This window comes from Oryza sativa, chromosome 12, assembly GCF_034140825.1.
Source record: "Oryza sativa Japonica Group chromosome 12, ASM3414082v1".
In the NCBI taxonomy this organism is placed as follows: Eukaryota; Viridiplantae; Streptophyta; class Magnoliopsida; order Poales; family Poaceae; genus Oryza; species Oryza sativa.
Window position 1 is genome coordinate 1,641,480 of NC_089046.1, and position 233,481 is coordinate 1,874,960.

At 43.8% G+C, this 233,481-nt stretch overlaps 32 protein-coding genes, 5 long non-coding RNA genes and 7 pseudogenes across 59 annotated transcripts; 21 read left to right on the forward strand and 23 right to left on the reverse strand.

The window, feature by feature from the left end:
• Positions 1-4,858: 4,858 nt before the first annotated feature.
• Positions 4,859-9,489, forward strand: LOC107279778 (WAT1-related protein At5g64700-like; annotated as a pseudogene).
• Positions 9,490-17,780: 8,291 nt separating this feature from the next.
• LOC107275290 (probable peptide/nitrate transporter At3g43790) lies at positions 17,781-28,977 on the reverse strand (annotated as a pseudogene).
• A 399-nt stretch (positions 28,978-29,376) lies between these two features.
• Positions 29,377-31,082, forward strand: LOC4351429 (L-aminoadipate-semialdehyde dehydrogenase-phosphopantetheinyl transferase). Of its 3 annotated transcripts, none has more exons than XM_015764319.3 (5): positions 29,377-29,601; positions 29,711-29,846; positions 29,972-30,210; positions 30,317-30,488; positions 30,598-31,082. In XM_015764319.3, exons 1-5 carry the CDS (start codon positions 29,456-29,458, stop codon positions 30,757-30,759), a joined length of 855 nt encoding a protein of 284 aa, XP_015619805.1. In that variant the 5' UTR covers positions 29,377-29,455; the 3' UTR covers positions 30,760-31,082. The 3 variants fall into 3 exon arrangements, with proteins under 3 accessions (XP_015619805.1, XP_015619808.1, NP_001415162.1); XM_015764322.3 differs by having other exon boundaries at positions 29,711-29,843; positions 29,975-30,210; NM_001428233.1 differs by having other exon boundaries at positions 29,400-29,601; positions 29,711-29,843; positions 30,598-31,011.
• A 107-nt stretch (positions 31,083-31,189) lies between these two features.
• LOC9266580 (calcium-dependent protein kinase 26-like) lies at positions 31,190-33,734 on the forward strand. Of its 2 annotated transcripts, XM_015764308.3 has the most exons (6): positions 31,190-32,333; positions 32,468-32,583; positions 32,656-32,823; positions 32,917-33,044; positions 33,127-33,226; positions 33,335-33,734. In XM_015764308.3, the coding sequence occupies exons 1-6, from the start codon at positions 31,325-31,327 to the stop codon at positions 33,437-33,439; spliced, it is 1,626 nt and encodes a 541-aa protein (XP_015619794.1). In that variant the 5' UTR covers positions 31,190-31,324; the 3' UTR covers positions 33,440-33,734. The 2 variants fall into 2 exon arrangements, with proteins under 2 accessions (XP_015619794.1, XP_025877968.1); XM_026022183.2 differs by having other exon boundaries at positions 32,656-33,044.
• Positions 33,735-33,890: 156 nt separating this feature from the next.
• Positions 33,891-35,260, reverse strand: LOC112937446 (uncharacterized). Of its 5 annotated transcripts, none has more exons than XR_003240066.2 (4): positions 34,940-35,260; positions 34,435-34,512; positions 34,311-34,367; positions 33,894-34,190 (listed from the first exon to the last, which is right to left on the reverse strand). XR_003240066.2 is itself a non-coding variant. In XM_026022184.2 (4 exons), exons 1-4 carry the CDS (start codon positions 35,060-35,062, stop codon positions 34,143-34,145), a joined length of 249 nt encoding a protein of 82 aa, XP_025877969.1. In that variant the 5' UTR covers positions 35,063-35,260; the 3' UTR covers positions 33,894-34,142. The 5 variants fall into 5 exon arrangements, 4 of the variants coding, with proteins under 4 accessions (NP_001415163.1, XP_025877969.1, XP_025877970.1 ...); XM_026022184.2 differs by having other exon boundaries at positions 34,333-34,367; positions 34,470-34,512; XM_026022185.2 differs by having other exon boundaries at positions 34,470-34,512.
• Positions 35,261-35,578: 318 nt separating this feature from the next.
• On the reverse strand, positions 35,579-38,312 carry LOC4351431 (uncharacterized). Its single transcript, XM_015764318.3, has 6 exons — positions 37,672-38,312; positions 37,242-37,294; positions 37,053-37,117; positions 36,895-36,973; positions 36,178-36,477; positions 35,579-35,993 (listed from the first exon to the last, which is right to left on the reverse strand). Exons 1-6 carry the CDS (start codon positions 38,088-38,090, stop codon positions 35,839-35,841), a joined length of 1,071 nt encoding a protein of 356 aa, XP_015619804.1. The 5' UTR covers positions 38,091-38,312; the 3' UTR covers positions 35,579-35,838.
• Positions 38,313-41,180: 2,868 nt separating this feature from the next.
• LOC4351432 (probable auxin efflux carrier component 1d) lies at positions 41,181-44,357 on the reverse strand. The gene is made up of 6 exons (XM_015763939.3): positions 43,200-44,357; positions 42,565-42,814; positions 42,368-42,453; positions 42,116-42,273; positions 41,949-42,025; positions 41,181-41,626 (listed from the first exon to the last, which is right to left on the reverse strand). The coding sequence occupies exons 1-6, from the start codon at positions 44,236-44,238 to the stop codon at positions 41,560-41,562; spliced, it is 1,677 nt and encodes a 558-aa protein (XP_015619425.1). The 5' UTR covers positions 44,239-44,357; the 3' UTR covers positions 41,181-41,559.
• Positions 44,358-46,711: 2,354 nt separating this feature from the next.
• Positions 46,712-52,048, reverse strand: LOC4351433 (M phase phosphoprotein 10). 2 transcript variants are annotated; one of them, XM_015762847.2, is made up of 12 exons: positions 51,197-52,048; positions 50,840-50,895; positions 49,719-49,842; positions 49,524-49,634; positions 49,263-49,400; positions 49,030-49,098; positions 48,891-48,932; positions 48,716-48,784; positions 47,920-47,991; positions 47,781-47,834; positions 47,561-47,702; positions 46,712-47,326 (listed from the first exon to the last, which is right to left on the reverse strand). In XM_015762847.2, exons 1-12 carry the CDS (start codon positions 51,905-51,907, stop codon positions 47,286-47,288), a joined length of 1,629 nt encoding a protein of 542 aa, XP_015618333.1. In that variant the 5' UTR covers positions 51,908-52,048; the 3' UTR covers positions 46,712-47,285. The 2 variants fall into 2 exon arrangements, with proteins under 2 accessions (XP_015618333.1, XP_066162675.1); XM_066306578.1 differs by having other exon boundaries at positions 49,710-49,842.
• A 2,469-nt stretch (positions 52,049-54,517) lies between these two features.
• LOC4351434 (uncharacterized) lies at positions 54,518-58,179 on the forward strand. 2 transcript variants are annotated; one of them, XM_066306552.1, is made up of 10 exons: positions 54,518-54,652; positions 55,236-55,355; positions 55,619-55,751; positions 55,824-55,893; positions 56,017-56,196; positions 56,638-56,718; positions 56,856-57,019; positions 57,115-57,251; positions 57,498-57,613; positions 57,731-58,179. In XM_066306552.1, exons 2-10 carry the CDS (start codon positions 55,337-55,339, stop codon positions 57,962-57,964), a joined length of 1,134 nt encoding a protein of 377 aa, XP_066162649.1. In that variant the 5' UTR covers positions 54,518-54,652; positions 55,236-55,336; the 3' UTR covers positions 57,965-58,179. The 2 variants fall into 2 exon arrangements, with proteins under 2 accessions (XP_066162649.1, XP_015619970.1); XM_015764484.3 differs by lacking the exon at positions 55,824-55,893.
• Positions 58,180-58,812: 633 nt separating this feature from the next.
• LOC4351436 (uncharacterized) lies at positions 58,813-74,646 on the reverse strand. 2 transcript variants are annotated; one of them, XR_010738615.1, is made up of 35 exons: positions 74,372-74,646; positions 73,801-73,968; positions 73,618-73,707; positions 73,101-73,237; positions 72,932-73,022; positions 72,708-72,790; positions 72,520-72,626; positions 71,576-71,728; positions 70,617-70,681; positions 70,356-70,443; positions 70,111-70,189; positions 69,911-70,019; positions 68,664-68,723; positions 68,201-68,319; positions 67,723-68,098; positions 67,462-67,646; positions 67,302-67,371; positions 66,278-66,428; positions 66,008-66,177; positions 65,580-65,924; positions 64,759-64,926; positions 64,357-64,650; positions 63,782-63,958; positions 63,382-63,645; positions 63,147-63,245; positions 62,860-63,044; positions 62,415-62,750; positions 62,096-62,249; positions 61,896-62,006; positions 61,575-61,742; positions 60,774-60,900; positions 60,327-60,444; positions 60,109-60,212; positions 59,949-60,008; positions 58,813-59,295 (listed from the first exon to the last, which is right to left on the reverse strand). XR_010738615.1 is itself a non-coding variant. In XM_015764482.3 (35 exons), exons 1-35 carry the CDS (start codon positions 74,564-74,566, stop codon positions 59,083-59,085), a joined length of 5,460 nt encoding a protein of 1,819 aa, XP_015619968.1. In that variant the 5' UTR covers positions 74,567-74,646; the 3' UTR covers positions 58,813-59,082. The 2 variants fall into 2 exon arrangements, 1 of the variants encoding a protein (XP_015619968.1); XM_015764482.3 differs by having other exon boundaries at positions 60,327-60,485.
• Positions 74,647-74,773: 127 nt separating this feature from the next.
• On the forward strand, positions 74,774-95,781 carry LOC107278090 (uncharacterized). Its single transcript, XM_066306409.1, has 11 exons — positions 74,774-74,923; positions 75,043-75,159; positions 76,311-76,432; positions 77,650-77,777; positions 78,462-78,571; positions 91,499-91,682; positions 92,334-92,519; positions 92,797-93,015; positions 93,124-93,337; positions 93,908-93,996; positions 95,563-95,781. Exons 1-11 carry the CDS (start codon positions 74,898-74,900, stop codon positions 95,779-95,781), a joined length of 1,614 nt encoding a protein of 537 aa, XP_066162506.1. The 5' UTR covers positions 74,774-74,897.
• LOC136354650 (uncharacterized) lies at positions 82,202-83,811 on the forward strand (annotated as a pseudogene).
• A 424-nt stretch (positions 95,782-96,205) lies between the features above and the next one.
• Positions 96,206-97,710, reverse strand: LOC9268646 (tryptamine hydroxycinnamoyltransferase 1-like). Its single transcript, XM_015763465.3, has one exon. The coding sequence runs from the start codon at positions 97,646-97,648 to the stop codon at positions 96,308-96,310; it is 1,341 nt and encodes a 446-aa protein (XP_015618951.1). The 5' UTR covers positions 97,649-97,710; the 3' UTR covers positions 96,206-96,307.
• Positions 97,711-98,130: 420 nt separating this feature from the next.
• LOC136354824 (uncharacterized) lies at positions 98,131-98,857 on the forward strand. Its single transcript, XM_066306572.1, has 2 exons — positions 98,131-98,452; positions 98,502-98,857. Exons 1-2 carry the CDS (start codon positions 98,153-98,155, stop codon positions 98,769-98,771), a joined length of 570 nt encoding a protein of 189 aa, XP_066162669.1. The 5' UTR covers positions 98,131-98,152; the 3' UTR covers positions 98,772-98,857.
• LOC4351438 (cytochrome P450 CYP94D108) lies at positions 98,417-101,060 on the forward strand. The gene has a single exon (XM_015765182.3). The coding sequence runs from the start codon at positions 99,212-99,214 to the stop codon at positions 100,766-100,768; it is 1,557 nt and encodes a 518-aa protein (XP_015620668.1). The 5' UTR covers positions 98,417-99,211; the 3' UTR covers positions 100,769-101,060.
• A 264-nt stretch (positions 101,061-101,324) lies between these two features.
• Positions 101,325-105,394, reverse strand: LOC9268419 (pentatricopeptide repeat-containing protein At1g52620). Its single transcript, XM_015763640.3, has 2 exons — positions 102,475-105,394; positions 101,325-101,862 (listed from the first exon to the last, which is right to left on the reverse strand). The coding sequence occupies exon 1, from the start codon at positions 105,196-105,198 to the stop codon at positions 102,733-102,735; it is 2,466 nt and encodes an 821-aa protein (XP_015619126.2). The 5' UTR covers positions 105,199-105,394; the 3' UTR covers positions 101,325-101,862; positions 102,475-102,732.
• A 195-nt stretch (positions 105,395-105,589) lies between these two features.
• Positions 105,590-107,286, reverse strand: LOC107277152 (phosphoglycerate mutase-like protein 4). The gene is made up of 6 exons (XM_015763381.3): positions 106,955-107,286; positions 106,798-106,848; positions 106,559-106,669; positions 106,334-106,492; positions 106,097-106,172; positions 105,590-105,964 (listed from the first exon to the last, which is right to left on the reverse strand). The coding sequence occupies exons 1-6, from the start codon at positions 107,192-107,194 to the stop codon at positions 105,735-105,737; spliced, it is 867 nt and encodes a 288-aa protein (XP_015618867.1). The 5' UTR covers positions 107,195-107,286; the 3' UTR covers positions 105,590-105,734.
• Positions 107,287-107,737: 451 nt separating this feature from the next.
• Positions 107,738-109,429, reverse strand: LOC107279619 (cytochrome P450 CYP94D108-like). Its single transcript, XM_026022081.2, has one exon. The coding sequence runs from the start codon at positions 109,283-109,285 to the stop codon at positions 107,738-107,740; it is 1,548 nt and encodes a 515-aa protein (XP_025877866.1). The 5' UTR covers positions 109,286-109,429.
• Positions 109,430-110,615: 1,186 nt separating this feature from the next.
• On the reverse strand, positions 110,616-112,269 carry LOC107276373 (phosphoglycerate mutase-like protein 4). Of its 3 annotated transcripts, none has more exons than XM_066306142.1 (6): positions 112,121-112,269; positions 111,899-111,949; positions 111,672-111,782; positions 111,461-111,592; positions 111,287-111,362; positions 110,616-111,056 (listed from the first exon to the last, which is right to left on the reverse strand). In XM_066306142.1, exons 1-6 carry the CDS (start codon positions 112,229-112,231, stop codon positions 110,863-110,865), a joined length of 675 nt encoding a protein of 224 aa, XP_066162239.1. In that variant the 5' UTR covers positions 112,232-112,269; the 3' UTR covers positions 110,616-110,862. The 3 variants fall into 3 exon arrangements, with proteins under 3 accessions (XP_066162239.1, XP_025878067.1, XP_066162240.1); XM_026022282.2 differs by having other exon boundaries at positions 111,275-111,362; XM_066306143.1 differs by having other exon boundaries at positions 111,899-112,026.
• Positions 112,270-115,220: 2,951 nt separating this feature from the next.
• LOC107278298 (F-box/kelch-repeat protein At5g26960) lies at positions 115,221-118,549 on the forward strand. Its single transcript, XM_066306670.1, has 3 exons — positions 115,221-116,520; positions 117,044-117,113; positions 117,274-118,549. Exons 1-3 carry the CDS (start codon positions 115,295-115,297, stop codon positions 118,006-118,008), a joined length of 2,031 nt encoding a protein of 676 aa, XP_066162767.1. The 5' UTR covers positions 115,221-115,294; the 3' UTR covers positions 118,009-118,549.
• Positions 118,550-122,755: 4,206 nt separating this feature from the next.
• LOC4351440 (probable carboxylesterase 17) lies at positions 122,756-124,154 on the forward strand (annotated as a pseudogene).
• A 4,175-nt stretch (positions 124,155-128,329) lies between these two features.
• On the forward strand, positions 128,330-129,563 carry LOC4351442 (probable carboxylesterase 17). The gene has a single exon (XM_015762826.3). The coding sequence runs from the start codon at positions 128,330-128,332 to the stop codon at positions 129,410-129,412; it is 1,083 nt and encodes a 360-aa protein (XP_015618312.1). The 3' UTR covers positions 129,413-129,563.
• Positions 129,564-129,591: 28 nt separating this feature from the next.
• On the forward strand, positions 129,592-130,503 carry LOC107275474 (NAC domain-containing protein 41). Its single transcript, XM_015763643.2, has one exon. The coding sequence runs from the start codon at positions 129,592-129,594 to the stop codon at positions 130,198-130,200; it is 609 nt and encodes a 202-aa protein (XP_015619129.1). The 3' UTR covers positions 130,201-130,503.
• LOC4351443 (uncharacterized) lies at positions 130,302-133,108 on the reverse strand. 2 transcript variants are annotated; one of them, XM_015762828.3, is made up of 5 exons: positions 132,867-133,108; positions 132,684-132,779; positions 131,338-131,441; positions 131,091-131,227; positions 130,302-130,523 (listed from the first exon to the last, which is right to left on the reverse strand). In XM_015762828.3, the coding sequence occupies exons 1-5, from the start codon at positions 132,924-132,926 to the stop codon at positions 130,441-130,443; spliced, it is 480 nt and encodes a 159-aa protein (XP_015618314.1). In that variant the 5' UTR covers positions 132,927-133,108; the 3' UTR covers positions 130,302-130,440. The 2 variants fall into 2 exon arrangements, with proteins under 2 accessions (XP_015618314.1, XP_015618313.1); XM_015762827.3 differs by having other exon boundaries at positions 132,684-133,108.
• A 1,655-nt stretch (positions 133,109-134,763) lies between these two features.
• Positions 134,764-136,213, forward strand: LOC4351444 (probable sugar phosphate/phosphate translocator At4g32390). The gene has a single exon (XM_015763691.3). It carries the CDS (start codon positions 134,779-134,781, stop codon positions 136,063-136,065), a length of 1,287 nt encoding a protein of 428 aa, XP_015619177.2. The 5' UTR covers positions 134,764-134,778; the 3' UTR covers positions 136,066-136,213.
• A 2,375-nt stretch (positions 136,214-138,588) lies between these two features.
• LOC4351445 (heterogeneous nuclear ribonucleoprotein Q) lies at positions 138,589-142,678 on the forward strand. Of its 4 annotated transcripts, none has more exons than XM_066306310.1 (10): positions 138,646-138,777; positions 139,384-139,484; positions 139,684-140,127; positions 140,210-140,320; positions 140,930-141,070; positions 141,149-141,319; positions 141,419-141,623; positions 141,745-141,917; positions 142,028-142,110; positions 142,257-142,678. In XM_066306310.1, exons 3-10 carry the CDS (start codon positions 139,711-139,713, stop codon positions 142,462-142,464), a joined length of 1,509 nt encoding a protein of 502 aa, XP_066162407.1. In that variant the 5' UTR covers positions 138,646-138,777; positions 139,384-139,484; positions 139,684-139,710; the 3' UTR covers positions 142,465-142,678. The 4 variants fall into 4 exon arrangements, with proteins under 4 accessions (XP_015619730.1, XP_066162407.1, XP_015619733.1 ...); XM_015764247.3 differs by having other exon boundaries at positions 138,646-138,698; XM_015764244.3 differs by lacking the exon at positions 139,384-139,484 and having other exon boundaries at positions 138,589-138,698.
• Positions 142,679-142,947: 269 nt separating this feature from the next.
• Positions 142,948-146,370, forward strand: LOC107279776 (uncharacterized). Its single transcript, XR_010738438.1, has 3 exons — positions 142,948-143,108; positions 143,857-144,618; positions 144,720-146,370. It is a non-coding gene; the product is annotated as an uncharacterized lncRNA (long non-coding RNA).
• A 1,752-nt stretch (positions 146,371-148,122) lies between these two features.
• Positions 148,123-150,886, forward strand: LOC107279777 (scarecrow-like protein 30). Its single transcript, XM_015764250.3, has one exon. It carries the CDS (start codon positions 149,124-149,126, stop codon positions 150,786-150,788), a length of 1,665 nt encoding a protein of 554 aa, XP_015619736.1. The 5' UTR covers positions 148,123-149,123; the 3' UTR covers positions 150,789-150,886.
• Positions 150,887-155,590: 4,704 nt separating this feature from the next.
• Positions 155,591-157,580, reverse strand: LOC136354726 (uncharacterized). Its single transcript, XR_010738439.1, has 4 exons — positions 157,136-157,580; positions 156,978-157,044; positions 156,669-156,828; positions 155,591-156,551 (listed from the first exon to the last, which is right to left on the reverse strand). It is a non-coding gene; the product is annotated as an uncharacterized lncRNA (long non-coding RNA).
• A 391-nt stretch (positions 157,581-157,971) lies between these two features.
• On the reverse strand, positions 157,972-160,728 carry LOC4351448 (uncharacterized protein At2g39795, mitochondrial). The gene is made up of 3 exons (XM_015763300.3): positions 160,576-160,728; positions 160,192-160,511; positions 157,972-158,446 (listed from the first exon to the last, which is right to left on the reverse strand). The coding sequence occupies exons 1-3, from the start codon at positions 160,711-160,713 to the stop codon at positions 158,284-158,286; spliced, it is 621 nt and encodes a 206-aa protein (XP_015618786.1). The 5' UTR covers positions 160,714-160,728; the 3' UTR covers positions 157,972-158,283.
• A 5,621-nt stretch (positions 160,729-166,349) lies between these two features.
• On the forward strand, positions 166,350-172,845 carry LOC4351449 (probable calcium-transporting ATPase 9, plasma membrane-type). Of its 2 annotated transcripts, none has more exons than NM_001423313.1 (7): positions 166,350-166,785; positions 168,949-169,003; positions 169,093-171,035; positions 171,110-171,268; positions 171,439-171,610; positions 171,712-172,010; positions 172,285-172,845. In NM_001423313.1, the coding sequence occupies exons 1-7, from the start codon at positions 166,600-166,602 to the stop codon at positions 172,588-172,590; spliced, it is 3,120 nt and encodes a 1,039-aa protein (NP_001410242.1). In that variant the 5' UTR covers positions 166,350-166,599; the 3' UTR covers positions 172,591-172,845. The 2 variants fall into 2 exon arrangements, with proteins under 2 accessions (NP_001410242.1, XP_066162067.1); XM_066305970.1 differs by having other exon boundaries at positions 166,478-166,785; positions 168,757-169,003.
• Positions 172,846-173,120: 275 nt separating this feature from the next.
• On the reverse strand, positions 173,121-174,218 carry LOC136354754 (NAC domain-containing protein 6-like). Its single transcript, XM_066306410.1, has one exon. The coding sequence runs from the start codon at positions 174,216-174,218 to the stop codon at positions 173,121-173,123; it is 1,098 nt and encodes a 365-aa protein (XP_066162507.1).
• A 3,248-nt stretch (positions 174,219-177,466) lies between these two features.
• On the reverse strand, positions 177,467-180,371 carry LOC4351450 (calcium-binding protein CBP-like). The gene is made up of 5 exons (XM_015765178.3): positions 179,767-180,371; positions 178,708-178,754; positions 178,431-178,606; positions 177,815-177,833; positions 177,467-177,723 (listed from the first exon to the last, which is right to left on the reverse strand). The coding sequence occupies exons 1-5, from the start codon at positions 180,296-180,298 to the stop codon at positions 177,619-177,621; spliced, it is 879 nt and encodes a 292-aa protein (XP_015620664.2). The 5' UTR covers positions 180,299-180,371; the 3' UTR covers positions 177,467-177,618.
• A 1,073-nt stretch (positions 180,372-181,444) lies between these two features.
• LOC136354690 (uncharacterized) lies at positions 181,445-184,210 on the reverse strand. The gene is made up of 3 exons (XR_010738267.1): positions 183,560-184,210; positions 182,824-182,897; positions 181,445-181,717 (listed from the first exon to the last, which is right to left on the reverse strand). It is a non-coding gene; the product is annotated as an uncharacterized lncRNA (long non-coding RNA).
• A 1,519-nt stretch (positions 184,211-185,729) lies between these two features.
• On the forward strand, positions 185,730-190,539 carry LOC4351451 (uncharacterized). 6 transcript variants are annotated; one of them, XR_010738132.1, is made up of 14 exons: positions 185,730-186,020; positions 186,320-186,417; positions 186,562-186,644; positions 186,736-186,862; positions 187,174-187,237; positions 187,353-187,450; positions 187,532-187,616; positions 187,729-187,852; positions 188,159-188,260; positions 188,695-188,778; positions 188,875-188,939; positions 189,441-189,522; positions 189,987-190,066; positions 190,164-190,539. XR_010738132.1 is itself a non-coding variant. In NM_001428217.1 (13 exons), exons 1-13 carry the CDS (start codon positions 185,803-185,805, stop codon positions 190,219-190,221), a joined length of 1,284 nt encoding a protein of 427 aa, NP_001415146.1. In that variant the 5' UTR covers positions 185,738-185,802; the 3' UTR covers positions 190,222-190,537. The 6 variants fall into 6 exon arrangements, 2 of the variants coding, with proteins under 2 accessions (XP_066162068.1, NP_001415146.1); XR_010738134.1 differs by having other exon boundaries at positions 188,726-188,784; XR_010738133.1 differs by having other exon boundaries at positions 188,726-188,778.
• A 180-nt stretch (positions 190,540-190,719) lies between these two features.
• LOC9266150 (cytochrome c-type biogenesis ccda-like chloroplastic protein 2) lies at positions 190,720-194,188 on the reverse strand. Its single transcript, NM_001428218.1, has 11 exons — positions 193,877-194,188; positions 193,719-193,774; positions 193,350-193,477; positions 193,143-193,228; positions 193,009-193,040; positions 192,690-192,851; positions 192,374-192,446; positions 192,173-192,273; positions 191,806-191,898; positions 191,585-191,631; positions 190,720-191,097 (listed from the first exon to the last, which is right to left on the reverse strand). The coding sequence occupies exons 1-11, from the start codon at positions 194,109-194,111 to the stop codon at positions 191,022-191,024; spliced, it is 1,089 nt and encodes a 362-aa protein (NP_001415147.1). The 5' UTR covers positions 194,112-194,188; the 3' UTR covers positions 190,720-191,021.
• A 136-nt stretch (positions 194,189-194,324) lies between these two features.
• On the forward strand, positions 194,325-199,491 carry LOC107277791 (uncharacterized). The gene is made up of 2 exons (XM_066306215.1): positions 194,325-194,601; positions 198,079-199,491. The coding sequence occupies exons 1-2, from the start codon at positions 194,511-194,513 to the stop codon at positions 198,834-198,836; spliced, it is 849 nt and encodes a 282-aa protein (XP_066162312.1). The 5' UTR covers positions 194,325-194,510; the 3' UTR covers positions 198,837-199,491.
• On the reverse strand, positions 195,643-198,673 carry LOC136354691 (uncharacterized). The gene is made up of 2 exons (XR_010738268.1): positions 198,379-198,673; positions 195,643-196,016 (listed from the first exon to the last, which is right to left on the reverse strand). It is a non-coding gene; the product is annotated as an uncharacterized lncRNA (long non-coding RNA).
• Positions 199,492-200,638: 1,147 nt separating the features above from the next.
• Positions 200,639-204,717, forward strand: LOC4351453 (PP2A regulatory subunit TAP46-like). The gene is made up of 9 exons (XM_015765273.3): positions 200,639-200,889; positions 200,998-201,120; positions 201,233-201,319; positions 201,448-201,552; positions 201,750-201,911; positions 202,479-202,514; positions 202,643-202,714; positions 203,291-203,568; positions 204,281-204,717. Exons 1-9 carry the CDS (start codon positions 200,731-200,733, stop codon positions 204,513-204,515), a joined length of 1,257 nt encoding a protein of 418 aa, XP_015620759.1. The 5' UTR covers positions 200,639-200,730; the 3' UTR covers positions 204,516-204,717.
• Positions 204,718-205,171: 454 nt separating this feature from the next.
• On the reverse strand, positions 205,172-206,272 carry LOC4351454 (cytosolic sulfotransferase 15-like; annotated as a pseudogene).
• A 1,387-nt stretch (positions 206,273-207,659) lies between these two features.
• On the forward strand, positions 207,660-208,609 carry LOC136354873 (uncharacterized). Its single transcript, XR_010738743.1, has 2 exons — positions 207,660-208,124; positions 208,237-208,609. It is a non-coding gene; the product is annotated as an uncharacterized lncRNA (long non-coding RNA).
• A 5,200-nt stretch (positions 208,610-213,809) lies between these two features.
• Positions 213,810-215,082, reverse strand: LOC9267617 (cytosolic sulfotransferase 5). The gene has a single exon (XM_015763395.3). It carries the CDS (start codon positions 214,999-215,001, stop codon positions 213,988-213,990), a length of 1,014 nt encoding a protein of 337 aa, XP_015618881.1. The 5' UTR covers positions 215,002-215,082; the 3' UTR covers positions 213,810-213,987.
• A 5,678-nt stretch (positions 215,083-220,760) lies between these two features.
• LOC9269362 (cytosolic sulfotransferase 5-like) lies at positions 220,761-222,093 on the reverse strand (annotated as a pseudogene).
• Positions 222,094-225,345: 3,252 nt separating this feature from the next.
• LOC107276669 (cytosolic sulfotransferase 5-like) lies at positions 225,346-226,772 on the reverse strand (annotated as a pseudogene).
• Between the last annotated feature and the right edge of the window lie 6,709 nt (positions 226,773-233,481).

Sequence of the window (233,481 nt, forward strand, 5' to 3'; positions counted from 1 at the left end):
TATTTTCATTTCTAGTTAAATTTGAGCTTGTATTTTATTTATCAATATATTGTATTATTGATATACTTTTTATTAATATTTTTATGATTTTTCAAATAGTATAAAAAATTAAAGGAGTGTTTCCTCGAGCGACGAATAAACTTTCCCATGTTACATCATGTATAGCTGCACCAATCCAAGTTGGAATTGCCACCTGCTGCAGTTGCTGTCAATCTTCTTAAACAGTACCCGGTGTGCAGGTGGTATTTGGTGGCTTCCGTCGCGGATGCTATGTTTGGATGGGACTCCGAGGCGAAAGCCTTGCTCAACTTGCCGATGCTAGCAACGGCGACACCCTTGGGTGCCGTTTACCTTCTTGAAGGCGTTGCTATTGGAGCCCTGGTTCAAACCCCACTTCAAGAGATTTCTCCGGATGAAAACCTTAGATTCGTTAGGATCGGACGATGTCGTTGTTCTGTCGGCGTATCCTTCTTGAAGGATTCATTTTAGGAGTTTTATCCCTTGTCGGACTGCTGTTCTTAGTTTTTAGGTTCAGTATGTCAATGCCGGGGTTTTCGCCAGTTTTTCATAAATTAACCGTGCTGTTGTAAAATTTTTTGGTCCGGTTTTCCTTATAAACTGGATTAAATTGTAGGAACTCCCTGCCTGTCCCCTCGAAAAATAAGTCAGAGTACATGACAGTAATAACAATTATTTAGTTGAAGTTTTTTTTTTAAAAGGTAGTTGAAGTTTATTAATCCATCGTACATCCCACCGATAGATTACGTAGAAATTAAAAAAATTAATGGTAACACCATTGCTGCTGCAACCGTAAGATAACTAATTAATCGGCCAGAACCAACAGTTAATTAAATTTTAGGTTAATTGTGTGCTGGTAACCAAAGTCAACCAGCTGCTGCTTGAATCCAGCAGTTCCTTAATTTCAGTATTACTATACATTTTAGCCCAGTACGGCTAGAAATAAGTTATCATCAAACAGTAAAACACTACTAATAGCTTATTATTAATGAGGATATCTAATCTAATTGAGCATCAGTAGCACCAACAATGTGCAATGGCATCGTCAGCTCCTACGTCAGTCAGTCAGGCTGGCCGGCCGCTAGGCCCGACAGGTTGTTGCTACTTCAATCAACTCACTCTCACATTGCCAATCAATTCACTATATATCACATTGCCTGAACCACGCACACATGCTGACATGCATGCCAAACAAAAGATTACTGGAGTACAAAATGGCGCATGCATGCATGCATACAGGATTTTATTTATCAGTCTACATCGTCAGCTTGTCCGTACGAATTCAATAATTGCATATTGATTTTGTGTGGCAAATATGATTAACTCCCGGCTTCTCCATCACTCATGATTAACTACTTAACAAACAGGTACGCGTAGAGTGCAACCCTCGATCTTTGTGTAAACGAAACCAGTACTATACTCATTATTTTACCTTGGTCAAAAGTAATAATGTTTAATTAGTGGCTTAATTAGATGTTGTCTCGTTTTCGTCAGTTAGCAGTAGATCACTTTGTATGCTGATCAATTGAAGAATGTTCTCATGTATACTAACATTTCTTTAGCCATCTTTTGCAATCATGGTTTAGTGTAACATATAGAAATTTCACGTATTTGATTAAGCTACAATTAATCAATAGCCACCACTACTTAAAAAAGGATTTTTAGTGAAATTGGCCTTTTATTTTTCAAAGCGGGTATGACCCTCGGAACCAAATATGATCCGCCTACGAAAATATAAAACGGGGTGGATTTTCGTCATCCGCCTGCGAAAATCCTCCAGGTGGAGGTCTGCCTGCGAAAAATAACTTTATTTTCGCAGGCGGACCTCTTAAGTGGTCCGCTTGGAAAAATTGATTTTCGCAGGTGGAACCTTATGTGGTCCGCCTGCAAAAATCATACCTACCCAAAAAAATATCTTTAAGTCTTCCTTATCTTCTCCTCCACCCCTCCCCACCGGCCACCACTCATTTCCCTCTCAACTCTCTCTCTCTCTCTCTCTCACCGGCCCGTCACTCTCCTCCCCTCCCCTCCCTCCCTCCCAATCCAACCGGAGGAGGGGAGCGACGGCGGCGGCGCGGACGCGGTGGCGGCTCCCCCCTCTCCTTCCCCACTCCTAGATCTGGCCAGAGGAGGGGGTGCGACGGCGGCCGCATGGACGGGGCGACGGCGGCGGCTCCCCTTCTCTCCCTCCGCTCCTAGATCTGGCCAGAGATTAAATTTGAAGAGTCTTTTTAGAATATAAAAAAGTTAGATTTTCTAGCTTCTGACTTCTATTTTATTGCCTAAGATTATACAACTACAACTTATTAGAATATCAATGAAAAGCTAAATTGTTTGGAGAGCTTCTGATTATGAGAGAAGCTATTCAGAATCTCTCCAAAAAAGCCCTTAGTGTCATGCCCAAATTCAATAGTTGGTTGAGGTGCACGAATCTCAAAGCAATTCATAAAATTAGTAGTAATTGTTAATTTAAAGATTTTGATTAATTGAAGGGGCTGCATCAGTATGTATATACTTCTATATAGCACTCCAAGGTGGCATGATCAATGGAGAACATATATAGGAGAAATTAAACACAAACTCATGATATAACTCGATAAAAATGTGGACATCAATTAAGAGGAGGGGGAAGCGAATCAGGTGCAGATGCGCGCGATTGATGATGCATGTGGGTGAGTGGAAGAGAGAAGAATGAAGTGGTGGTTACCTGTGCAGAGCGTGATGATCCAGACAAAGAGGAAGCTCCTGTAGGGGATGCCGGAGCTCGCGGCCTTACGCCGATCGACGCCGCACCCGGGCACCTCTCAGTGCAGTACCCATCGCCGATGCCGGTGCTGCCCTTCTTCTCCAGCAGCGGCGCCTCTACCTGCCGCCGACGTCCATGATCAGCTTCGTCCCCACTTTTCAATTCACCAATCTCGCTCGCTGAGATGTCGATCCCTCAGGCTGGCATTTTGTAAATTTGATCATAATTCGGTATATTTTAATCTAAAATAACACAATAATAAACATAACATTCACAATAGTAATAATCTAGTGGTGTGACTAAATAGAAATATGGGCATGTTTTTCATAACATAAGCATAAGCATCATCAACATTCACCTAGGATTGCAATCCTAAGGATAGCATGATTAATATATAAGTAACATGAAGAACATCAATTAGAGATAGAACCATATACCCAGAAAACGGTGCAAGGAGGTTGAGTCATTTGTATTGCCTCCGTTAGTGTTGTCTCCTGGAGCATCGCCGTTCCCTCCAGCTCCTGGTGCGCCATTTCCAGTGGAAGCCATCGCGATGTAGAGGAAGAAGTCGAAGCAGAACATGAGCAGTTGCACCGAGACGCTCCCCAAAGACTTGATTGCCTGCCTACCCGTGCAAGTACGTAAGCAGACGGAGTTCCGAAATAGGAGAACAGCCGGAAAGAAAGTGCGAGAGAGGAAGAACATAAGTGCGAGCGTTGTGTCTGTTCATCCCGTTAGCAAAGGATTTGTAGCGCATGCGAGAGTTAAATTCGGAGAATTCAATCCGCACGATTAACCCGAGTTAATGCGATTAATCGCGGAGGATTTGTAGCGCATGCGAGAGTTACGTTTGGAGAATTCAATCCGCGCAATTAACCCCGTTAGCGGAGGATTTGTAGAGCATGCGAGAGTTACTTTCGGAGAATTCAATCCGCACGATTAACCCGAGTTAATGCGATTAATCGCGGAGGATTTGTAGCGCATGCGAGAGTTACGTTCGGAGAATTCAATCCACACGATTAACCCAAGTTAATACACTAGAATATAATGCGATTAATCATGGAGGATTTGTACCTCATGCGAGAATTACGTTCGGAGAATTCAATTCGCGCGATTAACCCCGTTAGCGGAGGATTTGTAGCGCATGCGAGAGTTACATTCGGAGAATTCAATCTGCACGATTAACCCGGGTTAATGCGATTAATCGCGGAAGATTTGTAGCGCATGCGAGAGTTATGTTCGGAGAATTCAATCCGCGCGATTAACCCGAGTTAATACACCAGAATTAATCATCTTCCGATACAGAACAAGAGAGGGAGAGCATCCACGCGATTAATCGCAGAGGATTTGTAGCACATGTGAGAGTTACATTCGGAGAATTCAATCCGTGCGATTAACCCGAGTTAATACACAGCTCTGTGCACGAGTGTGGCTGTCCATCCACCATCTCAACCGGTGAACAGAGATTCTCCACTAGCTCCATATTTAAATTAAGATCTCTTCACTTAAATTTTCAATATGGTATTATTACCCATAGCACTAAATTTCCAATATGGTATTATTGGGATTTAATTTGGCCTACCCATTAATCTAATAGACATCTAGCAAATCCCTTAATTTTTCGATAGAAAGTTTTAAATTTTACTTGAAAGTTTATTTCATATATAGATTTCTTTTCAATCTGTTAGTAAGCAAAATCTAAAAAAGAATATTTTCTTAATTATCGTTATTATTCTAAACTAACCTAGTTAGTTATGGGAGAAGAAAAAAATGCATGCCACCACTCTGTTAGTTACGGGAGAGGAGAAAACGCAGGCCACCACTCGGTTAGTTACGAACAGGCATCTGCATGGCACGGTCAGCCACGGAGCGTCGGTCCTCTCGAGCTGGCCGCCGCCGAATCCGCCAATGTACACTCGAAGTGGGTCTCCTATCTGTGGAGACTAAAAATAGCAGATTGTGTGGATCTGGCGTGTTGATCAGTTACCCAAAATCAAAGCTACAGTACCTACCGTGCTCTTGCGTTTACACTTGGCATACTGACTGCTTCTTTTTTATATAAATATATAGAAATAGTGCCAGGTTGATGGAGAGAAACTAAACGGGCGCTCTCGTACACTGTAGACAACACACACTCTGCACACTGAAGACAACGCACTCGCACAAACACCACGCACGCCTGCCATTGCTAGATCGATCAAGATGGTGAAAGCAAGTATGAAGCCTTATTTTGTCGCCATCGTCGTCCAACTGATCTACACTGGCATGTTTGTGATATCCAAGGCTGCTTTCAACCACGGGATGAACATCTACATCTTCGTCTTCTATCGCCAGGCAGTTGGCTCCCTCATCTTGCTCCCTGCAGCTCTTCTACAAAGGTATGTAACAACCCATCTCTCTCTCTTGCTTGATGCATCTGAAATCAAATCAAACAAGATCGTGAAATTAAAAAAAAAAGGAAAACCTAGTATCGGATGGACACCGATGTCGCCGTAAAATCGGCCGGTGCCATTGATCCGTCCGGATCACCGCCGGTAGATCGTGCTCTCACCGAGGACCCGATTTACCAATAGGATGGTTTGAGAGAGAGGTATTTATGCGTCAGGAACACTCCGGTATACCGATTAATGTGGGATAGTTATGTCGTACTACGGATTTTTTTTTTCTCGAATAGAAATCAAAACGGGTCCACATGTGAATCCAATAGCGCTCTTCATCGGGGCTGCCTTCTATGGACGGTAGTATAGAACCATTTTAATTTATAGGATCATTGTTATGTACTCCCGGGAGTACATACTCTCTCCCCTTAGTGGATAACCATTAGCATCTAATTAAACTGGTGGGAAGAGAATGAAAATATTGTTTTTCTCTAATCGCTGCATGGTGCATGCATGCACAGGTACAGACCGCATTTGGTGCACAATTGAACGTAGGGAGTGTGCTGTTAGTTTAAATTTGAATAATGAACGTACCATCCTCTAAACAGATGGATCTTCTACCATTCAAACTGATTAAAAAAAGGGTTATAAATATTTTAAGTATATACCTTTTTTTTAAGTAGTAGCAGCATAAATTGTACTCGTTTTACTTAATTAGAGCAGCATATACTTTTTTCTTAATCAGTTATGCTGATTACTTCTCCGAAAGAGTATGTACTGAATTCTTCTCCTTTGAAGAGTTAGTACAGTATATACCTTTTCTTAAGTTAATAGTAGTATATACTATTTTGTAATGTAGTAGGTATATATATACTATTTTTAACTTAGTAGCAGTATATACTTTTTTTTAAATGTTAGTAGCATGCAGTATATACTGTTTATTTAGTTACTAGCAGTATATACTATTTTATAGAGTAGTAGTGGTACATACTGTTTAATTTTTAACTTAGTAGTAGTAGTAGTATATACTGAATTCTACCAGTAGCATTATATGTCATATTTTTACAATAGTAGTAGTGGTATGTACTGCTTTTAACTTTGTAGCATTATATACTAATTTTTAAGTTAATAGCAGTATATGCTTTTATAAAGTAGCAGTATATACTACTCCACATTTTAGGTTAGTTGCGGTATGTACTAATTTTTATCTATTTTTAGTTAGTATAAATATAGTATATGCTATTTTTAAAGATATTAATTGGTATGGGGTTGCTTAGATATGAATCACAGAACACACTAGATCTCAGAAAAAATCATAATACATTAGGACATGAGTATCACCATGAGAAGTATCTGCCACTGACAAATTCACAAACAAAATCACTAGAAAATATATATTTGATGCTGTAGCAGCAAACTAAATTCTGAATGGAGAGTATCAGTACATCTTTTCGCCGATCAAAACATGCAATACATTCAGCAGATAGTAGTGCCACTGGCCGCTGGGTTGAGAGCCACTACTAGAGAAACGATCTTTGATCGGTCCGTCAAATTTTACAATAGTCTCGGTTCTCTTATAAACCGGGACTAAAGATTTAAAACTTTTTATCAGATTAAAGTTTATTTTTAGTTCCGATTAAAAAAAAATAACAGAACTGCCGCCGGCCGACAGCCGTCTGCATGCCCAATTATAGGGGGTTAATCAGTCAAGTAACTAATTAAAGAATAAATTGAATTACCGTGAAAAAAAGATACATCACAATTCCCAAACCACCAAAATCACTGGACATCTATGCATCCAACATATGTGCTCTTCCCTTATAGATCCAACAGGAAAAAATAAGGATATGCTCGATCGGCAAGAGAAGGCAAAGAAAATAGGATAGAAAAGAAAACAGTGCATGCGAGGTGCAGAACACGCCAAGGTCTGGATGAATGATTTTGCACCGTTGCCGCTTATACTTCACGCTGCTGGCGTCGGCTTGCCGTCGCTCGCGAATGCCGAATTGGTTGGGGACTGGGGAGAGCGATCTGCCGTCTTCTGGGATTTATTTGGGCCGTTTGCTGATCCGATTAATGAGGGAAAATTATGTATTATTTTTTAAAAAATAAAACACAAAACGGGTATAAAGTGTAGATCCGATAGTAATCTATGAAAGCTGGAGTACGTACTCCTGAGAGTATAGAATCATTTTCCTATATTGTTATATTGCTACTTCGCTTAGTTTGCTATATTGTTTGATTAGCTGAGAAATACAGGTCCGTTTGATTATATTTGTAGGAGAAGTGCACGGCCTGCCATGACACTTGGGGTGCTCATAAAGCTCTTCTTCTGTGCCTTAATCGGGTATACGCTCATCTTTGCAAACTCTAATTTATTGGTACAAAACAAAACAAAACAAAACAAAACAATCGATTGTATACTCATGCCATGTTAAGAGTTTAATTAGTCCCTAGTTTACTTGTGGAAATTGCTTTTCAGGATTACGCTTGGGGTAAATCTGTACCATGTAAGTCTCAAGTTCACCTCTGCAACAGTGGCATCTGCAGTAGACAGCTCACTCCCAGCCATCACCTTCTTCTTGGCGGTGCTTTTGAGGTTTATCATCATCGATATCACTAAAGCCTAACTTGAGAATGTATCATAAATAGATTCAAGTTAGTTGTGAAAATATTAATTATAAGATGTTTGACTTTTCTGAACACATAAATTTTGATATAGATATTTAGATATACACCATATCAACACACATAATAAAAGTAATGTATCATAAAAAACCAAACCGCCTTATAATTTGAATGGATGGAGTAGTAGATAATACCAAGATTGGAATGTTGCTTGCCAGGACAGGACGGAGTATGTGAAGCTGAGGAGCTCTTCAGGCATAGCCAAGGTCACAAGTGTAGCACTCTGCCTAGCTGGAGTCTTCACCATCGTCTTCTTCACCGGCCCATCCATAAGCCCTATCAACCATCACCGTGCCTTCGCCTCTGACACAAGCTCGAAAACAGTAGTTCCGAGGGGTGTGTGGATCAAATGGACATTCCTTATGGTGGTCGCCAACATGTGCTAGTCTTTGTGGATCATTTTTCAAGTTCGGATGCATGCATATTTAATTATTTACCAAAAAAAATTCTGAGCTGTTCTTGCATGCTTGTCTACATCGATCCACAGCTGCAATTGCTGACACATTTATCGGGGTCTCTACTCCTTGTCTATTGACTGTGTAGGCTGCGGTGCAAAAGGAATATCCAGATAAAATGGTTGTGACTGTGACTCGGTGCCTGTTCAGCACGATGCAGTCGTTTGTCGTCGCGGTGGTCGCAGAGCGCGACTTCTCCAGATGGAAGCTAAGATTCGACATTAGCTTGCTCGCCATCCTATACTCGGTAAGTTGTGCACATAAAATTTTCAATCATCCTCTTCCACTAGTGTATTCACTATTGGCATGTTCTTCGGCACACGCATCTGACTATTAGACGACTGGTGGTTTGCTTCAGGGTGTTATGGTGACGGGAGTGTCCTACTACCTGCAAACGTGGTGCCTAGAGATGAGAGGCCCCATGTTCTTCGCCTCCTGGACGCCACTCTGCTTCGTGTTCACAATATTTTGCTCATCCTTCTTTCTTGGAGAGATTGTTCACCTCGGCAAGTAAATTAAATCATATATATATATATATATATATATATATATATATATATATATATATATATATATATATATATATATATATATATATATATATATATATATATATATATATATATATATATATATATATATACTCACTGTCAGCTGATCAAAGGTGCAATATTCTAAAAACACGCTGAAATAAACAAACTTTCCTTTTCTTCTCTTCCTTTATTGGCAGCATCTTGGGTGGAATTTTGCTGGTCGCAAGTCTTTACACCATGCTGTGGGGTAAGAGCAAAGAGGGTAATGAGACTGATGATGTCACTGATGACGATATTGAGAAATCTACACATATCTACCCCAGAGAGCAACAACATACTACAACAGATCAGGCCAAAGAATCGATGTTGACAAGCTCGGCAGCTTTGCATGTCCAAGAACTATAATTTTGTTTTTGGCATGGTAGCCCTTTTATTTAGTCACCTTAAATTAGGTGACAGTCAGCCTATTTGAATTTGGCTCATGTGTTACTGTGTTATGAGACCGTGGAATTTTAATTCCACCTTAATTAGTTGTTAAGGGCAGGTTACAGTAATCTATAAGAGTGAGTACAATAGCAGGCTACAAGTCAATTGTAAGCATATGTGGAGGAGAGAAGAGAGAGAAGGAAAGCGGGCTACAGATTCGTAGCCAGCTGTAGCACAAACTCCAATACGTTATGTGTGTATGAGAGGTGGGACCATGTATTAATGGTTTATGGATAACTATTGTATGAATGAGCTATTAGATTGGCTATAGATGATTTGCATTTAGTAGTTGGCTATGCAATTAAACTTGCTCAAAGGCTCCTATAGTTCACTTTGACTAAATATGGTCGGCAGTCCACTGAGGGGGATAACCACGATGGTAGATTAACTACGTGGAGGGACGTGCATGATCAGAACCAGATGATGAACACGAAGAGCAGGGACATGAAGCTTGTCACGCCCAGAAATTCACTAGTAATTTCTGAACTTATTTGTGCATAAAATCCTCGTCCAGGAATCAGCCGAGGTACACAAACTGACAATTTAATATACAGATTCATCAAATTAACTAAAACGATAAATACTTACTTAAGAGGCACTTAGTCCTCACCATGAAGAAAACTGCAGCGGAAAATAAAATCTAGCGAAGCTCCGGCTCCACTCCCACAGGCAGCTCAACTGGGGTATAAGCCAAACGTCTTCTCCTTCGCAACTTGTCTTCAACTAAGGTTTGATTGATTATTGCAAGGTGAGCATATGACATACTCAGCAAGCCACACAACAAATATGCAAGTGCACAAGGATACCAAAGGATGGCATAATATAGGGCTCATTTGCAAAAACAGCATTTAGCAAACATTTGAGAATTTGTAAAACAATAGAGTAATTAATCATCAATATTAATCAACACTGAACAGCACACCCATGCTACACAGGCCCAACCATTCTGAACAACCATACCCGGCTGCACAGATCTATCTCCAAACCAGGAATATACCATTCCAAACCAGGAGCTAATCAAATTATTACCAGTTATAGCATCATTTATTATGGTGAGAAGTGTGAGACTAATCACGAAAGACATTGTTAGACCCGCCCATAACCGCGGGCACGGCTATTCGAATAGTTTTACTCTGGCCAGAGGTGTACCACTGTACCCACAAGACACAACCCACCAGCATGTTACCGTGTCCGCGCAGACACGTCACCATGTTGAGTGATTGTGACAAGACCCCTCGCATAACTCAACTCAAAGCAGTGCACCGTTCCCGGATCATAGTCACCCCCTTATAAACAAGGCATGGACTCCCCAGCGACCCCCGTGGGCTTATCTCCGCCACTTCTCAGTCTGGTGCTCCGCAATGAGCCTTGTTATACGAAGTGTCCAGCCGTTGCCCATTCTGGCTTGTGGTTGGCACGGTTAATGTTTCACAACCGAAAATCGTGAACCGGTCCTTAATTGTCATGAGCACGACCATCAAAACCATGTGCTCACAACCCACCATTATCAAGTTTTAGTTGGCACATTAATTAATTAACCAATCACGATTGACCATCGTGAGCTATCATTAAATATCCATCATTAAGTAATAGTGAAACATTAGTTATCCCAATTGTGTGCTAATGTTTCTAAGCATGGCTAAGCAATTATGTCTAACATCTAGTTGAACCAATATATAAATCCAACCAGTCAAATTATAACCCGAGGTAATCAAGAAATAGGGTAATCAATGCAAACTAGCCATAACAAAGGAATAGGTTCACACCACCCGGTGACATTCAAAAATAAATGCACAGTTGAAATAAATAGAGAATTTAAATATAGGATCAACATGCTCAAAGGAATTGTGTTTGGGATCTGTGTGACTTGCCTTGCAATAAAGGGTCTTCAATTAATCTTCTTGAACACTTCCGGCGCACTCGCGAACTTTCGAAACGACGGAAACGACAAGCTAACACACAAAACGAGGAAAAAGACTAAGAAACTCCAAATAAACAATACATAAAAAGTAAACAAACATGTAGATCATAATTTTAGATGAATTTTGAGACTTGAACGGCCTCATTCTGACTTCATATGAATTTATTACGAATTTTACAAGATTAAATCTAATTAAAGCCCATTTAAAAAGGATTAAATAAATTTAATTCAATTTATGGATAATTTTAATATGTAGATCTTTATTTTATACAACTTTTGCAACTTGAACCACATTAAACTGAGTTACAATGAATTAGTTATGAATTTTTAAAGATTAAACCGGATTAAAGCATTTATATGGATTTTAATTGAATTATGACGCAATAATGAATTATTTTTGAAAAGGAAAAGGGAATTATTGCGTCATCGGCTAGGGTTCGCGGAGGACCGGGTGCATGGCGACGGTTCACGAAAACGAACGGCCGAGATTCATCCATCCAAAACGGACGGCCAAGATCCATCGGTCCACGACCGGACCACGGCAGACGGCAACGATGACGTTGGCGATGACGTCATCACCGGTGACGGCTCGGCCTCGCGTGCTCGCCAGCGAACAACGGCGCGGCGGCCCAAACGGAGGACACCTACACGTAGCGGACAGCACGGCGAACTCATTGGTGACCAAAACGACGGCGGAAGATCAACGGACGACGACGGCGACGAGGAAGAGCGGCGGCAACGGTCGGATCAACAGCGGCGACGGTGCTCCGGCGGCTGACAGGGACGGCGAAAGGGCGGATGAGGACGGCGACGCGACGGCGACCACGGCTATGACATCCCCGAGCGACGACGACGACTGGAGCGACGGCAGCGCACGGTAGGAGCGGCGGCGGCGACGGCGGCGCGAGGCGGCACGGCGCTAGAGCTCTACTGGCGACGAGAGACTAAGGCGAGGGTGGCGGCAGCGCAGCTTGGCTAGGGTTTCGGCGAGAGGAAGATGACGACTGACGGGTAGGACCCACCTGTCAGCGGCGGTCGCACGCGCGCGCACGGGCGGCTCGGCTTGGGCCGACTTGGGCCGAGGGAGAGAGAGAGCGGTTTTGGGCCGACTTTCGGCCCAAAGCCAAAAGGAGGATTTAAAAACATTTTTCTATTTAAATTATTCATGAAATGCAATTCCATTTATTAAAAATACTTCCTTGGCTCAAATAAGTCCTAGAAAAATCTAGGAACTAAAGAATCAAGAGAAGTATTTAACAAAATTTTATCTAGCCCAATTTTATATTGAGATTTAACAAATTAAAATTAGATCTTCTCTTCTAGGCTTTTAAGATCATTTCTAATAATTCCCTTTTAGACAACAATTTATAAATTAAGGATTTTTAAACAAAAAAAACACTTAACATAATTATAATTAGATCATTAATGATTAAATAATTACTGAACTGTTCTTTGTATCATTTAGGAATTGAGCTCTGAAAAAAAATCCGAGAAAATTTCAGAGAGTATAATTAATCATGGAGAATTTAATAAAAATTAAATCCATCCATGCTTTAAATTTAGGAAATTTTATTTCCCACATTTAACTTCACTTGTAAATTAATGAACATTTAATATAAATTCTATTAATAATTTATTAGATAATTTATAAATCCTAAAACGAAAATCTGGCTGTGACAAAGCTTTAGACAGGTTCGGGCCATCAAGGCGACGTAATACCCTACGTCATGTGTTCTGGTGGATTGTATATTGATACAAGATGAGGTGTAGTTATCGGGTTTTGAGGGGTTACCATGCCCTCCTTATATAGCCGGGAGATAGGGTTTACAAGTCGGTTAAGATCTAATCTAGTTGGTTTACAATGATAAGCATCAATCAAGGGATCTGATATCTAGCTTATCAGATCAGATCCCTATCTATCTGCTAATTGCCTTATGGTAGACTTGCAGTGCACGCCGAGCGCCTCCGAGCGCTGCCGTGCGCCACAGGTCTTCAGGTACTAGGTCAGGCCATTCCTGGTGGGCCGGCCCATGCGCCTTGTTGTGGGTACCGGGGGTTATACCCTCCACAGCTAGTCCCCAAGCGCCTTGTATCCATTGAGCAACACCGTCTTGAGCATTTCAGAGCAAGCTGACTTGTAGCAGACCAGCCTGACTGGTGATCCGACCAGTTCAACTGGTTATCGAACCAGTTAGCTGGGAATCCAAATAGTTAAACTGCTTGATAGATCTTCAATTGCATAATCAATGGCTTGCCATAAGGATGTAAGGAGCTCCAAGTAATTTTTTTTAAATTCTCCATTCTTGGTGAAGTGTTTCCACTTTAGTGCCGAGTTCGACGCTAAATAATCATCAGGCTTGACTTAGTCAGTAATGGGGTTGAACCTTTGCTTGTTGGTATTTTTTAACGCAAACAGAAATAATCTGAAAGCGTAACGGAATTACCAACGTAGCACTTCACCAAGCTGTATTCAAAGTATCGTATTTTCCACAGGGAACGAAGGTATTCTTCTAGCTAATCCATGCAAGGATAACACAAGGGTAGGAAAGGTTAGGGCAAAGATGGATTCCTACGGTTTTAGAGGTCTAAGAACAGATCTTTACTTCATGCACCGGCCAGCACCTAGTCCACTAGGTAGATGTCTGGCTTATAGCTCTACTTCCAACCCGTACGTGGGGGAGTGCTAGGGACGGATAGGGCTGTCACCACTTGCCGCCTACCCCTCTACCGTGGGGAAACGAAGAAAACGAAGGTAACCTCTAGCCTAGACACCATATCTATGCTATCGATTACTATTCTAACGTTGATCGTGGAGTCCGAGAAGATCGTAGTCCTACGCTAGAACATCTGTTACAAGAACGAACGATGAACCTGCAAACAAACAAAAACATAGCTTAGCTAATCAAAATACACAATACCATAAGAACCACGAACACTTACTTAACAGGAGAACCCATGGAAGCACAAGTGCTCAGAGGTATAAGTTGTAGGGAGCCGACAGGCCCGGCACTCCTTTTACCCTTTGGTGTACATAGTAGACCGAGTAGAAGACTCATGCAGCTACAGTCGCTCTCTTCTTTGCATCTCACATCTCTCTTCTTCGCTACAGTCGCCCTTTGGAGTGTTGCTCAATATCTAGTAGCTCTTCTTCCTGGATGTTGATGATGATGAGGGATGTTCTACTCTTCTTTTATAGTCCAAATAGGTCGGTATATAGGAGAAATATACATGGAAAACCCATGTATGGAATGCACTGCCACACGAAGGAGGGCTGAGAAGGTAGGGCGCACCAGGGGTGCGGCTGCCCCTCTATGGGCTCCCCCTCACCACCATGTTCACGTGGAGGGCTGTTGCGTCAGCCAGGACCTCTCCTACGTCGGTGGTTGGCCCATGTTCGTAGGATACTTGGGCCTTCATCTTGTTCCTTTGCACGGATTCTACATTTATGCTTTTCGGAATGTGCCTTTCTTTATAATTCCACCATATTTATGTATAAGTCTTGCAAACAATGGTGAATCACCAAAACTCGTGGAATTCATTAGTTATTTATGTGTAAGTCTTGCAAAGTTTGGTGTTTGTTTATGCAGATTTTATGTGAGAGTTGGCAGTTGGAAATATGAGTTAAGGACCGCCAACAAGCTCCCCCACACTTTAGTCCTTTACTCGTCCTCGAGAAAAGCTTTAAAGACCAAGATGGGTCATCTCCTTGATATGAAACATGCATACAAGTTATTCCAGGCTTCACATGAACCTGTGAACATTATCTTGGGTGATTGAATAATGGAAAAGCATGGATTCAAATTCCCTTTTGCATCAATCAGTTCAGAAACTTGGGTTTTTCCATTTGATTTTGAAAATGTAAACATAGCTTAGCTCCTCGAATGATTCTCTTTGATCACTCAAAGTTATGCCTAGTTCCTTACCAAGGCATATCATAGTGTTGCCTTCCTTCTTAGAGATAAGGGGATTCTAACTCTAACCCTAAACCCTATATATATATCGGTGCTATGTTTCTTTACTTGTGCATGTCGGTGTATGTCATCTTAAAATATCATTAATAAATTTAATAAAAATATAATAAGATTTATTAAATATGTGATATGTCACTCAACAAATATGTAAATTCAATTAGATATATATAGTTAAAAAATAAATTTCAATATGAATGACATGTTTTATTCGGAATCAATTTATTATTTCTATTTCTAGTTAAATTTGAGCTTGTATTTTATTTATTAATATATTGTATATTGATCTACATCTTGTTATTTTTTTTATGATTTGTAAACGATATATAAAAATAAAGGGTGTTCCCTCGAGACGAATAGACTTTTCCACCTTTTTTTTAGATAATGGAATATAATCCCGGGCTTTGCTCAAAGAGCTACAACCAATTATTACACCAATTCAACAAAAACTCACACTAGAATAAACAAAAGCATACACGAACTAATAAGAACTCACAGCATAAAAAGATCATAAAAATTATTGAATTCTATTTGTGAATCTCCATCCAAAGTTAGTGAACAGGTGCATAACTATTGACTCAAGATTATGACATGCAGGTTTCACTGACTTGATTTCTTCATCATGTATACATCATGTATATATCTGCACCATTCCAAGTCGGAATTGTCACCTGCCGTTGTTGCCAATCTTCTTCAACGGTACTCTATGTACTACTCCAAACTGGAGTATATATATGGTAGTAGTAGTAGTAGTAGTAGTAATAATAATAATAATAATAATAATAATAATAATAATAATAATAATAATAATAATAATAATAATAATAATTAAAAATATTTAGTTGAAGTTTATTTTTAAAAAAAGTAGAAGTAGTTCAAGATTATTCATCTATCGTACATCCCATTGACAGATTACGTACATACAAATTAAAAAAAAACTTAATGGAGGCACCATTGCTGCTGCAATTGTAAGAGAACTAATTAATCTGCCAGAACCCAGTAATTCCTTAAATTTTAGGCAAATTGTGTGCTGTTAACTAAAGTCAACCAGCTGCAGCCTAAACCCAGCAGTTCCATAAATTTCAACCGAAACTGTGTGTGTTTAGAGTACGTCTCAGCTAGGGATGAAAACGATCGGAAACGATCGAAAAACAGCCTCAACCATTTCCATAATCATATTTTTCTCAGAAACGAAATCAAAAATGGTAAAGTCGGAAACGAAAATAATATCGGAAATATTGGAAAGCCAGAAACAAAATAATACGGACGGAAACATGTCAGTACATATTGGAAACTGATAACAAATACGGAAACATTAAACTATAGAATACATATATTTAACTTTACATAAGTATATTGAGGTTAGGAATTTGATTGAAGAGTCAGTCAATCTCTAAACTGTGGGTCAAGTACAGACATACCCTATAAATATCGATATATTTAGAAATACAGTAATCACCATATTATAGGAAATGGTAATTGCCACAGGAATATGGTAAATACGGAAACAATCGGTATAACAGCAAAACCATTTCCATTTCCATATTTTTTTACCATTTTCATTTTTTTTCCAGTCGATTGCCATTTCCATATGGCTCAGCCACTAGAAAGTCGGAAACGAATGTCGGTCGGCCAGGAATTACCGTTACCGTTTTCACCCCTAGTCTCAGCCCACTACTGCTAGAAATAAGTGATCATCAAACAGTAAAACACTATACTAGTTACTATACTAGTAGCTTACTATTATTAATGAGGAAATCTAATCTAACTAAGGCTGTGTTTAGATCTAGGGGTGAAAATTTTTGCCGTGTAACATCGGATATACGAACACACATTTGAAGTATTAAACGTAGTCTAATAACAAAACAAATTATAGATTCCGCTTGTAAACTGCGAGACAAATTTATTAAGCTTAATTAATCCATTATTATCAAATGTTTACTGTAGCACCACATTGTCAAATCATGGAGCAATTAGGCTTAAAAGATTCGTCTCGCAATTTACACGCATTTGTGTAATTAGTTTTTTTTGTCTATATTTAATACTTCATGTATATGTCCAAATATTCGATATGGCAGGGTGAAAAGTTTTTGCATGGGAACTAAACAGGGTCTAACTAACAAACAGGTGCGTGCAGAGTGCAACCCTCGATCTTTGTGTAAGCGAAACCAGTACTATACTCATTATTTTACCTTGGTCAACAGTAATGATGTTTAATTAGTGGCTTAGATGTTGCCTCGTTTTCGTCAGTTAGCAATAAATCACTTTGTATACTGATCAATTGAAGAATGTTCTCATGTATACTAACATTTCTTTAGCCATCTTTAGCAATCATGGTTTAATGTAACATATACAAATTTCACGTATTCGATTAAGCTACAATTAATCAAATGCCACTGTGATAAACAACAAGCATACATTATATACAGATACAAAGCATAATAAGGTCATAGCTTTATGATTTTATCTGGTAATATCGTTTAAAATGTGTCATGCCTATATTACTACCTAGAAATTAACATGGAAAAATATAAATCTATATAATATTATATGGTACCTTGCCATTTGTTTTTATCCACACTTGCAATTTACGTGATATTATGCTTCATCTTCGTGAAAAATCGAGTATTTAAATTTTACAAACCAAAGGAGAAAGGTCATTTAAATACATCTCACATGTAGTTGGATAAGTATTAGTATGTTATCTACAATTACATGATAGGATACATAAGTATTGCTCCTCAAATATGCATAAATCTTCATTAGCTACCATCCAAATACCCAAACAAGCATATGTGCAGTATAAACATGACATGCCACCCAACTTATCGATGATCTGAAAGCTTGATTACTTGGGGTTGAAGAGAATTGCTATGGCATGGTCAGAAATGGTTTGAAGGTCCAAATGAGTTCCAAAAATTCAATAATAATCAAAATGAAGAACACCATTTGGTCACCTGCGTACAAAAATGTAACAATGAGAACACATCGAAAAGATGGCAGACAACAATGATGCAAACAATAGAAAGATCAGAGTTATGGTTCCTTCACAATTAATCGTGTATTGGTATAAGCTATGAAGGAGCATCCAACACCCACTAATCACTACTTTTGATAAATCACTAACATTAAGGGATAGAAATAAATATCCAGATAAAATCAAAATACGAGGTAACTATCACAAAGCTCAAGACTTGGTGCATTTAACCAGCCACGTGGTCTATTAAAGCAATGATGATTTTTTGTTACTTATGCATAATAGTGATGTCGTAAATTTACCTGGAAAGAAAAACGCATGTTGGCGTTTTTGTGCCCAAGAAAACCTACATTAACCAATCATAATTAATATGCCAACAAGACCCATGATACATATCAAGTCAACCATTGCATTTTTTATAAGCAGTAATCAGCTTAGTTACTAACCACTCAAGTCAAATATTTATTCATTTTAATTAAGTAATCCCTCTGTTTCAAATTACTTCTTATTCTAGGTTTGTTTTAATTTAAACATTTGTATATTTTGCCATCAACTTCTAGACATTCATGTAGTTTAATATCATAAGATTTATGTTTGTAGATTAGCCTTGATATATACTTTCATAATATATAATTCACATGGTGTTAACCTATACGATTTTCTAGAAATTAATTGTCAAGAATAGATACGTTTGCCTTAGGACAATACTAAAATGATAACTAATTTGAAATGAATGGAACAATGAAATTTATTATTATATTATAAACAAGCTAATTAAGTGTATTTTTTGGACCACTAAAATTCCACTCGTAAATCGATCTCAAGCAAAACCTGATTGGCTCACTTGGTTGTAACATGTTGACAGCCCTAATCCTAAAATACATTGCTTAGATGTGTGGATGGTTTTGTTTTCTTTTAGCTTGATAACTATAGACTAATAAATATGTAGGAGCAAATGACAAAGCATTAGTGGCCAAGACTTGTATGATATATGTTGTTGGTGCATATATTTGTTTTGCTTATAAGATATAAAAGCAATGAGTTACACTAATATTATGAGCTCAGTGGCGAAGCCAAAATTACACTTATATTTTGCAATTCTACATTTCACGCTTATAGTTTCCTATGTGTGATTGCTAGTGTAGCAACATTTTAGAAAAGACAAATTACCTAGTAACAAAATTCCTAATATTTCAGGAGCAAGAAATTTACTTGCGCAAAAAAAAATACTTCAAATCTTCTAAATATTCAACTTGTTTGTTGAACCTAGAAAATTGGTTAGATGAAATTAATCTTGCTCAACCAAAAAGCAATCAAACAAATTAAAGTGTACCTTACCAAAGTTTAGTATGTTGCTTTTATGCAAGAGTAATTGTAACAATGCATGAGGAAATAATGAGAGGTACCACCCTTTTATTATTGATTTGTGGCAACTTATTGTACTTTAGCATTAATGATGTATTCTAGTACTTACCTGTACTACCATGTACACCGGTAGTTTGCACTAAAAAGTGTGGTATATGCAAATAGAGAAAAGAAAATGGAAGTACAAAAACATCCATCAATGTGGTTTGTTATGAGCATGGATGAATAAAACTTCAGGTTTTATGTTTACTCACCACAAAGTTATTTTTAAGCATCGATGCAATATTTACTACTATGGACAACCAAGGTCTTGAGAGATATGTCATAGGAGGATAACTACAAAGAAGTGCCATAGAAAGAATCTGCAACAAATAAGAGACAAACATTACTAAAATAAAATTAAAGATAAAACTTTCATTGAATAATCAAGGGAACTTGTACTTACTACTGCAACACGAGAAGTGTTGATTATTCCTAGAACTTTCACAATATGTGGGTAGATAAATGTCTGGTATATAAGTATGCTAGCACCTATGATATAAAAGAAGATATGAGAATATACCATTAAATATGGTTTCTACAACTTAAACAAAATAGGAAAAGTTGATATTGTATAAACAATTTTGCAAAATTTGCTATAAGGCACTCAAAATTTATAGTCTTTGTTGTAGGATACTCAAAGAAAATGTATTTCTTACAGCACATCGTGAAAACACAGTAATTAGCCGTTATACATACATTGAACACATTGTTTTTTTGTTATATCTAGTCCAAATGGAGATAACTTTTTTTAGAAAAGACAAGTTTGTCCATAGGGCATGCTTCTTTTTAACCCCATCAGGTCAATTTCGAACCAAACCTAGACTAGGGAGTGAGAATGAACTGCATCGAGGGAGTGAGAATGGATTGGATCTAGTTCTAACCAGTCCGAGTCGTCTTACAAGCCGATCGATACAAAGGCAAATCTGTATTTTCCGTGTTGCTTCTCTCTCCATTTGCACCAAATATAATAAAATTGTGCATTAAGTGTCCAACAGCTAATTACCAAGTTTTTGCGATGTTATGTAGCCAATATTTATTTCTGGCCATGTTATACCAAGTTATCATTTATGCATTGTCACGCATCAGTAGAAAAGCATCTTGCTCTTCATTTAAATATAAATACATATCAGTAAAGCTTTGTATAGTGTATTTAGCTACCCTGAATAGAATGCAAGAATATTGACCAATTTGATAACTTGACATGTACCTGTAATTGCAAGAACTTGACCAACATCCTCAGACGAGAAATTTAGTCCGCCAAATTGTTTGTCACTTTCAGACCATAGAGAAAATATCTAAAATTTGATTTCAATTATCATCAAAGGTTGAAAAAACAACTTTACTGAAAAAAAATTCAAAATAATGTGTGCACCATATTTTTCTATAGAAAGGATGCTATGAAATTAATCATCGTAAGAAGAGAACTCCCAAGACAAAGGAGAAAAAAATGCAAATAAAAAATATTCTATACAGTTATAATAAAACATATAGTAGTAGAGATATATTAACATATCCATGCTATCCTAATCTAATCATTCAATTTATATGTAATTTCCCTATGATTTCATTGGTGGAGAGGAACAAAATTGAAATCGAGTAATTCATTTGTCTATGTTCGTATTAATGACAAGATGTGGTGAAATTGTGACCATTGGTAATTTCTTAAATGGTTCATTATAAAAAAAAACAAATATGGTATGTGTAGAGTTGCCTTTAAAAGCACTTCCAAAGTATTATAAACTTAATAGTTTTTATAAACTTGCTATAAAATAAAATCAATGCTGTAGTTTTAAAAGTTTGACTGAATGTTAAGCACCAATATAAATAGAAAATATTTAATGTTACTAAATAGATCTTTGGGGGCACTCCCCTAGGACGAGAATGTTCAAGGGCCTCAAGGCGTATTGGTAGAACATATGTAGGTTCACAACTTGCAAGTAAAAGAAAGAAATTATAGCAATTATGCATGTAGGTTACCTCTGTTGATTAAATTTATATGTTATAATAAAACTTGTATGTGCTTCATTGTTTTCCATGAACTAATAAGTGTGTGTCCTTCAACTAAATGTTATTATCTTGTTATACACATGGCTGGGGATGAAGATGGGATGTGTCTCATCAACAATTTTTTTTACAATATCTACAAAATTAAATTATTACTTGTTCAACATATAATTCTATATAACACAAAAATGATTGTATAAATAATAAAAAAGTTTTAGGATCTAGTTGATGCATGGTGAGAAATAGATATTTCAATTAAATATTTATGATATTTCAAACATTGTTTTATAATGATTAAATAATCATGTGGCCCTTTTGAAGTAAATTAAATCTCTCTTACATAAACATAGAAGCATTATTTATAGTGATAACACTATACCCTAGTTTTGTAATTGGGTGAAGTGTTTAATCGATATTTCCCAAAACAGGGCAACTTTTCCTCAATTATTCGCAAAATTTGTGTGGCATGGTTCAAATTGTCCCATTATTGGGTTCAAACATCTAGACTCATTTAGCTAAGAAATACTACACCATTAGTTTAGACATACTTGGTACATACCTCTGTGTAAGCCATGTCATCGAAGGAGACAATGCAGAAGAGAACAATAGATGACATTAATGGCCAATTCTTAAATAAGCTCTTATCTTTAGCTGGACCAGTGTGTTGCTTGACAAACTCTTCGAAGTCAACCAAATGTGTACTCAAAGATCCAATTTTACAATCTCAGTTCTTTCTATTGAATATTTATGTAGTGTTTCCTGAAATTTTATGAAACACATTATTTTGAAATGAAAACACATTATTTTCCTGAAAGTATTAGCAAAATATTAATTAACTTTTGTATTTTAGTAGGTAAGATAAATTTTAGCTAAGGGAAGCATAAAAACAAGAATTATGTGTGCCCAAATTAATATCAATAAGAATAAAATTGGCTAGTTGTGCACTTACCGGGAGCCAAATGCAACTTATAAGAATAACGAAGCAGAAGATCGATATACATAAACAAGGTAGAAAATATGGGAACCTAAGGAAAGATTTTCAAGAATCAGTCATTTAAGGAGTTATACCATCTAGAACAATTATATTTCCTATAACAACGATACCTTCCAAATAATGAGTTTGCTAAAAATAGAATTGGATATTTTTCTGATGGCTGTCAAATGAAACAAAAGCATCATAATAGCGTCAATGCATTGTTTAAGCATGCACCCAACTCATATGGTATTAAAATTTAGTAGGATACCTGTGCAAGATATCCACTGATAGCTGGCCCAACAATGAGACCTATTGCCCATGATGTGCTAACCTAATCATATAAAAAGAGTGTCATAATCTAAAGTGCAATATAACTATAGTAAAAAATATTATAGAACTTTGTAGTATACCAATGACAACCCAATGGATTGATGCTCTGGTCAACAAACTTCAACGGCATAAGCCTGTAAAGCCCGGTTGCAGTATGCTAGCTAGTTATAGTATTTCAATAGTGGATAGAAAATATGAATTTAGATAATTTAATCACCGTACTCTTATTGGTCCAAGTAAGCCATTCAATGAACCTAAAAGAAATCGTGTAGTTATCGCCATCCAATAGTGTGTACTTAGTCCAAAGAGAGTATTGAATACAAATCTGATTTCACAACACAAGGTAAAGTAATCATAGGTGGATATAAAGAAGGTAATACAAATCATTACTTACTTGGTTCAATCGGAACTGAACTAAAAAGTACTTAGGCTGAAAAAATTCCAAAAATGATAACAGGCTTCCTCCCAATACGATCTGCTACCATCCCCCAAGCAGTGGAAGTTAAAGCTCTACCAAACATATATGACGCACCTAATAGGTTGAGAATTATAATATGCCATGTTTGCGATAGATAAATAGGTGTAAAAAACATTTGTCACTACTAAGTAAAAGCATGACCTTTGGTATTACAGACATTATAATTGCTTACCTACAAAACCTGCATAGAATCCAATGTCCTCTACTCTTTTTGCAACATGCAAGTCTCTTATCTGTAGTGGACAAGAGAAATATACAATAAAAATAAATGCTATAATCTCTTACATATTGTGAAGAAGAGAATTAAACTATGAGCTTACCTTTTATTCAAACAATGATTAGCCAAAACATATGAGTATGAGTATACATAGCAACATATATATGACTATACATAGCTTGAAGAATTAGGAATTAGGTGGTAACTTTACTGTTATTTCCGTTTCCAAGACTAAAAAACTAGTTAATATAAATGGAAACTAGAGAAATTTGAATTGCTACATGAATGATGAACAACATTTCACGGAACCAAATGATAAAATTATGCAAGGTACAAATTCCGCTAATGAGAAATAGAAACAGCTAATTTACACTAAAACTTATACAATGTAGAGTATACTTTTGGTGCTATTGTAAATTTTACAATCATAAATACATACCATGAAGTATAAGAAGGGAAATAACGATGATATTGGCAAACCTGAAATTCAATTATAAGGATGGAATTCAGTAAAAAAAATATTGTAAGGATGAAAGGTTAAAAATCTACCATGAAAAGCTCACAGGCCCGCATCAATGGAACAAGCTAAGCCAATGACAAGATAAATAAAGATGCAAAAGAGATGCAAGAAACAACAATTTAGAATTTTGCTTCAATAGTTCGACCAACGATTACAAGCTTGAACTTTCCTTTTAGCCCCTTAATTTTAGACACTAATACTCTCTTTATTTTTTTAACTTTTAACGTGACATTTGACCATTTCTCTTATTAATAAAATTTATATGACTCATATTTTTTTCATATTTATACTAAATTCTTAAATAAGACGAATGATTAAACATTATGCCAAAAGTCAAATGAGTCATCTATATAAAAAGAAAAAATGGAGGTAGTACAAAATAATCCTCTATAAGATAAATTCAGGTGAACTAGAAATGACTGATAAAGCATTCACATCTTGCAATGCTGGTGGAAATGGAAAAAAAATGGATATGCAAACATAATAGGGTCCGTCTAATACTTAGCAACCATGGGTCCACGGTGTGCACGATTACGTTTACACACCTAAGAAGGAATTGCTAAGGCGCGAGCGCGACGACTCAGATTTCTCGGTCATGTTTCCACGCTCGTAGGCTTCCACGTGCATCTTTTTCTCTCTTTTCTAGAATTCAGCCCAACAAAAGCAACATGGCCCAGTAAAGAAAATATATTTATATATAGACTTTACATATCTAAAATATATATACATATATAGAAAGAGAAATTTTTTATATAGAAATTTGTGCATGTAAATTTTTATAAACATAAATTTCAAATGAATTCAACGACATGTTAATCTGTCCCAAAAAAAATATGCAATAAATTTTATACATATAAACTTTATGTATAGAAACTTCATACGTATAAAGTTTGTATCATATATACAAATTAAAATGAATTCATAGAATAAAAAAAGAAAAATCATGCATGCGGGTTGTGAGGCCTAACTGGTTGGTCTCACCTAAAATTCAACTTGGTCAAATAAAATTAAATGGGAAAGAGTAAAGCCGAAAAGAAAAAGGACTAGCCGAAAATGGAAGAAGTGGCTATATTCGTATTAGAGCCAAAAAGAATATGACGCTTCATGTTATAGATGGCCATATGGCCCGGGGCCCAACGACCCGGCCGAAGACACGACCATTTGGCCGGGCCTAAGCACGGCATGGCCCGACAGTTGGGCTGTGCTTAGGCCAATGCCTTGGCACGGTGGGCTGGCCCGGCACGGCACGATCGAAGAAAATATTATAGGGATCCAAAATAGACTTAATCAACCATATAAGGCAATGCCAAAAGAGAGGAGGAATACAAAATAGACTTATTTATAGTCATATAAGACAGCCCAAAGAGTTGAGGATGAAAAATAGACTTATTCTATGAAGAAGCACGATGGGTTATCGTGCCTTACAGCCGAAACGGCATGACCCGAGTCATATAGGGCCGTGCCTGGAATGTGTGTGCAGCCCGTGAGCTGGCACGACACAGCCTGACATGTAGGTTGGGCCGTGCTTGCCTGACTGACCTCAGCCCAGGCACAGCCGTGCTTGGGCCATGCGGAGCCGGGCAATCCATTGGCCATCTATACTTCGTGTGGCATGGGATTGGTCAGAGTAAATTGATCGCGTGGGGGCAGGTGAACGCGAGCGCTCGTCCATTAGCTTTTTCGAACATAACATGAACTAGCATGGTGGCCCGCGTAAATTGCGCAGCTAGCATTCTTATATTTTCTCTCATATAATAGCATATTTCATATTTTATTATCAAATATATTAAAAGGACAACATAATTTTAAATTTTGTACTAACTTGATCAAACTAACCAATGTGTAATATTCGTAATGTATTGTATATAAATGACAATTATTAATTATTTTTAATAGCGAATTTTAGTTATTTCTAAATTGTATTTCTATATGGACTCTAGAATCCTCTTCCAACATTCTTCATTTTGTTAATCATGAATTTCTATTATTTATAATTTTATTCCTATATTTCTAATTCAAAATTCAAAATTTTAGTTATTTCTAAATTATATTCCTATACTCATCTTCCAATATTTCTTATTTTTAATTCCGAATTTCTTTTCTTTATAAATTGTATTTTTATATGGACTCTAGACTCTTTTTCTACTATTGCTTATTATTTTAATTCTAAATTTTTATTATTTCTAATTTTATTTCTTTATGGACTCATGTTTCAATATTATTTCTTTATGGACTATTGTTCCAATATTCTTTTTTTCATTATAATTTATTTATTTATTTGTAAAATGTGTTTCTACATGTGCTCTAAACTCTACTTTTAGTTTTATTATTTTTATTTCAAATTTTAGTTAATTATAAATTCCTATATGACTCTATACTCTTCTTCCAATATTCTTAATTTTAATTCCTAGTTTCTATTATGTCTAAATTGTATTTGGACTCTAAACTTATCTTTTAGTATTTATTTTTTCTAATTGCGAATTTAATTATTTTAAAATTGTATTTTTATATGGACTCTATATACTTCATTCCATATTCCTTATTTTTTAAAATTTTGAATTTTCGTTATTTCTAAATTGTATTTCTATATGGACTCTAACCTCTACTTTAAATTTTCTTATTTTTCTAATCCCAAATTTCCATTAGTTATATTGTATACCGGTATGGACTATAGTCTTATCTTCCTATATTCCTTATCTTTAATTTCGAATTTCAGCTAAATTGTATTTCTATATGGACTCTAACCTCTACTTTCAGTTTTGTTATTTTTCTAATTCCAAATTCCAGCTAAATTGTATTTCTATATGGACTCTAACCTCTACTTTTAGTTTTCTTATTTTTCTAGTTCCGGATTTCCATTAGTTCTATGGTATGCCAGTATGGACTCTAGTCTTTTCTTCCTGTGTTCCTTATTTTAAATTCCGAATTTCAGCTATATTCTATAATTATGTCAATGATGATAGGGTAAATTGGAACCATGCCATTATAATTTTGCAAAGTTTAAGATATGCCATCGGTATCTCAATGACATGTAGGACCCACATGAGTCAATGACATGTGGGTCAGGATGTCATATCTCAAATTTTGCAAAATTATAATGGCATGGTTTCAATTTTCCCATGATAATAATCGTATCGATCGTTGTTGCTAAGACATATTATAAGGAAAATTGAAACATCTGTAATATAATGACCCAATCTTGACTATGACAACCTTAACAATGCATGTTTTACCCAAACAAATTGGATTATTTATGTGGTTGTACACATATAATCTAAAATAATCTTTCAATCTCATTCTTGCAATAATAATAGGATCAATCAAATCCTGCATTGTCTTGTATTGTCAAGTCTAAATAAATAGAGCCTCAGTGCACTCTTCTCTTAATAACAATTAAAAATATGTTTATTTATTATTATTATTTTTATATGATAAGCTATCAAGAATATTAGCTATACTTACCAGTAGTATAATAATTGCATACAGAGACATGTAGAGTCTCCAATAGAGGAGAATATAATCGTGGAACACAAACCAAGTTTTTAGATGATGGAAAAATCGAGAATCCTATCTGACCCAAAGCCTCGATCAATTTGATCTTGTTCCGAGAAAAACAAGCCTAAGCAAGACTTGTTTTAGATCCACACGTCTGAACATTCGACGACGCTATGGAAAAACCAAAACGACATGGTAGACGATGGACAATACAAACAATACGGATCTTATTTCATGAAATCGGATTTTTTTTATGAAATTAGACAGTTTTTTTTCGCATTGCACAGTACTGAATCGGAATTATTTTATAAACGCGGGATTTTTCTCGTGTTGGGTCAGACAGTTTTTTCGGGGTAGTATTTTTTATATATGGCGGTTCTTTCTCGTGTGAATTCGGATGGTTTTTTCGATCCTTTTTCAGCAATGTTTTTTCTGATGGTTTATTTCGGAGCGGTTTTTTATCTAGTCGGGTGGTTTTTTCGAATCGGTTTCTTTTATAAACGGGATTTTTTATAATCTGTGTTTTTTCGGTTTTTTATCTAGTCGGGTGGTTTTTTCGAATCGATTTCTTTTATAAACGGGATTTTTTATAATATGTGTTTTTTCTCGATTTTGAGTAGGACATGTTTTTTTCCTTTATTTATGGGAGTAGGATGTCAGAAGTTATTTTTTCCTTTCTATGGGAGTTGGACTTTTTTTTTCGTTTTCTTTACTGGCGATATTTTTTTCTTTTTTTTAAGGAATCGGATGTATTTTATGGGGGAGATTCTTTTTTTCTGTTATAATGAGTCGGACGTTGTTTTTACTACGAAATATTTTTTTCCTATTTTTACTGACGAGAGAATCTTTTTTCTCGCATGTTGAGTCCGACTTATTTTTTTTCTTTTTTATGACGATGGAAATATTTTGAACTTTAAGTAGTAAAATAATATAGGTAGATTCCTATATAGACTGTTTTTTTTCTCCGATTAATGTGAGAATTTTTAGGCCATGAGAGCGAACATGAGACTTCATAAGTTAATAATAGATAATAAGGAGACTGGAGAGGCAGTCAAGCAGAGCAGGAAGCGAAGCATGCATGAACACGTATAAATGAAGCAGTGATCGATATATAGGAGGCGCGTACGTACATGAGACGAGGATGATGATCCAGATGTGGAAGAAGCGCATGTAGGGGATGCCGGGGTTGAGCGCCTTGCTGCGCTCCACGGCGCAGGCGGGGCAGCCCTCATGGTATTGGTACGCCATCTCCAGCAATGGCGTCGCAGCGTCGCCTGCAGCCATCTCCGCTTCTTCCTCCTCTTGCTTTGCTGTTCCTGAGCTCCTGACTCCAGGGTGAGATGATGAGATGTCTCGGTTCACAACCAACCTGATTTATTATGTCGGTCGATAGCGAACTGACGTTGGCTCGATTCGCCATTAATTACTATTGCGATCTTTAGCCTGCGTAGCATTGCTGTTAGTCTCACACTCGAGCTCAATTAATCTCCATCTCCTCCGAGTCTGACGAAAAAATCAATGTAGTGCACAACACTCAGCGTATCAATGGCGACTGTTATTGAATGTGAGAGATTGGCAGATGGTGATGGACTGATGGCTATGGTTATGTCTCTGTTGCTGTTTAATTTGCTGATGTCTCTGCCATGGCACCATGGCAAGATGCACATATGCAATTTGGGCCTAGTTTAGCTTCAAAAGTTTACAGGCCTCGTGAGAAAGGCCCATCCTAACCTCCCCTCTCTGTTGTCGTCGTCCCTCTTCCTTTCCTTTCCTTTCCTTGCCGGCCGGCCAGGCCATGGTCTACGGCTTTCTCTGCCTTAACTCTTGAGTTGACCGTTGTCCGTTGATCGAGTTGTTGATGATGGAGGAAGGAGAGAAGCAGAGCAGCGGGGGGCGGTGGCGGTGTAGGTGGCTCGTCGACGTCGGCCGGTGGCGCCCCTCCCCCGCCGAGTTCCAAGCCGCCGCCGCCGTCCTCCCGCCGCACGACCGCCCCGCCATCCACAGGTTTTTCCAACCAACTCCTCTTTCTCCCCATTGATTCCACCCACTCACTACTGCAATTGAATTCAGCCTCTAGATTTTTCTCCTCGTCCTCACGACCTCACCGGTGCAGGTTCGTCAGAGAAGAAGACAGGAAACGAGCGCTCGTCAGCCGCCTGCTCAAGTACTCGCTCGTGCACCATGCCCTTGGAATGCCATTCCACCAAATTCGCATCAACCGCACGCTTGAAGGGAAGCCCTATCTGGTAGTAGTAGTAGTCTAGTAGATATTCTCATCAATTAATTCATCCCAAATCCATATCTTCAGTTTCACGTTTACATTCTGTCAGTTTCTGAAGCCCAAATTGGAATCGATCACGTCTTGTTGTTGCAGCAGAATAAAAATGTCAACCTTCCTGGCTTCAACTTCAACACGTCGCATCAGGGGGAGTACGTTGGCATAGCATCTGAGCCTCTCTGCCTCGTTGGCCTGGACATTGTGTGCATCTCCAAGCCCCAACGAGAAACTGCCCTGGAGTTCATCAACAATTTCACTTCCTATCTCACAGATCATGAGTGGAACTGCATTGTTACTGCAGACAGTCATGATGGTATGCTAACTGAGTTCTACAGGTATGCATTTGTTCTTGTTCATTTTTTTCTTTTCAGAACAAGTGCAGGGTGCTGATCATGTTTACAAGCCAAAATTTGTGGAGTTAACAATTGTCTGTTTCTGTAGGTATTGGTGTCTTAAAGAAGCATTTGTCAAAGCTACAGGTGCTGGCGTTGGATTCGGGCTGCAACGTTTGGAATTCCACCATATGAATTGGACTAATATTTCTCTCTGTATTGATGGAGAAGAGGCTAGGAAATGGATGTTTTGGCTTTTCAAGATTGATGAAATGCATTTGGTATGTCTGAATTTTTCGCATCATCTACAGTGCCTAAACTTTGGCTCTTGTACTTCTAGTTTTGGTCTTGTGATAGGTTATTTGCTTACGGTTATCAACACCACTGCAGGCATCCATTGCGAAAGGGCATCCAGAGGATGCTATTGACAGCTTCAGGAGAACATTATCTGATGTGGTTATTCAGGAGGGAGAATTGCATACGGCAATAGAAATTCCAGAAGAAGCTTTCACTCTATTGACAGTGGAACACCTTATACAGTTACATGATTAAATGGTCTTCTTGAATTTTGCGGTGACATACTAATGCAGGACTAAAATCAACAAATTGTGAGTGTATCCTGAAAGTTAAAATACATACATAGCACACCAAAATTAGGAAAAGTATCCTTGTATTTGCTCTCGGTGCTTCTGCAGAAATGAGAGCTTAAGATGTTAGGGCCTGTTTTTTCTTTCATAACAGAGGAGACGCTTGATATTGTAAGCTTTGACTAGTTTGGTAGTGTTTGCAAAGGCGCATTTTTTTAGGCAATTGTAAAGGCAGATTGTTGATTGGTCACTGGAAAAATCTAATCAGAAAAAACTATTAGCAGCTAATCGATTGATGATTGGTCACAGGAAAATCTAACCAGAAACAATTATTAGCAGCCAAGAATAGCCAGCGACCAAACCTACGAGACGCTGAAAATCCAAACCGAAACAACTACCGCTCACTTCTTCCCGCCATTTCCTCTCAACCCATCAAACTCACACATCCATTTCTTCCTTCTACCAAAAATTCTCTCTCCGATCCGTGCCTCTCCGTCGCCGGAGCAGGCACGCGCGCATCCCCCGACGCCATGGGCCAGTGCTGCACGGGTGGCGGGAAGGCCGTCGCCGGCGACGAGGCAGAGCCAGGGACCTCCAAGGCGGCGCCGCCGAGCCGCGGCACCTCCTCCAAAAATGGGTCCGCCAAGCAGCAGCCGTGCTCGCCGGCGGCCAAGGCGGCGGCGACGGAAGCGGCGGCGGCGGCGTCGTCGTCCAAGAAGCCGGCAGGCCCCATCGGCGAGGTGCTGGAGCGGCCGATGGAGGAGGTTCGCACGACGTACTCCATCGGCAAGGAGCTCGGGCGCGGGCAGTTCGGCGTGACCCACCTGTGCACCCACAAGGCCACCGGCGAGAAGCTGGCGTGCAAGACGATCGCGAAGCGGAAGCTGGCGAACAAGGAGGACGTCGACGACGTCCGCCGCGAGGTGCAGATCATGCACCACCTCTCTGGCCAGCCCAACATCGTCGACCTCCGCGGCGCCTACGAGGACAAGCACAACGTCCACCTCGTGATGGAGCTCTGCGCCGGCGGCGAGCTCTTCGACCGCATCATCGCGCGTGGCCACTACACGGAGCGCGCCGCGGCGGCGCTCCTCCGCGCCATCGTCGGGATCGTGCACACCTGCCACTCCATGGGGGTGATCCACCGGGACCTCAAGCCGGAGAACTTCCTGCTGCTGAGCAAAGGGGACGACGCGCCGCTCAAGGCCACCGACTTCGGCCTCTCCGTCTTCTTCAAGGAAGGCGAGGTGTTCCGCGACATCGTCGGCAGCGCCTACTACATCGCGCCGGAGGTGCTCAAGAGGAAGTACGGCCCCGAGGCCGACATCTGGAGCATCGGCGTCATGCTCTACATCTTCCTCGCCGGCGTGCCGCCCTTCTGGGCCGAGTCGGAGAACGCCATCTTCGCCGCCATCCTTCGCGGACAGATCGACCTCGCCAGTGAGCCATGGCCGAAGATCTCCTCTGGAGCCAAGGACCTCGTCAGGAAGATGCTCAACATCAACCCCAAGGAGAGGCTTACAGCATTCCAAGTGCTCAGTAAGTTTATTTGTTACAGATTAATTACTCAAATCTGCTCCTTTTTTTCATATAGAGGTACAGTTTGGATTAATTTTCCCTTAATTGGTGTCAGAATTAAATTTGGATTCATTTGGATCAATTTGGATTTGCAGATCACCCGTGGATCAAAGAAGATGGGGATGCTCCTGATGTACCACTTGACAATGTTGTTCTCAACAGGCTCAAGCAGTTCAGGGCCATGAACCAGTTCAAGAAAGCTGCACTGAGGGTAAATATTACTCTTAATCACATCATCAGGGTAGATATATGCATCTTAATTGTTGTTTTGAATCTTCTGTAGATTATAGCCGGATGCCTGTCAGAGGAGGAGATCAAGGGGCTGAAGGAGATGTTCAAGAACATCGACAAGGACAATAGTGGGACCATTACGCTTGAGGAGCTCAAAAATGGGTTAGCAAAGCAGGGCACCAAGTTTTCAGACAACGAAATTGAGCAACTTATGGAAGCAGTGAGTCCTCATAGTGAAGCTACAAACTTCAGTTCAGTTCGAGATGAAATGCTAAAACTGACAGGACTCCTGGAAATTCCTTTCAACTTTCAGGCTGATGCTGATGGCAATGGAATTATCGACTATGAGGAGTTCGTCACCGCGACGGTGCACATGAACAAAATGGATCGAGAAGAGCACCTTTACACGGCATTCCAGTACTTTGACAAGGATAATAGTGGGTAAGTTAAGGATAGCAAAAACTGATATAACTGAATTCTGAACTTCAGGGATTTGTACACATTTATTCCATCCCTCTTGCAGGTACATCACAAAGGAAGAGCTCGAGCAAGCCTTGAAGGAACAAGGGTTATACGACGCCAACGAGATCAAGGATGTCATCACAGATGCAGACTCTAATAATGTAAGGAAGAAATGCTCTTTAAATTGTGTTCATGCAAAACAGATGAAATCGATAAAGCTGAAAATATTTGTCCTATCAAGAGACGCTGAATGCATTTTGCACATGTAGGATGGGAGGATAGATTATTCAGAGTTTGTGGCCATGATGAGGAAAGGATCAGGCTGTGCAGAAGCAACAAACCCAAAGAAGAAGAGGCGAGATCTAGTTCTATAGCGAAACAGGGTAGTGTGTATAGTGGCTGGTTTGTGCACAATTTCAAACATGATGTGCATTTACCACGAGTGTAATGTATACAATGGAATTTTCTTTCCAATTGCATATTTACATTTCAGGTTGGGCTCAGGTTCATGTTTGGTCTTGCACATTGTCCTGGCTAGTTGTTGGGAAGATGGATTTGTTCCTTCTTTCTGTTCAGTCATCTTGTACACTACATGATTGAATCCTACCTGATTAGAAAGCCCAAAAGATTACTGGTACATTCAACAAGAACAGAGAAAGCATTCCTCTACTGCTTGTTGACAGATAAACCGTTGAGGGAAGAACAGTAAAATGGTTGGAGGTTTTCAGAACTTTCAAACACGTAATGAAGCACTCTGCAGGATCAGTTGTTAAACATATGTTCCTTCCACCCCAGGAAATAACTAAGTTAATAGGATCCTGATCAGAATAAATGGCTTGAGCCAAACAGTGGTTTTCATTTACTATGTTATAGCCAGATGAGTATGAGAAGATAAGAGATACATAAAGGTAGTTTCAAGAAACAATATTCATCAGATCTAGTTTCCTCGGTAATTTTACAAGGATGTGATGATGCAGTTGAGTAGCATTATGAAAGCAAGACCTGGAGTGCGGAGATCTACTCATATCTGAAGAGCATCACAATATTACCTGCCTATAAAATTTTCTTCACTCCATATCAATGAAGAATCCAGGGTTTCATCCAACTAACCAAGTAGTAAAACAACTGAAAATTTAAAATATACCATGTCAATTCAAAGTTAAACAAATGCATGCATAAATAAAGCATACCAAAAGCAAGTTCACTATCACTAGGATGAACAAAAATATATCTCAAGTTTTTTACCAGATAAATTGGGGATTCTCACCTTCCTTTCACATCCACCAAATTGTGAAGCTACTCCTGAAGTGGTTATAAAAATGAACACTTCCATCAAACAGATTTTTCTCAAGGAGTGTCACGCACATACCTAGGAATAAAATCATTTAGCAGTTTGTAGAGAACCATTGGCTTGTAGTGCTTTACGCTCCTTTTGACGACGTTCTCTCTAAATTGGTCACAAGATTACACATCAACAAAACTTCAAATTGTATGCAATATATCAAGATCATAGTATAGAAAGGAAAAACATCATAATAGCACAAAGATGCTCCTATAAGAGCACTCTTCAATTGTAAAAATTTCTGGCTAGCGAATATGGAATTTCTTCACCAAATTGTCTGTCGAAAGGAAGTGTTAGGGATAGTTCGTTCCCGAAATCATAAAATTGAAGAAAGTTGCAGCACAGACGCGAGGCATTTCCACAAACAGCTGGCGCGCATGCTCGAGACAAGAAACAATCAACAGATGCACGGATCGAACTGTGGGGAAAAGGCTTGGCCAGGGTGTAGTAGGGCGACAGGATCAAAGCGTAGCCTTGGGAGATCGGAATGGGGGGATAAGGTGGGTGAAGAAGAAAGAGGGAGGCGGCGTACCCTGCGTTCCCAGTAGGGGTGGAAGCAGACGAAGTCATAGACGGGGGTGATGGTGTTGAGGAGCACCAGGTTGACTCCCGTGAACAGCAGCAGCCCCGTCATCGGCCGCGCGTGGTGCGGCATCCTCCCCTCCTCCTTTCCTCTCCGCTCCTCTCCTCCCTTCCTCGCCTTCTTTCCCGATTGGTCAAACAACTAAACGCAGAGGCTGGATGGGCGACCTCGCTGGCGCGCCGTCCACCTCCTGTGCTGCTGCTCCTTCGCCGGCGGGTGTCGCGAGTTCCGCCGCTGGCCGGCGCGCCGGCGTGTGACAGAGTGTGCGGCGTGGAAGGGGATTTCTCCTCCTGACTTGATGGTGTACATGGGCCTCAAGGAACATGCGGCCCAATATAAAGCCCACGTACGTGGCTGAGGCCGAATACAAGGCCCACAATTAGACGTCGAGCCCACACCCTTGGTGAGCAAGCCCATCTTAGAGCATTATTGGCTGGGCCGGAAGCAAAAACTCCGAACCCGCCACCTCAGCGGCATAAAACGGAACATGAGAAACACAGTATTGTTTTCAATGGATGCACTCATGTACAACAAAACTGCATTACGGATTTATATACGTACTACGATGCATTGCGTACTCGAAAAAAGAGAAGAAAAAAAATGAAATTCGTGCTGATAGCATTTCAGATCATCAGAACCAACAATTACAATTGATGGCATAGTCTAACAGCAAGTAGCAATACAAGTGGTGGTTTCTGAGACTATATTTCTTCATGGTATCTATCTAGTGCACAATGGATCTGAAAATCTTCGGTCGAGATCCTTCGAGTTCGTAAATCCTTCTGATAAAACGGTATTTACACCAGCTCACATGGTCCTGAAATAATCTACTAGCCTCTGACAACTATCTAAGTGGTACTAATATCAACTTTGCTCTTGGAAATTTGGAAGGCTGGGGTGATCCAACTGCCACAGTTGCACTGGATTCCTGACCAGTTGAAATATCCTAGCCGTGCTCCGCAGTGGATACACGATAGCTTCCCCTCCAAAGCACCATCTTCCACTGTTCCATCAATAACAAAAGCACCAATTAGAAATGATAAAACAAATAGAATTACATAACAGATTGGACGAACACTCAGCAGTAAACACAGATTTGCTATGAGCCACATCAATAGGAGATCAATCTGAGAAGTCATTTGTGACCGTAGGTAACTGCAAAGGGCTGAATTACGAGGGTGAATTACCTGGAGTCATCCACTTCAGAGGCTCAACAAACAACGATGAGCAATCTTGTTCTTTGCTATATGATCGCTCTCCTTTTCTCTTGTTTTGCCACTGAAAGCAAGATTCACCCTCACCAGGAGTGTGGCTCACAACATTGCCCTGCACAGCAATAATTCTCCTGCATTTTTTGCAGCGGTATGCTGGTTGTTGGGTTTGCTTGTTTGGTAAATTCTGAGTAGAAGAATTAGGCTGTCCAGAAAGACCAGGATCATCTTCAAATACATAGCTTCCTATTTTCTCTCCAATTTTGTAGGATTGGCCTGTGAGAAGTAAAAAAAATTGACAAGTTTAGTGAAAAGTGGCAAAGTAAGAGACTATGCATAAGAGAAAGGACAAAGGTGAAACAGTAAAGTACCCAAATCTGTCCATTTGTCAAAGATTTTTCATAAGTAAGAAACAAAAGTAAGCAATATTGAGAAGTGTATGACTGCTTTATTTTCAACAGGACTGCATGAATAGCACTCTTAGTCATGGATAATTAAAAAAAAAGCAGGAAAACATCAAATATATCATGATTCACAGACATGCAATGTTGAAATTTACTAAAACAAAGAATTTACATCTCCATTTTTTAAATAAATGCTAACCAGTGGCCAGAATCTTCACAGTTTCCCTGACATAATAACCACACAACCTGTCCAACAGTAACAAAGAATCCAAGATGAATTATGACTAACCTAGCAATTTTAAACGGAAACGCTTGTATAGAGGACTTGAAGTATCAACTTTGAAGCCCATTTCTTCAAACAGTTTCAACTGCAATTTACAACACATTCAACAAATAAATAAAAGAAAGCTAAGAGCAATAGGGTGCAAACAGATCACAAAGGGTTACCTGCTCAAGAAAACCGTCATTTGGGCAGGCTGACTCATTGACTTCCTTAAGAGACTCTAGTGCTTCTGAAACAAGACAGTAAGCATGGCATGTCACCAGAGTGTATCAAAAAGACAGCTCAGGTATTCATCTGGAGTAATAACCAAAGCAACGACTGAAAAATCACCCATTTTGTTGAAATAATCGAACCTTCCAGAGATTTTTGTTCTGTTCTCATAAGATAAGCAACGATGATGGTAGCACTGCAACAAGATACAGATAAATTTACAAGTATTTAATTTTCTTACAAATGAACAACAGTGAACAGGAGATACATCGCTGTTAACCAATATATTTGTTATAACCAATGCATCAGGACAGGCAAAAATATCCAACTTGTCAAAACAGAGCATGATACAGGGATTCACATTCCATCATATGCTTATGATTAATTGATAAATTCTTGGAACAAAATTCACAATGTCCATTTGGCTAAAACGGAAGTATGCCTAACAGATATATGTAACATTCCAGAACTAAAAATATCTAATGAACTTCACTTTGATTAGCACACGACACTAAAGATTACAAAAAAGCACAGATTACTCGGAATATTAGTGTTGGTAAATATTAATCGTACCTCCTGGAGACCCCAGCAAAGCAATGGACAAGGACGTTCCCCTCCTTCCTGCCCTCATCGATGAAATCAAGACACGGCTCGAGGTGATCGAGCAGGTTCTCCTCCTCGGTGTCCCGCAGCGGCACGGCCATCCGCGTGACCCGCAGCCCGACCCCAGCGCGCTCCACCACTCGCATCAGCCGCCCGGGGGCCACGGCGGAGACCGGCGGCGCGCCCTCCTCCCCGGCGACCACGCGGCGGACCTCCTCGGTGGGGATGGAGAGGCCCGGGCGGCAGTCGGTGATGAAGGAGATGAAGGCGGAGCTGACGACGGAGAGGAGGTGGGTGAAGCCGCCGGCTTCCGCGGTGGTGGTGGTGAGCGCGGCGATGGCGTCGTTGATGTCGCCGAAGAAGAGGCGCTCGCGGACGAGGTGCGGCATGGCGACGGGAGGGGAGGGAGACCTGGGAAGGTGGAATCCGATGGCGCGAGGTGGGAGGAGGGTGGAGCAAACCCTAGCAGAGCAACGTCGTGGTACGCTGGCTGGTGGCGCCGCCTGAGTTTCAGTGCCGCAATGGAGAAGACGACAAGGGGTTTTTTCGTTTTTACAATTGTTAGCGACCCACTTCAACAATGCAATTTCAGAAGTAGTGGTATCAAATCCAACACAAGGAGCTAGTGAATCTGTTACAATATTGGAAGGTTTTGGGGTGGAAGATGGAGGAATACAAGGGCTAGAAAGGTCTAGTAACTTCTAGACAAGCAGAGGAAGAGGGAAGGTAGAGATCGACAAGGAGGCAAGCCCGCCTCCAGGTCGCCGCCGCCGCCGTTTGCCGCCTTGGCCAATTGATCGATCGATGTCCTCTCCTGTAAGCTGTTGCTGCTATGTATTACTTCAGGTTGGGGCTTGCTTGGACTTCTTGGTGATGGGCTGACAGCCCATGTGTGGCCCACCCGAGACCCTGACAACAATCTTTTACAAAAATCAAATTCTACACAATCGAAAAAACAATCAAACCAACTACTCCCTCCTACGGGTGAAATGGGGTTGTTTTCGTCGGATCGCATCCTTCCCATATCCTAACCCATATTTAATAATTGGAATCGGGTCAGACATAGATAGTATCGAATACAGATACAAACATGGATAATATCGGTCATAAATACGGAACGAATAGGTATCAATTCAGACACCGTGTAATATCTGTATTATTTATCGGATAATCCGTATCCATCGGATACCACCCTCTCAAACCCGATCACGTATCAACCAAAATGTATCCGAATTCGGCTTCGATATCTGTACAAACACCCGAGTACCCGGATTTTTTACCCGAAATTGCTCCAAAATAATACGAGCGGGCGACTGGACAGAAATATAAATATCCATCCCGTTTTCACCCCTACTCCCTTTATCCAAGTTAGGACCAGATGGAACATTTCACGGTATAATAAATTTGAATAGGTCTAAAATATCTCATCCAATCATAGGTTGCTATACTACAAGACTAAGGGAGTATATTAATGTAAAAAGAATACCCAGCTCTATAGAAGAGATATAAAACAAATTCAAAATACATAGGTTGGGATCTAAACCGAAAAAATAATAAAAACTACTTGCTCTAAAAACCGTTGCAATTTCGTTGACAAATTGTATAAATTTTATCTATATTTTGAGTTTACCTTCTCTTAAACTTGACCAATTTATTCCACGATTTTGTAAATTAGGTCCGTGGATATGTCTAATAACCCTTGGTAACCGTGTACTATGCCAGATGATCTAAAAGAACCCATGGTAACCGTGTACTATATCAGATGATCTAAAAGAGTGTGATGAAGAGTAAAAAAAATCTTCTTCACAAGATCCATGCATTGGTACTAAAGAATTTTTACGGTCCTTATAAGTATATAAATTTTATACTAAATTTTTTTATATCATGATATGCTAATATACCAAATTTTATAATAAGAAATATGTCTCGGCAAAAATGATAAAATTACCGTTGGTTATAAGCTTCAGAGACATCCAACCGTGTCAAGTCTGTCACAGGACGAGAAGAGTGGAGTATAATCGTCGGTTGCTGCTTCAACCTTCAAGTGCGCATGCCTAAAGCCAACACTTTTGTCTGACTCCCAACACAATCATTTTTCTGTCCTGCTGTTTCGAGCAAACAGGCCAGCCATTAGCCTTTTAATTTTGGGCCCAAACTTTTTGTTATACTTGGGAGTAGTACTAGAAAAGATGCTCAAAATGCTACGCATGTTTTTCTTCATTTGAAACTTGAAAAAAGTGGCAAAAAGATTCCATCTTTCCGATTCTTTGGAACAAAGGAAAAGTAGATAAAAAGAAACATAGAGAAAATTTTAAAGGATTAGAGAATGTTTGGTTGTAAGCTACATTTTACCATAGTCTGCAAACCTAAGGTTAGACAAATTTAATCAATTTGGTAAGTGTTTGATTGTAACCACCGTTAATAAGATTCCCTTCTAACTACTCCCTCCGTTTCAGGTTATAATATGTTTTCAATTTGATCAAAGTCAAACTACTATAAGTTTGATAAATTCTTTAGAAAAAAGTAGTAATATTTTTAAACCAAGACAAATATATTATGAAATTTTATTTAATTATAGATTTAATGAAACTATGCTGGTGTTGTAAATATTACTTTTTTTTCTACAGAATTAGTTAAACTTACAGTAGTTTGACTTTGACCAAAGTCAAAACGTTTTATAACCTGAAATAGAGGGAGTCAGTCTCATGTGTTAATAACTTAAAAAATGTGGCAAGATTCCCTTAGACTTATTTTATTCAGTCTAATACAATATAGTTCATAACTATAGTGTAAAACTAGTTCATAACTAATACAATATTTTATCCAGTCACCTAACAACATTGTGGAACTAGTCCATAGTAAGGAAAAAAAATTCATAAGCATATGGGCTTCTCATATAGGATAAAATATATTTTTTGTCTCTACTTTCTCTCCTCCTAATACTATTTGCTATTTATATACATTGTGAATGTTATAATAGTTAAAACCCACATATATAGGTCCTATTTATATGGACTATTTTTGCTATATACATTGTTGTTGCCCTTAGTAAGTTATGTCTAAGAATTTATTCACCTCACCTTAAACAAAGTGTAATAACTTTTGTTGGCAAGTGATGATAAAGCGTTCAACCCCTAAAATCCATTGAAAAATTTCCCCATATGATCTTTTGAAACATAGAAATGGCTTCCCCAAAATCCTTTAAAATTCCTATTGCTCATTTTGTAGGAATTTTGACAGAAAACTAACATGAGACTAGACCTCATGTTTTCTCATCCTTGTAACTTAAAGTTTCTTGATTTTCCTATGGTACTACAAAACAATACTTTTTATAGAATCCTATAAATTTATAAATTTATTTCCTATAATATTTGTTATAGCATGACATCCTATTCCTACGATTATTCCCGTGTTTTCAGAATCTTGTCTTCCGAAGGAGCCCTCAAACTCAGAAACATTTGAAAAGGAAAATCCGGAGCTAATCTCTCAAGAGATTAAAAATAAATTCCTTCAGAGTAGCTCCTTAAGTAAGCGCATTACCATCAGTTATTGGAATGCTAAATAAGCACTGTTCAATGTCTTACTACATTGTCAGTAATTTGAAACAGACCTTCTCAATGTCTTACAAATTGGATGCCTGTTATCACTAATGTGATGTCTATGTTCCTAATCTTCAATCAGAAACCGTGGCTGGCCGTCACTTGAACCCAAAAGTTCTCGGATAATTGTCCACCTAGCATCACTAAGCTGACCTATCATCCAAACAAAATCTGAGCAACTAAAACAGACCATAAATCCTAATCAAACTGTCAGTAACATCAAGTTCTTGCACAGTTGAGTTGAGACTTGGAGAGCTCTTCAGAGCCCCAGCAGTATGTAGTAGACCAATGTGATGGGGAGAGCTATCAGCATCCCGAATATCACGCTGCAGAACAAGAGTTCATGGTCATGTCAGATACAATGATAGTGTTATAGAATCATGGTTAATGGTATTGTTATGGACTCTGCCTTTGTGGATGATAAATCATGAGTAAAAATGGATTTCTTAGTCTAAAACAATATGATTAGGAATCATCAAAAGCTGCAAGATGCGCCCCTTTTCAGAAAATTCAGTGCATGGCGTTTGTGATACAATGGAAAAGGGAACCGGGAAACAGGGCGAGAGATTTCAGGGCATAAAAGAAAAGAAACCTCAAAATGGGGACATTTCTCCAATACTGAAAAAAATGGTGGTAAAGAGATCATACGCTGTGCTCAGAATGTTAGGATGAACATTGTACTCCTTGGCAAACACGAAGGGCACGATTCCTTGAGGAAGAGCGGCCTGAGAGTTCAATGACAATTGTTGAGTTACGATAGATTCTTTTGCAGTTAAGGATGCATTTTGGTGCAGAAGCCTGAACTTGCAGCTTACCTGAACAATGGCAATGTGCAGAAGCACCCCGCGAAGTCCGACGGCGATGGAGGCCGCAGCCATGACGGCAGGACCAACGAGGAACCTGACGGCCATGGCATACGAAGCAAGGGAGTTCCCACAGGCAATGATCCGTGGCTGCAATGCCATGAACAATCCTGCAAACCAGAACATAGTTCAGTCATTGCAATCAGACATGGAACCATGTAAGATTACAGCAATGCAGCATGTATCAGAGATGCACAAACAAACCTAGGCTGAACATGGCCATTCCGAGCCCTGCATCTGAAAGGATCGAAATCGACCGGGCGATGATAGCCGGCATCTCAATTCCCCACCTGAATTACATCACATTGTTCACAAGATTAACAACACATGCAACAAACAGAGATGACTGATGATGAACATGGCAATGTGAAAAGTGTGAGTAAAATGTTTGCTTAATTGACCTGTAGGAGACGAGGGACCAGATGACACCGAGGAGGCTGGAGTAAGTGTTTGGGTTCCTGATCAGCTTCCTCCAGACCATGATCAGTATGAGCCTCGTCATCACGCTCGCCGGCGGCATCGCTGCCGCCCTCCCCTCGCCGTCGTCCTTTGGCCGGAGCTGCGCCGTCGAGTTGGACCCCAGCTTCGACAGTGTCGGCCCGTCCTTCTCATTCTTGTTCCCGAAGCTGTACTCATCATAGGCCTGAGCACCTGTGCATCCATCAAAGAACATTTTCTTTTGTCAAATCAGTAGTTTACTGTTAAGATTTTGTCTTAACTGTACAATTCAACTCTACTTAACAGTCAATGTCACTGTTAAGATCAGAAAAGCTTACATGAATTAACAATTCAAGAAGGTAAGTTTGTGAAAAAGAATCACTTCAAGAATGTGGTATTAAATCAGTATACGCAGTTGAGTTCTCCAAACAATCAGCAGACCAGTGTGATCTGGACCGTTGATTATACTGATCGGATGGTCAAGAGCACAAGACAAGAGTGATTAATTGTGCAGAAGCAAACAACAGTGTAATACACGCGGGCAAAACAAAAAGGGAAGTCAAAGTGCACGAAAAGATGATAAAAAAGGTGTCGTCACCTTTGGCGTCGCCGTGGTCGGCGCCACCACCGCCGAAGACGTGCACCGCGCCGGCAGCGGCGGCGGCGGCGGCGCGCTCCGACACCGGCGAGGCGCTTGAGCTCCACACGAACATGTGCAGGTCCTTCCTCTTCCCCACCACCGGCTGCGGCGAGTGGCCCCCGCCACCGGCGGCGCCCTTCTCCTCGTCGCCGTGCTTGCCGTTGCCGACGATGTTGAAGAACTCGGCGTGGTTGAAGCTGGAGCCCCGCGGCGTCGGGTTCCGCGACGACTGCAGCGAGTAAATCTCGACGCCGGAGAGGTTGGAGACGCGCGGCTGCATGGACTGCGAGTGTGACTGCGTCCCGTGCGAGCACGCCGCCTCGGAGCGCGAGCTCGTCGACTTGCGCACGGTGACTCGCATCTTGCCATCGTCCCCGACCTCCGCCTCCGCCTGCAGCTCCGCGGCTCCACCACCGCCGCCGGCGAGCGAGACGACGTCGGAATCCACCCGGAAGGAGACGATGGAGGCGGCGGTGTCCGGGAACTGCTCCATGACAAGAAGCCGCGCGCCACGGTACTCGAAGAGGAACAGCATGAGCGTGTACCAGATGATGCACTGGAGCACGACGATCTGCACCATGAGGCTGCCGGAGTCGGCGCCGGCTGCGGCGCCGGCGGCGGCGTACATCCCCTTGAGCAGCGGGATGCCCATGACGAGGGTGTTGGGGAGGGTGGAGAGGGAGAAGAGGGTGATGAGCCAGTCGAGGGACCCGCGCGCGGAGAGGCGGCACCAGAGCGCGAGGAGGGCGAGGACGATGAGCTTCTGGAGCGTGTCGGCGGCGAGGAAGCGGAGGTTCATGGCGAAGGGGTTGTTGGTGGAGATGAAGTGGAAGGAGAGGAGCGGGACGGCGAAGAGCGCGACGAAGCGGTTGATGCCGGAGCACTGGTCCGGGGAGAAGATGCGCCACCACCGGACGGAGGCGTACGCCAGCGTCATCGCCACGTACAACGGCACCACCGCCGTCAGGACGTGGTACAGGTCCACCACCGTGATCATGGCTACCAATGCAAGGCTTCTTATTGTTCTTGGTAGAGGCACACGAACTCCTTCAACAAGGAGGAGGAGAATAGGAGATGGAGGTGAGCTGCAATGGAGAAGCAAGCACAAGAGAGGTTGAGGAGAGGGGGGGGGGGGGGCGGAGATACAGATGAGGCAAGGTGGTCAGGGGAGGGGCAATGCAGGGGGTGCAGCTTTGGGCAAAAGCAGCAGCGGAGCTAGCATGGCGAGCTGCAAGGTCACTGGGCAACGCTAGCAGCAGCAGCAGCTAGCATGGTGGTGGCTCGTCTGGGTTGGGAGTACATCCTCGGTCAAAAAAAAAATATTATGCATACGGTCTAACTGTTTGACTCACGTTATCACTAAATTTGATTAACGATTATAAACAACTATACAGACATATGAACATGTTATTTTTTAATTAATCTATAATTACATGTCTTTAATTGTACATAAGTTGTACTACAGAGTCATATACAAGGTTTATAAAACCGTACAATTATCACGACATCACGTGCGATAATCTTCTTAGTTTTTAAAACCGATATATTTCGTGGTAACCGTTAAATCATACCTCATACTCCGTAGGTGGCAATGACCTCACCTCAAGGTTTAGGGCCTGTTTAGTTCATGAAAAGAAAATTTTTGGGTGTCACACCGGACGTTTGACCGGATGTCGGAAGGGGTTTTTGGACACGAATTAAAAAACTAATTTTATAACTCGCCTGGAAACCGCGAGACGAATCTTTTGAGCCTAATTAATCCGTCATTAGTACATGTGGGTTACTGTAGCACTTATGGCTAATCATGGACTAATTAGCCTTAAAAGATTCGTCTCGTGATTTCTCCTCCAACTGTGCAATTAGTTTTTTAATTTATCTATATTTAATAATTCATACATATATCTAAAGATTTGAGGTGATATTTTTTAAAAAAAGTTTTTGGAACTAAGCAGGCCTTAGTAAACCTGGTATACGTATAGGTGGCTTACGCTGGTTCAGGTTTACGGCCAGAATTTAATTTTTTTTTTAACGAAGAGAGTACAGTAGTGAGCAATGCTGCAGCGAGTAAGAGCAGGTATAATAGCAGGCTATAAGCCAGCTATAAATATATTTTAAGAAGATAATAGAGAAGAGAGATGAGCAGAGGGCTATAAATTTATAGCCAGCTGTAGCACGAATTTCAAGACGCAATGTGTGTATGATAAATAGGATCAAGTATTAATAGTGTAGTATATAAAGGCAGTCACAACCCATAGTATACATAAACCGTGTCTATGGTGCCATGTTAATAAGACATTACAATAGAAACTACACTCTACAACCCATGGTTTCTTAAAATGGGCCATTAATAAATACATCATCTCTCTTCTCTACCAATCATATTTATTCTTCATCTATTATAAAGACACTATTATCTCTCAATGTAAAACTTGATAGTGTATAGTGCATATATTCTCGTGTTGAAGCTGTGTCCTATATGAGACCCAGTTTCTTCCTCTCTTCACTCTCTCTTTTAATTAATATAGTGTCACATAAGCTAAAAGTCCTACATTGCAATGTAGTTAATGCCATAAACACTATCCTAAGTGAAGGGTTGGGACTGCTCTAAGTATGGTATGAAGTAGCTATTAAGTTAATGGTGATTTAAAGTTAGTAGTTGACTATACTATTAAACGAAAGAAAAGGAGTAGGAGTAGAGTAGTACGCTGAGTTACTGCGGCTGGTTGGCGTAATGGCGGACAAGAAAGACGGGGCCGGCGGGAGCATGCCTATGCGTTGGGAGGCGCGACCGGCTCAGCAGCTGAGCCTGAGCTGAAGAAGAAATTGTCCCTAGCTGCTACTGTAGGAGTAGTAGCTGCGTGCGACTCATCATGTGTTGGGAGAATCCTATAAAGATCCAAAACTTTATGCAGTGTAGTGTTGGACTTTCTGGCTTGCTACCTCTGCCTGGGGCACATTTGCTGTTACACACTGTGCATTCGCACGTCCTTGCTGGTTCACGGTACACCACTGTGCATACTCCAGTGTATCGTTGTTACAAATGACATTTGCTAGAATGGCGACGGCCAGTCCAGTCTCCAGTAGTAGTACAGCACAACATTGCTCTACGGCCAACTCTGCATTCGCAGCAGCACATGTGCAGAGTTTGTGCTGCTGCTGTGGTGCATTGCAGCTCATTGCGTCACTCTCGTTCAGCTACCTCTCCAGTCTTGCGAACCCGGAACGAACAGAAAACGTATACTACTCCCTCTACATGTACGTGTACTGTACTCCACTGGAAGATGATAACGTTGTAACGTGCATGAAGATGACGACGCATGGCAGAGTATCTACAACATGATTTTTGATTCCCAACTCTACGTCCTCATTCTCGGGTCCAAGCTTGACCTGCGTACAGGCATCTCTACCTGCTACTGTAGCTGATAGTACAATCCCCCATAACCCATGTTTATTTTGCTTTCTTGCCATGCTATAGTCTATAGCTGCATCACCTTTATTAGATCAATCTAATCCCTCAATGTGGCAAAAAAAGCAAAGGATCAAAATGATACTAATACACCGCACGCAAATTTCAGACATCTGCAAACCAATGCCCTAACGTATCAAAAACAGAACATATGCCTCTGAATACATGCACTCCATTGATACTCTATAGTGTAAAAAATGATATTGTAAAATTGCATTACTACACTACTACTACGACTAGTGTAACAAGAAACAAAAGATTTCTTTTACCCATCCCACATTCCAATACGTTCGCTCGCCTTTTCTTGTGGGACGGGAGATGGGTTACGTCAGGGTCTTTGACCTGGAACAGCTGTCTGTCTGTTGTGCCACCAGAGTACAGATCCTGTGATCAAAAGCATTGGAGCCCAACCCTTCACCCTACCTTTCCTAGCCTGCTCTCTGCCTCCATGTCTGTCAATGCTGCGTTGCCATTTGCACAATACTCATCATGAATGGATCCTTGGGTCAGGAGGTAATGCTGAACAGTAAAAATGGCTGACTACTTGTTCATAATGTAAGCGTTTCCCCAGTATTGAGTTAATCTTTCTGCATCTTGGCTGGCCTCTCCTTATGCGATCCTGTATGGTACAAAAGTATGAAAAACTAGCAGGCCTCAATCTATTCTCGTACCCAACTTTGCAATTGGAAATATTGCTAGCTATAATTGAATTTGTGTTGCTCAAACTACTTCCATGTTTGAATGAACAATGAAATGTTTTGAATGAGGAAGTAGGAGCATTATCCATGTCAGGTCAGAATATTTATACTAAAAGCTAGAAGGAATGTATCTTAAAAAACATAAGGACATTTACCTGCATATCTCCTTTTCTTGTTAGCTCTTCTTCTTCTGCGCTCAGCTTGTGTAAGTTCTGCTTCTTCTTTAACATCACCTTTTCCTTCAAAAATTTCTTCAGGAGCAAGCATTGCAGCATCTGAAACAGCTACAGGTGCAATCTGCAAAAAGAGAGAGAAATCATGACATGAAATGCTCAACCGTATAAACATCATGGAGAAATGAAGGATTTTATTTACCTCCTCCATTGCTAGAGCTGGTACATTTGCTTGTATAGACATATCTTCAATGACCTGAAAAGTGAATATTTACCTTGTTAGTTAACTTCGCTGAAAGAAATTACAAATGTAAGTAAAATATCTTGTCACTATTCCATACCGGCTTTGGAGCAAAGTGGAAATGAGATAGTGCATCCAACTTCAAGCATATTCTCTTAAATAAGGTATTTGCCTAAGTGGAAACAAAAGTTAGGTCAATGCAGCAAGCCTCCAATATCATTACAGGGGAAAAAATATGCATAAAGCACCAATGAAATGGTGGGAACAAATTTATAAAGACCACCAAGTTGATAATGGTACCTCAAAAAATTACAGTTTTAAAAATCACCGAGTATGACGGTATGACCCATTTGCATGCTTATTGCTACATAGTTAGTACTAAGTTAACAACAATGTGATCACAAGTAATCACTTCTCTATTTTTCAAAAGAAATCGATGTCTGCTTCTACCATAAAAAAAACAAACTTTAATCAATTGCATGCTCATGAGGTACAGCATTATCAATTCCTTTCAAAAGATCTTTCTCAAAGACATTGCAAGTACCTTTGCCACCATCACCACACACAGAAGAAAATATTGAATAAAGTAGCAACACTAGCAATCAAGACAAGCATTGATACAAGATTTCTTTTTTTTTTTTTTACATGTGAGTGTGTGTGTGTGGTGGGGGGAGGTCATAATAGAATGACATGTATTCAATGAGAAGAACTCAAGATTTCCTCTTTGACATGTAGGATTTCTTCTTTTTGCAGCTTGCTTTTAACTAAAAACAAATGACATGCAATCACACAGCAATTAAACAAAAGAAAAAAAAAGTCCTTAACAATAGAAACAGTACAGCCTTAGTCCCATGAAAGCCAATAGTCATATTATAATAGAAAGCGACTAAACTCACCTCGTTCTTAAGTTCATCTGAAATAGAAAGTGGTGCAGGTGCAAGGCCAGCCTTTTGCGCATAATCGTCCTGTACAAACACAAACACCAGCCCTCAATAAATCATCATTAAACTGATCTTAAGTAGCAACTTCTTTGAATATAAAAAATAAAAGCTGTATTCTGATAGTGCAAACCTCATATAGTTCAGCAAGACCCTTCTTGCTCTTACTTTCGTCCTGTTGAAATAATATTGATAACGGCAAGACAACAATTACATGATTAGTTATTGTTATCATCAATGAGTTATGTTCTTGGACAAGACTAAAAGTATACCAGATCCTTTTGTTCCTTTGGGGATTTAAATTGCAAGGGAGAAGGCTTTTCAACATCGTCAAAATGACCCTACATGGAATCAACAAGTAAAGCTCCCTCAGTATAAGTAGCACAAGGCCACAAATACAAAAATATATGTCCAGAATAAATTTATTCTCCAGCACTGTAACAAAGTTAACCAAGTTGCAAAACTGCCCATTATGCCATGTCCAAAAAGGAAACAACACACATACCTCTATTATTCTTTTCTTTATCATCTCTTCAAGAGAAGCAGTGACTTCCTCAGTGATTACTGGGGCAGGTCTTACATTGTGCTCAAAATCAAGGTCCACTTCTAGAGCACTGTTTTTGGGTCTGCTGGAAGCATTAACCTACAAGAAAATTTCAAGTGGTTTCTTTACCATGAGCTGATGATTTAATACCAGAACAGTTTCAAAGTTAAAAATCTGTTTTGTTCTAGAAACTAATGAATGGATAAACATATTATATATTACCTCTCCCTGCATGGTCCACATACTAGGTTCAAGATTAGCTTTCTCCATTTCCTCTATTTTAGCATGCATCTTCAGGCGCGCCTTCTCGTGAGTTGACAAACCCTGTTCATCCTGCAGAATTGGAAGAATATGCTGATAATATACATGTGCCTAACTTGTTTATATTGAAGTGAGTAAGTGTAGTACTTGACTAACATTTCCATCATCATTTTTGTCATCAACTTCTGGTTCATCTGGTTCATCCTTGAATTGAACTTTCTTGGAGCCACCTTTCTTCCTTACTTTTTGGTCATCAGCTTCCTCAAAAAAATCCTTATACCTGGAAAAATCATCTTTGCTGGTCAAAGCATAATACTATAAATGAACAAATATTAAATACAACCGAAGTCTGGGCATAACGATTAAGCTTTGCTGAGTCAATACAACATATGGAAACTTCTGTAAAGGCTCCACTGGACAAATACAAGGCAGGAAAGAATGATGTAATGCATTTATGTGCATGGTGAGATCTTGGAATTGTCTAATCAGATCTCTTATCCTTCCAGGGACATTTGCAGTGGCTAAGAAGTAGACAGAACTTACAGCTCAGTTTTGCCTAGGTTATATGCTAAAAAGCTGTGTTTTTTAGGGTGATATTGTGTCTCAACCTTTTTGTACATGACATATAAACTTGTAGGTATCCTTTGCTATTATCCTATGAGTTATGCGAATGTGGCAGTTTTTTTCACAGCATTCTATTCCCACATTGCCACACGTGGTTATACCTATATTTTAGTGTTCAACAAACTTCTTCTTTGCCTTATGCTTAATCTAATTGTTTTTTCATAAATCCATTTTCTTGTGCTATCATCATTTTTTTAACAATTTACATGAAAATGTAATATGTTTGTCTTACATACTTAATGTTTTCTAATTTAATTGAGTCCATTCCATGCCATTATTTGGAGCCAATTGTTTTCCTACTCCATTTGCCTTTGTATGCCCTTCTCTGAGCTAAACAGGTCATATTGTATGACAGTTAACTTAAACAGATCAAATTATGTGTCGAGCATGAAAATGATAAAATAGGAAAAGGTTGTGAAGAATTATTCAAGTGATTCTACAATTCAAATTTATAAATGACTACCATTTCCATTTCTACGAATATCATACCGATCTTCAAAAAAGCAATTCAAATGTAGTTAAAACCATTTGATATCCCAGTATATAATCACTTAAAGATAAAAAAACACTGTGCGGAAACCCGAACTGTTTCGCATTCTGTGATTCTATCAATCATGATATGAGCATTTTCAGAAAATAGCATAAAGGCTTACATTATATCTCCAACTGCACCCTCTTCTTCTTCTTCTTCATCGTCAAAGTCTTCCAACTATATTAATAAAAAACGATACTTAAGAATCACATTTAGCAAGCATGCATCTTGCATTAAACCATACCCAATGCTAGCTCCCAATATAAGCCTATTAGCTCAAGCGGGAAACTGTTTTAAAACTTAATCCATATGCTCAATTTCCTGAGGTAATACAGATACTATCTTTTGCGACTACAGAAATTCCGGTGTCTACTCCTGAGATACTTCTAGATCAGTGGTTCTATATATCAATCTTCTTTATGAGAGCTAATACTGGTCTCTAAGAATTTAACAAGGGATGTGATTACGAAATGCTTACGTCCAAGTGTTCATCGTCATCTTCTTCATCCTCATTGTCCTCATCCTCATCAAGGTCCTCCTCTTCCTCCTCATCACTATCTTCTTCCATCCAGTTCTCTGTTTTCTTCTTCTTCTTCCCTTGCTTGGCACCCCCACCATATTCCGCCTCCTCCCCCTTTACCATGAACTTATCGAGATCCTTTATCTTGAAGAACTCGTCCTCCACTTGATTCCCTGCTTTATCCTCCAATCCTTCTTTGTCTTCTTCCTCTTCCTCTTCCTCCTCCTCTGACTCCTCTTCATCATCTACATCGTCCAACTCCTCCAATTCTTCGTCACCTTCACCATCCTCCTCGTCCTCCTCCTCTGACTTCTCTTCGGCATCAGCGGACTTCGATTCCGTACGAGGCGGCGGCTGAGACGGGGGTTGCTTCTCGAGGCGGCGGAGCTGGCGGCGCAGGTGGGGGATGAGGGGGCGGGAGAGCAGCTCAATCTGGGACCAAATCTGCTCGGCGTCGAAGGCGGGGCCTGCGAGGAGGTTGGAGAGCGGGGGCGGCTGCGCGGGGGAGAAGGGGACGAGCGAGGCGTAGAGGTGCTTGGAGGCCTCACGGGCGGCGGCGGCGAGGTCGGCGGAGGGGGAGAGGTAGAGGGCCGGGTCGGCGTCGCGCAGCCGCCGCAGCGCCGCCTCGCCCTTCTCCGCGTCGAGCGGCTCGTCCAAATCCATCGCCATTACTGGGTGGGAATCGTCCGTCGGAGCCGGAGCGTGTGAGGAGAGGGGAGACCGGAGGCGGAGGCGGAGGCGGAGGCGCGGAGAAGAGGAAGGGGGCTTAAGCTAGGGTTTAACGGGAGGAGACATGACATTTTCCCTTTTATTTTCTCAAGCGCAGAAAATTGAAAATATAGGTCCTCGAATTTAACCGTTCAGAATCTCATCCTAGTTAGCAACATTTTTAGACGGAGGAAGTATAAGTTTAGAGGAAAAAAGTTTGTATTGAAACCAGAAACAAGTATGATGATTTCTTTATGGTGTTATTTCTTTTTTTTTCCCTTCTACTACTATGTAATTAGATTAGCTCAAAAGTTTGGCATCCATCCAATTTCATTTATATCAACTTATGCATATCAAATTAGAGGACAAGCTTGCTAACTCATCTAATTTGTGTAGATATTTTTGGCATGATGTAATTATTCTTGGATACGTCGAGGACGATGAGATGTGGGACAGTGGGAGTATGCAAACAACGGTGGAGAGCTCAAAGGTGGATGCCACGTCAAAAGCAGGGGACGGAGCTCACCGAAGGATGCAATGCAAAGTCAGGGGGGCGTGCAGGAAAGATTACCTACCAAACTCTAGGCAACTAGAGCCATAGGGAGGATGCCATGCAGAGCTGTGCTCTAGCTTTGTTTATGCGGAGGTGCCCTTTGGGCCTCTAGCAACATGGAAGTTAGACTGGACTAGCAACAACAAGAGCGCTACCACCTTATAGGTGGCTACAAGGTCATTTTGGTATTTTTGCCTTATCCTCCACGTCGGACATGGACGAAACTGCAAAAATGATGCCACAAGGATGAGGAAATTAAAGTGTCGAGAGCTCTATCAAGCACCCAAGTGATGATTTTGTCGATAAGGTGTGCACAATCTTGGCATCGTCGCAAACTCGTAATTGTCGATACTAGTGTTAGTGAGATGCTCTTGGCTCCGCCATGAGCCAATCTCTAGCCCTGCAACCACCATTGCTTAGCACATCACCAAGACCATGGTGAAGTCTTATAGGTATGCCTACTCTATTATCTTTTAGGTGTCGAACTTCTTTCCAATTGACAGCTCCGAAAAAACCTCCTGGTCCGCCTCATCTGAGACAACGTAAGTGTTGGCGAGAACTAAGTGATAATCCCCACCACCTGCATAGTCAGTCTAACAAAGAGTCAGCTGGTCGACACGTGCAAGCCACTGAGCTGCAGCTAGCACCGTTGGCCACGCGACGAGAGGCACGGAGGGCCACAGCCCACAAGGACACAAGGAAGGGCCAGAGTGAGGGGGCACCGCCAAGGATTGCAGGGGACGCAGTGAGACCACTTGGGACCGGCGTGCGGCGACAGCAGGAGAACACGTTTACTCGTCAAGTCTCTGGGGAAATCAGGGAAGAAAACATGTTGCTTTGAGATTCGTATTATACAGCTGTCACGCAAAGAAGTCCTGTGTAATTTTCTTCCCTGGTAGTGTCCTCTTATCTTCTCCCTGGCGACAATGCTCGAATCGCTGAAAATCTTCCTCCACAGCAATTGTAATTTGCACAATGAGATTTATTGCTTGAGCTCTTTCAAATCATGTAGATAACTAATTGCTCCTCCAACGCATGAATGTGGGATCCATATTATTTTTTTAATTTTGATTTGGCTGACTGGTCATGCATGAAGGCCCCTTTAATCTAGTGAAAACAACCTTGAGAGGGTAAATCAGCCAGACAATTTTAATAGTTGACGGGTATTGGGTATCCTGGTTTTAAAGTTGAGGGGCGTTATTTAGAATAATAGTTGAGGTGTGTAAAGTTTTCGGCCTCAATTTGATTTTTTTCCTTTTTTTTATATATACGTTGATATTATTTGTCCTTTTTTTATATTTGTTGCAAAACACGTATGTATAATTTATCTAGTGCTATAATGACGATTGCTATTTCAACCATAAATTGAATTGAATAGGACGGATGATGGTTACTCTTATAAAACACGAGGAGGAAATACATCAACAAAATCATGGCCACCACTCCTTCCAATCCGATTTTTCTTCTGGAACTCAGCTGACCACGTCTGCACTAACAGAGATCATTAAATACAAATTTGCGAATCGGGTCTCGTTGCTGTCATGAGACAAGACCACAAATCCAGATCGTATCAGCTGATTGATTCATTCTGATCTGAACATATAGACAACCATGAATATTTTTCATAATCACCATCATCATTATTCTTCGCTACAAATCTACTACTACTACATATGAAGACCATGGGTTCATGACCATGCAAATGCAATGCCAGGCTCTGCTAAGTGTTAACGGGTAATGCACAATTATCCAAAAACCGAATCCGATAAGGAGTCCGGGGTTTTTAGGTGGTCGGCTGGCCGCTCACCGAACTAGAAAACGGGAACGAGACCTACCACCAACGCCACTGCGTCCGCACAGCCCGCCAGACTCAACTCCCTGGACCGGGTCCCGTGAGCCAACTCCCACTGACACCTGGGGCCCAGGGCGCTGCACCACGGATCTCACCGTGAACCGGGTCCACGCGCGACCTCGCCGACCAGTTCCTTTCCCTTGGCGGAGACGCGGAGGCGCAAGCCGCGGCCTCCATTTTCGGCGCTCTGCTCTCTCCTTTGCGTCGGATTCAAGTAAGGCTTGTTGAGTTCGGTGCCCCATATCCCTCAATCTCGGGTGCGATTCGATCGGGTTTGCTTCGAATTCGTCGTTCGATTGAGGTATGTGATTTCTTGTTTCTTCTTGGTTCTTTCCCCTTTCTGTTCCCTGTTCTTCGTAGCAAGTATGTTGCCGATTGGCCTGCTTGATTTGGTTTCATGGAGAGGTTGCAGTGTGGGTTTGTAGTATCTTGGTTTGCTTTGAGTATTTACAAGGAAAAAAAATGAATTAATACAGAGCAGTTGGCGCTGTTCCATTTTTGCTGCTAGTTACTGGGCATCATCATATATTAGTTCATCAAGCATGGCATTTCATGATTGAATGGTTAAAGAGACCTGCTTGATGGATAATTAATTAGGGTGAGTATCTCATGTGCAATTCAATATCTAAAGAAGAAGTCTGGCCAAGTTCGAGTTCCGGTGTGCAAGCAAGCATTGCACACTGCACATTGACCATGCCGGGAGAATGGACATGGTTTGCGAGTCCCATTGGATTGGATTTCAAACGTTCCTTTCCATGCGGACTAGTGCACCATTTCTGACTATGTTCCTCAACTCCCCCACCCCGGGCGTGTCCTTTATATATTAACATATCAAGATTCATCTCAACATAGTTGTTAAAATTGTAACGCCTCCTGCTTCACAGAATGTCAAGCCTCGAGGAGCCACTTGGTCTTGGGGACCTGCCAAAGTTGAGTATTAACAGACTTGAAAGGTTCTCTCCAAGTGCCTGCAGAGCAAGTGTTGATGACAGCAACACCAACAAGTAAGTTCTAGTGTTCTACTGTTGCAAACTTTACCGTGCTACATTTCTTCCTTTCCTAGTTGTTGCTTTGTCGGTATTTTTACTTTGACGCGGAATGTTTTTCCAGTATTTCCAGAGGTTTAAGCAAATCATGTACATTTCCACCTTTGCAACACTTCTATTTTTCTTCAGGAACTTGTTAGTTTACTTTAGTGACAGTAGAATTTTATTACTGAAGTATGCCCTGAAACTCGTATGATATGACCATGTGAACTTACTTTCAGTTACAAGCATCGCAATGGTGGCAACAATCAGACGATCTTTCACAGCAGTGCTCATTCATGGCATATGCAAGGCCAATATACTGATTCATCCTGCAATGGGGTGGATATGGAGTTCAGAGCTCTTCCACGGAAGGTAGTTTGATCATGTGTAACTGAAATGGCTCATGGGTGATTGGGTGTATTCAATTTCATTTCCTTGTTATAGGTTTCATCAGACCACCTCAAATAGAAGGAATGAACTCACATGTAGCATTATGACTGTGGCAATGCAACATGTCAGTCTTCTCTATTTACCTTTATAACTAAATAAGTGAAAATGGCCGCTGATGAAGTATAGTGATCGTAATGTATTACCACAAGTTACTCCTTTTCTCAATTGATGATTAACTGGTTTTCAGGTTTTATGGGACCTTCCAAGGTTTGTGAAGATAGTTGAAGTTGGACCACGGGACGGTCTGCAAAATGAGAAGAATACTGTACCCACATCTGTAAAGATTGAACTGATACACAAATTGGTGGCTTCTGGTCTATCAGTAGTTGAAGCCACAAGTTTTGTGTCCCCAAAATGGGTGCCACAGGTAATTACTTAGATTAGGTGAAGGCGTGTACTAGTATCATACATTAATTTAAATCACAGACATTTGAGAGATTGTCACGATAGCTCTTGATTTGTTTTTTGTCAGTATTTACTCAGATTAGGTGAAGAAACGAACCGCCTTTTCTAAGAATTTAGCATGTCATGCTGCATGAGAAACTCATGCATATCTGGTAGCACTTAATTTCTCATCAGAAGTTGTTACTGATAATTCCATCTAACTTCTTTCACTATCAATTTTTTGTATGACATTAGTTTGTAAAACTTGTACCGCAAAATTTATTACATAACAAAAAATGTTAAAATTGGGACATTAGCTTGTAAAACTTGTATTGCAAAATTCATTGCAGAACAAAAACACGATAAAATTGGTAGCAGTTCAAGTTCAAATAGCTAACCTTTATCACTCAATTTGGAGTTGCAGCTAGCAGATGCAAAGGATGTGGTTGAAGGGATTAAGCATGTGCCAGATGTGCGGTTTCCAGTGTTAACTCCTAACCTCAGAGTATGTCTGGTTCTGTTCTATTATTGGGAGACTCTACAATATACTAGCACCATAGCACCAATAGACTATCTATACGTATCGTTTTTTGAAGACTTTTGATCTATTGTGATGAATCAACCTTATCTCCACTTATCCAGGGATTTGAGGCTGCTGTTGCAGCTGGTGCAAAAGAAGTTGCAGTTTTCGCATCTGCCTCTGAATCCTTTTCTAAGTCAAACCTTAATTGTACCATCAAGGAAAGCCTTGTTCGGTACCATGATGTTGTAACTTCTGCCAAGAAACATGGAATACGAATCCGTGGGTAAGTCACATAAGCTTGATGATCTATCGAGCCTGAAAGTTAAAATGAACAGACAGCAATCTGATCTGAGAATTTGCAAAATTTGATTGTCATAGGTATGTTTCATGTGTGGTTGGTTGCCCTGTTGAAGGCACAATTCATCCATCAAAGGTAGCATATGTAGCTAAGGAGCTTTATGACATGGGTTGCTCGGAGATCTCACTCGGAGACACGATTGGTGTTGGTACACCAGGTATTGATTTTGTTGCCTTTACTGCTTTCAGCATGTCATTTCCTGGTTTATATATTTTTGCGCATTTAAAACTACTTTCAAAAGCGATGATACGTTTTTTTGAAAGCATTGCAGTCCTAATCCATAAAACATGCCGACACATTACTTGCTAATCATGTGATTTCAATTGTTCGAACTTTTCTACATGATAGTATGAGCCACTTCTCATTGGGAATTTCCTGCTCCTTGTTATCTTATTTGTTTCAGGTAGCGTACTTGCTATGCTTGAAGCTGTAATGTCTTTTGTTCCAGTGGACAAGATCGCCGTCCATTTCCATGACACATACGGCCAAGCCCTTGCCAACATACTGGTCTCTCTCCAAGTAAGCAACCACACTTCACATCCTGCCAATGCCAATGAACAAACCATCTTACTGAAAAACAGACACAGAACAACCAGAAATGCTCTGTTGGTCTAACATTTCCTTTTGTATTACCAGCTGGGGATCAACATAGTGGACTCATCAGTGTCAGGACTGGGAGGCTGCCCATATGCAAAGGGCGCCACCGGCAATGTCGCGACGGAGGACGTTGTGTACATGCTCCATGGACTGGGGATAGAGACCAATGTTGACCTCAACAAGCTCATGGATGCTGGAGATTACATCTCCAAGCATCTGGGAAGGCAGTCAGGCTCCAAGACCACCACTGCTCTCCGCAAGCTAACCACTTAAGTCCCTGATGATCATAATAGGGATTCAGAAAAGAAGTCCGAAGATACATCGGTTGGCGTCAGTTTAATGTTTTTACACAAGTCATATGTGATTGTAACCTGTAAACCGTCTCAATTTAGTCCCAATATGGGTGAAAGTAAACAGAAACCATATATGTATAGACACATTTGTGTTTAAGTTCTTGGATTGAATAATCAATGCCCTTCATACAAAAATCGTTCTTTAGGATGAGTATATGTTTCCTAGCATAAGTATCACTCTCGGGTATAATAAGGTCTTGGTTCCTTTTTTGACATCCTGGTCTAAGGCTTAATATAATTAATAGAATACTCATATCAACAAGTTGCAACTTTTTTCCGGAAGCCAATCTTCAAAGAACTATGAGAGTCTAAGGTTAAGCGTGCTTGGCCTGAAGCAATTTAGGGATGGGTAACCGATCGGGAAATTCTTCCCAAGTGTGCACGAGTGAGGACAAAGTGTGTGCTTGGCCGGGAATTTCTTCCCGAGTGTGCACGAGTGAGGACAAAGTGTGTGCTTGGCCTGAAGCAATTTAGGGATGGGTGACCGATCGGGAAATTCTTCCCAAGTGTGCACGAGTGAGGACAAAGTGTGTGCTTGGCCGAGAATTTCTTCCCGAGTGTGCACGAGTGTGGACAAAGTGTGTGCTTGGCCTGGAGCAATTTAGGGATGGGTGACCGATCGGGAAATTCTTCCCGAGTTTTCACGGGCGCGTGTGTCGCAGTTGCGCAAGCATGTGTGGGCATGTGTTGGTCTGTGAGGGCAGTTTATGACCTATGAAAGCTGCCAGATGTAAGCGGGCCTGGTCTAGGAGAAGTTGAGACTTGAAAGAATCATGAAACCAATCTCTGGTAGCTCACCACTACATTCTGGGAGAAAAACATTAAATCGTAACAGCGGCAGGGCATGTTGCACAAGTGGGTTGCGGATGCAAAGCTTCAGAATTTCCTTCGGATGCAACCAGTAATGAAACGCTCATCCTATTACATGGTGATTCCAATTTGCGAGAATAACCCACCTTCCCTGGTGCTCGCGCCCTTTATACATGCGCAGCCTTGTTTTTGATATTTACTATGCCGATTTAACCTCGAGAGCTTCACTTAGTCCATCTCCATGGCTAATCCAGTGGGATCTTCGAAGTCTTTGAGAATATCCATGCATTGCTTCAAAAATGCCTTTGCTTGCTCGCTTTTTTCCGACTCACAAAGTTCAGCAAGTTCGCCTGAGAACTTGGGCCCTTTTCTGTCAACCAATGGAAAGTCTCTATACAATTTGCTCAACTCAAGGAGACACTCGGAAGCAGCGGTGTGAACCTGAGAAGAAGTTAGTCATGAGGGGGCAATTCAAACTCAGATTGCATATCCAGAAACTGCTGGTTTGTGCAATATACAGTAGTCTAATATACTCTAGCATAGTATGTAACAATTATATTTTACATAAATCTTGGATAGCTCGTCCTTTCAAGATATAAATTATATGTTACAGTCAGTGCAAGAAACCTTGTAACTGTTTGTTCTAAAATCAGTGAAGCCAAAAACAAGCATATGAACTGTTACATAAAGAAGCAAAGCAGTAATCTGTAAACCATGTGCACCAGGGTTCATCAAACCACCAGACTAGCCACCTTTTTTTTTTCTAAAGACAAGTTCTTATTTTTCCCTGAATATTTGATGAATAATTTTGTATCATCTCTAAATAATCTATAAAAAAACTGGTGCCAAATGGTGTTATGCAATCATCAAATTTAGTATAACACCCACAACAGCTCCGTCCAGTGCAATTTCAGTTCACATGCTCCCATTGCCATAAAACATACAAGTAGTAAACTACAATATGTTTATTCATTAGAAGGAAGACAACAAATTATCTTATGGTGAAACTTTAAAAGTGCTATATGAGATTGTAATAAATATGAGCAAACACAATATAATATGAATTGGTGAGGGCTAGATATACTGATGATTACCTGAGCAATCTTAACTAAGCGTATGACATCCACAACTTTTGGTGCTGTTGAATGAAATAACTGAACGGTCAAATTAAAAGAAATTTGTCAGGAAAATGAAGAAACCAAATACTGAACTAAAGAGTACAGTTGTGTAGGACTAAACAACTATGTGATGTACCTCCTCAACCAAGTAAGTTGTTTCCTCAGGCCAAGTGTTATTACCATCTGAATTCTGGAATTTATAGCACAACTCTTTGATACACAAGAACGATGACAACTTAACTGCACATAGAAATCCATAAAAAAAGCATCAATGATAGTGGTGATGTATCAAATAAGTGAGATTCAAAAACAGTTGCATAGAATTATAATAGATCTTGCATACAAGATACATACTCTGCCAACTCTCCTCGGGGGATAGAGAATTTAAAATAATTTCCAGGATATTCTTCCTTTGGTTGATAATATCTTGCAGGAAAGCAACAGTGATTGAAGATGCTACACAGTTGAGCACCTTATCAAGAGAAACAGAAACACCTTCAGTTTCATCTTGCTCTGCAGAAGACAGTAATACATAAAAAATAAAGGAGGATAAGTGGCTTTTGAAGTCATGCACGTATGCTGCATTAAGGGCAACAATGTATAGTTCTAAAGTTGTCTTGTTAAGCCGATCCCATCAAGGTTTTCAAACATTGTGTTGTGATGGCAACTATCAGTACTATATCATATTTATGTGATAAAGAATGAGATAATAAAATAGAAGTTCTAGTATTCATTTACAAGATGTTTCATCCAGCATTGACATTAGTTGAATGCAGTGAGGGGCTGGAATTAATGACTGACCAGCACTAGAGGATGCAGTGAGTGAAGATGAGTTCCTTGTTTTACAAATGACAGATCGATTAGAAACCTCATACAGCATAGGAAAAACAATATTGAAGAATCCTGGATCTTTGAATGCTGTAATCACCTGAAAAGTGGTAAAGAAAGAAAAAGAAAACTAAGTAAATTCTAATATATAGAAAATGTCAAAATGCCATCCCAACACAACACCTAAACCCGATGAATGTCTTTTGTGAAAATATAACACTGACAATCTAGATTGCTCCCCATAATATTTTGAGAAGAGAGCTGTTTGCAATATTTCCGGAAAGATCTTCAAACTAAATACCCACTCCCTCCGTTTCATATTATAAGTTGTTTTGACTTTTTTCCTATTCAAACTTTATTAAGTTTGCCCAAATTTATAGAAAAATTTAGCAACATCTAAAACACCAAATCAGTTTCATTAAATCTAACATTGAATATATTTTGGTCATATGTTTGTTTTGTGGTGAAAATGCTAATATTGTTTTTCTATAAACTTGGTCTAACTTAAATAAATTTGACTAGGAAAAAAGTCAAAACGACTTATAATATGAAACGGAGGGAGTATTAAGCATGAAAGTAATTTTCTCATCAATTTTGTTGCATCTAAGATCATAAACCTTTTGAGCACTAGGTTAAGAACACAGCTATCTAACAGCTAAAAATCCTTTTATCAAAGAAAAGTCTGGTCCACAAACAGTAAAATGCTTTAGAGTATCCACTAGCCACAAATTTCAGTTTCACATAGAGATCAGGGTAGAGAAGAGAGATACTTACTTGCTGCAAACACGAGAAAGCTGCTTCACGGTACAATTTTGACTTCCTACTGCATGCAGCACAAACAGCATTTAGAATAACACTAGGCATGCCAGAGTCTTCTGCACTCATAGCAGTATGGCAGCTCGAACAAAGTGCAGCGAGTGCATCCAGAATAGCATCTTTTCCCTGTGGTAATTCATGGCGAAAAAAATGAATTATGAACCTAGTCATGGATAATGTTTCTTGAAAATCTCTAAGCATTCCATCCTATTTTATTCCATGAATAAAAGGAAAGATTCACTGATATGCCACAGATAGAAAAATCATAGTACTACTTACCTCCCAAAATCGACCAGGTAGTTCTTTCAAAAGTGATTCAAGAATATTATTGTGGTGCACAGACAGGGATTCTCCTAGAGCATCACATAGTTTTTTTATAGCCTTGGCTGACTGCAAGTAGCACACAGTATCGTAAGTGTATTCCAAGCTATGATACTTTTATGTGTATAGACAGTAAAATAATGAAATAGAGGCTTCACCTTTCTCTTCCCAGCCCATGATGACGAGGACATGGAATCACACAAAAGAGAGATAATTTCTGGTAAGTATAACTGTAGGGTTACTCTTTCGCTACTAGGAATATCCTCCCAAAGTTCTCCATACAATGCACCGATGTCTTTGTCATCATCAAATCTGAAAATAAGTTTTGTTATTGCAGAGTACAGTTCAAAGAACATGTGCATTTCAAGTTTCTGTGATAGACTGATAGTGAACTTCAAAACACATTAATATCTGTAATACCATTAGCAATGGTAGAGAAGATAAAAGGCTAAGATAAGACTACATGCGTTCACATACCTTGAAGCAAAAATTACTGGGAGAACAACTGCATTGTATCCACTAAGAATATCTGCTGCATTGCTTAAATAAGATTTAATAAGAATTGCAGCAGACAACTGAGCATTTTTTTCACCTAAATGCAGAGAAGTGGTATCTTCAATAAGTTTCTGAGCCTGAGAAGGGCTGGCATATTTTAAGACTGCAGCACAAGATGATGCAAAGGCCCTTTTAGCTGCAGAACTCTTTTCCTCCAGAACAGCACTATACAGTAACCTCAGCAATGTTGCCGCATATGGCTTGATTTCAACCATGACCTTCTGTACTAACAAGGTGATGAAGCTAGCAACACCAACCCTGAAATAAGACAAACATAAAATGAATGACAATAAGATTGAAGTACATGAAAAGCAACAATTTATTATTTCAATTATACTACAAGGTTCATAGTAGCATCAAAACTAACCTTGTATTAAGACCAACAGCAGATTTAACCATTTGAGCCAGACGAGGAACTAAAAGATCCAGTGATTCTTTGTCAAAAACTTTTAAACAGATATCAAGGGTTTCCCACATCGGAGAATCTTTAGCCACAGCTATACGCAAGCTCTCAAGCTTTTCAGTTTGGATGCCAGCATTTCCTGCATGCATCTTTGGTCCAAATTCAGAAATGAGTGAAGTATAGAAACTGTTAATTGTCTTGGAAAATCACTACCCATCCGTGCTTAACAAAAACCAAGAAAAGTAGCATACCTCAACATAGTTCAATCTTTGATCCTCCAGACTTGATAAGCATTCGAGCATACAGCTGACAAGTTCTGACAGATGTGGCTTAAGTGCAGGGCCAGCCCCCTGTGAACATCGGGCAGTTAGTTCATGTAATTCAATTCATGACAGCAGCATACATAAAGAAAATTACAGTGGAGCAAAAAATTGCCACTAAAATGTTAATGCAGATAACTTTTTTTGAATTTGACAATGAGTATACCTTAGCAAGCTTCATAACCAAACTTATAGATGCCTTTTGAACACTTGAAACTTTACTGAGTATGCCTTCAGAAAGCAAGTATGGCAGTACAATGTTCATTGTTTCATTTGCATCAGATGAAGTAGTAAGTGACACATCACAGAGCCTAACTGTCAACAAGCTTACAGCTCGGCACAAACTGTCACCAGCATTTCGCACAGTTTCCTTAATATCATCCATTGCTCGGAAGGTGGTAATCCATATTTTTCTCAAATGCTTAGAAACCTTAACAAAGGGAAAGATAAGCAATATTTTATTCTCAAAATAAATCCAAAACCAGTTATTCATAGCTTATGCAAAACAACATAGTTACATAAATTTTTTTTTAAAAAAATCAAAATTAGCAAAACAAATTAACTACCTGACCATATCTTCGACCTTGAATAATGTCTGCAAGTGCAAGACATGAAGCTTCACGTGAACGCCAAAGCCTCGATCCAGATTGAACCAATAAATCTTCTACTATTAGATCATAATGTTCATCTATTGTTTTTTTTGGATCTGCAACAATTAATTTCCATATGTGTGCCATAGAATCCTAGAATGAAATACAAAGTGTCAGTTAGCTAGGAAGAACCATTTTTGAAATAGTTAAGTGATCAAAATCAGATAATCTGAGCTGTCTGATGCACTGTAGTACTTCCTGACTGCCTTGGATTCTATATGAACAAGAAGACCGCATTATACTTTTATATCTATACACTATTGGAAAAAACAAACCAATAATTCTCTAGGTAAGATTACAAACATGCATACGACCTCAGCTGTGGAGTTGCTGAAATTTTGCAGGCCATAGCTAACAAGATTCATACTCACTTTGGTGCAATGAAGGATCATAAGGTTATAGCATACAAACACTTTAAGAACTTAAACCAAACACAAAAATCAGAAAACAAAACACGGCATATGTGATAATGGAAGTGTATAGTTCAATACCTGGATGTTCTTATCAGGATCATATTGGTAACGGACAAGCCTGGGAATTAAGGTATGCAGATGAGGCTGAAGTGCCTCACCAGCTTGCTTGGCTATCTTGGAAAACCCAAAAGCAGCACCCCTCTTGGAATTGATAGCAGCCTGATAGTTAGCTAGATCCATAAACTTGTATATTAAGTCAGGTTGGCCCATCTCGTTGGCAAGGCTACAAAGTTCCTTGTATGTGCTAAGCTTTCCTCCAGTAGGATTATTGCCAATAGTTCCTTCTTGAAAAACCTCTGAATCCTCCATCAGCTAATGCAGACAGAGAAAACATTAATCATTTTACAGTTTTTTTTTTGGGTACGGGTTCGGGGGTATTCCAGGTTCTCTCAAAATGGAAACTGGAAACATAGTGTGCACCTTGATGGCCCTTTTCTTTTTTGCTGCGCCAGACAGTGTATTCACGAGAGCATGAACCAGCTGCTCCTTCATAGATGCATCACCAAGCTCATATACAATACTCATGCCTTGGGATGCCAGATCTTGTGTAAGATCATTCTGATCACCAAGAAGGTGGGTAAGGGCTTCCTATAAAAGGAATGAACTTCAAAAGGTAAGCAGAAACCTAGAGCAAACTGTTATACGCTGGAATGAACATAATGATACAAGATAGAAGACATTTAGAAGAGAAACATATAATGACAGCAAAAGACAAAGTTTGAATATGAGAATAGCTCAACATTAAAGGACACTCTTTCACCCCAAGACAGGGACCCCACTAACTGAAAACACTACACTACATCAGTATATGCATGCACAATTTGTAGAATCAAATACTCAAAGTTTCTGGTTTTCTTCAACTGAAATGCGTAAACACCATTGAGGATAAAACCTAAAAAGAAGTGCACTTGGACATGGATCAAGTCTAAACATAGGTGATTGTATCAGTACTGAAATTAATATTTTTCAGTGACAGCTTGACAGCTGAAACCTCTGAGGAACTCTGAATTATACTATAAGCAAGCACATGTTTTAGATGAAAGGTACACAATTATTAACAGTTGTTGGCTTCTGTGCCCTGTCCAGCATACTGGCATTGTTTTAATTTTAGGACAGATTAATAATTCACACAACCTATGGTGTATCAATTCTAATGTAAACTTTGGAGTGCACCACTCTTGTTTGTCCTAAGATATAGTACTTCTACAATGATAAATATATGTTATTATTGATTGGCAGACCTGAATTTGTGGAAGTAGTTCAAGGATCTTTGGATGCTGACCACAGTACATTGTAAGTGAGACCAACCAGACAGTACCTGCGCACCTTTCCTCTTTTCTACTGCTATAAATTAGTGTATCAAATAACCGTTTTATAATTTCTTCTCGAGCCATTGCGTGTGCTTCTTCACAATCACTTCCTTTATTAGAGTTACTCGAGACAAGTAGGGGTGCATCACCAGTAAGATAGTTTGTGGCCTGGGAAAGGGAGACAAAGTTCGTTTCTAGTATTACATCTGTGGTCACAGGAACTTCCCCCCATATAAAAGATAGGGCCTCCCCGGCTGCAAAAAGAACATCTTCCACCTGAATAATGATATTTAGGAATAGAATATTGTCAAATATAGAATATTTTCAACCACAAATTTTGAATTTATCAAAAGAACTACCTTAGAGCGTGAAAGACTAAAAATTAAGTCCAATGCATTATTCAGGTGTGCAAATGACAACTCGTTCCAAGATAGGTGTCCCAGCGATATCAAAATCTTTTGTTTAGCTTTAGTATCATTTTCTGAAAGCAGCTTAGCCAGCTTCTCATTCAGGATTGTTAAAAGTGCAGCTGCAAGTCAAACGAAATTAGCTTAAACAAATACATAGTAGAGGAAGCTGGTGAGTAGCACAGTTCACGTCTATCAGAAGTGCGAGGAAACACATTTTACCTTGAGAGGAATTTCGATTAATAGAAGGCAATAAACAACGGAGACCAATATGACCAAGAGCTTCCATCGCAGTGGATGCCAATGCTGAACCCTCAGACTCGACAACTTTTACAAGAACATCAATTGATTTCTGCACTATTTCTTCAGTTATCTGTACATATTCATAAAAAATAACAGCACAGTAGCCCTCAGTTGCATTCATTACATATATTTTTACAGTGCAAAGGATTATCGAAGACTGATGAAAAAGCACCATTCTTGCCACCATCTAAACACGAGGAAGGACACAACAAAATAGGTAATGCGTTGGTTTACTGAGCTATGGACTTATTTTGCCAGCATGGTAGATCGCCTTTGTCAGTTCATCTCTAGTTAGGAATGCAAGCCAAACTTAACCCAGTGGATTAGAATTCTTAACTGCCTAGCTACAGACTCCCTTGTGCCTTCTTCCCTGGGGCACCCCAGCCACTTTGGCACATTAACCGCCCAAGAAACCAGCACGGGAATACCCTAAAATTAACTAAAGATTTATATTAGGAAAAAAACAGAGAGAGAATAAAAATAAAAATCAACATAGTTTCTTGTGTTGTCCTATAGTTTTGTGAACAACTGAACATTGTATGGCATAGGTAAATTATAATGTAATTCATCCCTTTCTTTCTTCGAATCCCCAATCTCAAAACACATTTAACTTATGGAAAGAGAAGTACTACTCTCATTCTTTCCCTGCCTGCAATTCTGTCCCTCACATGACACTCCAAACAAGAACCGTCTTACACTAGTCCATTTCGCTATCATATTCTTAGTACTAGAGAATAACAAAAAGGATTCTCATGGATGGTATTACTAATGGGATGTCCATCAAGTCGTTCTGATATAACACCATTAAATTATATTCAAGATAGGTTTAACGGTGTCAAGTGAACAGCGAATGCACTAAACTTTCATGTAAAGCACATGTAGCAAAGAAATGACATAAACAAACTGCAAAAAAAATAGTATCATGAAAGAAGCATAAACTTACATAAGATTCTTTTAAACAACCAGCAGTTATATACCCAATTGCACATAACAATCCATGGTAATTTTCGAATCTGGTGCAATTCATCAAATATCCACGTGAATTAGAAGTAGCATAACAGTACAGAGAAAATGGATTTGTGTTTTAAATTTCTCTTCCATACCTTGATGGGCGATTTTGATCAAATGTTGAAGTGAGCTCAGAGAGAAGATCCAGTGCAGCAGTGCTTGAAAGGGCTGAAGAAGTAATACCAAGCAGACGTGAAGTTGCTTCACGAGCATCAGCATCAACATGGCCCAGTAAAGTTCTTAGCCAAAGTAAACGGTTCACATAGCGCGATGACACCAACTAAAATTAAAAAAGGAAAAGTTTAAACATGTGAAGAAAGCATAGTTTGCTTTAACAAATAATATAGGACAGAAACCTTTGGTTGACGAGAGGAAATATCGACCAATGACTTCAAGGCCAATGCATGAAGTTCACTAGATCCTTCATATGACATGGCATGTTCTAAAATGATACACAATTTTGATACTGGACAATTAGATAGATCTTCTTGAAGAAAATCCGAGCCATCACTTTTCTGAAAGCACTTCATTAGAAACTTTATCATTGCAAGAAATGTTTTTGTTGGGAAAAGCAATTTTCCGTTCCTCTGCTCATCACAGTGTAGCAACTGAGGCTGTTGGCTGTATACATAATTTACCATGTCTGCAATATCAGGATAGTTGGAATCAGTTGCTATTGCAGATGACTCCCTTTCATCATTTAACAGATTCAGACCAGTTAAAGCCATTTCCCTGATGACAAACATAATCATATAATTATATTTTTTAAAAAAAATAAATAGAAACCAAAGGAAACAAGATGTCAACAACTCGGCAAGATCTTTTCTAACAAACCTTATGTCCAGTTTTACATCTGAAGCACCAAGCATGCAAATGTATCGGCTTGGGCAGTGCTTCATATCGTATAGTGTTGTTGCCCATCTTACAGCAGAAAATCGGACCTCACTTTGCTCCTTGAAGAAAAAATAGGATAAAAAATGTAAAATCACAAAAGTATGCAAAATCTAAATGACTAAAAGTACTTGCATTCCTCGAACAGTAGGGTTCAACTTTCAACTATCACAAAAGTAAGAAGATATAGTTGTATTCCAATAGAACTTCTCATCAGGCCAATCAACAACATATAAACAATAAAATATTCCATCTTTTCAAACTATTGCTTTCACGTATATCTAGATGAGTCTGAGAAAAATAATAGAAGTAACACCCACAAATTCAACTGTAGATAGGAAAATTTTGATGCAGCTGTGGGCTCTTGAGTATTTAAGAATCTACAATGACAAGAATGGGAACTTACCATTTGAGAATTTTCCAAGAGAAGTGCCTCAAGATCCTTCAATATTACAACCGAAGCACCCTGGTAAGAAAAAAGGAAATCACAAATATATTTCCAGAAAAAGTGGAGTAACATAACAGCATATGAATGACACTGACTGAAGACATGATGCAGTAACAGGACAAAGCAATAAATATTACAAGTCACAAGTATGTAAAACCCAAAAATGTCAACACTCAACAGAACATTTGCCTTCTTGTATCTTCCCTCTGTGCCGAATACATTCTCTAGTGGCTGCATTTATAGATCAGACAGCAAGAATCCCGAACAATTTAAGAAGAATACCTCAACTAATGATTATCTCCTGATTAAACTTATCTCTTAACCAAACCCAAGGACTTATCTGTCGATCTCTGTTGCAAGCTGAACTGGTAATCTCCTCCAATCCTCCCTCAACTGCTAGACAATCATGGCATGTACCTACTTACCACTACCCCATACCATGCAAAGCCCACCCTCCCTCCCTCAGTTCATGGAACTTGTGAGCACTATATTTCTACTTCTTGCCAAGGCTCTTCCTCAGCACGTATCTGTTACACTCCAGGCGGTACTAACTTTGATGTCAGGAAATGAGTTAGATACACGCTGTTATAATTAGAACGAAGAACACATTCAACGAATAACTATTTCAAGTCACATGTTAAGATTTTCTTTCCGTAAAATAATAGCAAGAATACAAAATTGCAATTTACAAGGCATCTTTTAGCATCTAGCCAAGCCAGAACTTGGAGGTCCATATGCGTGTGTGCGTGAATGGATGGGGGTGGGTTAGTCAGTTTATGTTGGCTGTGAAAGGTGTGAGTGTGACAATGCAGCATACAAAACTTGGTGTATGAAGGCAATTCCAGGTTAACCCAACTGCAGCAAACGAGATCAAAAGCTTCAAAGAATTGCAATGTATGTGGTTTAATCCAGCAAAGTGGATAGATTGTACCATGTTTGGACCATGGGGCGTCACGATCCGTTCATGTGCTTCATCAACAAAACTAATAAGTTTGTTCCGCATCAAGTCATTAGTCAACTACAGCGTAAAAATATCTGACCATTCAAAATAATGAGAAATGTCAAGGACAGAAGTACAGCACCCTAGGGAAATCACTACACCCTCGAAACACATTTCACAACCATCTTTTGCCAACATTTTAACAGGTCAGGACAGCAGTACAGCACCATTTTGGGGGAAATTAGCATATCCTACAAGTAAGTACCTTATATGCTGTAGCAAGGGCAGTAGCTGCCTCCTGAATTGTCAAACGAAGAGATTGCTCCTCTAATCTTAAAGCAGTAAAGAGTCGTATAGCCATGTCAGTTTTGTTGCTGCAATGTTCATAAAAAGTAGAAAAAATCAGTCTCCATAACAGAAATGAATCATGAGGCAAGAAAGCAGAAGAGTAAGAAAAGGGCATACCTGAATAAATTAGGCATGCGAGTGGCAAGCAAACCAATTGCCTGGTATGCAAATATTTTAATATCCCTACTGGAAGAATCTGGACATAAAGGAAATCAATAAATCATTCACTGTTTCTCAACTTATTTGACATGGCAAAATAGGAAGTCAAAGAAGTGTTAAAACCCAAGTAATTCAAAGCAAAGGAATGTGAAGATAAATCACATGCATGCCTAAACAAGTAGAGTCGATGACAAGTGCAAAACCTGCTTCAGTAGTGGAAGAACCATCAAGTGAACGTAATATTCCACTGAGAATGACTGGACCAATTAACTTTAGCTGGTCATTTGCTGCCTAAATCAATAAGGAAACAATGATAATTGATAAAAGTTTGAGACCATGAAACAAGGTTGACAGAAAGGAACAGAACTGCTCCAAGTGAAAAAGCTAAAATTGGAAGAGCACAAGTAAAGAATGCTAGAAGCTAATCAATGTTGGTGAACTGAAAACATACAAAGTGCACCTACATGTTTGAAAACCCAGACAGTGAACTCCATCCCTAACTGCTTCAGCCTTGAAGTAGTCCCGTTTCCTTCAGGCATAGAAACACAGCAGAAACAAATATGAGTTTAGTAACGATACATGGCATGCTGAAGTTGAGTTATTGCCTTGCTGAAACGTCAATTGAGTAGTTTTAGCAATGAATTGAATGCAACATAACAAGAAATATCATAGAATGTGTTCCATATCATAGAAATAGACACTTAAAAAGCAAATGGAGTGCTCATCTTGCATTTCCCTCTTTAAAGGAAGTCATGCATATATGTGTTATGGGCTGCGCAATTGATTTGGGGATAAAGATTATTAGTTTCTATGTTAGATATTTCATGGAAGTAGATGGCTATATCCAAGGTATGATTTTATTTAGTTTCTATCATTTGGGCTCTAGCACCTCTATATAAGGATGTCACTGTTAGCAAGAAAAAATATCAATCCATTTTCCTCAATGTTCTGCATCCCAGTCTATGCCTACTTCTCATCCCAGGGAGCCGCTGCCACCTTGCTATCCTCCTAATGGTGTTTATCCTCCATGAACCCTAGCCCATATCTTTCAACTCTTTCACTTGTTCCAGATATAAATTTCTAGGCCCACCTTTATCTTTTATCATTCTATTGTAATGTATGCTGTACATTATTGTTAATTTGATATTAATAGTTTTTCAGAAGATCATCCTCTGCAGCTCCTACCATTCCATAAAACTCTAAAAGATGCTTAAAAGAAAGATTATTGTACAAAATGACAAACATACCAAATCAGTTTCTATGTACTACTTAAAGATGCGGTTTGGTGATGTAAATAATCAAAACTAGTAAAAGAGTGCATTTGTTAATACACAGCTTATTAAAATTTCATTTTATTGGTCATGACAACAAATAAGAAAACTAAAATAAATACACAAAGTAAAAATATATATAAACAGAATACCATAGATGCAGCCAAAGATGCACTGAAGTGTGTACGGGAATGCGTTTGCTGCAGCAATCGATCGGCAGAAAACACCCATAAGGCGGACTCGCAGTGAACTATGTGCTGGGGCGACTTTCAGCTCTGCAGCTATATTTTCTGCACTTGCAGTACCTGAGGCAAAAGAGAACAGTATCTATCATATACCATGAGAAACCACAAATATTCAGATTTGCACTGATAAAAACAAGAAAGAGATTTTTACAAAACAAAATAAAGAGAAGCATTGTGTACATGTTGGTACAGGAGAGTGCAATGTGCAAATGCTGGCCTGCTAACATACACAAACCTTTACAAAATGTAAGGCTTACTTTGGATGGGAACAAGGATTAAGAAGGGTATGAAAACAAGAGAAGGAGAGGACATGACCTTGTTATCTCAGTTAAAAATACGGAAGAGAACAGTTAGTTAGAACATTAGTTATAATTACAAGGTGAGAGAAGATGGTGTAAAAAGGATCAGTAAATTCTCATGAGTGATATATTTTAAATGAAACTTGTTGGAGGGGTACCCCCAATGACCTACTGCTTCGGGACTAGGCTAGAGGAAATATGTTCATGGAATAGACATGTGCTGTACCAAAAGGACCTTGCTAGAGTTATGAAGATGAGGGGCAACAAAGGTATCCGCACCCATCTTTTGACCATGCAACAATAAAGCTCGAAAAAACTATAAAGCCTTCTATATATATTTTGAAGTGGAGGCAAAGTTATACTAGATAATTTTAATTTTAGCTTTGCCCTTTATGTAAGGAACTGGATTTCAACAATGCATTTTAGTCACCTCAAGGACAGAATAACATATGCCACCCAACAAAAATGACAATACATAAGAACAAAGTGACAGTATTATATTGAAATATAAATTTGCTTGAGTTAGCATGCTACAAAATCCTTAATCCATACCATTGAACAGTGTGAACAGTTTCTTCATAAGGTTGGAATCTTCTAGGTTCACAGCTGAAGCTTTGCGCTTTAATAACTCCTCTCCTCTCTTAGTAACTGACTCTTGACTTCATTGAAACAATGATCCGCATGATTAATGATCCGTACAAACATTTCAGTGGATTGTAAACATAATTCCAAAAAAGTACCTATCCGAAGCAGCAGCTAAATAAAGAGGGTAAACAATCTCTGGTGCCAACTGCATAGCTTCAATGACGTTCAAGATTCCTAGCTGAAGATATCACAAGTGAAATTCAACTGTAAGAAGGTGCAGTTACTATACTCAAGGACTTAAAATGTGCGAATGTATATGCTGACATGATTGCATACACAGGCATAGCATGAATAAATGATACATGCATTTCTGTATTACCTTTCTTGATGTAAGTGTGTCACCTTTTAGTGGCTGCTTTCCAGTAACACGATCTGATTGAGCAACCGAAAGTCCAGCCGGGCATCCAACACTGAAGAATACTAGCAGTCAACTCTCCATAAATCAAAAAAAGTTTCATACTTGTACCTAATTTAGCAAGGAAACCTACCCTTGAGGTGGTGTTTGATACACTACTGTGTGAAAACAGAAGTCAGCGAAGACTAGATCATCATTAGATCCACTTATGGATTGATATTTTGAAGCAACATTGTCACCCACCTTATGTGTGTTACATTCACCAATAGCCTGACAACAAGATTTAAAAAAACAGAGAAAAACTAGCAAGCTTTTTAGGATGCAGATACACCAAAGGAAGAAAAGAAAACTATGAGTAACTTATCAAAAATCATTATAGACTTGACTAAATTCAATGCCATGGGCTGATGATAGAAAAAAGCTGATAATGATCAATTTAGTATGTGCATCAACTTTATGATTTTGACTGGAAGGGTGAGATTTGGTTGTTGCCAGTCCATGTGTAACCTAGTAAACTACATAATTTTGCCGGATCCTTTCCTTGAATTCTTCAATGGAAACCATTTAAACCAATGTACATATTTTTGCTGATCATGTGTAATCGTGTAAACTCTGTGGTGGACAGCAGTCTTAATTAAATTGTGACAAACCTTCACCACAAGTCTCAAGATGATTCCCTGATGCTGCTCTGTAACATTTGATATGTTGATTAAAAGATCAGGTGCTATGCTTCCCTTGTCCTGTTACAGAATGTTAACTTCATGTTGTTGGCTTTGCAGAAAAGGTAAAACAGCCTAGAGAAAATGAGAAACAAACGAAGCAGAATAGGATACCTCACTTAGCAGACGTTCAAATGCCATCTCAATATAAACAATGCAAAAATTCCGGACTATTGTGGAGGAAGTAGATTCAGTATAAATCCTCCATAAATCCAGCATGGGCAGTGAAATCTCAGGCCTGTGCTTCACCCGTTTGTTAATGTGGCTGAGAATTTCCATAACCTAATGGAGTCCAAAAATGGTATTATTTTCCATTACATGCCATTGTCTAATTGACATGGAAATTATGCTATAGAATCATGCAAAGAACTGAAGGAAAACAGGACTGGCACTCTGCTACTCTGAACTGGTTCAGGTTACAGTAACAAATGCAAGTAATTCTTGCAACATAAAGCACAATAGTCTCTCTAATTACGTCGTTTAGAAGATTATGTGTACATGAACAAATCACTAAAACAGTATAATAGGCACTGTTGCTCGAATTTCATCAAATTGAAGCAGGAACATTGTAAACATCACCAACCAAGAGACCAACTAAACCAACCGAAGCAGAATAATGACACCTACACATATGTCTCACATACAAACTTCAATAGATTCAGGACCTGAGGAACGGTATACTTACGAGCTTGCGGACGGATGCGGCGGGGGAGGCGAGCGAGGTGATGGCGTAGGGGAGGACGCGGGCGAGCAGCGGCGCGAGCCGCGCGTCTTCGGCGAGGGCCAGCCGCGTCAGCATCCGGTCCAGCGCCTCCTCCCTCTCCGCGTCGGTCTGCGCCGCCGCCGCCGCGGCGGCCGCCGGCGACGATGTCTCCGCCATCTCTCTCCCGGCGATGTTGGACTCAGCTGCTCAGTCGCCCGTGTTTCCTTCCACCACAAGAAGGTTAGAAGAAGAAAGATGGTCGAGTCGGGTTCGAGTCCAAACCGCTCAAAACGAGAGGGGGATCGTGTCGGGCTCGGGTCCGACCCACACGAGTCGGTACACTCGAGAACGAAACGAAACGAAACCCAACCCAACCAACTCGGCGCGGTCGCTGCTTTCTTCTTTGCCCTCAAGCCTTGCGCCCTGCGCTGCAGCGGCTAAAACCTCCTGATCGCGGCGAAAACCCGCGAAACCCCAACCGCCGCTCGCCATCGCCGCCGTCGCCGCCATGGCCTCCATGGAGCCCTTGAACCGGTGCGGATCCTCCCGCTGTGCTCCCCTCCGTGTATCCATGATGCATTGATGATAGCTGGCATCCGCGGGAGGTGTAATTTTACTGGTTTTGGTTTGGGAATTTTTGGCTGGCATTGCAGGATGGTGAGGATGGTGGCGCGCGCATTCTACGACAACGTCTCGCTGGCCAGAGACCCCAAGTCCGCTCGCGGCGACAACTGTGGGCTTGCCGTCGTTGTCCTCGACGCCCTCACCAGGTGAGACCAAACCTAAATCCTCAACCAAAGTCCTGACCTCGGTGCTGTCACTGATCAATGATCAATGTGCCCTGTTGCATGTGTTTCTGTACATGTTTCATGACCTGTTCTATTGTGTTGGTTTCACTCACCTGATTGATTGATGATGCTAGTTTCTACTCGCTAGTGCCAATGAGGAAACCTCCATGTTGAATACTGCTCCCTCTTGGCCTCTTGTGATTTTAGGCAAGGAGAATTTACAGTGACCGAGATAATTAATGCAGACCTTTTGTGCCTGTGCATTTCAAATTTATGGCATGGTCTAGGATTTATTTTTCAAGGTTAAATTGATTATTTCGTTTCTTGCTGGTTGGCTACAACGTCCCGTTAAGTGCTCAAACAAGCATTTGAAGATTTTTTTTAGAGTGAGTGATGAGCAATTTTGTTATGATCCCTGAGGGACTGTTTTGGAGTAACTGCTACTCATGGTTTGTCGTTTATCAAATCTATGGCAAATAATGGTTAATCAACACTATCACCAACTGGATCAAGTTTGTACACAACATTATGAAACAAATATACTGAGTACTCCTTTATGATTTCTTATGACTCATTATCCATGTGGAACTGCTGAGAGAACATTTTGCCTCCTCATATTGTAGTGTTACTTGGTACTCGTTGATGTCCCACATTTTATTTTTATAATGCTGCTTGCTCAGTTTTGAACGTGCAGTTTTGACTACTAGGCCCTTGCCTCTGTATTCTTTTTTTCTCCTCCTTTAATCCTATCTTTTGCACCCCGGAGTGTACATCTGTCAAGTCTATTGAGTTTTTCCTAGCGTGCATATGCTCGGGCTTGTGTGAGAAGGCGGCTTCCACTCCTCACTCTCTCTTACTATGACTCTTCTTCCTTTATTTAATGCATGAGGCAGAGCCCTTGCCTTTTCGTAAATAAGAAAACTTTGATTACTAGAGATGGAAATCAGCAATTGGAGAAGCTGCTTCAATTGTCCAATTATGATCACAAAGAATTTAGTCTTAAATCTATTATCTTCCCCCTCTCTCTCTCTAAAACATTTTTTTCTCTCGTTTCAATATTCATCTTTTTTCGTGTTAACTAATTATATGTAGTGTCAATGCACAAATTGTGATACCCTTCTTTTTTACCGCAGGCGGCGCCAGTGGGTCCGAGAGGAAGATTTGGCTAAAGCATTAAAGATTTCCTCTAAGCAACTGCGCCGCATTCTCCAGTTTTTTGAAGAAGAGAAGCTAGTGAGAAGATGTCATCGGAAGGAGATTAGAATTTCTGAGAGAGAGTTGTTCTCATTTTTGTATAGCACTTTTTTTTTTAATTTTAGCATGGAATCGCCATCTACTCCACTTAAAACAGAAGTTGTTAATTAGGTTATTAGTAGTTTCTGAAAGCAAGACCTGATAGGAGAGTGAGAATCAACGATTGTCACCTCGGCACTGTACTACTGTAGGATATGCCACCCACTCCCAATGAGTAGTGAATCACCACTGTTAAAGAGCGCATCTCTAGCATTTGTCACGTTGGGGTCTTTTTGCAAAATGTTTACATTTCTATTTTCTCTCTGCCCGTTTTGCCCTCAGCCATTTTCCACTTATCCTAAAAAGTAAAAAAAATGCTGACCACTTTCCAACTGAGTCAAGATGTCAAGATATTCTACAATTTATCCACATTTATATGCAGTGGCGTTATTATTTTATTTCTTTAGACTATAGAATGAGTGCCTGAAATATGTTTTTGAGCACCTACTTCACATAAGCTTGTACATGGTTAATGGAAATACATGGGAAATGAATTAGTTGCATAACTATATCGGTGCATTAATGACTTGTATAATCTTACATGGACAAAGCAGAAAAGTTCAGCAGAACTTAGGTAAGACTTCAATAAATGAAACTTTATGTCATGTATATTTCATCTGTGTTCTGATACTGCTGAGGCATAAACATGTGTGTGCTACGCTCTCTTGTATAGCCCATATTAAACAGTTTCCTGGAATATGCATATTTCATTAAATCTGACTATCTATTTGTGCCCGTGGAATTTTTGTTGTTTTTTGTGATGGTTGTTGTATAGGTCTCTTTAGACACCATTTGCGCCACACACTCATGTATAGCCATTTTCTTACATATATGAAGGCGGCTCTGTTTTCCTATGTACTAAAAAATTAGCCTTCTATTTACACTATTTTGCTTGGTACACTGGATCACTTCGAGTGTGCAGTACTGCTAAATAAGGAGTAACTTTAGGTTCACTTTATGAACGTAAGCATCCAAAGAGCTTAAGACAATCAACATTCACAGGATCATTAGTGACAGCACGAGGTGACCTGAACATTGCTTGAACTCTTTTGTTTTCTGGGTGGTGTGGTTGGAGGTGCAATCAATATGAACGTCCAGTCATTAGTCATCTTTGTTTGTTAATCTGATTGTCAGTTTTTTTTTTGCCCCTTCTCACCTTGTGTTGTGTTATGTCATAGCAGTCACCAAAAGGAGTAAACATATCTAACAATGTCTCTGGCACCGCTGGTGATGTGCATCCTTTTACTAAAGGAGGAGAGAAAGCAAAGATGCACACACATTCCTACTGTTGTTTGGACTATGCTCAGGTTACTCATTGATTGAACATTTAATTTTCAATGCAATTGCTTCTCTCCTCTTATTCTCTTCTTAATGAAATGACACGCAATTCTCTTGCTTGTTTGAGGAAAAGAATTACTTCTCTAATGAAAGAGAAACTTGCCCGGCGAAAAAATGAAAGAGAAACTTGTTAGCTGAAATTTTTCGCATACACAAGATATTTGGCCGCTCACATTTATCCACAAAGCACATGAGTGGGACATGTAGCGCTATATCTATTTCTTATGTTTTTACGTGTGGCAGAGCTCAATGAGATTTGATATAGACTCTGTGCATGGAAACTTATTTTAACATTGTAAAACTGCATGGGCCAAAAATCACACAAGCGGACCTTCTCATATAATCTTCAATTGAACATTGCAGTTTTTCTGCATGCATGGTGGTTGTTTTGATTAAATTGATCTCTCTTCCATAGGTTGGCAAATCTAAGTCACTTGGCTTTATTAGAATTATTAGGACAGAATCCTACTGAAAATTTGTTGAACAGAAAGTGAGACAAATCTCTCTCACCACAGCGTTAGCGATAACATTACCCATCTTTAGTCATAGAATAAAATCTGCTTGTACCTTACCCATCCCATGATCCAAAAATGTCTTTTGATCTGGTCATAATCTGATATAGATTTTAATGTGCATATTTTTCTGAAATACAGGTATATGATGTTGTAAGACATAGGATACACCGCATGAGGAAAAAATTAAAAGATGAGTTAGATGACAGAGATACAGTTCAGCATTATGTATGTCCTAACTGTAAAAGAAGGTACTAAGTATACTTCTGATTATTCTGGATATATAGTACCATTAAAAAAAATGAAGCTTACATTATTGTCTCTGTTGAACTGTAGGTGACGGAGCGTGGGGCTCCTCACCGGGAGACCGCGCAGGCCCCCCTTTGCCGGTTCGGCCGGGGGCCCTGGGTGAGATTCTAAGCTCTCGGTGTGTGGAAGGTTCGCGAGAATGGAAACACACAAGACACGGGCGATGTATACAGGTTCGGGCCGCTGAGAAGCGTAATACCCTACTCCTGTGTTTTGGTGAATCTATGTACGAAGAAGCTACAAAAGAGCTGGAGAACCAGAGAGCTCTTACTCTCTCCCTCTCTAATCGTTCTGGATCCCCCCAAAAAATCAATCCCCCTTCTAAGTGGGCAAGGTCCTCCTTTTATACCTCAAGGGGATACCACATGCACCATCTCTCTCTTTTTTGTGGGGACTTATCCTATCTTTTCTTAAACAGACGGAGACTTGTATGGTTGCCGTCCGAATGACCTTCTGATGGGACGGCCCATACCTACCTCCACTTCCGCCGGAAGCAGGCGCGACGTGGGAACATAGCTGTTTGCCGACGACATGACCAGTGTCAGACCGGTCACAAATCGGTCATTCTTGTCCACCACGCGTCAGTTTAGCAATCTGCATGTCCACCCTTCTTCATACAATTTCTTGCTTGTAATGGTTGGGATGAAGCCTGGCATATACCTGACCAGGACCAACGTGCCATCTCCAGGAGCTAGCACGCTGGCTCCGGCTAGGGACGAGTGCCTAGAGACTCTCATCCTGACGGGACGGGGCGAGGCGTGTGTCAGATCGCCTGTTGCCACCTAACCCGCAATCTGACCGGTCTGTGACCAGTCACAGACCGGATAAACGAGCGCGCTGTACTGCATTACGTGCGGCGTGACGTGCTCACCCAAACCGCAATAAATGCGGTTAGGTGAGCCCCGCTGCGCTCACCTAACCCATACACGCGGCGCAAAACCCACAAGGGGTCGGGGCGCCTTGGCCCTCGGGGCCGAGGCGGGAGCGGTCCGACCCCTCGGGGAGACAAAGAGAAGGGCGGCCGTATCACCCTCGGGCCCGACCCCCCCCGAGGGGGTTAGGCCACGTGGGTGATCGTGTCTGCCTCAAGTCTCTAAGTCATGATACTCCCGGTCCCATGTCACCGACAGTAGCCCCCGGCGTTATGCCAGGGCGATCGCCCTCCTCGAGGGAAGCGGTCGGGCGTGACGCCACTTCCTAAGGCCTGATGACAGGTGGGGCCGGTCTAAAAATCGGGACAAGCCGGTTCGTTTTTCCTGGAGATATGGTGATGGCGCTTCGGTCGGCGAGCGTAATTAACGCGCGCACGAGATGTTCCATCTCGACTGCCACAGCCGCATATCCACCTCATGCACCGCAAACGGGCGAATGGGATTAGTGGAAGCGTGGGCGCGAGAAACGAGGGGGCAAGATAGTGGGCGCGAGAAACGAGGAGCCGGGCACAGCGTTGGCATGGGTATAAAGTCGCCGAGGAAGAGATTTGCTTCCTTCCTCTCGCCATTATTCCCCTTGTCTTCGCCGCTTGCGCCCTAACTCCTTGTTTCCTGTGCCCTACCTTCGCCACACGCGCTCGCTCTCAAACATCTCTTCTTCCGGCGTCATGGCACGGGGCTCCGCTCCGCTTGACGGTAGCGTGCTGCCGCCTTCCCGCATCGTGAGCGAGAGACAGGCCGGGCTGCCGCGCCGCTTCATGCCGGAATCTGCCACCGGCCGGGAGATAGTCTCGCTGGGCGAGGGATGCCCGGCGCCACGCTACCCGGGGCGGTCCGTCTTCTTCCTCCCTTTTGCTATGGCAGGGCTGGTTCCGCCATTTTCTTCTTTCTTCATGGATGTTCTGGAGTTTTACGATCTCCAGATGGCGCACCTCACCCCCAACGCGGTAATGACATTGGCCATCTTCGCGCACCTGTGCGAGATGTTCATCGGGGTGCGCCCATCCCTTCGGCTGTTCCGGTGGTTCTTCACCGTACAGCCGGTGTCGCCGCCGTCGGTGGTTGGTGGTTGCTACTTCCAGCCGCGGGGGCCGGTGCTGAACCGCTACATTCCCTGCGTCCTCCGCAAGAAGTGGGATGACTGGAAGAGCGACTGGTTCTACACCCCCCTCGCCGACGAAGCGCGCCTCCGACTTCCGAGCCAGCCTCCAGCGCAGGCCTCCAACTGGCGGGCGCCGGTAGATCTGGGAGATGGCTACGACGCCGTCCTCGACCGCCTGGTGGGCCTGCGATCCCAGGGGCTCACAGGGGCCATGGTGTTCGGCGACTATCTTCGTCGCCGGATCGCGCCACTCCAGCGGCGCGCCCGGGGCGCCTGGGAGTACACCGGGTCCGAAGACTTCATGAGGACCCACCAGGGGGTCAGATGGGACTGGGCTCCTGAGGACTTCAAGATAGTGGTCCAACGGGTGCTGAATCTCAGCTCCGTGGAGGCATCCCTCATTCCTCAAGGAGTCCTCCCCCTCTGCAGCGATCCAGACCGCGCCTCCATCCTGACCATCATGCAGGCGGTCGGGGCGTCGGAGGAGCGGGCTCCTCGAGGCCACGATGGCGCGGGCGGGAGCCGCAGGGGGGAACAATCTACCCCGGGAGGGGGTCGTGCTTCTGGGCCCCGCGACGGGGGCCCGGGGAGCGGCCGCCCTGCCGACGCCTGGGGGAAGAGGAAGCAGGAAGGAACCCCTCCCCCATCTCCTCCCCGAGGGGGCGGGGCGGCGCGTGCCAGCAGCAGGCGCCCGGAGGGGGCCACGCCGACGTCGCAGCCCGAGGGGGAGCGGAAGAAGAAACGGCTCCGCAAGATGGGGGGGACAGAACCATCCCGGGGAAACCTTATTTCCCCTCCAAGGTGGTCGTTTAACCGACCCCCTCGCAGGTTCGTCCCACGCCCATCGTGGCCGTATTCATTCCCTCAACGCGAGTTTTCACTCATCCATCTTGTTTGTCTTCTGGTCTTTCTTCTGTTTCAGCGAGATCCCGTCGCGTCCCTCCCGCCATTCCAAGTCCGGCCAGTCTGAGGCCGAGGACCCGGCGACCACAGAGGCCCGGAGGCGGGAATCTGATCGGCGAGAAGCCGCGGATCGCCTTCGGGAAGCCGAGGAGGCCGCTCGGGAGGCCGCCCGGGCTCGCCAGACCGAGGAAGCCGCTCGGGAGGAGGCCGGACTCCGCCAGGCCGAGGCGACGACATCCTCCGAGGCGACCCGTGAAACTGACCGGCAAGAGGCCGCGGATCGCCTTCGAGAAGCCGAGGAAGCTGCCCAGGTGGCCGTCCGAGCTCGCCAAGCTGAAGAAGCCGCTCGGGAGGAGGCCAGACTTCGCCAGGCCGAGGCGACGACGACTTCCGAGGCAACTCGCGACGAGGCCGCGGGCGCATCGCTTGGGCCCACTCCCTCGTGCGACGCTCAGGACAAACCAGGTCCGGGGGACATCCCCGAGTCCGGCACGTCCATCGGCGGGCCAAGCCGCGCGGCATCCTCTTCGAGGCGGCTCTTCCCCACGCCTTCCGTTGCTCCACTGAGCGCAGAACCCCTTCTGCAGGCCTTGGCCGTCGCAAACACCACGGTGTTGGACGGGTTAAGTGCCCAGATGGAGGCCTTGCAAGCAGAGCGGGTGGAGCTCGACACCGCATGGGCACGTGTCGAAGAGGGGCGTCGCTCGGTGGAGGCCATGGTGGAGGTGGGCCGCAAGGCACATCGCCGGCACGTCTCAGAGCTCGAAGCCCGTCGGAAGATGCTGGGGGAGATCGCCAAGGAGGTGGAGGAGGAGCGGGGGGCTGCCCTCATTGCCACCACCGTGATGAACGAGGCGCAGGACACCCTCCGCCTTCAATACGGGAGCTAGGAGGCGGAGCTAGGGAAGAAGCTCGACGCCGCCCGGGGGGTCCTTGACGTTGCCGCTGCCCGAGAACGGCGGGCGGCGGAGACCGAGGTGGCATCCCGGCGGCGCGAAGAAGCCCTTGAGGCCCGTGCCATGGCGCTGGAAGAGCGTGCCTGCGCCGTGGAGAGGGACCTGGCGGATCGCGAGGCCGCCGTTGCCATCCGGGAGGCAACGCTGACTGCGCACGAGGCCGCCTGCGCCGAAGAGGAGTCCGCGCTCCGCCTCCGCGAGGACGCGCTCACCGAGCGGGAGCGAGCTCTCGAGGAGGCCGAGGCCGCGGCGCAACGGCTGGCGGACAGCCTGTCCCTCCGCGAGGCAGTGCGGGAGGAGCAGGCGCGTCGTAATCTGGAAGGTGCCCGCGCCGAGAGGGCCGCGCTGAACCAGCGGGCCGCTGAGCTCGAGGCGCGGGAGAAGGGGCTGGACGCGAGGGTGCGCAGTGGCGGGGCGGCCGCGGGCGAAAGCGACTTAACCGCCCGCCTCGCAGCTGCCGAACACACCATCGCCGATCTGCAGGGCGCGCTAGACTCGTCCGCTGGGGAGGTCGAGGCCCTCCGCTTGGCAGGCGAGGTAGGGCCCGGCATGCTTCGGGACGCCGTCTCCCGTCTAGACCGCGCCGGCCGGCAGGCGGGCCTCTGGGGCGGGCGGACTGCGAAGTACGCCGCCAACCAGGGGGGCCTCGCCCAGCGCCTCTTGGAGATAGCCGGGACTCTCCAACGGCTCCCCGAGGAGCTCGAGAGGACGATTAAGTCATCCTCGAGGGACCTCGCCCGAGGAGCGGTGGAGCTCGTACTGGCGAGTTACCAAGCCAGGGATCCCGACTTCTCCCCATGGACGGCGCTGGACGAGTTCCCTCCCGGGACCGAGGATGGCGCGCGCGCGCAGGTCCGGGACGCCGCCGACCATATCGTCCACAGCTTCGAGGGTTCGGCCCCTCGGCTCGCGTTCGCCCTCAACTCCGACGAGGAGGACGATGACGGCGGAGTGGGCGACAGTGGCGACGACGCTGGCGACCCGGGTGCATCGGAGTGAGCCCCCAGGCCCCCGCCAATCTTTAAATAGTTTCTTCTTTTCTTCTTCCGAGGCCTTCGGGCCCCCTTCTTGTATAGACTAATTTAATCTGCAATCAAATAAAGAGGAAATTTTTTGTGTCAATTCTATTTGTTGTGTGTATGAGACGAGGATGTCTGTGCCACGGTCCTTTTGTGTCTTGGCTTGAACAAGGGCTCGTGCCCAGGTCCTAGTCCTCAAATGGCTCGGGTCGGGGCTAGTGCCTGGGGAGATCCACATGTCGAGACTGGCCAAGCCGGGAGCGTGGTGACCGAGGGTTATGGGTGACCCGATTGTGGGTTTTTGCCGATTCCCCCCCGGAGTTCACTACGCCCCGGGGCACGGCTCGGTTCTGGGCCCCGTTTAGCGATTTTAGCCGACCCGAGCCCCCGAGGGCAGGATTGAACACGAGTGACTTATTTCAAGTCAAGATCCTTCAAAAGGAAACAACAGCACAGATACAGCCTTTAGGAAATCGAAAATGCTTTTATTGAAATATAGATATAAGAGAAATAAGAATATGCATATGTGGTAGCCCCCGGCCAACCCTGCACGCCCGAGGGGGGTGCGGGGTTGGCCCGAGCCGGAAACCTGTCACCCGATCCCCCTTTAGGGGTAGAAGCGACGAAGGTGTTCGATGTTCCACGGGTTAGGCAGCTCTGTGCCGTCGCCCGTGGCCAGCCGAACAGAGCCCGCCCGGGGGACGCCGATCACTCGATACGGACCCTCCCACATTGGTGAGAGCTTGCTCAATCCAGCACGCGTTTGGACGCGGCGTAGGACGAGGTCATCGACGCAGAGTGATCGGGCCCGGACGTGGCGCTGATGGTAGCGCCGCAGGCTCTGCTGGTAGCGCGCGGCTCGGAGGGCCGCGCGCCGCCTTCGCTCTTCCAAGTAGTCGAGGTCATCTCTGCGAAGCTGATCTTGATCAGCCTCGCAGTACATGGTGGCCCGAGGGGACCTCAGGGTGAGCTCGGATGGGAGAACCGCTTCCGCGCCGTAGACGAGGAAGAAAGGCGTTTCCCCGGTTGCTCGGCTTGGCGTGGTTCGGTTCGCCCAGAGCACCGCTGGCAACTCCTCGATCCACGAATCGCCGTGCTTCTTGAGGATGTTGAAGGTCTTGGTTTTAAGGCCTCTGAGGATTTCCGCATTGGCGCGCTCCACTTGGCCGTTGCTTCTGGGGTGGGCAGGTGAGGCGAAGCAGAGCTTGATGCCCATGTCTTCGCAGTAATCGCCGAAAAGTTCACTAGTGAATTGGGTGCCGTTATCCGTAATAATACGGTTAGGCACTCCAAACCGGGCTGTGATGCCCTTAATGAATTTAAGTGCGGAGTGCTTATCGATCTTGACGACCGGATAAGCCTCGGGCCACTTAGTGAACTTGTCGATCGCGACATACAGATACTCAAACCCGCCCGGGGCCCGCCTAAACGGTCCCAGGATATCGAGCCCCCAGACAGCAAATGGCCATGAAAGTGGTATGATCTGCAGGGCCTGGGCCGGCTGATGGATTTGCTTGGCGTGGAATTGACACGCTCTGCATCGCCGGACCAGGTCGACCGCATCATTGAGAGCTGTCGGCCAATAGAAACCTTGTCGAAAGGCTTTGCCAACCAAGGTGCGCGAGGCGGAGTGGGCTCCGCAATTCGCCTTCATGGATATCGGCAAGAAGCTCGACGCCTTGTTCCCGAGGAATGCACTTCAGGAGGATTCCGTTAGCCGCGCGCCGATAGAGGGTCCCTTCTACCAGCACGTAGCATTTGGAGATGCGCTGGACGCGTTCACTCCCTTCGCGGTCCTGGGTAGAGTCTTATCTGTGAGGTATGCTTGGATCTCAGCGATCCAAGCAATCAATCTAAGGGAGCTGGGAGCGCTCCCCTCGGGTCCCGAGGCCTGGACTCCGACGGGCATCGGGGGCCTGTCAGGCGCGTCCGTCTCCCCTAAGGGGTGGGGTCGCGCCGACGGCTGGGCAAGCCTTTCTTCAAAGGCGCCCGGTGGGGTCTGGGCCCGCGAGGAAGCGAGCCGTGAGAGTTCGTCGGCAACCGTGTTATCCCGTCTGGGCACGTGCCGAAGCTCTATCCCGTCAAAATGGCGCTCCATACACCGTACTTGGCGCACGTAAGCGTCCATCTGCGGGTCAGAGCACCGGTACTCCTTACAGACCTGGTTAACGACCAGCTGGGAGTCGCCTAACACCAGGAGGCGGCGGATCCCCAGTCCAGCTGCCACCCTGAGTCCCGCAAGGAGTCCCTCGTACTCTGCCATATTATTGGTCGCCCGAAAGTCAAGGCGAACCAAATATCTGAGGACGTCTCCGCTCGGCGAGGTCAACGTGACCCCCGCACCGGCGCCCTGAAGAGACAGGGAGCCGTCGAACTGCATCACCCAGTGGGCGGTGTAAGGCAGCTGCGAGGGGCCCGAGCTGGCCTCGGGGACTGAGACGGGCTCGGGAGCTGGGGTCCACTCTGCCACAAAATCGGCGAGGGCCTGGCTCTTGATAGCGTGGCGTGGTTCAAAGTGCAAATCAAACTCAGAAAGTTCGATTGCCCATTTCACCACCCGTCCATTACCCTCTCGATTATGCAAGATTTGGCCGAGGGGGTAAGACGTAACCACCGTGACCCGATGCGCCTGGAAATAATGGCGCAGTTTCCTCGAAGCCATCAGAATAGCGTAAAGCATCTTCTGGGCCTGAGGGTATCGGGTCTTGGCATCCCGGAGGGCCTCACTAACAAAGTAGACGGGCCGCTGCACCTTTCGGTGGGGCCGATCCTCTTCGCCAGGGGCCACATCCCCGGGGCGCTCTTTGTCCAAGCGGCCTCACGGGGTGCACTCGTCTTCTGTGCCGACGACCTCGAGGTCGGAGGACGACAGGGGCGGCCTTCCCACAGTGGCCTCGGGGCCGTCCTGGGGGTCGGGGGCTCCTGGCGTCGTCGGACAAGCGGGCAAAGGGCCAACTCCGGTCGTCAGGGGCCTTAGGCCACCGTTCGGCTCGGGGGCCTCTTCTCCCTGCTCTCTCCCGGGTCGAGTCGGCACAGGGTTAGCCTCGGGGTCAGAGGGCGATAGGTGCGGCCTTCCCGCAGTGGCCCTCGGGCCATCCTGGGGGTCGGGGGCACCTGGCACCGTCTGACAAGCGGGCAGAGGGCCTGCTCCGGTCGTCGGGGGCCTTGGGCCACCGTTCGGCTCGGGGGCCTCTCCTCCCTGCTCTCTCCCAGGCCAAGCCAGCACAGGGTGGGGGTGCGCGGAATGAGGATTGTCCTCATCGCGCTCCACAACCAACGCCGCACTAACCACTTGCGGGGTCGCCGCTAAGTAGAGTAGCAAGGGTTCATTTGGCTCCGGGGCGACCAGAACTGGGGGAGAGCTGAGATACGCCTTCAACTGAGTGAGGGCACGTTCAGCTTCCTCCGTCCAAGTAAACGGCCCGGAGCGTTTGAGGAGCTTAAATAAGGGTAGCGCCTTCTCTCCCAGCCTCGATATGAACCGACTTAGGGCGGCCATGCAACCGATGACGCATTGCACATCCCTAAGCTTGCTGGGGGGGCGCATCCGCTCTATAGCTCGTATCTTCTCGGGGTTGGCCTCGATGCCTCGGGCAGAGACCAAAAACCCGAGAAGCTTGCCCGCAGGTACACCGAACACGCACTTATCGGGGTTCAGTTTTATGCGGGCGGAGCGGAGACTCTCAAAAGTTTCCGCTAGATCCGAGAGTAAGGTCTCTTGGCTGCGCGTCTTTACAACCAAGTCATCGACATAAGCCTCAACATTACGTCCAATTTGGCTACCCAAAGAAATTCGAGTAGTACGTTGAAAAGTAGGACCTGCATTCTTTAACCCGAAGGGCATTGTCGTATAACAATAAGTTCCTATGGGGGTAATGAATGCAGTTTTTTCCTCATCCTCCCTAGCCATGCGAATCTGATGGTAACTAGAGTATGCATCTAGAAAACACAAAAGGTCGCACCCCGCTGTGGAGTCGACAATCTGATCTATGCGAGGCAGGGGGTAAGGGTCCTTAGGACATGCCTTGTTAAGGTCGGTGTAGTCGATGCACATCCGAAGCTTGCCGTTCGCCTTGGGAACGACCACCGGGTTCGCCAGCCACTCCGGATGGATGACCTCGCGGATGAATCCGGCCTCCAGAAGTCGCGCCACCTCCTCGCGGATGAAGGCTTGACGTTCCGGGGCCTGCCGCCGTACTTTCTGCCGGACCGGCCTTGCGCCCGACCGCACGGCGAGACGGTGCTCAATCACCTCCCTGGGGACCCCGGGCATATCCGCCGGTCTCCATGCGAAGACGTCAGCGTTTGCCCGCAGGAAAGAGACGAGCGCGTCTTCCTATTTGCCGTCCAGAAGACCACCGATCCGTGTGGTCTTGGACGGGTCGTCGCCCAGGGCAACCTCCTTGACCGGGACCTCGTCGCATGTGACTATCCGCTGCCTCGGGGCGGCGGGGGCGGAGGTGCCAAGCCTCTCGTCGCCTCCCTCGGGCTTGGACGCGGCGGTGAGGTGGTCCGCGCGCTGCTCCATACAAGCAAGCGCGACTTTGAGGTCGCCATGGACAGAGATGGGGCCACCGGGGCCCGGCATCTTCATCTGGAGGTAGGCGTAATGGACCGCCGCCATGAACTTCACCAACGCGGGCCTCCCTAGGACCGCGTTGTAGGGCAGACTGAGGTCCGCCACATCAAAGTTCACCCGTTCCGTGCGGAAGTTGGCGGATCCACCGAAGGTGACCGGGAGGTCGATATGACCTAGCGGCCAAGTGTGACCCGGCGTCACACCGATAATCGGCTGGGACGGCCGGGGCACCATCCCCGGGGCCTTGATAGCGTCAAAGGCTGCGGGGGAAAGGATGTTGAGGGCTGCTCCCCCATCAATGAGGACACGCCCCAGCTTCACGTTGCAAACAGTGGGGGAAACCACCATTGCGATCTGTCCTCCCCGGGCAACGCACGGTGGGTGGTCGGTCTGGTCGAAGGTGAGGGCAACCTCCGACCACCGCGCCCGGCGCGTCGCCTCATGAGTAGGGGCCGCGGCCAGAAGCTCTCGCTTCATGGCCTTGAGGCTCCGGTGAGAAACGTGAGCACACGCTCCCCCATCGACAGTGGCAATGGTGGCCCCAGGCTCTTGGAAACCTAGGTCATCATCGCCGTCATCGATGTCCTCGGCGGGGTCCTTCTGCTTGGCCTCACTTCGCCGATTGCCGGAAGGAACCGCCGGGGACTTGCCCTCTCGGCGCTCCTGCCTCCTCTCCTCCCACTTCCTCGTCCGCTCAGCCAAACTTTTGACTGCGCGGCAGTCCGCGAGGTCATGAAGGGAGGTGTTGTGGACGATGCACCACTTGCCGGTTGGGCGCTCCCTACTGGGAGCGCCGGCCTCCTTCTTTTTGTCGCTCGCAGGCCTCCCCTTTCGGGTGGCCCGCGAAGCGCCCTCGACGGCGAGGACATGACCCTCGTCATCGGAATGGGCTGACCTCTTCTTCCTCCTCCTGTCACGCCGCCCTGTCCGAGCAGCGGATCCGGGGGCGGCCGAAGCTGCCACATCGGAACCGGAGGGGTTCCAGTTCCATGCCTCTTCCTTACGAGCCACTCGGTCCGCGAGCTGAAAAAGCTCCGCGGTAGTCTGGGGCTCTTTGGAGGCGATCTTTTCGAGCATGCGGTTGTGCCGCACACCCCCCCTGAACGCGTAGATCACCGCGTGTGCAGGGATGCATGGTATAGTGTTGCGGACTTGACAGAACCGCTGAATGTATGAGCGAAGTGACTCATCATCCCTTCGCTGGACTGCATGTAAGTCCGCTTCTTCACCTGGGCGCGGATATGTGCCTTGAAAGTTCATGGTGAACTGTTGGCACAAATCCTCCCAAGAGTGGACGGACGCGGGTGGCAAGTTCATTAGCCAACCCCGTGCCTGTCCCTTCAGGGCCATGGGAAAAAAATTCGCCATGACCCTGTCGTCACCCCCGGCGGCCTCAATCCCGGTCGTGTAGACCTGGAGAAACTCGGCGGGGTTGACGCTCCCGTCATATTTTTCGGCGCTGGTGGGCCGGAACCTTGGGGGCCAACGGACGTTCCGAAGGCTCGCCACAAAGGCTCTACAGCCGACACCACCAACCGGGGGCACGGAGGGCTGATCCCCGCGTCCGTGTTGATGTGACACTCCGGACGAGGAGGCGCCCTCCGTTGCGTGGGCAGCACGTCGGCCATTACGCCGGCGCTCGATACTGATGCGGGCATCCGGCCCCCCACGCAGATCTTCCTGGGTCGGAGGCGCTGACGAAGGAGTGGCGGCCGAATGGCGAGCAACAGCCGCCGCTCGCCGCGCCCTCCGCCTTGACGATACGGAGCCGGTGGTAGCAGCGCCAGAGGTCTTGGTGGCGGAGGACCGCCCACCAGCACCTAGGCGCTGCCGTGCCGTCATGACCAAGTTGGCCACGTCGTCCAGCCAACGTTGGGCTGGAGACTCCGGGTCAGGGACAATAGGCGGGTGACGTAGGAGCGCGCCCGCAGCTTGGAGCGCGCCCTGGGGCGTGCTGCCGTCGCCGTAGACGAGGAGGCGACGCTCCCCATCTCGCCGCCCTTCCCCATCACCCGTGGATGTCGAAGTCGCGGATCCTTTGACCCTCTCGAGCGCCTCCTCCTGCCTAGGACTTTGGCGTGGAGGGTGGAGTACGAGCTCGACGGCGTGGGTTCGGCTCCCCGTCGTCACCGCTAACACTCGGAGAGAGGTTGTGCGCCTTTGCTTGTTCGGCCATTGGGCTGAACAGGAAAAGCTTGGCGCACACGAAAGAGTGCGAGAGCTTAGAAGAACACACGCAGAACCCCCTACCTGGCGCGCCAGATGACGGAGCGTGGGGCTCCTCACCGGGAGACCGCGCAGGCCCCCCTTTGCCGGTTCGGCCGGGGGCCCTGGGTGAGATTCTAAGCTCTCGGTGTGTGGAAGGTTCGCGATAATGGAAACACACAAGACACGGGCGATGTATACAGGTTCGGGCCGCTGAGAAGCGTAATACCCTACTCCTGTGTTTTGGTGAATCTATGTACGAAGAAGCTACAAAAGAGCTGGAGAACCAGAGAGCTCTTACTCTCTCCCTCTCTGATCGTTCTGGATCCCCCCCAAAAAATCAATCCCCCTTCTAAGTGGGCAAGGTCCTCCTTTTATACCTCAAGGGGATACCACATGCACCATCTCTCTCTTTTTTGTGGGGACTTATCCTATCTTTTCTTAAACAGACGGAGACTTGTATGGTTGCCGTCCGAATGACCTTCTGATGGGACGGCCCATACCTACCTCCACTTCCGCCGGAAGCAGGCGCGACGTGGGAACACAGCTGTTTGCCGACGACATGACCAGTGTCAGACCGGTCACAAATCGGTCATTCTTGTCCACCACGCGTCAGTTTAGCAATCTGCATGTCCACCCTTCTTCATACAATTTCTTGCTTGTAATGGTTGGGATGAAGCCTGGCATATACCTGACCAGGACCAACGTGCCATCTCCAGGAGCTAGCACGCTGGCTCTGGCTAGGGACGAGTGCCTAGAGACTCTCATCCTGACGGGACGGGGCGAGGCGTGTGTCAGATCGCCTGTTGCCACCTAACCCGCAATCTGACCGGTCTGTGACCAGTCACAGACCGGATAAACGAGCGCGCTGTACTGCATTACGTGCGGCGTGACGTGCTCACCCAAACCGCAATAAATGCGGTTAGGTGAGCCCCGCTGCGCTCACCTAACCCATACACGCGGCGCAAAACCCACAAGGGGTCGGGGCGCCTCGGCCCTCGGGGCCGAGGCGGGAGCGGTCCGACCCCTCGGGGAGACAAAGAGAAGGGCGGCCGTATCACCCTCGGGCCCCCCCCCCCCCCCCCCCCCCGAGGGGGTTAGGCCACGTGGGTGATCGTGTCTGCCTCAAGTCTCTAAGTCATGATACTCCCGGTCCCATGTCACCGACAGTAGGTATTCAGCATTTGATGCACTGCAACTTGTAAGCGATATGGATGACTATTTTCACTGTGAGCATTGCAAAGAACAACTTCTTCCAGAAAGTGAAAAGCTTACTTTGGATGAAGTTGTGTGTGGTGGTGACAATGCAATAAAGCATAAGCACGATAAACTAAAGGATATGCAGCAAAGAATGGAGGTTATTACTTTTTATTCAGTTAGAAATTTGTTTCCAAATTTGGGAGCATAGATCAAACATAAATGATGTTAGAATTGTTCAGTTTTTAGTACAGCTTACATACTATAACTATTGGAAAACAATTAAATTTGTTTCGCCTTTGTCAGAAAGACTAAATTAGTGTATCTGCATTTTGGCCAATAATCAGATTGTTATCCAGTAAATTGTGCATAAACTTTCTATAATTTTTTACATTGCACTTAGATAATACATAATTTAACATCTATTTAACCATTATTGCATTTGTGATAATAGCACGATAACAATATAGCATTTCATTGTTGTGAGAAGGACTTTCTTTGACATGAACCATATATATAGTTTCAATATCTATAGCAGAGATGGAAATATTTCTATAGATTGGTTATGTCATCTATGAAGCATCACTTCGCTGATCACTTGTATATGTTTATATCTCGTATATAAAATAAATATAACGGTGTATGTTCTCCCATATTGGCTAAGCGTGCCCCTCAAGATGCTGACTGCAAGGTAGTTTTTAGCTTAAACATGGATGGCAAAGTGCATGTTCTGGAATCTTGATGATAGTGTGGATTGTGATGCTTTCGTTTTGTAGATTTCTGCTCTAACATTGAACATACATGAATGCAGGAGCAATTGAAGCCATTAATAGCAGTACTTGACAGGGTAAAGGATCTTCCTTTTCCATCTTTTATGAGTTTGCAAGATTGGGAAAGAGCAACTATGGAGGCATCTGCAAATGGTGCAGTTGGTTCATCTCAGAATTCAGAAGGGCGATACAGCAGTAAACCAATGCCCTTCCTTGGGGAAACAGAGGTAAGCCTGGTATATGCATTGAGTTGTATACGTTAGTAGTTAAAGGTGCAAATTTAGATAAATGTGAAGCCAATAAAGGCAACATTGATGAGGCATATAACATGACCATGGTGTTATGCTGGGAATACTGTTAGAACTTCTATACTTCCTGAAACATCTCATGCCTTTCTAGATTGGAATCAAATGGTTTGATTATTAGGATTTGCCCCTGTAAGTACTAATTACTTCATTTAAACTAGATATTGCACTGCCTGATTAATCCAATTCTCCTTTCCAGGTTGAAGTTAATTTCTTAGGAAGTACTGGAGCACAGGAAGGTGTTGAATCTGGTATGGAAAGTATAAAGCCACAGCCCTCATGGATGAATCGTAAGAGTACAGTCCTCACAGGGGAACATAAAGGAGAAATCAGCAACACTGCAGATCTGGATCAAAGTTCAGAAGCCAAGAGTGACAAGAAACAGCTCTCAGAGAAAGATGAGATGAAGAGCATACAGGTGAGCTGATAAAATTTGCATTTCAATATCAATTATAAGTTTCACAATCAAGAACTAGCTAGTTGAGTGAATGTTAAATATAAATTCACCTTTTATTTAATGGTGTAGGAGGCATATGCAAAAGCTTATTATGAGGCTATCCAGAAAAGGCAGGAAGATGAGGACAAAAGGATGATACAAGAAGAAAGCCTTACATGTATTTCTGACCAGCCATTTGCTTCTGATGCACAGTTTGAGAGGCGGTTGGGTGCCAAATCAAAACGTGATGATGGTGGTGACTCTGGTGATGATGGCATTGAAATGAAAGTGGAGCAACCAACAGGTATTTCTTGATCAAAACTTGTGTTCCTATCTATAATTTCACATAGGAGCCAAAAAATTTTCTGTAAAATATTGTTTTTTTCTTGAATACGCATGAGAGTTGCGTGTCATTTCATTAGTAAGGGAGAAAAATAGGAACGGGGAAGGGAGCAGCACCCACCATCACCCGAACCACCAACTGGCATTAGCCTTCACATGAAAAAACACACACAACAAAAAAAAACAACCTTCTGTAAAATATTAATCATTAACCATTCTAGCTGTAGTCTAGCTTTTTATTGACCCTTCTACTAATCTAATTACATACCCCTTGACTTCGTTTTATAAAAAGGTAATTGTTTATTATCATTGTTTGAAATGTATATGATATTACCGCCATTTTTTAGTTTCTTATACTTGTTGTTGAGTTAGATAATGATATGGCCTGGTTTATGTGATTGCGATGATAGTTCTCAAAAATGTTAGTCATATAATATTTTGAACGGAAAGCTCACTGGTGCAGTGTTTTTTTAACATGTCAACCTTCACCTTATCTTTTAATGTGTTGGCTTTGTATCTAATGTGTTTGTAGGGAATATAGGAGAGGTATATAAGTTGGCTGATCTGGATGTGGAGACCCAAGAATCAATTGATGATGATGATGATGATGATCTTGTTTGGGTAGAGGGCTGAAGACTTGCTACTTCCTTAATGTAGAATGTGCTAAGGTTCAAGTTTGAAACACTAGGACAGTAGGACTGATGGCTCCAAGTTTGATACATCATCACCAATTGAGTGGGAAGTGCAAAATGTGTGGAAGGTTTAGCATAGTATTCCTGCACTGCGCATGAAACTAGTTTGACTAGAATCAAGTGAAGATGCATTCTGCCATACTACATTTTCCATTTCAAGCTTTTGGAGATTTTTGAGAAACAAAAGCATTTTGAGATGTATATCCTGCTAAAGTAGTAAAATACTACAGTTGCTGATGATCAATATTGAATGATAGACTGTACTAAACTTTGCTTGTGCATAGCAATAGTAAAGTGAACACCAGAAATTGATGATGGCGATGATGTGGTATATTGTGATGACTAGTTTTAAAACTGGTACATGGTGATTGACAAAACTGCAGTTTCAGATATATGTGGTCCTTTGACTTGATAGCCTGTTTAATTACTTACTATCGCCCTGTAGACGCTGCGCATGCGTACGTACATTTCATGGAACTTAATTGTATAGCATATTTGTGTACATTAAACCAAAAGGCAGGAGACAATCATAACTTGAATCTTCATTGATCCATGCATAACGCGTTCTTGTTCAACGCTTCAATCCATGAATACATTTTTACATTGTTGGGAAGACAAATGCTGTTGAAAACAAAGCAATCAAGAAGCTGCTGCCCACTGCAAAAGATTGATTTGTTGGTGAGCTGAGAGCCTGAGACCCCCCCCAAAAAAATCATCATTTGAGCAGTGGTTCATCAGCCGTTGGCCGTGGCTTGCAGGTAGGCATTGACTTGCTACTTTTTCAATTTTTGTTAGCATTTTTTTAAACTGCTAAATAGTATATTTTATGCAAATTTTCTCTCTATATAAACTGTTTTTAAAAAATAAACAAATTCATTTTAAAATTTTAATAATTAATACTTATTTTTTTTAGAAACACAGTACAAATGCAGACGCTCACAATGCGCGCACACTCACCAATTGAATATACACATCCTATCCCTATAACCACCTTCAGAAGACTAGGCCGATATATTTTGAGATTTATGAAGTCACCACGAGCGTCTCGTTGTTGACAGTTAAATCATCTAACACTAAAAATACTTAATTAATTATATGTTAATCATGTTTTTCGTTTTTATGTGTGTGGGTAATAAACTGTTTTCAACCTCTATTTAGAGCATGATCATCCTGCTGCTGATTGGGCATCAGAGCCCGCGAAACATGCAGCGGTCGTCGTCTGGTACTAGTGTTGACAAAATAAAAAAACAGTGTTAGCAATACCCATCATTGACAAAAATAAGAAGTGAGCTGAAATAAACATGGCAATGTACACACTCCACTACACTACAAATTATACACATTGAAGAGAAAAATAAACACTAAACACATCGACATGGCAATGTGCTTCTTTTCTTCTCATTGCTGAGGATTAATTTATCAGTCAATTTTAACATAAATATCATCGTTGTCATCATATTACGGCTTGGGCAGAACATGGCGGTAAATTGGGCAGAGGCTGCTATCCTTGAGCCTACGGAAGATGCAGCGCTCATGGAAGCTGTGGAAGCAGGGCGTCGTCCTCAGCAAGTCTCTCTCCTTGAAGTCCCTCAGGCACACGGCGCACGTCTCCTCCCTCGCGTCGGCCGCCCTCGTAGGGACCAGGCTCAGGAGGAGATCGAGCGACACCGTGCCTACTCGTCGAGCGCGCTTGCACGGCGGCGGCGGCGGCTGATCGGCGTCGTTCGCCGGCCCTGATCGGCGCGGCCGTATGCGTGTCGGCCAACGAGGCCGATCTGGTCGTCCCACACAGTACACCTGGTTGAAGGGAGCCACCCAGAATAGCTGGCCGCGATGCAACTTTAGGCGGAAGCCTGGTGGTGGCAAGCCGCTGATTCTTCTCTCGGTTAAGTTAACTAGGAAGAGATGGTCCCAGTGCCATCGCCTCCGTGGACGATGCCGGTGAATCCATCAATTAATCTTGTTACTAGCTGTGAGTTGGGAAAGATAGATAGATCATAGATGCTTGTACAATTTATAGACGACGGGTGTGAGTGAAGCACAACTAGAATGTCGATCGTGATGGATTCGGATTCGGATTCAATTACGCTGATTACTTCTAAGATAACCTTTTCTTTATTTACGCACGCACACATTCGTTAATTGCAGCAGTATACTTGAGTAGTATACATGAGTAGTAATCAGATAGGTTGTTATTATTACATGCGTGATTAGGCAGCTACATCTTGGTTAGTGTTTCACTAATCCATGGTGTAAGCGATGCTGGTGAGCTCATTCGCGTGCTTCTCCCACAGCGCCACGAACACCTCCACCCCACCACTTTTCCTCAGGCTCGGCATCACCACCACCACCCCGTCCTCTGGCACCTTCGCCGGCAGGATCCCGGCGAGCCGCCCGCCGAGCCCCATGTCCAGCCGGTGCAGCTCCAGGTGCAGCCAGCTGTCCGAGTCCACGTCCGGCGACAGCACGCCGGGCTCGTCCACGTTCGCCGGCTGAAGCGGCTCCTCCTCGTCCCTGCCGCCGTCGACGTGGAGCGCCCCGAAGTCGATGAACGACTGGAAGTAGCGCCGGTCGACGGCGCGGATCCCCGCGCGGATCAGCGCCGCCGCGTCCGCGAGAGTACCGGTGGTCAGCTCCCTCGCTGTCGGGCCGGAGCTCGCGTTGATGATGAGGTTGCCGAAGAAGCCGTTTGGCACGGTTCCTGTCCCGAGCCGGGCGCGGCCGTTCACGGAGACGTTCACCGACGTGCGCGCGCCGGCGTCGAGCCCGCGCACGGCGGTGATCTTCTTCCAGACGTGCGCCGACACGGTCTCGAACGTGGTGTACTTGCCCTGCGCGCGCCGCTTGAGCTCGGCGACGAACTCGCTCGGGTAGTGCAGCAGCACGTTGGCGACCTCGGAAGGGTCGATGCGGACGGCGCCGGTGTCGGCGCCTTGTCCTTGCCTGCTCGTGACGCCGTCGTGCGGCAAGAACTCCTTGCCGCGGTGCTCGAACTCGCACCGCGGCGGCCGGCGCGGCGAGAGCGCGCCGGGGCCGTACGGTACAGGTCGGTCAAGCAGCGGAGCTCCGTTGCGACGGACGGCGTCGGTCCAGGCGTGAAAGAAGGTGCTCATGGAGAACCCGTCGGCGGCCTGGTGGTGAGCCGACGAGACGACCACGAGGCCGCCGCACGCGAAGCGGTTGATCTGCACCAGCAGCACATGCGGCGTCGGCGCGTCCGTGTTGACCGGCGGGTGGAGGCGCGCGAGCTCCGGCGACGGCGCGAGCGGGAGGTGGTCAGCGAGGTCGGACGACACCTCGGCCTCCACGACGAGTGCGCCGGCGCCACCTCTGCCCGTGACGAAGAACGGGCGGCGACGGGCGCCGCGGCGGTCGAGGCGCGCGGTGAGGAGCGGGAAGTGCGGGAGCGTGGCGGAGAGAGCGTCGAGGAGGGCGCGGGTGGTCGGGTTGGGCGGCGAGAAGGCGAAGAGGACGGTGACGTGGTACGTCGGCGCGACGAGTTCGAACACGGTGAGCGGCGTCTCCTCCGTCTCGCGCGGCGGCGGCGGCACGACCGAACTCCTCTTCACCTGCACCTCCATTTTATCACTCTGGTTAGATAGATAGATGATGCTTTTGTGTGATGGATAGATGGTGGCAGTGGTTCATGTATATATAGCACGGCAGCCGCCACTTGCGTATATATATGTCAGTATGTCACTAGCTCAGCTGTGTTGCTATTAACATTTGAAGTGTGCGTACGCGTGCCAATCTGTTGAGGCATGCAATGCTTGATTTGTTGAGCTGCCAGAAATTCAACCGTGCATACGTGCGAGGGGTCTCAGTTGTACGGGAGACAAAAATACCTACTACGAGTACTAGGAACCGGACGTATATACGTTCAGATGAAGCAGGTATACGTAGACAGTGGTCGAGATTGCGTGGCACGCGCCGCGCTGTGCTGCGCGCGGGAATGGATTACTCCGACTCCGATCGATTCCGAGTCCTAATCAATCTCGTTGTGCCTCACATCGTCCACTATAATAAAATCTGGTACTCATCCAGTTGTTGCAACAACGCAAAAGCTGGTCTGACTGCTGCAGGCGATGGATCCGCCGGCTCGCAGATTGATGGATTCTCGGGCGGCGGCGCAGTTGGCGGCGCCACTTTCTGATCCATACGCGGCAGAAAAATTCGAAGACCTACTCCGAGAATTGGGGGTCGACCCTAGTATCCACACTGTAGTCCGTAGCGCCGGGAGATGGATGGATCCGGCAGCGGCGGCAGCGCGAGTTCCGATGAGATTCCACCGCACGCTCCAACGCCTAGGAATCGACCCCAACAGCGATGCCCGGAGCATCCGCGACATGCTACAAGAGTTCCGTCGAGGGGTGTACCAGGGAGAGGTGTACTGGGCTGGCCGAGTGATCAGGCCTCGTCCTTCGCCCATGCTAGGACGACGTCGCCGCGCCGCCGACGGGGATGCCCCGATGCAAGATGTCGCGAGATGTCCTCCTGGGCCTCGCGCTGACGAAGGCGTGCGACGCGAGGCAGGAGGAGTGCGCCGTGTGCCTCAGGGACTTCGAGGAGAAAGACATGCTGAGGACGATGCCGTGTAACCACTCCTTCCACGAGATCTGCCTCTTCCGTTGGCTCAGCGAAAGCTGCCTCTGTCCTCTCTGCCGCTACGCGCTGCCCAAGCAGCAGCAGGTTCAAAGCTGCTGATGATGCTATTTATGTTTCGGTTCACCAACAGATCCGTTTGTAACTTGTAAGCATATTGCCATCGATATAGAAGTAGAATCATGTTCTCATCGATGTATAGCAGGGCAGTTCATCATCAGAAGGTTCCTAATTAAAACATTTCTTATCCTCCACTGGATTTAACTAGTATTGCCTGCAACGCAAGGCCCTGTCTTGGCTAACAAGCCGAAACAACTTGCCACTCATGTGCCTATCCCTATCATGGTCAGGCACACGGTTCTTCACAATATACGTATAATTTAAGAATTGCATTGATCTTCAAAGTAATTAATTAGTGGATTGATAGAAGTTTAATCGACTTGACATTGCAATTATAAATTGCTTTGGAGATCCAGTGTCCCAGTATATAATGCCAGGTGAACACTCCTCTTCCATCAACCAGCTTGCTACCAAGTCGATCAATGGCAATGGACTCTTACTACTGTTCCATGCTCTTCTTCCTCCCTCCGATACTCTACGTCTCCTACCACCTCACAAGAATCCTCGCCGACAAGAAGAAGCCCACCACCCATGGCCTCAAGGCGCACCCGCTGCTCGGCCACCTCCCGGCGTTCGTCAACAACAGCCACCGCTTCCTCGACTGGACGACGGAGCTCATCGTCGGCAGCCCGGAGATGAGGATGGGCTTCTGGATCCCCGGGATGCGCACCGGCATCATCACCGGCAACCCGGCCGACGTCGAGCACATCCTGCGCACCAACTTCGCCAACTATCCCAAGGGGGAGCACGCCATTGGCATGCTCGAGGACTTCCTCGGACATGGCCTCTTCAACTCCGACGGCGAGCAGTGGCTCTGGCAGCGCAAGAACGCCAGCTACGAGTTCAGCAAGCGCTCCCTGCGCAGGTTCGTCGTCGACGTCGTGCAGGCCGAGGTCGCCGACCGCTTCCTCCCGCTGCTCCGCCGCGCCGCCGGTGATGGTCGTGGTGGTGATATCGTCGTCCTCGACTTGCAGGAAGTGCTCCAGCGATTCGGGTTTGATACCATCTGTATGGTGGCGTTCGGGCACGACCCGCGCTGCCTCGCCGACGGCAGTGTCATGGAGGATGCCAGGTCGGAGTACATGCACACCTTCGGCGAGGCGCAGGACCTCGTCGTCGGCCGCTTCTTTGATCCCATCGAGGTCTCCTGGAAGATCAAGAAGTGGCTCAACGTCGGCACCGAGCACCGCCTGAGGAAGGCCATCGCCGACGTCCATGCCTTCGCCATGGACATTGTCCGCACACGGCGCCAGAGCGCGTCCGTGCAAGACAGAGACGACGTCTTGTCGAGGTTCGTGGCGAGCGACGAGCACAGCGACGAGGTCCTCCGCGACATCGTCCTCAGCTTCCTCATCGCCGGCCGCGAGACGACAGCGTCGGGGCTGAGCTGGTTCTTCTGGTTCTTGTCGTCCCGGCCCGACGTCGTGGCGCGCATCGCCGACGAGGTCCGTGCGGTGAGGGAGGCGACCGGCACGCGCCCCGGCGAGCCGTTCGGGTTCGACGCGCTCCGGGAGATGCACTACCTTCACGCCGCGCTCACCGAGTCAATGCGGCTGTACCCGCCGGCGCCGATCGACTCGCAGTCGTGCGCGGCGGACGACACGCTCCCCGACGGCACGCTCCTCCGCGCCGGCTGGTCGGTGACGTACAGCGCGTACGCCATGGGGCGTCTCGCCGCCATCTGGGGCGAGGACTGCTTGGAGTACAGGCCGGAGCGGTGGCTCGGCGACGACGGCGCGTTCCAGCCGGCGAGCCCGTTCCGGTTCACGGTGTTCCATGCGGGGCCGAGGATGTGCCTCGGGAAGGAGATGGCGTACGTGCAGATGAAGTCCATAGTTGCAAACGTGCTTGAGGAGTTCGAGGTCGACGTCGTCAAGGAGATCGCCGGCGGCGGCGTGCCGGAGCACGTGCTCTCGGTGACGCTGAGGATGAAGGGTGGACTACCTGTGAAGATTAGGAGAAAGACTGAAGCTTACTAGAGAAGGCCACAAGGGTACTTTGCCGCTGAATGGTACTATAATTAGTTAAGCTTCAAGTTTTGCTCTTTTCGTTTTGAGCTTATGGGTTAAGAATAACGTTTGTGATTTGGTTGTTTTTGGCCGTTTTCCATTTCCTACTGGACTACAGCGGCAGAAAAATGATTTGCCCTGGGTTGAATTGATGCCAATTAATCAATAAAAGGATGGCGTATCACTGTATTGTACAAATTTAACAAGTTGAAATCAGCCATGTAAGACACAAATAGACCTGTTTAAGCAACTATTTGACCAACTTTCAGGTGTTGTTCTTACTGCCAAATGAATACTGTAAGTACATTACTGATGAACTAATGATAAATTTGAGCAGATTTCTGCGGAAAACTAATGATACATTTGAGCAGATTTGTGCAGAAAACTAATGACACATTTGAGCAGATTTGTGCAGAAAATACACAAAATACTGAGACATGGGACTCCTATAGTGGATAGTGATGATGCAGCACCCAAAATGTCGGTCATGGCCATAAAAAAAACTTTGTAATGGCATTGTTCTAGATGAGCAAGACGGCAAGATTTCCAGATTTGTCATGATACCAACGAGTGTTTGTACATGTAAAATTACGTGTAAGCTATACAATGTCCTGCACTCCTACACCTAAAGCTAAAAGAAACTACCTGCATACTTACTGAGTGATGGTCTGACGGAGGGTGTTGTGATCTGCAAGTCTGCAACCGTCGCCTATACCGAATGATAGAAGGACAACAAAATTCTAAATCGCGTACCCATAAAAAACCAATCTAGTACTGGACGTTGACACATCCTAATACTACGTATCTGGATAGCGATATGTCTAGATTCGTAATACTATGATGTGTCAACATCAAGTATTAGGTTGGTTTTTTATGGGATGGAGGGAGTATGATCTAGCTGCAGTTGCTACGACGGTCCTGCGCTTAAGCGACATTGCAGTCTGATTTACACCTGCGCATCCTGCCAAATAATCTTGCTTGCAGTGTCACAATAGCATCAACTGTAGTTGAGTGGCCATTGGAGACACTAACCATGGAAAAGTCATAGGGTTAAATAAATTCACCTGAAAAGCAGCAAGAAGTTATTTATTTTTCAGTAAGAATCTCATAAGCATTGCTTCTGCTTGACAGGCAACTAAAGTGCAAGCACGAAAGCTCTATACCAGTACGAATTCGAAGTTTCATAAGTCTTACATTTATTGATATGTTACTGAAGAATTGAACAGAGTAAAATGAAAAAAAAAATCAATGTCGACTGATGACTTCAGTTACAGGTTAATGATTACTGCAACATAAAAACATACTATAATTTAGTTACTAACGACCTTGAGAACAACAGCAAATATTAATTCAGACACAGCATCAACATGGACAAGAAACTAATGCAACATTTTCCTTTCACATGTAATTCCAAACGAATGATGCCAATGAATTGTGAATGAGAAGATAACTATGTTTACAGAAACAGGACACCAGTAGTATGTTTTTTTTGTTTCCTCTAGCAAGTCTAGTTGAGTAAACAATTTAAAGAAGGGGAACTAGCACATGGAATTTTAGAAGTTCTAATGTTCAATTTTCCTGTAGTTGAGTTGTCAGAAAAACTTTTGAGTCTTCAACCATCAAAGATTCAAGCATAATCTAAAATCACATATGACCAGTCATAGCAAGATTAATACCTTTGGGTGGAGATCTCTGCGGGAGATTTGGTCATATTAATACCACTCCTCCAGTTAGATGGTACTATGAACGTTCCTGATCTTTCAACCTCCAGTTGCTGAAGTAAAAAAATCAAATAAGCCGTAACAACAACCTTGTTGCAGTAACTTTGTACCCTACACTCTCCTTTCTTTCATAATGAATTTGGCTGGTGATTTTTCTGGCCAAACAAAAGAATAAATGATCTCCCTCATTTACAAGAGCCAGGTAGACGGGCATCAAGAATTAGCAAATTTCTGCTCCACACGCTGCAAGGATTTACACCCTGCAAGATGCTGTAAAACCCTGGAGACTTCACAGCAAACTGACTCAGTTGCATATTGGTCAAACAAAAACTTGTATCTAAATATTATCTCGAACTCCTCTTGCTGAAATTCATTAGGAAGGATGGTCCTCCAATTCACTGATTTTCCAACAGAACAAAAGCCATAAAGAAGTGAAAGGAAGGTGATAGGATTCGGCACATAGCCCTTTTTAGCCATCCTATTTTTAAAATCCAATGCTTCCCTGAGCATATTATGTCTACACAGGCTGAAGATGATGGCATTGTATGCTGAATTCCTTGGATCCCCTATGTCAAAAACCAATTTCTTGAATACGACTAAAAGGGCATCCTTGCCATGCACCTCACTAGTGTTACAGCAGATAGAGTTGATGACACAAGGAGTACAACTAGTGAGCCCATTGACTAGATAATGTAAGGTAACATCATTAGGAGAACAATGGTTAAGCAACATGGTTTCAAAGTACAAACCAGCTCTGAGTACTTTGTCTTTTTTAAACAGACTACCAATTAGGATGGTATAAGTTACCACATTAGGAGATAGAGCTTCAGCCTGCATATTTGCAAACAAGCCTTCTGCAGAGTCTGTATCACCTGTCTTACAGTATCCATTTATTAATGAAGAGTATGTAACAACATTTGGCTTGCATTTCCGCTTGATCATATCACATAACCACCTTAGAGCTCCATTAAGGTTACCTTGTTTAGCATAGCCACTAATAACTGTAGTATATGTAAACTCGTCCGGGATGCACCCAACCTTTCTCATGTTGCTCATGCATAGAATTGCCTCGCTCATCATTCCAAACTGACAATAACCTTTTATCATGGCATTGCAGCTAACAATGTCAGGGCAGACACCCTTGTGTTCCATGAATTCGAATATTTTCCTTGCATCACCAAGATTCTCACTCCTAATGAATCCATCAATTAATGTGGCGTAAACAAACTCATCAGGTTGGACATTTTTCTCAAGCATCTCTTCAAGAATGTTCTTAGCTGCAGGAAGCATGCGTTTCTTGCACAAACCACTAATCAATACATTGTATATGTTAACATCCGGGAATACCTGTCTTTCTGTCATCTTCTCACGAACAATCAAAGCCTCACTGACTTTGCCAGCAACTACAAGACCATGAATTAGTGCTCCAAATGTGACAACATCAGGAGTATGCCCTCTGCCCATCATTTCCACAAGCAAATCTGATGCAACCATCAACTCCCCTCTCATGCAGAACCCATGAATCAATGGAGTGTAGCTAAGCTGATTTGGGTTCAACTCCCTCCTGATGGCCTCCCTCAAAAAATGCTCAGCCTTTCGAACATGCCCTTCGTGGCACAGCCCAGTTATCAAAGTATTAAATGTGATGATATCTGGGTCACATCCACTTGCAAACATCTGCTTCAAGATCACCATAGCCTGTGTTGCAGACCGGCAATTGCACAAAGCATCTATGACACTGTTATAAATCTGGACATTGGGGGAAAATCCCCTTTTCCTCATCTCCAAAAATAAACTCCCAATCTTCTCTAGATCACCCTTCTTTCCAAGCCAATTTATAAGAGAACCATATGTCACAAGGGTTGGCAAGAATCCATTTGTCTCCATTTCCCCCAACAGCAACAATCCTCTACCCATATCTCCACGCCGGCAATACCCATCGATCAAGACGTTATAGAACACTACATGTGGAATGCACCCAGCTCCCCACCTTGCTTCAATCAATTTCAACCCCTCTTCCACTCGCCTTTCCAGGCACAGTCCCCGGACAAGCACACAAGTACTGTAGTTATCCGCACCACTATCCTTGCCAAGCATTTCATCATACAGCTTACGGGCGTCATCCCAGCGCCGCTGCTCCACTAGGAGCTTGAGCAGGCGGTTGCAATGGGTCACCTCCGGGAGCGAGCCGTACTGCTCCCTTACGCGCTCGCACATCTCGGTGGCCTTTCCAAGCATGCCAGCGTCGGCGTAGGCGGCGACGAGCGCGCCGAGGCAGGCGCGCGTGGGCGCGGCGCCCGCGAGAGACATAGACTGGAGCGTGTCGTCCACGGCGTCGAAGCGGCGGGAGCGGGCGAGGAGGCGGAGCAGCGTGGAGTGGGCGAGAGGAGTAGGGTCCTGGAGGGCGACATGGTGGTCGGGGGACTGTGACCAGGAGAGGAGAGCGACGGCGAGGTCGGGGTCGGGCAGGGAGGAGACGGCGGCGGCGAGGTGGGCGTCGGAGAGCGGGGAGGGGAGCAGCGCCGCGAGGGACCGTGCCCAGGTGGGGTTCGTGGAGCGGGTGGCGAGGACGCCGGCGAGGGAAGCAGCGACGGCGGGGGAGATTAGTGGGTTTGGGTTGTGGCTGCGACGGAGGCGGCGGCGCGGGAGCGGGGTGATGCGGGGCAGGAGCCTGAACATGAAACGCAGACGACGCGGCGGCGGCGATGGCGACGGCGACGGCGACGGCGGCTGCGGCTGCGGCGGCGGCGACGGCGACGGCGACGGCGACGGCGACGGCGACGGCGGCGGCGGCGGCTGCGGCTGCGGCGGCGGGGTGAGGAAACGCGGAGGCGAGAAGCAGCAACCGATGGGCCGGCCTTAAAACAGCAGAGACGCTCCTGACCTGACGATCTAAACGCAATCTTAACCGTTCAATTGCAATGCTACAGTACCGAGAAGATCATCCAACGGCAGAGAGCCGGTCCTCAGTCTAAGGGAGGACATCCGAATTAGCCTTTTTTTTCCCTTCAGATTTGCATCTTTCCCCCCTTTTTGCGATTGTTTTGCAGATTGATATACAGCTAACACGACGAAACAACGAGTAGTTTATGATCAATTCATCATGATTATCACACCGAAGAAAATAGCAATCAGAAAAACGAAAAATGTTTCAGACTTCAAGTCATGGGTGATTGAATCACTGAATACACTGACAAGATGAGTCGCTGAATGTGTTAGGCAGAGGCTCCATCACCGCCAAATGCGTTCTCCAGAAAGCCATTTTCACTGAGATGGCCGACGTCTCCACACCTCTCAAGGATCCACCGGCCGGTGACGCCGGAAATGCGGAAAATGTTCAGTGAAGTATTGGGAATTTTCCTACGAATCGAGCTGTTGGGTGGATCAGTGTGCCGGCAGAGTTCTAGTATGGCAGCACCATGGCCGACAACAATCACCCGCTCCCCTGTCAATGCAACATTAGCAAAACATCTTTAAGGTTCCAGGATAGCAGCTTGTCAGGATAAGGTGTACAATGGCATACACAAATGAAATGGAGTAAAAGTTCGATTTTTTTTTATGATAGTTTGATACTTACCGATATGATTCTGAGCAACTTTGTTCAGGTAGGAGATGCCCTGCTCACTTAACTGATTAAGACTTTCTCCACCATCCTAAACATCATTTGAAACAATGATAAACTTTTCAAAAGTTATATAGTACTAGTGCTACAAAATGGTATACACTCACTCCACTTCTGATTTAACAGACCTAGACAAAGTTACATTTCTCGGGTTATAAGTGTTCCAAAGAAAAAATACGGTTTGGAACTTACCGGAAATTCGTGGTTTCTGCCATCAAAGTCCAAACCATTTTTGACTTCAAAATTAGCAAAGCCTTTGAAAACGCCTGGGCTTTTATTCATAGCATCATCCCACGTCAAACCTTGCAGATATCCCATGTGCCTTTCTCTTAGTGCTTCAATCAACACTAACTGGAACAAATTATTGGTGTTACTCATGGAGGAGAAAGCAGGAAAAGGTAGGCTAGAAGAACTCACGTTTGATACATCACAGACTTTTGCTATGATTTTTACAGTCTCAGCAGCACGCTTCAAATCAGACGAGTATATAGCAGCTGGCCTAGCTTTTCTTGCAAGACGACGAGCCACCTTGTAAGTTCGCATCAGATCGATTCATTCAGACAGAAAATATCAAATTAAACTACCAATGCTGGTAATACCATAAATCCACATATTGGTGGTTCTGCTTCGAAATTTTGAGCTAGTGTGTATCGTACCACAACAGCCTGCTGTTTTCCAATCTCGTTCAGCTCTGGATCCATTTGCCCCTATTGCAGAAGTTCAGTGTTCTATCAGGAGTATGTATTTTCATTTTTCCAACACAACGAATCGTCAGAAGGATAAAGCAACAGATGCTTGGTGTTGGCTACCGACCTGAACGATGCGGGAGGAGTTCCACGACGTCTCGCCGTGCCGGACAACCACCAGCTCCACGAACCGATCGACCTCCTTCGCCATGGTGACAGCTGACACCTGATGGCCGCAGGCGAGAGGGAACAGAGGATACCTGACAGCCGCCGTCGCCGGCGAGATGGGGCGGAGGGTGGCTGCTAGCCTCAGCCACCGGGGACCAGGTGCTGCGGCCTGAATGCTTGGACGAACAGTGCCTCGCATATGTCCTGCCGGACCACACGTAACATCAGCTATTGGGTCATTTCAGTATTTGTAACCACTATCCAAGGATGGCGACGCAGTACGAATAAACAAAATCTGATGAGTGAAAAGCAAGAGACCACGTTTTCCTCGTGCACAAACCCGGTAAAATCCACTGCTGAACACAACCGTATAAGGAAAGTGGTACTCGTTCCGTTCCATTTTAAATACAGTTGTGAGTTTTTATGTCTAATATTGACCGTCAATCCTATTTAAAATTTTTCTTATTAGATGATAAAATATAAATAATATTTTATGTGTGACTTATTTTAAAAAAATATATAAATTTTTAAATAAGACGTGCGGTCAAAGATTGAAAAAAAAAATCAGAACTACATTTAAAATGAGAGAGGGAGTAAGTGGTAACACGCTACCGATAGAAGTTTTTTCGAAACGACCGGCACAAGCGTTCATCTTTCAACAACAGGTGTTCAAGTAAGAAACACAGCGCTAAGATATATAGTTCTCCTGTTAATTCAGTTGCAAGAATCACCAAACCATCCCCTAAAAAGATTCACCCTTTCTCCTTATCTTCACAGGTAAGCCACCCTTCATCCTCAGCGATATAGAGAACACATGCTCCGGAACGCCCCCGCCGGCGACCTCCTTGACGACGTCGACCACCAACTCCTCGATCACGTTAGCAACTATGGACTTCATCTGCACGTACGCCATCTCCTTCCCGAGGCACATCCTCGGCCCCGCGTGGAACACCGTGAACCGGAACGGGCTCGCCGGCTGGAACGCGCCGTCGTCACCGAGCCATCGCTCCGGCCTGTACTCCATGCAGTCCTCGCCCCATATGGCGGCGAGCCTCCCCATGGCGTACGCGCTGTAGTTCACGAACCAGCCGGCGCGGACGAACGTGCCGTCGGGGAGTGTGTCGTCCGCCGCGCACGACTGCGGGTCGGTCGGCACCGGCGGGTACAGCCGCATCGACTCCGTGAGCGCGGCGTGGAGGTAGTGCATCTCCCGGAGCGCGTCGAACCCGAATGGCTCGCCGGGGCGCGTGCCGGTCGCCTTCCTCACAGCGCGGACCTCGTCGGCGATCCGCGCCACGACGTCGGGCCGGGATGACAACAGCCAGAAGAACCACGTCAGCCCCGACGACGTCGTCTCACGGCCGGCGACGAGGAAGCTGAGGACGATGTCGCGGAGGACCTCGTCGCTGTACTCGTCGCTCGCCACGAACCTTGACAAGACGTCGTCTCTGTCTTTCACGGACGCGCTCTGGCGCCGGGCGCGGACAATGTCCATGGCGAAGGCATGGACGTCGGCGATGGCTTTCTTCAGGCGGCGCTCGGTGCCGATGTTGAGCCATTTCTTGATCTTCCAGGAGACCTCGATGGGGTCCATGAAGCGGCCGATGACGAGGTCCAGTGCCTCGCCGAAGTTGTGCATGAACTCCGACTTGGCCTCCTCCAGGACCCCGCCGTCGGCGAGGCAGCGCGGGTCATGCCCGAACGCCACCATACAGATGGTGTCGAACCCGAATCGCTGGAGCACGTCCTGCAAGTCGAGGACGACGGCATCACCACCGACACCATCACCGGCAGCGCGGCGGAGCAGCGGGAGCAGGCGGTTGGCGACCTCGGCCTGCACGACGTCGACGACGAACTTGCGCAGGGAGCGCTTGCTGAACTCGTAGCTGGCGTTCTTGCGCTGCCAGAGCCACTGCTCGCCGTCGGAGTTGAAGAGGCCATGGCCGAGGAAATCCTCGAGCGTGCCAATGGCGTGCTGGCCCTTGGGATAGTTTGCGAAGTTGGTGCGCAGGATGTGCTCGACGTCGGCCGGGTTGCCGGTGACGATGCCGCTCCGCATCCCGGGGATCCACAATCCAATCCTCATCTCCGGGCTGCCGGCGATGAGCTCCGTCGACCAATCAAGGAAGCGGTGGCTGTTCTTGACGAAGGCCGGTAGGTGGCCGAGCAGCGGGTGTGCCTTGAGGCCATGGGTGGTGGGCTTCTTCTCGGCTAGGGTTCTTGTGAGGTGGTAGGACATGTACAGTATCAGAGGCAGGATGAGGAGCATGGAATAGGCGTAGAACTCCATTTCAACTGACTGAATTAATTGCTACTTTCGCTGTTGGTTGACATATATGGACATGCATTTGCTACTGCTTTTATATGTTGAGCTATCTGCCTATCTACGCTTCAGAGTTCAGAGATGTTGAGCTGTTTAATTGAAAGTCCTACTCTGAGATGAATGCTAAAATATTGTGAACTGTACTAAAGAGTGTGTAAGGCCATGGATTGGCACATGTATGCCAAATTGTTTGTTCTTGTTGCCCAAGATAGGGACTTGCGTTGCAGACTTCAGAAGACCAACTCGAAGATCAATTATTTAATCCAATGGAGGTTAATTGAGAAATGTTTGAGTAGGAAGCTTCGGACGATATGGACATGTATCTATAGAGCGGGGAGCGGGAGAGACCTTGGTCAATGTTTTATAGCAACTCTATTGATTTCATTTTCTGCTAGTACACAGTAGTACTGTGCTGCCGTACCGACAAATTTGTATTTGTACTGCAAAAGAGAAAGATAATCGGATGGTTTGATCATGTCTGAAATCACGAAATGGATCAAGAATAGTAGACCAGACGGTTGCTTGGTCGTAGAGTGGAGCTGAGGGGGTGCCTAACAACCCGGTTCAAAATATTTTTAATCTATACTTCATATATTTCCATCCTATTTGCACCCTCTGTCCAAACTTAAATACTTACATCAGCCTTAACTCGATCCAAATTAAAGTAAAATAAAGGAGTGATACCCTTTTATTTTGTACTAACTCTGCCCCTTCATTTCGTACTAACTCCGTCTAGTGGCGGAGCTTAGTGAAGGTTATCCTGGGTGGTGAACCCCAGCTCATTAAGCAGCTAATTCTGTTTAGGCGCACACATGCAGGAGAATGTTTTTTGAAACTCATGCCGATATGCGGATGTGACATCACATATTCAGGGTATTAAGACATCCAAATTAGCAATAAAAGCATTTGGTACTTCGGCCCTTATCAGTATTCTTTCTCATGTCTGCATTCCTGCTGTTTTTTACTTCAGCCCCTATCAATTTTCTTTTTCTTACTTCTCTGGTAAATAAATATCCCATGTTCTGTTCTAATTAAGCTTGAAATTTTTTCAAGGACTTTTAGTTTTATGAATGATTCCACAATCGGAGTTAATGCTTCGGTCCTTGCCTGGGTTGGATTCTGAACGTGATTATTTTTTTTCCACTAACTGAGGTGCTTGACTAATCCCCAGATCAAAGCCACCAGCAAATCGAATAATCATATACAAGGGACCGTGTTTCTATTGTCATACTTTGGAAACCAAAAGTTTGGTTGATTATCATCTAGCAGAGCAGGAGGTTATAGTCACACGAATGTGTGACTATTTAACTAGTACTAAATATGAAAAGTCCAGTAGCTAGTTTCAATCAAGCAATTACAATTTGTGAATTCGTGAGTTATGCGATGTGACTCAGTTAGCACGAAAGTTCTACAATTGTCAAATTGAGAGAAAAGAGAGACAAACAGATAACAGTTCATGCCCGGATTCATGAAATGGCCCAAGAAGCCGGTTGGTTGGTTGGTTGGAGGCACTACGTAGAGGCCTCATCGCCACCAAATGCATTCTACGGGAAGTCGTCTTCGTTGAGATGGGCGACATCTCCAAACCTCTCGAGAATCCAATGGCCGGTGGAGCCAGAAATGTTGAAGACGCAGATCGAAGTGTTTGGGATTCTCCTGCGAACTGAGCTGGTTGGATCGGCGTGTCTGCAGAGTTCCTCGATGCTCGCTCCATGGGAGACCACAATCACTCGCTCCCCTGCCAATGCAGCATACATAATAACTTCATTTTCTGTGTATTATGAGCAACTGCTTGAATGACTCGGCATAAGAATGTGCAGGTGCATTCTGAATTTTCTTTGCACCGCTAGCTTTCACTTTACTAATAGCATGCTTACCAGATTTGAAATAGCTAACTCAACAAGCAAATTTCACTATTCTGTCAACCATACAAAAACTTCAGAGTGAGAATATTACAATACTGCCTACCCTTGTGCTTCCCAGCTATTGTGTTCAAGTACGAAACACACCGCTCAGATAGTTGGTCAAGGCTCTCCCCGCCACCCTGTCAAAACAGAAAATTGTTCGAAACACATCTACTAATGTTAGGCCAATCATTATCAAGCCTAAGAAGTTGGTGAGAAAATTAAGGATGAAAGTTACAGGGATTTCTTGGCTTCTGTCTTCAGATGAGAAAGCCTTGTAAGCGTCAGGCTTGCTTCTGACGGCATCATCAAACTTCAAACCATGGAGATCTCCCATGTGCCTTTCTCTCAGTGCAGGACTCAACACCAGCTGAAAGCAAATCAAATGAGAAACATAGCAAGTTTACCACTGGAAAATGGAAGCTTCAGCATATAATGCATGTACTTACGTTGGACACATTGCAAGCTGTAGCTATAGTTTGAGCCGTTTCGGCAGCACGCTTCAGATCAGAGGAGTACACGGCAACTGGCTTAGCTTCTTTAGCCAACCGACGAGCAACCTTAGACGTTAGCACCAATTCCAAGTTCAGGTTTTTCGATAATAGAATTCCAAGTTCAGACAAAACCCCAAATTACAATCCTGTTTCATTATTTGAAATGTATTGGTAAAGCTCACCATAACAGCTTGCTGTCTGCCAGCCTCATTCAACTCTATATCCATTTGTCCCTGTTAAAATTGTTCTGATGATCTGTCAACTCGAGAAAATTGATGGAATGACGACGAGGGGACTGAAGAGCTATTGACTGAAGAAGGCCATCAACCAAGTATAATTCTCAAGAAAAATTGAAAAGGACAAGTTATTGGTGACAGGAACAAAGGGAAGACAAGACCGCCGACCTGAATGATGCACAAGGCGTTCGCCGATGTCTCCCCATGGCGCACCACCACAACCTCGGCGAAGTCCTCGCCATGCGACGACACAGGAGGAGGAATCGTCCGCTCGCTCATTGAGTCATTGTGGTTGGTACTGGCATCTGCAATCTGCCAGGCTGCTACGGACTACAGAGAGGAGAATATATGTATCTGAAGGAGGCTGCAGCTAGTTGAGTTTGCAGGTGATTTGCAGCTTCCCGGAAACCACACACGTGATGCTTTCTTTTTTTGAACGAATCATGTGATGCTTTCTGATGCCACTTGGTCTTACATTCTTCTATTCTTTGCACTCGTGTTAACCATAATCGTTGTCCTTTTTTCCTTGGCACAATTGACTGCCAATCTGGTCTGACTTTGGTGATTTGCATCCATCAACTTTGATGATGGCCATTAACCACCAGCTCAGGACAATGCACTTTACCGTTTACTGGTGCGCTCTATGTCCCTTCCCTTTCCATAAACCATAAAGCACTAACTTGTCTTGTGTATTTGCATGTTCAACTTTAGGGCATGAAAAAACGATGGAGTGCTGATCGCTGAATGGCACACATTGGAACTTTGGAAGCTACTATGTGCGCTAGACGGTGAATCGTTTGTACTGTACGTGGTCAGGTTGATCTGCCTGTAAAGTCTTGTGTATTCCTCTTCACGTGTTGGTCAAGCCAAACATTTCAGAATGGGCAACTAAATTATGATCAGATAATCTAGTCTAACCAATTCAAAACTATTTTTAAATGAAACTAGAAAGGAAGCCCGCACAAATGCGCGGGTGTCTTATTTACTATTTCATGAACACAACGCTAAAAAAACATATTTATTATAAGATTTCGTTATTACCTTATAATAAAAAAGTATCTACGTTGTCAAATAGACCCTAGATATGTTAGATGATAATAATTTCTCCCAGATTCTAATAAAAATGACGTTCACCCGGTTATGTATAAATTCCCATATTATCACGACTATTTATTATCATTGTTTTAAAACCTGGGCCTATTTAATGGATGAAATTGCATATGTCCTATCACCAAAATTAAGCCTAATACATTATTAATATACTAAAAGGTTTACCATTAATCTGAGTGTTCAGGTCTCACTTATTTCCAAATCCATGTATATTTATTGTAAGAATACCACTTCTACTGGTTAATGGAATAACACCGTTAAAATTTGACGTAAAACCCCTCTAACGGATGAAGCTTGCCGTAGCCGCCAAGCTTTCTTTCTCACACATCCATGTAGCCATGTCACTTAAACCTGGCGTTGAGGGCAATTTAACGCCTAAATCACTATCGGCATGCTCATAGAGGATTACAATGGTAAGTAGAAAGTTGAGCACTATTACCAACAGTAGCCTCCAATAGGGCCACCTCAACTCAACCAAATGTAAGCCTTTGCTAACGCTTACAACAACGTAGAAAGTTTTCTCATCCATGTTTGATGTCCTTCAACTAAGGACAAGAGAGATGATGGAGATGATAAAAATAGTTTTTCTCACAGAAATAGTTTTATTTACGTTTTGAGTAGATTTGTGGTATAAAGTAGACATGATTTGTTTATAGTGTTAATCAGTACTATTTAATATTTTTTATAGATACAATATTATGTTTTGAAGATAAGCATGATTGATCATTCGACTGTGCTTAAAAAATTATATATAAAGAGACATATCACGATGATAATCTATAGAGCATCCTATCATTATTATTTATATTTTGACCTAGATCTTTTTTTTGGCAAAATTTGCTTTTAACACATGTTGTTCGTAATTATATGAAAAACTTTTACTAATTCCAAGAATATATTTATTTTCTCAAACTTATTTACATAATTAATTTGTTCAAGTGCACTTATAGTCAAGTTAGCGGGGGATATGGCATACATCTAGAAATTATGCCCGACATATTAGAATTCATCAACAATAATAAAATATATCATGAGTAGTTTAATGTGCATGTTATTGGACTGTTCATTTATAGCTAAAACTATTATGCATAAAAAAAATCATACATATACCATCATAATCCTTGTTATGGATTAAGGTGCTTGTGTTATGGAAAGATCATTGACTCAAAATATTTTTTATAGTATTTTTCACATTACCTTGTAGTAAAGAAAGAATTTTTCCATGCGATAGAAAACTTGGGAGCAAAGAAGGAATTGGGTAAAACTTTAGGGACACATAGAAAATTTTCTCTAAAATATGTTGTGATATTATCTAAAAAAATATCATGAAATTAATTATTTTATGTCGGTCTTATGTGTCGTGATGTATTTAACATTATAATATCATTACTATAAGTCCACGGTAGTTCATTTAATTAGAGGAATACAATATGATCACAAATTGAATATCTGATTTAAAAAATAATTTTAAACATGGGTGTATGTTTAGAAGTAATATGTTTTATTTTTATATTATAGAAAATTATATAGACCGTCCTTTTTTCCCGATGGCACTAACGCACGTATACATGTTTTATTTGGGCTTTAACTTTTTCTACTCGTACGTACTACGTATGGTTTCTTGGGTTTTTTGGCTGGTGAACAGTTCGCCAGCTTTAATTATTTTTTATCGTACGTAAATACGTAGTTAAAATTTCCCAGTGAAATAGTTACGTATTTTGTTTGTATACACGCGAGATTTGGTGGAAGGGATTAATTTTATCCAATAGATCTAATCTAATGGTGTATACTAATGGATCCACCAATTTAAATGAAAATTAATGGTGAGATGCTTTGTTTTTCTATAAATTATTAGAAAGTGCCACGTGGTGGTCTAGGAATGTTTGTAGGAGTCCACGTGGCCGTTTGAGGACGTTTGTAGAAAGTTTAATAGACTTTTAGTATATAATAGATCAGATGATGTAAAGTGAAGTACACTGTTATTCCTACAGGCCAAAGCTGACCTAACCAATTCAAAACGCTCAAATTTTAAACCCAAACCTTCGAATTTCAAAGAAAAGCAACGGCTCCACCACCGTCGCCGTTGCTGCGCCCCGCACAAGGTGGGGGCACGAGCCCAGCCGCCCAACGACTTCCCCTCCACTCCACTCCACCTCCCACGATTCCCCACGTCCAATCACAACCCACCTCGCTCCCCGAGCAGCAGCTGAGCTCCCAATCCGGCAATCCGCCATGCCCGCCGCCGAGAGCTGCCACTCCCGCAGCCTCTCGTGGCTCGTCAAGTCCTGCATCCCCGCCGACCCCGCCCGCCACATCGCTGTCCCCGTTCTTTGCCCCACCCCGCAACCGCCGCCTCCCTCGTCGCCGCCGGCACCCCCAATCTCCGCCCTCCCCGACGACCTCCTCCTCGAGTGCCTCGCCCGCGTCCCCCGCGCCTCCATCCCTCCGCTCCCCGCCGTCTCCCGCCGCTTCGCCACGCTCCTCGCCTCCGACGCCTTCCTCCACCTCCGCCGCGCCCACGCCCACCTCCGCCCCTCCCTCCTCGGCCTCTCCGTCTCCGACAACGGCTGCATCGCGCAGGCGCTGCTCCGGTTTGAATCCTCCGTGCCCGTGCTCGAGGTCGCCGCGCTGCCGTTGCCCCCGACCCTGCTGCATTGCGGCGGCTCCGTGTTCGCGCACGCCCGCGCGGTCGTGCTGGGTCGGGATGTCTTCCTCATCGGCCGCGGGGCGACGCTGCGCGTCGACGCGCTCACCGGCGCGGCCCGCGCGTGCGCGCCCACGCTCTTCCCGCGGAAGAAGTTCGCCGCTGCCGCCGTGGGCGACCGGATCTACGTCGCCGGCGGGTCCGCGCGCACCGCGGTGGTCGAGGAGTACGACCCGGAGGCTGACGCGTGGCGCGTGGTCGGCGAGGCGCCGCGGCGGAGGTACGGGTGCGCCGGCGCGAGCGCGGGAGGCGTGTTCTACGTCGCCGGGGGCGTCGCGGTGTCCGGCGAGGGCGCGCGGGCGCTCGAGGCGCACGTGTGCGCCGGGTCGGTGGACGCGCTGCACGTCGCGTCCGGCGCCTGGGCGCGCCCCCGTGCGCTCCCCGGCGGCGGCTGCGTCGTGGGGGCGTGCGGCGTCGGTGACCACCTGTACATGGTGGCGAGCCACGCGGTGGAGCTCTCCTTCTGGAGGTGGTGCGGCGCCACCGGCCGTGCCGGTGACGGCAGAGGCTGGGGCGGGTGGGTGGCGCTTGAGGCGCCGCCGATGCCGAGGGGGTCGGTGGGGCTCGGCATGGCGGTGCGCGTGGCGATGGCCGGCCTAGGAACCAACAGGGTGGCGGCCGTGGTGAGCGCTGCGGCCGTGAGGGGTCACAATGCCGGCGGCGGCGCGTTGGAAGGGATGGTGCTGGTGTACGACATCGCCGGCGGCAAGTGGAGCCGCGCGCCGGACCTGCCGCCAGGGTTCCGCCGCGCCGCGTGCGCCGGCGTCGAGTGCTGAGAATGTTGGTAGATGTGGTCCCCGCAGTTCAGTGAGATTCGCGCTATTTGGTGGGTGGATAGGATAGATTGATGCTAATGTCAAGTAACATGGCGCCATCGTGGGATTGTTTGTTGAACAGCAACTTGATCGGATGCTATTACAATTTTTTTCTCCAGTTGTTATTTAGCATTGGCACATAACTTGGATTCAAACTGGAGTACAGTTCTTATTCATTTTCTGCAAATTATGGGACGCAAATATTATACGAGTGATTATTCGACTGATAGCGATTTATGATCCGTTTCCTGGAGCATTTTTTAGGCAGAAAACAGCACGCGGAGGGCCGTGGGGCTTGTGGTCAGATTCATGGTCCCATAGAAGAACTGATTCGAGTTGGTTGTCTACTTCTCTGTGGCTTCCTGTGATGCCAACAACCTACTGTCTCGACTGTCGTCCCGCCTCGAGTGATTACTTGTGCTTACATTCATTTACGATTGTACTCCATTTACATTGTTCAAGCTTGCAATTTGCAATGTGGTCCTCTTCCTGCTTCATAAATCACGATGAACGCGAGCCACGTGATTGCACGGTGAGCATTTGCGCAAGAATATATCAACTGTTGCTGTAACCCTATAAGCCCTGTAATTTAGTAATCTATGTGGCTGTGTGATCCGAGTAATTCCTGGTTCACCTTCAGTACTTCACTCTCACTGCCACTGCACGTACGCACTCTCGCCATCCAAATTCAGAATCGATTCGGATCAGCTTCTACCAACTCCGCCTTAAATTTTGTCACGCCATTCCGACTCATACGCCGCTCGCATCGCAGCTCGTTCGTGCCACTGTCCAGCCGCAAGCCCCACTTCCCTGCAGCTGCTGTCTCCATCTCTTCCATTTTATTTGCTCACACTGAAATGCACGCGCGACTGCTGCTACGAATGCACGCGCCCATCTCCTTCGCGCCCGCATCTTCGCCCGACGCCGCCTCCTTCGCGCCCGCCGCAGCGGACGTCGGCGGCGCCGTGTGCCTCGGCTACGGCATCGCCATCGCCGTCGGCGTCCTCGTCTTCATCTCCACCGTCATGCTCGCCTCCTACATCTGCGTCCGCGCCAAGGCCGGCGCAGCTGCCGTGCTCCTCGCCGACGACGACGACGACGGCGGCGCCCCGGCAGCGTCCGCCGTCGTGGTGCTAGGCCTCGACGGCCCTGCCATCGACGCGCTCTACCCCAAGTTCCTACACGTCGGCGTCGGTGACGACGACAACGCGTGCGCGGGGGCGCAGTGCGCCATCTGCCTCGGGGAGTTCGTGGCCGGCGACGCGCTCCGGCGAGGGCCCGGGTGCGGGCACCGGTTCCACGCGGAGTGCGTGGAGCGGTGGCTGCGGGTGAGCGCCACCTGCCCGGTGTGCCGCGACTCGCCGCTGCCGTCGCCGATGGCCACGCCGCTCGCGGAGGCCGTGCCCCTCGCTGCGCACGCTCGATGACACAGCCACACAGGTTCACATGTCACATATGTTACTGTGCTCTGTAGACAATTTTTGCTCTCTCGAATTTTCTTTGCTTCATTCGAAGCGTGAATGCGTGATTGATGTACTCCATACATTTCAATACTCGCATAGTACTACTCCAGAGTCCATATACTAGGATATAGCTTTTCTGACACTGGAAGCTTTGGGAAATGGATTAGGGTAAGTGATTAGTGATAGATGGAGTATTATATTTTTCATAGCACAGATCATCAGGACGATGTCTGCGGAACAAGCAAAGCTAGCGTGGGGTCGTTTTCATCAGGCAACGGACAATACAATACGTGCATCTTATTATGTGTGCCCGTTAACTCGAGAGTGGATTCTAATCACTTGAGGATATCCCTTATGTATATTTTTCTTCTAAATTTGATACAAATAGTTGTACGATGATATCTATCGATACATCAAAAATCAAATTCAAATTCAATGTACATCTCAAGGAAAAAAATGCATATGTGAATAGTATGCTACTATTCATAAGCTGAATTTGTTTTTTTATATCTCGACGTGTGAGATGAATTCAAACCTGAGATTTTGTGGAGTTGTATAGATATGTTGTATGAGTAGCATCAAATTTTTTTAGAATTTTTCATAACATGATTTTTAAGAAAATGAGGAAATATTCTCTCGACAAATCAAAATAGTTTCCCGTTAAGTCTCGCTCGTCCTAGCTGCAACGCATGTGGTCATGTGGAGTTATCATCACGCAACCCTGCACATTATCACAAGGTTGGCTCGACCGATTCATGGGCCTGTGCATGGGCCTGGCCAAGACATGATATTTTGGAAAAAGTACACCGAAGGTCCTCAACTTGTCATCGAGTTACAAAATCGTCCCCCAAATGCAAAACCAGATATCCGGCGTCCCTTAACTAATCAAAACTAGTCCCAATAGGTTCTTCGGTGGTTTTGGCTCTAGTTTTGTTCTACGTGATGGCTAAGTCGGCGTGGGCCCCACATGTCAGTGTGTCCATGTCATCACTCACTCTTTTTCCCATCTCTCCTGATCCTCTCTTCTCCCTTACTCGGTTACTCTCTCTCTCTCTCTCTCTCATTCTTCTTTGGGTAGGCCGGCCCACGGGCACAAGGTGGGAGAGAGGGAGGGCGGCCAGCGGTGGCCGGCGATGGCCGACGCGGGAAAAGGCAAGACGATGGCTCCTCCTACCGCCGGAGAAGACGAGAGGGAGGGTGGCCGGTGGCGGCCGATGCTAGGGCGGCTGCGGCCGGCGATGGCCGATGCGCAAGAAGGGGAGACGACGGCTCCTCCTACCGCCACAATGACGCCGTCCATTCCTCCCTCCTCGCCGAGGCCTTCGCCTCCGATTTCCTCCGCTCCCTCCTCCGCCGCATCCTCTCGTTCGCCTCCTCACCTTCCTCCCTCCATCCACCTTCCCACGCCGGCCCTCCCCCGTGCAGACTGGCTTCCCGACCTCCCTTGCTGACCTCGTCATCAAGAACCATGATCGCCCAGGCGTCGTCGCCCGATGACGGCCACCGCCCCGCCATCTCCCACCACTGCGCTCGTTGGCGTTGGGTCCTCCTCCTGCCTCCTCCCACGGTGGAGACCGGCAGACGTCGCTAAGCTACCAAATTTGCACGGCCACATCTTCGTCTCGACGATCCAGGAGGTAGAGTTGGAGGTGGCGGCGACGCCCAGGTTGAGGTATGCCGATTCCGTCTCCTCCCTTTGGACCGACGGTGACCTCCTCCACCTTGCCCTCCCAGCCACGAGCGGGACGGCCGCTGAGGGGAGTGGGGAGTCCAGCGGCGAGCGCGCACGGGGAGGGAGGAGGTGGGGAGGCCTCTTTCTCCACGCGGCCACCGCCCGTCGGCCCTATGATCCTACCGCCCCCGCTCCTCCGTCGTCGCCCTAACCGACCTCCTCCCTAACCGGCCTCCTCCCGCGTCGCCTGTTGCTAGCCGTCGGTCCTTCTCCTCTCCCTCCTCGTCCCGGCGACCTCCTCACGACCCGCCGGCCAGCCTGCTAGAGGAGAAAAGTGAGATACAGAGAGAGAGGAGGAAGGGAAAGGAGGGGAAGGAGAGAGAGGATGATATGTGGCATCCTGATAGGTGGGGCCCACGTGGGTTCCATGGTGATTCAGCCACCACGTCGTATAAAAACAGGGTCAAAACCACTGAAGGACCTAAAATGAATGGATTTAAAATTTGAGGGATGTCATATATCTGGTTTTGTGGTTGGGGGATGATTTTTGTAACTCGATGATAAGTTGAGGGACCTCCGGTGTACTTTTTCCTTACTAGAAATGCTTACAGCATATACACTAGCAGACTATAAATCAACTATAAACAGATTTCGAGAAGATAAAACATACAGATTTATAGACAGTTATAGTACGGACTCCAAGATGCATGCGTGTATGACAGGTGAGACTAGATATTAATTATGTAGTATATGTTTACAAATACCTAATATATAAATTGGCTATTAAGTTGACTATAAATGATTTAGAGCCAGCCGTTGGCTATATTATTAAACTGTTCTTAGGCCTTATCCGACTAATTAATGAATTAATTAGGTGCTTAAGGTCAACTTTCGGATCAAGCGTGTAGTGCAGTGTCGTTAGTTTAAGATTTGTTCGAAATAGGACCAGACCACGTTATTATCTCTGCCAATGGCGAGCTGGCGTGCGGAAGTAAACTCCAAAATTTAAGAGAAGTGGCTTTGAAAAATACAAAATTTCTAAGATAAATGTAACTATATATTATATCTATTTTGGACGGAGAAAATAAGAAGTTATATATAGACATGTCTTTTGTGTTATCGGTCAAACCGGTAGAAGAGATCTCTAATTAAATCTGTAGAGCTGAGCTAGAAACATGCAACGCACGTGCACTTGTACTTTTGTAGTTAAAGAGAATAATATATATAGGAAAAAGTACGAATTACCCCCTCGAACTATCACGGTCGTCCGAATTACCCCCGAACCGCAAAACGGAACATTCTTCACCCTCAACTATGAATACATGATGAATTACCCTCCTGGACCCAATCCGCGGTGATTTTGGTCTACGTGGAGTACACGTGGCAGTCCAGTCAACATTCTATTTTAAAAAAATTATAGGACCCACCTGTCATACACAACTCTCTCTTCTCTCTCACACACACACTCTCTCACTCTTCCTCTCTCTCCCTCTCTCTCTCACGGGGTCAGCGGCGGTGGGCGGCGCCGTGGGACAACCGGACGAGGAGACGGCGGTGGCGGGGGACGCGGAGGCGGTGGCGGCGGGTGACGTGGGATGACTGGACGAGGAGGCGGCAGCGTTGCGGGACGGACGGACGGACGGAAGCCACGACGAGGAGGCGGCGGCCGCCGTGGAGCGCGTCCCACAGGTTGCCGAAGCCCTACCCACCGCCGACATGGTCCCCCCACCAACCGCCTCACCGCCGCTGCCGCCTCGCTTCCTCCGCCGCGCGCTCGCCTCCTCTGCCGTCAACCGCGCTCACCTCCTCTGCCGTCGTCCCCCTGCCAACCGCCTCGCCGCCGCTGCCGCCTCGCTTCCTCCGCCACCGCGCTCTGCCGCCGCGCTCGCCTCCTCCTCTGCCACCGCGCTCGCCTCGCCTCGAGCAGCGCAAGCTCCCGCCGCCGCTCGCCTCATCCGCCGCCGCCTCACCTTGCCTCCTCCGCCGCCTTCTTGTCTCGCGCCCTCATCCTCCCCACGCGCACGCCACCGAGAGGGAGGGGGGAAGCCGCGCCGAGCTCCTCATCCCCCGCCGCCGCCGCCTCTGCGTCACGCGCCGCCGCTCCATGTCCCCCGCCGACGACGACGAGAGGGAGGGGGAAGCGGCGCCGAGCTCCTCATCCCCCACCACCGCCGCCTCCACGTCACGCGCCGCGGCCACTGCCGCTCCGTGTCCCCCGCCGCCGCTGACCCCGTGAGAGAGAGAGGAAGAGTGAGAGTGAGAGAGAAGTGAGAGAGAGTGTGTGTGAGAGAGAAGAGAGAGTTGTGTATGACAGGTGGGTCTCACAATTTTTTTTAAATAGAATGCTGACTGAACTGTCACGTGTAGACCAAAACCACCGCGGATTGGGTCGAGGGGGGTAATTCGTCCGGTATTCATAGTTGGGGGTGAAGAATGTCCGGTTTTGTGGTTAGGGGGGTAATTCGGACAGCCGCGATAGTTCGAGGGTAATTCGGACAGCTGCAATAGTTCGGGGGTAATTCGTACTTATTTTCCTTCTAGTAAAGTATGTTAGAAAAATCATTCTTTGATTATATCCCATTATTTAATTAGTTCCGTTAGAAAATTCATTCTTTGATTCTATCCCATTATTTAATTAGTTCCTGGACTTTGTGTATTACTAGTACTACTCCAGCACGTTAGCCGATATTAATCATATCCTTGTTCCAACAACCAACGATGTAGCTCGCTGACCTTTAAATAGGCGGTTGAGGTCTTCTTTTTTTTTAAAAAAAAAAACAATGAAACAGATCATGGGGTCTATTTAGAGTTCTGAAAAGCAACTGGTTGGTAGCTAGCTTCTAAAAATATGAAAAATCTGTGTTTCCCAACTTTTGTTTTCTAGTTTATTTTTTAAATTTTACAACTATATCTTCTTAAAATCTAAATAAAAAACTAGACCGTTTGAGAGAGTTTCTAATTCTAGAAGGAGCTGCATCAGCTATAACCTCCCCAAACAAGCCCAATATATATGATCCGGCTTTCGAGAGAAAGCCAAGATAGCAAGAGAGTCCACGGCTGAAATAGCGAAATGCCCTCCACAACCACGGCGCCGGAGACCGATCCTAGCAAGACCGTCGTCGAGGAGATCACCGGCTGGCTCCGCCTCTACTCCGACGGCACAGTCGAGCGGCTGACACCACCGGGCGCGGAGCCCTTCACCGTCATCGTCCCGCCCTACACCGAGCCGCGCAATGGCGTCACCGTGCACGACGTCACCACGGCCAGGGGTGTAGACGCCCGCCTCTACCTCCCGGCCGAGCCGGCAACCGCGCACCGGCCACGGCGGCGTCCTCTCCTCCTTCACTTCCATGGTGGTGGTTTCTGTCTCTCCAGTCCATCGTGGGCTCTTTACCACAACTTCTACGCGCCTCTCTTACGACGAAGCTCGACGTCGCCGGCATCGTCTCCGTCTTCCTCCCCCTTGCGCCCGAGCACCGCCTCCCTGCCGCCATTGACGCTGGCCATGCCGCGCTTCTCTGGCTGCGGGACGTCGCTTGCGGCGAGGACGAGAACAACAACGGCGCCGCCCACCACCTTGATCCGGCGGTGGAACGCCTACGTGACGAGGCCGACTTCGCGCGCGTGTTCCTCATCGGCGACAGCTCCGGCGGCAACCTCGTGCACCTCGTCGCGGCACACGCGGCGGCGAAGGATGACGGCGCGGGGGCTGATCTCCACCCAGTGAGGCTCGCCGGCGGGGTACTTCTCAATCCGGGGTTCGCACGGGAGGATAAGAGCCGGTCGGAGCTGGAGAACCCGCCGAGCTTGTTCCTGACGGAGGAGATGGTGGACAAGCTCCTGGCGCTCGGGGTGCCATTGGGGATGAACAAAGACAGCCCGTACACCTCGCCGTCGCTGGCGGCGGAGGCCGTGGCGCGCTTGCATATGCCGCCGATGCTGCTGATGGTGGCGGAGAAGGACTTGCTCCATGATCCGCAGGTGGAGTACGGCGAGGCCATGGCGCGCGTTGGGAAGACGGTGGAGACGGTGGTGAGCCGGGGCGCGGTGGCGCACGTTTTCTACCTCAACTTCTTCGCGGTGGAGTCCGACCCCCTCACGGCGGAGCGGACAAGGGAGCTCATCGACACCATCAAGACATTTATCGACAGATACTGATTCTCCCTAATAGCAATTTGCAATGAAGATCATGCATGTATTGCATGCATGCATGTCCTGTGAGATAATTCGTATGTGCAGGTGCATCTATCTTTTAGCCATGCACTGGTCCATCTCCATCCGTGCATGGATGTATGTTGTGTTCAGTTTCTGCATGTTTGTTACACCTAGTTTGATCGGTTTGGTGAATGTTTTCTAGTTGGGTTCAAACTTCCCTGTTAAATTTCCTGCGTGAATAAAATAGAGCATACTCAGTATGCATGAGCATATTGGCATCCAATTACATGCAGCGTTTTTCCCGATTACACCGAAGACTGCACATATACCACCATATTCACAAGTGTGGCCCTCAACTTACATTCAAATTAGAGAATGAGACCAATGCCATATCCTTGGCCCCATAAATTCCTATCGACAACACACTGGGGTAGTCGGGTGTGTAATATTCGTGGACACTAGGATTAGATGCACATTTTATTCGACTGGTAAATCACATATTTCACCGCAAGAATATGATTGCTTAACAATATAGTTTTTTTTCTACTAATAAAGAAACCATTCTTATCGTTCTTAATGGTTCAAAAGATATCTTATCATTCTTTTGGAAGCCATTAAGTATGTGGTTCCAATAGTAACATATTGATATTACTGACACACAAAAACATTTTTTTTCATATACTATGATGGTTTTTAAACCCTTATATGATAACCCTTTGTATAGTTACATGTTAGTGTGCACCGAACTACACGTACTAGTTGTGTGTTTACATGAAAAAAACTTCGTCGGGGTGGAAATAAAGAAACCCTAAGATATCTTATAGTATTTGTTGGTTGCTTGATATTTTCAAACGCTATATATCACTTTTGAATGATCCATATACTACTCTAAGGTTCGAATATATAGCCAGGAAGTAATCATAACCCAACAAGTCTCTCTAGTTCTAAAAATAAATACAAGTATTGTCTCTCAGGCCTACCTCACAAGCATCCACCACCTCATCGCCCTCTAATGGCCTCTCAAAAAATATGACACTAGATGACTCTCCTATAGAGAAATACTTTTATCTCTTAAGGAAATATCCTTTCATTTTTACATGACATCTAAACAGTTACAAAAAAATATAATAAGATAATTAAATTATTCATATGCGATATATATCATTTCATAAACATGCATGATTATTCATTTGACCTATAAAATCTGAAAAAGAAAGAACAAATATGACATGAATCAACGAGGGGAAATCGCACATCAAAGTATGAAAAAAAGAATGAAGTGCATAAACTTGTGTGGGTGGGTCATTTAGGTTATTAGGTCCCTGAACTTGTCATAGGTGTAATATAGGTCCAAACAAGTTCTAACCCGCTCCATGCGCTGACATGGCATTGCTATGGTGGCACCTACGTGTCAATTAATGGAATCCACATATCAAGCATATATAAAAAATAAAATTAAAAACCATATTTTCTCCTCTTAAGTAGATAGAAAAAAGATTTAAAAAAATCTAAGGTAGAGAGGATAGAATATGTTTTTTTCCCTATATGACTGACACATAGGTCCGACTAACACGTAGGCACTGCCGTGGCATTGCCATATCAGCGCATGGAACAAGTTAAAGCTTATTTGGAACTATATATATAACACCTAAGATAAGTTTAGGATCAAAAATGCATCTTAAGAGACCTAGATGACACACCCGTATGGCCGCATAAGTTTTAGAAACCGCTCGAGCAGTTCTCTCTATGAAAAACTATCTCCTCCTCTCACACCGCACTAGTACAGATCCTTCTATCTGTGACGGGCTCTAATATGTTTAGAAATAGCGGGCCGTCACAAGGAAGTCATCTCAATCGGGCCGAAAAGTGTCCGATTGAGATATGGTCGCACAGACATATTAGATGGGCATAAAACTTAAGCCCGTCACGGATGACACCTATCAGTGACGAGCCACAACTTTAGGCCCAATTGAGATAACATTCTATATCTCAAACGGGCTTAAAGTTGTGGCCCGTCACAGATGACCATCATCTATGATGGGCCACAACTTTAGGTCCGTTTGAGATAACATTCCATATCTCAAACGGGTCTCAAGTTATGGCCCGTCACAAATGACCATCATCTGTGACGTGCACCAACTTGAGGCCCGTTTGAGATAACAACTAGGCCCGTCACAGATGACTCATCAGTGACGGGCTATATACTTAATCTCTATCGGGCATTAACTAAAGCCCGTTACCGATGACTATTTTTCCATTTTTCATATGAAATGTTTATATTTGTAAGTTGACTATAGCAAAATAATTTAGTGCAGTATAATAATTCATTTTATGAGTCAAAATAATTTTACGGGTAGTAAATGATTTCAAATAGAAAAATGTCAATAACAAAGTTGTATAACTTATGAATATTTACAACTTTTAGTTTGGTCATTTTTCAATATAACATTTTTTTGAACAGTTTGAATTTGAATTTAAAAATATGACAACTTCAAACAACATTTTCAAATACTAAATGATTTCAATTGAAAAAGTCATCAACAACAAAGTTGAATAACTCATCAAGATCTAAAACTTTTATTTTTGTTATTTCTTCATCCGACGAAATGTTAGTAATATTATTCACAAATTTTACATATATGTGTTATAGTTTATAAAACCAGATAAGAGATATGTCAATTTTGTGAACAATGTTATTATCACTTTGTCGTATGAAGAAATGAACAAAATAAAAGTTTTAGATCTTGATGAGTTATTCAACTTTGTTGTTGATGACTTTTTCAGTTGATATCATTTAGTATTTAAAAATGATGTTTGAAGTTGTCATATTTTCAAATTCAAATTCAAACGGTTCAAAAAATGTTATATAAAAAAATGACCAAAATAAAAGTTATAGATTTTGATGAGTTATACAACTTTGTTGTTGATGACTTTTTCAGTTGAAGTCGTTCACTGATCTAAAATTCTATTTGAACTTTTCAAACTTTGAATTTCAAATTTTGAATTGTTTAAATAGAGTCAGATGGAGAAATGACCAAAATAAAAATTTTGCACCTCGATGAGTTCTACAACTTTGATTTTGGTGACTTTTCCATTTGAAATCATTTAATAACCCTAATTTGATATCCTGGCCTAGGGCATAATAGGATTAATAGAATACTCATACAACATGTTACAACTATTTTTCCGAAAGCCAATCTCCATAGAACTTTGACGTTAAGTGTGCTTAGTCTGGAGCAATTTCGGGATGGGTGACCGACCGGGAAGTTTGAACTTCCCGCGTGGGTGCACACGAGTGAGGGCTAGCCAAAAAATAAAGTTTATTTATTTTTGGAATATACTCATCTGTGACGGGCATTAACTCTAGCATAAGTTAATGCCCGTCACAGATGACTCATCTGTGATGGGCTAGTCATCTGTGATGGGCTAGTCATCTGTGACGGGCCATAGTTAATGCCCGTCACAGATAAGGGTCATCTGTGACGGGCACTAGTTGTGGCCCGATTGAGATAGGTCATCTGTGACGGGCTATAGTTTGACTGGTCGTCTGGGTCAAAGCTATCGGTGACGGGCTTTACTTAGGGCCCGATTGAGATAGAATCATCTGTAACGGCCGTTTGTTCGATTGAGATAGCTCTTAACATCAGTGACTTCTAGCCTGTGACGGACGCCATGCCCGATTGAGATGGGGCTTACCGCCCGATTGAGATGAGGATATCCGTTCTAGTGCCGTGCCATATCCCGAACATCCCTCGATCGAATGACAGCTAACTCACTGAAAAACTGCGGCATTGGCGATGTGGTTTCGCTGCTTGGTCATCACTGCTCCGTCGTCGGCTTGCCGGGAAAGGACTCCGTGTTAGTGATATTTGAAGGGCAATTTGATCTATCCAACGGCTATTGTTAGTCAACTGCATGGGATTTAGGGAATTGCAGTTGACTGACTTTAGCAAATACGAACTGAAACTCCAACGAAGAAGCAAATTAACTTAATTAATAAGTTGAGCAGCCTGTAGGCCTGTAGTTGGTTTTGGACATGGACATTCCAACCACATTACTATATATCAACCTATAAGTTATTGGAGCAAAATAGTAATCCTCCATTCCAGAGAGATTTGATAGGACACACCATTTTATCGGAAGTGTTAGGTGCGAAGAAGGCCACCATTTTCTGTCGATCGAGCTTTATTAAAGCTAGACCGAGACGAAACGACTCACCAAGACTAAGTGAAAGACTCAAATTAACATACTACAACAAATTAAAGACGACTTGAGCCAATCAACGATGGCGTCAAGCCAGCGCGTCCACACGACGTACGTATGCGCGCAGAGTTTGCAAGGCCAGGTCATCCATGCTCGCCGTGAATCCGTGCTGCGTCTATAAAACACAAACGCAGCATAGCCAGTTCATTTCACATTTTCACTGCTACGTACTCGATCATCTGGCCAGCTGCTGCCATGGCAACATTGCCACAAATGGCCGCGACCAAGGAGCGTCAAGAGGCGGCTAACCCGACCACGACGACCAGGACGCTGGTCGAGTCCGTCACCAACTGGATCCGCGTCTACTCCGACGGCTCCGTCGACCGCCTCGGCCCGCCGGAAGCCGCCGCGTTCATGGTCCTCGTCCCGCCGTACGACGACCCACGGGACGGGGTCACCGTCCACGACGTCGCCACGGACCATGGCGTCGACGTCCGCCTGTACCTGACGACGACGACGCCGGCCGGGCGCCGCCCTGTTCTCGTCCATTTCCACGGCGGCGGCTTCTGCTTGTCCCACGCCGCGTGGTCGCTCTACCACCGCTTCTACGCCCGCCTCGCCGTGGAGCTCGACGTCGCGGGCATCGTCTCCGTCGTCCTCCCGCTCGCGCCGGAGCACCGCCTCCCCGCCGCCATCGACGCCGGACACGCCGCGCTGCTCTGGCTCCGTGACGTCGCGTGCGGCACCAGCGACACCATCGCGCACCATGCGGTCGAACGCCTTCGCGACGCCGCCGACTTCTCCCGCGTGTTCCTCATCGGCGACAGCGCGGGCGGCGTCCTCGTGCACAACGTGGCGGCACGCGCCGGCGAGGCTGGGGCCGAGGCTCTCGACCCGATACGCCTCGCCGGCGGTGTCCTCCTCCACCCGGGCTTCATCTTGCCGGAGAAGAGCCCGTCGGAGCTGGAGAACCCTCCCACGCCGTTCATGACGCAGGAGACGGTGGACAAGTTCGTCATGCTCGCGTTGCCGGTGGGAACCACCAGCAGGGACCACCCGTACACGTCTCCGGCGGCGGCGGTGACGGCGGCGGAGGGAGCCCAGCTGCCGCCGATGCTGGTGATGGTCGCGGAGGAGGACATGCTCCGCGACGCGCAGGTGGAGTACGGCGAGGCCATGGCGCGCGCGGGCAAGGCAGTGGAAACGGTGGTCAGCCACGGCCGCGGGATCGGCCACGTGTTCTACCTCAACTGGTTCGCCGTGGAGTCCCACCCCGTCGCGGCGGCGCGGGCGCGGGAGCTCGTCGACGCCGTCAAGAGCTTCGTCGATAGCCACTGAATCGATTCCAAGTTTGAATCGGTGTCTGCTTCTATGTCTGAATTTGTGTCGAAATCCTGTATCCATCTCACCGTCACGTAGTACATGTCTACATCGCAATGTCTCTGTAGTTAAACAAGTTTCCCGCGCAATGCATACGTGTTTTCGTTTCTCCGATCCGCTTACGAAATTTCGATTTGATGGAGAAACACGTCGAGAAGATGCTCAGTTTAGGCTTTCGTTTCAACCCGTCTGCAGAGGATCTCATCACCTTCTACCTGCCACGGCTGATCGCCGGCAAGCCAATGAAAGACACCGAGAAATTCATCTGCCGCGCTGATGTTTACGGCAGCGAGCCCAGTGACCTCGCCGGAAAGTTCGCGCCGGTGCCCAGGTGCGAGAAAGGCGGCAGGTTCTTCTTCACTAGCTGCAAGCGGCACAAGGGGAGTAGCACCAAGAAAGAGCGAACGGCGGGGGCTGGCACCTGGGTGAGGCAGAACAGCAAGGAGGTGAAGAACAAGGCGGGGGTCAAGGTCGGCGAGACGCAGAACTTCCGTTTCAAGAAGGACGGGAGCTACACCGACTGGCTGATGGAGGAGCACCACTGCTGCCGGCAGCAAGCCGTCGCCGGCGACGAGGAGCCCGTCATCTGCCGGATGTACGTGTCCCCGCGGGCGCCTCCGGATTCCGCGGCGCGCCAGGAATCCGCTGCTTTCGTGCAGCAGCAGCCGGCGCCGCAGGTTTCCGAGCCGCCGTGCGACAAGAAGAAGAGAGATGATGTGGCAGAAGAAGCCCCTGCCGCGGCTTAGGCGTCATCAGAACAGAATATATGATTTGAACTTTTTTTACCAACTGTATGTGCATTTCCAGTGGGATAAAGATTCTAACCAAAGCAGAGACTAAAAACATGTGGGGTAATGTTTTTTCAATGACCATAACAAAATTATTTCGAGAGCAATACAGGTGCAAAGTTGAAGAAAGACTTCCTGCTATCTGAACTGGGGTGTTGCCACACATACAATGAACTCTGCAACCCAGACAGCACTAACCTATAGATCAGGCATCCCAATTCCAGCCTTGGCATCATAGGTTTTCTCCAGCACATGTTCAATTCGTGTATCCTTTGGGCCAGCTGCATGAATGAAACAAAATGGCCAAATTTAGTTTCCTCACAAAAAAAAAAGAAAATATATACATCATATGCCGAGTAATATATTGACACTTTGACAGGAAATAGAACGCATTTGCTTGCATGTCAATTACATATTAGTCATTCGATAATAGATAGCCAAAATACAAAGGCATGTAACAAACATATTTAGTATTTTGACTCCAGGTATGTAAAGGTCATGGATAGATCAGAGTCATGATTTTTCTTTTTCAGTTTGTATTATTAGTTAACTGCTATTATCGTTCCAATGCAGAACAATTACAAAACAAACAATAGTACCACAAGCCAAACAGCAAACACCATAAGAAACATCTACTGTAGTAAACTAGTAATTATGCATGATGTTACAGTACCAAAGATTATTATAAGCACTTGATGCTTTCCTTTATTAGTATTTATTATTATTGTGATCTCAGTTGAACATCAAACTGGTACAGCTTAATTTCTGATCCAGGAAAAGAACAGCATAGACACCACAAAAGTATATATGCACTTGACAAGGGAACCATGCAATGAACAGAGACATACGTGATGTAGGTCTTGGCTTTCTTCGCTCCTTCAAAATTTCTGGCCTGGGTATCACAGCACCAGATGCATTCATTCCTCTAGCAAACCTGACTTTAGTTCCATCTTCCAAATACTTGTATCCAATCTTACATGGTTTCCTGTTGCCAGCGTTGTGTGGATAAATTTACCTTTTACCAGTAAACTGCAGTAGAAATGGAAGAAAAAAATATTCTATCTAGATGACAAGATGGATGGTTAAGTATCATACCCAGTGACTGGATCAAGTACTTGAACATTTGAAACATGAAGTGGAGCTTCAATTGAGAAAATCCCACCTGTATGTCCTTCTCCTTGCTTAATATGTTTCTTAACCTGAAATGATATTAAGGCACAATTATTATTATCCAAACTCTTATGTACAAGAGAAAACACTCACATACATAAGAACAAGAAACTGTTGTCTGTCGTTAGTTGTTACTTCCTCCGTTTCACAATATAAGTCATTCTAGCATTTTCCACATTCATATTGATGTTAATGAATCTAGATAGATATCTATCTAGATTCATTAACATCAATATGAATGTGGGAAATACTAAATGCTAAAATGACTTACATTGTGAAACAGAGGGAGTACTGATTACAGCTGCCCAGTAGTCAAAAAGAAAAATGTGACACGTAACAACAAACATGTGAAGATTTTAGAAGGACAAGGTTTTTACAGTTTCACCATTCTTCTATTGCACCCATTAAAATCAATTCCTCAAGATCCATCTGGATACTGGACGAAACTAATTCAGTATTTACTCCTCTTTGTTATGGCATACAAATGATACAAACACACATGATATGATCCAAAATAGATACAGCATGTACCATTATGCAGTACATAGAACACAAGGATCCAGCAGGCATCTACAATTTCTGATTATTCTATGCATAAAGGCAGATGCTAAATTATTTGACCACTGCTTTTGTTGGATCACGCATAGCTAATTGTTGAGCTTATCATAAACACCACTCTCTATATACGATGATATGCACAGGTATCCAAATCCTCTTGATAAAAACTCTCTTCATATTATGCTATCCTTGTGCCATGATGGATATATAGTCCGCGGAATAATATTACGTTATGAGTATTTACAGGTTCAAATTCGTATGAACAACACTCCAATGGAAACAATGGTCGAGCTTACATCTGTTACAGCAAGTCATAAGCTATGTTTGTGACAGCAGTCAAAAACTATGTTTGCAGCTCCTACGACTAATCTGAACTCAGGACTTGGGAGTTTAAAAAAAAAACGAGTGCACCATGGAGATCAGGTCACATACTGCCATCTGACAGATACAGCGTTGTAAGCTCTTTTATCTCATTATTAAATGAAGCTTTTGTGCCTCTATTCTAAACTTTCAATAGTTGGGCTTAAAACCTTTTCAAAAAAAAAAAGGAAAAAAATGCAGTAGTTTGCATCAGGCTAAATAATAAACGGTAATTTTCTGAACCAGTTAAACCGATGACACAAAACCTTGAAATCTTTCAACCAATCAGCACAAAATCTATGCAGTATTTGACAATTTCTGGAGGAGGGTGCGTCAGTATAGCAATAACTTACCAAATTCTTTCCCTCGACGATGACACGGTTCTGCGACCGAATGACCCGCTTGATGAGCCCGCTCTCCCCCTTGTCCTTGCCTCTTATGATCATCACCTGGAAATAAACAGCGCCGAAATTGGAGATTTTGCTAGAAAGAGGAGAGGGGCGAAGAGGAATGCGAGGACGGGGAAAGATAATTACGTTGTCACCGCGGAGGATCTTCCAGTGTCTGATGAGCTTCTCCGCAGCCTTCCACCCCATCTCTCTCGACTAGATCCCTCCTCTCTACCCAGCCAGCGGCTCGCTCCTGGGCTCCCCCTCCCTCCCAGTAAGCTTCAAACCTTGGTTGCGGCGGAGATGGGGGTGGCGGCGGCGGCGAGGGAGCCGGCGCTAGCGGCGAATGTGATGCTGGACAGATCAGAGTGGGCCGAGAAGAATGATTCGGGCATTTAATTGGGCCGTTTCCTTCAAAAGGTTTCGGATTGGAATAAGTTCGGGAGTGACTCCCTTTACTAGTGACCTTATCTAATTCGTATCCCTGAACCACAGTACGAATATCTCGACCCCTAACTATTAAAACCAGTGCAATTTAACTTTAACTGTTTTGCTGACGTGGCGGTGTTGACCCAGTCTTCATCCAACATTTATGTGGTATTAGAATTAAAAAATATATGTAGTACCCATTTGTCACTCACACAAAAATAATTGTGGGACCCACTTATTATACGGGCCCACATGTCATCCCCTCTCTCTCCTTCCCTTCTCCCTCCTCCCCCCTCTCTCTCTTATCTCTCTTTCTCCCTCCCCCCTCCCATGGGGCCTTTCTCTTCACCTGGGTGGAGCGGCGGTGGGAGCGGCGGCGGCGGGGTGGGGAGCAACGGCGCCCTGAGGGAGCTGCGTTGCACACGTAGCCGAGGAGGAAAAGGCGGTGGCGCAGCGGCGCGAGGGCGGATGGGGAGCACATGGCCGGCCTGCACGCCATGGCGGCGGCAAGGACGGGCGTCGATCCAGCTGTAGAAGAAGAGCGGTGGGGGTGTGGCTCCACCCGATGTGGACGCGGTCGACATGGCAAGGGAGGCGGGTGGTGACACCAAGGAAGACATCTGTGCGCACCACCGGATGCCTCCGTCTTCGCTACCCACCACGCCAATGTCTCCGCTTGCCACTGTCGCCGCCCTTCCTCTGGCCCCAACACGCTGCTCCCACCTAGCAAGCGGCAACCACCCGCCTCTCCCCACCTCCGCCGCCGCTGCCAACCACCGGACGCCGCCGCCGTCCCCACTGTCATATATAGTCAGATAAAGAGAGAAGGGAGAGAGAGAGGAAGAAGGGGAGGAGAGGGCCCCACATGTCATCCTTTGTGTAAATTGGTCCTACACATACCCTTTTTAATTCTAATTCTACTTAAGCGCTACATCAACGCCACGTGAACGAAGACCCGGTCAATATTGCCACATTGATGTCACATCAGCAAAACCACCCTCCAAAACTACTAAGGGAGTTAAATTACACCAGTTTTAATAGTTTGGGGTCAAGATATCCGTATTGTGGTTAGAATTAGATTCGGCCACTGGTTAAAGGAGTCAACGTAAACTTATTCCTTTCGGATTTGTTTCGTTTCGCACCAAAAACCTATGGGCTTATGGTGGGTTTTGTGAAATCCTCTCCGGCCTATATATAGTCATCTATCTCTCCTCTCTCGATTTGGAAAAAGAAAAAAACAGTTTCTGGTAGGCATTCTCGAACGAGATATGAGTAATGAAATCGAAGAGGCGTGTTGAGTGAGCTCAAATCATCGGAGTTCCCATTCAATTGCCTTTTGTTTGTCAACTGTGCAGGTTGATGCTGGCATGCTGTTAGCCAGCTTAGCACACGTTCTTGTCAAATACTCGAGTGACAAGAGGTGTTATGCAGTTGATTCTGTTTCTGATTAATCTTAAATTGTTAATCCTCGGATCCAACGCACAAGCAGTTGACCAGTTGAGCAAAGTAGCAACTGAGTAGTGTGTATCAACGACCCTTCTCTTCGCAGCAACCAGCAATACCATTACCAGTACAGTTCAGCAACTAATCGTGAGCTGATTAGCTGAAGCACATAACACGTAAAGCGTCCATGACGATGGAGAAACGCACGTCACCGCAACAACCGCCAACTTTATTACCCACCAACTGCTCGACGCATTTCCTCTACGCGCGCGCGCCCACCACCGCCGGCGTCACACCTCGCCAGCCGCATCAAAGCTTCCGCTCCTACCTCGCCCAAATGGGCGGCACCGGCGACGATGGCGCCAAGGCCCCTGCGGCCGCCGCGGCCATGGACGTCGTGTCGTCGTCGTCTTCTTCTCCGGCGCCAGCGCCGTCGGTGCTCAAGTCGGTGCTACTGTCCTATGCGTACGTGAGCGTGTGGATCACACTCAGCTTCTCGGTGATCGTGTACAACAAGTACATCCTTGATCCCAAGATGTACAACTGGCCATTCCCCATCTCCCTCACCATGATCCACATGGCGTTCTGCGCCTCCCTCGCCGTGGTGCTCGTCCGCGTCCTCCGCGTCGTCGCCGTGCCGGCGTCACCGCCCATGACGCCCAGCCTCTACGCCGCCTCCGTCGTGCCGATCGGCGCGCTCTACGCGCTGTCGCTCTGGTTCTCCAACTCCGCGTACATCTACCTCTCCGTCTCCTTCATCCAGATGCTCAAGGCGCTCATGCCCGTCGCCGTCTACTCCCTCGCCGTCGCCTTCCGCACCGACTCCTTCCGCCGTGCCTCCATGCTCAACATGCTCGGCATCTCCGCGGGCGTCGCCGTGGCTGCCTACGGCGAGGCGCGGTTCGACGCGTTCGGCGTCATGCTGCAGCTCGCCGCCGTCGCCGCCGAGGCCACGCGGCTCGTGCTCATCCAGATACTGCTCACCTCCAAGGGCATGTCGCTGAACCCCATCACCTCGCTCTACTACATCGCGCCGTGCTGCCTCGTGTTCTTGACGCTGCCGTGGTACTTCGTCGAGCTGCCGCGGCTGCGCGCCGCCGCGGGCGCCGCCGTCCGGCCCGACGTGTTCGTGTTCGGGACGAACTCGCTGTGCGCGTTCGCGCTCAACCTGGCGGTGTTCCTGCTGGTGGGGAAGACGTCGGCGCTGACCATGAACGTGGCCGGCGTCGTCAAGGACTGGCTGCTCATCGCCTTCTCCTGGACAGTGATCAAGGACACCGTCACGCCGGTCAACCTCGTCGGCTATGGCATTGCCTTCCTCGGCGTCGCCTACTACAACCATGCCAAGCTGCAGGGGCTCAAGGCCAGGGAGGCAGAGAGGAGGGCCGCGTCAATGGCGACGGCGAAGGACGGCGACGCAGAAGCCGGTGCGCGGCTGCTGCCGGAGAAAGATGCCGGTGAGCAGAAGAACTGATCAAAGTCGAACACCAAGCATAGTACATTAATGAAGGTTGATAAATCAACGGCATTTTTTTCATCTTTAGATAGCCTGAAGCTGCTTAGTATTATGTTTGTAAACATTCATTATTACAGAGGATACAAATGATCAGTGATTCGAAATATGCATGCTTAAATTGCAGCATTCATTTTTTTTCTCATTTTAAAGATTCAGTCATCGTGTTAAAACTCCTTGCTCCCTGGGCACTAGTGTTCATCTAACATCACTGTCACATGGTTGTTAATCGTAGCATACTAGCATTCTGTTTGTTGATTGTGCTATATATGAATGATTTGGTGCACGATGCAGTAATGCAGAGCTCCAAACCTGATAATCCACTGGCTACCAAATACTACCTTCAGTTTTACTCAAAGTGCAACAAGAAAGGACCAAAAGACAAACAAATGCAGCAAGGAAATGACGCAAAGTGTCATTACAGTGAAGATAGTATATTGAGTGACTAGTAGGTCAGGGTAGTAGAAGAGAAAGGGATTTGCTAGCTTCCTACTCGTACTTAGGGCAAGTTTTATAATAGGGATAGTTGTCACATCTAATTTTATCCATGTAAGATAAGAGGTGATATATATAATACACCATATCTACACCACCTCTATTATTATAACCCAAATAATTTTATTTTATTTGTTTGTCCAATCCCCTCTTTCTTTCATCTTCTTTTTCTTGGGGTTTGTGTGGAGGTTGCCCCTTGCATGATAGGGGGCTCACCTTCTCTTTCCTCAATTATTACTTCCACCTCATCATCCAATCATACATGATATTTTTAGAGGCAACACATTAAGCATCATAGTACTTGCCCTTACTGCTGCCTACGATATAGGAGTATCCTCCTAAACCCTATAAACTCTAATACTAAGGGCTTCTTTAAAACACAGGATTAAAAAAAGATACATTTAAAAAAAAACAAAGGATTTTGATAGAAATGCAAATACCAAATAGAGAATTATAAAACACAGGAAAAAAACACGAATGATCGTTTGATTAGGCTATAAGAATCAGGATAAGAGATAGACTTCAAAGAAATTTTCAAAGAGGTTAGAGCTCTTGTTAACTTTCCTCTAAAAATTTTAAAGAAAATGAGAGAAAAATTCACAAAACTACAAATATTATGACTAAAGCACTAAAAATTTAATTAGTGTATCACAAAACAGCAGATTTAACACTAAATTTATCACAAAACTATACGTTTAAGATGAAGTGTCACAAAACTACATATTTAGTAACAAAATTATCACAAAACTATGGGTTTAGAACCATTTTAGTCACAAAATTACAACACTTATTGCTCCAACATAACAATGGTGTTAGGGATTTAAATTCTAAAATATGTACTTTTGTGATGAATTCAATATTAAATATGTTGTTTTATTTTTTAAACACATTAAATCTGTAGTTCTGTGAGAAATTTGGTGCCAAATTTGTTGTTTTGTGATAGTTTGGTCAACATACATGTAGTTTGTGAAATTTACACAAAATGATATGATTCAATCCTTGTTTCAAATGCTTTTATAGGAATTTTTATAGGAATTTTTTCGATATGATTAAAATCTTTCAAATTTGAAATCAAAGGGGGGGGGGGGGTAAGTAGTACTATCTTTAGGTTCATTAAAAGCTAGCAACAAGAATACCGAAGCCATCATTTCGCTTATTTGCGAACTAAGAGAAACGACATATTTGCAAATAAAAAGTAATTTGTGAATAAAACTTTTTATATATATGTTCTTAAAGATCTAAAAGCAAAGGCTAAAAAATAAACTTCGATGAAAAAAACCTCAAAATTAGCTCCAAATTTACGGTTGAAAATTCAAAATTTGGCTGATAAGTATAAGTATAAACGAAAAGCAGCTCCAAATTTAAGGTTGAAAATTTAATTTTTGACTGATAAGTATAAGTATAAGAGAAAAGATGAGGCCCTACATGAAGTCCTGTCCAATCATATATGCATCATTGACTCTCTCTCTCCTTTCAATTGTATTAATCGAGTAATATTTCGCTGAGTCTGATTAACCTAGGCCGCGTTTTGTTCGTGTGCCAATTTTTTTTAAGTATACGGACACACATTTAAAGTATTAAACGTAGAATAATAACAAAACAAATTACAGATTCCGCCTGTAAACTGCGAGACGAATTTATTAAGCCTAATTAATCCGTCATTAGCAAATGTTTACTGTAGCATCACATTGTCAAATTATTGTATAATTAGGCTCAAAAGATTCGTGTCGTAATTTACATACAAACTGTGCAATTGGTTTTTTATCTATATTTAATGATTCATACATGTGTCTAAATATTTGTTGTGACGGGAATTTTTGGAAGTTTGAAAGAAACAAAACACTGCCGTGCATTTCGCCGCACATTGGAGGCCCATCAAGATTTTATATGGCCGCCATGGTCCAAGGCCTCAGGGACATTTCCTGTATTGGGCTGAGCCGGACTCTTCGTCAAGGATGAATTTGTAATCAGTGAAAAAATCGAGGGGCTGGATGCAAATCTCCATTCCCATCGTATTCCTCTCCTTCCAGCTCGAGACTAGGGCTCGCAGGTGGCTTATTCCCCCTAATTTGCTCGGGACCAGACCACACCTCCCCAAGGTGAGAACCAAATCTCTGATTCCAATCTTGTTACGTTCTTGGTTGTTCTTTGCCTTGCGATTTGGGAGCGGCAGCAGCAGTAAGGCGCTCGTCAAGATCTCTTCTTTTCAATTGTTGGGGTCGCGCTAGTTCGTCGAAATTTATCCTTTCCGATTGCTGGATTGCGTCATTTCGTTAATATTTCTCCTTCCCAATACCTATCTTGTGCTATTTGGAAACGAGAGCACTAATCTACTTCTTCGATCTAATATGTTTGTACAGGCCCTTGTATATAAACGAACAAACTTTACTCATATATTCAGTCCATTAATTTTAGGTCCTAATAGTTGTTTTTTAACTTATGCGAAAATTGCAATGTGCTGAACAGTGCAGGTGATATCTCTTTCTTAACGAAAAATAGAGTCAGCATGTAATTATCTATATGGTACTTAAGATCCTAAAAATTAAGCAAGGGCTAGGTTGATTGCTTGCTGTTTGAAAATTGTTCCAGTTAGCATTTTGCTCCATTCTTTGTTATTAGTCAGACTCTCAACTGCTGTCATGTTATTTACTCAGGAATTAGATTTTTACTTCAGATATCATATTATGCAAATTGTATTCTATTTCTCATCGTGCTTTTATCTCTGTGCCTTTTTCTTTTCTTTTCCTTTCCCTTCCATTTCACGGAATATATTGGCATCATCAGCTTGTTGATTATTCTTCGCATTGCATCATCTTTGCTTCCCCTCTTTTGCATGCTCTTGCTGTCCATGCTGATTGGGGATTGTATCTTGAGAACCTCCCCGTGTAATCCTTTGTAACCATACCACTGTTTCCTCATTTGTTCCATATACATTTTCTTTCTATCCAGTTGGATACCCATGGCTGCATCCTGTTTGACATTATTGCATAACAAGTACTCTTGTTTATTTGGTTGTTTTTCTTCCTATCCTTGTATCATCACTTTGCTCTCCCAATATTGTTGGCTCCTTTGCTCTTTCCAAAGTTGCCTTGGAACTTTGAGCTTTTCAAGATGCCAAGGAGGACAGATAATGCTGCTTCTGCCAATTCAGTTGAACCAGAAAAATCAGAAGAATGTTTGGAGTTTGATGATGATGAGGAGGAGGAGGTAGAAGAGGAGGAAATTGAATATGAAGAAATTGAGGAGGAGATAGAAGAGGAGGAGGTAGAGGAGGATGAAGATGTCGTGGAGGAAGTTGAGGAGGTAGATGAGGAGGAAGATGAGGAGGAAGAAGAGGAATCTGATGAAACTGAAGGTGTAAGTAAAACTAAAGGTGTTCACCAGAAGGATGTTACTGAAAAGGGAAAGCATGCTGAGCTTCTTGCTCTTCCTCCCCATGGTTCTGAAGTATATGTTGGAGGCATCTCCAGTGATGTATCTTCTGAAGATCTGAAGAGACTATGTGAACCAGTTGGAGAAGTTGTGGAAGTAAGTACTGCTTACATTGTTCATTTTATGTTTCCATGTGGCCTGTTTTGTTCTGAATTACATATTCTCCCGTTTTATGCAGGTGAGAATGATGAGAGGAAAGGACGATAGCAGGGGATATGCTTTTGTTAATTTTAGAACAAAAGGTTTGGCATTAAAGGCTGTCAAAGAATTGAACAATGCAAAACTGAAGGTTTGTTTTCTGTTGAACTTGAGAAATGTCTATACTGTCACTCCATCAGTGCCATTGATTTTTAACCTAAGATTGGTAATTGATCAAGCAAGTTCTGGACATTTTTACTACACCTTTTGCAGTTTCCAAATGTGAACTGGTAGAGAACAAAATAGTGATTTCACTCGAATATTATCATGCAATAAGCTTTCCTTTTTTTTAATTTTTTTTCAGTCTTATTGCACTTATATCTGCAGTTGACTTCTGTTGATTTTGACATAGCACAGTAATTTCACACATCAGCTGTGCTCCCTGTTTCCCTGGATATGTAGGAAGAAAGAGGGAGGGGCACACACATATCTACTATACATGATCTCTAGTAATATCATGGTTTTGTAACGTGTAATATTTGGTTAAAACTACTGATTATGCCATTAACAGGAAACACTTGTTCATGATTGGGAGTAGTGGTAGCTTATGTTCTCTTACCAATAATTTTGGAAAACATAGCTTTGCTGCCTTGATCACACACATGTGCAGAATATCTCCTGGTTCCCTGTTATAGCTGACAACTTATCTATCTTGATCTTTTATACCTACTGAATTTTTTCATTATGCTTCTCGTTACAGGGAAAGCGGATAAGGGTTTCTTCCTCGCAGGCTAAGAACAAGCTTTTTATTGGAAATGTACCCCATAGTTGGACAGATGATGATTTCAGAAAGGTTGTGGAGGAAGTTGGTCCAGGAGTATTAAAAGCTGATCTCATGAAGGTATGGATCTGGGTAGTTCAACAACTTTGTTATGCACCCTCGATCTTGTTTCTCCTAAAAATTTCTTTGTACTTGTAGGTCTCAAGTGCAAATCGCAATCGGGGTTATGGTTTTGTTGAATACTACAACCATGCATGTGCAGAGTATGCAAGGCAGGAGATGTCTTCCCCAACATTCAAACTAGATTCAAATGCTCCTACAGTCAGCTGGGCAGATCCTAAGAATAACGACTCGGCCTCTACTTCTCAGGTTCGTTCAAGCATAACATGAACAATTTTACTTTGTTTGTGTATAATTCTTATACCATGATGTTTTATTTGAACTTGATTATTTTGCGTGTGTTTTCAGGTTAAATCTGTATATGTGAAAAATCTGCCCAAGAATGTTACTCAAGCACAGCTGAAAAGGCTGTTTGAGCACCATGGTGAAATTGAAAAGGTTGTTCTTCCTCCTTCAAGAGGAGGTCATGATAATAGGTATGGTTTTGTTCACTTTAAGGACAGATCCATGGCCATGAGGGCTCTGCAGAACACAGAGAGATATGAGCTTGATGGTGAGCTTTCCTCTTGCGCTGTAATGTCCCACTATGCTTGCGTATTCCCCCAAAAAATGTCCCACTATGCTTAGTCTGGTTTGTCTGGTGCATTCAAGGTCTCACATATTTCTCTTAACAGGTCAGGTCCTGGATTGCTCACTTGCGAAACCTCCTGCTGCTGATAAGAAGGATGATAGAGTACCACTACCTAGTTCAAATGGAGCTCCATTGCTCCCGAGTTATCCTCCACTTGGATATGGTATCATGTCAGTACCAGGTGCCTATGGTGCTGCTCCTGCTAGTACTGCACAGGTACACGAGTACATCATCATCATAGACCCCTTTGCCCAATCAATGAGTAAATACATGTAGTAAAGGATGATTGATGCCCTTCTAACCATTGTATGCTCTGCATTTTGCAGCCTATGCTGTATGCTCCAAGAGCTCCTCCAGGTGCAGCAATGGTTCCAATGATGTTACCGGATGGTCGTCTCGTATATGTTGTGTAAGCGCTACCAACCATCTTTTCTTCAGAAAAGCTAATAACATGTTATCACCTATCAGCATGAGATGAGATGAAATGACTTCTGTTCAGTTACATGTCATTTTGGCATTTCCATTGCTGATGATATCTTCATTGCTTCTTTGCAGACAACAGCCTGGTGGACAGTTGCCGCTGGCTTCGCCGCCGCCGCAGCAAGCTGGACATCGTAGCGGCAGTGGAGGACGTCATGGCGGCAGTGGCGGCCGCTATGGCGGTGGTGGTGGCAGCTCCGGCAGTAGCAGGCCAGGTGCAAAGCGGCAGAGAGGAGACGACAACAGCAGTAGCCGCCACAAAGGCCGGCGCCGCCCGTACTGATCTGATCAGCATAGCTGTAGCTACCACTTAGAAGATGTAGTGTCGTTGCAGAAAATTACCAGAAAATCTGGTAGAAATAATTTATACTGTTTGTACTCGTCGATTTATTAGAGGAATGCGTTTCTGAAACAAGACTGTACATGCGTATTTTACCTGTATCGCAGAGTGCTGAATCTGATGGTGCACTGGTACAGTATAAGCCAGTTTCAGGTCTCTTTGTAAGCCTGTTTTACATTATCTTTCGCTTTTGCAGTACCGTCAATTCACCCCTGTAAGCCACATGGACTATGAGATTTCTGGGCCAGAATCTGAGGTAGACAGTGAGGTGTGGCTTGGCTGGGTGGCGCAGCGACGTGTGTGCTCAAGACTGGAGACACGGTTGATGCTGCCCGAGCTGAACACGTCGTGTTGACTCTCTCGAGAGGCGGACGGGTACGTGCCGCCCCTCCATCCATTCTAGCCTTCTAATCTAAAAGCATCCACGGGCTCTCTGGTGCGCTGCTTCTCGACTAGACGCCTCCTCCGGGGAACCTCGTACAGGGCGGCGCGGGCCACAGCTCCATATTCCGGTCGACGGCGAGTCCACGAAGCATCGGACGCCGGCGACGACACTGCAATCCGGCGGTCCTGGCAGCAGGTGAAAGGTGCGTGCTTTCTCCGCCTGAGAATGATTGGTTAATTCCCTTTGCAATTAACTTGCAAATTCTTTTTCTAATTTGTGCATCAAAATTTCCGGCCATATGGTGATTGTACATGTTGTATTGGACTTCTAGGCGCCGGATTGGCCAACTTCTAAATTTATGATGCTTTTGCGCATGACAAAAATGACAGATCATATTTATCCATTTACTTCATTCTAATGAAATAACTCCTAGTTAATTATCTTTAGGTTGCTCATAGAGTCATAGTTACTCAGGGTTGGGCTATCCGGCTATGCTGTACCGTTCTATATTCATTGATATTTTGCCTGCCCAATATTGTACGCGAAGTGCTACAGTTAACATGATCATCAATGATGCTAGGTGTCTGATTTCCCTGAAACATGTTAGGTTCATGATGCTGATCTTTATTTATATACGAACTGTTATGTATGCTCTATCTGGTCAAGTCATGCTTGATAGTTGATACATCCTTTTGTTCTGAAGAATTCTAGTACAAATTTAGGTTTTTGAACAACAGGGCAATGTCAAAGGTTGCAATTGTTAGGTTAGCTTCAAATATACATTTGCAGCATAAACTGCCATGTCTCTGTCCAGTAGTTATGCCAATGTTTAACCTAGATTATTTCATTTACTTGAGGAAACATTTTTTTTGAATTTAGTTTCTCTACTCTCTGAACAATCCAACCTGGTACTGTTATCTGATTCTGTGAATTTTCTGAACTTTATACAGGGCCTATTTGGTGTAAGAATTTATATATCCGCCCACTCATTTAGTCATCTGCATCTTCTAAGTTGGGTGAAAAAATATGGATGACGGGGAGATAGAGCTTTCCAGCCAAATGATGTTTCCAAATCCAGAGATTCCAACCAGCCTTGATGACTTCCTGCCAAGCATCAGGACAACATGCACACACACTCATACTTGCAACCCGCCTGGTCCATCGGCAACAGAGCACACCCATACATGCTACCACACTCACACCCGTGTCTTCAGCTCAGATGATGATAGTTGTGGAGGTGACAAAGCCAAGCCAAAGAAGAGCCGCAAGCCATTGGGCAACCGCGAGGCTGTCCGCAAATACCGGCAGAAGAAGAAGGCTCATACAGCACACTTGGAAGAGGAAGTGAAGAGGCTCCGTGTCATTAACCAGCAGCTGGTGAAGAGGCTGCAAGGGCAGGCTGCACTTGAGGTGGAGGTGGTACGGTTGAGGTCGTTACTGGTGGATGTGCGATCGAGGATCAATGGTGCATTGGGTAGTTGCCCGATCCAAGCACAATGTGGAGTTGATAATGTTTTGGGTTGTGATGGAATGGCTCAGTGCTTTGCTGGAAAGCCGGAGTTGGGTGTGAGACAGAGTTGTGCACCTTCTACAGTGAATTGCCATATCAGCTCGGATTCAGGGCAGAACCTGGTGGTGCCCCATGCTTTAAGCCCTAGCGATGTTATTGGAAGCTTCATGGTCTCATCTACCTCAAAGGATGAGTAGATATTGTAGGTATTATTTTGTTGAGTAAATTGCATATTGGTCCATGTTTTTTAACCATGGTTTCACATTGGACCACCATTAACTGAATGCTTTCACTTTACACCAGATTTTATTACCAAAATGTATCACTTTGGACCAGTGGTCCACTTGCCAGTGTGGCTGAGGGGAAAAAAAAAAGGAAACTTCTCGGTTGGGAAGGAACCAGCGAGTCCGCTGACTCATCTCCTACCACACCGTTGATCTCTTTCCAACTTCACCCAACCATCTCATGGCGGTGTGGGCAGAGATCACGCTAAAGCCTTGGGGGCAACATGGGGAGCTTGTGACTGGAAAGACTCGTGTGGAGGTCGATGTTAGGCGACGTGAGCAAAGAGGAGCTCGTGTACGTCCAGGTACAGCAGAAGTCGAGTCACGGAGGCGACGGCGGTGGAGAGGAGCTTGAGCTCCGGGATGGCGCGCGGGCATCGGAGTAGCCGTGGAGATCGAGGTTGAACCGGGACGGCAGAGAGGAGCTTGAGCCCAAGTACGATGTGCTAGTGCTACTGAATATCGAGGTCAAGCGAGGTGCGACGACGGCGGAGAGGAGCTCTAGCTCGGGGACGACGTGCGGGCGTAGGTGAAGAACGAAGTCAAGCTAGCGAGGGCCGACGGCGGCGGAGAAGAGCTCGAGCTTGAGGACGGCACGCTGGGGCGACGGAGCCACGTAGGTCAAGCTGGGGTGGTGGATAGGAGCTCGAGCTCAAGGACAGCTTGTGGGTGCTGATGCCTGCTGGTGCCTGGAGGTCGACGTCGAGCGGGGGGAGACACGGCAGAGGTCAAGGCCGGGGGTGGCGCGTCGGCATGGGACTATGGGAGAGTTCGAGGTCAAGACGGGGCATCAACGTCGAGCGGGGAGAGACACGGCAGAGGTCAAGGCCGGGGGTGGCGCGCCGACATGGGACTATGGGAGAGCTCGAGGTCAAGACGGGGCATGACGACAGCGGAGATTGAAATCGAGACTGGGAAATGCGTGTGTGCGGGAACAGGCGGAAGTCGAGGTCGAGCCACCGGACGACATCGGCGGAGATTGAAATCAAGCCAGGGAATGGCGTGCGAGTGCGGGCGGAAGTCGAGATCAAGCCACCAGACATCGAGCTTGAGCCTGAGACCGGCCGGCACGACGGGAACAAAAGTCGAGCTAGTGTGACGCCGTGTTGGCGGAGGTTGACCCCGTGCTGGCTGGACTACGAGCTTGAGATGCGCGGGCGTCAGCTCTGTTATATATGCTCGAGCTCTCTTAGGCGTCGTGGTCTTTGTGGTCTACAGCCATCGATGAAAACAGTTGGAGATGATCAGATAGGGATGAGAGATTGGCTCTGAGAGACTGACTATGGGCCATACGCCCAAAGTGAAAGGTTTTGGTATAAAATCTGGCCTAAGGTGAAAACATTATATTAAGGGTAGCCCAAAGTGAAACCATGGTAAAAAAATATAGTCCAACATGTAATTTACTCTATTTTGTTTCTAGCCTTTTTATCAGAAGATAAGACAGTAGTATTACAGTGCCGTGGAGCCTGGAGGGTTGATGCCTCGTTTCCTAGGTGGCATTTTACCCCTGAAATCTGGTGCAAGTTAGTAATTAGTTTTCAGGTTCATTATCAAATACAAATTTTTGGTTTCTACGTAGTGTAAAATGTCTTTGGTTTCTATGCAGTGTAAAATACACATTTCCCCCTCTTTTCCAGAGATAATGTTCAGTTTTAGGAATTTGTGTTTTAGGAGCTGTTAATTCTGAGCATTTCCTTCTTTTGCAGATACTCTGTCCAATTCTGTGAGTGGTTGGGTGTGATATTCTGTAGTTGTTAACTATGCACTTTTACTTCTTTTGTAGAGATGATGTTCTGTTTTTGGAAAGATATTTAGGAGCTGCATGACTCATGAATCCGATGGCTGTATAATATTTTCTGCGTGCCAAATCTCATGATTTTTCCAACTCATTAACTGGATTAGGACACAAATCTGCAACAGTCAGCTGGAGATCCCTGATGAGCAGCACAAACCGGTCCTGAAACTGTTCAAATACAACAAGAACAAATCTATTATCTTATTAAAGTAATAGAAAAAGAAGCCACCACATTTGTTCTCACGGCCTAGAAATTACCACGTTAATCGAAGAAAATAAGAAAAATAAAAAAGGCAAGCGGAGAAGGATATGTTAATAGCATGAAAATATGAAAAGAAATAGTAAAGCAATCAATCGGACAAGGATTCATGGAAACTGTAAAAGTGTCAAACATCAATAAGAAACAGACTTAGTGTGTGGAAACGGAAATACAACGATACAAGTAAAAATAGACTCCGGTCACAGTGCATTAGTATCGTTTAGAGTCCAAAAGTAAAAAAAAACAAAACTATTTAAAATACCTGAAATTCAAAATATAACTAACTATTGCAAGAAGAATCTATGTATAAATACAATTTATACTAATATGAAATTACAATTATTTTTTTTAGGAAATCTAAACATTGAGACCAGAGTTATATAGAATTTACTTAAAAAAGAGTCCATATAAAAATATAATTTAAAAATATCTGAAATTCCTAATTAAAAAAAAAGAAATATTCAAAGAGAAGACTAGACTCCATGTATATACAATGTAGAACTAATTAAAATTTGGAACTAAAGTTAGAGTCCATAAAGAAACAAAATTTAGAAATAACTAATATTTGGAATTAAAAAATAAAAAATATTGAAAGAATATTTTAGATTCATTATGGAAATACAATTTACAAATAACAGAAATTCAGAATTAAAAGAAATATGGGAAGAGGAGTCTAGAGTTCATATAGTAATACAATTTAAAAATAATTGGAATTCAAAATTAAAAATAAGAAATACTTATTGAAAGAAAGGTTTAGAGTCCATATGGAAATAAAATTTATAAATAATAGAACATTTAAATTAGAAAATAAGAAATATTTTTAAATTAGAAAATAAGAAATATTGGAAGAGGAGTCTGGAATCCATATAGAAATCCAATTTAGAAATTACAAAAATTCAAAATTTAAAAATAGTTAGTAACTATCACGTATATACAATACAATATGAATATTATATGTGATATACAATACAATATGAATATTACATATTGGTTGGTGCTGTTAAGTTAGTACAAAATTTAAAATTATGTTGCTATTTTAATATATTTTAATTATATTATGTGAAAATATATGCTACTATGTGAAAAAAAATAATGATATACAATACAATAAAAATATCACACATTTGTTAGTTCAACCAAGAATTTAAAATTATGTTGTCATTTTAATATATTTTAATAATAAAATATGAAAATATTTAAGCTAATATATGAGAAAAAAATTTAACGATACTAGCCGTGCAATCTGCGCGGGCCACCATGCTAAATTTTTTTTTTTTTGACAACAGAGGTACACAAGCAACTCCAACTTCATTTCAGACGTACACAGAAAACAGGTACACCGTACACGAACACCTTTACTCATAGGCGTGCAAGACCAAGTACTCCATTCACATCGCATACACATAAAAACTCATAAATCTCACGCAAACAAGAACATCATAAAAATAAATATAAAATATAAGATACTAAAATAACCAGAGCAAAGGAGATCACTAAGATGATTCACTCATAGTTATACGAAAAGAAAGAAGCAACAGAGAGCTCAACCACAATGTTTCAGTTCCAGACAAACGCTGCGACGGCGAGCACAGCGGCAGCAACAGCAAGTGAGCAGCTCCCACCGGCGGCCATGGGGCCCGTCGCCGCCGCGCCGTTGTTGGACGATCCGCTGTACTGGGCGGTGGCATCCTCAAAACAGCTGACGATGCATACGACGAACAGCACGAGCGCAATGACCGGCTTGGGAGAAGAACGCTCCATCTTGTTCTGCTTTTGCTTGCCTGTTCAGAGTTCAGATCTCAGAGCTGAGACGATACACTTGAGCATTTCGCTCAAATTGACAGGATTTATATAGAATTGCCTCAAGTTGACATGGTAAACATAGTACACAGATGCACAATACAAGTTTGTCCATTTCTCTACATCGTGTTCTGCTCGCCAGGATGAGTTGGGTTTGATCTGGACGGCTGGTTTGTTGCTGCATATTCGTCTGAAAAATTCAACAAGCAGATGAGGTGCTGGCTTTGTTTCTGATGCTAGAGTTCCTTCCTTTTTGTCACTTGTAAGTTGTAACTTTCACTATCCATACAACAAACGTAACAAAATTTCCTTTTCAGAGAACAAAACTGATGATCTGATTGACAACGTCAGTTCTTATGTGTGTTGGTCGCATCGCATTTATCAATGAGCTTAGATGATGCCTATGTTCAGCTGATGCCTGATGCCATCAGCCACAGCCATGTCGATACGCTGGCTGATTAGCTGATCGATGACTCCAATGTAAGCATGGAAACCACCTAGTACATCATATGGCACTCCGGTGATGAGAGGAGTTCGTGTTTTCTTGGGGCGCTGCGTTGCTGGAGTTCATGGGGCCAGCCGCGCCGCCGTCCGAAGCCGCCGCGGCGGCCGACGATGTGGTGCTCCCGTACATCTCGCGTATTCTCATGGAGGAGGACATCGACGACGACATGTTCTTCTGCCTGTACCCCGACCACCCCGCTCTCCTCGAGGCGCAGCAGCCGTTCGCCCAGATCCTCTCCTCCTCCTCCGGCATCGCCGGTGAGGTGAACAGTGCACCCATGGAGGATTCTGCTGCCTTGATGATGCAGGGGAGCGGCAATGGTAGGGGACGGAAGGGTAGTAAGCATGGCGGGGACGAGCTGGAGGCCGAGGTGGGCAGGGCGAGCAAACTGATGGCCACGCCGGAGGAGGAGGACGACGACGACGATGGCGTCGGCGAGATGTTGGAGAAGATGATGCTCAACGGGGACGAGGAGATGAACGCGCCACGCGTCCCCGCGGAGAAAAACGGCGGGAAGGCGGCGCGGCGGAAGAGGAGGCAGGGCAAGGGGGAGGTGGTGGACCTGCGCGAGCTGCTCATGTCGTGCGCGCAGGCGGTGGCATCGGGCAACCGCCGGAGCGCCGGCGAACTCCTGGAGCAGATCAAGCGGCACTCGTCGCCGACAGGGGACGCCACCGAGCGGCTGGCGCATTACTTCGCCGACGGCCTGGAGGCGCGGCTGGCCGGCGCGGCGAGCCTGGAGCACCGGCTGCTCGCGTCCGCGGAGGAGCGCGCGTCGGCCATGGAGTTGCTGGAAGCGTACCAGGTGTTCATGGCGGCGTGCTGCTTCAAGTGGGTGGCGTTCACGTTCGCCAACATGGCCATCCTCCGCGCGGCGGAAGGGAGGAGCAAGGTGCACATCGTGGACTACGGCGGTCAGTACCACGGCCTCCAGTGGCCATCCTTGCTGCAGCGGCTGGCGGAGAGGGAAGGCGGGCCACCGGAGGTGAGGATGACGCTCGTCGGCCACCCGCAGCCAGGTTTCCGGCCAGCCCGACGGCTCGAGAGGACGGGGCGCCGGCTCAGCAACTGCGCGCGCGCGTTCGGGCTCCCATTCAAGTTCCGCGCCGTGGCGGCGGCGAGGTGGGAGACGGTCACCGCCGAGGACGTCGTCGGCGTCGACCACGACGAGGCGGCGGTCGTCGTGAACGACGTGCTCAGCCTGGGCACCCTGATGGACGAGAGCGGCGTGTTCGACGACCCGAGCCCTCGGGACACGGTCCTCGGCAGCATCCGCGACATGCGCCCGGCGGTGTTCGTCCAGGCCGTGGTGAACGGCGCCCACGGCGCGCCCTTCTTCCCGACGAGGTTCCGGGAGGCGCTCTTCTTCTTCTCGGCGCTGTTCGACATGCTGGACGCGACGACGCCGGAGGAGGGGAGCCACCTGCGGGCGGTGCTGGAGAGGGACGTGCTGAGGCGGGCGGCGGTGGGGGTGATCGCCGGGGAAGGGGCGGAGCGGGTGGAGCGGCCGGAGACGTACAGGCGGTGGCAGGCGAGGAATCGGCGCGCGGGGCTGAGACAGGTGGCGGTGGAGGCCGACGTGGTGGAGGCGGTGAGGCGCAGGGTGAGGAGGCGGCATCACGAGGAATTCGTGATCGAGGAGGATGCAGGGTGGTTGCTGCAGGGGTGGAAGGGGCGCATCCTGTATGCTCACTCGGCGTGGGTCGTGGCAGAGGATGGTGCGCACTAGCAACTAGCCGCCATGACGGTGTTCGTGTGTACTGGGAATGCTTGTTTGCTGTTGGATCAGTGGAGTTTATGGTCTTTGGATTGTTTCATATCCCTGCAGCAACTAGCGTTGGAGAGCTCACAGTAGTAACAACAAGCTTAGTGGCAATAATCCTTTCAGCTGCTTCAGCACAAGACGAGCTTCCATTGTCCACCAATGAATGACTAATGTAATATACCAGGAAAACCATAACGGCATAACCACTAGCTTCCTTTCAGCACAAGACGAGCTTCCATTGCCATTTGTCCACCAATGAACGACCAACCAATGTAATAATACCAGGAAAACCACAGACCAGACCACATAACCACAGATTAGAGTTCAGTCCTTGAAGATTGCTGAAGTTCGATGCTGATCCCACGGGATCTTTCAACTGTTGGCGTTACAGCCTTTCTTTCTTTGGTGCTTAGCTTGGGCAACGTACAGGTACAGGCACCGCCCATATTTCTGCAGTTCTGCTCTTTCTGAAGCTTATTGGGCGAAAGATATTGCCGTGTCAACATTAGTGACCACTGACCAGCCAACACAACATAAGATACTTCTCACCGAGATCACCCCAACACACACACACACAACTCAAAAACTTGAAGAAACCGGTGCCCCCTCCACTTTTATCCGGGCTTGGGACCGGCACTGGCAGTGTTAGGCACCCCCCTACCCCCAAACATAACACCCCAACACGTCAAGTGAAAAAACAATTGGAGCACCTCTGACTGTTAAACAGTATGAAGTTAGTGAGTATAAAGAATAGATCGAGTTAGCTACCCATAGCCCATCATAGCATCTACCAACATCAAGGAGAGCAAAAACGTCGAATAAAGCAACTATCGTCATAATCAAATACTAGTAATTCACCACAAGCAACCTAGGCAGAAGGAGCTATATATAACCATACCGACGAAAATAAACAAATGCAAATGCAGTTTGCATTAGACTAACAATGCAAATGCGCATAGAAAAACAGACTAACTACCACCACTAGGTTCCGGTAATTATACTAGTATATGCTAGTTTGCCAAACAGGCAGATAACATAAACTAAGTTCAACATCTAAGGATAACTGGAACGCTACGCTAATAAATTTAGCTAAAACCAAATTTTCCGAATGAAATCGTCTTATCATTGATTAACCGATTTTCTGTGATAAATTTTTAGCATCCGACAAGTGGAAGTCCATACTCAATATTGCCTTCAAAGGATATACATGAAATACAAAGTCAGCACAAGTGCATTTTCAGAACTTAGGACATTCAACATGGTTAATACTCCCAACACATAATTTAGGATATTCAACATGGTTAAATACCACAACACATATCTCAATTATTAGTGTACTATGCAAAGAAAAAAATTAGATTGAGCATGGCGACGTTACGGAGTAAAAATTATGTTCGGATTATATATTCCCTAAATAAATGTTAGCTCATGTAAACAAACTGACAGAAGGTATATGCCAATCAATACACACACAAAAGGGAAGATATTATAAGAACAAGTTATCATTTTAATAATATTTAATTTAATTACATATTCATCATCCTGTTAAAGATCATATCAAACCACGTTTGAATGGATAAGTTGAAAATATTTTAAATAATATAGATTCAAAACTATGTGCACTATATTAAATTTAATTCCATATCCATCACCCTATTAAGTAACTTACTAAATCAGAACTGTAGTGCATCAAAGGAAATAGCTGAAGAAAACACGACATAAATCAGAAGAAACTTGGCAAATGATCAAGTCATAATAAAATTACATTAATGTAAGCATTTTAAGTGTATCACATTGCAAAAAACATTTTGAAGACATCTTCTGATATGTACTTTATGCACAATAATAGGAGGTAAATCAACGATAACCACACAGAATGGGCAATGACACACGAAATATGATTAAACAAACATGAGCTGGTAAAAGAAAACTAAATACATAATTACTAGCTCAGCAATTTCCATAAAAAAAACATACAAACACTATATCTATTTGACCTCAATCTCATGAATTACTAGATCTTCACAAGTATTCGCATAGTAACACAACATATATTGACATCAAATAAATAAACATCAGAAAGCAACCATAGAACATGGATATGATACTTTCTAGCCTTTGGAACAGAATGCAGATGGAAAACTAATTAGCAAGAATGAAATGTTAATCACGCGAACAAAATTTAGTAAAAAACAATTTTTGGGAATGAAATCATCTTATCGTCATGCAAATGATCATTTTTACTAAATTCCAAACATCTGACAACTAGAAGTCCATACTGTAACATGAAAAAGACAATATTTGGCAGAAAGCTCATGTAAAATATATTCTCACACAACTGAAATCATCTGGTGCCAGTGGATTTCAGAATTTAGGACATTTAACATGATTAATACTTGTACATTCCAACACATACAACTCTAAATTAGCACCTTATTATGCAAAGCAACTAAATTTGGATTGAGCGTGTATAGCAATCACTATTAACAACATTAAAAATGTTAGGATTAGATTTTCCTAAAATAACTGTTACTAGGTCATGTTTACAAACTGACGGAGCATATATAGCAACATTATTAACACAGTAAAGAAAATGTTAGGATTAGATTTTCCCTAAATAAATCTTACTAGGTCATGCACACAAACTGATAGAACGTACTTACGTACATGCCGACACACACATAAGGGTAAGGCATTAAGAGAACAAGTTATCAATTTTTAATAATATTCAATTTAATTGCATGTTCTAAATCCTGTTAAAGATCATATCAATTCAGGAGTCAGGTGGTGGAAAGGATAGGTTTAATAAGTAGCTATATAGATTCAGGAGTCAGGACTATGTGCATTATATTTAATTAAATCCATCATCTTGTTAAAGTAACTACGAAGACTATCAGAACAGTACTGCATCAAAGCTTGGTTAGGGATCAAGTCATTATCAAAATGATATTAATGTAAGCATTTTAGGTGTATATCACACTTAAAACCATTTTAAAGTCATTTTCTGATATGTACTTTAAGCACTTTCAATATGTCGTACGTCACTGCACTCTAATAGGAAGTAAATCAAAGAATAACCAAAAAGCATTGGCACATGCAATATAATTAAACAAAATTCTTGCAGGAGCTAAAGTAAAAGAAAACTCTAATTAAACCAAATTAGCCGCCTTATCGCCTTATTTATAAAAACGCGAAAGGTGTGAAGGCATCAAAGCTTTTAATAGCAATACAAATGGCAGCTACTAGCTTAGTAATGCCTAGAAAGAACACACACAAACAGTATTTATTTGAACTTGTATCTCATGCATTACTAGACATAGACACAAGTAATGGCACAGTAATTGCATTGACGTCAAACAAGCAACCATAGAACATTGATACGATATTTCTAATATTTGGTTATGCAGATGGAAAACAAACAATCTGGGAATTAATAATTAGCAAGAAAAAAAATGAAATGTTAAGGCGCTAGCTGGATATAGGATATATTTAGCACAAAGAAAGCATCAAGTTTTAGACCATAAAATAAAACTATTTGCCTAGAATAAATTAATGCTACAAAAACTAAAGCACCTATACATTTAGCCAAAAAGAGATTACTAAAACCACCAGATAATGTATGAAGAGATTTAAGGTTGGTTCAAATTAAAAAGACAAACTGAAACCATGCACACAGAGTTGATGCACAAATAAAACAACTGGTGGACAATCAAGGTTCTCAAAACCACTATACTAGTCTAATTAGACAAATAAAATGGAGAACTTGTATGCAGTTTCAATCACAGATTTATTGACAAGAGAAATAACCAGTTAGTGAATTCTGTAGCTTGTATGCAATTTCAATCACACAAGAAAAATGATGCAACAAAACAAGTCTTAAGGACAAAATTGAAACTAAGGAAGAATGCTAGCCATCTAGCAAAAACATGCAAGGGCCACCCTAGAATGAAATGGAAGTTCCACACATGCAGGTATATAAAAAAAATGAAATGGAAGTTCCACACGTGCAGGTATATAAAAAAAGGAAGAAGGGATTCTACACAAAACAAGAAAATGAAATGGAAGTTCCACACATGCAGGTATATATAAAAAAAAAAGGAAGAAGGGATTCTACACAAAACAAGGTCCCAGTTGAGCTAAGTTTATCTTCACAACGTATAATAAAATTGATAACTATATAAAGCATTACACTGGACAAAAATACTAATAAGCATGCACATTTAAGTGAATTAATACATGCAAAAGGATGCTATATATTAGTTGTTCTGTTAGTATGGCACTACCTCACAAGGCAAAAAATTCTCATTGGCAAGCAACAATGTGCTCTTGTTTAAGGTCCTTTCTTGGCAAATCTTAATTGGGGATACTATGTTGAATGAGATATAATAATTATAAAGAAAGAAATATACCAGACAAACTGTAAGAAGAAACAAGTTAGTGATAATGTGTTGTTGTGATTAGCAACTAAGTTCAAGGGATTCACCTCAATTCAAAAGCCCTGGACATAAGATATATAATTTAGGACAATTCCTATCAAGCATAATATTTAAAAAACATCCACATTTCCATCTTTTATGAGCCTAAGCAAAAATTGCCTCGACACTGTAAACTTCAGTTATCTACCAAGTTAGTATAGAAGATGAATAACTTTCAAAACTGTGGAAGCTGCAAGACGATCCAAAATATTCCTGGAAATATCCTAGTTCCTGAATGAAGTGCTACAATGCTACATTCAACACTCACAAAATGAAAGCAAGAGAGAACAATGCCACAAGAGCCATAGAGTTTCATTCTATACAGACTAAATCAGTATATGGACAAAATTACCATGTTACAACTCAGGATTATCAAAACAAATTACCATGTTACAACTATTATACAGACTAAATCAGTATATGGACGTCTATATCATTTGATAATTACAATTTCCAACATCAGAGGGAAGCTTAATGAACACACAAATTACAAGATGACACCAAACCAACATACAAGAGGGCCAATCATATGTTGAAATGAACCCATATCCTAGCTAGTTATGGAACAGTACAAGCCCATATGTAAAGGATACTACTGGAGATGCAAGCTGGACCAAGTAGAAATCAAATACTGCTACTGAGAACTCCTCCATGGTTCATAAAGCAATTGTTTCTACTCAGAAGAAACTTCAAACAGATGGCTTTATAATGTTGAGGTCCATAAATGTTCTTGAAATAAATCTTCAAATTAATTTCACCCAAAGTAGTCAAAAGATTTCAGAATCACCTTCACAACCTTGTAATATTGTTCGAAAGAACTGCCAAATGAATCGTCTACCACAGAAACTTTAGGATGTGTCTTCTTAGTTACTACATAACCACCCTCACAGCAAGTTAATAACTGACTGATATAGCTTTTCCGGAAGTAAACAAGTTAACGTCAAATTCTCGGAGAACTATGGCCATGTCTATGTTCTGACAAGACAACCATAAAAGCGCAGCAGGATGGACTTAAATAACCAGAGTTTTCCAAGCAGACAAATGGCCTCCAAATAATATCAATCTCACTTGTTATTTTGACCCAAAAGCGTAGCAGCAGTCTTGAATGGAATGGAGAAAACATCTTATACACCAAAGACTATTCCTAACAATGACCAATCCCATACAACAAGCTTCAATTTCTCTGGTTTATAAATGTTCGTATTACAAATAAAATGTTCTTGGACAGTTGCTTGTAATGGAAGCAAACCAACTGCACAATATTGACATATTGAAATTTCAATAAATTGCAATTAACCATAGCCCTAAACCAAAGCATCAAGGTTCCTAAAACTAACACCAGTAAACAGGGAAATCACGAGATCTGTACCTCAAACTGAGCAGGTCAAGCAGCAAGTAATCTGTAGTTCCTGTACTAGGATAAATTAATCCACAGGGAAGGCGGTCAAAAAGAGCTCCTTAAATCCTCGCGAGAAATCCTGATGTTAAACTTTAACTAAGAACTGACACAGAAGAATCATTCCAACGCCCTAGCACATAGTGACGATTTTTATCAAAGCCAAAAAGCAATACATGGTCCGGTTAAGATGACACACAACCATATTCAAGATAATCTGAAGAGTATGTCTTGCCGAAATTGAACAAGTTAAAGCCGGTGATTTGAAAGCTCTGAACAGACCTTAAATTTTCTGATATGACTTGACCTTATCATAAAAATTACTAGATCCGAAGGAAAAACTGCATAGCTGCAAGCAGACGAACGGTCTCAAACAAAACCAAGCATCACGAACTTGAAAGGAACCGAACAATAATCTGAGGCCAGTGAGCAATCCTAACCATGACCAATTCAGAGCGAAAACTTCAGTTCATCTAGCCTTTGATCAAGCCCAAAATATCCATGACAAATCCATCGCACCAAACATGAATTGACACAAACCAACCGATCGCGCATATTGTACCCAACACAGCAAACCACAATTAGCCATAAACCAATCGAAAGAGATACTGTGTTCAGAAAACTAACACAACAGCAGAAGCAAATCGCCGAAACTAGACCCCCCCCAAACCGAACGGATCAAGCACCAGAAAAGGACGAGCAAGCGGGCAATCTATCCGGCTAGTTGGTGCGCCTGATCATCAATCAACAAACGGCAGCGAACGAGGTGAGATCGAAACCGATTGATCCCTTACCTACCGACTTACCAGCCCACCCGCGGCGGAGGGGAAAAGGGGAAGAATGACCGCGCGAGAAGAGGAAGGAAGCCATGGGACCATCCTCAACGAAGAAAAAGCAGCGAGGATCGGGCTGCATTTATAGAGGAGCGGAGAGGAGAACCACCGAGGAGGAAACCGAGTCGGTGGGCTGGAGCCGGGTTGCGAGCGGAATCGGTGGTCGCCCGCCTATTCTTGTCGCGGTCGGAGTCGGAGACGAGACTAGGCGATGTTATCTGGCGCTTTTTCCGGTGTCATGGTGGGGACGTTCTTATCGCTTTTTCTTTTTTTTTTAGAGGACGTTCTTATCGCTTTTTCTTTTTTTTTAGAGGACGTTCTTATCGCTAGCCGAAGCAGACACGCTTCACCGTCCTAATCGGCTAATCCTCGATGATTCGTCGTTAGCAGCAACCAGTTGTGCAGCTGTGATTTTACGTCATGTTCCATCTTCCATGCTTCCATGGAGCACAGTAAAAATAAATTATTTGTCATTTTTGTTTTTCAACCGAAACAAACCGTGTTCACACTTGATCAACCATCGATATTTGGATGGTTGCTGGTTCACGAAGGTTCCAAGTTCCAACCATAGCTGGAAATTTAAAAAAAATTAGATTCGACCAAACTATGGTGATTTCGTGGTCAATTCCACGGAACTAAATTAAGCACGACAATTGCATTCCACAAAGCTAGCTGATCTATGCATTTCCACAACAAAAAGTGTGCGTATTTGACGGGGAACATTTCAATGGTCTTCAGTGCTGGAAATATTTTTGTCAATGACTGCTGAACATGTCTTCCAAAGTTTTCAGCCAGTTCATATATTGCCACCGCTCCTTCTCAACCAAATGGTGGTGAAGTGAGCTTGCCAGTTTGGAATTAACGCCTCTTGCCACCAGATATCCTTTCAGTGCAACCTGTAACCGAGGATCCAAATCTCTGCAAAAACAATGGGGAACACTGTCATTGATTGCAAATAGGTACAAGGAAACCAACCTTGTAATGATCTTAATCGAAACAACAGGAATAGAGACCCCTCTAACCTCTTATGTTGCCAAAAAAAAGGGAAACAAAGGCTATTTGATGTTTAAGGGAACAGAAATAGGCCCCTTCAGTGGAGCAATGTGATACAGTCAACTTTCAATTTCATAAGTACCATTTCATGAATGAGCAGTAAAAAGAACTATAGAAACATTATAGCTCAACAAACATAAAACATGTTTGCCATTGAACCAGATAGTAAGGATACAAGTAATGGCTAAGGTTACTTTAACTGCTGGTGACAATGAAATCCTACCACCAAGCCTCATTACCTAGAAATTATAGACCATTGAGTCCCTAAACAATCACATCACGATGCTATCTATTTGAGATGACATGTCCTGAGGTCATTTTGCTAACAAAAAAAATACAAATGTAGTGATGAGCCATCTAAGCATAGTCTAGTCCCAAGTTAACACATGTAGCGTGTACCAAGTGGCTGATGAGATGCTTACAGCCCACTGATTCTATAAATTTGTACTGACTCGCTTAAATCCAGTCAAAACAATAAAATCCAAAAAAAATTGGGATGAGGAATTGATTAAATAGAATAAAAAGGTCCAATATTCCTCCTTGTTTATTTTAGAATATCTATTTTAATCCGAAACCAAGGATCGATTTTCAGACTTTCATAGTTATATGCTGCTTAGTTGGTTCTTACTACACTTGTACCTCCAAAAAGATCAGCATCGCCCTTATGCTACAAAACACTTTCAACCAACAAGCTTTTCTTGTTCATTTTGCACTTTAAATTAATAAATGGAGGCGAACATGTGAAGGTTCCAAATTTTAGCATGAGCATACTCACAGTATGGCCAAGTAATCAATATGTTTGAACAAATTCATGTGAATCCAGCCACATTCATGTTGAACATATTTGGACATGGCGTTGCAAGCCAATATAAAAAAAATCTCTAACAGAAGACATCGTATAAATTTACTCTATAAAAAAATTAACTGAGAATTGCAGGTGCAAGCAAGAGTAATGGAGAACAGGAATTCGTGAGACCTCTCCACCAAGTTTACCAAAGTTCCTTTTAAAAACCATCCATCAAGATAGAACGCAAGAAAAATTCTACATTGAATTTTGACAATAGGGTATAACTAGATATTCTAGCAAATGAAGACCCTGCGGCTTAACATGGAGTTAATAACAAGGACAGATACTTGGTTCACTGTCATGACAAGACTGTAGGAAAATAATACATAGTAATAGATTTTCAGTCTACCAAGATACTATGTTGTAAGACAATGTAATCAACAATCAGCGCGTTAGAACAGTAAACCACAAAAAAATATACGCATGTTCCTCTACTTTTGTAGAAAGAAAAGATAGGTGGTACTGAATTTCCTGGAAGGCATAGGCTCTCCTGAAATTGATCATGTGCTAATTTTTTTTCTACCGGTCACTAGAATTACAGAGCTCCACCAAAATGCCATGAAAGTGCTTGTTTTTCCAGATTTCTTGGAGGAACTCCAAGTTTATGAGCCCACTGCGCGCATCACAATATCCACAAACATTGTGTTTGGTTCATTGCTTCAACTTGCCACACCGTACTTTAGGCTGCCACACCTCCTTAGCCTTGGCAATGTTAGTTAAGAACCAAACAGCCCCTAAAATCACATGAATGAAGAAACATCACCTGAACTCAGGCCCTTCATACTTGTCTTCCCCAGCGTCGCCAGCAAACGGGTGATAACAAGCATTAGTAACATCATAGTCAGCAGAGCCGCCATCACCTTCATCTGCAAACGCGCGGCAGTCGAACCGCATCACCGGCTTCACATCAGGCTTACTGACGAACACCTTCATGAGCGCGTCCCTGGGCAGGGGCTCCTCCCCTTCGAACCGCAGCGGCTCGAGCACCGCCGACACGAGGACCTCCTCGGAAGCATCCCGGCGGCGCAGGAGCACTTCCTGCCCGCGCGGCGGGTCCGACACGGTGGCGAAGTCGGGAATGTCCTGCGAGAACCAGGGGGAAGTGAGTGGCGCTGGATTGGGGGCGGGAGGATGCGGTGGTGGGTACCTGGGATTGGAGCGACGGGGGAGAGGAGGGGGTGGAGGAGGAGAGCTCATGCGCGATCTCGGCGCGGACGGCGGCCAGGACGCCGCCGTTGGCGCCGCCACGGCGGAGGGCGGACGCGGCCAGGCGGCGCAGCAACATCACGCCGGAATCATTAGCGAGCTGTCGGTCGGTCCGCGAACCAAATACAGTGGAAGGCCCATAAATTAAATTGGCCAATCCTGCAAGGCCCAATCCGTTAAGAGTCCATGAAAACTGAAAAGGGCCTGGTACGTCAACGACCCAGCTATGAAAACATTTGCCTTAAAATGTCGTCGGCTATGAAAACATTTTAGTTTCACTTTACCCCCAAAATATCGTGGGAAATCACGTTCACAATTTCGCCTAGGTTCTTCTCCTTCACAAGTTTAACGGCGAAATGAAGAATGACTTCTGCGGACAGCAAAAGTAAGTATAAGAGAGAAAGAAAAATAGTGACTTTGTGCTGTGCTTAACCAACACTTTTTTTTTGAACATTCAATATATTAAACATTAAAAGCACAAAACGTGCACTGGAGATACATGATTGTCTTTCCAAAGAGCAGCTTGTAAGAGTTGCTTTGTAGGACAAGTATTGTTATTACAAGTATGACTAATATTTTGACAATTTAGCACTTCAGATTCAGAAGATGTTCTAGCTTTTTTAGATAGGTAGTCTGTCATTTTGTTTATGTCTCTGGGAATCCATTTGATGTTGGAGGGGCCATCACCTGCAAAAATTTTTAAAAGTGCAAGAAGAGGTAAAAGGCTCCAGTGGCAATTCTGATTGATGTAATCAGTATTTTGAAGTAACAGTGTTAGCTCTTGATTGTCTGAAAGAAAAAGAGGATTTGCAATTTTAAGGAAATCACAGATGAAGAGAGCAAGTTTGAAGGCTGCAAGTTCTGCTTGCATTGGTGATTTGTAGAGACTTGATTTCCCCTGCACAAAGATAGCTTGATGATTAATTGGATTATGAAGAAAGAGGCCAAAACCTGTTAGATTGTCCTTCCAAGAAGCATCAAAGAAGCATCTGTTTCCTGGTAAAAAGTTTAGACAAACAGTAGGATTTTCATTTATGATAGGAGTGTCATTATTATCATCATCATTTGATAAAGCAGTAATGTAGCTCTTAGACATGGCATTGGAGGCATTACAAATTTGTAAAGGTTCCCAATCTTTTTTTCTGAAGAAGTGATCATTTTTAGCTTTCCAAATATACCAAAGAAGAATAGAGATAATTTGAAAGTTATTATCAAAACTATTAGAAGCAAGGAGATAGTGTCACGCCCAGAAATTCCCGAATAGAATTCCAAGCAGAATGTGCATTAAAATCCCCGTCCAGGACCGGCCGGGGTACACAAACGACAATGTTGACATTCAGATCCACGTCTTACAAACATCATAAAAGTCTTACATAAATGCAGCGGAAAAACGAAAGACAACAAGAGCTAAGCCTTGACTAGAACTGCAGCGGGAACACCACTCCACAGGCATCCTCGACGGCACGGACGAAGCCTACTCCTCGGAGAAACCTCCATCTGACACATACTCATACTCTGGGGTTGGGAAAAAAAATAGAGCAAGACTGAGTACTACCCACTGTACTCAGCAAGTCATACCGGAATAGGGGTATGATGCAGGGAATTATCAAAGGAGAGCTAGAGTGGTTCGTTTGCATAAAACGAGCATTTATAAACAGAAGTTGAAAGAATTAAACAGTTGCAATAATTAATTAATATTGATCATCCGCTGTCCAACGCTATCCCACGTTGCAACAGGGCCAACCATCCACCTATACTATCCAATTTCATTAGACTAAACTAGGGTAAGACTAATCACGGTGAATCTGGTTGACCGCCCATAACCGCGGGCACGGCTATTCGAATAGTTTTACTCTGATCAGAGGTGTACAACTGTACCCACAAGACATAGCCCCACGACACGTTTCCGTGCGCCGACATGCCACCACGACATACCGGAAAGAGGCCGTGACAGGACCCTTCGCATAACCCCATCTAACCAAGCACACCACACCTCAGGTTTCACCCCCCACTCCTCGCAAGGCAGCGGGCAGTCCCCTCTCGTGCCTAGGTGAATCCGGAAGCGACAGAGGCCGTCGCAGGGCCCGCCCCGCTCCATCACGCCCACCCTTGCCTGGATGCGTCAGCTAGAGGAAAGCTACACTATAAGCCCAGCCGTTGCCCACGCTGGCTTGTGGTAAGTACGATAAGTTCTTCCAGGGCATCCCGTGAACCGGTCCTTAACTGTCATGGGTGTGACTAGCAAAACCATGCACCCACAGCCCACCATGTGATTCATTTTAATTAACCAACACCAAAATGGTGGTACTAAACCAACCTTACCAATTGAACCTAAAGTCTATATTTTAGTGAGCTTTCCCCATTGTGTGCTAGTGGAACTAAGCATGGCTAAGCAATTCCTAGTCCAAAATCTATTCAAGTTATAACCCAAGCTAACAAAGGAGCATGATATCAAAATAGCATGGCTGTAACAATAGGTAAACACCCCATAGTAACATTATAAAACAATGCAATATTTGAAGAAAAACAATAGAGCATTTGCAATATAGGATCAACATGTTCAAGTGACAAGCATGACTTGCCTTGCTCTGCTGCTGGAGGAACCTCGGCGACTATTTTGAAGTACACCGGAGCGTCGGAAGAACCGGAATCTAGCGACATACAAGGCAAATATTGCAAACAGGCTATAAGACTACTGAAACAGGGAACAAAACCATTTTTAATGGATTCTACACATTTTTCTTGATTTACTGAGACTTGAATGGGCTTAAACGGAGCTCGGATGAATTAGTTATGAATTTTAGAAGATTCACTGTGTTTATTACTATAAAAGAAAAACCTTAAATCATTTATTGCGCAATAAATCCCAGGGCTGACGTCATCAAGGGGGACGCGGCGCCGACATGCGGGCCCCACTGGCCAGCGGCTCGGGAGAGGGAGGAAAAGGGGCGCCGGCACGCGGGCCCACTCGGCAGTGGCTCAGGGGGGGCGGTTCACCGTGGACCGGGACCACGCGGGTGGTCCACCGCCGGTCCACGGGACCGACGGCCCAGATCGCCCTCGGGGCCGATCGGACGGGCGGTGGCGACCCGGCTCGGCTCAAGACCGGCCAAGCGGCCACGGCGACGGCGACGGCGCGCGCACACGCGTTGCCGGCGACTGCAACCGGCGGCGGAGGCGGCGGCGCAAAGGCGGCGCCGACGGGCGGTGGTGCTAAAGCGACGGCTAACGGGCGGCGGCGCTAAAGCGGCGGCTAGGAGGGAGAGGGAGGGGAATAGAGGGGAGAGGGCGCCTCACCGAGGGTGGCCGGCGCGGAGGAAGACGACGGCGAACGGCGACAACGAGCCACGGGAGGACGACGGCAACCGGCGGACGGGATTCGGGGTGCCCTAAGGAAGGAGAAGAGAGAGATTAGAGGGAGGGAGATGAACCACGGCGACCGGCATTCATGGCCGAAGGCGGCGGTAGAGGTTGAACTCACCGGAGCGCGAGGGGATGCGAATTCCGGCGATGAATCCCGACGGGGAAGGGGCAGACGAGATGGAGTTCGGCCTCGCAAACCTGACGGCGACGGCGGCGCGGCGCGGCGGCGACCCTAGCGGCGGCTAGCGGCGTCCGGAGTAGCGGGGGCGGCGGCGGCAAGTGGATGCACGGTGCGGGGACGATGGAGAGCTCGGGAGAGAGAGGCGGCAAAAGGAAAAACGAGGAGGAGAGCTCGGGGATGGATTTTATAGGGGCGGGAAGGTCAGGAATGACCCGAGCGCGTCCGATTTCGCCGGCGACGTGGGGAAGGAGAGAGAGAAGGTGAGGGAGGATTCAAAATCGAATCCCGCCCCTCTCGTGCGCGGGCGCGGCCGGGAGACGCGGGGAGAGGGGGCGGCGACGTAGCGTGGGCGTGGGCAACGCGGCGTGGGCGCAGGGAAAGCGGGGGAGGTGGGGCACGGCGGCGGCGGTTTCGGGGGTGGTGACCAGCGCGGGCGGCAGGAGGTTGGGGGAGGACCCGACAGGTGGGCCCCACCTGTCGGCGACCCCGGGAGAGGAGGGAGGCGGGGCGGCCTGGCTGGGCCTCGGCCTGCGGCCGGCCCAGCGGGGAGGAGGGGGAGAAAAAGGAGAGAATGGGCTGGCGGCCCATTCGGAAAGGGAAGGGAAAAAGAAAAAGAAAAAGGAGAAAAGGATTTTCCCTAGAATTAAAATATTGCTTGCTCAATTTTAATTGGTTAAAATTATTTCTAGGGCTCTGAAAATTCCACTAAAAATCCTGTTAGTGAATTTCGACATGTAGAACTCAAGAAAAATTCCACATGCCAGATTCGATTACTATTTGTATTACTTCCTTAGGGTTTTCTCTTGATTTGCACCGGCATTTTCTTAGGGTCATTTATAAATTAAATTTTCGGCTTGGGAGGAGAACTTCGGGGTGTGACAGATAGGCAATGATTTCAGAAACATTATGCCTAGAGTCAATGATAGAATGATTGAAATATAGCTCAGAAATTTTCCAAGTGAGTCTAGCAAAGGTGCAGTGGAAAAAGAGATGAGTATCAGTTTCTGGGCTGTTGCAGCGAGAGCAAGAATCTGAAATGTTTGAAACTTTAGAGTGAAGGTTAGCAGCAGTTGGAAGAGCATGTCTTAGGGCAGTAGCAGTGCGGTAGCGCACTTGAGGAGCCCAAGGCCTCCAGCTAGACTAGAAACCGGTTAGAGAACCACACCTCACAATGCATGTGTCTTAGACAGTATCTATGTTAGTGGGTCCCACCCATATTAGTAGGACCCACCCATCCCTCTTTTCACTTCCATCTCTCCCTCCCATGCATGCAAGCATGTGAGGGGACCACTCACAGTTTCCCTTTTGGCATGAGGAAACCGCACCCTGGCTAGGGGATGCAATCCTTAGCAAAGATATGGGTCCCGCCACCTTTTTTCATTCACATCAGATTTTGAACTAGCTGGCAAACGAGGTAACCCTCCAGCTAGGAGTACTGTGAAGAGCCTTATAAGTCTCCAAATGAAAGTTTTGACCTTAGGAGGAATGCATTTTGTAGACCAAGTTTTTAGAAGGATACTGCGATGTACAGAGTTAAAGTTGGAAGAATTTGAGTGAGAATTGCTAGAAACCTGTTTGTAGGCACTTTTGGAAGTGCAAATTCATGTGGTTGTTGGAGTCCAGCAAAGTCTGTCTTCATTATCTTGTGGGACAATCTATACCTGTGTTATAATTTGTGCCATTTCCTGATAAAAATTTGATTCAGCTTGTTTAGGTCCCAATCTTTTCTGTCATTCCAAAGACGAGGCTTACTGACGAACACCAAGCTAACCAACAGTAGCTTAAAGCATTGTGACAGTGTGAGTGGTACCCGTCAAATGTCATCCATGTCGCTTCACTTTGCAACTACTCCTGCGGCGATATATATGGTGCTTTCTCAGCATTATCGCTCAGTACCTAAACATTCATTCATCATCGGGCGAACACAGCAAAGCGCCGAGTTACTGTGCTCTTCCATCAGAGGACGGAAACAGCAAGGCAAGCAAAATCAGTTGTGTGCCCTTAGCCGTCAGAGTCCACCGGATTCGTCGGATCCATCCATCCATAAATTCGAGTTAACGGAAAGTCCTAGCCATCGCCTAGTCAATATCTTTTTTTTTTAATGGAATCGCCTGGTCAATATCAATCTCTCGTCAAAAACAAACGAATTTGAATCTAATTCAGTACAATTCACACAGGAAAGAAAGATTCAATTAGAAAATGGCGATCCGATCGCCTGCCATTTTCCATATTCTTTATCCCAAACATACAGGGCATATGCAGTTGTCTTCTTTTATTAGACCAAGAAGTTGTAAGCTTTGGAGAAAAAAATAACTCCTTTCCCTCTCTCCCCTTCCTCTCCGGCCGGGCAGAGCAGAGTAGTAGTGGAAAGTGGAGTGGTAGACTGCGCTGCGTGTGCGTGCTCACCGGCCGCGGCCGGAGATGGAGAAGCTGGACAGGTACCTGCAGGAGAACTTCGATGTGCCGGCCAAGAACCCGTCCGAGGAGGCGCAGCGGCGATGGCGGCAAGCCGTCGGCACCATCGTCAAGAATCGCCGCCGCCGCTTCCGCTGGGTGCCCGACCTCGAGCGCCGCTCCTTGGACAAGGCCAAGGTCCGCTCCACCCAGGTACTAACTAACCACGAACTAGCCGCTCTAATCCATTCCCCTCACATCGTTCTCCATTTCAAGATATCACGGTTTTTCTGTTTGATCCCCTCTCTCTTTCTACCGCATCTCATCGTGCTCGTGGGTCGATTTGCCTAGCAAGAACAACATTTAGCTAACAAAAAAGAACTGCTTTTGGTTTGTGTGTTCATTGTTCAGTATTCAGTAACCGTTGTATGTCCTGTCTTTTGCCATCAGATCGTGACACATAATACAGTTCTCCTCTTGTTTAGATCGCTCTACATGTTTCGTCCCGTTCATTTGCTCATCGGTGCCAAACAATTAAGACAAAAAATCAGGTTATTTATGCTATTGCTCCATCGTACTGGGCACAGACGCACAGTAGGTCCGTATCATGTTGACATGTATAAAAGATCAATTACTTTCAAGGAAACTTCCGCGAAGCAACCTTACAAAAAAGTACGAAATAAATGGTGTTAGAAAAGGACAAATATATCACCCTATCACATCGATTCTGTTATGTAGGAGTATGTATAGTTATCTCCACCTGTCAGTCTTTGCAAATATGAGATCATTGTTTAAAGTCCCTAATTTGGAGTACTATTGATTTCAACTTTTCTTGTCTTCATGGGAAAAGAATAAAGAACTCTATGTTTGTTTGGCTGGGAGAATCCAATTATGGCCTTGTTTGGATCCTCCGGGCTATTAAATAGCCCTCTAGAATCTTGCTATTTAGAACTATTAAACGTAGATTACCGACAAAACCGATTCCATAACCCCTAGGCTATTTTGCGAGACGAATCTAATGATGTATATTAATCCATAATTAGCGGCTGATTACTGTAGCATCACTATAGCAAATAATGGATTAATATACCTCGTTAGATTCGTCTCGCAAAATAGCCTAGGGGTTATGGAATGGGTTTTGTCAGTAATCTACGTTTAATACTCTTAAATAGCAAGATTCCGGAGGGCTATTTAATAGCCCTCCGGATCCAAACAGGGCCTATGTCTTCAGAGTTGATACTCTTAATTCAGGGATTAATTCTACATTACTATGTGCTGTATATTTTAGTGATGTATACGCTATGTGCTCTAGGTTTGGTGGATAGGGTGGGCAGATTCCTATTTCTGACTTCTGAGCCACCCTATCAGATACTCCCTCGGTCCCATTTTGAGTGTAACCATTAGTTTCTGTGCCCAACTTTGATCGTCCGTCTTATTTGAAATTTTTTATAATTAGTATTTTTGTTGTTATGAGATGATAAAACATGAATAGTATTTTATGCGTGACTTATGTTTTTAAATTTTTTTTAAAATTTTTTCAAATAAGACGGACGATCAAAGTTGAGCACGGAAAAGCATGGTTGCATTTAAAATGGGACAGAGGGAGTATTATTTTTATCACACAAATTCACAAAAGTCCCCCTATTTTACGGTTTATTCATATGAACCATCTAACTCCAGTTTCACTAGGGACCTTCTTGTTTTATAAATTCTTCTAGATGATTGAGTGCTTAACATTTTGTTCTCTCATATGCCGATAGTTTTGATTGGAATGTCATTACTTTATGCTTAACAAGTCAACTAATTTAATTTTAACAATCATGCTGGGAAAATTCGCAAACATCAGCTTCGGTATACTGGTTGGTCTGCCTTTTCAGCCTAGAAAAGTAGTGATGGTATTTATATATTAAAATAAAATGACCCAGTATGATGCAGGTATAGTGGCAATGTGACTTCACATGTAATAGGAGAAAAAGAAACTGCAATAAAGTAGCCGACTATCATGTTTGCAACACAAGCATAAAACCATATTTCTTGTAAGAACAATCAAATGTGGAGATCTTGCACTACTATATTTTGAATATTGTGCACGACTGAAGTTATTTATATTGTTGCCATCCGAAGTGTTGGATTAATTAAATTCATTTTCATGGACTAAACAACAGTATTGCTATTCCTTATCAGTTACCTTTTTGTAATTTTGTTTCTGTTAATGGAAACAAGAGAAGGCTGGCTCTCTTTCTCAAAAAGGAAAAAAAATCTCTACCAGTTTCCACATTATACAGTATGTGATTTTATCACACAGCTACAGGAAAATAATTATAACATATATATAACCAGTAAAAGCGTTTCCATTTTTTGTGTTTGTTGTCCCAGGAAAAGATTCGGGTTGCCCTCTATGTGCAACAGGCTGCACTCATTTTTAGTGATGGTATGGGATACCTTTTTTACGTTATTGTTCATTTTGTTGCATTATCAACTCTCTGTAACTTGATTTAATCTTAATGTTTTAAACAAAAGGTGCCAAAAAGAAAGAATACAAACTAACAGGGGATATTATTAAAGCTGGATATGCCATCAATCCAGATGAGCTAGCATTGATCACAAGCAAGCATGATTCAAAAGCTTTAAAGATGCATGGTGGGGTAGATGGGATATCTATAAAAGTTCGTTCATCATTTGATCATGGCATATATGCTAGTGAGTTAGATACAAGACAAAACATATATGGCGTCAACCGTTATGCAGAAAAGCCTTCAAGAAGTTTCTGGATGTTTGTTTGGGATGCATTGCAGGACATGACCCTTATAATTCTTATGGTATGTGCATTGCTATCTGTTGCAGTTGGTTTGGCAACAGAAGGTTGGCCAAAGGGCATGTATGATGGCTTGGGTATAATACTCAGCATTTTCTTAGTTGTTATGGTTACTGCTGTTAGTGATTATAAGCAGTCACTTCAGTTTAAGGAGCTAGACAATGAAAAGAAAAAGATATTTATCCATGTAACCAGAGATGGGCGTCGACAAAAGATCTCTATATATGACTTGGTAGTTGGTGATATAGTTCATCTGTCAATTGGAGATCAAGTACCTGCTGATGGACTGTATATACATGGGTACTCCCTTTTGATTGATGAGTCCAGCTTATCTGGTGAGAGTGACCCAGTGTATGTTTCTCAAGACAAACCATTCATCTTGGCAGGAACTAAAGTGCAAGATGGATCTGCTAAGATGATAGTAACTGCTGTCGGTATGCGCACTGAATGGGGAAAATTGATGAGCACATTGAGTGAGGGAGGAGAGGATGAGACACCACTGCAGGTTAAGCTAAATGGAGTTGCGACCATTATAGGAAAGATTGGACTGGTATTTGCCATATTAACATTTTTAGTTCTGCTGGTTAGATTTCTCATTGACAAAGGCATGACGGTTGGTTTGCTCAAATGGTATTCTACTGATGCATTGACTATAGTAAACTACTTTGCAACAGCAGTAACCATTATAGTTGTTGCTGTACCTGAAGGATTGCCCTTGGCTGTTACTTTGAGTCTTGCATTTGCAATGAAAAAGTTAATGAATGATAAAGCACTTGTTAGACATCTTTCAGCGTGTGAAACAATGGGATCTGCTGGTACCATCTGCACGGACAAAACAGGAACTTTGACTACTAACCATATGGTTGTTGACAAAATATGGATATCTGAGGTTTCAAAGTCAGTTACCAGTAACACCATTTCAGGAGAACTTAATTCTGTGGTTTCTTCTAGCACATTGAGTCTGCTTTTGCAGGGAATTTTTGAGAATACTAGCGCTGAGGTGGTCAAGGAAAAGGATGGCAAGCAAACTGTCTTAGGAACTCCAACAGAAAGAGCAATATTAGAATTTGGCTTGGGCTTGAAAGGAGATCATGATGCTGAGTATAGGGCCTGCACCAAGGTTAAGGTTGAGCCTTTCAATTCAGTCAAGAAGAAGATGGCAGTGCTGATTTCATTACCCAATGGCACGTCCAGATGGTTTTGCAAAGGTGCATCAGAAATTATTTTGCAGATGTGCGACATGATGGTTGATGGCGATGGAAATGCTATTCCCTTATCGGAAGCTCAGAGAAAGAACATCTTAGATACTATCAACTCATTTGCTTCAGACGCTTTAAGGACGCTGTGCCTGGCATATAAGGAAGTGGATGATGATATTGATGACAATGCAGATAGTCCAACAAGTGGTTTTACTCTAATAGCCATTTTCGGTATCAAGGATCCTGTGCGCCCTGGAGTTAAGGATGCTGTTAAGACCTGTATGTCTGCTGGTATCACAGTAAGAATGGTAACTGGTGATAATATAAATACAGCTAAAGCTATAGCTAAAGAGTGTGGAATATTGACTGAAGATGGTGTAGCAATAGAAGGACCAGAATTCCATAGCAAGAGCACAGAAGAGATGAGGGACCTGATACTAAATATTCAGGTTCATAATGTTTTCCTCAGTCTATGCGTTTACTAAAATCTTGACCAAACTTTATATCTGGAAATATTTTGCAGGTCATGGCCCGTTCTTTACCATTGGATAAGCATACACTCGTGACAAACTTGCGAGGTATGTTTGATGAGGTGGTTTCTGTGACAGGTGATGGTACAAATGATGCTCCTGCATTACACGAAGCAGATATTGGGCTTGCTATGGGCATTGCAGGAACAGAGGTACTGTTTCCTATGCAGTTCAAAACTTATGAACGTAGCATCAATAGACATTAAAAAAGTCAGATATTTAGGACGAATATGTCAGTATTCACTCTTACTGAATTAAGTTGATCCTGATAATCCATTTTTCATCTTCTGAAATGGAGTAATTTTGTCTTGTATTTGTGCAGGTTGCCAAGGAGAGTGCAGATGTCATAGTACTTGACGATAATTTCACAACTATAATAAATGTTGCAAGATGGGGTCGTGCAGTTTATATTAACATCCAAAAGTTTGTGCAGTTTCAGTTGACTGTCAATATTGTTGCTTTAGTCATCAATTTTGTCTCAGCATGCATCATAGGTGAGGGCAACATTATAGTATTCATCTGATGCTATGTATTTCCATTAAGTGGTTCTCCATGATCTCCAAGACAGTACTAATGTTTTGCTCTTCCGTCACAGGGAGCGCTCCTCTCACTGCTGTGCAGCTGTTGTGGGTTAATATGATCATGGATACATTGGGAGCTTTAGCACTAGCAACAGAGCCTCCAAATGATGAAATGATGAAGAGGCCACCTGTCCGAAAAGGGGAAAGTTTCATTACCAAGTTCATGTGGAGAAATATCATGGGGCAAAGTTTATATCAGCTATTTGTACTTGGAGCTCTCATGTTTGGTGGGGAAAGGCTTCTGAACATCAAGGGTGCAGATTCCAAATCCATCATAAATACACTGATATTCAACTCCTTCGTGTTTTGTCAGGTTAGTGCATTATGGAACACTGTAACCGTGCTAGTATTTCCACAAACCACTCACATAAAATGATGTTTCTTTTTTGGCCTTAAGACCTATGGTGAAACTGAGGTCTTTCCGAAGTCTGCCACAATATGTGTTTGGTTGGTCACAGCTTATATTTCCAATATCATGCTTAAGAATCCTGAACTGATAGAGTTATCTTTTTTTTTTAAAAAAAATCATGATTTGGCAAAGGGAATTTCTTGTTCTAATGATGATGTTCTGGCAAATGTTGTACCAGGTATTCAATGAAATAAACAGCAGAGAAATGCAGAAGATCAATGTTTTCCGTGGCATCATCAGCAATTGGATCTTCATTGCAGTCATAGCAGCAACCGTAGCATTTCAAGTGGTGATCATAGAGTTTCTTGGCACTTTCGCCAGTACTGTTCCACTCAACTGGCAACATTGGCTGCTCAGCGTCGGCCTTGGCTCCATCAGTCTGATTGTTGGTGTCATCTTGAAGTGTATACCAGTTGGTTCAGGTGAAACCTCTGCAACTCCAAATGGATACAGGCCACTTGCCAATGGCCCTGATGACATATAGCTGAAGAGTAATCACTAATAAGGGAAAGTAGAATCCAGGGTGCAATACAGCATCCAGCTGCCCAGCTCAGTTCAGTTGTTTTGGAATACACTAACCAACCACTGATTTTGTTCAAATTTTGCCAAACTCCTGTCATGTAATTGTTACTACATCACACGTTACTGATGTGCACCCTTACCACTCTGCTTTCAACTTCAGACTTCATTGTATCAGTGAATTCATATTATCATTATGACGGTTGGTGGTTTGGATTCACTCTGAAATAATCTTTTGATGCCATATATGCCATTTGAAACAGATATATATTAGCACCCTTAAGGTCCTGAACAGGAGTTAAATTCATAAAACAGAGTAAATAAAGAACTAGAAGTATCATTCATGAACAGAACAGAACAATCTCCTAAGATCTGTCTACAAATCAGTAACTACATTGACAAAGAATCATCAGATATATGTTCAGTTCTTCCATCGTCTCAAAGAAAAAATAAATAAATGAATAATCATCGACTACTCTACCCCAGCGATTCAATTCATTCACATAGTATGTGGCCGTGGCTGTCTCCACCCTCGTTGGGATTGGGATTGGGATCACCGGCGCCGTCGAAGTCGACGAACAAATCGTTGAAGAAATCATTCATCTCCACCTCACCTCCTACTTGTGGTTCTTGTCTCACCTCCTCATTGAAGCCAACACCATAGCCGTTCATCGGTGAGAACAAGGTCATCTCCCCGTTGGTGTTCTGCATTGCCAATGGCATCTGTCCCTGCGTCCCGATGCCACCGTGGCCGTTGCCGCAGAGAACCAGCTCCCCGTCTGCGTTGATGCCGATGCCGTAGTCGCCGCCGTCGTAAGCATCTGGCTTGATGGCATCAACGTCGCCGTAGTAGTAGGCGGCGGCATTGGCCGTGTCGTCCGCCGTGTGTGTCGTCGTCGAGCAGCAGTAGTCCATCGAGGCGGTCGCTTGAGACGTCTCGCCGCCGCCGGAGTACGAGCATCCGACGTCGGGCTGTGGCGTCTCCGGCGCCGGCGCGTCGTAGCCGGTGGCTTCCGCCTCTCGGAGCCTCTTGGGCCCGGGAACCACGTTGGTTTCTTGGCGTTCCTCCTCGTCGGCCGTCGCCTCCTTGGCCCTCGGCGAGAGGTAGACCTTGCAGATGACCATGATGCCCTCGTCGGTGATCGCCGCCGGCAGGTTGCTGGCGATCTCCTCCATGAGCCAGTTCGTCTTCTTGTTCCCGGGGGCGCGGTACTCGAAAGCCTGGCGGTCGCCGTAGCCCTCGATGACGCGGCGGCGCTGCGAGTTGTGCCACGTGCCGCCGCCCTCGACGCAGCGGTTGAGCCGGCCGGCGGTGCCGGCGCCGCCCCTGCCGCCCTTCCACTTGGCGACGGTGAGGAAGTACCACGACTTGCCGTCGTGGCCGTACGCCCTATGCGCCTCCGTCAGCGTCGCCGGGTCGGAGCCGTAGACGTCGGCTTCCCGGACGATGTCCCGGAGCTCCTCGATCGGCCGGCCGGTGATCCAGTGGTTGAGGTAGTCGCGGATGAGCTGCTCCGGCTTCGGCACGAAGAAGTATCCCGAGGGCACCGTCACGTCGGGGCCCTTCTGCTTCTTGTCATCTTCTTCCGCCATTGATGGTGATCCTCGTCGTGCGTTTCAAAACTAGGTTTTCGCGCGCGCGCTCGATCGATCCGTGTCGCTGTGAAAGGAAAGCACAGGTTGGTGTTGAATTTATTTGGCATGATCTCGTTGGTTCGAGTTCGAATCGGTGAAGAATCTCGAGTCCGAGAAGGCAAGAACCCTTTCCCGTCTCCTCTCGCGTTCGCTAGGGGTGGAGCGGCATCTAGGGTTTGTGCGCCGGCCGCCGCCCTCCCCGCTCGGCGCCGGCGCCGCCCCTTCTCCTCCCCGCCCGACGCCGCCCCTTCTCCTCCCCGTCCGACGCCGGCGCCGCTCTGCTTGTCCCCGGCCGGCGCCGAGCGTGCTCCTCCCCGCCCGACACCGGCGCCGCTCTGCTCCTCCCCGACCGGCGCCGACTTGCTCCTCCCAGCCCGGAGCCCGACGCCGGCACCACTCATCCAGGTACATGTTTGTTGTGTTCGTTGGTTGCAGAAAAGTAATCAGATTAGGACCTTGAACACAGCAGCAAAAACCCAGCTAATGCTTTAGGGTGACACCTTGGTTGCTGTCAGTTGTTAGCATCATAATCTTTTTTTCTTGCAAGGTTTGGGGTTTGGTTGGTTGTCCCCATCAGAAAAATTTCCATACTGTCAGCCAATGGGCACCCAACACATTCCCCAAATGGAGTTGGTTTGTCTTCTTAAATGTAAAAGTGGGGTAATTATGTATTTATTCATGATCTACTAGTAATGCAAAATGGAATATAATTCTGTAGTTGTGTCCTTCAAAAGAAGCAATCTTGTAAAAAAGTTCTGTACATAATGGTTGACAGATTAGAAATGGGGACCTCACTGACCATACTAGTATCAGTACACTGGTAATAGACAGTTTCTGCTTAATTAGATATGCAGATGCAGATGATTCAACAGAATGATACACTCATCTGCATTCAGCAAGACAATAATCAATTACATGATCTTGTTTATCAGGACAAGAATTTTGCACATCTTCAGTGTACAACATTATATTCAGTTAATGTACATATACTATTATTCTCATCATCGCATTTCATTTTAAATTCTAATTGACCGCCCTTGCCGCCCGACGCCGCCCCGGCTCCGACGACGGCGTCCGCAGCCCGCCCGACGATGGCTTGACAGGTGCTCCGACGACGGACGATGAGAGTGAAGATGCAGAGAATGATGATACCATGAATACTATTTGTACTAGGATAGCTGATGCATTGAGTAGTGCATGAGGAGGATAGTTATTTTGAGATATGGCATCATTGTATGAACCATTTATCTTTTGCTCTGTTTATGTGGACCATATCACTTTGATATATGAAAAACTAATATATTTTGATGAAAAACTTTGATGGATGAAAAAGTTATAAATTTTTTTCTTTCCAATTAGCCTTTTAAATACGAAATATTGAACGGATTAGGTTTTTACGAGTAATTAGCATATAAACAGTCTCATAGGCCTTTAGGGGCATTACAGGTATTTCTTCTACAACCTACAGTTTTGCAACTGCTCTAACCAAACGGGTTTCTACTTTTCCCACAACTGATTTCCCACAGCTGCTTTTCCACAGCCCACAGTAGCTTTTCCAAAAGCCACAGCTCAACCAAACACACCCTAAGCTGTGTTCTTCGTTCCATTTCGTTTAGTACTGCACTGTTTAGTGACATGGAGAATGGCGGGCACAAATACACTGCTGCATCCATGGATTCTCGCTAGGCCAGGTAGTGCTAGCGTCGTAACCCAAGTTTTCGGGGGCAAGGTGGTGTGTGGGTGTTAACGACCAAATTTGATAAGGCCATGGGCCGGATTCAAAACCAGAGTCAAAGCAAATTTGGAGGAATTCTATTTAGGGAAATCTATACGGAGCTACCCCGGAGGTCGCCTTCACTCCTAGACCGAGTGACTGCTCCAGCACACCACCACCTTTTTTTTTTTACAAATTTAGAAAATGCAGTTATTTGACCACATCTTCATATATCTACCGGGTAAAAATGAGCTTAACATTAATATATTCATATATTGGCAGTTTATTTGGCCACATCTTCAGACATCTATTGGACAAAAAATACAGTTTTTGCAGTTTATGGCACATTAACGCGCCCCACCCCAAAACCCTAGTAGAAAAAACCGGACCGGGTCAACGGTTCAACCGGAAAAAACCAGAACCAGAGGTCTCCACACGGTTCGGTTGCGCGTTCAAAGACCGGACATGCATTCGACCCGGATTGAACCGGCTGAACCGGCCGGTTTTGCACTAAACCGGATGTTAAACCGGCCCGGTCTGGCCACACGCCTGTTTTTTTCCTCAAAATTCGCAGAAAAGGCTGGCGCGGCATGGGATTCGAACGTGGGTCTGTGCGATGAGAGCACTTGGCTCTAGCCATCCGGTCATTCGCCACTTTGTTATACAGGAAATATACAACTTTTATATATCTATTGAACCGTGGTTCAACCGGCGGTTTTCCGGTCGGACCATCGGACCGGCGAACCGAGAGGTTGTTCGGTCCTCTCCGGTCCGGTTTTTTACACTATGCCCCAAACCAACATATGCCGGGTAAAAATGAGCTCAAGATAGACATGTCCTAACTAGCACTTTATTTGTCGGAACTTCTTCCCAAGAGAGTACCAATTCTTTGCGTGGCTACTCGGAAAAGATGAATTGAAATCAAGTGCAGTCCTAACTTTGCTGCAAGTAATTTCAACCATCCATTTTTTTTCAGCAAATAGTTGAGATCTGATACTACAGTCTACAATTCTATTATTGTTACAGTACCTCTATAGTTTTCTCCGCGTGTGAATAGTACTACATATAATTTGGACCCTTGGATTTACATCAAACAGTCCATCAGATCCAAATCCACAAAGGAAAGGCTACCAACAACGCAAAATCTATTCAAAAAGAACATTTGCCAACTCTCCAATATGTGAGATATGCAACCAAGACCTGGAAGACGCTACTCATTTTTGTTTCCGTTGCCCTGTTGCGATGGAATTCTGCACTGCAATTAAAGTTAACCCCAAAATCACCCGGACTGAAAGACTACACATCAGCTACAACTGATAATTCAAGCGATATCAAAGCACTTCGAAACTTTCATTTCACTCGGCTTCGTCCTCTCTCTGAGTCATTTCACAAATGCATTGAATTTGTCGGCTGATCGATATGTGATGTCTATCGGAAGAGTCATGACATCATTTTCGGAGCTATATATCCTCACATACATGAGCGTTGTAACTTGTAACATGCCCGATCAGGGAAGCACTTGTATCATTTCAAATCCAAACAATAAACTCAGTTAAAAACAAGTCGATGAACACACGTTACAGAACCGTTTCAACACAATGGGCATGGTCTCCTGAAAGGTCGACTGTGCAGCACACTGCCATTTTATGCAATGAGAAAAGGGAGTACAGTCAGCATGAAAGCCTCGTAAGTAAAAGTCGCAGAGCCCGAGAAGGCTGTGTCTTTTTCCTTGAACTTCTCAGTCAGACCCTGTAAAATTGTTACAAATGAATGTTAAAAGAGTGAAAACAGAACATTGTGCTAGGACTTAACAGCGCCTGTGAAGGCATTAGTGTATTACCTTAACTGTGAGGCAGCATCTGCAAAGGCAAACAAAATAGTGTTAGGACTGTTATATAGGCCGAATTGGAATGATAGAAGATATCAAGATTTTAAACTATATCCAATATTTAACTTTGAGGTTAGGACTTGCTTGGCTGTGGCTTATAATAAGCCATGACACGTGACCAAAGCAACAAAAGACTTTTATATTTCTACACTTAAGTGGTTTAAAATCCAAGGCTGAAAAATAGAACGATGAAAAAACAACTAGATCAATTCAAAGTTTTGCATCAGAAAACAGAAGTAGAAAGACTAGTTGATGCATACATTATCTTTTTAGTTATTGCCTCAAAATGTGCAAGAAACAATTTAACAATTATATTTGATAGGAAATATCATCTTTAACCAGACATTTGATCCCAAAGACTACTTTTGTGTCAACAAATGTCCAAACAGAAAATGTTAAAAATAAGGCTGAAACGAATTTGAACCAATCCTATTATTAGCTGACCATATAAACATATGCTAACCAAGTTTTGGATTTTTTTTAGATAATGATTGGATGATTGGATAAGCTAATAGCTTGAACAATTACTAAGAAAGCAATCTGCAAAACATAATTGGAGTCATCTTACTCAATGAAGTTATCATATTCAATGGCTTTGTTCTTGCCCCCAGTCTTGTCAAACTTTGACACAAGCAAGTCTAGCACAGTTGGAGAAACTGAATATCCCAGACTGAGAAGAGCATCACGCAATTCTGTTGCATCAATTTTACCACTTCGGTCACGATCAAACCTCTCGAAAATGGACTGCACAGTACAAGCAGAAAATGCACGTATTCAGTTTCAACAGTAACTTCATTAGTTCCACCGCACAGAAGAAAAGGAAAGCTGAAGCTGTAGCATCTCACCCTCCAATTCTGAAGACTGTAAAACACAGAGGTAAATTCCTTGGGACCTGAAAGGATCAAAGACACATATTCAATGTGGTTTACATAAAAACGAATAATATAAGAAATGCTTAAGTTCAAAGTACAGTATCTAGCAATCCAGTATTTGTTAAATCAGGTGCATTTCACAGGTTAGAACTAAAAGTCCAAAATTCCATATACAAGCTCACTAGCTGATAGCCTGAAACATAGCACTGGTTTCAGAGTATACACTGCTCAAGCAATTCAAAGCTCATGATTCAATCTCTAGTTCTCTACACAGAAAACAGATGCCAAAAGAATAGGACAAATGGCATTGATTAAAGTTGCAAATATCTAGTTTTCAGTTTAGCAGTAATTTGAAATTGTAAATAGAACTGACAAACAAAAGTTAGTATACAAGGTAACATGTATAAACTGCCAAAGTAGCATGCCCTTTTACTGGAGTAAACCCAAAATTCTTTCTACATCACAAGCCGGGAGAACTTACAAGTTCATTGTGCAAATAAACCAGTATATGTGTCTATGCTGTACCAAAGTAGACCACAACAAAATGAGCTAGGATTTTCCACAATTCTATTGAATCCTATCCCACAAAGAAATTGATGCAATTTAAGAAACTTAATTAAAAGAACCCGCATCCCAACACCTAAAAGTAAACTCCAGCTTTTAACAAGTTGCCACTATATCGTTGCCCCCACCACGTTCCCCCGTCTTCCTCCCAAACGACAAGTCCTGGCCGTATGATGCAAACACTGACTACAGCCCTGGCTGGAAGACTCCATCTCCGCATCGGAAGCCAAAAGTCGCATACTGGCATCGCAAATACCGTGGGAAGCTTGATAATCCCGCGGAGAGCCACGTGCCAATCGCGTGCCACTCGTTTGACTACACATCGCCCAAAGCACAACCACCATTACGTATGCCGCTGACCAGGACAACGCGCACGATAGCAACCATGGAGCGATCAGACTAACGCACACCATCCCCAAGGCCAGAACTATTCAATTCGCGGGTGAGAGGATGAAACGATGAACTTACCAATCTTGCGGACGTTGGTGTTGGTGAAGAGGTACATGAGGAGGTGGACGGTGCGGAGGCTGAAGCTCTGGCTGTACCCGGACAGCGCGGACTGCAGCTCCTTGTCGTCGATCATCCCGCTGCCGTCGCGGTCCGCCGCCTGGAAGCACGCCACCACGTTGGGATCCGTCCCGGGCGGGAACGCCGACGGCACCAGCGACGCGAACGGGCTGCCGTACCCGCCGGGCGCCCCGTAGGGCGCCGACGAGGGCGGCGGGGCCCCGTACGGCGCGCCGTACGGCTGGCTGGAGGGCGGGGCGCCGTAGCCGCCTCCGCTGCCGTAGGGCTGGGTGGATGGCGGGGCACCGTAGCCGCCTCCGCCGCCGTAGTAAGGGGCGGAAGAGGAGGAGGTCTTACCTTCCTTGGGAGGCTTCGCGCCGTACGGCGGGGCGGAGGGGGCGGGGGAGGAGCCGTACGGCGGTGGCGGGGCGCCGTAGCCGCCGGCGCCGCCGTAGGGGTAGCCGGAGCCGGGATTTGGCGGGTAGCCGGCCATTGGAGAGAGGGGGTTTAGGAGAGAGCGGAGGTTGCGATGCGCAGCTGCAGCTTGGGGAAATTTGGGGATTGTCAAAGTCAAGCTGTCTGCGTCCTCTGATATTTTGTGTGTTTCGAAATTCAAAATGGAAGAAAGCAGTGGAGTACGGTACGGGTTCATATATTGAAGAGGATGATGACGTGGGAAGTAGATGCGGTAGTTGCAGGCTTGAAGAGGTGAGGACACACGGTGTACGCGTGAGTTGTGAAACGTCGATCGATACCTTGTATTTGAGGACACCGGGACATATGTCACGTACCGTTGGGTCGAAGGTGGTAGAAGAAAGGGCGTAATGCGCGTGGGCAGCGACGGCACGGCCGCGCGGCCGCCGGCGAATTGAGTGTGTGGCTTACCGTTGCGCTGCATGTTTCATTGTTCGTTCTTCAACCAAAGGATAAGCACGAAGCATCGGGGACGCGTTTGGTCGACTGGCACACGGGAATACGGGATGATCCAATGAACGCATGCTTCATGCTTGGAAGTGGTCCATCCCTCAGTTAGACCGTCGGCCCAAAGAAATTCGAGGACATGCCACTTGATTTGTCTGCCTCTAAATTTTCGTCACCCAATCCACGTGCTTTTGAAATGTGAATATTTTGATTTCGTACTACTTTCACCGGAGGAGGGCAAGAGGCGGCGGCGACAACAACGGCAATGTGCGGAGCTTGGGACCTGGGAGGGAGGGGGAGGGGGGGCAAGCCTGTAAGAGAGGTTGAGGTGATCGGCGAGCTTGTTCAAGCTCAAGCTCACTCGGCATCTATGCAAAGGAGGTGGCCAACGACCTTCATCAAAGGGTAGGCCTAGCTTTGCCGCTGGCACACCGAGCTCGCCCTTGCCCCTAGCCCCCCCTCCCTCCCCTTCTTCGGGCTTCGCGTGGGTCTCCAGCACGCACGCACGGACCTAGGACCATTGCTATCGTCAGTGTCCTCCACCGGCTTCTTCCCCGTTGCCAGATTCCACAGCCGCTACCTAGGGACCTCCTCCACCTCGTCTTCCTTCGCTTCACCAAGCTTCGCACAATGAGGCGTTGCCGCCTTCGCTTCACTCGGTAGCTGACTGTCGCGTTATCGTTGATGTTGCTGTGAGGGATACTGTCACGCCCAGAAATTTAGCCTAAATTTCTAGACTATTTTGTGTATTAAATCTCTGTCCAGGCATCAGCCAGGGTACACAAAACGACAAATTAATATACAGATCCAAACGTAAATAAAGCGTAAATACTTACAGAAGAGGCACTTAGTCCTCGCACCGAAACAAAAGCAGCAGTAGCGGAAAAAAGGCGATCCTAGCGAGGCTTCAGCTCCACTCCACAGGCAAAACTCAACTGGGGTCTGAGCCTTGGTCCTCTAACTCCATCTTCAGCTCAGAAGTAGTACACTTCTGAAAATGGGGAAACAATAGCAAGGCTGAGTACAACCACCATACTCAGCAAGCCACACCAATGATGCAGACGTGCAAGGAGAACATAAGGACGGTTTGTGGCTATTTGCATAAAGGCAGTTGTAAAGCATTTTATTGAGCAAAACAGTAAAACTATTGAGTAATTAAGGTAATATTAAATCTCCATTGATCAACGCTACACCACGTTGAACAAGCCCAACCAACCCACCTGAACTACAGTGCATTGAGTCGATTTATTAAGTGTGAGACTAATCACGGTAAATCTGGTCGATCGCCCATAACCGCGGGCACGGCTATTCGAATAGTTTTACTCTGGCCAGAGGTGCACAACTGTACCCACAAGACACAATCCACCGGCATGTCACCGTGTCATTATGTGCCCATGATGAACACGTCACCACGTCGAGTGATTGTGACAAGACCATTCATATAACTCTCCCCTAACCATCCACACCACGTTAAGGTTTCACCCACACTCCTCGCAAGGCAGCGGGCAGTCCCCTCGTGCGCCGCGGTGAATCCGACAGCTGGACAACCGGACACCCCGGCCGACCCAACTCCATCACGCCCACCCTTGCCACTGGTGCCTAGGAAAGGGTCGAGCTATACTTCAGATCAAGCAGTTACCCACTCCCGCTTGTGGTAAGCACTGTAAGTCTTCCAGGGTTTCCCGTGAACCAGTCCTTAATTGCCATGGGTGCGACTCGCAAAACCATGCACCCACAGCCCACCATTCAGTCGCATTTTAGTTGGATAATTACGACCATGAAACATGGCCAGATGTCTTGAGCACGCAGCTCGTCATGATACTAAAAGGTCTAATACTATAATTATCCCATCAACTGAGCTAGTGGTAATTAAGCATGGCTAAGCATATAGTTCTAGCTAGGTCAACATAAGTAATACCAGCTAGTCGGTTTATCACTCAAGGTCGACAAAGGACAGATATCAAGTAAACATGGCACAAGTGAGCAGATAGGTAATACCCGGATCCCATGTAATTAGCAAGACATGCATGTTTATTTGTAAACGGTAAAACATTTATAAATTGGGATCAACATGCTCAAGAGGAATGTGTGACTTGCCTTGCTTCTTCAAAACAATCTTTCGAACTCTTTTCCTCGCGACCGCGATCTTCCGAAACGACGGATTCTACACGCTGGCAAGCAAAACGAGGAAAAACACTAATAAAAACCAAGAAAACAGTACATGAAAAGTAAACAAACATGTAGAGCTCAATTTTAGATGAATTTTGCAAGTTGAATGGCCCAATTTGGAGTTCGAATGAATTATATATGAATTTTAGAAGTTGTTGAGTCATTAAATGAATTTCTATAACTATATCCGAATTATTGCGCAATTATTAATTATTTCCCAGAGGAAAGGCCTGCTGCTGACGTCATCAAAGGGGCCGGCGCCGACAGGCGGGTCCCACGAGTCAGCGACACACAAGGGGTTGGCGCACAGTGGTCACGGTCCACCGCGGCCGGGGCGGCACCGTGGACCAGGACCACCACGGGTCCACGGGCGGCGGCCCAGATCGGCAAAAAGGGAGGGGGCTGGCTCGCCGGCCAACCCGACAAGGCGGCGGCGGCACAAGGCTGGACAGCTGAGAGGCGGTGGCGCACGAGAGGGAGCGGTGGCGCGGTGCGGCAAGGGGAGGCGGCAGCCGGCTGCCCAGCATTGCCGGTAGCGACGCTGGCGCGGAGCGCAGCGGCGATGAACCGGCCGGACGGCCACCGGCGGCGGCGGCGCGTCACGAGCAGGCCCGGGAAGCGGTCGGCGAAAGGGAGGAAGAGGGAGAGGGAGGGGAGTGCTCACCGAGAGGCCAAATGGCGGAAGGAGGCGGTTGGCGGCGAGCAAGGTGACGGCGGGCGCCTTGGGATGACGGTGGGACGGCGCTCCGGCGATGGATTGGGGAAGAGGAGTGGTAGACGGGGTGCGGTAGGGCGTGGCGGCGCTGTGGGTAGCGGCGGCATGGCCGGGCAAGACGACGCTCGCCGGCGGGAGGCGGAAGTGGCTCGGGTCGGCGGTGGAAGCAGCGCTACGGCGAGGCTTCAGGGAGGACGAATGGATGTCGGGGTGCAGCGCGGCGTGACGAAGCTAGTGGTGGCGGCGGCGCAGTGCGGCGACAGCGGGAAGCGGCGGCTGGAGGCACGGCGACGAGCGGCGGAGCGCGGGCTCGCGCGGGGAGCACGGGAGAGGGTGCGAGGAGCTCGGGGAGGAGGGGGAAACGGAAGAGGAGAGCACGAGGGTGCTTTATATAGGGCTCGGGGATGGAGATCGTGGCCAGGAGAGGTGGGATCGGCCGGCAATGTGGGGCGCCGACGTGGGGAGGTTGGCGGCGGTTCGGCGCTGATTTTGCGGGGCGGAGTGGGGGAAATAGGGGAGGAGGAGGTGGGGATCGAGTCCACGCGTTCGCGAGGTGAGGTGGAGCGCGGGAAGCGCGGCGTCGTGGGGTGAAACCGGCGGCCATGGCGGTTGCAGCCGGCCGGATGGAGGGAGGTTGGGGATGACAGGTGGGGCCCACCGGTCCCACCTGTCGGAGAGGGAAAGGCGAGGCCGGCTGGGGGAGGCAATGTGGACTTGAGAAGGAAAGGGGGCCGAGCGGGCCGAGAGAGAGAGGGAAGGGGAGGGCGGCCAGGCCGGGAAGGAAGAGGGGGAGGACTTGGGCCGAGCCCGAAAGGGAGGAAGGGGAAATTATTTGTTTTCTTTTTATATAATTGGATAAATGATGTTTGTGACTTTAAAATTACTTCTTGAGCTCCGAAAATTCGCGGGAAAATCTGGAGAGTATATTAGGGCACAGAGAATATTATAAAATATTTCCGGCCAATGATTTTTAAAGGAAAATTTTAATTTCCCCTATAATTCACTTAATTAAATTGCTTTAACTTTTATTTAATTTCTAGAAAATGTATTATTTAATGATTTTTAACCCCGAACAAAAATCGGGGCATTACAGATACCGCCCGCCGCCACCAAGGACCACCGCCTCCTACCCTCCTTCGACGAAAATGGCACGAAATCAAAAGATTAGCACCTCCAGTGGCACTTTTGCAAGGGCACACAGATTAGGTGGCGAAAATTCAAAGGCATGCGAATGAGGTGGCATACCCTCAAATTTCTCCTCTGGCCACGGTCCCTATATACATATGGCCTTGATATGTTCAGTGGCGGAGCCATCGGTCTTGCAATATGGCAATACCTAAATACTTGACCTTTAGTTCATTTCCTATCCCTAATCTAGAGATTGTAGTTAGACTGAGTACTCAGTTTGTGATTTTCCATCTTTTCAAAATAAAATAGAAGATGGTTATTTGTGATATTATTGGTAGTTTACCTTGAGAGGATTTAGCAATAAGGACTAGTTTTAAACTGCCAATGATATTATTAAAAAGCTAAAATTTAGTTCTTTTGAAGAGGACTAGTTTACACATTGATTATTATCGACCGTGAATATTTTATCTCCTTTCCTATTGACACTGGTTAGGTCTTACACACCCAACCTGAAATCCCGCTTTGTCATTGGGTACGTTGTGTCATCTCACCTCCGGATAGTTCATACTGAGGCCCAAGATTTCTGGGTATGTTTGGATTGATGCCCTACCAAAATTTTGGTAGTGCCAAATCTTGGACAAGTTTTGGTACTACGAAAATTTTGGTAGGGTAGAGTTGAAAATGTTTATTTGGATTGAAGCCAAAATTTGCCCATAAGAGATAAGTTCATAGGCAAAGCCAAATTTATGGCATAGGTAGAGTTTTAGTAGAAATGTTTAGTTTGCAACCCTACTAAAATTTTGGTAGGGCAAATTTTAGTAGGGTAACAATCCAAATTGGCCCAGAGTTAAGTCAGCCCATCTTAAGCGATCTACAGGGAGGGAGGAAACAGCAGTTAGATGGATGGATAATCCGATAGGCGACCGAACCAACGGCCCACCGGCTTCCACGTACCCAACCAAACAAGCACCGCCTTGCGCCAGCCATCCCTGAGAGCACAGAGCACTCTAACACCACTCGGCTATCTTCGCCGGAGGCCCGGAGCGGAGCGAGCCAAAGAGCGAATGGCCACCGTGGTGAGGGCATGCATGCCGCTGCCACCTGCCGCCGTCGCCTCCTCATCCGCCGCTCCCTCCACGGACGCGCAGGCGCAGAGGAGTCCCTCCTCCTCCAGCGCGCGCGTGCTCGTGCTCGGCGGCACCGGCCGCGTCGGCGGGTCCACCGCCACCGCGCTCTCCAAGCTCCGCCCCGACCTCAACATCCTCATCGCCGGCAGGAACCGGTTGGTGCCCCCTATATGCTATGCCTCCTCCGCACCGCACTAGTCTGTTACATACTTTCCTCGCCTGTTTTCATCTGCAGAATGAATTTGCTTCACTTGTGTTGCAATTTCTTACGTTTGAACGAATGCAAACCTCATCTAGCCATTTCGTAGTTCACTTCAATAGTGGGAACAGTTTCTTTCTTCTGTCAATAGCATCTTGGCTGGATGCCTGCAATCTTGTGCAGTTCCATCTGTACAATGAGACGATTATAGTAGTATGACCATTTGTCGAGTATCTTTTTTTTTTTTTTGGCCAGAGAGAAAGGTGAATCTTTGGCATCTAAACTCGGGGAGGAATCGGAGTTTGTCCAAGTAGATATTCGCGACAGGAACATGTTGGAGGAAGTGCTACAGGGTTAGTAATGGAGCTACCTGCTTATGTTGTACTTTTAAGTTGAAACACCGTATGATTTCAAAAAATTGTTGCAAATATTTTGAAAAGTCATCCACAAATTTCTTCTGATGTTTGACCATTCTAGTTTTTCTTTTTTTTTCCCAGATGTGGATTTAGTTGTTCATGCTGCTGGACCTTTCCAAAGGGAGAATGAGTGCACTGTCCTACAGGCAGCAATAGCGACCAAGGTTAGAAATGTGCAACGCCTGATCATCAAATGCATAAGTTTAATAACACGTTGAAATCAGTGACATCCTTAACCTTTTTTTTTTTTTACAGACGGCATATATTGATGTTTGTGATGATACAGACTATTCGTGGAGAGCAAAGGGTTTCCATGAACAAGCAAAAGATTGCGGTATCCCAGCTATTACAACTGCCGGCATCTATCCTGGAGTGAGCAATGGTCTTACTTCGCATTTCTATCAAACATATCAGTTTACTTTGAAATTTTTCAAGTTACACTGTCCAGATATCATCATGTGCTCTTTCACAATGTCCATCAGTACTCATGGATAGTATCCATTGCTCTTTGAGGCAGTTTACATATGTGTAAAATCACCAACTTGATTAATGCCATGTATTAGTACATAATAGAGAGTTAGAGACATGATCTAGCAGTAAACTATGAAGACAATGTTTTGATCTAGCTAGGTAAGCTTCATATCTTAATTTTTTGAGTGCTTAGAAATACACTGTTTTCTTCTTTTGGAACAGTGATGGCTGCTGAGCTTGTTCATGCTGCTAGAAGTGAAAATGCTGGTGAACCTGAAAGATTAAGGTTAGGAGTTATTTATTTCCTGTAAAAATTAAAGGTCAAACTAGTCATGAAGTATGGAAAGCGTTGTCGTATTCATCAGAATCTATGCTAGTATGTTGCTAAATCCTTTTTCTAGATTCTTTTATTATACTGCAGGCACTGGTGGTGCTGGGCCAACAATATTAACAACTAGTTTTCTGCTTCTTGCGGAGGATGTAATCGCATATAACAAAGGTACTTTTCGATAATTTATTAGTGCACTTATAGGATTTCTCTATGAGGAAAATCTAAGTTTTGTTCTCATTACAAATTCAGGAGAAGAAATAAAGTTGAAGCCCTACAGTGGAGCTCTCAGCATTGATTTTGGCAAAGGGGTTAGGAAGAAAGATGTTTACTTACTGTAGGCACTGAACATTAATTACTTTTTGAGATCTTACCACAATAAGGAAAAACCACTTTGGTTAGAATTCAAAATGGAAGCTAATAAATTTTATATTATGCCACTAATCCAGGAATTTGCCTGAGGTGAAGAGTGCTTATAAGGTTTTAGGTGTGCCTACTGTTAGTGCTCGCTTCGGTACTGCTCCTTTTTTCTGGAATTGGGGAATGCAGGCCTTCGCAAACTTTTTACCTGTTGTATGTCTTACTTCTCAAATTATGCACTATCAATTTACTTCTTTCAGACACAACCGGTGCTATTAGTATTCTAGTACTAGTAAACTCTACTAAAAAAAATAGAAGTTTTAACTTTTAAGCAACCAATTGCTTACATTTTATTTTATTATTTAATTATGTAGTTGGTGAAATCAACTAATACTATTATTACTGTTAAACCAACATGGTTTGCTTGTTTTCTGCTGAAATCTTAAAAATGGGATAATATTAAACTGGTGATTTGGTGCTAATGCGGATTACACCTGACTGCAACTTGTTCGTGTTCAGGAATTCTTGAGGGATAGAAATAAGGTTCTAAAATTGGTTGGATTTGTTGATCCTTTTGTCCGAGCTATCGATGGTATTGCTGGAGAGCGTGTTTCCATGAGAGTAAGTACCTAAAGCTGTGTTCTGGAGGTGAGGTTGGGAACTCACTTCATGCACCCGCAAAATTAATTATTTACTTTTTTTTTTGAAAAAATGTATTAATATGATTTTTTAAAGCAACTTTTGTATAGAAATTTTTTGCCTGTGTGTTTTAGAAGTACTAGTTTCTTCCAAGGCTCCAAGCTATTTCCAGAGTTAACTGCATACTCTTTCAAGCTGTGGCCAGAATAGGTATTTGAATGCCAGTTTTAAAATATTTGTTCAGCCAATTTTTCTTCAGTTTTTTAAAATAATTTACTTTCTAAACTTTGATTTGATCAATTATAAGATTGATTTTATCACTTCTTCAAAAAGGGAGCGAAGTATGGACCATGTAACTCTCAATAGCCATCGATTTCCACAAAATATTGGTACACTGAGACTATTGTTTTTACTAGTTACTGGCCAAGATTTGTTTCCTTGGTCCAGGTTAGCAGCCTAGAAGCATACTACTTCTAGTATTTCCTCAAGCCATACCTGGAGTAAGAGTAAATTAATTATACTCAAACTTTGTCCAAAGTTGTATATGTAGCTACTGATCACTACCTTTTGATCAAATTTATTTCATTTATATGCAGGTAGACTTAGATTGTTCAAATGGAAAGAATACTATTGGATTATTTTCTCATAGAAAGCTATCTGTGTAAGTACGCACTTCTGCACAAGCAGTTGAGCATTCTCAAGGTCCATTACCTAATTGATATTTACCATATTAGTCATCAAATATCAAGACTTTTTTAAAAAAATAACTATCACATTTTTTGCCCTAGATCGCAGGAAGCTTCACATAAGTGCTCTCTAAATGAGACCCCAGTTTCAAAAACTTACATCCTATGTATAAGAGTTTCCTTTTATTCAAAAAGGGATTCCTGAGAAAACCATGTAAATCTGTCCTCATTTAAAAGCTAACAGGGTATCTACTTCCCAGAGTGATTATTCCTTAGCATTTGAATGATCCAGCATTTTTGTAATGCTAACACCCTAAATCCTAGGAATTCATACTCAAAACTTGGAGCGATCTTACTACATGGTTGTTTTGAGAAGTTCCGATTTACTTTGCAGTTTTAAATTTTAAGAACAAACAAAATCATTTGGTACAACTATCTGCATTGCATCTTAGCATTAATTTTTATTGGATTTTCAGATCGGTGGGCTATGCAACAGCAGCATTTGTTTTAGCAGTTCTTGAGGGCAGCACACAGCCTGGCGTATGGTTTCCAGAGGAGGTTAGTGGTGCACTAATGGGAGGACAAAATAACACACTAGTCGACACAATATACTCACTCTGTCCCTAAATATAAGGGATTTTGGTTGGATGTGACTTATTTTAGTATAACGAATCTGAACATACTAGAATATGTCACATCCAACCAAAATCCCTTATATTTAGGGACGGTGGGTGTCATAGGTAGTGGGCCGAGGGGTCGAGGCCCTAGGGATAAGGATAGAGTTGGTTGGATAGGATTAGACTGGGTCCTCCCTCCATCTATATAAGGATGGTTTGTATCATCATTCTAATTAAGCAATGAATCAAGATTAGTCTCTCCCAACCTAAGTCCCCCTCTCATCCCTAGCAGCCGTCGCCGCCCGGCTATCCTCTCGGCGGTGTTTACCCCCTATGAATCCTAACCCATAACAGTGGGAGTATTGTTTTAATTTTCTAAAATCACCACTTTTATTCATAATGCAGCCAGAGGGAGTAGCAATTGAATCAAGGAAGGTGCTTCTTGAGCGGGCGTCTCAAGGAACAACGATCTTCGTGATGAACAAGTGATGTCCTCTCTGCTCAATTTCAACACCCATTAGTAAGCTAATAATCAATAATGAGTATGCTAGCTGACACAATACCGTAAATTTTGATTGACAGGCCTTCCTGGATGATAGAGACTGATCCAAAGGAAGTTGGCCTGGGAATATATGTGTAGGGGAATAGTATGTTTCCCTCACTATATGTCTATATTGAAGTTTACAGCTCCTAATTATAATTTTGACGGTGAAATCTTAGCACTTACTACAAAGTTCTTGGGTATGAGTAAGAGCAAGAGCGACAAATAGGACAGGGCAATGAACAAGTAAATTCTTATCCATTTTCAACAAGGCACCTCTGTCTCTTTGTTAATCGCACTGTTCTGAATGTGGCTGTAAATAATAGAACGAATTTGTAATGCTCTAAGAGTATGGGGTGGATGAATGAAATGAATTGGAGCACAATACAACCAAACGAGGGTTACAGTTTTGATGAAGTATCCTAGTGCCTGTTATTGTCTTAGCAGAAATGTGTGGTGAGTTTATGAGGTCTCTAAAGAATTCGTTACATTCCAAGAGCATTAATGCATCCACCGAAATGAATTATCCGTAGCAATTTTGGTCATCGTGTTTAGCATCGACTTGTGCAGCCTGTGAATTGAAGTAGAAGGGCATATATATATATATATATATATTTCTCTGTTCTGCTCTTGCCTCTGTCTACAAAATTCCACGTATTCTTTAAAAGCAACGGAAGCTAAATAACATTTGTGGGTGGGTGTGGGGGGTAAAACTTATCTCGTTCTATACAGATTGCTGAGACTAAGATATCATATATACCTATGTAAGCTACGAAGAGCTGATGATAGTTCGTTAGCATTTTATCATTACCTACTTTACATTTCAACTCTGACATAATTCGCATGTTCAACAATGGCGATCCTCGTACTGCAGCTCTTGTTCGACTATGATATGCATTCTACATCACCATTGATGTTGCAGGAAACAGCCTGTCCAGTAGGGTATAAACCCCTCCACCCAGTAGAAATGCACCACTACCAAGCAAATGGCAAATGTTAGCGCAAGGCGTTAATCCAAAAAAAATAAAGTATAAAAGGCAGATTTTTTAAAGAAGGAATGGCTTATATTTTTTTAGAGATCCTTCCTTTTTTTAAAAAAGAAAGAACACGAATGTTTCTGAGGAATTGGAACTGTGCAAAGCACATGACAGAATTGTGGCAAGAAGTTTAGAACAATATCTTACAAAAGAATATTAAATGGATGATAAGGTAAATTTGATGTGCTATATTCTCTGAAAGAAGCATGCCCAACAAATGTGATTTCAAGCTCTTTGAACCAAGACAGTGAAATTGTAGCGAATGCTATCAATTAACAAATATGGATTTTCAGTGTTTCCTTTGTAAAAGGTAGTAAAAAAATTATTACTATTCATACAGATAATTAATTGCAACGTGCAGGTCTTTTGCAATCAAATTACAAACCAGGAACCTCTCAAGATCCAGAAAGAGCTAAGGCACATACCTGATTGGGTTTATCCATGCAGAATACCTCCTGAAGGAAAGCAAACTCTACAGAAAGCAAATAATTTATCAGGCACTAAACTTAAAATGAACAGGTGTTGTTGTTCTAGGATTTGTGCTGTTAAACTGTTAGTCAAGTCTAAGTGAGATTTAAAGTTCCATATTTGATGGAACTATCTTATCTATACTTAACCAGATGTGTATATCAGAAGGCATTTATACCTGCAGTGCTCCAGCAAAAGAAGCTGCAATGAGAAGAGGTGCAACATAGCCAGTTGTATAAGTCAATAACAAACTTCCCCCAACAATCGGATCCTGACAGAAAATGTATTGTAATCAGCATGTCAGAAAATTAATAAATTAGGCGAACATAAACTTCTTGCCAACAATTATGACAGATTGCTAAGTCAAGTGTAACATATATTAGAAACAAAGAAATCAAAATTACTGCATATCGTACGGTATGTGATTTACTAACTTTAGTAATTAAAGACACTATGGTAAAATTTATGACAGTTTTACTGTTTTGAAATTTAAGAAAAAGTAATAAAATATTAATGTAACTTATGAATGTTCCTGTTATGCATACTCTTGAAGTGGCAACATATCCCAGAAGGGTAGCAAGAACAGGTGTACTGCAAGGTGATGCTGCTAATGCAAACGTAAGTCCGGCAAGGTATGCTTGTACACCTATAGGGAAACAGCAAGATATCATTTACCGTAACTGAAATAAACATAATGAGGCATATGGTACTTTGATACAAAATAGAAAATTATGTCAAAGCATTACTGGAAGGGAGGTTAGCTGCAGCAGCTCGAGGGTCATAATCGCTGAAAAATGAGGGAAGTTGTAGCTCAATTACCTGTAAATACAAGATAACCAGCATAGAGAACAGTTTAAGGCAGTGAGCTAATATCTACTATAACAGGAGTGATACACATTTCATTGAAATAAATTACCATCGCGGCAAAGGATTTACAATTATTTATAAAAGGAAAACCATCAAATCAACTGATACTTGATTTGAATTGTGGCAACAAGTTAGCTTGAAAAATTAATTGGCATGCTCCGCTTTATGAGTTTTCACATTGGATCATGAATTTACCTCAAGAAGGTTCAATCCCATGATAACTGCTAACCCTGAAGCAGCCACTGGAAGTCCTTGTCCTACCTGTCCATAGGCCTTTCCAGCAAAAGAAGCAGCAACACCAAGGATGGCTAAGGTTGTTGCCAGTCCTAATGAAAAAGCAACTGAATTTCCAACAACCTAATAGATAGAATGGAAACATATCAATTTACATCAAGAATAACATGGATGAAGTTTTTTTCTTCTACATGGTGAATGGATGTTATGGCATACGAGGTTTTGGGTATACATGCTCTATTTAATTTCTATAAGTTATTTTATAAATAATAGAATATACCTCAGATCGATCTTTGCCCGAGCCAAAAGCACCTGAAAGATTTTAAAGAATATGTCATCAGATCAGTGCCATCAATTGTAACTGATCCTGGGCAACAAAAAAAAAGCATCTCAAAAGGCAATCGCTATACTTGCCTATATATCCTAGAGTCAATGGTAGAACACTGAGTGTACAAGGAGACAAACTAGTTACAAGTCCAGCACCGAAAATTACAGCCAAGCTGGAGAATAGAGAAACATGTCAGAAAAAAATATGGACATGAAACATAAAATATAATCTGAGAAAGTAAGTAAACAGATTCTGTCCATAGGCAATTGACCGCAGGGGAAAAAAATGCTTACCTAGTGAAACTAAGAGCAGAGAGCTGATCCTGAACAGCCTCGTTGGCTTGCTGACCCGCTGAATAAAGCAAATTTCCAAACCAATCTCCAATGCTAAGGTCAGCCAAAGCAAGTCCAGATGACCCTAACTGATCATAATAAAATTTTATGCACGCATTAGCTATATGCCATCACAATGTAATAAAAAGGAATATATGATATTCTCTTTCCTATGACAGATAACTACACTGTTGACTACAATTCATTATTGTTTCTACGCAGTAGTACAATTTGACATGTTAAAATCACAACTTGATACAGGCATCACGAACTCTTTTGTGATCAGCAAGAAGGGGACAGAAAATTCGAAGGCACATAGTGCTCCCTCACCAGAGAATCACCAATTTCTGTAGCATTTGCAGCGCCAGCAGCAACCAGACTCCCCACTGCGACCAAGAAACACCACTCACTAACGTCAGAGACATTTCATCAAACAGATTGCCAGCGATAGAACACATGAAGGGAGCAGTCAACAGCTAACACTCTACCCGCCACGGTCGCCAGCAGCATGGGGCGCTGGCGGACGAGAGAGCACCTCGCCGCGGCCTCCAATCTCGCTCCACGAATCGCTGCCTTGGAAACCGAGCTCCCGCGCTCGCGGGGCACACCCACGAGCACACCCGTACCAGGGGACGAGGAGGTGGAGGGCTTGGAAGCAGCGGCCTGCGCCGGGCGGCAGGGGCGGCAGGTGGAGGTGGTGCTACTAACGGGGCGCGCGGCCATGGCGACGCAGAGCACGGAGGAGTGGATGGAGCGAAGGATACCGGAGAAGAGGGAGAAGAGACGCTTCTGCTTGGGTCAAAGGGAGAAGAAGGCCACACGCCCGCGGGGAGACGTGTAGCCTTCGATGGGCCGGGGCCCACGAGTCAGTGTGAAGCTATAGCAGCTTCCTCTTTGGGCTTCATTTAAAGCTATAGCTTTCTCCGGCAAGCCGTCGCCTCAGCTCATCTCCCTGTTTGCGAAATTGCGGCGGCGGCGCCCAATCTCGCGGTGCAGGGGCGGCGCCTAGTTCTTCCATGGCGAGATAGCATTCCGGTTTGCCGGAGGAGATTGCCGTCGAGAGCGAGAGAGAGCATCGGCGAATCATTTTGAAGTTGGGTGTTCCTCCTCTTCCTCCCGGCGATGGGGAACTGGAATCACCATCGGCGGCCATGGCACAGGAGGAGCCGCCACGAACGCCCTCCGCCTCCGCCTTCACCTCCTCCGCATCCCGGTATGGATGACTGATTTGCTTGTTCTGTTCCCTTTGTTTCTATGGATTGGATTGCGTTTTTGTATGATTCGATTTAAGTTCAGGTGGTGATTTGTTAGGCAAGAATAGGGTTAGAAATTTTTAAATCTAGGTATCTAGTCAGTAGGTCTGGTAATGTCGGTTAATGCTTTTTCTGTGAATTGGAATTTTAGGAATCGACATGAATATCATTCTACTTCTTGCCATCCTAAGAATGCACAACCGTCATAGATAGTGGACTGTCTGCTTAGAACCAGAGTTGCTACTGCAACTTTCTTTACCAATAATCTTATTGTTTGTCTAATTGTCTTAATATTTCAAAATGTGGTGCTTAAATGTCAGAAAGTTCTAGTTTTATTCAACTACCAAGTATCAATTTGTCGTTTGAGCTGTAATGGTATTGCAGTTTGCCATCTACTAATGTGCAAACTTTGTATATACGAGTTGGTCATTTGATCCAACCACACAGTAAGCACAGTGTGTCATCTGTTCCGACAAGAATATGTAACGGAAATAGTGGTGATGCATTTCTAGATTAGGATATTCTCCGCTTCCCGCCAAAGTAATATACAACGGCCTAATGGAAATAGTAATAATTTAGGATGGTCTTTTCTTCCCACCAAAATTTAAAACACCGCCTCTCCTTATCCACTAGAAGAAATTTTTTTTTGAACGAATCACTAGAAGAAATATAAATGTTGAAACATAACCATGGTGCACCACTTCTGTACTTGAATCTTGCTAGACACCAACCTGCCACCTAGCACGGTTGCCATTCAGGCCAACTATTGCTAACTAGGAACTAGACACCACCATGTTACCCCGTCACTCGCCTAGCATCATTTTGAACACTACTAAATTGCCCTAGCTCATTTCGTTATTACATGGGGGGTTCCAACTCACCTGGACCTTAATGTGGCATGACTAGGAGCCTAGCCTAGGAATTTTTTTTAGAGCAAGGGCCATTCCCAGTTCCCACATTTCCATTAACAGAAATGTAGCTACAGATTTCAGGAAAACATAAAAGGAAACCACCAACTATCCTGATAGAGTTTTCATTGGTCAATTTGGGTTGGGTGTCAACACACAACCTCCTAATTGCCAGCAGCCAGCACAAAGTAAAGACACAGGGAGCCACTCTAGGGACTCAGCCAAACAGAACCCAGCAGCCCAACCTGATCAAAAGCCCACCCTACTGAGAGACTTCCAGTTTTTTGTCAACAGTGAGAAGAACCGGGTCAGTGCTTCAGGTGAAATCAAACTCCAGAGTGAAGCCTTCTAGCTGGTAGCCGCTTCATCCCCACCCTCCACCCGAACCTTGTGTTGAAGATGTCATTTACAAATTGCTTTAGGAGCTGGACCCCCCACAGCAGCCCTCTTCGCTCTTCCTCCTGCATCTGCAAACCAGCTCAACATGTAATCCAATGACAAGCATAATAAATCAAATCTGTGGGATCTCCAGGAAGTTGTTTCTTAAAACAAGCAGAATTTTTTGTTTTCCAAATGACCCATAAAATAGCAGCCACACCAACCCAAATGGGATGTTTCATGTTTTTCTGAAAGCTCTCCATCCAACTACCAAAAAGATGATTTATATCTCTAAAAGGTTTCAAGTTGCTACAAACAACATTCCAGATCACTTTTGCAATTCGGCATTCGATAAAAAGGTGTTGCATTGATTCTGCTGTATCACAGAATTGACAAAATTTATCCCCCTTCTGCCAACCTCTTATAATTAAATTATCTTTTGTTAGTATACTGTTTCTCAAAAGAAGCCGCAGGAACACTTTGATTTTTCAAGGGGATCTTGAATTTCCATATTTCCTATGTGAAAAATAAATGCGTATTTTCATATCTTTGTAAAAAGATTTAACAGTGAATTACTCTATCTGCTTTTGACCCATCAAGAGTAAGCTGATCTGAGTAAGCTTACCCTAGGAGATGGAAGGCAGAGTTATGTTATTATGATCATACAAGTTATTTCTCTAAAATTAGGATAATTCTAGAAGCTTCAAAAGAGCGTTGCTTTGCATTAGCCATATCACAGTCATCTGGTTGAGGTTGTACTTAATGGAGAAAGGAAACGAAGCGCTGTACTTACTGCACATTTCTTTAGAAAAATGAGGAGCCACAAAATGTTAAGTTGGCTATTGATAACTTCTTATGTGGGCGTAACATTTTTTTCCTCAAGCGGCAGTATGCTTAATCTATGATATACTTGAAGAAACATTGTTAGTACTTGCTATTAAAATAAACTATTAGGTAACTGACATAGCCATGAAAGGTGCAGTTGTGTGGCGACAAAGGAGCATCCATTAGAAGGAATGCTAGTATTTTAGGATTGAACCCTTTTATCTAGTACTTTGAATAATTCTTCTGTTTAGTCTGTTATGAAAGTAACTGTTGGGTGTCTTTTTTTTCCATACTTTTAGAAGAGATGCTGCTATTTCAGGCGATTTCTAAATCTGTACAGTGGTGTTCAGATGGTAATTTGTTAGGGAAGACTCGGGTTGGAAAATTTTCGATCTAGATATCTAGGTCTAGTACTTTCTTGTTGGCTGACGATTTTCCTGTGGATTGGAGGTCTCGGAATGGGCATGAATATCATTTTGCTTCCTGCCACCCTAACAATGACACAACTGTTGTAGATGGTGGACTGTCCTGTACTGTGTGATGCGGTCAATTTAAGCTTAGAACCAGAGTTGCTACTGCGACTTCCTTTACAATTAGGCTTATTATTTTTGGTCTAATTTGTCTTACTATTTGAAAAGGTACCCAAATGTCAGAAAATGCTAGTTTTATTTGACTACCAAGTATCAGTTCATAGTTTGAACTGTAATGGTATTGCAATAAGCAAACTAATCCCTCTGTTTTTTTATTTGACTTTGGTTAATTCAACGTCAAATAAAAAAAATAGAGGGAGCACTTGTGTGCACATATCTTCAGAAAAAATGAGGGGACACAAAATGTTAAATTGGCTATTGATAACTTCTTACGTGGCCATTACATTTTTTCCTCAAGCAGCCGGATCCTAAATCCATGATATGCGTAAGGAGACGTTATTAATTGCTATTAAAAATAAACTATTAGATAACTGACATAGTCATGAGAGGCGCAGTTGTGTGGCGACAAAGGAGCATCCCTTAGAAGGAATGCTAGTGTTTTAGTACTGAACCCATTTATCCAGTAGCCTGAATGGTTCTTCTGTTTAGCCTGTTAGGAAGTAACCGTTGGGTGCTTTGGTGTCTTTGTTTCCCATACTTTTAGAAGGGATGCTAATATTTTGGATTTGACCCGTCCAAAATCTGCAGGCGATTTCTAATCTGTACAGTAGTCTTAAGCAATCTAACCAGAATTTTTTTGTATATGTTATTTGTTTGTATAAACATTTTAGAATTCATCATCTCCTTGCATTTTTATGCTGCTACAATGAATCTGATATTGCTTTTGTATTTACAGGACACAATTGCCACCCAGTCCCATTATGGGAAAGGGAATTTTGCATTTATGTTGGCGGCATTTCTTGGCACAGGTTCTGTGACAACAAGAGATATGTCTGCATGTATAAGAACATTGAGCAATGGGATGACTCAGAAGCCTTTGATAATTTTAAGAATGCAAAGGCTAGATTCTGGGCTAATTACCATGGCCAACCTTCAGACATATCTTTGCCAGACCCTGATATGTATATTGACAAGATTGACCACAATAGCAAGATCGACCCTGAGTTGATAGCTGACCTGAAGATGGTACGCTTACCATTCGAGAGGGATGATGAGTTACTCCCAGCTGATGGATTGGGCAGCACTGATACAGATAACAAGTGCCAGCAGAAGCAGAACCAATCTGGAAACTGGGACATCTATGTAGAAAAGCCCACTGAAGTTAACAAGTGGGAGCAAGATTCAAGATCCAACATGGACTGGGGAACAAAGCATGAATCTTGGAATGAATGGAGTAAAAATTGCTCTGGTTGGGGTAGTGCCTTGGCGGATTCTAGTGCCTTGGCGGATTCTAGTTGGGGCAATTGGAATAATAGTAACAATCATCATTCATCAAATAACAGGGATAGCTTCAATGGGGTCAACAGGAATAGATACCAGGACCCAAACAGCATATCTGGAAGGAAAAGGAATAGTGGTGGGCACATTCAGCAAAGAAACAGTAGACAGAGAAACCAGACTGAGGGCTACCAAGGAAGTACTCCTAGATGGTGAGACCATATAAGACAAGAGAATGGTCTCCATTTGATAATAGTGTAAAGGGGGTAAATGACCACACAATAGAATGTGGCCTCTTAGTAGTGCGAAAGATTGGATCAGAATGAACTTTTGTCTGGAGACTACAGGGATAGCTTCAATGGGGTCAACAGGAATAGATACCAGGACCCAAACAGCATATCTGGAAGGAAAAGGAATAGTGGTGGGCACATTCAGCAAAGAAACAGTAGACAGAGAAACCAGACTGAGGGCTACCAAGGAAGTACTCCTAGATGGTGAGACCATATAAGACAAGAGAATGGTCTCCATTTGATAATAGTGTAAAGGGGGTAAATGACCACACAATAGAATGTGGCCTCTTAGTAGTGCGAAAGATTGGATCAGAATGAACTTTTGTCTGGAGACTAGAGCAGTTAGCAATAGTTGGCAGTTAGAACAAATGATCTATGTAAAGAGATGCTCGAGTTTTTTCCTTCTCTAGAAAGAAAGTTTCTTCATGTCGCTTGAGACATGATGTTTTTGGGTAATGGAAGCAGAATGCTGCCATTTCGTTGTAAAGGTGATCGCCATAAGTTAGTTGTTTTTTTTCTCTTTCTTTCTTTCAAGCTCCATGAATATGTAGTTTGTTCAAGTGAAACATAGAATTCATGTACTGGTAGCATGTTAGTACTAACATATACTGATATATTGATAATTCGTGTCTAGTGCTAATAAAGATACTCATAAGTCATAACCAGATGAAAGAGTCTGGTACAGTATGTGTTACTAACATAAATTTTGCAACTACCAAACATAAATTTGTGTGCAAGTGTACTCAACCATAAGGGCATTTCCAACCCAAGACACTAGACATAATTTCCATAAACTCCACATCATCAAGAAACTAGTACTAGACACTACTCTTTCAATGCAAACACTACTATTCCATACTTAAATTTAATGCTACTTATCTCACATGATATCTTGGACGTTGTGTAGAAACCATATCTCATGCAATATATGGTTTCCTTCTCTTTTCTCATTTATTCACTTGCCATTTCATTTTTTATCCTAGGTGGCAGCTTATTTAATGCTATGGACATCATCCTAGTCATTGGGTTGGGAATGCCCTAAGTCTTCTTTCATCTGATTAATTTGTTAACCATAAGCGTACTCGCAACTGTCAAGGGTTAATACTAGATTCATCACAAAGTGTTTTTCACACTTTCCTTAAATAAAAGTGTTTTTCACACACATACACACAAACTTCCACACATAAATTCGCTTGCAAAAAAATAGGATCTTTTTTTAATGTTCGATGCTGAAACAGGGGCTTTAACAAAAATAATACTTAAAAACCATTTTATATTATACAAGTCGCTTTGACTTTTCACTTAGTCAAACTTCTAAAAGTTTGATCATGTTTATAAAAAAAATCTAGCAACATTTCTAACACAAAACAAATAAAATATATTTAATATCATATTTAAAGAAACTAATTTGGTATTATAGATATTGCTAAGTTTTTATATAAATTTAGTTTTATACTAGGAAAAGTATCAAAAAGATTTATAATATTAAATGGAGTTAGGAGTGTTGTGTTACCTTAGGGTGAAAACAAACCGTAAGGGGTGTTATGCAAAAACTAGGATCACCTTCATGACAAAAATAGCCCGAAACAAGGGCCTTTTTGTAAACATTACTGCCAGTCCGTCAGCGCGCGGAACACAGCGATCTCTGCCGTTGGATCGATCATCAACGCTCCATCGGAGCAACGCCGCCCCGTCAACAAATGCGGCGCCTCCCCCCTCCCCCCTCCCGACGTTTCCCGTTTCCCTTCCTTCGCGCGGCGCTGCTCCGGTAGGGTTTTTAGCCGGCGATCTCTCCCCTCTCGCGCGCTCGGCGACTGAGAATGGTCGAGGTGGAGGAAGTCAGCAACAAGATGCAGGCGCAGATGCGCCTCCACCCCGCGGCGGCGGCGGAGGAGGAGGACGCCGACCTCCCGCTCCCTGCCCTCTTCGACAAGGCGTCCCACCTCCACTCCCTCGCCTCCAGCTCCTCCCTCGATCAGGTTTTCCCTCGATTCACCCCCCCTTCTCCTCATCCCCATCAACCCTCTCATGGCGGTTTCATGCGAGCGCTTACTGTGGCTGCTTGGTTTGGTTTGGGATATTTGCAGGAAGGGATCCGCAAGGGGGTCGACCTGCTGCGGCGGTGCGACGAGATGGTCAGTAAGCTCGGCCTCTTCTCCTCCAACGAGACCAAGGATGACGTCTCCACTGCCAACCTCAAATACCTACTCGTATGCTTGTTTCCCCCACTACATCTGCGTTTAGTTCCGTTTCTCTTATCATATCATGTTTGTGCATCTGCGACATGTGGTTATATCTGTGATTTCGATTGATTTTCTTCAGGTGCCGTACTACCTTGGGGAAATGACTGAAAGGGTAGCGCAGGAAGATCGGATCCCAGTCCTTAAGGCGTCGCAGGATCATTTGAAGGTTATATCAGTTTGTCCTGTCACATTTAGTTGATTTGGTGCATATTTGTCATGTCTTTCTTATGCCCTTTTCAATTGGGAGCACTCTGTCATCACAACACTCATGTTTTAATCACTACGGTTACGCAGGAATTCATTTCTATCTGTGAAGCACTGGAGCTTATATCAGAGGATGAGCTTGAATTGTCTAGGCAGAAGCAACCTGATACCATGGCAAATCGAAGAGCACAGAAGGTGAGCCTTGGCAAAATATTTTTTCTCGAATATGTTAAAGCCTTAAAGGGGTCATCAATCATTCTGCAATTTACAAACACAATAAGCTGGGATCCAAATCTCTTATTGAGACTGCAAAATCTGGGACTCATAATCTGCTTGACCTTTTCCAAAGTCGGTTAATTTCCACTCTAATTTTCTTGTTTGACCAAACCTAGGTTGCACGGTTCAAGCGCCAAAAGGCTGCAGAAACAAAGCTCCTAGAAATCAAGGAGAGGAAAGAAAGGCGTAGGCGGTCATTGAGAGCAGCTGCTTTATCAGCTCCTATTGAAGCTGGGGAGGAAGATGCTTTTGAGGATGATGGAGAGGAAGAAAGAGAGGTTAGCAGTTAGCACCAGACATTTAGAACCCATTTACGTAGCAAATCTGATCTTGTTTACCAAATGGAAACATCATGATATATTCTTAAATTACCACATAGCATATTTGAAAATACTCCAAACTAAAATTAGCTACAATGTACTAGAAGTGGAAGAAAAATATTTACTTTTCCAGAAAAGAAAAGGAAAGGAAAGGCTTTGTTCTGTTCAATAGAAGATGGAATTTGACAAATTTGATGATTCAAGATAGGTTTTAAAAATCTCATAGGGAACTGATCGCATTTCCTGAATTAGCCCATTTTTGTGGCCATGAAACACACAACAGATTTGTTCTGTAGTGCCAGATTGTCACCACCAATCTTTTTTCCTGTAACAATATGATGCTTAATGTCTTTCCTATGCTTTTTATATACAATCTCTTACTTTTGTGGGCAATCAACCTTTTGGGATCTGTCGATGTGTGCTTCCAAAGTTTGGGCTCCATGCCTGTCATAACTTTACTTTGATGTACAAATGACAAACGGTTATGCTGTGGTTTTGATTCTTTTTTTTGGTTCTATGTTGCAGGCATGGTTAGCTACTATCTCATTGGCTCTATGCAAGGTTTGTGTTTTGTGGGCAAGAATGATTCTCTTATACTGCTTGGAATGTTTATTTGCATTCTTTTAAGCTACTGTGCTCGCTTTGTTATCCTGATCATCAGACGTACTCATTTCTACTTCATTTTATAGGCTTTTGACCTTCTTGACATGTTAAAGAAGGAAGAAGAAATGCTTCTGGCAGTAAAAGAAAGGCAAGCGAAGGTAAAACAAATGAATAAACTTTGCCAATGTCTTGTCAATAGTATCTTTGGTTGATCCTTTCCAGTATCATATTGACCTTTTAACCTTTCTTCTGTAACCGTTCTGTAACCTTATACAATTATTGAACTTCGCTTTGGATAAGCCTTGAGCTTATGTTGTAGTAGGGCTTACCTTCACCAAGTAGATAGCTGGATAGTTGTATACAGTAATTCCGTTTGAAAAAAAATATACACCGGATTCTGAGTTTGGACATACAATTAAATTAATTGTCATAATATGATAATAACTTGCCATTGCAAGTATTTCATCACACTTCTCTCTCTCTGTGTGTGTGTGTGTGTGTGTGTGCAGAGTGCTGAGTGTTTTGTTGTTACTACATGCAAGTAATATTAGATATTTGATTTTGTTTTCATGATCCTTTTGTAGCACTCGATGGTAGATATTCTACCGTAAGAAAAAAAAGAAGATTTTTTTTATCTTTGCTCCCATTGTGTTGCATATCTGTTTCAATAAACTCTGCACTTACATGGAGGTTTCCTTTAGTAATGAAATAATTGCCTGCTTATGATGTTTTAGGATGGTAATGCATTTGCTCGTGAAATGCTTGATGAACGTACAAAAAAGGCTGAAGCATGGCACCATAATGCTGCCAACCGTGCACCATATTCCAAGCCAGCTGATCCAATCACTTGTGCAACATTTGCTCAAGATGTCATTGAAGGTAGAGCAAGTGTTTCACAAGCACATGAGCACAAACACCAGCCGCTGATATTTGGCCCTGCAAGTCTTGTTGGTGGAGGACTAACCAGTGAAAGAGAGAGAATGGCAGCACAAGTTTTTCAGCCAAGTTACAGGTATGCTTTAAAATACTGCTACGTACCTGGCTGAAAACTGCACTGCTTCTTTTAATATTTGTGGAGGGGGCATTATTTGTGGCAACTTTTAATGCATCATATTAGTCATACTTTGATATATTTGTAGGAACTTTGACCTCCTATTCCATTGAGCATTACTCGATGAGCAAATTATTTCTTGGTAAATTTGTAAAGTGGTTCTTTACATTGTATTTGCTTCACCACATTAGTATGTGACTGTGTTTATTCAATCGTAGGTGTTTCCTTGTTCTATTGTTGTATGTTCTGCCATAAGTCTGTGACAAATTTGTGGTTTACATTGTTGATATCATTCTTTTTTTTTCATGCTGGAAAGGCACCATGTTAAATTTGCTACTCAGTGCAATACTAGATTCACTGACAATAAACTGTTGTCTTGTACTCTGTTGTGACTACGAACGCTTGGTGCAATCGTATAGATGCTGAGATAGTGATTTGTAGGTGCGACCTTATGTTTAGTCATAATCCATGAAAAATTCCAAGAAATGGTACTATTCTGCAATTGCTCATAAAAAACATTAGATTTCCCCTGCAGCAACTAAGTGTTGAGCTGTAGATCATCTCTATTAAAGTGATATTGCATTGTTCAGTAAAAGTTAGTGAAAATATGCATATGAGACTATCCTTTGATCCAATTATTCTGTTTCCATTTTTCCTGTATTTGGACTATTAGGTTGCCAACGATGAGCATAGAAGAAGCTGGCTTACGTGAGATGAAAATGATGGAGAAATGGCAAGAAAGAACTGCTAAGATGATTCAAGAATCAAACTCCGCATGGCACAAGGATGGCAGTCGGTCAGCCCAAGAGGATGAGGACGCTGAAGAGGAGAAAGCAAGAGCATGGGATGACTGGAAGGACGATAACCCTCGTGGTGCAGGCAACAAGAAGCTCACTCCCTGTGGCTAGATTATATGCTATGGCAATTCTATTGAACTTAGATCTGAAACTGTAGCTCTTGTAAAAATATGTGGTTTTTTACTTTCCTTACTGCGGCATTTGTTGACTGTTGAGTAATAATGTGTTCCATATGCCTATTGTAATGGTGCATGGTTTTCTTCTGCCAATATATTGGGAAGTAATGCCAAAAAAAAGCTGGTTTGAGAAGCAAGCTTACCTGCTCGGTACAAAGATCTTATCTGCTCGGTACAAGTATGTTACACTCGTCAGCCATGCCCAAAGGGTAGATCACCCTATTGGGCATGTTTGGCTTAGAGCAAGTTTAATAGTATAGTCAACTACTAGCTTCAAAATATCTCCAGCCAATTCGGACAATAGTTACTTAAAAATATATACTACATCATTAATATCTGGTCTTATATCTCATACATACACATCGTCTTGGAGTTTATGCTACAGTTGACTACACAGTTTATGCTACAGTTGGCTACAAATATGTAGCTCGCTTTTTCTCTCATATCTTATCTTCTCTATATGTGCTTGTAGCTGACTTAATAGTCTGTTATTGTACTTGTTCTTAGCTCCATGGAAGATATTTTTCTCGAGATTAAGGTGTCCCATTGCCCCATATTTGGTAATATTCATCGATGATTAAAACGTTTCGAAATGCTTGCGGAACTTAAAGTAGTCTTACACTTTGGTGGGTTTGCAGGGGGCACGAAGAAGACAATTATGTGACACAAAAGCCAAACAAATGACAAACCCAACTTACTGCTAATCGACCTGTTATTACTCGAAGCAGCTTGCAATAATTTGATTCATAGAATTACAGTACACATATCCTTCACATATTTCATGAATACTACACATGTCCAGCTGTTCGCTTCAAACATGAATACATGATAGTTACTTCTATTCTCCTTTTTGTCGTAAAAGCTGTGGATGAAACAACAAGCCAGTTCCTTCAAACTTGATCTCGATGATCTCATCAATTTTCATTGCCATCTCCGGTGTCAGATAGTTCCTCCAATCTCCGACTACTCCACGCCGGAAGAATATGTTGTTCGGTACGTCTTTCTCGATAAAGTCAGTTGTCCCCGACAGATTCACCTCTAACCTCGACAAGCTCTCCATGGCACAGATCTCCACAATCTTCCTATCCACTCCAGCCTCTTGCTCCTCAACCGTGAACGGGTGCCCAACGAACTCGGCCAAACGTCTCAATAGGCCAAGCGTGTCAGCGGCAAGCTCCTCGTAGGTCAAGAAGAACACCTGGCTTGGCATCTCGACGTGCCACCGCCAGTAGCCGAGGACGTGCTCCCAAAACGGCCCGAAATGCGAGATGCCATCGCAGAATTGCCGGACAGCCACATCAATGTTCCATGACATGAATCTATTCCAGAAGTGCCAGAGAGAGACAAAACAATCCTTGGGATCCCGGCACAGGTACACCACCTTGCTGCCGGAGGCGGCAATGGAGTCCGGCAGCGATTGGGCCGGGATGTGCGTCGTCAAGAGCCTTGGTTCCGGGAGCGAGCTCAGATCGGGGATGCGGTCGTTGACGAACAACTGGGACTCCAGAAAAGGGACGCTAGCTCGTGGGCGTCGTGGTGGAGAGCAGAGTACATAAGCGCCTTGAGCCATGTGGTGCCGGACTTGGGGAAGGTGGCGATGAAGACGTCCGTGGTGCGCGCCATCAGATGCCTCTTGATGGCCATGGCGCTCACAACCCCCCGCCTGGACATGTACCATCCGTCAGGGTGGCGACAGTTGTTGGAATTAATGAATGGGCCTTAGCCCACTCGAAGATTAATTCTTTGGAAAATCACAAAAGCCCACCTCATGGAATGGCATGCATGTGGAGTTTAGTACCACCTTGCTTATTCTAGGAGAGGGGGACCTCCTTAAAAGGGAGGATGCCCTCCTAGCCACTTGAAGCATGTGTGGTGGAGAGAAGAGGGGAAACACACGCGCGCGCTCGGCTCGCCTGGCAGGGCAGGGCAGGCGGCGCGCGTGCACGACGTACGCGTCGAATGGTCCGAAAAAATTGGCTCCTCACCCTTGCGCAGATGCAGCCTCCTTTTGCAGTTTTGTTTTGCTGCAAATTCGGATTCGTTTTGTTTTGGAAACGTTCCGAAAAATCCGGTGCGTGCAAACGGCGTGGAGTCCGGATAAGTTACGCGCGACTTATCCGGTTCGGTTACGCGCAGTAGAGATCGTGCGGGCGCCCTGATCAAGCGACCCTTCTCTATATAAACCGACCCGCCGTCTTCACGCAATATATGCGAAAATCAATCTAGGGTTTGCCTCCTACTCTGTACTGCGCCGTCGCTCGTAGACTACTCCATCCCGCTCGCCGGCGTGCACCAGCGATCGGGAGAGCAGGTCTCCGGAACCTCTGCCTTTGACGTCCTGCACCGGGAGAAGGCGGCAATAAGGTTTTTGGGAAGCGCTTCGCGTGACTGCTCCCTGTTCGTTCACGACGGCTCGCCTTCCTCTTCGCTCGCATGTTTCGTGCCTTCGTAGACACCTGCGAAAAGTTTCGACCAAGCAGCCGGTCTTTTCGTCACCTCGGTACGTGTTCAATATGTTGCGCATATTTGATCTGTTCATGTTATTCTGCGTAGTTTACATGTGTAGATCTAATGATGCGTTCATGCTAGTTTTCATCTGTAATGTCATGATTTATTTATGGAATAAATTAAATCATTATATGCCTATAATCTCAACAATCCAAAAACCTTATTATAGGCACTGTGATTTTACTATGGCTGGTTTTGCCGATGCACTGAGGCCGGATAAATTCACCGGTGTGCATTTTAAGAGATGGCAGATCAGGGTCACTCTGTGGCTGACAGCTATGAAATGCTTCTGGGTGAGTACTGGCAAACCTGAAGGAGTTCTTACTGCTGAACAGCAGAAGCAATTCGAGGAAGCCACTACTCTCTTTGTGGGATGCATTCTTAGCGTTCTTGGCGATCGTCTGGTCGAGGTGTATATGCATATGACCGACGCTAAGGAGTTGTGGGATGCACTGAATACTAAATTCGGTGCTACTGATGCTAGCAATGATCTGTATATCATGGAGCAGTTTCATGACTACAAAATGGCTGACAACCGTTCTGTAGTCGAACAGGCTCATGAGATATAAACCATGGCTAAGGAACTCGAACTCCTTAAGTGTGTCTTACCCGACAAATTTGTGGCCGGGTGCATTATTGCAAAACTTCCTCCATCTTGGAGGAGTTTCGGTACTGCACTCAAACACAAGAGACAGGAATACTCCGTTGAGGGGTTGATTGCGTCTCTTGATGTTGAGGAGAAAGCTCGGGAAAAAGATGCCGCGTCTAAGGGCGATGGTGGGCAGTCCAGTGCCAATGTTGTGCACAAGGCCCAGAACAAGAGCAAGGGGAAATACAAAGCTCAGCAGACCACCAACTTCAAGAAGCAGAAGAAGAACAACAACAATCCTAATCAGGATGAGAGGACTTGCTTTGTGTGTGGCCAAGTTGGTCATCTGGCTAGGAAGTGTCCACAACGCAAGGGGATGAAGGCACCTGCAGGGCAGACTTCTAAGTCTGCTAATGTGACCATTGGCAACACTGGAGATGGAAGCGGGTATGGTAATTTACCTACTGTTTTTTCAGTTAATCAATCTACTAATTGGTGGGTTGATACTGGGGCCAATGTACATGTTTGTGCTGACATCTCATTGTTTTCTTCTTATCAGGTCGCACGGGGTTCCACCGTCCTAATGGGGAATGGGTCACATGCTTCTGTTCATGGTGTTGGCACGGTAGATCTGAAGTTTACTTCGGGAAAGATCGTGCAGCTGAAGAACGTGCAGCATGTCCCTTCTATCGACAGGAATCTTGTTAGTGGCTCCCGTCTGACTAGAGACGGATTTAAGTTGGTTTTTGAGTCTAATAAAGTAGTCGTGTCTAAACATGGATATTTTATTGGTAAAGGTTATGAGTGCGGAGGCCTGTTCCGCTTTTCCCTTTCTGATTTCTGCAATAAGTCTGTGAACCATATTTGTGGCAGTGTGGATGATGAGGCTAATGTTTGGCATTCACGTTTATGTCATATTAATTTTGGCTTGATGTCTCGGCTTTCCAGCATGTGTTTAATTCCTAAGTTTTCCATTGTCAAAGGTTCTAAGTGCCATAGTTGTGTGCAATCGAAGCAACCTCGCAAGCCTCACAAGGCTGCCGAGGAGAGAAACTTGGCACTACTAGAACTCCTACATTCAGATCTTTGTGAAATGAATGGGGTGTTGACGAAGGGTGGAAAACGATATTTCATGACATTGATTGATGATGCTACTAGATTTTGCTATGTGTACTTGTTGAAAACGAAAGACGAGGCTCTAGACTATTTTAAAATTTATAAGGCAGAAGTTGAAAATCAACTTGACAGAAAGATAAAAAGGCTTAGGTCTGATCGTGGTGGAGAGTTTTTCTCGAACGAGTTTGACTTATTCTGTGAGGAACATGGCATCATACATGAGAGGACGCCTCCCTATTCTCCCGAGTCTAATGGGATTGCTGAAAGGAAGAACCGCACACTGACTGACTTGGTGAATGCCATGTTGGACACCGCGGGACTGCCTAAGGCATGGTGGGGGGAGGCATTGTTGACCTCAAATCATGTGTTAAACAGAGTTCCTAACAGAAATAAGGACAAAACACCATATGAGATATGGATTGGTAGAAAACCATCACTTTCTTATCTGCGCACATGGGGGTGCTTGGCGAAAGTCAATGTACCAATAACGAAGAAGCGCAAACTTGGACCTAAGACTGTGGACTGTGTTTTTCTGGGATATGCTCATCATAGCATTGCCTATAGATTTTTAATAGTTAAATCCGAGGTACCGGACATGCATGTTGGTACAATTATGGAGTCTCGTGATGCTACCTTCTTTGAGAGCTTTTTTCCAATGAAGGATACACATAGTGGTTCGAACCAACCCTCTGAAATAATTCCCAGTTCAATCACACCACCAGAACAAACTGAACATACACATGAACTTGTCTCTGAGGAGGATGTCAGTGAAGCTCCTCGAAGGAGTAAGAGACAAAGGACGGCTAAGTCTTTTGGTGATGATTTCACTGTGTACCTCGTGGATGACACTCCTAAGTCAATTTCAGAAGCATATGCATCTCCTGATGCAGACTACTGGAAGGAGGCTGTCCGTAGTGAAATGGATTCCATTATCGCTAACGGGACTTGGGAGGTGACAGAGCGACCCTATGGGTGTAAACCTGTGGGGTGCAAGTGGGTGTTCAAGAAGAAGCTTAGGCCTAACGGTACTATTGAAAAGTACAAGGCTCGGCTTGTTGCTAAGGGCTATACTCAGAAAGAAGGCGAAGATTTCTTTGACACTTACTCACCTGTTGCTAGATTGACCACAATTCGTGTGCTACTTTCCCTAGCAGCCTCACATGGTCTTCTCGTTCATCAAATGGACGTTAAGACAGCTTTTCTTAATGGAGAGCTGGATGAGGAGATCTATATGGATCAACCTGATGGGTTTGTAGTTGAAGGTCAAGAAGGCAAAGTGTGCAAATTGTTGAAGTCTTTGTATGGTCTGAAACAAGCTCCTAAGCAATGGCATGAGAAATTTGACAAAACATTGACATCTGCAGGCTTTGCAGTCAATGAGGCAGATAAATGTGTGTACTATCGCCATGGTGGGGGTGAGGGAGTTATTTTGTGCTTGTATGTTGACGACATACTGATATTTGGGACAAACCTTGAGGTGATAAATGAGGTTTAATCATTCTTGTCTCAAAATTTTGATATGAAAGATTTGGGAGTAGCTGATGTTATCTTAAACATTAAGCTAATTAGAGGTGAGAATGGGATTACTCTCTTGCAGTCCCATTATGTGGAGAAGATCTTGAATCGCTTTGGCTACATTGATAGTAAGCCTTCTCCAACACCTTATGATCCTAGCTTGTTGCTTCGCAAGAACAAGAGAATTGCTAGGAATCAACTGGAATACTCCCAAATCATTGGCTCGTTGATGTACCTGACTAGTGCAACTAGGCCTGATATCTCCTTTGCTGTGAGCAAGTTGAGCCGATTTACTTCTAATCCGGGAGATGATCACTGGCGTGCGCTTGAGCGAGTAATGCGCTATCTGAAAGGTACTGTGGAATTGGGGCTTCACTATACTGGGTATCCTGCGGTACTGGAGGGTTATAGTGATTCTAACTGGATCTCTGATGTGGATGAGATCAAAGCCACTAGTGGATATGTTTTCACACTGGGTGGTGGTGCTGTTTCATGGAGGTCTTGCAAACAGACAATTTTGACGAGGTCAACCATGGAAGCAGAACTAACGGCACTGGATACTGCTACTGTTGAGGCAGAATGGCTGCGTGATCTATTAATGGATCTGCCTGTTGTTGAAAAACCGGTGCCGGCTATCCTTATGAACTGTGACAATCAAACGGTAATTGTCAAAGTGAATAGTTCTAAGGATAATATGAAATCGTCTAGACATGTGAAAAGACGATTGAAGTCTATCAGGAAATTAAGAAACTCCGGAGTTATAACGTTGGATTACATCCAAACAGCGAGAAACCTGGCAGATCCCTTTACGAAGGGACTATCACGAAATGTGATAGACAATGCATCGAAGGAGATGGGTTTGAGACCCATGTGAGTTATACTATGGTGGTAACCCAGTCTATGTGATCGGAGATCCCGTGAATTAGATCCTGGGAAGAACAAACCATTAATAAACTAGAGGAGAGTACCAATATATATACCCTATCCAAGTGAAGATGCATATACTCTCGTGAGCTGCAAGGCAGGTTGGCTATGCTTTAATGAGTTCTGTTGGCTTTAATTAGCAAAGATGTTGTCCTGCAGAGCATTCTTGAAGGAACTCACCTTTGTGAGCTTGACTGTTGGTCGCAGTCTATGAAGATTTTGGGTGAATCTTCTAGGAAGCTTACTAAAGACCTAGGAGTATGACTTATACGCTCCACCCGAGGGGTAGTCTACAGACGGTCTAGTACCAGATAAGACTTTGAGTGAAACTTGCTTGCACAAGACTTGCAATTCAAGGCGTAGTCCATTGTTCAAGTTGTGAGTAAGTGTAGCTTGGAGTTCTAGGTGGATGTTCAACCTTAATTGGTCTCCATCGAACCGCTGGTATATAAACAGTACATTGGAAAAGGCAAATCTCAGTGGGATTTTGAGATTTGGTGGGGGATTGTTGGAATTAATGAATGGGCCTTAGCCCACTCGAAGATTAATTCTTTGGAAAATCACAAAAGCCCACCTCATGGGATGGCATGCATGTGGAGTTTAGTACCACCTTGCTTATTCTAGGAGAGGGGGACCTCCTTAAAAGGGAGGATGCCCTCCTAGCCACTTGAAGCATGTGTGGTGGAGAGAAGAGGGGAAACACACGCGCGCGCTCGCTCGCCTCGCCTGGCAGGGCAGGGCAGGGCAGGCGGCGCGCGTGCACGACGTACGCGTCGAATGGTCCGAAAAAATTGGCTCCTCACCCTTGCGCAGATGCAGCCTCCTTTTGCAGTTTTGTTTTGCTGCAAATTCGGATTCGTTTTGTTTTGGAAACGTTCCGAAAAATCCGGTGCGTGCAAACGGCGTGGAGTCCGGATAAGTTACGCGCGACTTATCCGGTTCGGTTACGCGCAGTAGAGATCGTGCGGGCGCCCTGATCAAGCGACCCTTCTCTATATAAACCGACCCGCCGTCTTCACGCAATATATGCGAAAATCAATCTAGGGTTTGCCTCCTACTCTGTACTGCGCCGTCGCTCGTAGACTACTCCATCCCGCTCGCCGGCGTGCACCAGCGATCGGGAGAGCAGGTCTCCGGAACCTCTGCCTTTGACGTCCTGCACCGGGAGAAGGCGGCAATAAGGTTTTTGGGAAGCGCTTCGCGCGACTGCTCCCTGTTCGTTCACGACGGCTCGCCTTCCTCTTCGCTCGCGTGTTTCGTGCCTTCGTAGACACCTGCGAAAAGTTTCGACCAAGCAGCCGGTCTTTTCGTCACCTCGGTACGTGTTCAATATGTTGCGCATATTTGATCTGTTCATGTTATTCTGCGTAGTTTACATGTGTAGATCTAATGATGCGTTCATGCTAGTTTTCATCTGTAATGTCATGATTTATTTATGGAATAAATTAAATCATTATATGCCCATAATCTCAACAACAGTATGGTTGGCCGATGCCGCTGACTGCCGCCGGGAAGGTCTCCACGACTTGCCGGAGTTGGTCATAGATTTCCATGTGAGACGTTCCGTCGGCCGCTTCGGCAGTTGAGGAGGAAGCCATGAAGTGTGTAGTCCTACGAAAACAATAATGAGTCTTAGTCCCGTGAACCTGACAATATATGATTGAGATGTAACTTGCAAACATGCATCTAAGAGAAGAGACAAATCCCAGCAGAGTTCTCAAGCTAGCTGGCACTGATAATCCACCATTAATTGATTGTTAGAGTCTGTACATCCGTACTTATGTGACCTATTTTTCATTCCTTAATTCCCTCCTCTCAAATTATGGTGTTAGGTTGAGAAATTTCATGAACATGGGGGTTAAACTTTACCTTGCAAAAAAATGCTGTTTTTTCTGAGGGACAAATTTATCATGGTGTCTAGTAGTAAGATCAGCTTTAATTAACTATGCGCACCGAAACAAGGGTTTGGTAGTGATGTAATTGTGAATTACAGTCTTTCTTTTCAGAGATGAAATCATGCAAACTACTTTCTAGACTAGAAGGTAATGGACAATCATCTCAATAAAGTATATATACGACATACTCCTAGTTGCTAAGTGTAAGATCAGTTCAGCTAACTATAGATGTGACTCGAAAAAATAATTTGGAGGAAAACAAATGGAAGAGCAGATTAGCAGGTCCGTAGCATATCATCCTTATAGCCTTGGACAGTTGGACTAGAATCGCAGTTTCTCTTTGCTCGTGCCTCCCTATGCCAATTGAGGTAGCTCGTTTTACTGCTCTAAAATAAATTGTTTTGGACATTGAATGGTCCTTCGGTTCAAGTAATAATCAATGGTTTAATGTTTTTTGCTTTTTTCCCTCAGTATTTTTATTTTTATTTCTAATTTATTAGAGTGTCACTTGGTGGTATAGAAATGTTTCGGAGGATGTTTAATAATCTTTAGCATATCAAGAAACAGTGTGGATCATTTGAACGTTATTAGTGAATTTTGATGAATGATCTGAAAACTGTATGACGATAGTTACGTACACCAAACTAATCCACAAAGCCAAACAACCTAACAACCCAACTCACGGCTAACCGGCAACATTTTATTATATTACTTGCAATGATTTGATTTACAAATTTCCAGTACATATATGTATTTCTTCACTCGTGAATACGCAAGAGATTGTATCTCTATTAAACACCGAAAACGGCACACAAACTATTTTTTGAAAGAAAAAACATATACTCCTAGTTTGTTTTAATTTATTCTCTTTTTACTTGTAAAAACTGCGGATGTAACAACAAGCCAGACCCTTTAAACTTGCTCTTTGTAATCTCATCAATCCTCCTTGCCATCTCTGGCGTCAGGTGGTTTCTCCAATCTCCGACCACGCCACGCCGGAAGAACGTGTTGTTTGGGACAGTGCTATCGACTATGGTGATCGTTCCCGACCGATTCACCTCTAATCCGGACATGTTCTCCAATGCGCAGGCCTCCACGATATTCCTATCCACCCCGTGCTTCTGCTCCTCCGTCGTGAATGGACATCCGACAAACTCGGCAAGGCGTCTCAACTGGCCGAGTGTGTCGGCGGCGAGCTCCTCGTAGGTCAAGAAGAGTACCTGGTTCGGCTTCTCGACGTGCCACCTCCAGTAGCCGAGGATATGCTCCCAGAACGGCCCAAACTGCGAGACGCCATCGCAGAATTGCCGGTGCGCCTCGTCGATGTCCCACGGCATGAACCTGTTCCAAAAGTGCCAGAGCGAGACGAAGCAGTCCTTGGGGTCCCGACAAAGGTACACCACCTTACAACCGGATGTAGCGACGGAGTTTGGCAGTGACTGGGACGGGATGTGCGTCATAAACAACCGCGGCGAAGATAAGGAGCTCAGGTCAGGGATCCGGTCATTGACGAACACCTGGGACTCGAGGAAAGGGACGAGCTGGTGCGGGCTGTGCGCCACCAGCTCGTCAGTTCCGCGGTGGAGAGTCGAGTACAGAAGCACCTTGAGCCAAGTGGTGCCGGACTTGGGGAAGGTGGTGAGGAAGATGTCGGTGGCGCGCGCCGTCAGGTGCTCCTTGATCACCATGGAGCTCACAACCCCATTCGTGAACGTGTACCACCCGTCCGGGTGGCGGCTGCACGGGAGGCCGATGAGGCTGGGAGCCGACGGAAAGGTCTCTGCGACTCGTCGGAGTTGGTCGTATATCTCCTTATGAGCTGTTGCTTCGTCGGCCGACTCGGGTGCAGAAGAGAGCCGGAAGGAGGGCGCCATGAAGAATGAATCCAGCAGAACACCAGTTAATGAGCAATGTATTTTTTCTTTGATCCAATCATACTCTCTGGGAGTATGAAGTGCAAATATATAGTACTATCTCGGAGAGGAGAGTAGTCCGGAAGTAATAATAAAGTATTCAAGTTGACATTAATTAGTATTAACTTGTTATTATGTCTAGGTGTTAGCATCTTTTTTAGATCATCAAAGATTTCGTTGAACAATAGCATCTCTAGTTATGTAGATTAATTTTATCTCTTTTTCTTTCTTTAATGCACGTGATGCTCAACTTGAGCTTGAAAAAAGTTGTTAATGCTTCGGAGGGTTAAATTTACCGTGACATATGGATTTAGCTCTTAGCGGAGGGCATTATCTTGTCCATTGTATAGTTTTTTCTTTACAAAGTTCCGGGGGGGGGGGGGGGGGGGTTTCCCCACCTGAATTTTATGAAAGGAATGAAGACTTGCAGTTACATCTTAGATTACAGAGTTTCGAAAAGCAGACGATAGTGTTTCCTTCCACGAGGAAACAATGCCCCTATCATCCGAATTGAAACGCTTTGCCCAAAGAGTTGCATCATCTATACATTTAGTTACTAGTCTACGCAAGGATGTTTGCAGCCCCTTGAAAACAACATCATGCCTGTGGTTCCACAGGCCCCAAAAGCAGAGAAAGAAGAAGACTCTGAAGTGCTTGATGGGAATGCCATCTAGGCGGCCTAAACTTGCGAGATTGGCTGAGCTTGTCAGTCCTGGGACAATCTAAATGGTCGACCAGAACGTCTGAGAAAAAGAGCAATCAACACAGAAATGAAAAGCATTTTCTTCTAAAACACCACAAAGATCGCAGTTCACGGACGAAACAATTTTCTTTTTGTACAGGTTCTGCTTTGTGGGGAGGCGTTCTTTAGATAATAACCAAATGAAGAACTGAATCTTCGGAGGAGATTTACTTTTCCAAATTATTTTCCAATTTTGGTCGTCTTGGCGGTCTTCATGCAAGTACTCGTAGATTTGCTTGGACTTCAAGATGGTGGCGTGTGGAGCATTGAGGGCTCCCCTTTCGTTCAGTTGATCAACTTAGTACGAAATCACTCAAAGCGAGAAGGAGATGTTGTAGCTGAGAAGGAGATCTTGTCCATTGTATAGTGATAGCAGATGGTGGTATTATCTTGCTCATTGTATTATGATTGATGACAATCGTGAGAACGATGTATATCAAAATACATTCAATGTTATATTTAATGAAACTAATTTAGTATTATTGCTAATTATTTTTATAGATAGATTTGATAAAATGTCAAAACGATTGATAAGATGAAACGAATGGAGTAGTTGCTAAGTTAGTGAAACCTATATAATCTTGGACATAGTAAACTATGACAAAATATGACTGGCAACCTAACGCGTCGTATTTTACTATGACATTGATGAGTGGATTAGCTCTTAGCAAGATGCATTATCTTGCCCATTTTATAGTATATATACACTACACTGATCAGAAGATATCATTAGGATCTTACGATGAAAATTATTGATCGAACATGATAAGACAAGCGTTATTAATTATCAACCTAAAGCACCAAAGTGTACTGATCATTTATAGTTTAGCAGTAAGCTTGTAGACTTCTAGTTTGGTTAGTTACACCCACCGATATGACAACGATATAATAACTAGGAATTGCATAGTGTTGTATTTCAGATATACATCATGCAAAACTAGTACTCCATAAGATATGCGAACGTGGTTGCGAAGCGTAACAGTAGGTCAGATCGATCCATTATTAATTACACAGAAAGAAATATCTAGTATACTTTATAAACCAAACTTGAAGAATAGCCGAGTGTATCTGCACGCTTCTAAACATGACATCCATCAGCAAAATTGCAAAGGACGGCTGCAAATTAAAGGTGAGATCACCAGGCTACATTCATTAATTACCTATCAGTCCAGCACGACATTTTAGAGCATCATATCGATCATATCTTGCTATAAAATTATAACCCACTAATCTTAAAGATCAATATATAAACATGTCACATCATTATCCACTAGCAATAATTACATATAAAACTTATGTAAGCATGCAATATCATCTATAATTCATTGAATTTTACAAATCATCATCCAATCATCTTCCTTCACATTATTTTTAACAATATGCATTTTTAACAATATGCATATATGTATCCATCATTTTTATAATACTTAATATATATTCATCCATATAATCAAGTGCGGGATATCATATTTCATCTATAATTTCATACATAGTCTGCTAAATGTATCTCTCTGAATATAGTTTGACAAACCAGTTTTATTTATTGTTAATAACTAATATAATTTTTACTTTTATCTCGATTATTAAAAAATATTTAAAGTTACATAGAAATTTCCACAGCAAAGCGCGGGGAATCACCTAGTATCTTTAAGGCATACACCCTTCGTTCAAAAAGAATCATTTCTATGGATGAATCTAAATAAATGCATATCCAGATTCCTAATAAGAAGTACCGCCGAACACCACCAAACACGACTTTGCAAACACATAGAAACAATGGAGTATGTGGACCTTGCCGACACAATGAGCAATGCATCATCTGAGAGAGACAACCGCCGCAACGGGTGACCAGATTCTCGGTGTAGATGACCCAAGGTTCCTCGTCGTGCATTGCGTCAAGCAGATCTAGGGCCGAAGGGCGTGTTCTAAAAAAAAAGAAAGGCAATGGCTCAAGAACTTCACTGCAAATATGCGGATCTTACACTTTGGAACCAAAATGGGATAGCGGCAAACGTGTGCTTGGACCATTATAAGTTGGGCCGGAATGGTACTGGGACCTCGGTGAGGGCCCTTTTTTTCCTCAATGTGACTGAAGCCAACATGAGACCCATGATAGGTTGATCGGCTTCCGATCGGCTCCTTTTTTTTAAAGGAACACAACAGGGGAGGCACCTGTTGTTTGGGAAAACTTTATTAATAAAGTAAAAGGGGTCTGAAAAGAAAATTGCAACAAACTAATCCAGCTCATGGCTACATTTTTGTCTCTCTTATTCAATCTCAACAACAAAAGGAGAAGATTACCCTGAAGGAGCTGCCTCCAAGAAGTTGTGCCGGAATGGGTTTACCACTTACATGCAGGCTGGGCCGGAACCATCGGTACGCCAGAACGACTATACACGTAGGTGAATCCAAATCGCAAGACATAACCGACGTTTCATTTTTTGTATTTTCTAGTTAATCTATGCTTTTCTAGTTAATGAGGCCGAGGATGTAGTCGTTGATGAACAGCTGCGACTCGAGGAAAGGGACGAGCTGGTGGAAGGACTGTGCGCCACCAGCTCGATCGTGAGTGCCACAGTGGAGAGCGGAGTTCAGAAGCACCTTGAGCCAATGAGCCATGTGCTGCCGAGTGAAGAAGCTAGCGCCCTGATCCAATGAACCATGTGGTGCCGGACTTAGAGAAGGTAGCGATGAAGACGTTGGTGGCACGCGCAGTCAGATGCCTCTTGTTGAGCATGGCGCTCACAACTCCCTGCCTGGACATTTACCAGCCATCGGGACGGCGGCAGCATCAGCATGACTTGCTCTGACTTGTTGATCCGTCGGCCACTTGGGCCGTTGAGGAATGAGGAGGCGACCATCACTAGTACAAATCCTTCTATCTGTGACGGGCTCTAATATGCTTAGAAATAGCGGGCCGTCACAAGGAAGTCATCTTAATCGAGCCGAAAAGTGCCCGATTAAGATATGGTCGTACAGACATGTTAGATGGGTATAAAACTTAAACCCGTCACGAATAACACCTATCAGTGACGGGCCACAACTTTAGGCCCGATTGAGATAACATTCCATATCTCAAACGGGCCTCAAGTTGTGGCCCGTCACAAATGACCATCATCTGTGACATGCACCATCTTGAGGCCCGTTTAAGATAACAACTAGGCCCGTTACAGATGACTCATCAGTGACGGGCTATATACTTAATCTCTATCGGGCATGAACTAAAACCCGTCACCGATGACTATTTTTCCATTTTTCATATGAAATGTTTATATTTGTAAGTTAACTATAGCAAAATAATTTTACGGGTAGTAAATGATTTCAAATGGAAAAAATGTCAACAATAAAGTTGTATAACTTATCAATATTTACAACTTTTAGTTTGGTCATTTTTCAATATAACATTTTTTTGAACAATTTGAATTTGAATTTAAAAATATGACAACTTCAAACAACATTTTCAAATACTAATGATTTCAATTGAAAAAGTCATCAACAACAAAGTTGAATAACTCATCAAGATCTAAAACTTTTATTTTTGTTATTTCTTCATCTGACGAAATGTTAGTAATATTATTCACAAATTTTACATATATGTGTTATAGTTTATAAAACCAGATAAGAGATATGTCAATTTTGTGAACAATGTTACTATCACTTTGTCGTATGAAGAAATGACCAAAATAAAAGTTTTAGATCTTGATGAGTTATTCAACTTTGTTGTTGATGACTTTTTCAGTTGATATCATTTAGTATTTGAAAATGTTGTTTGAAGTTGTCATATTTTTAAATTCAAATTCAAACGGTCCAAAAAATGTTATATAGAAAAAATGACCAAAATAAAAGTTATAGATTTTGATGAGTTATACAACTTTGTTATTGATGACTTTTTCAGTTGAAGTCATTCACTGATCTAAAATTCTATTTGAACTTTTCAAACTTTGAATTTCAAATTTCAAATTGTTTAAATAGAGTCAGATGGAGAAATGACCAAAATAAAAAATTTGCATCTCGATGAGTTCTACAACTTTGGTTTTGGTGACTTTTCCATTTGAAATCATTTAATAACCCCAATTTGACATCCTGGCCTAGGGCATAATAAGATTAATAGAATACTCATACCAACATATTACAATTACTTTTCCGGAAGCCAATCTCTAAAGAACTTTGACATTAAGTGTGCTTGGTCTGGAGCACCGATTGAGATAGCTCTTCACATCAGTGACTTCTAGCCTGTGACGGACGCCATGCCCGATTGAGATGGGGCTTACCGCCCGATTAAGTTGAGGGTATCCGTTCTAGTGCATGAAGAGTATTCTATGCAGAATATATGAGCATTACAGCATATGAGTGTAAGTTGCAAGTATCTAAGAGAGGAGACAAATCCCAGCAGAGTTTTTAAGCTAGCTGACACTGATAAATCACCATTAATTGATTGTTAGGTTGTTAGCGTCTGTACATCTGTATGTGACCTCCCTCCATTCAAGAAAAACTCAATTCTGAATATGAACCTGAACACATTAGATTTTTTTCTTTGGATGGAGAGAGTATTTTTCATTCCTTATTCTCTCCTCTAAAATTATGGTGTTAGGTTGAGAAATTTCATGCACATGGAATTAAATTTTACCTTGGAAAAAAAATGTTGTTTCTAAGGGTCAAATTTTATCATGGTTCCAATAGGTGGATTCAGCACTATCGTAGGATCCCATTTTGGTGACAACAGAGAGTTTAGAATATCGAGATGATATCATTAGGCTTTTGCTCCAAATTTACTGATAAGAATGTTGTTGTTAACGCAAATCACTCAACTTAACTTCAGATAAAAACACAAATCACCCAACTGTAATAATATTTACTACTCCCTCTGATTTTTAACGTTTGACGCTCTTATCCAACAATCTTAAAGTTCTGTAAATTTTGCTGGACCATATCTGCAAGTTGTACGAAGAAGATAATCGTGACACAAAACCAATCCACAAAGCCAAACAACCAAAACAAACACAACTTACTACTAATAGTAGTAGAGTATTATTCGAGGCAGCTTTCAATAATTTCATTTATAGACATACAGTACACACGATGTTTTCACTTTTTGTTTTCATAAATAGGCAAGAGGTTTGCATGTTTTTTATTAAGCAGAGAAATAAGTACAATAATGAGAAGATGTTCCTCCACTTCACACGTGATCATACTCCTATAGTTCGTTTAATTCTCTTTTTACTTGTAAAAACGGTGGATGCAACAGCAAGCCAGATCCTTTAAACTTGACCTCTGTAATCTCATCAATCCTCCTCGCCATCTCCGGCGTCAGGTGATTCCTCCAATCTCCAACCACGCCACGCCGGAAGGATATGTTGTTTGGCACGTCTTTCTTGGTGAAGTTGGTCATCCCCGATCGATTCACCTCTAACCCCGATAAACTTTCCATGGCACAAATCTCCACGATCTTTCTGTCCACTCTGGCATCCTGCTCCTCCGTTGTGAATGGGCGCCCGACGAACTCGGCGAGGCGTCTCAGATGGCCGAGAGTGTCAGCGGCGAGCTCCTCGTAGGTCAAGAAGAGTACCTCGCTTGGCCTCTCGACGTGCCAATTCCAGTAGCTGAGGACGTGCTCCCAGTAAAGCCCAAACAACGAGACACCATTACAGAATTGTCGATGTGCGTCATCAATGTTCCATGGCATGAACCTGTTCCAAAAGTGCCAGAGCGAGACGAAGCAATCTTTGGGATCCCGGCACAGGTACACCACCTTGCAGCCTGAGGCTGCGACGGAGTCTGGCAACGATTGAGACGGGATATGCGTCATCAACAGCCATGGCTCCGGCAGGGAGCTCAAGTCAGGTATCCGATCTTTGACGAACACCTGAGACTCGAGGAAAGAGATGAGCTGGTGGGGGCTATGCGCCAGGAGCTCGTCAGCCCTGCGGTGGAGAGCCGAGTACGGAAGCGCTTTGATCCAAGTGGTGCCGGACTTGGGGAATGTGACGAGGAAGATGTCGGTGGCGCGTGCCGTCAGGTGGCTCTTGACGACCATGGCACTCACGACCCCCGCCGTGGTCATGTACCAGCCGTCGGGGTGGCGGCTGTATGGACGTCGATGCCGCTCGGCGCCGTCGGAAAGGTCTCCGCGACTTGCCGGAGTTGATCGTAGATTTTCTTGTGGGCTTTTGCTTCGTCCGCCGCTTCGGTTACAGAGGAGAGCCGGAAGGAGGAAGCCATGAAGAGTCCACACTAAACAGCAATGAACAAAATTATGTGATCTTGTGACTCTGCAGTGTGTAGAGTAGTGCAAATCAATATACATATAGGTGAAGAGACACAAATTTTACGCGTTCGCGAAAAAAGAAGAGACACAAATCGGGAAGTCATGATCAGTGTTCAAAAACTGATAATGACATTCTAACTTCCTGGCATTAATTGAGTTGTTCTCACACCTCTCTCTCTCTCTATATATATATGACCTTTTTTTAGTGCACATCGTGCTCAGCGTTAGCTTGCACAAAAGTATTCATGCTTACCATGACGTCGTCACACGTAGTATACTGATCAGAAGATAACATTATGGAGTACTCTTACTCCGAAAAATATGGATCAAGCATGATAATAGTGTACGTTACTGTCAACTTGTTTATTAGTAATATCGGCTTCTAGTTTGATATACTACACATACCGACACATGGGATTTGGCACTGATATAATTATTGCAAATTGCATTCCAAAAATGCATCGTGCCATCGTGCAACCTACTTCCATAAAAAACTCAATTGTTGATTTGGATCTGGATGTAGTGTATGTCCAGATTTAAACTCAAGATTAAAATTTTTATGGGACAGAGAGAGTGTAGGATCATAAAAGGCCTTTTCCACCCCAAAAGGTAGCCATTGAGATGAGGGGCTCCTCCACTTATATCTTAGGTGCTTTGCCCTTCCACAATCAATGTGGGACTATTCAACGGGGAGTACTAGTAAACATCTATTAATTTATCAAAGAAATAGAAAAAGAAGCCTCCACGTTCGCTCTCATGGGAGGAATCTTCCCATCGTGCGCCCGATGCCCGGAAAAAATCAGCCGGTCAAATGTTTCTATTAACTAACGAGTAAAACATGTTATATATGGTGAAAAAAAAGCAACTAAAACATTTAAAAATTTTACAAAACATGGTGAAGATACACGTTGAAACATATCGCTATTGCATATAATTAAAATAGCTAATCTTAATGGATTGAAACATATGTTTTTCTTTAATCAAAATATAATCATGCGATATCTCGATGTAAAGATTTAATTGTAACAAATACACGGTGTGATCGGATCATAGATTGGATAAATAGTTTAGAAGAAAAATCGTTTTGAAACTCGCTAAAATGCATGCATGCATGAGGTGGAGAGAGAGGAGTGAGAGTAGTGGCAGCAGGTAGTTTCAAGAATTTTGTGAAACATACTAACGACACCTATTGAAACATTTCACTATCACGTATGAAACAATGAGTGTTAATGGATTGAAACATATATTTTTTTCGCCATAATATAATATTGTGATATCTTATTGTAAAGATTTAATTACAAAGAATACAAGGTGTGATCAGATCGTAGATTGGATAATTAGTTGAGAAAATTCATTTTAAAACTCACTAAAAAGCATGCATGCATGAATGAGGTGGAGAGAGAGGAGAGGGAGAAGTGGTAGATAGTTTCAGGAATTTTGTAGAACACACTGAAGACACATATTGAAACATATCACTATTACGTCTGAAACAAAGAGTGTTAACGGATTGAAACATATATTTTCCTTTTGTCATATTATAATCATGTGATATATCTATTATATTATTAAAACAGCCTTGAAAGAAGACATCACGTTCACTGTGGGGGCTAGAAATTCCCACATTAATCGGAGAAAAAGAAAAGAAGAGTCTAACTAGGAATACAATTTAAAAAAAGTGAAATTCGAAATTATAAATAAGCACTATTGAAAGAAAAGTCCTCATAGGAACACAATACGAGATTAATTAATATTCAGCATAAAAAATAAAATAAAATCCGAAATTAGCAAAATAAAAAAAGAAAAAGAAGAGTTCGAGTAGAAATACAATTTTAAAATAACTAAAATTCGAAATTAAAATTAAGCAAATTTGAAAGGAGAGTCCATATAAAAACCCAATACGAGATTATTAAAATTTGGAATAAAAATAAAATAAATTAGAAATTAGAAAAAAGAAAAGAAAATAAGAGCTAAAGTAGTAATACAATTTAAAATTAACTAAAATTCGGAATTAAATATAAGCAATATTGAAATAAGAGTACATATAAGAACCCAATAGTAGATGAATTAAAATTCGGAATAAAAAATAAAATAAAATCCGAAATTAGACAAATTAAAAATAGAGTTCAAGTAGGAATATAATTTTGAAATGACTTAAACTTAAAATAGAAAATAAAAATATTAAAAGAACACATTACAATATTAGTTAAAGTTTGAAAAAAAATAAAATAAATTCTAAAATTAGAAAAAGAAAAAATATTTCAACTAGAAATATAATTTATAAATAACTAAAATTGGTGATAAAAAAATAAAGACTATTGAAAGAAAAAAGATCATCTATAACACATCACGAGATTAATTAAGTAATATGCCTATAAAAGAGTAGAGTTGTGACGGTTGATGGGACATCTAAAAACTATTAATAAAACACCAAATAGAATTCTAATGACGATTAAAAGGAAGGACGACGGGAAGGTCGTGAAGCAATCGGTCAAGGCGGTTGGCGGGACTTATAGAAAGTAAAAAAAAATAAATCCAATGATAATCATATTTGATTTTGAAAATTTCGACGATAATAAAAATGAGAGGTAGTGAGCGGGTTGTATAAGATTACAATGGCAGAGCCGCCGATGGCTGGTGGGACTTCTAGAAAGTAAAAAAAATAAATTCCAACGATAGTTATGTTCAATTTTTAGAATCCCAATGATAATAAAGAGTAGGCGGTGGATGAGTCGTAGAGGAGTACAGTGGTAGAGTTTGACGGGATTTCTAAAAATTATATATAAAAAAAGAAACCCAACGAAACAATAAACTCTGAAACCTATAAGATCCAATTTTTAAAGGTTCGTGCTTCTAAAGTAAAAAAGTAAACCCCAATGATAATCTTGTTTGATTTAAAAATCTCAATAACAATAAAAAGGGCAACAGCGGGTGAACCGTAGAAGAGTACAGTGACAAAGTCGCTGACTTTTTGGCGGAACTTCTAGAAAGTAAAAAATAAACCTAAATAATAATTATATTCGATTTTTAAAATACCAATGACAATAAAAAGAAAAGGCAGTGGATGGTTGTAGAGGAGTATAATGGCAGCGTTTGATGAGACTTCTATAAATTATAAAAGCGAAACCCAACAGTAATTTGAGGAGCTTGCAATAATTTCATTTATAGACATACAGTACATTCTATGTTTTCACTTTTTATTTTCATAAATAGACACGAGGTTTGCTTTTTTTTTTTCATTAAGCAAAGAAATAAGTACAATAGTGAGATGTTCCTCCACTTCACTTGCCAATAGTTCATTTTATTCTCTTTTTGCTTGTAAAAATTGTGGATGCAACAGCAAGCCGGATCCTTTAAACTTGATCTCCGTAATCTCATCAATCCTCCTCGCCATCTCCGGTGTCAGGTGATTCCTCTAATCACCGACCACGCCACGCCGGAAGAATATGTTGTTCACGTAGGTTTTATCAACCATGTCAGTTGTCCCCGACTGGTTCACTTCCAACCTCGACAAGCTCTCCATGGCGCAGGCCTCCACGATCTTCCTGTCCACTCCGAGCTCCTGCTCCTCCACCATGAACGGGCATCCGACGAACTCGGCTAGGTGTCTCAGTTGGCCGAGTGTATCGGTAGTGAGCTCCTCATAGGTCAAGAAGAGTACCTGGCTTGGTCTCTTGGTGTGCCACCTCCAATAGCCAAGGACATGCTCCCAGTACGGGCCAAACAGTGAGACACCATCGCAGAAGTGTCGATGTGCCTCGTTGATGTCCCACGGCCTGAACCTGTTCAAGAAATGCCAGAGCGAGATGAAGCAGTCCTTGGAATCCTGGACAACACCTATCATTTACATACGATTTAAATAGTTATAAAAAAATTAAAAAAAAATTAGTAACATCAATTGTGATGATATAAGTCTACACACAAACATGTAGGACTAAATTTGATTTACAACTAGAGAAACAAAAATAATAAAATCAGACAGTGAATAGTACCCGTACAGTGCAGATAAAATTTGTTATTTTTGTTTCATCATATATCGATCGAATATAGACTTGCATGTTTGTATAGTGTCTTATATTATCATAGTCTATCTTACCAAATTTTATAATTTTTTTATATAAATGTTTAAATTACATACATACACCTAGGTGCCAGGTGCCATGGCATCTAGGTGTAGAAAATACTTTCTGTTGGGATCCCGGCATAGATACACCACTTTGCAGCCGGAGTCGGCAACAGAGTCCGGCAACGACTGGGACGGGATGTGCGTCATCAAGAGCCGCGGCGCCGGGAGGGAGCTCAGGTCAGGGATCCGGTCTTTGATGAACACCTGGGTCTCAAGGAAAGGAACGAGCTGGTGGGGACTGTGCGCCGCTAGATCGTTGGCCCCGCGGTGGAGAGCCGAGTGCAAGAGCGTCTTGAGCCAGGTGGTGCCGGACTTAGGGAAGGTGACCATGAAGATGTCGGTGGTGCGCGCCGTAAGGTGACTCTTGATGACCATGGCACTCACAACCCCCTCCGGGAACGTGTACCATCCGTCGGGGTGGCGACTGTACGTGAAGCTGTTGCTGCTGTTGGGTGCCGTCGGGAAGGTCTCCACGGTTTGTCGGAGTTGGTCATAGATTTCCTTGTGTGCGGCTGCTTCATCAGCTGATTGGGGTGCAAAGGAGAGCGGGAAGGAGGGCGCCATGAAAAGTGAATGCAGAACACCAAGGACTAATGGTTGTTAGCTGGTGTTGTGATGCTGTGATTCTGTGAATATGTGGGAGCGTAAAGTGCAAATATATAGGCGAGGAGAGACAGATTCGGAAGTCAATAGAACATGAATAGTGTTCAAACTGGCAGTGACATTTTGACATTAACTATCTTGTTAGCATCTCTTAAGTGTTTTCATATGAGTCTCCCTTTCTTTTGTCAATGCACGTGATGATCAACTTGAGCTTACAAGAATTTATTAATTCTTCTGAGGATCAAATTGTATCATGTCGTCAATCAGTGAGTTTAGCTCTTAATAGGGAGTATTACCGCCCCTTTTCTTAGCGAGGATGACACATGTGAGAACGTACTATACTGATTAGAAGATACCTTTAGAATCTTGTCCTGAGAAATATGGATAAAAAATGATAAAGACAGCGTGTTATATATTGTCAACATAAAACACCAAACTGGGTGATTGTTAGTTTAGCAGTAATATCAGTTTCTAGTTTGATTACATAGACCGATTCATGGATTTGAGAGTGAGAAAATAACTGCAGATTGCATAGTGTTGCATTCAAGAGATGCATGGTTGCTAAGCGCAAGAATAGCTTATAATAACTGATTTTGCACAGAAAAAGATCTGGTATACTCTGTAACAAGACTTGAGCGATTTTGGGCCAGAGATTGAGACCTCAGTGCTGGAAAGGAGCTCCGGCCTACGTACGGCCTGTACAAATTGGCCCAGACGGGACTGCGGCCTCGGTGCTGCCCATAAGGATTGGCCCAGACTCCAGAACAGGGTTACGGCACTGGAAATAAGTCTATTTATATCCCTCAACTCATTTATGTGGTTGAATCGCATTCCTCAACCGCAACACCGAGTATAACCCGTCCACCAAATCCCAAAACCGTTGCAAATTGACTCCTAGGATGGTTTCAAAGGCAGTTTTGTCCCACATGGCATATTTGGCCCCGTTGATTTGCTGAGTCAGCTTGTGAAACCCATATGTCAAAGACAAGAATAAAAATGAAAATGGTGGGGCCCACTGTTGCCCACCGCCGTCACAAGCGTTCCCCACACATTGCCTTCGCCGCCTCTACCACATCGCATTTGCCGCATTTCCCCCTCCAATCCCGCAATACGCCACCGCCGTCGCTGGTCGATGCCCCCTCCTCCCCCGTCGCTGCCGTAGCAGCAATCGGGGATGACGTCGGCGGTAGCAGTAGGCAGTGCCAATCCTCCACCCCACGTGCCAAAACCCTAGTAGCACCCCACGCGGCGGCCACCTCCTCCTCCCACTCATGCCAGCCGTCACCGACGTCTCTTGCTGCGGCTTCGTGGAATCAGTTTGGTCATTGCCGTAGCACGCGTCGATGCCACCAATGCTGTGGGCCACCATCGGCCATCCATATGTGTTGCGTGCAGACGGAGGTGCAGGAGGAAGAGGGTGACGGGAGCATGATCCGGTCCAACTCCCCCATCTCCCGTTACATCGTCCTCTCCTTCCTCAACTCCGGTCACTACTCACTAGTCACTACTCCATCCTCTTTTCTTCTCGACGGCTGGCAGCAGGGTGGGGTGGTGACCAACGAGATGGTCGGCTAGAGGAGCGAGAGAAGGGCCTAGAGAAGAAAAGGAGGAGGCGAGGCCAAGCCCCAGGATAGGGTTGCCCATGGTGGCGACGGAGGCGGCTGCTGCGGCGGGAGGGAAGGGGAAAGGGGAGGGGGGAATGCGGCGACGGCAATGCCGGAGAGGCAGGGAAGACGATGTGCGCAACGGCGGTGGGCATTGACAGTGGACCCTACTGTTTTCACTTTTATCCTTGTCTATGACATGTGGGTCCCACAAGCTGACTCAGCAAGTCAACGGGTCAAAGATATCACGTAGGACAAAACTGCCTCCAAAACCATGTGGGGAGTTAATTTGCAGTGGTTTTGGGAGTTGGAGGATGAGTTATATCCGGTTTTGCGGTTAAGGGATACGATTTTCAACCAGGGACATGACTTAAGGGAGGTATAATAGACTTATTTCAAACGGACTACGTGCGGCCCATATATGTTGGTCGGGAACGTGATTATAGACTACGTGAGGCCCATATAATCTGGGCCGGAACAGAAAGCTAGCCCAGATATGACGGTGAGCGAGCGGCGAGAGCGAGAAGACGCCGCCGCTGTGAACGAGAGAGGATGAGGTTGGCGCGCGGTACGCACTTCGCCATGGAGGAGCATGAGTTTCCAAACCACCTCTCATCATCTCATGCCAACACGTCAGTCAGTCATCAGACTGAGCGTTTTTTTTTTTTTGGCAGCCGTACGTCGATCGAGCGATGCATGCGAAGTTTCTTGGTGCCTTCCCGATCAACCAACTCCATCTCGTTCACGTATGCATTCCGGTCGTCGGCACGTTAAGTTTGATAATAATGTTCACATTGTACATACGACTTACCCAATCACGTACCTTAGTAATTACGCCCTCCGTACAAAATAAGTACAGTTTTGCACTATTCACGTTTAACGTTTGACCGTTCGTCTTATTTGAAAATTTTTTATGATTAGTATTTTTATTGCTATTAGATGATAAAACATGAATAGTACTTTATGTATGACTAAATATTTTTAAATTTTTTATAAATTTTTTAAATAAGACGAACGGTCAAACGTTGGGCACGGATATCTACGGCTGTACTTATTTTGGGGACGAAGGAGGTAGTAACACGTATTGTACGTGTGGTGTGTGCCCCCGTGGTAATGTTGATGTTGATTGCTGTTGCTGCTGACATGCCATGCATGCGTACGTGTTGAAGTCGTGAACACAGCCGAAAATCCAAGCTGCGAGATCGACAAATTAAACTCTCTCAAGTTGCATGCAGATCAATTTGTTACTTACCTGTTGCAATCGAAAGTGTTTATTTTTTCGAGAGTGAATATTTCCTCGTTTTATTTATATAATCTAAATAATTATAAATAAAATTAAATGAATTGGCAAGATGTGTTATATCACTCCACAGGTTTAAACTTTTGACTTACACAAATTCAAAAAATAACAAATATGATATATTAGATTATACATACATGTATAAGTCGCATTATAGTTGAATGATATATTATATATTAATCTATTTTACTATATATATTTTCAATATTTCTACTGACATTTTTAGTGACAAGAAAAAACGATGGAACATTCCTCCATTCCTCCCATAGACAAAAGACACTCCCAGTGCAATCCTCTTCCTTATTTTAGATTGATCATCGTTCTATTGTATTTGTGACATTATATAAGATGTTATATGATATAATGATACAATTTCATTTTCATACATACTTCCTCTATCTCAAAATATTATAACTTCTAATCTAAAGTTTAATTTTTATCACAAATATAACAATCTAGTACGGTGTAAAAGAATATTTTTACTACTAAAACTACCCATTCTATTCATTTTGTTTACTATAACCCTAACTAGTCTTGACTAGTAATATGCCCGTGCTAAACGCTACTGTGCAATTCGATTTATCTTTAAGAACTTTTAAGATTTCACGTTAGCAAAGAAATCCGTGGATTGCAACACAAATATATATTAATGAGCTCAAATATATTAGTATATATTATATCACACGGCACACACATGTACACATAGTTGAAATGATAATTTCCTAAAAACAAAATTCCACCATGTAATTTCTCTAGTTCCTCTAAAAATTCGGCCATTTACTCTAATCTCCTTACAACATAGACGCTAAAACGACAAGGCTAATAGTTAGGATTGACTTCTTAGTTCAATAACCATACAACGGACAATGTGACATCACACAAGCATATGTATGTACAATCATAATTTTACAATCTCAAACAATCATTCGTGTCTATATGCACGTTGATAATTCATTGAACATGATATGTCTACACAAATATGTTGCCGGATTCAACAAAATTCCTTGCACGCCATAATTGACAAAGGGACAGAGCCGTCAACTTGAACTACAGCAGTTAGGAAATTTCTCTGATCCAATGTATATAATATAAACCAGCACATTTACAAATTATCTTGGTAGGGTTACTATGCGAGCCGAGCCGGCTCGGTATCCAACCCTAGTTACCATTGTTAGCTTAAACTATTATTTATCAAATAGATCTATCATCGATAGTTTTTTTTTTCTAGCGAACTGAATGCGATTGATTCTCGTTGCAGTACCTCTCAAACAATTTTGTTTGACAATAATGGAGAGAAATTGGTGCAACTACAACTCCTTTAACTCCCTGCTATTGTATATGAAGGCCGAAGGCCATCCAAGTTATGTTATCAGGCTTATCAGACTCCCGATGAATATAAAGAAGTTAAAATCACAGCGAATTTTCAGACACAAAACCACCTCAGAAACGACCATAAAATAATATGGTCAACAACAACCTTGCTCCAATTCAGAACTCGCCAAAATCAAAAGCCTTCAAATGATCTTCAACAATACATTTAATGAACACAAGGGATAAAATAACAGATATTAGTATAACTTGTGCCAATGGATAAAATCTGCGCATGATAAATAATGAGTGCCTACATATACAACAAACTAATGATGTCACTATAACAGTATCTGTTAGCATTTCCATCACAGCCCATTAATTCGCAAGAACTCTCCATGCTTTACACCAACACAAACATCACTAAATAAAGCTTTCGAAGAGAACAGGTGTGCGCTAACTGAACCCTAGCATCAAACACAAAACCCTAAAAGAAAAAAGGAAAAAGAATCACCCAGTTTGGCAACTTCATTGCTGCAGAGAAAATTATTATTTTCAGGTGCCGTTACTTGACACATTTGCTTCTTTTTCTTGCAGATCAACAATTAATTCAAAAGAGTCTTGTGTTTCGGCTGGGCATTTCGAGTCTTCTTTTAATCTCACGATGAAGTACAGTGAGTAAATTGATACACACTTTGTAAAGATCATTATCAGATTTGTGCAACCTATAATAAAAAAAAAGCTTTATTTACCATTATGTTACTGCAATATCAAACTCTCAACCTCTTATGCCATACTGAATTGGCATCAATAAATTGACCCAGCAGTGGACATTCTCAAATTCTCACATTGACATTCAATTATCACATTCAATATTGATTCACAATCTGAATTCACGTCAATTTACAATCTCAATCTCAATCTTAGCTAACTATAGCTTTTCTTTTCTAGAGCACCATATTTCATCCATCTAATATAATACATACCATATTTACAATTACAATTCACAATTATATCAATACAGGACAAAAATATATTACACAATGAAGGGTAAGGGAGAAGATATCGAACCAAAGGCAAGACAATATGGCAGAGGAAGATATCACTATTATTATTCTGCTTATAATCACGCTTCTTTTGATTGATTGTTGATCAGTGACCAGTTGTGTTAAAAATCAACCTGGAATAGTTTATCACCGTAGAAATGTACAATTATTATTTGTCTATCACAGTATAAATGTACAATTGTTGTCACACTGCCTTCAAAACAAATCAATCATTACACTACGGTAATATAATAATGGCAATGCCCACTTTTTAACCATGTGCTGCAATGGGAATGAAATATGTACCTTGCACGGGTGGCTGATGCAATTTCAATACATCGCGCGTGTATCCAGCATTTTAGCCTCCACTTGCATGCACGCTACGATCGCCTTCCCTCACGCTATCCAGTAAACAACAATTTTTCCACCAAACATGTTTAAATTTATATGGGACAACATATCTGTAGCATGTAGCGTCCAAATTGATCAAACGCAGTGGTATAGCTATATTGGATCCTGGAACTGCAACGAAGAACAGAATTGCACTTACCATGGCTTAGGGCGCGTTCCTTGAAGAACAGAAAATTAAACTTACCATGGCTTAGGCCGCATTTGGATAGGGATTTTTTTCCAGCACTCAACACAAGATAAGCCATTAATATACAATTAATTAAGTATTAATTATTTGAAACTTGAAATAGTTTGTTTGATTATTCAAAAAATTTCTGTATGAGATATTTTTATAAAAAAATACATTTTTTAGTAGTTTAAAAAGTATGCTCACGATAAATGAGGGAGTTGCAAAAGCCAAATGCACTCCCCATCTCAGTCTTATTCCAAGAATCCTAGCTAGTATATAATGGTACATTAATTTCTAAATTCTAAAGTATTACCTAACCAGAGTTTTTTGAGAGAGATTATTTTGATGTAAACAAACATAACATCCTGTAAACCTGAATAATCAAGGCTCTACAAACTACAAATTGAAAAAGAAAAAGGAAAAAAAAGTTGAACCGAATCCTGAAATTAAAATCACCTGCCATCATATATTTCATTCAACACAGCTGAACTTTTACATTAATCACTTTCGACTATACGTATTTTCTCCATCCTTTCTATTTCTGCTGAAAATAAATGCCCCTTTCCTTTCTATTTGTGCTACCAGGCTGATAGATTCATAAATCTGGGAACTCACCTGCAGATGTGAAATGGCTTCCAGATGAGCAGTAAATCCAAGCCAACACTCAATACTTCAGCAGAAATACAACTTCATCTAGTAAAAATCTCACATTGTTTTTTTGTGTGAAGTAAAAATCTTGGGTCTGTTCATCAATATGCAGAAGTAAAATTCTTGCTCTGTAGTCAGTATAAAATTATATCTATCCTATAGTTGAACAAATGGTTTTACTCATTCATCACATCACACATCCAACGGTGTAAAATCATCTGA

Excerpts from the sequence above, each read along its gene's own strand:
- LOC9268646 (XM_015763465.3), bottom strand. The coding sequence starts at position 97,648 with ATGGAGGTGCAGGTGAAGAGGAGTTCGGTCGTGCCGCCGCCGCCGCGC.
- LOC4351453 (XM_015765273.3), top strand. The coding sequence starts at position 200,731 with ATGGTCGAGGTGGAGGAAGTCAGCAACAAGATGCAGGCGCAGATGCGC. Across the intron at positions 201,121-201,232 it reads CCAACCTCAAATACCTACTC|GTGCCGTACTACCTTGGGGA; the intron begins GTATGCTTGTTT and ends GATTTTCTTCAG. Across the intron at positions 201,912-202,478 it reads ATGGAGAGGAAGAAAGAGAG|GCATGGTTAGCTACTATCTC; the intron begins GTTAGCAGTTAG and ends TCTATGTTGCAG.
- LOC136354824 (XM_066306572.1), top strand. The coding sequence starts at position 98,153 with ATGGATCCGCCGGCTCGCAGATTGATGGATTCTCGGGCGGCGGCGCAG. Across the intron at positions 98,453-98,501 it reads GAGGGGTGTACCAGGGAGAG|GACGACGTCGCCGCGCCGCC; the intron begins GTGTACTGGGCT and ends CGCCCATGCTAG.
- LOC9267617 (XM_015763395.3), bottom strand. The coding sequence starts at position 215,001 with ATGGCGCCCTCCTTCCGGCTCTCTTCTGCACCCGAGTCGGCCGACGAA.
- LOC4351431 (XM_015764318.3), bottom strand. The coding sequence starts at position 38,090 with ATGCCGCACCTCGTCCGCGAGCGCCTCTTCTTCGGCGACATCAACGAC. Across the intron at positions 36,478-36,894 it reads TTTCCGTTTAAAATTGCTAG|GCCAATCCTACAAAATTGGA; the intron begins GTTAGTCATAAT and ends TACTTCTCACAG. Across the intron at positions 35,994-36,177 it reads TCTGAAGTGGATGACTCCAG|TGGAAGATGGTGCTTTGGAG; the intron begins GTAATTCACCCT and ends TTGATGGAACAG.
- LOC4351442 (XM_015762826.3), top strand. The coding sequence starts at position 128,330 with ATGGCAACATTGCCACAAATGGCCGCGACCAAGGAGCGTCAAGAGGCG.
- LOC4351432 (XM_015763939.3), bottom strand. The coding sequence starts at position 44,238 with ATGATCACGGTGGTGGACCTGTACCACGTCCTGACGGCGGTGGTGCCG. Across the intron at positions 42,274-42,367 it reads AATGGCCATGTTCAGCCTAG|GATTGTTCATGGCATTGCAG; the intron begins GTTTGTTTGTGC and ends TCTGGTTTGCAG. Across the intron at positions 42,026-42,115 it reads TGCACATTGCCATTGTTCAG|GCCGCTCTTCCTCAAGGAAT; the intron begins GTAAGCTGCAAG and ends TTGAACTCTCAG.
- LOC107278298 (XM_066306670.1), top strand. The coding sequence starts at position 115,295 with ATGCCCGCCGCCGAGAGCTGCCACTCCCGCAGCCTCTCGTGGCTCGTC. Across the intron at positions 116,521-117,043 it reads CCAGGGTTCCGCCGCGCCGC|CTTGCAATTTGCAATGTGGT; the intron begins GTGCGCCGGCGT and ends ACATTGTTCAAG. Across the intron at positions 117,114-117,273 it reads GCGAGCCACGTGATTGCACG|AATCGATTCGGATCAGCTTC; the intron begins GTGAGCATTTGC and ends ATCCAAATTCAG.
- LOC112937446 (XM_026022184.2), bottom strand. The coding sequence starts at position 35,062 with ATGCCGCACCACGCGCGGCCGATGACGGGGCTGCTGCTGTTCACGGGA. Across the intron at positions 34,513-34,939 it reads ACCCCTACTGGGAACGCAGG|AGAGAACGTCGTCAAAAGGA; the intron begins GTACGCCGCCTC and ends TGACCAATTTAG. Across the intron at positions 34,368-34,469 it reads TAAAGCACTACAAGCCAATG|GAGTAGCTTCACAATTTGGT; the intron begins GTTCTCTACAAA and ends TAACCACTTCAG.
- LOC4351443 (XM_015762827.3), bottom strand. The coding sequence starts at position 132,926 with ATGGGGTGGAAGGCTGCGGAGAAGCTCATCAGACACTGGAAGATCCTC. Across the intron at positions 131,442-132,683 it reads TCGTCGAGGGAAAGAATTTG|GTTAAGAAACATATTAAGCA; the intron begins GTAAGTTATTGC and ends ATATCATTTCAG. Across the intron at positions 130,524-131,090 it reads AAAGCCAAGACCTACATCAC|CTGGCCCAAAGGATACACGA; the intron begins GTATGTCTCTGT and ends TCATTCATGCAG.
- LOC4351434 (XM_015764484.3), top strand. The coding sequence starts at position 55,237 with ATGTCAAGCCTCGAGGAGCCACTTGGTCTTGGGGACCTGCCAAAGTTG. Across the intron at positions 55,752-56,016 it reads TCAGAGCTCTTCCACGGAAG|GTTTTATGGGACCTTCCAAG; the intron begins GTAGTTTGATCA and ends ACTGGTTTTCAG. Across the intron at positions 57,020-57,114 it reads CATGGAATACGAATCCGTGG|GTATGTTTCATGTGTGGTTG; the intron begins GTAAGTCACATA and ends TGATTGTCATAG.
- LOC107277152 (XM_015763381.3), bottom strand. The coding sequence starts at position 107,194 with ATGCGAGGCACTGTTCGTCCAAGCATTCAGGCCGCAGCACCTGGTCCC. Across the intron at positions 106,173-106,333 it reads GCAGAAACCACGAATTTCCG|GATGGTGGAGAAAGTCTTAA; the intron begins GTAAGTTCCAAA and ends AATGATGTTTAG. Across the intron at positions 105,965-106,096 it reads AGTTGCTCAGAATCATATCG|GGGAGCGGGTGATTGTTGTC; the intron begins GTAAGTATCAAA and ends TTGCATTGACAG.
- LOC9266580 (XM_026022183.2), top strand. The coding sequence starts at position 31,325 with ATGGGCCAGTGCTGCACGGGTGGCGGGAAGGCCGTCGCCGGCGACGAG. Across the intron at positions 32,334-32,467 it reads TACAGCATTCCAAGTGCTCA|ATCACCCGTGGATCAAAGAA; the intron begins GTAAGTTTATTT and ends TTGGATTTGCAG. Across the intron at positions 33,045-33,126 it reads TTTGACAAGGATAATAGTGG|GTACATCACAAAGGAAGAGC; the intron begins GTAAGTTAAGGA and ends TCCCTCTTGCAG.
- LOC9268419 (XM_015763640.3), bottom strand. The coding sequence starts at position 105,198 with ATGTTCAGGCTCCTGCCCCGCATCACCCCGCTCCCGCGCCGCCGCCTC.
- LOC136354754 (XM_066306410.1), bottom strand. The coding sequence starts at position 174,218 with ATGGCGGAAGAAGATGACAAGAAGCAGAAGGGCCCCGACGTGACGGTG.
- LOC107277791 (XM_066306215.1), top strand. The coding sequence starts at position 194,511 with ATGGGGAACTGGAATCACCATCGGCGGCCATGGCACAGGAGGAGCCGC. Across the intron at positions 194,602-198,078 it reads TTCACCTCCTCCGCATCCCG|GACACAATTGCCACCCAGTC; the intron begins GTATGGATGACT and ends TTGTATTTACAG.
- LOC4351450 (XM_015765178.3), bottom strand. The coding sequence starts at position 180,298 with ATGGCCGGCTACCCGCCAAATCCCGGCTCCGGCTACCCCTACGGCGGC. Across the intron at positions 178,755-179,766 it reads CACCAACGTCCGCAAGATTG|GTCCCAAGGAATTTACCTCT; the intron begins GTAAGTTCATCG and ends TGATCCTTTCAG. Across the intron at positions 178,607-178,707 it reads ACAGTCTTCAGAATTGGAGG|TCCATTTTCGAGAGGTTTGA; the intron begins GTGAGATGCTAC and ends TGTACTGTGCAG.
- LOC107279619 (XM_026022081.2), bottom strand. The coding sequence starts at position 109,285 with ATGGAGTTCTACGCCTATTCCATGCTCCTCATCCTGCCTCTGATACTG.
- LOC107276373 (XM_026022282.2), bottom strand. The coding sequence starts at position 112,231 with ATGAGCGAGCGGACGATTCCTCCTCCTGTGTCGTCGCATGGCGAGGAC. Across the intron at positions 111,593-111,671 it reads CAGCTTGCAATGTGTCCAAC|CTGGTGTTGAGTCCTGCACT; the intron begins GTAAGTACATGC and ends ATTTGCTTTCAG. Across the intron at positions 111,057-111,274 it reads GCACAAGGGTAGGCAGTATT|GGGAGCGAGTGATTGTGGTC; the intron begins GTAATATTCTCA and ends CTGCATTGGCAG.
- LOC4351445 (XM_015764244.3), top strand. The coding sequence starts at position 138,591 with ATGCAAATCTCCATTCCCATCGTATTCCTCTCCTTCCAGCTCGAGACT. Across the intron at positions 140,321-140,929 it reads TGAACAATGCAAAACTGAAG|GGAAAGCGGATAAGGGTTTC; the intron begins GTTTGTTTTCTG and ends TTCTCGTTACAG. Across the intron at positions 141,071-141,148 it reads TAAAAGCTGATCTCATGAAG|GTCTCAAGTGCAAATCGCAA; the intron begins GTATGGATCTGG and ends TTGTACTTGTAG.
- LOC4351448 (XM_015763300.3), bottom strand. The coding sequence starts at position 160,713 with ATGTTGCTGCGCCGCCTGGCCGCGTCCGCCCTCCGCCGTGGCGGCGCC. Across the intron at positions 160,512-160,575 it reads CCCCGTCGCTCCAATCCCAG|GACATTCCCGACTTCGCCAC; the intron begins GTACCCACCACC and ends TGGTTCTCGCAG. Across the intron at positions 158,447-160,191 it reads TATGAAGGGCCTGAGTTCAG|AGATTTGGATCCTCGGTTAC; the intron begins GTGATGTTTCTT and ends TTGTTTTTGCAG.
- LOC107275474 (XM_015763643.2), top strand. The coding sequence starts at position 129,592 with ATGGAGAAACACGTCGAGAAGATGCTCAGTTTAGGCTTTCGTTTCAAC.
- LOC4351451 (NM_001428217.1), top strand. The coding sequence starts at position 185,803 with ATGGCCACCGTGGTGAGGGCATGCATGCCGCTGCCACCTGCCGCCGTC. Across the intron at positions 186,021-186,319 it reads CTCATCGCCGGCAGGAACCG|AGAGAAAGGTGAATCTTTGG; the intron begins GTTGGTGCCCCC and ends TTTTTTGGCCAG. Across the intron at positions 186,645-186,735 it reads AGGCAGCAATAGCGACCAAG|ACGGCATATATTGATGTTTG; the intron begins GTTAGAAATGTG and ends TTTTTTTTACAG.
- LOC4351433 (XM_066306578.1), bottom strand. The coding sequence starts at position 51,907 with ATGGCGATGGATTTGGACGAGCCGCTCGACGCGGAGAAGGGCGAGGCG. Across the intron at positions 50,896-51,196 it reads ATGACGATGAACACTTGGAC|TTGGAAGACTTTGACGATGA; the intron begins GTAAGCATTTCG and ends TTATTAATATAG. Across the intron at positions 47,327-47,560 it reads CAAGAAAAGGAGATATGCAG|GATCGCATAAGGAGAGGCCA; the intron begins GTAAATGTCCTT and ends TGTACCATACAG.
- LOC107278090 (XM_066306409.1), top strand. The coding sequence starts at position 74,898 with ATGGCCTCCATGGAGCCCTTGAACCG. Across the intron at positions 74,924-75,042 it reads TCCATGGAGCCCTTGAACCG|GATGGTGAGGATGGTGGCGC; the intron begins GTGCGGATCCTC and ends CTGGCATTGCAG. Across the intron at positions 76,433-77,649 it reads GAGAAGATGTCATCGGAAGG|AGTCACCAAAAGGAGTAAAC; the intron begins AGATTAGAATTT and ends TTATGTCATAGC.
- LOC107279777 (XM_015764250.3), top strand. The coding sequence starts at position 149,124 with ATGGGGCCAGCCGCGCCGCCGTCCGAAGCCGCCGCGGCGGCCGACGAT.
- LOC4351429 (XM_015764319.3), top strand. The coding sequence starts at position 29,456 with ATGATGGAGGAAGGAGAGAAGCAGAGCAGCGGGGGGCGGTGGCGGTGT. Across the intron at positions 29,602-29,710 it reads GACCGCCCCGCCATCCACAG|GTTCGTCAGAGAAGAAGACA; the intron begins GTTTTTCCAACC and ends TCACCGGTGCAG. Across the intron at positions 29,847-29,971 it reads AAGGGAAGCCCTATCTGGTA|CAGAATAAAAATGTCAACCT; the intron begins GTAGTAGTAGTC and ends TTGTTGTTGCAG.
- LOC4351438 (XM_015765182.3), top strand. The coding sequence starts at position 99,212 with ATGGCAATGGACTCTTACTACTGTTCCATGCTCTTCTTCCTCCCTCCG.
- LOC4351444 (XM_015763691.3), top strand. The coding sequence starts at position 134,779 with ATGACGATGGAGAAACGCACGTCACCGCAACAACCGCCAACTTTATTA.
- LOC9266150 (NM_001428218.1), bottom strand. The coding sequence starts at position 194,111 with ATGGCCGCGCGCCCCGTTAGTAGCACCACCTCCACCTGCCGCCCCTGC. Across the intron at positions 192,274-192,373 it reads TGCAGCTAACCTCCCTTCCA|GTGTACAAGCATACCTTGCC; the intron begins GTAATGCTTTGA and ends GTTTCCCTATAG. Across the intron at positions 191,632-191,805 it reads CTTTTGCTGGAGCACTGCAG|AGTTTGCTTTCCTTCAGGAG; the intron begins GTATAAATGCCT and ends TGCTTTCTGTAG.
- LOC4351449 (NM_001423313.1), top strand. The coding sequence starts at position 166,600 with ATGGAGAAGCTGGACAGGTACCTGCAGGAGAACTTCGATGTGCCGGCC. Across the intron at positions 166,786-168,948 it reads CCAAGGTCCGCTCCACCCAG|GAAAAGATTCGGGTTGCCCT; the intron begins GTACTAACTAAC and ends TTGTTGTCCCAG. Across the intron at positions 171,611-171,711 it reads TGTCTCAGCATGCATCATAG|GGAGCGCTCCTCTCACTGCT; the intron begins GTGAGGGCAACA and ends CTTCCGTCACAG.
- LOC4351436 (XM_015764482.3), bottom strand. The coding sequence starts at position 74,566 with ATGGCGGAGACATCGTCGCCGGCGGCCGCCGCGGCGGCGGCGGCGCAG. Across the intron at positions 72,791-72,931 it reads ACACACTTACATCAAGAAAG|CTAGGAATCTTGAACGTCAT; the intron begins GTAATACAGAAA and ends TGATATCTTCAG. Across the intron at positions 67,372-67,461 it reads GATCAAAATCGCCCATCAAG|ATTCGAAAATTACCATGGAT; the intron begins GTATGGAAGAGA and ends GAATTGCACCAG.